At 42.9% G+C, this 217,087-nt stretch overlaps 2 protein-coding genes across 2 annotated transcripts in view; both read right to left on the bottom strand.

Annotated features, from left to right (window-relative positions):
- Nucleotides 1-1,186, bottom strand: part of LOC141973568 (thioredoxin-like) — a 7,539-nt gene extending 6,353 nt beyond the window's left edge. Inside the window, exon 1 of the mRNA XM_074932290.1 lies at nt 960-1,186. Within this exon, the coding sequence (XP_074788391.1) occupies nt 960-983 (24 nt within the window). The 5' untranslated portion in view covers nt 984-1,186. The remainder of the gene's footprint in view (nt 1-959) is intronic.
- Nucleotides 1,187-37,764: 36,578 nt separating this feature from the next.
- Nucleotides 37,765-172,472, bottom strand: SVEP1 (sushi, von Willebrand factor type A, EGF and pentraxin domain containing 1). The gene is made up of 48 exons (XM_074931869.1): nt 171,868-172,472; nt 146,377-146,632; nt 144,982-145,158; nt 120,630-120,788; nt 120,204-120,383; nt 115,691-115,870; nt 111,299-111,496; nt 108,789-108,907; nt 107,232-107,361; nt 106,453-106,560; nt 106,051-106,182; nt 104,524-104,718; nt 103,342-103,463; nt 100,381-100,489; nt 98,298-98,486; nt 97,736-97,969; nt 97,061-97,222; nt 96,169-96,330; nt 95,174-95,335; nt 94,478-94,572; nt 93,252-93,348; nt 92,477-92,590; nt 91,503-91,616; nt 90,416-90,617; nt 89,687-89,844; nt 88,296-88,497; nt 87,471-87,646; nt 86,017-86,141; nt 81,518-81,641; nt 80,832-81,002; nt 78,780-78,953; nt 75,717-75,836; nt 74,728-74,904; nt 73,860-73,944; nt 73,373-73,564; nt 71,227-71,394; nt 68,660-69,332; nt 64,512-67,291; nt 63,065-63,295; nt 61,917-62,067; nt 59,914-59,977; nt 55,807-55,980; nt 54,157-54,333; nt 53,096-53,266; nt 48,004-48,099; nt 45,106-45,201; nt 42,313-42,406; nt 37,765-40,267 (listed from the first exon to the last, which is right to left on the bottom strand). The coding sequence occupies exons 1-48, from the start codon at nt 172,384-172,386 to the stop codon at nt 40,237-40,239; spliced, it is 10,725 nt and encodes a 3,574-aa protein (XP_074787970.1). The 5' UTR covers nt 172,387-172,472; the 3' UTR covers nt 37,765-40,236.
- Between the last annotated feature and the right edge of the window lie 44,615 nt (nt 172,473-217,087).

The raw sequence follows: 217,087 nt of genomic DNA, 5'->3' as shown, positions 1-217,087 counted from the left end.
TGTTAAAAGGGAAATGAACAACGATCTGTCATAATGTGAGATTACATCATCTCCCTTCTCATTAGGACTATCTGAAGCCTTAGGTCGTATGAGTATTTGTTCCCTCCCCTTGGTGTGAGTGTATCCCCACGTTTCTCTGCCGCAGCAGTGAGACAGGCTGCTCCTGCCCGGGCAGACCCAGGACCCAGACGTGTCCCAGAGCACACGGGCTGTCACCCGCCAGCCCGCCTCGGCTGGCAAAGGCCTCACCAGGGTCCAGGGCGGCCGAGGAGGGGCACCTGTTCGCCCCAGCTCCTGCCGGCGCCCAGGAGCACCAGAAGGGCAGCAGGCCAGGCCCGCTGCCCCTCCTCCCGCCCAGGAGACGATGCTCACCTCGCCGCCTTTCCCACCCCCCCTCCCCTCCCAGGGCGAAAGGCCAGGGCTGCCTCGCCCGGGACCGGCGGCCGCCACACCCTGAACGGAGGAAGAAACGCTACTCACCGCGGCCTGCGCAGCTGAGAAAGGCCGCGACAGGCCCGCACCGCCCGGCGCCAGCGGCCGCGACAGGCCCGCACCGCCCGGCGCCAGCGGCCGCGACAGGCCCGCACCGCCCGGCGCCAGCGGCCGCGACAGGCCCGCACCGCCCGGCGCCAGCGGCCGCGACAGGCCCGCACCGCCCGGCGCCAGCGGCCGCGACAGGCCCGCACCGCCCGGCGCCAGCGGCCGCGACAGGCCCGCACCGCCCGGCGCCAGCGGCCGCGACAGGCCCGCACCGCCCGGCGCCAGCGGCCGCGACAGGCCCGCACCGCCCGGCGCCAGCGGCCGCGACAGGCCCGCACCGCCCGGCGCCAGCGGCCGCGACAGGCCCGCACCGCCCGGCGCCAGCGGCCGCGACAGGCCCGCACCGCCCGGCGCCAGCGGCCGCGACAGGCCCGCACCGCCCGGCGCCAGCGGCCGCGACAGGCGCTTAACGGACTCACCAGGCTTTCTACATGTTTCACCATGATGACGGTTCGGTGTCGGGGTTGGAGGTCGGCGGGGCGACGGTTCAGGGTCCGCAGGGCGACGGCTCGGGGCCGGCGGCTAAACAGCGAGCTGAGCTAAGCGCTGCCGCTGCTCTCTGCGTCGGTCCGGTCCAGGCCACTGGGTCCCCTCGTCCACCTCCGGCCGCCACAGGGAGGTCCCGCCCGCGTCCCGCTTATATGCCCAGCGCCGCGCCGCGCATGCGCGGCGGGTGCCCTCCCCCTCCTCCCCCCCTTTCCCGCCTCTCCGCCCCGTGGCGCGGGCGGTGGGGGGTGGGCGCGTGCCCGGCGGGGGGCGCTGCGGCGGCAGCGCGCGGTGGGCTGAGCCCCGCGCGGCCGGGCCCTGCCGGCGGGACGCGGCGCCGCCGCCACCAAAAAGGGCGAAAAAAGCCCCAACAAAAAGGCCCAGCGGCTGTGGAAAAAGTGCTGTGTAACGATGAGCAGGAAGTACTTCGGGGGCACCGTCCCTCGCGGGGATCGCACGGTTTCCCTGCTCTCCTTCTCACCATTCTCACAGATTTGTTCCGCCAACCCCCCACGCTCCCCGCCAAAAAAAAAAAAAAAAAAAAAAAAAAGGCACCGTGTCGGGGAGCGGAGAGCGGTGCCTCCTCCGAGGGTTGCAGCCTTTCGGCAGGGCACAAGTGCTGACACGAGCGGTGCTTGGCCCCTGGAAAACACTAACGTCAGTCTAGAGCAGGGGTTCTCAACCTTTTCTTCACCACGGACCCCCCTTGTGATACCTTTTGTGGCCACGGACCACAAAGACTTAATTCAAGATTTAAAACACCGAACTGCATCAAATATTTGTTTCCATTTTCTCATGAAGTGTCTTCAAATTTGTAGAGAAGGGGAAATTATCTGTTAATGCACACACTCATCGTTGTTGCAGTGATTCCATGTGAATCTACAATAATAGCATCAACACTCTTGCTCAAATGGCCCATTTTAAGGCATTTTAACGTGCTAATTCCAAATTTGATGCCAATTTTTACATTCAAATTTGATGAAAAGTTTTTACAATTCTTCGCACCTGCCCCCTCATCTGTCTGTGTTAAGTCACCATATAATTTTCTTTTCGTGTCCAGGGCCACCACTTGGAGGAACAGACTTCAGCCCTGTTGTGGCCATAAAGAGGTCTGTTGCGTTAAGAAAACATCTTTAAGAGAAAATCACCTAGATAAAGTGGGTCCCATCAACCATACTAGCACCAAATATACTAGTGTGTCAGGGCAGGTGGGGGGGGATGTGCTTGAGTATGAAAGGAGCATGGAGGGGAGGGAGAAAAGTAAGCACAGTGCTTGCCATGGGCCAGATCAAATGTTTCCAGGCTGGACATCACCTCTGTGTTCCTCACCCCTGCTTTAAGCCTTCGTGGACCCCCTGTGTCAACATCACGGACCCTCAGGGGTCTGTGGACCACAGGTTGAGAACCACTGGTCTAGACAACTAGAAACACTGCGAGCATCTTTAGTAGTTCCCCTCCTGAAGGGAGACAGCCAGGACCAGAAACAGTCCTCACAGAAACAATTCCTATCAGCTTTCCCAGCTGAGGACACTGTCATGGAAACTTAAATTTCCATTTATCTCATTCATTTATTTGTGTTTTGGAAAGCTGCTTTGTTCTACTGCATGCTGCTGCACTACTGCCTGTCCCAGAGTGCAAGAGTGTAAAATGGGGCTGTTGTAGCCATCCTTTCCTTCTGTTGGGCTGGTAGGATTTCATTTTGGAGTACGGGGTTACCGATTCCACCTCCCACTACATGGGACACAGGAAACGTGGTATGAGGTTTTGAGATATTTGAATGGAATATTTCTGCAGACTTTAGCAGCCAGGATACCAACCTGCTGAAGGTTTGTGCTAGGATATGCAAGTGAGCAGAGGATGGGAACACTTCATGGGAGTCCTGAATAAAAAGATGCTTCTTCATTAAAAAAAAAAAAAAAAAAAAAGAAAAAGAAAGAAAATCTTGGATAAAGGTACCAACTCAACCCAACAGGATGTGCCCTTATATGTTGCTTTGCTTTGTGGTGGACACTGAAAAGGTAGTAACATCCCTCACAGACTCAAAGCTTGCCCCATGGGATTTGTGTTGGCAATCTCTTAGGTTGGAAATTTGTACTGAGAATGTCAGATTTTATTTTGGAAGTTTATTAAGTGTGTGGTTTACTACAGCAGCAGAACCACAACAATCACTGGACTGACTCTCTTTTCTGACTCCACAGTGCTGTCCCCTTCTCTATTCTCCCTGACTGGGGGTAAAACTACTGCCTAGGCCTTTCCAGACCTGGTTTTGCCTACTCAAAGCACTATTGGGTGCGGCTCTCCATGCTCTTTCCCCTGCCTGTACCATGCCATAAGCATCCTTTTTTTCCTCTGGTGGCAACACCAGAGGAGCTAGGATGTCTGTGGATGAGAAGCAGTGCCACGAGGGCTTGGTAGCTTTTGGCTTTGGCATTTTCTTCCAACTGATCTCCATTGTGCTTGTGTCCACGTGCCCCTGTGACAGGCAGAGGCAGCTGGTGTATGTGCCCTATGCTGCTTTGGGGAGATGCAGGTGCTGCTGCTGGCTCAGCAGAGGGAAAGCAGGAAAGTCTTCTCATCCAAGGCACCTTGTTTTGAAACCTGCTGTTTGGCAGGATAAAACAATAGAGAAACCAAGACTACCTTCAAAACCCAGTTTCCAAATGCCCAAGCTCAGCTCAGCATTGCACATCTCTTGCAGAAGCTGGTGCAAGCAAAGGAAGGAAACAACCCACCCAGAAAATAAATTCCTTAGAGCTGCTTGCTATGGGTGAGTGTGGGTGGATAAACCCTTTGTGAACTATGAGGAGAGGTGCCTACATGCCCCCTGTCTTCAGATCCTGCCTGTGGCCATTTGCATCCTGGTGTGCTTACAGTCAACTACAAGCTTAGGCAGACAGCAGTTTGAAGTTCAAAATGTTGCTGTGGGATTGTTGTATGGATGCCTAAAATAACTGGACAATAATATAATTTATGTGGTCTGTGCTTAACTCTTAGAGTGCGCTAGTTACTATCAGGACAGCATATAACACAAATCATACAGAGGAATGTGGGTTCTCTGGGAAAAAAACCCCCACACACCCAGAAAACACACCCTTATTAGTTTTGGTTTTGTTTTGTTTTTGTTTTTTTTTGGTTGGTTTTTTTTTTTTTTAATTGTGGAGTGTCTCATTGTTTAACTCAACAGTATTACAGCTGTCACACACACAGAGTCATTCAACTATGGGGGCCTTTTCTTCTCATGTGCCTTCACTCTCACCCACCTTCCTCACAGACATAAATGCAACAAACTTCTCTCCTTTGAGCTGCCAGAGATGAAATGTGGCTGTTGAAAATATGCAAGTCAGCTGTGGGGAAGTTAGAGATTTAACAGACTCTGTGCTTCAGCAGATTGCTGTATGGCATGTCATACCTAGGAGTCCCTTGATAGGACAGTGAACAAGTAGATGGCTCTTGACAAATGCAGGGGGGGAACCAGGAAGCACTTTTAAAGACACATCCTTACAGTTCAGGAACATGGTTTTGCTTGCTCCTTAAAGTCAGATAATGTGGCTCAAGGAAGGACAGAATAGAAGTGCAGTGAAGGCTTCAAAAGTCGGTCCGTAGACAGTTTCTCTTGCAAAAGCTCTGGAGACACTGATGAATGCTCATGCCATCCATGCACGATAAGAATGAATTGCTATACTCCTTTGATGTGTAGAAAGACAGGGGGAAAGAAAGTTGACACGTCTAAATTTAGGTGCCCTCAAGTGAACTAGTCAGCACCAGAGTTGTAGGCGAGTAGAAAGGGCTGTATTATTCAAGAGCCTACACACGCCACGACCCTCACAAACATCCAGGTAGGAATTCAATGAAAATTTGACCTCTTTTAATCATCTTTAAAGCTCCTGTGACAGCAGGCATCCGTTTTTTTGTCCTCTGCTTGTGCTGATTTCTGTCACCTGTTAGGTGAGAGCAACATTCACCAGCAGAGGGGAAGGGCTTCGCCCAGAGCCAGTGGTGAACTTCAGTGTGTTCAGGTCTGGAAGGCTGAACAAATTCAGTTCCCAGTTCTCTCCAAGCTGTTGGAAAAAGTGGGAAGCAGGATGGGAAAGGTAGGCAGCAGTGATCCCTGGCAGGACGTCCAGTTAGGTAGGGCTTAAGTCATGGTGTACCTGTGGATGAGTGAGCCAGAGCAGTAGCGCATGATCCCAGTGTGATGCTCCTACAGCCCCATGTTTGCCTCTGCCAGTGGCTTTCCAGATGGTATTTCCTGTCAGCAGGTGAAGGCAAGGAAACCTGCTGGGCTCTGGAGACATGGATCTGCTTTCCAGGGCTCGCTTTTGTCTTTTTTGCTTCGTGAGACAGTGTGTGTTGGTGACTGGAGGAAAAACCATCAAGTGGTGAGACCTGAGGTGGGCTGGGGGTCTGCAGCTGGACATCCTGAGGGTGATATTATGAAATGTTCACCTATGGAAAGCCAGCTCTTGCAGGCTTTGGGCTCTGGTGCACAGTAGTCACTCATGTTCCATTTCCCCGTAGGCATGTGATGGAGAGTGAGAAAACCCAAACATGAGGGGAAAACAAGAGGAAGAACAAAGGGAAAGGAAAGGGAAAAGGAAAAGGAAAAGGGAGCAGGGACCCAGATCCAGCACCTTGTGCTAAGTTCTCAGAGCGTAACCCCTCCAAGCTCCTTTGAGCATATCTAAGACGAACTTCATCTCCCAAAACCACTATTAAGTCACCTGATCACTCAAATTTGTGACACAGTAAAAGGGGCAGCTACAGCAAAAAGATTGCTGCAGGCATGTCACAGATAGTCAGTCATTTCCAGCATTAAGCAATGGTGCAGAGAGATGCAGAAATGAGGAAGCTGCTTGAGGCAACAACTCCAGGTGCAGCCGCGTCAGATTTTATCATAGGAAGGCCAGGTTATTTGCCAGTGCCTTACAATTGAAATTTGGAGTGTTGCACCTGACCCTGACACTGCAACAAAGCAACAGTCTCTAATTGTACTTTCCCTTTCCTTCCAGCCTGCTCTTCTGGAATATTTTACTTTTGTAACTGACCTATTAAAGGTGCAATAAATATTTAATAATTAGATAGGTATGCTCAGTGCTGTGCAGCCACCACCATAAGTCATGGAGCAAACACGCTTCTCTCTCCCAAGATGGTGTACTACTGATGTAATTATCCAATCTTTTGAACACTTGGCATAGTACATCTGCTTAAAAGATTAGAGGAGAAGCTGAGGAAAAAAAAAGACAACAAGGATCTTGGCCACAGTTCATGTCTATTTACCAAGGGGAGCATATTTGTTAACCAAGCACTTCCTCTCCAAAGCCAGAAAAATATGCATGATACTGCACTCCCATTCATTATCGCTCCATTTTTAGTAAGTTCTTTGGAAAAAGGAATCTCAAAACACTCCAGAACTGGTACTTTTGGATCTTGTATTAGAAGGAACCTGTTAATTTCTGTTTAGAGAAGCCTTCTGTGAGCTCACCTGGGTTTATGGCATGCTCTGGGTCTTCAGAAAGGAAGGTTCTGCTGGCACAATATTTGCAAACACGGGAACACTCATCTGCACTCTCTGATATCAAGGTACTTCAGGTTTTGAGCTGAGAGACTTACAATTTTTGTGTAATTGCCTTAAATATCCCAAACTCAGCATGAGATTTCTGGTCACCTCCTTCACGCTTATAGCATTTTTCCTAGGGAATGCTGCTGAATCTGTCTGCGCCCCACATCCCATGCTGCAACACAGGAACAAGACCCTTTGAGGGTCAGGAGGGTAAATGCCCAAAAGTATTGCAAGGTGCTTGTGCTGGAGGGCATCACTGGCCAAGGATGAAAAGAGAAGTTCAATGCCTGGCCAAAGCATGAAGCTGAAATTTTGTGCTTTGCAGTTGCTGTGCTTGTGCTGGCTGTCTACAGAGTGGGGCACCAGGGCTGCACCAAGAGATTCCTGGGGAGGAGACAACCAGAGATTTTTGCCTTTTTGGGGATATGTGCATTGTATGTGCTGGTTTTGCCTGATCATAGGCAAATGATGGTGTTTGAGGGCAAGCTGTTGGTGTACACGTGGAGATGTCTTTGAGGAAGCAAATTGCAAGGAATAAACATGTGTGTGGTGTCTGCATGGAGGACAGAAACAGAATGACGTGCATTTTGGTCTGAGGTGTGGTGGGTTGACCTTGGCTGCTGGACACCAGGTGCCCATCAAAGCCACCCTATCACTTCCCTCTTCAGCTGGACAGGGGAGAGAAAATAAAAAAAAAATCTTGTGAGTCAAGGATAGGGAGAGAACACTTGCCTGTCATGGGCAAAACAGTCTCAGCTTGGGGAAATTAATTTAATTTATTGTCAGCCAAAAAGTTGTAGTAAGATAGTGACAAATAGGTACAAAGCCTTAAAGCACCCTTGCCCCTACCCCTCTCTTCTTCCAGGCTTAACTTTACTCCCAATTACCACCTGCCCACAAGTGCGCAGGGGGGCAGGGGATGGGGTGGAGGTCAGTTCATCACCTGTATTCTCAGCTGTTCCTTTCTCTTCAGGGGGAGGACTGCTCACACTTTCCCCTGCTCCAGTGCGGGGTCCCTCCTGCAGGAGAGAGACCTCCATGAACTTCTTCAACTTGAGTCCTTCCCATGGGCTGCAGTTCTTCATGAACAGCTCCAGCATGGGTCCTTTACATGGGGCCACAGGTCCCGCCAGGAGCCTGCTCCAGCACGGGCTTCCCACGGGGTCACAGCCTCCTTCGGGCACATCCCCCTGCTCCGGGGTGGGCTCCTCCCCGGGCTGCAGGTGGAGATCTGCTCCCCCATGGACCTCCCTGGGCGCAGGGCACAGCTGCCTCACCATGGCCTGCACCACGGCCTGCGGGGGAATCCTGCTCTGCCTCCTGGAGCACCTCCTCGCCCTCCTTCTGCACTCACCTTGGTGTCTGTTTGCTCTCACATATTCTCACTCCTCTCTCTGGCTGCTGTGTAGTGATTTTTACTGTTTCTTAAATACAATGATAACAGAGGTGCTACTAATGTCTCTGATGGGCTCAGCTTTGGCCAGCATGGGTCCATCTTGGAGCCGGCTGTCACTGGCTCTGGTGTCTTCTCACAGGAGCCACCTGTCTAGCCCCCCCGCCCCCCTACCAGAATCTTTCCACGTAAACCCAATACACCAGGGAATCAGTCTAGGGTTTCCATTCAGAGTTTGTCTGAAATGAGTTCCTGGAAATGACTAACATATGTCTTTCACCCAAGATGAGGCTGCTCTTTGTTGTGTGGGTTCATCAGAGTTCCCAGTTCATCAGAGAGTTCACAGGAAATCAGCAGCTCCCCCCCCAAGGAATGACAGGTCTTGCTCAGCATCCACCAGCATGGTCTGCTGAGTCCTCTTGATTTTTTTCATCTTCAGTGCAAATTCTGTGAATGAAATACACTGGTGTGTTATCAGTGAAGTAACACATCTGTGTTAAAAGCAGAGCACAGGATCAGTGTCATGCCTGAATGCTTTGTAAAGCAATGTAGATAAGTTGCAAACTGTAATTGTGCTTAGCTGCCTTCTAAAAGCTCAGTAACAGCCAGAAAAAAATCCATATGCACTGGAGGTGTGCTCCTGTGGTTTCATTAAGTGTTTGCTCTGGCTGTGACCATTCAGATGTCCTCACATCAAGCCTGAGTCTGATCTCCCGTGTGAATGCTTACTGGTCTAATGCCTTTTAGCAGCCTGCTGCAGCAGAGCACGTTGTGCTGCTTGTGGGAAGCGGTGTGTGAGAGTGACATGGGGAAAATGGAGGTTCAGTTCTTCACTTTTGCTTTGCATCACATTCAAATTACAAACTGGTGCTAGTGGCAAACTTTGCTTTGGAGTACCTGACACTCAAAGCTGTTTTGCTTTGTTTCTCACTCTTCAAGCTTCCCCTCCCTCCACGGCCTTGCTTTTTTCTTAATTCCTGATCTCTGCCGGAGTTCTTTCCCCTTTCCTTACCATGCTCTGTTTCTCTTAATCTGGAAGTAGATACTGATTTTCTGTGTAGTCTGAATCTGCTTCACACACCTCCTCTTACTTGCACAACCCACAGGCTGAGGCACCCAGATATTGGTCCTTCAGACATTTCTTTTGCATAAGACACAGAGATAACTGGAGACTTTGACCTTCAGCAGTGATGCACTTGTCAGGTCTGATTTAGAAATATATGATGTGGTTTGTAGGCTGAGGCCAGACAGTTGTCCAGGACCTTATCAGGAGGGTGTGGTGCTCACATCCTCCCTGTCCCTCCAGTGCTGACCACTCCCTGAGCTGCTGTAGGGATTAATTTGGTCCCAGGGTCCCTAAGCTCAGAGGTCTGCTCCAGCCTGTGGGAAATGGCAGCCCCAGAAACCCAGAATGGATGCTGGGCATTGGATCATCTTCACTAGCTTCAGAAGGGCAAGTGTGGTATCTCTCTTGGAATCTCCATTCAGCTCTTAACTTTCATGCTTCAGCTGGGACCCTGCAGTGGGCTGACCTGGTGTGTGGAGAGTCTTTAGCAGGTGCAGGAAGGAGCTGGCAGCAGCGTGGAGGAAAAATGATGGAAAAAGAGGGGCCAGCTTGCTTTGGGCGTCCATCCCAGGATGTCTTTGACCTCCACATCACCTTATCCCTGGGGTGGCATCACATCCCTCCTCCAAGATGGACCTTAGAGCACTATAGCATCGCCTCAGCACTGCTTTCTGCCCTTGCACCCACAGCTGTCCCTAGGCTGGGGGTTTGATGAGACTCTCAAAATGTAGGCATATGATTAACTTCGTGGTCCATAAAATATCAGCATCACCCAAAGACAAGTGTGCTCCATCTCCTGATGCTGACAGAGGTCAGGGGATGGTTGTGTATGTCTGTATGGAGCTAAGTTTAAAAAACATACAGTCTGTGATTTTCTAGAGGCTCATTAACAGTAATGTAATCCTCACTGAAGGGTTATGTGCAAAAGCTCCAGTTTCCAAAAGTGCACATGCACTGGCATTTCTGTGCCTGAATAGGTGATGCTGAAGAGCCTGTGTTGACACTGCAGAAGTGCTCCAGCTGACAGTTTTCAAAGCAGCTGTATTTTTGAATGTGCAAATTATGTGGTGTTCAACTGCAACCAGTTTTAGAGTGCAGGGATGGGTGGGAAAATGGTCACCACATCCTGGAAAAACTTAGGCTCCTTGAAGATACCTGTAATAAAGCATCTGAAAACCAGGGCAACCAAAAGCGCTAGCCAGATCAAAACAAATTGAGGACTTGTCTTGTGCTGAGATGCCCTAAAGCAGACAGGAAGAAACAACTCTAGCTGGCTGCCTCATGAGACATGCTTCTGCTCACTTGCCTCTTCCATGTGCTTGCAGGCGGCTGTGATTCATGCAATGACAGGAAGTCTTAAGGAACCACACAGCCAGAGCCCCAGGATGGAGGAGCCTCCCCTCTAGTCTGACTTAACCATCGCCCATCTGAAGCCACTGCTATACCTGAGCAGAAAAGATGATGTAAATGGTTGCACATCCATGCTGGTGGCAGGTGTCATCTATTTCATAAGGCTTTCACAGCTGCTTGTCCCACATGTACGTGGGGCTTGTGGGTCTGTCCATATGACCAGGGTGACGTGGTACCCAAGTGTATGCCTGGCCACAGGTCATGCAAATGCCAGCGATGGGCTTCAAGCATCTGTTGGCACCAGATGTCTTGTCTATCGGTGCAGAAGAGGACAGGGAGACTCCTCCCAGGAAGCCTGCAGGTGTGAGAAGACAAAGCCTTGGCTTTCCCTACCAGGTGTGGAGCTGTGTAGCTCAGGCCTTCATTCTCTTTTGGGACCTTCAATAGCTATGACAGTGCCTGATGGAGAGAGGAGCACTGGATGACTTTCCACCCTCTCTACAACCAGGCTAAACCTCAGCCTCTGACTGGTGGAGGCTTTCAAGTTACTTAGCCGTGCTGTCTGTGGACCATGTGCCTCCTAGTCAAGGTGCAGCTGCATGCCTATTGAAGGTGCAGGGGAACCTGTGGATCTTCCTTTCATATTCTGCTCTGTTGGAGGGGTGAATGCTGCTGTGGCCAGTGCTGTGCTACCAACTCCCCGACCTGCTGGAGGGCAAACGACATGGCAGCAAGCATAGGGATGTGCAGGGAGGCACAGCTGCTCCTTTTCCTTCCTGTACTCCATGTATAACCTCCCCTCATGCATGCTGACATATCCTAGAGGATTCATGAGACAGCCCACCTCCAGAAACCTCCAAATGAAAAAAGAAAAGCATTGAGCTGAAAGGGAGACCTGAACATCTGTACGCATCATATGATTCTCATGGGTAGTTAATGTTTACCACCTTTCTGGCCAATTAACAGGAACCAAATAATTCTGGTTTATTGCCATGCAATTTCTTCTTCTGGCAACACCAGAATGAATTATGACAAGTTTCTGAGACATGTGACACTCATTAACAGCCTTTGGGCACCCCTGACCTGACAAGAGATGCTTCTGCATGAGGCGTTTTCTGCTCCAAAAAAGAGTCCCCCATGACTGTGGCCTGGGACATGTCCTGTCTCAGTCACAAGTACTTTAAGATTTGGAGCTTTTCTTCAGATTTGACCCAACTTCAGGTTGTAATCTTGAACGTTGCGGTGGAGCTCAGCAGGGGCCCTTCACTCGTGTCTGTGTTGCACAATGACAGCATGGCAGCTGTGCCAGCTGAGCACCCTCTGTCCCAGGCCTACCTTTTAGCATCATATTTATGTATTTTCCTTCTAATGCAGTCACAGTCTTAGCTTTTTTCTAGTAGCTACAAAGCAGAGAAATTCAGCAATACAGAAACCAAAACAAATACAGAAGTTTGTTCTTTTTTATTAAGAAATGAAAGACAAAAGGGCTGCAGGCAGGAAATAGGGAGATGCAATGTAAAGAAAGGAGATTAAGGAAGTTTTTTCTTGGTTCTGCGCTCTAATTTCAACAGTTGCAAGAGAAGCTGCGATAACAGCATCCAGACACGGAGTTGGTCTAGACAGACCAATTAATATTTCCAAGTCCTCCAAACTCTTAACAAGACTAAGGACTCTCTTGACCCACTTCTCCTTTTGGTATTGGAATAAAGGCCCGGATTTTGTCAACAGCCTCTTACAGACAGCATGCTGTAATTGCAGCAAACTGTTTTATTTTGGGGAGAGGTTTGTGGGCGAAAAGAAACTAGTCCAGTGAGGACTCCCTGCTCATATCAGTGAAACACCTTGCCCTATTCCCAGTTGCTGTTATTTTGCAGATTTTCTCCCGATCTCCTGATGAAAACCAAGTCACTGGGAGGGAGAAACTGAGCTCCTGCAGCTTGGCATCTCTCCAGGCACCAGGCTTGCACTTCAAGGTTTGGGATGCTGGTTTTAGGCTACAATTCAGTAAAGTGCTGAAACTGGTGTGTCACTGCAAACATGCTTCATTTGGCAGCTGGGGGACAGGCAGGCAGAAAGCAAGGCTGTGGTTTGCTGTTGGGTTTTGGGATCTCTGAACCCAGGCTAGACTTGTTTCTCTTAAGAGCAAGGCCAGTGGGCCAGTGGGCGGCTGGCTGAGGGGTGTCAAAAGAAGATTGCTAAAGCAGCCAAAATGTCAGGAACAAGAGTGTGAGGGCATCTAGGTCTGGGCTGTTACTTGTCCAGCCTAAAAAACCAACCCTGACAACTGCAATATCGGTGAGTATTCCCAGCCTTTGAAGAATTCCAGACAACCTTGTCCATTCAAGGGCAGTCAGTGTGAATTGTCTGGTGCATGTTGACTCAAAACAAAGCTGGTATTTCCAAGAGGACCTCTAGCTTTAATTTACATTGACTGATCACTGGCCTTTTGGGGTTTTTTTGAACACAGCAGGAGGCAAAGGCTACTGAACTGCATCCTGATTTTTTTTGGTGCATACCTCTTCTTTTATCTTGGTTGGGTCACCTTGCTTTTGACTACCATAGAGGTTGGAAACCAGCTGATGTATGTTACCTTGGGCTGAGAGGTGCCAGGCTTTAAAACCTGCTCAGGGCTCTCGTTTCTGCAGCCCTCACACAATATAATGCCATTCAGGACTCTGTAAAAACTCAGGCTTTTTTTTTTTTTTTTTTTTACATAGATTAAACCCAAAACACTAGTAATGCCTCATGTTGTAGCTCAAGCCTTCAGTAGCAAAGTGGTATTTGTTGGGATGCAGTCTCATTGAAAGGTGGATAAGAAAACTAGAAAATTACTAATCTGATACCTTTGTCTCTTTGGTCCTGGAATCAAACACTAACCAGCCTTGGAACAGGACACTCCAAGACTGTGCATGACTCTGGATGTAAACTTTGAGTTTCTGGCTCATATCCACCCAAAAGGCACCTTCCCTTTTCCCCATGGTCTGTCTTTCTTGGGCCCTCAGGACTGAAATATTAGTAAAAGAGGTGTCGTCAAGCAGTGTTCAGGTAGAACTAAATGTCCACTAAGTACAGACACCATGAAAAGTTGTTGTGAGGCGTATTTTGGAAAAAACACACCACCTTTCCCCAGTATGAGATGTGTCCACATCCAGTCTTACAGAGTCTGTTTCCCCACTCCCAGTAAGAGACTTGTTTTTTCCCAATTACTTTCTTTCCTGTTTAACTTGTCTGGAACAGTTAAGACATTTACCCATTACAAGAAGCAGCCACCTCTCCCAGGGGTATGCCAAGGTGGAAATTCAAAGAGCAATAAAAGTTCAGGGCTTTGAAACAAGAAATGCCCAGCTAATCCTACATTGATTTCCTGGCAGCTGGCCAGAAACCCTCTCCTATTTTCAATAATAAAACATGATGGTATGTATTTGATTTGGATTTGTTTGGCCTTCTTTATTAGCTGGTGTAGATCTGGTCACTTGAGTAGGAAAGGGTTGTTTTCCAGAAACTAACTATCCTTACCAGAAAACCAAAGGAAAACATGTGTTTTATATTGGTATGTTAATATTACCTGCTTAGTCGCTGCATACTCTGTTACCACTAAACAAAAGGGGAGAAGGATTGGCAAAAATACCATAGGTGCACATTGAAATCCTCCTTTGTTATGCATATGGATATATGCATATGGATATATACATATCTCAGTAGTTGATGAGAAGCTCAACAAGACCTAGCAATGTGCCCTTGCAGCCCAGAAACCCAACCGTGTCCTGGGCTGTATCAAGAGCAGTATGACCAGCAGGTCAAGGGAGGGGATTCTCCCCCTCTACTCTGCTCTTGTGAGCCCCCATCTGCAGTGCTGTGTCCAGCTCTGGGGCCCCCAACATAAGGACACAGATCTGTTGGAGTGAGTCCAGAGGAGGCCACAAAGATGCTCAGGGGGCTGGAGAACTCCCCTATGAGGACAGGCTGAGAGAGTTGAGGTTGTTCAGCCTGGAGAAGAGAAGGCTCCGGGGAGACCCTTGAGTGGCCTTCCAGTGCTTAAAGGGGGCTACAGGAAAGATGGGGAGGGACTCTGTATCAGGGGGTAATATTTTAAACTGAAAGAGGATAAATGTAGATTAGATATAAGGAAAAAATTCTCCCCTGTGAGGGTGGTGAGACACTGGCACAGGTTGCCCAGAGAAGCTGTGTCTGCCCCCTCCCTGGCAGTGTTCAAGGCCAAGTTGGACGGGGCTCTGAGCAACCTGGGCTGGTGGAAGGTGTCCCTGCCCATGGCAGGGGGTTGGAACTACACGGTCTTTAAAGTCCCTTCCAACCCAAACCAGTCTATGATATGATTCTATGATATCTGCACCAGGAATTATACCTACCAAGTAGGATATAACTTTGATGTAACATCCAGGAATGTGAAACAAGAACTACTTTAGATGCTCAGTGTGTATTTCCAACAAACCTGAATCAGTTAATATGCTGGACTCACACGCCGGTGGGCTTTTGGTCTTGCAAGAATCGAAATCAGGAGCAGTTTGATTCCTGTTTCATTTTATTGCAAGGCTCAGTTGCTGGAGGACAGACAGCAACTTTAGGAAGCAAAAAGTAGCCCATGGAAATTAAATGCCTTTTGCCCCCTTAAACCCACTTCACGTCCAAGTTGCTAAATATTACATACAGAAATTAGTTTGCTTACTGGTCTGACCCTTGAAAAGGTAGGCTCTTGCAGTCAATAGGACTGCTTTACTTGGATGAGTTGGAGATGTTTTAAATTCTTTAAAGTCTGGAGAGGGGGGCTTAGGAGTTTGGTTTTCATGCTTAAGATCTAATGTTGTACTTTATAAATAAAGATTATTCAGTCCCCGTTTTCCATCACTTAACCACCGACAAATTGACTTCAAAGTTACAGAACATCGTTTGTTCATTCCGTCTGGAGTAAGTAGAATAAATGGATTTGCCACAATGACAATAGGCCCAGCACTTGTCAGCAATCTGTCTGCAGCGCAGAAGCTCTGCTGTTTTATCTGAGCATGCTGTCTTCAGTCCACAGACTTGTAGGCAGAGAAGAGCTGTGGGATCTCCTTGTATGTGGTGCATTTGGACAGGCTGCTCTCCTGCAATTAAACCACAGCACTTACAAACCAGCCGCTCCTCCAAAGCGGATTTTCTTGATTTGCTCTAAGCTGAGAGCTGAACTTTTCTGCTCCCCAGGAGAGAGATGATTGTGGCAGGTTATTGTGGAAGCTAGCTAGTGAGACACAGGCAGAAAGCTTCTTTAGACACTGCCTAAGCTGTGCTTGCTAAAGACAGAGAAGAGTCTCGCAGGTCTGTGCCGCTGCCAGTAATGGTTGTCTCTGAGCAGTATGCCTGGGTCCATACAAATGCTTGTCCTGCTTTTGGCTGGGCGGTGTAATTGGTGGTGGAAAAGAGAGGAAAGCTTGAGCCAAACCTCTTGAAGCAAATCCCCCCAAGCTTTGGGGAACCTGAGAGTTTGCTACTGAGTCCAGATGCTACATTTCCTTTACCTGACTCCATAGCCTCAGAAATGGTCTTGCCTGACCTGAGCACGCAGGGTTTGGGGTTTGCTCTGGGATCAGAGAAGCTGTGAGTGCGACCTGAGTGGTGCTGAGGGCTGACCCGGAGCAGGGTGGCTTGCATGCCCACTGCAATGAGCAATATCCCTGACTGCCTCTGCCTGGATCGGGGGCACTACATCAGGGTTCCTGCTGCTGCTGGGATGAGCACTGCAGCACAGTGCCCTCCCCATTTACACCCCAGAGCAGTGTGGGTGCCAGGGCTGGTCTCTGGAGCCAAAGCTGATTATGTCAGCTGGACTCCCCTCCTCTGTCCTCTTCCTGTAGAGAGTGGACCACTCTTAGCCCTCCCAGCTCAATGCAGATTGTCAGACAGCAAGGGAAAAAAGGCATTTACCCCATCAGCTTCCTCTTCTGTTACTTTTCTCCTGTAGAGGAGACCCCAGTTCTTGTCTGACCTGCCTGGCAGCAAAGGAGCAGCTGCAGGAGGAAAGTCCCCATAGCTTTCAAGAAATCAGAGATTTCCCCAGAAAACTGCACTCCCTCCACCTAATCCCACCTTTTGTTTGTTGCTTACTGTGCATTAGCAGGTGTCTGCCTGGTCCCTCAGCAGCAGAAGAACACAGCGCAGCACAGCATCCCAGCACCACAAGCTGCTCCCAGGGGTCCGGGTTGTCACCCTGTGCCCTCCACCTACTGTGAGTTGAGCAGATCTCAACCTCCCCACAGCTACGGGGTGCTTGGAGTAGAGGCTTCTTCTTCACAGAGGTGTAAACAGCGCAGCAACATCCAGGGAAAGAGATGAGGATGAAGCAGGTTTATCTGTTCCCTCTGGAGGACTGATTTTAGGTAACTTCTACTCTCCAGCATGCCATAGCACCATGTGTCCTGAGTTACCCTTCTTAAGAAGACACAGAGAGTGTTTTCTGAAAATGTGCATGCTTTCCCCTCATCCCCATTCCTCAAATTTTTAAACTCTTTTTACATCCTTTGAAACTTAAGCATGAGCACAATTTGCAGCCAAACTGCCCAGAGGGACTTGGTTCACATGAGGTATTTCCACTCTGGGCATTTCTTTAATTACTCTGCTGAGAGCCCATCATTGTACTTTGAAGCAGGGAGGGAAAAATACACATTAATGACATTCTCAGCCTAACTGATGGTTGTTTTACTATTTTGTGGCATTAGTTGTCTTTATTACAGCTGTTTATTAACCTTTGAGAGCTGGGACTCTGGCTTTCATGCTAAGCATCAAGAGTGGTGTCTGGTTAATGCCCTAATACTGATGAGTTGGGGGTTTCTGCTCCTGCAGGCTGGTGCCCTGCAGGCTCTGCTAGGTGCCTGCTGGCTGCAGCTCAGCTCTGGGCTCCTGGGGCACAAGCCAGCAGATCATTCTGAGTCAGAAACCTTCATGTTCACTGGGAAATGAGCACCCCCTGTGAGGGGAAAGAAGGATGCTAAAAGCTTCAGCTGCTCAGCTAAAGATGGGTGGCAAACACACACTAGAAAAACAAAGTACTGGTCTGGGAAGAACTGAATAGTATGTAGTTATGGATTCAGACATCATCCCACATCCATCTCCCTTTCTACGCTCCAGCACACAAATCTGCAAGCCCTGCCAGTGTGGATACAGTCCTGGCAGTCACCATAGCCATTGCTTTACTTCCTACAAGCCTTGGCAAGATTTTATCCACTGTGATGTGATACCACCTCAAAAACATCCTATAGCTTGTATAAAAAAATGCCACTTCCAGCAGCGACATGCCTGTGGCTGTAGAGACAAGCCCATGGATTCACCCCATACCTTGTTGCTGTGCAGAGACAAATGGAAAGGTGGAGAAAACACAAACAAAACGCTTCATGAGGAAAGATCTTACGACAGTATGTGATGGAGGAGGGCTCATAACAGCTTGCTTAGGACAATCCATGCTGCTATTCGCAGATGTGCAGAACGGGCACAAGTACTATCAATGTGATGGCATTGCCCACCTGCCCTTGAGGGGTGAAGGAGCCTCTCGGCTGCTGGGAGAGGGCATGCAGGATGGTTCCTCAGTCTCTACCTGCTTTCCACATCACTAACCCAAGGGTTTTGCTAGTCTACACCAACAGCTCTTTGGGAACTTGCTGTATTTAAAGGCTTAGTTTGCTTTTATCAAGCAGTAGCATAATCCTAGGGTAATGACCCAGATCTAAAAAAGGTGCCCTGGTACAAAATCTTCTGTGCTAGCTGGGCTTTGCAAAATCCCAGGTGACTGGTTCTGATCGTACTCCATTTTTATAGCAGCTCAGCTTTATTGTCTGTGCAGTGGCACTCCTTTGTTGCCAGGCAAGATCAGAAAGGGGGGTTTGTGTAAATCCACAGGAACAGTGTGCAGCACACACCCATCTACCAGGCACTCAGTGTATTCCCAGCAGCCTCTCAAGCCTGGCAATCTGCAAAACTACTGAGTATTTTCCGTGTAAGTCATTCTGTATCGGCAGAGTTAAGACACAGTCAAGGTATGTGATTTTATCAGATGACTCAGAAGTGGGAGTGTTTATTCCTTTCAAGCACCTTTACATCATCCTGACTCAGCAAAAGAAGTCTAGTTCAACATTTATTTTATCTTGTTTATCAAGTTTCCTGGGAATGTTTGTTTCAATGAGGACCCTGTGCTCCAAATCCTGACACTCATGCTGGGGAAAGCTCCTGATGCAGGTGAGGCCATTTGTCCAGGCATTGGCACCAAAAAATGAGGCCCAGTTTGTCAACAGGAAAGGGGTTTTGGGCACAAAGCCTCCTTGCACCAGTGGCGCATGCCCTGTGTGTAGGTGTGTCTCCATGTGCGTCTGTCTGCACACACAGGTTATCTGGTGCGTAGTGGTGTGTGCCACAAATACTGTTGTACCATCACCACAGGAAAACCCTGGATCTTGGACACTGGTCTGAAAAAAGATTTTTTAGTGGTCACAGCTGGCTGTCATTTACTAGCAGAAAGAATTTTTCATTTGCAGTGAGATGTTTCTTTCTCTTTCTGCTTTACTTTAAAGGCTCCTCAATAACAGTCTGTTCATTATTTTCTTCTTCCCCTGCCAGGTCAATAATAAATTATTCAGACCTTTTTCACATTGTGCCCCACCTAACATGTAGGTCAGGATCAGTGAAATAAAACGTGATGAGATACCAGAGGAGCTTGCATCAACCACAGGAAAGTACAGACCTGCAGGCAAATAAGGTTGATCTTTCTTTCCCTGATTCTGGTTTTGGTTTCTTTAACACCACTGAAATATTTTGTGACTGACAGCCGGAGAAGTGAGCTCAGGTATTAAAGAAGCCCTTTTCTGAAGGCTTTACAGTAAAATGTGCTGACACATTCATCCATAGTGCATCCTGCAGCTCTTCTGATTTTGGGGACAGGGTGGACCCTGCCAGAGCTCTCAGACCTTCCCTGTCCGGTGGGAGCTGGCTGCACCCAGAGTTTAACAGGCAAAACTCCTGGTTTCTTGGATGGACTTTTTTCCTAGAGTTCCTGCAACAAGAGGGACATCCCGAAGCCTCTGGGGTTTTGGCACCAGCCTTTCTGGGTCACATGCTCTCATTTGCACCACAGCAAGAGGTACTCCCGATAACCTCTGTCAAGCCTGGGATATGGGGCTGCAAGGTTTGCTGGTCTAGGGTGTTACTTTTTGCCAAATTACAGGCTCAGGAGTGCTGGGGCTCTTCGACTGGGGATCCTTCCACATCCCCATTTGACTGTGCATGTATGTATGTATATCTTATGTATGTATAGGTGTGTATATGTAATTGCAAGACAAATTTGCATGAGACAAAATGTAAAATGAAGCATAGTTTTGTCTGGAGAGAAACTAGGAAGGGCTTTTTAGACTCCAGCATCTCCTTTAGTGCTGCATAAGTGTAAGGAGGCTTCCTCACCTGGAAATCCAATTTCATTGCAAAATGGAAAGAAAACAGCATTTACAAACTGAATCCAGTATAAGTCAGATGAAAAGCTGCGATCGTTAGCAACAACAAGTGCAGAACTGAAGTTAGGAAAGCTTGCTCCTTGATTAAGGCTGCTGAATGCATGAATAAAATCTCCATAAAGCAGGATATGAACAATGAGAAAGAATCCTTAAAGGCAGAGTCACACTGTGATAGGGGAGTTGTGAGTGGAAAAAATCTAACGGATGGAAAGTTGCTAATTCTTCCTCAGAAGACAGAGGGGTTTGGTCAATATTTTTTTTTATATACCTGTCTCTTTGATGTGTTCTTCAGCAAGAAAGAGGTGTTTTCCATGCCATTGTGCACTAGGGGTATTAAATAGGCAAACAGGGAATGAGTGTCAGATTATCTTTGCTAGAAACCTGTGGCTTCTCCACCACCAGGAGCTCCTAGAAATATGCAGAAAACAGGGGGCTTTCAAAGGGAGCCATACGAGTGACTTGACATCTGCAGTGATCCTTTATCTGAGGTAGAAGCACAGATGTGGCCATGCTGAGTCAGACCAGAGGTCCAGCTACCTCCAGATCTTATTGGCAGCGGTGGCCAGGGATGGCTGCAGACAGGGATGTGCAATCGTGCCTCAACAGAGAGGATGGGACTGTGCTGGTGCTGAGACCAGAGATGGGGTGCAGAGCCAGCCTTGCAGTTACAGGTATTTCTGTGGGCTTCTGTAGATACTTGGGGCTGCTGTTGCAATTGAATGGCAGCTGCAGAAATAATCCTTTCATTACTCACCTGGATTAGTTATTGCCACTTCAGCTTTCACCCAGGAAAAGGCTGGACTCCTGGTATGGCCCAGCCAGCTGCAGGGTGGATCACACACAGGAACCTCTCCCTGTCACTGAGGGAAGCTGGAAAATCAACCTAAGTAAATTCCTCCAAGTGCAGGATGAGAAGAGTTTACCTACAGCTGCCATGTCTAATGACTGCAGCCTGGCCAGCTCTCCGCTCACCATAAGGCTGCAGCACTGAAAGTTTTAGGTGAAAGCTAATTTATAACCCCAAGCCTTCAGAATCCAACAGACATGGGGTCTGATACAGGATGGTCTACCTAGGTCTGTGGCAGCAAAACCCCTGGTGACCACCCATCTGAAATTCACTTCACAGTGGAGACATGAAAGCCCCATAGCAGAGTGATAAAAAAGTAAGAAAAACAGAACAAAAAAAGGGTAAGAAAACAAGAGAAATTAACAAAGACTAGGAAGAAGTCCATCTGACTGGCAGAGAAGCTGAGCCGCTGTGATTTTGGCTGCAAAAGCTGAGGCTCTAAGCCTTCTGCTGCTGGAGGTGGCTCACATCAGCGCCCCCACTGCCTGGGACAGGGCAGGTTAAGTCAGACCAAAGGTGCAACTTGAGCCATGGCTTCACGTTAAGGAAAAAATAGCTGCCCTGCGCCGTGGAGAGGAGCTCTCTCTTCTGCAGGAGCTTTTTTGCACAAGGTTTTGGTGGGTGAGTACTCCCTTGCTTTGGAGCAGCACCTCAGCAGCTGATGATACCTGAGGCTTTCTTCTTTTTAAACTCTGCTTGCCGTTTTTGCATCTGCCAAAGACAGATGATGCCAGCAAAGGGCAGCACTTTTCCTTGCCTTCAGGCCAGCTGCTGGGTACCAGTGGCCATCTGCATCAGGGGAGTCTTTGGGAGAGTGGTGCCAGGATTCATTCTTGCAGATGATCCAGTCCCCTTTCAGCAGGGGACAGCAGTCCAGCAGGGATGGGTGGTGATGTCAGAGTTCCCTGTAGCTCTGGACCTAATAGTGGTGTCTGAGTGGAGGTGCCCAGCCTTTTCTGTTGGTAGAAATTAAATACCCTTCTTGGCATTTTATATTTAAGGTGTGGTGGCCCTTGCTGTGATGCCTGGGGGGAGGCAGAGCCAGAACACCCATGTGAGGAAGAGGGAGAGTGCCACCCATGAAAATCCGTAAGCAAAATAATCTCATTTCATGGTATAGCCACAAAACCAGAGCGTTATGCAGGTGATTGGCTGGGCATTGGGCAAGCAGGGCATGCAACTGAAACAAAAGGTGAAACTCAACATCTGAGATACTTTTCAACATCCTCCCCCTTTTCTCAGTAGGAAGTCCCAGAATTAAAGCCAAGATGGTGAACATTTCTCATCTCCCTGCTGTCATCCATATTCACCCACAGTTCTTGCTAGTTTTGCTTCCAAAAAAATGTAAAAAGGCAAGCTCCCTCCTCTTCTCTTGTTCAAACCTCACTTTGTGCTAACTTTAAAGATATTTGATAGTGCAAGAAAGAGTCACCAGCACCCACAGTTACACCACCACTATGATTTCATGTAGTTATCTGAATATGTCTGCCCAATGGAGCAACATCTTTATTCTTCAACGACAAATTCCTTGTAAGCCTGGGTCGCCTTACCCTACTTGACCAGGCACAAGATAACAAAGCAGTGCCTTTATATGAGTAAAACCGAGTTCTGCAAATCTCTTTTATTTTACAGACGAATGGGTTTTGGACATGTGCTTCTGCTGTGCATGCTCCCGAGCAAACCTTTTTTCTGGCAGAGTGGTTCACAAAATTGGAAGTCCCAGGGATGAGTTTTCAGGAAAATGGCCAGCTGAGAGCACATTCCACCCACACTGTACAGCCACTTCGGTTAAATCCTTGTCACTGGATTTAAACAAGACTGTGCAGTTGATTGGGCTGGTGGGGAGCGATTGCTGTCTGGTATCTCAAAAAACACTGGCCAGCTTGTGCCCATCACTGGTTTTGAATGTGTCTCTTAAATATTTGGAGTCCTCTGCTGAGATGTGCTGGGCATTGAGGGGAACAAAACTTTCAGCTCTCAGTTAAATTTCTCAGTTCTGTGTATGCTGCAGAAACCAAAAGCAAAATCATCTGGGGACCCACTGTCTTCCACTTCTCCTCGGGGCTGCCCTGTGGTCCCGTGAGGGGTCTGCCTTTTGGGGTGCAGAGCCAGTCCTGATGCTCAGCTGGTCCCGCTGGAGACCTTTGCACCAGGAGAGAAATAATGATGCCAGGAAACTCCCAGCATGGGAGGTGTACTGAGGGGAAGGAAAACATGGGGTGCACCCTGGGACATTTTGGATGAATGCTGCCTTCCCAAGAGATGCTCATGTTTGTAAGGAGCACTGACAAACTTTTCACTTGTGCAAAGCCCCTTGAAGCAGGTTCATCAAGATGCAACCCAGCCCTCATCTGCAGACTGAGCTTTGAGGATGGACCTTCCTGCCTCTGGTGGTGGGGAGTCCAGGGGAAAAGCATCCCCTGGAGGTCTTGGACGGATGACAGGCATTTAGGGTCCTGCACACTTTCCATGCCAGCACTGCCCTTTGTTAGGAAAAGAAAAAAACAGAATCTGATGGGTCTGTGTTACCACTATCAGTTTTCACCTGGTAATTGCTGCTTTAAGGTGAAGGGCCTTAAAGATGTGTATATACCAGGTTCAGCCTGACACTTAGCCAGCCCCATCTTGTAGAGGGAGCACTGGAGGGATGTTGGTCCTGTCCTGGACCGCAGGCTGAGGCACCCAGATATTGGTCCTTCAGACATTTCTTTTGCATAAGACACAGAGATAACTGGAGACTTTGACCTTCAGCAGTGATGCACTTGTCAGGTCTGATTTAGAAATATATGATGTGGTTTGTAGGCTGAGGCCAGACAGTTGTCCAGGACCTTATCGGGAGGGTGTGGTGCTCACATCCTCCCTGTCCCTCCAGTGCTGACCACTCCCTGAGCTGCTGTAGGGATTAATTTGGTCCCAGGGTCCCTAAGCTCAGAGGTCTGCTCCAGCCTGTGGGAAATGGCAGCCCCAGAAACCCAGAATGGATGCTGGGCATTGGATCATCTTCACTAGCTTCAGAAGGGCAAGTGTGGTATCTCTCTTGGAATCTCCATTCAGCTCTTAACTTTCATGCTTCAGCTGGGACCCTGCAGTGGGCTGACCTGGTGTGTGGAGAGTCTTTAGCAGGTGCAGGAAGGAGATGCTGTTGCCCTTGTACAGTTTTTCCCTCTTCTTAAATATGTTATCACAGAGGCGCTACCACCAGCACTTGTGGGCTCAGCCTTGGATTGTGGTGGGTCTATCTTGTAGCCAGCTAGCATTGGCTCTGTTGGACATGGGGGAAGCTTCTGGCACCTTCTCACATAAGCCATCCCTGTAGCCCCCCCACTACCAAAACCTTGCCATGCAAACCCAATACAACCAGCCAAAAGAGAGAGCAAATGTCTATGAACCTTTCCTTCTACTCTGTCTAAGGAAGAGTTTGCTGAGTGGTGGTGTTGACCTGCCAAAAAAGCCATTTGACAAACGTTTTACCTTTCCCACTTGAGTATTTTGGTGGTACCATGCCTGAAGTGCTTTCGCATGTCTGACAAATCCCAGAGCCATCCACTGAGCCTGGCAGTCACATCCTGTCCTGCTTCATGAAACGTGTGTTGCGGTTATTCCTGGAGTGTGCAATGACTGTGTCTTCTCTGCTAGATATGCAGTAACATGATGGTTATGCTCCTGCCCTGCTTGTGTTGGGAAGTTTGTGAGCACCAGTGCAGGAAGGCTAATGAAGCTCATGCTTGCAAGTTGTCTGGTGTAAAAAGTACTGGCAGGGATATCCATGCATCGAGGGAGCATTGGTAAAGTGGTACCTCTTCTCAAACACACCATTGTGATAAAGACTAAGGACTGTGTTTCACAGCACCCTGTCCTTGCAGTATTGTCAGTGTAAGACACAGGGCACTCTCATAACTGAAGCCAGGTGGCTGAACTTCCTGCTAGATTACCTTGTTTGCAGTGAGCTGTTTTAATCAGGTCAGGGAAAAATGAATGAAAAAGGGGGAGAAGAAACAGCTGAAACATGTCTGGAGTTTACTACCTGCACCTTCACTCAAGCAGAGTTTGCAAGCCTTCTATAGCAAAATGTATGTTCAAAGGATATGAACAAGCAGGTGGTGTTCCTCTTTTGAGGCTGTTTCATTGTGGAATGCCTTGGGCGGACCCAATACTTAAATTTGTGCTTTCTGTGCTATTTAGATGTTCATGTGCATACCAAGAAATGACCAGTTTGTTGCTACTCACTAAAAGTGCATTTTCCATAGAGAAAAACAATTTTAAAAAGAAGACTGGAAGCTCTTCCTGTTTCTTTCCCGTCTTTTTTAATCTTGAAATTATCTCTGAAAATGTATAGAGGGCAAGTAATGTACCAGAAGCCTCAAAAAATGCACCACGGCACCTGCACAGCAATCATGACAGATTGTACTACACCAGTCTGATTTTCTCCTGTGATGAGGTAAGAGGTGACACTGACACGTAGGAGCAGGACACTTGACACATTGCATGGCACTCCCAAGGCTTTTTACACCTTCTCCTATGCAATTCTCCATTACATGGTTTAAACGAGATTGCTAGAAGGTGGGGGCAGACTTTGTTGGATGATTGCATCTGGTGCCAGTGGTTTGTGGGCACACAGCAGAGATACTTCAAGCAAGGTTTAGGATTGTTTGGTTGTTTTGTTTTGTTTGGTTTTGTTTTTTTCCCAGTGTGGTCCCACTTGGTATGTTTATAATGACCTGAATGCTGGACTGTAGCATGTGCTTCTGACCTCTGCAGGTGATGTTAAACTGGAGGGCACTGCCCTGGAGCCCAAGAGTAGGCCTGAAAATTATCTTGGCAGACTGGAAAAGTGGTTTGGAAAATAAAAGGGATTACTCTGAAAAAGGACAGGTATGAACACTTGTTCATGCAAACAATACCTTTGCACTCCTGCAGCATGTCTGGGAAACTTCTTTCCCTTCTGATGGCTGACAAGCTGCTCCTGGGCACATGGAGTAGAAAAGAAAGTAGAGAAAAACCATGCTTTTCAGCACAGGACATGAAATAATGGTATCTCATACTGCTTGTATGCACTGGCTGGAAATGGCCTGGAGATGGCCTGGGGCAGGGGGCCAGGGGGTTGAGGGTGACCATTGTGGGTGCTCAGCCATGAAAAGGGAAAACCAGGATTGGTTTCGAATGTTGAGTCCTTGGGTGCTGAGTGGCTCTGAGACCATCTGGCCCTGGATAGGTATCCTCAAAGATGTTTAGACTTGGAGATGTTTCTCCCTGCCTCTTCATCTCTTCTCATTCCTTTCCACCCTCCCTGTTTCTGTGCACTTAAGACAAACAGGAACAAAATCACCCAGGAGACCATGAATAGATGGGATAAAGAGGAGGAATGTAACAAACAGATTATTTTGGAAGGCATGGGCCCCTTGCTGTCCTCCTTTCTGCGGAGACTGGAGCCCTGGGGAACACTGGGGTTGGGGACTCTTTTCCCCTGTGCTGTGTGGGGATACTGAGGCTTTTAAGTATAAAAGACTCCCAGGTGCTGCAGTAAAGAATAGTAGAAAGTGGAAAAGTGTGTTTACAGCTGTGTTTAAGGATGGGATGGCACATCCAAACCAGGGCTTGTGTTCTCCGGGCATGGCAGCCATGGTGGGATGCCAGCACTGCAGGCACTGTCAGGGGCAGCGGGGGACGGAGGAGCAAACTGGGAGCGTGGGTTAGGCTTTAGCCTTTAGTTGGGGCCCTGCTGCCAGCAAAGAAAAGGCTTCTCCCCCAGTGCAAGCCCCCATGAAACCCACGATTTAGTGTGTGTCTGTATGTGCCTGCTTGGCAAAGGCAACTTATGTCCAAGGTCTGCACAAGGTCCGCATGGAAACTGATAGGGATGAGGGGCTTGCCCAGGCACATGCCATGATCCCAGAGCGAGGCAGGCAGGAGCCTTGCGAGCCCAGGTCCAACTTGCCAGACTGCATTACTGCCCCGAACAGTGGCTGCTGAAGCATTCAGTGGGGGTGCACAGCTGCTGATACCACAAGTAAAAAAACTCTGGATGGACACAGTTGCTGAATCTCATGGGGAAAGAAAAGCAGAAGCAGGATAAATGTAGGGGAAAAAAAAACCAAAAAGCTGTACAAGATGTTACTGAGATGAGGAGAAATATACAGCTGAAGCTACACACAGCACAAAGAAAGCCAAATCATGCCTTGGGCATCCCTTCCTCAGGTGCAAGCGCAGTTCAGCTCTGTCATGGACAAAGGCGGTGGGGTGGGAAGGGGATGCTTCAGGTGGTGACAGGGCACAGGCATCAGTTTTGGGCTGCCAGGGGAGTCATTGCCCTACAGTGAAGGCAGAGTCCAGGAATGTGATCAGCTCACAGGAGCTTTTTATTTGGATGTATCAGTCAGACTGCATGAAGTCCTGGCCTAAACATTACAGGGCTGGCAGGGAAGAGTCATCTTCATCAAACTCTTTTGGCCAAGCTGGAGGAGTGTGCAGCTGCTTTGCTCATATGATAAAAGTTCTCCTTCCTCCCAGAGGACACTTTGAAGGAAGAGCATTGAGAATAGCCTATTCTAAGAAAAAAACAGTAGCTGAAAGTCAGACCATTTTCACCAAGGCCAGAGCAAACATCCTGCAGAAAAGGACCCTCAAAAGACTGTTTAACCCAAGGTAGCAAAGCGCCTCAGGGTCCCCTTTCAGCCCAGGAGGACCCAGCCCAGCCTGGGTGTTCCTCTTTTGACGTCTCTGGGGTTAGCTGCTGGGCTTGCAGGCAGCGGGTGTTTTGGTGTCTGCCCTTGGCATTCTGCTTTGCTGGTGCCAACTCCAGAACTGCATGCAATGGGCTCACACCTGGGGGCTGATGCAACCTGCTGTGACTGCAGCCTAGCAGCTCCCTGGGGAGCCTATTTGCCAAAGGTGCTTAGGTGCAAGCACTGCTTTTGGGGCAAAGGCAGAGGACCCTCCCATTGGATGCTTCTGTTCCCTGCACTGGCATGGGAGCAGTGCATTGCTCGGCAGGGATGCAGGTTCCAGTCTCCCACCAAAAATTTCCAGGAGGTCTGTTGTGAGTCCTCTGTTGTGGGACTGCCAGGCTGGTCTGAGTCAGGAGCTGTGCCAAGCAGGCTGCTGGGACTCCCAGTAGTTGGATACAGGGTTGAGTGGTTTTGGGAAATGACAGCAGAGCTAAAAGCCTTTTCTCACACCTGCCACTGTTTCTGTGCAGGGTGGGTGGGTGAGGGCAAAGGCGGCTGTTGCCTTGGTGCCTCTTCACAGCAAGTGGGAATATCCAGGTTTGACCTGGATCTTTCCAGACAAGCCTGAACATTGCGAAACAAACTTCTGACGCAGCTGGCTTCCTCTGAGTTGCGGGTTTTGTTTTGGGTTTTTTTGGTTGTTTGTTTTTTTTTTTAACCTTTGTTCCTCTATTCTAATAGGTGTTTTCTTCAGCAGCGGATATGCAATTGCAATACTTCCTGTCTGGTTGCATCAGTCTTGCAAACTGATCTGGTGGGCAGTGCTGCTAATGCAGTGACTAATAAGCAGGCCTGCCACTTTCTAGAAACTTTGCAAAGACAAAGCAGCCGAGAGCCTGCTCTGGCTGTCAGACTGCAGAGCTGTGCCAGGGGAGGCTCTGCACACACTGTCAGAAAGGGAAGAGTAAGCCTCAAAGCCTAAACCCACTGCATCTCAAGACTCAAGTTTTTACCCATTTCAGATCTTTTTCATTTTCCCTGGTTTCAGTTATTTGCTGCTTTTATGGTCCTGGTGATTCCTTGTGTGATCAGGCATGTGACTGTCCCAGGGTTTCTTGATCCTCCCCTGTCTGCCTTTGAGGCAGAGGGTACTCTGGTAGTGGTGATGTGTGGGACTTTTCTCCCGCATTCTCAGACACCCCACCACACCTCTGAAGCCCGAGCAGCCATTGAGTGCAAGCTTTGCTTGGCAGCCATGGTCTGGCAGCAGTAGAGCCTGGAAGAGGAGCAGGAAAGTCTCAGCTCCAACCCAGCCCATATCTCTCCATCTCCAGTTCATGGCTGGAAAAATTACTCAGTGCCTGTGCTTTAATTTCCCCATCTTTGTAGATGACATCAGTACCTGCAAGCTTTGCTATGAAAATTAATTACACGTTGTGTTGGTTTAAGCCCTGCCGGGACTGGAGACCACATTGCCATTGTCCCTCCCCCACCCTCGGACACAAGTAGGGCACAAACCCCAGGTTAAGATAAGAAGAAATTTAATACAACAGTGTGATAAACAATCTGAACAACAACAGTAGCAATGATAACAACAATAAACAGTAACAACAGTGAATAAGACAAAAGATATACAGAGAAATACGGCAATGGTTACAGACAGCCCGGTGCTCCCCGCAACCAAAGCCACAAAGGAAAAAAGTTCCCTCACTGCTGCCGGACCTGACATCAGCATGGTATGAATAACCCGGATGGAGATCCCTTCCCCCTCTCTGCTGGGGAAACTTAACCCTATCCTAGCTGAACCAGGACACATGTGATCGTGGTCTGCAAACAGGCCAAGCTCAAGCTCATCTGCAGAGGATCTGACCGGTAACTCTTGCGGCAGCAGCCTGGCATTGCAGTTTGTAACATTCATGTGTGGTGTTGACAGCAGGAGTGTCAAACCAGCCCAGCTGCAGCAACACATCGGTGTGGGCAGTACCTGAGAGTGGCAGCAGTACCTGTCCCGTTTACACACCACATCTAGGCAGAGATGGAAGAGGAGATGGAGCTTCTGGCACCCCTATGTAAAAGCCTGGACTGCTGCACTAACAGCCAGCTCTGCCTTTGAGTGTGGGGTACTGAGAGGTGGTCCCAGCATGGGACAACAGGATGCCACACAGGACATGCTCTTGAAGGCCAACCCTGGGTTTTGACATGGCAGCTGCATGCCAGTTCAAGTGAAAGGGGTCAGTGCAGCTCCCTGTCACTCTGCAGAGGGACACCTGCTTTGTTGCCCAGGGAAGGCTCATGACTTTCCCCACTAGACCCATGAGGTTATCTCTCGGAGTCTCACTTGCCCCACTCCCCAATGGGTGCAAGCCTGCAGGCTGTGTGACACTCACTTTTGGCCCAAAACCACCTCTCTGGGAGGCTGGTTGCACGTGAGCAGTATGGGGATATGCGCCCTGTATACAGGTCCTCCAGGCAGCCGAGACAATGTGCTGGGCATTGCTTCTCTGTGTGGCTGCTGTGTGGAGCAGCACTGCCCCTGGAAGTGGTCCTGCCATGGGGCAGGGCACCGGCTGCCCTGGGTCTGACCCAGCACTTTGCATCCCTGGAGATGCCTGTCTCTTTCACTGTCTGCATGGCAGGGCATGACTAAGCCTCCCACCAACAGGCTTTCTCCATTTTTAAATCAGGAGGTTATTTTAACCATGGGCAGCTGATCTGGATCATCTACACTCCATCTGTGCCTCAGTATGGAGTGGAGAGACATGGACCCAGCACAAGTGCTGGTGCTGCTTCCCCACGCACGGCAGACACTGTGCCTCTGTGTACACCCATGTGCAGGAGGGAGGTATAGAAATAGCTCACAGGAGGGGGAATATCAGCCATGCAGGTTTTCTTATAGCAGAGATTTTCTGGATTAAGTGATGCCCAAGTCCAATGGGAATTTTTGGGGTGTTGGACAATGTGGAAAATCCAGTTGTGCTTTGTTGTCCTTCAACGGGTATTCACCCCAGCTGTTTCCTGCTCTAGCCCACTGATACCTCAGATCCTGATGCTCAGTTTGATCTGAATTTCATTAAACTCCACAGAAGGGCTTTTGCCCAACACTGAACATCAATTACTGGGGATATCTGTGGCTACTTTTGGGTCCAACAGCACCCACTGGTGATGAGAACAGGGTCAAGGGAGACAGTGCGCCCAAACATGTCTCAAACATGACAGGGTCCTGAGCCTTTTTGGGTCACAGTGGGATCCTGGGTCCGGCACTAGTGAAGGAGAGCTCTTGTGCAAGCCTGCACAGTCACCTGCACCTGAACAGACAGCTTTGGCTGGAACTCAGGAAAAAAATGAGAGTTTATGACCTTTGGAAGCAGGGGAAGGCAACTTAGGAGACCTGATGTCATAATGTTATACAGGAAGAAGAGCCATAGCCCAACTAGAAGTTAATCTGCCACCTGCCATAAAAGGCAATAAAAAAAATGTTTCTATAAATACATTAGCAACAAAAGGCAGGCTAAGGAGAATCTCCATCCTTTATTGGATGCAGGGAGAAGCACAGTGGCAAAGGATGAAGTACTTAATGCCTTCTTTGCCTCAGTCTAAATAGTAAGACCAGCTGTTCTCTGGGTACCCAGCCCACTGAGCTGGAAAGCAGAGATCAGGAATAGAACGAAGCCCCCATGATCCAAGGGGAAATCTTGGGGATTTCCCAACCTGTGAACTGCTACACCACTTTCATACCCACAGGTCTATGGAGCCAGATGGGATCCACCCGAGGGTACTGAGGAAGCTGGAGGAAGTGCTAGCAAAGATATTTTCCATCATTTATCAGCAGTCCTGGCCAACTGGGGAGGTCCCAGTTGACTGGAGGAGGTTAGCAGATGTGATGTCCACCTACAGAAAGTGCTAGAAGAAGGACCTGGGAAACTACAGACCTCTCAGTGTGACCTCAGTGTCAAGAAAGGTTATGGAAGGGCTCATCTTGAGCACCATTACACAGCATGTACAGGACAGCCAGGTGATCAGGCCCAGTCAGGGTTTATGAAAGGCAGGTCCTGCTTGACTAACCCGATCTCCTTCTATGACAGGGTGACCTGCTTAGTGGATGAGGGAAAGGCTGTGGCTGCTGTTTACCTGGACTTTACTAAAGCCTTTGACACCATTTCCCACAGCATTCTCTTGGAGAAACTGGCTGCTCATGGCTTGGACAGTCATACTCTGAGCTGGGTTAAAAACTGGCTGGATGGCTGAGCCCAAAGAGTGGTGGTGAATGGAGTTAAATCCACCTAACAGCCGGTCACAAGTGGGGTTACCCAGGGCTCAGTACTGGGGCCAGTTCTGTTTAATATCTTTATTAATGATCTGGATGAGGGGATCAAGTGCACCTTCAGTAAGTTTGCAGACAACACCAAGTTGGGCAGGAGTGTTGGTCTGCTTGAGGGCAGGAAGGCTCTACAGAGGGATCTGGACAGGCTGGAGAGATGGGTCGAAGCCAACTGTACAAGGCTCAACAAGGCTCAGTGCCAGGTCCTGCACTTGGGTCACAACAACCCCATGCAACACCACAGGCTTGGGGAGGAGTGGCTGGAGAGCTGTCTGGCACAAAAGGACCTGGGGGTGTTGGTTAACAGCCAGCTGAACATGGGCCAGCAGTGTGCCCAGGGGGCCAAGAAGGCCAAGAGCATCCTGGCTTGTGTCAGAAATGGTGTGGCCAGCATGACTAGGAAAGTGATCATCCCCCTGTACTCGGCACTGGTGAGGCTGCACCTCAATGACTGTGTTCAGTTTTGGGTCTCTTGCTACAAGACAGACATTGAAGTGATGGATCATGTCCAAAGATGAGCAATGCAGCTGGTGAAGGGTCTAGAGTGCAAGTTTTATGAGGAACAGCTGAGGGAACTGAGGTTGTTTAGCCTGGAGAAAAGCAGTCTCAGGGGAGATGTTTGTGCTCTCTACAACTACTTGAAGGGAGGTTGAAGCGAGGTGGGTGTTGATCTCTTTTCCCAAGTAACAAGTGATAGGACAAGAGTAAATGACCTCAGGTTGTGCCAGGGGAGGTTTCAATCAGATATTAGGAAAATTTTTTTCACCAAAAGGGTTGTCAATCACTGGAACAGGCTGCCCAGGAAGCGATTCAGTCACCAAGCCTAGAGGTATAAAGATATGTAGACATGGCGTTTAGGGACATGGTTTAGCAGTGGACTTGGCAGTGTTAGCTTTACAGTTGGACTTGATCATCTTAAAGGTCTTTTCCAACGTACATGATTCTATGGTTCTATGATTCACTTTTGCTGCTCAGCTTTTGCCTCTGTTGCCTTGAGGCCCAATTACAGATTTTCTTGGAAATGTAGGTGGAGGGACATGGCTCCTTCTCCTAATTCTTGGTGCTTAAGCATTTGATGTTTCCCGAAGTGCCAGTGTCGGTGTAGCCTGTCATGCACCCTCAGGCAGACTGTCTGTATTCTTCACTACTTTTGCATATTTTCATGAATACCCTGAAAGACTCAAAAAAACACAGTAGTTTTTTGAAAGTAGAAATATAAAAAACCTGTTGATGTGAGCTCTCTGGACTGCAAGTGTGTTTAGCATGCTGTATCATGTCTAGTGTTACACTAACTGAACTGATGAAGCCCAGCCCACAGGTATCTCTAAAAGCCCGTATGCTTTTTGATGCAATGGGATATCTACTCTACTTATCCTTCGTCCTGTTTTTTTATATATCCCAGAGCCACAGTCAGCGACTCCTCTCTGAAGCATCCTCAGATGTGGTGTTTGTATACGGCAGCCACTTGTGTCTGGCTTATGTAGTCCTGCCAGGGATGAAATCAGGAGCACCTCATACTTTTAGAACATGTAGGTTGCAAAATCACACTTGGAGCAGGAGGGAAATGCTAGAGTGAAGGTTCCCAGCAGGAGCTGGCTTTCCCAGTGTGCTGTGCAGTGTGATCCTTAGTGACACGACCAGGGTGTGCTACCCCTGCCTGGCTGTATTTATCTTCCCTTATTTATCTGCCATTTCAGAGCCCTGCACCTCCAGTCCTTGAGACATTCCTCCTCCTTCCAGTGGACACCAGCTGCCAGAAGCCACTAGCTTCATATGCCAGCACACCCAGGAATGGCAGCAACATCATCTCTCTGGTGCTGGCCACAGAGAAATCATAACCTTGCTGGCACTAAACCAGAGATGAACCAAAAATCATGCAGGCTGCATCACCACTGCGTTGCGGGCTGGTCTTTATTTTGCTTTCCTCTCTCATGCCTAGGACTCTGACAGTGTTGCTTCTTCCCAAGCAGGAAACCGACACCTGGTGTGTGTGGGAATACCCAGGACACCAGCGTGCCTTCACACATCCTTCCCTCCCCAGGCGTTTTTTTCCTCAGGTAGCCCTGACTTGTCATTTCACGTCATTTCCCCTTAATATGATTACCCTTCCTGTATGTAATTTATTCCCACAGGTACTTAGAGTACCTCCCTGCATATTAGCAGCAGGATTAATTAATGAGCTGTTTATCCCTTACCCCAGATCGTTAACCAAGCTATTTAATAAAATCAAAGCAGACATCTGGCCTAGCAATACCTGACTGGACACCCACCTCTTTTATCAACCTTTTACATTCAGCTGACAGCAAATACCCAGTGCCAGGCACTTAGCAGCCATCTCACCAGTGTCTACAGGGCAGGCACAGTTTTTCATATTTATTATAATCCCATAATGACTAAGGCTGCAGTCCAGAAAAATGTTAAAGCTTGTTTTTAACTGCATAGGTGCAGCTAAGTGCCCTTAATGGTTGTATGACATGACCATATACTTAAGCGTTTGCTGAACTGCAGCTTTATGGAGATTTCCGTTCTTGTCATACCGCACATACTCCCATTCTGTCATCCCTTTTTTCCAGCATGAAGAAAGGACATTTGCAGGGTGTTCCCCTTACCAGAGTTCTCCAGATTGTCCGTGCTGGGTGAGTCAGGTCTGGAGATGTGCCCAGGATCTCCCTGGGCAGAGTTGCAAGGCTGCCACTGTTCAACAACATCACAGATGACTACAGGCATTTTTGCCCCTACCCCAGTCCCAGGGGTGGAAGACGGCCCTTCCTGGGCTCCTGGGCCGAGCCTGGTGCTCGGTGTTGGTGCCTGCCTGCACCCCTCTTCTCCTCGGGTGGACAGGCAGGGGCAGATCCAGGACAAGGTTCCACTGCAAGGTTTTGGTTTCTGCAGAGGTTGCTGCCGGCCTGCCCTTTGCTTGGGCTCAGCCGAGGATTGTGGTGCAGCCTGGCTTTGGTGCTCTGTGTGACTTGGAGGCTCCCAGCTGACATTACAGACCTGCAGAAACAGCCAAGAGTGGCAGATCCCTTTATAATTCCCTTGCCACCGAGCAGTATCTGGGACCTGCTCACTGTGCACAGAGGAGGTTGACAGGGTCTCTGCACATTGCTGGACTGGCTGCTCTGCCCACTCGCACCAGCCCAGGACCCTGCTCATGGCTCCCTCTATAAAGCAGCGGTCCTGTGCTCAGTGCTGCAGAAGCCCATGGGCACAAATACGTTGTGAGCCACGCCGGTGGAGTGAGTGCCAGGGAAAAGGGAGATCCCAGGCTGCTACGGAGCAGGGGCAGAAGGGAGCAGCATCTTCTCCCCACCTATTGCAAACCGATCTGGATACACCTCTGCTCCATGCTTTAGGTGTCTGTCTGGCAAATGCGTGCACCAGTCTCCACCGCAGGCAGCTGCAAGCATAGTCTGTATCTGTAAAACGAGGAAAGCATGGCCAGGGAGCGCAAGAGGAAGGGACAGCAAGGCAAGGCAAGGCAGCAGCAGATGGAAGAGCTCTCCTGTCTGCTGGGCTGCCACTGCGTGTTGTAGAGGCTGCCAGTCCTGCCTGCACCCGCAGCTGCACAACTTGACCACCCTTCCCACTGCACCTCCCCCTCCCCGCCAGTGAGGCTGCTGGTTTCACACCCAGTGAATCCCGGTCACTTCTTGAGTTAGCTGCAAAAATCATGCCACTCCAACAGCGATGGAAGTACTATAGCCAGGATATTGAAAATACAGCAAGATAAATGGACCATGCTGAGGAAGCAGCTTAGAGGGGAAAGGAGGGGAAGGCATGACTAATAGCCAACAGGGAAAGCCCTGGATTTGTTTGCAGGGCATGGATGAGCAGGGAGTGGCAACTACAGTGATTGTTCTTTGTCACCCGGTTGCATAAGGACAGACTGATTTCCTGAGGCTGCTAGGATAAACCACAGCACAATCTTCTAGAAGAGTGCTGGGCAGGGGTGCAGGATCAGTCCTCACCATGCTCCTGGGCTGCTAGATGGTGCAGGCCAGGAGCATCACAAAGCCAACCTGTCCCCAGCAACCTCCTTTTCTGGCCTTTGCCATGCATACAGGCTCTGGGTGCAGTCAGAACTGGTGCTAGTCTGGGCTGGCTGACACTGTCATGGCCTCAGAGTTTTTGGAGATGAAGAAGGGACTTGACTTTCCAGGAGGATCTGCTAAGCAGCTGTGGCTTGCAAACCACAGTCTGAAGAAGGAAGACTGACATTGAGCAAAGAGACTAGACTGGGAAGACTGAGGTTAGTACTGGTCCACTGGGCTATCAGCAAGGTGTATGGATGATATCTGCAGAAGGGCTACCATTAATAATGATGATAATCATGCTTAGATCTCATCTGTCTGCTTTCATATGCAGCACCCTGGAGGAGAAGGAAAGGCTCATCTGGCCCGTAAAATGGTAAGACTTGAAGTGACTTTCTTGTGGTGACACAGCCTGCCACTGGCTGGGGGAAACTCAGTGTCCTATCCACCAGGCCACGCATGGTGCTTCTCATAGCACAAGGCAGCCACGCTGGTCCATCCACAAGAGCAACATCTGGCAGGATGTTGCCTGTGCCAAAGAACCACATCAGTCAACTTGTGAAGAGCACCAGATTTTATAGTGCTCTGATCTCAGCTGGGAGAGGTGGCAAAGCGTGCAGACCTTGACATTGGCAGGCACTTCCAACATGTCTGCCTAGAAAGCAAGGGTAATGGAAATGCAGCCTTGGTCCTGCTAGAGGAGCTCGTCATGAATGGGACCATTTGTGAAGACATGCTCTGCTTCATGTGTGTGAGTGGAAATAACCTTAGAGAAAGAGATGATGCTGGATATTCCACCTGGCCTGCCTCTGGGTACTGCAATGCCCATCACTCACTGTTGGAAATGCATGGTCAGGGTGCACTCTTCCAGAAAAGCATCTGCAGTGCAGTAAAAGCAGCAGGGGTCCTCTCCAGAGTAAGGATCCAAACTGCTGTTAAGATGAGGCTGAGATGTACAAACTGTTCCTGTGCTGAGATGCAAGAGACTCAACCCGTCCTCACAGTAAAAAGGTAAATCCTCATGGTAACAACCACTGGCACACACTGACCCTGCCCAGTGCATCCAAGATCAGAGCTGACACTCATACCTTTCCCACTGTACTGCCACGAGCAGAGAGACACAGGTGTTAGCAGACTGCCTTCAGCATTTCAGCTTGTTTGGTTTTCATGACAAAGTGGACAGGGCAAGGGAGAGATCCTGATTCTTACACTTCCTCTTAAATAAGGCAGTGCTCTGTACTCTGTACAGCTTGCACAAAATCTGAATCCATGTGCAAAGGCAGTCCAGCTGTTCCCACTCAGGATTATTACTAGTATCTGGAGAACTGTAAATTTGAGATGTAAATTTGCATCTTTTCTATCAGATGCACATCAAATTTCAGGCTCCATTAACAGCAATGCCTGTAACCTCACACCACCTTTTGGGCTGGTGGCTAGGAAACACGGACTGCCTCTTGCACTTCAAAGTCTCCACTTACATCTATGTAGCAAAACACTGAAAGGCTTACTAACATTACCTGCAAAAACCCCACACCCTTAATCTTTTGACTGCTATGTCATACATGCTCGTTTGGAGGAGTGGTGTTTGAGTTACAAAGTTTTATTTCTGCTATAGTACATTTTTAACTCGACTGTCTTTGAATATGGGTATCTCCATAGCTTTAAAAATTCCAGTACTGGTGCAGAATAAAACAAACTGTATCTCTATCTGGTATAAGTAGTGACTGAAGCAGGTTTTAATGCATCTGTTTATGCCAGTAGTAAATCTGGCCCTTACAGGTTTTAAAATACACTCTAGCAGAAGAAAGGATTTGAAAAATAATGTGCTAACTGCATCGTTATTCAAATATCAAACCTGGACTAATCCAGCACATCCTTTTAAGATTACTGGCAACTATTTTGTCTTTTCCTTTGAGTGGAGTTCTATTTCCCTAATACTTGGGCTCTGTCAGCACGTCCTAAAGGACAGGCTGATATTTTTGTTGTGAGGCATTAAGAAAAGACCGCAGTGTTGCCTCTATATGGGTACTAAACAGGGTGCAACTTTATTTACAGTGTAAAGTGCATCACACAGAAGTCGTTTAAAACACACAACAAGCAGTGACATAAATGACAATACAGTACTGGGTAGGGAAGGGAAAGTGTTCCAGCAAGTATCAAAACATCAACAGCATTAATACAACAGCCTCTAGTTCCAGCTGCTCTGCCCTACCACCACGTCTCCGTATGAAACGTGTTGACTGGGTTGATCCCCGGACTCCATGTACTAGTCACTAGTGTGAAGCTGGAGTGCTAAAAGCCATCCCACAGCCCTGAAGTCTCCAACAGTGTCCTGCCAGCTCTACGCACTGTCCTCACCACTGCCGTTCTGCTCTGGAGATCACCAGGGCAGAGTCAGGGCACACACCAGAGAAGCACCCTGGGAAAGGGTGACATGTAAATAAAGATCTGTTTTTCTCACCCATGCACTCTCTCCCTTGAGAAACCCCGTGTTGCTCCCTGCAGCTTCCATTGATACACTGTTAAGGCAGCCAGGATATCAAGGTAAAAAGCACCTACAAATGGTGGTGACTATGGGTTGAAATGCAGACATTATTTACCAACCACTATCTTCAGTCAAAGCTGTAAACATCAATGGCTGTGGAGCTGGGAGACGGAAGATTGTTGCTATGTGCTAGCAGAGTCCATTAGAAAAAGAAGGTTGTGGGAGCTGAAACAACAACTCTTCAGCTGATTGCAGCTCCCACTGGGAAGGAATCTACATTCACATTAATCTGATCCCCTAATGACTCCTATTTTTTACCTACCTGTTTTTCTTTTAATTGGCTGAAAGCTCTTACTGGCTCACAACTTTGCTTCTTCCTTCCTCATTTCTAGTCTTGGGCTAACAGCCATCAGTTGTCAGTATTACCGTGAGCTTATTTTGGTGTCATACCACTTTTCTGTCCAAATTCATGCATTCATAAAAGGAAGGTAAATCTATAAATGGGGGAAGGGTGGGGCAGGTTGTGCACACTCTTAATCCAGGAGTAACTAAGCAGGAATGCTACAGAAGGTAAAATTCATTTCTCATCCTTCTTTCCCAGTGCTGACTGCAAGTCACACTTTTCTATTATTACTGGGAAAAATGGAGATTCTGACTAATGATGCTCAGGTTCTCACTCTAACATCTTCTTTCACAGATCAGCCTTTTTGCTGCTGATAATTACCAATTATCATTGGATCTCAAAAAATGCATCTCATTTCCACCTTGTAATTCCACCACCCTGCTTAACCACAGGAAAATCTTAGCATCTCAGTTCATTAGAGCATGATGGCATTCAGGTGTGTGTTATACTCAGATGCAGTGGGATTAACAGTGTGATAAAGAGAAACCTGACAGCAGGTGTGCTCTCAGTATTTCTCACTCGGCTGAGCATTTCTGCCTGTGTGTGTACTCGAGAGGCATTTTCCAGTTCTCTGAGGGTTCTGCATAAGATAAATACCACCCTTCTGTAAGCAAAGTTTCACCTATAAACTTAACTGGTGCCTTCTCCCTCCATCTTGGGGGCAGTCAAACTTTGGGACCCAAACCCCATGCATCAAAAGCATTCACCTAGCAGACAGCTGCTAGACATGTGTTTCACAATTTACACAGGAAAGGGACGATGGTTACAGGCAGGTGCTGAGTCCCGTGGGAAGTGCAGGGTTCCATGGTCCACCTGCTTCCCACTGCTGGATCCGGCATCATCCAGCTTTAGACCTGAACTGCTCACAAGCCAAAAAGTCTCAAAGGCTCTTGTTGACTAGACTTGGTCCACCTTTCTCTGAATCACAATGTTCTCTCATATCTTTCACATTTTTGACTACTTTACCGATACGTCTCAGGTAAAATTCATGCTGATGCCTTCAATGAAGTCACTCTCCAAGGATGTTTATGTCACATAACATACGTTACAGAATCTTCTTCTTATGCCCACCAGAAACTGTGGTTATAGCATGGACTTCATCACATGTACTTCTAATTTACATAAACATGAGTTCAGAAACAGGCCCAACACAAAGTTTAGCTGCTCTGTTAGCCTTGTGTAACTATTCTTTACTGTTGAGTTGCTGGAGAGCAGTATGATTTGGCAGATGGTAAGTAAAATTGCCACATTCTGTTTAATCACAGTTGGCATTATAGTATGGTTTAATTAGCTTACTCTATGTAAGAAATGGGAGGGACTTCACTTTACACAACCACTTCCTCAGTGGACAGTAGGAATCTTTACATTTGTATGTGTGTGTGTGTGTAGCAGCATATATTTGATAATACTTTTGTAAATGAACAATACAGAGGATTTCTTTAAAAATGGAAAGGCATAGTAAAAATGTATCACAAAATAAAATATAAAACAAGGGAGCTGTGGGGGGAAGGGAAGCAATGGATTTGATTTACAATGCATTGGTTTCCAAGCCCTGGTGCCTAGGCTGAAGAAAGGTATCTGAATGTAGAACTGCTGCTCTGATGTTAAAAGGGATAGAATCCAGTCTTCCGTTTCCTGTGTCAAAAAAAACCCCAAAATAAAATCAGTGCTGCACTGAACACACCAAACAAGATCAACAGTGAGGCACAAGAGGGAGGTGTCTGAAAGGATACCAGGAATTAGAGAGCCACAGGCCAAGACGGCATATTGAGTGGGGCAGAGGGTGGGCCTGGGGAATACAGGACCCTGGCATTTAATGTAAACTATGACTCATCACAGAGTGGTTTGGAGCTAATCTTGTCCTGGATGCTGATAAAGCTTTGAACCCTTTTAGCTTCTCCTTATAAATCACACCTAGTTAACCTGCAACAGCAAATCTTTGCTACTACGGCATTTACTCCTGTTCTGCCTGTACTGGTTTTGGGTCTTCAGACAGGATTGTACACTGTAAAGAGTCACCAGTGGCTAAGGCCAAAGCTTAACAAAATCAGATTAACAGATCTCAGTGCTTGTTTCTATCTCCTTCCTTCCACCCTGACAGTTCTGTGTGGGAAACTTCCTCTCAAACAGCTCTTGAAGGGATGAGCTGCTAGACCACAAGCCTGTAGGGCTAATGATCCACCTTCCCTCAGACCTCACAATGCTGCACAGAGCTGTGGACTTGGACCAAAAAAACTAAACAAGGGGAGTGCAGTTTGGTAACAGCCTGAAACTTTGCTTTGCTTCAGAAATAAAATCCATAAGTTTTGACTGCTAAATCCACTGGATTTGGGCTTCTCTGTTTCATGTCCTAAATGGAAATACTATCAGACTTCAGATGTGTAGCTTTCAGTCTAAAGCTGGATGCTGTTTATTGGCAGTACATTTAAGTTGCTTCACTTAGGCATAAATAATCACAGCTGACAAATTAAAACTATTAATTTTGGACAAGGTAATTTCTCAAACAAGCATCTTTCCTATAGCTTTAAGATAAACAGTGTATCAGAGAGACAGGGAAGAATGTCTGTCACTGCCTGTCCAGAAAGAAGAGAAAAAATGTACAATGTCACAGGCTTTGTCTGTATCCTGGAGAAAAATATTAATATTCAGCTGTTAATTTATTTAGCTCTCCAGGATAATGACCAGTGTGTTCAGTAGAAGCCTATGTGAATTGAAGTATAAATATTTCTGCTAGCATGTGTTTCATGGCTCTCATTAATATTCCATGCAGGAAGCAGGAGAACTCATGCTGCATGTTTTGTTACTGTATCTGATTCTTGACCACAACAACATTATTACCATTCACCTGCCTTACCTCTTCAGGGATGTAAATGACTGTTAATGGCACCATGAAATAAAACAGCTTTCCAATGAAAAACTTGAGTCCTCTTCAGACTGCCCCCCAAGTCAAACACCCAAACTTCACAAGTTAACTTCAAAAAACAGCTACAACTAAGACTTGTAAACGCTGCCTTGCATGGTGATGGGGCTCACTGATTTGAAAACCCAGTCTGCTACTGGTCCCATTAGACATGAACAGCAAACCAAAACACAAGCACTGGTAAAACTCTCTAAAACAGAGCACAGGAGAACCAAATCCTTGGGGGTCTTGATACAGGGACCACACTGCCAGGTGATCTGAACTGGGACTTGACTCTGAGGCACTGTGTTGTACTCTTTAAATGATGACATCGCTCAACACTAGGTGCAAGAAGAGCTATTATTTATAACATCTGTTGCATGACCCTAGTCTTGAACCTGGACCCAGCTGAGGTATATACAGTTCAAACTGAACACTTGTACCCAGCAGGCCACCCAAATTTCCTGAAGAACATTCTGTATCACATCACAACAGACATTTCCATTCACATCCTTAAAAATAAGGCTAAACCTTGCAGGTTTGCCTGTCTGCTTACATGTAAATATACCATTGTCTAAGTTTTCAAGAAGTTTGGCAGTCATTTAAAGAGTACTCTCTAAGGTCTTTCCATATTGCCCATATATCATGAGCTATCCAATGACCACTGATTTTCAGGATTTAGAGATGCTCAGAATGTGAGAAACTAATTGCATGTTCTTCAGATTTAGTGTTCAGTAGGGTGCTTTGGCATAGCTGTGGGACAGTGCTCTGCCACACTTACCTAGAGCAGTCATGTCCAGTCCACGATGAAGGACAATAGCACCGATTTGGTCGTATGCACTTCCCACCATTTAAGCAAGGCAAGTGGCAAACAGCTGCAAACAAATACATACACAGAGTTGCATTAATGAGCACACTCACAACAAGCTGATTAAGAAACAGGGCACTGAAAATTCAGCCTGCATTATTCTGTTAAGAACAGACTACTCTCAAAGTGACAATATTAAACATCAGCTGTGAGTCTGTTGTGAAAGAAGGTTTGCTCTGAAAAGGGCAGCCTTAGAAGCACATCTCTGCTGAATGTGATTTGACCTCTTTACTACTTTTGCTGTCTGCTGCAGTGTACGAGCTGCATGAAACAGCCAGTGTATTATTTTATGTTGCCTTAAAAATACTTTTCTTTTTGCCTCAAGTTGAGGCAATAAAAGGAGTGCTAGTGGAAGCAGGAGAAGGAACTAGAAGAGTCAGAAGATCAACAGAAGAATAGGCCTTATTTCTAGGAAGAAAACGTAGGTGTTTAAATGTTGGTATTTATTTGGAAGGAATATGACAGCTAGACAATAGCCAAGACAAGCAAACACCACACATGGTAAAAAAGTATAGAAAGAGGCAGCATAAACAAAGGAAGTTAAAGGTCAGAAAGCCATTTACAGATCAACAGCAAGGGAAGAGTATGACAATGACACCTGTATGGAGGTAAGGAAAGGAAGCAGAGTTGTGACTAAGCAGTACAGGACATTTGAATTAGAAAACAAACACTATCTTCCCTGATCGGGTTGTGCTGGGATAGAGGTGAAATGGTTGCAACCTGCTTTTGTGTAACAGCCTAACCGAAGGACCTCCAGTAACCAAACAAGAGTCAAAGCTTCAGGTTTTCCTATCAGTTTTGGAGGAAAGCTGAAAGAAAAAGTCTTTGAAGCAGATAACATTATGTCTAGAGGACAGACCTAAAGATACCAATGAGCACATCTGCGGGGTATTATTTTTGCAAGGAATATGCATCAGGAAACATTGATTAATATGGAATTACAGAAAATAGGAATGAGTAATCACAGAATGCAAAAGGAGATGGACATACACTCCTCTGATTCCTCTGGGCCAAAAACAAACAATAGAACGAGGTTATAGAGGTGGACCATCCCTGTGCAATTAACTGCACCACGTTTGTCATGTTGAAAATGACTTCTGATTCTGGAATAGAGCATATGAATGAAACATCTTTATCTCTCCCTTTAGGCACAATATTATTCCTCTGAGATCAACAGTTAATCCAAATATTTCTCATTTCACTTTTCTCTGTCATGACAAAAGGTCAAGACCAGTAAGTAAAATGAAGAGTGGTTTAATAATTTCATGAGCAGTGGTTATGGGCTTTTATGAATGGGTTTGGCACAGATGCAGTAGCTCACTAGAATTTTTTCTGTAGCTACTGCAAGCAAGGCAGTCTGAACAGATTTGAATTGCTGGCCCAAAAGTGAAAAAGTCATCTATCCTCCTCAACCACCTATGCTGTTGTAGCTGCAAAGTTTATGAAATATGAGAGGGAATGATGTATTATGTGCTAGGTAAGTGTCCCTTCAAAGGACAGTAGTTCTTAATTGAAATGTTCACTCTGTAATTTCAATTTGCTGCAGGATGATTGGGTTTGCAGTGTGTCACACAGCTTATCCCCCTGACTCACTATTCTTATCAGCTGAACAAATCATATGAACATTCATTAAGAAAAGCACGAATTCCTCCTCCAGTTCACTCTATCAGCCACTCCAAAGTCTTGCAGGAAGGCAAAACTGGCCTTTCATGTTAAGGCTCTGTTAACAATCAGTTAAGGAGCCCCTGGACAATAAAAATACAGTGAACAAACTGTAAAATAATTTTTAAAAACAGTTAACATTACTGATGGAGATTTAATAATGATTTAAAGACATTTCAATGATCACTCCATTGCTCTAAGTTTTACTGACTATTTCCACAGAGACAAGCCTTTTGAAAACTGACATTTGTTTAGCTTTGATATGGATATATCTCAAACTCAGGCTCAGGTAATTGCAAATCAATCTCATCTGACAAAAGCTGAATTGCCAGGACATGGGTCTGGAGCCTAGAATCACTCCCCTCACTGTTTTGGTGTGCTACATGCCCTTCAGCCTTGGTGAGGTGCAAGTAAGAGATCTAGTAAAATGCAGTTTATGTTAAAATGCATGTTAAATTCGTTCAGAGAATTAAAATAATACCTAAAGTAAGATACCCACATACTATGTATATAGTACCTTACATGGGTCCCATGTACCCATTAAATGCAACCATCCTTAAACAAATCCGTGCTTTTCTCTGCCCTTTTGCCTAGCTCAGAACTCAGGCAGTAAGTGGGAATCCCCCAAATCATATAGCTATTTGGTGAAAAAACCTGTTGTACCTGCATCTTGTTTATGAGTTTAATGGTGACCTGCATGTGCTGAAGATGAAAACAAAATTCTAATTCATCTTGAAATTGACAGTAGTTTTATTGTTCTCTTTGGAAATCCTCTCTCCTCTGCACTTTTGCAGAGAGTGCTCCTGTGAATGCTGTCTGTCCTTTCTGTGAGCAAACTTTTCTGAGGATTTTAAAGACTCATCAGGGGGCCATTCTGAAAATAGTTTGCAGCTGGGGACAGCAAATACTCCAGGAATACTATTGCAGGCCTGGGTCTTCCTGTGAGAAGCTTAGTAGTTCTACAGAGTCCTTACCAAACTGTGCTAGGTATTGATAGTGGAGTCACAAAATGTGAGAAAAAAATGTAGGTGAGAGGAATTTTACCCATATGGCAGCGCAATCCAGTCCATCCAGGGGGGCAGTCACACTGGTAAGGGGCTACACAGCGACCTCCATTGAGACACGGCAGAATGCATATTGCTAAGGAGAGGAGAAGAGAACCAGTGAAAGAATTATCTCCCATGAAAGCAAAGAACAAAGTGTGCAAGAAATGAACTTATGTTTAATTAGAAACTCTACTACCTCTCTAGGTGTTTGCATGCAGCATCAGCGGCACTGAGTAGGATCTACCCAGAAGGCATAAGCAGCAAATATGACCGGCATCGCAGCCAGAAATGAGGAGGAATGATGACAAACAAATGGACAGACTGGATGGGGCAGTTGCTAGAGTCCTCTGGTGCCTGTAGGCTCTGTGATCACTGGAACTGAGAGAGGCTGTTTGCTTGTTTCTCACATGTCATATCCACAGACATTGCCCACTTCTGTGACAGTGGCTAACAAAACCAGTTCATGCTTTAATTACAAACAACTGGATTGACTGCAGATTGCCTGGGGTCCCACAATGTGACATCCAAACCAAGTTAATCTATGCCCTGCCCATAGAAAAGCACTTAGTCTGGACAGTGAAAACATGCTCAAACATGACACTTCAAGCCCCCCATGGAAAGACAGCTTTGATACAAGGCATTTTTGGTGCAACAGACTGACTGTAGCTAGAAGCTTTGGGGAAGATACCAAGCAGCTGATGGCCTCTGGACTGAGAACCACTCAAGCTCTAAGGCTTGTGTGAGCAGATCTTCAAAACTGTCCAAGGTGCATACTATTCATGACTCAAGTACCTTCACAAGACTACCATTTCCACTAACCTAACTGAATGAAATACTTGTGTGAACATGCTCTAATAAGAGCAAGAGTTGAGCTGGGCCTCAAACTGGGACCCCTGAGTGGCACTTCCAGTGAAGCTTTATACTGGAAGGGTGGATGTGGGCTGCAGAGGACTGATGCAGATGTTCCTCCTGTTCTGCTGCACAGCAGAGGTCAAGCTGAGCAGGTGCAGTCAGCCTGGATAAGAAAAGAATAGTGAACTACTATAAAGCTCACAGGTACTAACCCATACCACAAAGAATCACTTGTCTGTATCATTAAACCAGTAGTGCTATGCATGTTTTTTAGGGTGGTCAGGGACATCTCAGGAAGAGGACTGATTATCTGTGAAATGTACTGTGAACTACAAGGTGACTGAATTCTGTCAGAGCTCTGTGGCCTTACCTGTGGCCTGATCCTGACAGATCAGTGCTCAATGCTAGCACTCAAAAATCACTTTGACTTCCAGAACAGGCCCTTAACTCCAAAGAGTAAACCTATCTTTTCTGTTCACCAGTGCACCTTGATTGACAAGCAATGGTGAAAAACTGAGGTGGCACTAACCAACTGTGGCAATCCCTTTCCCCTCTCCTCACTACCTATGCCAGACTAAACAAGAAAAAAAAAAGAGAGCTAGTGCCTGTATCTGTATGAAGTGTGATCTTGCTAGTCAGCTGCCTATTCATTTTCCTCATATAGGAAAACAGGGTCTGAACTGGGATGACAGACCAAAATGACTAGGGGCATAAAATCTGTCTGCTCATCCTGAAAAATGAATGAAATATCATTACTAATTGATAAGGAAATCAGTTGTGGCATACCAAACACAACTCTGCCACACACAGGGCTCAGTCATCTTCTGTTGGAACTGTGAAACATACAGGGCTGAGTTTGCATGTCTGGCTGTGGTGGTACTGACAGACAGAGGGACAGCAAGAGGGTTTGCATGAATGCACCACATAGCTGGAGTTTCTCTAAATGCAGAAGGACAAAACTTGCTGAAAACCTCTTCTCCTCATTCTGTATCTACAGCTAATATGTGCCATGTGGAACTGACACTACCACAGAGAAGACCTCAAAGCTGCAGAGGATCATTTTAAGATGTGATATATTTACCTAGCAAAATGCTTGAACGACATTCCTCTTCATAAACTACAGGAGGAGGTGCCACATCTTTTTGTACGTCTCCATGTATACTCAGAGCCAGGGACTGTGACACCACCTCAGCTGCAAGTGTTCTTGGACACATTAAAGCTTTACATCAGGGCCATACAGAGTACTAAACACAGTAAGGGTATTTTCCTTTTCTATTCATGCAGACCCATGCCTAACTGTGTAACAGTAATAAGGCTTCTCATGCAGGAGCTAAGCCAGCATGAAAGGGTTAGCCCTCCCAAATTCCTTATGTTAAAAATCATAATGAAAAAAATGGGAAACATGGCAAAAACTGATATTCCCAATGCCAACCAGGGAATCTCTAACAGACCCAAGAATCAGGTTTGGCTCTTTTCAACCAGAACAGATTCAGTTCTCTAACTATTCAAATTTCCAGGCCAGCAAAAGCCAGTCCAGAATTTGCAGGGTACAGGTACACAGGTCAGGAAGGACAGCATGGAAAAGGTGACACAGTTGCATTATTTGAACGTGAATTGATCAGGTTCATAATCACATACTATTAAAAGAGAAAGCAAAAAAACAGATGCAGCCACCAGCAGAACACTCACATCTCTTCTGTTCTAATGCCTGCTCCTTCCCCCAAACTATCATGTTTTGCTATTAGAAACAGACTTTGGAGAACTGAAGCAGTGTGTTTTTCAATCATAATAAAGGAGCACCCACAAACAAAATTGCATCAATTAAAAAAGTGCTTGTTTTGGTTTGGAGATGTCAGGGCATGGTCATTTGTCTAGAAACAAGCAATCAGTTTTCTGTTCTCTCTAATTTGTCAACCCAAATAAAGTAATGATTTTTATGGTTTTGTCTTTTATGCCTTTAATTTTCCCACCTGGTTCACTGCAGTAAATTCACTTGTCTTACCCACAGCACCCTTAAAATTACACTTAGGGATGATATACATACGCTCTTCACAGAGACGACCCATCCAGCCATCTGGACATGAGCAGGCATTTGGTCGCTCACAGATGCCACCATTCTGACATGGGAACCGACAGACAGCTGAAAACAATACAATTCCATGACAAACTCAAGATGGTTAATTAGATGCTTAGTAATCCAGCATCTTGTGCAGATCTTTGCAGTTGTAAAGTTTAGAGCAGAACAAAGTAAAATTCAGAAACAGAACTTTTGTTTTCAAGGGCTACATCGTTTTCTGTCTCTGTTGTGTCTGACTAGGTATTGGGAGCAAGAGCATGGGAACTATTAAGATAAAAAATTTTCCATGGCAAGAACGAAAACTTTACCTTAGTTAGGTAAATTATTTGGACAATGTTTCAAGGCTGACAATATGTTTTCTCCCCTATCATTTTTGTAAAACATAAAAAACAAAACCCCCTTACAAAAACGATTACATTTTCCCCATCCTAAATTAACTTCAAAATAAAATCAGGCTTTCTTCTACTCTTGGTATGAAACACCAGGATAATGCTGTCTGGCATAACACAGGTTTTGTCAAAAGTAAGATTAAACACCGTGGTAGAACAAGTAATTGTTTTGGTACCATCACCCAGTGTAATATGAGTGACCAACAAGGTTGCAGCAGTGGTACAGTGAAGTGTTTACATGTGGAACCCAAAGTGTGATTACAAACTTCACTTAGCATTCATGCTGACTGGTGCTCCTTGGCTCTCACACATGTTAATAAGGACCTGATCACAAAAGTCAGGAATTTGAAGTGGGCTCTATCATGCTAGCCCATGGCTAGCATGGACAGACTTTGGACTTCATCACTGTTTCTATGACATTGCACCCTATCTTGGCTAACACATCCAGGGAAACCAGGACTACTTTTGGGTGGAAAGCTAAGTATAAACATGTTAGACTTAAAGATCATTAGGGAAGTACACTCCTTGTCACGTTGGTGTACATACTACATACAGATCAAAAATTGTGGCTTTGAGATGATACAACAGAACAAATAAGTAATCAGACTAACTTCTAATTAGTGGTAGTTATGAGCACAGAGTAACCTCAGGAAACTCAGTCTGAACTGCTAATTGCATCCTATCTTTAATTAGTCACTAGGTGAGCAAAATAGGAGTTTAGGCTTTGAGTGTTTCAGATCTTGTCCAATATTACTATTAAATACAAACAGTGGTTTAGCACACTGTAACACTGTTCAGACCTGAGCTCTGCACTGGAAATAATGCAAATCTTTCCCGATAGAGACAAACTTGAGTCACGCATGCAGCTAAACCATGCCAAACTGCGAACTACAGCTTGTAGTCTGTTGAAATGAGGCCAAAGCTTTTGCCATTTTGATTTTCAGTCTGAGGAGCCTCCCTGTCAAATGTCAGCTGGTAATGAGAATGGGAAGATTCCTTAGGCCCTGGCAGGTTCAGAGAAGTTGCAGTATTTTAACAGGTGATTTGAACAATTTTTGTTGTAAAGATATCTGCAGCTATGCAGACAGCTTGTCACTGCGTGTTGACTAAAGCAGAATAGTGTGCCAAACAGACTTCCTTTGTGCAATGCAAAATTACAAAGTTGAATCAAAACTCATTTAAAGCTTTGTGTGATCCACAACACTTAAAACAATATCCCATGAATGTGTAATGGGATGGGAGGTAAAAGGTTTGTGTATAAATGATATCCCACATTAAATTCAAAGCCCATGAAAAATGGTCTCTGAAATATATGTTCTCTCTGTCAAAGGAGAACATGCAGATATTTCATGAGTTACGGAAATCATTTCTGGATGGCAACTCCATTCTGCTCAGCGATCCAGGATCTCAGGCAGAGACAGGCTTTTTCTGCATTTCTGCCCAGGCCCTGCTTGTGAAACCGAATGAGTAAGACAATATCATCCCTAGGTGTGCATTTGTTGTATACCAATTTAGGCAGGCAGAGACTCTGTCTGTAGCTGTGGGGATTATTTTTCACTCAACAGTCAAGAACAGAGAAAGGCTTTGGGCAGGAAGTTAAACTGGGATCTCATTCTCTTTTTCTGCTATTGTAAAGGCAAGCTGGGCTAATGCAGTCCTGATGTGCTGGGGAGAGAATGGGGACCATTAGCTGTGACTTCAATTAGTGGCAGCAGATCTCACGTCCATGGTATCAATCTTAATCTTTGAGATCCCCTGTTAATCCATACCTGAGAGTTACCTCCACAGGACACAATAGCATTACACTGCTGCTAGACAAACATGGGTATTAAGGGGAAAAAGTAACTTCTGGTATGTGTTCTCAGCTTTGCCAAAAAGCTTTCCTGTGGTTGCAAGTGAACAATTTCCTCCATGCTTCAGCTGCCCTCTTATAATGCTTGTTTGCTGACAGGGTATGAACTTTTTGGTTGGCAGCACCACATTGACCACTCCCAGTCAGCAAGATGTGGGCAGAGAGCAAACAGACAACAAAGATTTTAGAGCATTTCAGAGAGAACAAATCGGGAGTCAGACAAGCTGTGTGCATCTGTGCAGCCTGCTGAGTCCTGCAGGTGTTCACAATCGGCAGATCCAGGCTAATACCTGTCACCCCTGAAACTCAGATCAGAATCTGGCCTGCAACCTCTAACCAGCAGTGATTCAGGCAAGTGCAGCTGTGATGAGAGCTCTCCCAAAGAGGCTAACGACATCTGCTTTTTAATTATAATATTTACGCTAACGAACCTGTTCAACCGGGCCAGAACGTTTCAAGCAGGCTTAGGACACATTAATAATCAACTCACAGAGCCGAAAACAAGAAATACAGCATGAGTCATTACAAAGAGCGCTTTCATGTCACTTCTGATGTAGACCACAAAGGCTTGCGTCATGTAGGTCTTTTGTTAGGCAAATCCCTCAAATGAATTATAAAGCAGTTCTGAAAGATTATTTTGACATGTGTCATGAAAACACAGGTTGGTCCTCCTAGAAACATCTTGGGGCCTTTTTAGTTCCCCTTTTAGGTGAAAAGGGTGGGGGGCAGGGGAATTGTTATTCCTCTCCCTTAATATACCAAAAGACAGGTTATTCTGCTTTGTTTTGCTGTACTACATCCTGATCATCTGTCCACCTCATCACTTCATTTTTTGAAATAATTTTCCCTAATATTTATTCCTCTGAACAGTCCCAGTAGACTCCATGGTGTTGCAAACAGGACACATGTTTGACAGTGCTTATGCAGATCAGCCCTTCCAGCTTTCTAGTAACCATAGCAAGAATGTCTCTTAGCACAAAGCTAAAGCTCTTGGCATTGAGTAGAGTTCTGTGTAACGAATATTAATAATAATAAAAAGTAAAGTTGGCAATATAAAGGGGCAGCTGAAGAATCTATATGTACACAGTTTTGCTAATTAATTCTAGCTTAGGCAGAGTAGCTATCATGCAGACATCCCTTGAATTCTCTAGCCACCAGTTTAGAAAGAAATGATGAGATATTTGGCAAACTTTTCAGAAAGGGCTTGGTGCTTTGTGAGTGTAAATTTCTAACAGGACTTTTGGCTACCTCTTGACAGCTGAAGTAACTCATGTGCTTTTACTGTAAATCTTTACTTGGCTACTTGACAGGTGATTCTTCATGGCAATGTCAAGCCATGGTCACATAACCAGGAGAAACTGGTTTTTCAGGAGCAGCTTCTCTATTCCTGAAACATTCAGGAGTTACAAGCCCACTTCTTCGGCTTTGGGTCTCCTCAAAATGATCTACTGATCTGTGATTTTTAAGCAAGGCAATTATAACTATCAGATACAGAATTTTAACAGAGTGCCTGCTCTGAGGGCAACTCATCTTGATTAGTTCTTAACATTCAAGATATTTTGCTGCCAGAATACATATAAAGAAAACCTGATGGGGGTACCTTAATTAGTCAGGCTTAACACAGTATAGAAACCACCATCTCCAAAGGGCTTCTGACCTAAACAGAAAATCCCCAAGGAGGGAAGTAGTATTGTTGCTTCTATTTTGGACAGAGGGAGCTGAGCCTTGCAGGAGGAGAGGCAGACCTGAGAATTTGATGATGGCTCTTACGTTCCCAGATGAGTGTTCTGGCACCTTCCCTCTTCTGTGGGAGTTCTTGAGCTTAGGGAATGCGGCAACTTGTGACTGGTCACTGATGTGCCCTAAGGTTTTTTGCTTTTAATACGTTTCTAAACAAAATACGTAAGGCTCAGCGTATAGTATGGTTGATGTTATGCCATCTGAGATAAGACTCCAAGGTGCAGCTAAGTCACTGCTCTATAGCTACTCATCAGCAGAAGGCTAGTCAAGCTTCTGACAGGGAAACGGACAGATGACAAGGTCTTTTCCATCAAAGCCCTGCGAACCCTTTTCTTACACCTCATCCTTAAGTTAAATGTTTGAAGATGCTTATATCTGTTTTTGTTTTGTTTATCATCTCTTCTATGTTTTGTGATGTTTTATCTCATTTTCCATTCAAAACCTCAGTGTGAAAGAGTTAATTTTGTAAATTAAACAAGTGAATTTTTTAGCTCAGCAAACCAAAAAGTGACATTTTCCTGCTGATATGCCAAGGGTGGAAAGACTACACTTTATCTCTGGTATTTTGTTAAAACCATGAATTTCTGCAGTACTTAGTGTGTATTCTTTAGTGAGCTGTATCAACCTATCCTTAAGTATTTTATTGCAAAACAATTTTCAGGAGCTGCCAAGCTCTTAACACAGTGAGAGACTAAGCACCCATTGGATCTCTTACTTTTGTTTTCTGCAGTGCTTGATCTTTGACTGTGAACTGATTGGCAGTGCTTAAAACAGCTCTGTGTGTCAGAAAGATGACCGTCACTTTATCACAAAAGATGCAAGAAGAGAGGAACTTAGGTGTGGGATACAACATTTGAGCAAAAGAAACTGTAGATTAGCAAGGACTAAAGAGAAAAATTGTGGAAGCCCTCTCTTTCACTTGAAAATAAAGCAACACCCTGCACTTTAAATGCCCCAGGTGAAACCATGATGGCACTGAAACTAGCAAAAACTTCACTTTAATTTTAATTGCAGCTAGGATGACACCTCCATGCTTATGGTAAATTAAGATATGCTTCTTTTCATGGAAAAGACTCACCTTTGCAGGTAGGTGGTGTTGTCCATGTTCCATTTTCTAAGCAAATGCTTCGCAGTGGCCCCTCTAGCATGTACCCACTGTAGCATGAATAGGTGATCATGTCTCCATACTGATAGAAGCTACCACGAATCAGAGCATTCTCTGTGTGAGCTGGGGGGCCGCAAGATATCTCTAAACGAAAGAAATGACCCAGAGGCTGGTGAGCTGCAATGCCTACACAATACAGTTTCTAACCCTGGACACAGTGCTTTGCACAAAGGACCTGGGAAGGGCCAGAGAGACACCTCTGATGGTAAATCAGGAAGTAGGGCTTCTTCATGGTGTAGATACTCACAGGGGAAACCTGTACATACACCCATTGAGCAGGGAGATGGCCAGGAACATTAAGTAATGTGGCTATATCCACTATATAGGCCAGAAACTTTCAGATGGTCCCAGGATACACAGGAGACTGGGTTTGTACAGTGAGGTGATGTTTGTAGAGTGAGGTGATGCCATTGTCTGAACTAAACAATATTGCTTGCAAGAAGCCAAAAAGCCTGCAAAAGGACACCACTATGCCTTCTGTCAATGTCAATAAATACAATAAAAGGCAGCACCTCTCCCTACAACCCTCATCTCATCACCTGTAATCTCACAGGAATCATTCTCAGGATATTTAGGGTATCCAACAACCAATCCCAGATCCAGTGCTTGCAAAAGGGTAAATGAAAAAGAAAATTAGAGTAGGGCCTAGTACATAGTAGCATGAATGCTCCTAGGACATCAACCCACATAGGCATATTTGGATACTTTTAAAGAAACAACTCAGGTAGAAAGAAAGAAGAAGCAGCTCTTCTGTAGAACTTTGTAGGTTGTCTTTATGTGCCTGGATCTCTCAGAGTGACCAACCTCTCTAAATGGCAATAGCAAACAAAAGCTCTCTTCTTCCAGAGTACCTGCATCTAGGTGGAGAACTCTGCTGACATGTCTGTGCTGTCATGCTCCTGTGTGGTACAGCTGAGGGTTCCAGCCTTCTGGAAAGTACCAAGCCTCTGCAGAACTCTATGTTGTGTACTCACTTTCACACTTTGCTGTTGCCGGAGTCCAGGTTTCGTCAGCATTACAGGTGATCACAGACTGCCCTTTCAGCTGGTAGCCTTCTCTGCACCTGATGGATACGTTCTGACCAACGTAAAAATCCACCTCAGACAGAAGGGCATTCTCTGGGATTATGAAAGGCACAGGACAAGGGTTTGCTGTTCAAAGAAAGGGTGTGAGGGAAAAGGAGAAGGGAGGAAAAACGTATGGAAGGAAGAAAATACTTTAGAATGGTTTCTACAAATTTCAAAATTAAATAGTATGATAAGCAATAAAAATGGATGCTGCACACAAGTGCAATTTGCAATCTGATGTAAAGTTGTCAGATTTGGGTCACAAAATAGTAATAAAAGGTTTGATTCTCTGCTTGCTACCACACTCTATTAATGCCCACAGAAGATATACTAAGGATTTAAGCGGGGAATATCCTACTTCTTACTATTAAACTACTTCCTCTTGTCCTTCCTGCTACCATAAACTTACTATAGAAAAGAGCCAGACCTACCCTACTTCTTGTTCTGAAGGGCTGGACTGATAAAGAGCAGCAAAAATCTAGTTTTTTGAGCAGAGACTTAAAATAACAATCATGAGAATTTAGAATTTCTCTGATAATCTTATTTATTGCTGGCTGTAAGCTTGCTATTGTTTGCATGGTCTATTGATCTCACCACGAATGTGGAAAAGTTTGGACTCTATATACAGCAGGGATTGATGCCAGTTTCCTGAAATCAAAATTCTACGAGTCCTTCGTAATACAGAAATTAAATATCTCAATTAGCCACCCAAAGATCACAGTAGATCTTAAAATTAGTTACAGACACATACAGCAACAAGGAAGGCTATTGTGGGTGTGTGTGCATGGTGCGCACGTGTGTAAAGTGCATCTTTTGTAGCATCACAGACTAATTTATACAGTCATTTAAGTCCAACCTCCTTCCCAAAGCAGGGCCAAGTATGTCAGAGGTTGCTCTGGGACTTGACCAGCTGAATGTGAGTATCTCCAAGGATGGGGATTTCGTGTACTCTTTGGGGGCCCATTCCCGTGTTTGACTCTTATGATGTTGAAAAGTTTCTTCAAATACTTAATTGGAATTTTCTTTGTTGCAGCTTGTGTCCACTGTCTTTTATTCTACCACTGTGCACCTCTGAGAAGAGTCTGGCTTTTTTTTCTTTACATCCACCGAATATTCAATTGTAAACAATATTCTCCGTTTTGCCTTCGTCAAACTTTTCTCTCACCTGCTCCTCATACACCACATGGTTCACTAAAATTGGCTCCATTTTATGTCAGCTTTCCAACTAAAGGGAGCTATGCAGAACACAGCTCGTTCTTTTACTGTCACAAAAATACACTCAGAGAAGTTAATGCTTTAACATGTCTTGGTAACTGCTCCCTTCGTTCCTCTGCAAAAATGGGATGCATGCCAACAAATCTCCCAATGTAAGGCAAAACAGTTTTTTAAACTACAAGTGACAAATTCTGCTCATGGTACTCTGGAAGAAAATTACAGTACATTTCCACAAAGATCTGCAGAAGTTGCTCTCATTTACTGTCAGTTTAAACGAAGAGCAGTCTAGCTTTTAGTGCTTACAAATTGAGACCACTTTTTCATTACAAAGCAAACACGCACGTTTACAGAGAGGCAAGGGATTACTCCATCTTCCATCTCTGGTGCACTCTGCTGTGGGTTCTCCTTCCAAGCTGTATCCCCTCTCGCAGAAATATGCTATTGTACTCCCAACTGTATTGTTTTCATAAATCGCCTTCCCATTCAGCAAGTAAACTGGAACTTTGCATCTGGTCTCTGCAAAGGAAGAGCTCTTCAATTCAGCTTGATATTAGAGCTAAAGTAGCAGCCACAAACTAATAAATCATGAAGAGGGATCTCTGAGGGAGAGTTCAGTAGCCCTGGGAAGGAAATGTAGCCCAGCTAGGGAAGGAGCTCCTCCCAGTGATGGAGAAAAGGTTTTTCAGGTCAGCAAAAAGTGGCAGTGCTGTACAGGAGAGGATGAATTTATGACTTCATACTGAAGTCAGTGGGGCATAATATGGAAATGGCTCTTTCTTGCCACTGAAACATATCCCAGAACTTTGTAGCCCTTTGCACCTTCCTTTTCACCTGACAAGAAACACCAGATGAGATGCAGGATGGGTTTGCTGCAGGATGATGACACTTATATTACTAATTGCTCCCCTCAGGATTCTGAGCTGTGTTTCTGAAGCCAGCAAGCAGACAGTCCAAGCTGGGTTACTATTGCTACCCAAGGGACGCTGCTCTGTGTCATACTTTCCATTTGATTTTCCTAGATGGTCTCTGTAATGGGATGGCTGAAGATTAAGCTTTCAGACAGACGCAAGGCTGCCAGGCAAGAGGAAGAGAGAAGCTGGTGAAGTGGCTGTGTTCGGCTTTGTCCAAGATGATCTTCTTGACATCTGTTCATCATTGCTAGTGTGTGACTTAAGTGCCTGGCTATGTACTAGAGATCTCCTCTCTGATGTGCATGTCCTCTGTCGACTTTACAGGTTTATATTACAAGGTTTTGCAAAGCGTTAGGGCACCATAGTGCAGTGATCTGTGCATTGCGTGGTTGCCCAACACTGCCATCTGATGGTCCCTAGCCCTCATGAAGTTTTCATGGCTCTGGTGACAGGAACCTAACACTTGCCTTGAATGGAAGATCATTATCTGTCTTCAGTGAAGTGTCACAGCACGCTGCTCCACTATGAATCTGTGCGCGCAGCCAGGTGTGGAGGCATCAACATGTCAGCTCCATGTAAAAATACCAGGAGCCACTATGAAAAGTGAGCAGGATGCTGGGTCTAGAGTCTAGATTGGGAGACCTAATGTATATAGAGCAAGGACAAGAACAGGCTGAAAGGAAGTGTTATGGGCAAGAAATGAGCTAGTGTGTTTCTGAGAGGAAAAGTGTGAAGCCCAGACTTTGTCTTTTCATGGCAAAGAAGCCAGGAATGGAGAACACTGAAAAGTTTATAATACTGCTTCTATATGTTTTACTTTTTGAACACAGTAATCCAACAATACTGGCTATCTGTTTGAACCTGGGATCTTAAGTTTTTGATCTCTTCCAGTGTTGACAGCCTTGTTTCCAGCCACTACAGCTCAGTCCATATGACACAGACAGTTCTTGCTCAGCCGTCATTCTGCTTTGTGGCATGAGCAACAGGATCTACTGAGGGAGCACCTGAATGCAGTGATTAGCAAAATGGTACACATCATGCATTTGGGGTGTTTATTCATGTGAGAAGCATGAAGGTTAAAGGCTGAGCTGTTGAGACTGTCCTTGAGGCCCAAAGTTCAGAAAGAGAATATCAATTTAATAATTGGACTACAGAAGGCTGCTGGGAGAAAAGTCACTTGTCCTTGCAGCCCATCACCTTTTGTTAGGGGTTTGATTTTCTAAAATGGCAAGTAACCTCATCTCTCATTAACCTTGTTAAACTGCAGATTAAAACCTTAGGACAGCTGCTGTCTAAGCTCTTTCTGGATTGGTAACAGGCAGTGCACCCTGTGGTGCATTTCATTTTTCAGGCACCATTTTTAATGCACATTACAGAATTGTTTCCCAAAAGCAGCTCAATCCCTGAATCATATGATATGCAAGCATAAGGGAGGAGCTACTGCTCATCCCAGATTAGAATGTGTCAGGCCATGAAACTAAACAGTTACCTTCACATGATGGCAAGGGTTTACTCCAGCTCCCATTGGCAAGACATGTGATATTCTGGGGCCCAACAAGGCGGTATCCAGAGGTGCACACAAAGGTTATATTACTTCTGTATGTGTTTCCTGTAGAAATGGCCTCTGCTTTTTCTATTGAGGGATGCAGCCCACAAGTAATTCCTAGGAGAGGAGAAAACTTTTTGGTTTTATACAGTCAAAAAAGGCCATTCTGTCTGTCTGCTACACAGTCTGACAGTTCTGTTCACACAGTGAATTACTGGAAAGATGGAAGGAAAGAAGCTGTGAAGTATTATATGGAGAAGTGTTATACAGTGCCTTGCCTGCTCTCTCTCCTGGCCTTCAGGCTGCAGACACCTGAGAAAGAATGTGTCCAAATGTATCTGACGGTGTTATAAACTATAAGGTGTGTTCAGAATACTGCTTCTGAGCAGGCCAGAGGCTGCATTTGCAGTCTCCTTTGCTTCCTGTACAGTGCAAGGTGATCTCAAGATGTGCCCAGGAAAAATGACTGTAGTTAAGAAAGATCTTGTTCCCTGTCCCATGCTTACTGTGGAGATCAGGCAAACTGGTCAAAGGTGAGAGAGAAGAATGCAAGCTGTAGGACTATGACACAACCGTGGGGAGATGGGAAATGATTTAGTGGTAAAGACTATAAACTCCTGGAATTTGATTTATAAGCTGTATGAACGAAGTCATAAATCCTTCTCTCCATGCTCCCACAGTTAATCATCCTCTGCTTCACAGAGAGCCAAGATTTGATCCTGAGGAGCAGAGTCTTGATCTCCAGACATACAGAGTGGCCAGAATATATTAGCCTTGGCATGGCAGAGATGAACCATCCCAGCACAGGATGTCCAAGGCCCTGCATACCACAATGAAAGGCAAATCAAATACAGCAGGCCATGTTCTGCCCCTACTGACTTGAGCATGATTCTATGCATGTTCACTTTAATGTGCCAAAAGGAGCTCCCTTCAGATCAGAGAGGAACTGCCAATGACAACCTCTCTGCTGACTTTTCCTCTGGCTTCTCCTGTTACAGCCCTCCAGCTGGAGGGGGGAGACTGGGAGGAAGCCAGCAAAAGCACTCAGTTTGTTCTCCAGCTGTCCTGAAAAACTGCCACCATGTTGCTCTGCTTGCTACTTACGTGTGCATGAAGGGGCAGACGGGTTCCACTTTTTGTCAACGTGGCAAATCCTTCGGCTTGGTCCCTGCAGCTCAAAGCCAGGGTCACAGCTGTAAAAAACCTCACTGCCAGACAGGAACTCCTCTCCCTGAACAGATCCATTTTCTATCACGTCTGGGGGTCCACATGATACTCCTGTAACATGAGGAATATGTTCCAATCAGACATAATGCATATGGCCTGTCCTGTTCACACCTCCATAGGTTTTACTCTGAGAAACAGGGAAAGAACATAGCATTCGTCTAGGCATTCCCAGATATTTACTTCTGAATAGCAACAGAGTATCATGCTTGGTTCTTCCAGTTCCTGATAAAAGACAGAATCTATTGCAGCTGTGCTGGCAGGGAAGCCTCGAGAAATTCCACTGTTGCCACTTACAGCCAATAGTTGAAGTCCATGTATTTATGTAGACAACTCCTATTTTGGCACTGCAGTCAGTGAGCATCAGACATCTCACAGAAGTATGTACCTTTAAGAATGAGTATCCACAGAGTTACATCTGAGGATGCTATGTACCTGCAACTCCTGGCAGCTAGCATCTTCACAGGTCCTCAGTAACCCCAGAAATCATGACTGCAAGTGTCGGAACTATTTAAACGTGGAAGCTGTCTGCACAGCTTTCTTACAGATACAGGAGCAAGGCAGAAAGGTGTAGTGATTTCCTTCTCACTATACCTGCACACACCAGCAATTCTGCAGATCTTCCAGGCTGTTATCAGTGGTACTTACCAAAAATTTTTAGGCAAATGCAGACAGTATGAGTTATAAAGCAAAATGAGCGTTAGTGTTTTCTGTTGTGTAAAATCACCCATGATTAACATGAAGTAACAAACTCAGGTTGGAACATACTTCTGCACACTGGCACTGTGCCACTCCAAAGCCTGTCTTCTTGGCAAGTCCGTTCTGCATCACCCTGTGAAACAAAAGAAAATATTCAAAGAACAACTTTGCTTAGTCAACTCTTTTCTCTCATCAACTCTAGCATACAGCAAGGCCATGATATTTCCCTCCATGAGCAACCCATATAAAGAGACAGTTAAATGCTACAGATGAAGTTTATTAGCAGAGTTTAGGGTTGAACTCCTTCCTGCAGAATGATGGGTATTGTTTAAAATCAAAAGTTTGTGGGGCCAATTAGTGAGTTCTTCTGTCCTTCTCCCTAGACTATCATCTTTCTTGTCAGTTTTATCATTCTTGTTCCTAGCAATGTGCTATGATGACAAATTTTCTCCTTCCAGGATACATTTAAGTGAAAATCTAACTAGCAATTTTTCAACAACAGTACAAGTTTGTGTTTTATAAATGTAATGTACTGTTTTTGACCACATCCCAAACACTCATTCTTTATATCTGCCTATAAAGAAAGTTATTTCTCTCTTACATACAGGCTTTATAGACAATCTAATAGCCCAGGATTTATTTCAAGACATAAAGATCAAAGTCTAATTTTTTCCCTTGAAGTTATACTTTAATTACAAAGCAAACCCATTGGCAAGGGCAGCTGTTTGACACGAGTGTTTTATGGCATCACACCCAATAGACTTTTCCCAAAGGAAAAAAACAGCAGGACTTGCTTTCAATGGCAGGGAGACAGATTGACGCTAGGTGGTGAAGCTGGAATACAAAGCCTGGAAGGACTTTTTACTGTATGAAAGCACTGGTTTACTACCTCCAAAAATAACTTGACACAGCAACTCTACCTATCTGTCGAAATACCAACCCACCCTTCTGTCTCCAGTGATATTACATACGTGGCAGTATAATGCAAATTAAATCTATTTTTACCTAAGCATTCTCTAAACTCTCCTTACTTTTATACTGAGAGACTGGGTGAAATTCACTCCTGACTGGTCTTCACATGCATGAAGTTCTTAACACATTACTGGTGCTATGGCAGTACAAAGGAAGCACAATCCTGCATTCTGCTTGGTACTTTCAAAAACATGGTGTTAAGAGACAGCCTCTGCCCTGGAGACACCCCATCACCGCATGCCTCTAGACTCGACTGTGCCCTACTCTGCCATCCCCTGGGGATGGTGGAGGCCATGCTGTGCCTCAGAAACATATGTTCTTTTCTGAATTAATTTCAAAAGCTGAGTGCACCTTTGGAAAACATACCTGAGGCAGCTCTGAACTGGCTAGCCTGAGTCCTGGTAACAGGACAGCAGCGCTGCTCCAGAACTCAGGCAGATAAAAGCTCAATGTTCATAATAAGAAAAATGGACAGAAAAGAACTTTGTTTCCTCCTCCAGCCAGGAATAAAGCTGCCATTGAACAAACTGGAATCTCTCTGCCTTACTAAAACAAGAGATACCAGTTCTATACCACCTAGCAATATCACAGAAGTGGGGGCAGTAGGGTTTATCAGGACCTCCTGAGTCTGAGAGGCACAATACAGCAGACATAATGCTTGGGACATCATGAAATCAAGGGAAGAATGCAATCTAACTCTAGCTAGAGAACCAGTTCAAAAGAGCAATACATGAAAAATTAACTCTTACATGATTTAAGGTCACAAGCACATATAATGATGTTATTTGCAGAGGGCTGAAAAAACCTTCTGTTAAAAGAAGTACAACACTGAAAGGTTATCTGCTGAACATGTATCTCTCAACAGGATGCTTATATTTGCTTCAATTATAAACCTAAGTAATTCAAGGACTATTCTAGACATACCAGGAACATTCTACGGATAACAACAACAACAACAACAACAGCAGATGTCCAACTTCAGTGGCAATTAAGGGAATATATCAATATGAACCATACGTATTATACTCTTAGAGTTATCACATAAGAAATGAAGATTGACAACTAAATGTTCAGAGTGCTGGAGATTTGAGCTTGCTTACTTGTAATTCATAGCCAGAATCACACTTATAAAGAACCATGTCTTTGTAATTGTATTTAGTGCCAACCATAAATCCATGCTCTGGAGACTCTGGGGTCCCACAGGACACAGGAATGCAGACATCATCAGAAAATGGAGGCACCCAAATGCCACTCTCCTGAAAAAGAAATTTAATTAAAAGTGTGAAGGCACCACTTTATATGCTTAACGCCCATTTTAATGAAAAAGCTAGGAAAACCATAGTAAAAGCATACAATGGCTGTGGGTGTACAGATGTGGTTAATACAATCTATGCAATCCTTAATAAAATCCAGTAACTTAAGTAACACTTCTAAGATGTCAACATAGACTGGAACTCAGCTTTGGCAGGAATGTTCAGCTTAGACTTACAGGGCAGAAGGAACAAAAAGTAAACAGGGCAATAGAAGCTTGGAAAAGCAAATTCACTTGTACAAGGTCACCTAATAGCTCAGGGAATAACACATCAGGAGAAGAATAACAACAGCTGTCCGACTGCATGTTCTGTACTTCTCTCCTGGGTGAATGTCTACACCATGACTACTTCAGCTGCCTTCCCAGACTCTATAAGGGAAGGCTGATACCTGAAGAGAGAGCTTTTCTCCTATGAGCAGACTTTAAAGTACTGACTTTAAAGAGTCTAAGCTTAAGTCAAGGTTGTCCACATCTAATGTGACAAGATGTTACTAGCAGAACTGATGAGGATGTTTACTCTTTAACATACAGAGGATTCAAGTTTCTACAGCTGCACAGTGGATTAAAATGTGTGTTGCCTGTTACCGTGCAGAAAAAGAGCTCTGCACACAATCCTCAAAATATATTAGAAATCTCGGGCATGATTTTTTAAAATCTTGGACATGATTTATTCCCTGAAATGTGATAAAAGGAATGCTTTTCTAAAGGACAGCATTAGTTTTCAATGGAAGAAGGAATCAATAACTTCTAGATCTGAAAGTCTATACACAGAAAACTAATAATTGCTCTTACTGGGCAACAAGGAAGCATATAATATTTTCTAGTCCATGCTTTACTTCTTTTGTTACGTGCAATTAAGGGCCAAAAGCTAAGGAGGGCATGAGGAGGACTCTTCAATTCAAGAAAGCCAGCAAAATAAAACAGTGCAAATAACACTATACCTTGCATGTAGATGTGCTTGCTCCCAGCAGAGTATAGCCTTCTACACATGACAGTGTGATGTTTGTGTTCACAGTGAAGTTGTCCCCAACTACAATTACACGGGTGGTATTTCCTGGGAGGGGACACTTTCTGGGGCAACAGGAAATACTTTGAGGAGACCACTGTCCATCTTCCTGGCAAATGCATACATCCACCTCTGTCACCATTGTGTAGCCTTCCAGGCATCTGCAACACAGCATGAAGACCTGACCACAGAGACACAGCTAGGGATGAGCTAACCTATTCATTACAGTCAGACAGTCATTTTTCAGCATTAGTTGTTCATAACCACACTTTGGGATTTCTCTATTATTTCAAGGCAACCCTGTAAGAAGCATGCCTGGACTAAACTTATTCTTTTGCAAGAGCTGGAAGCTTCAGACTTCATCTCCAGCTGTTTCATGCTGCTGCAGCATCACAATGGAAAGTGAGTTGGTGGCTTTAGTGCTTGGAAGGTACTGAATGCTTTAAAGCAGTTCCTGCACTGCCCTTCCTTTGGAAGGAAGGCTTTTGGTTAGGTAAACAGTGTGTGAGTGTCAAGCAATTCTAAAGATGATCTCTCTTTCAAGAACAAACCAAGCCTCAGGCTGAGCACAGGCTGAGACATTTGCTGACATTTAAGGCTGATTCGCTCTATTCCACATGGTGCTTGACCAAGAGCAACTCAACTGGCTTGCACAAGTGGGTTCACTTGTAGAAAGGCAGACACAAACACTCCCTTCACCTTGTTAAAGCTGCATGGAAATGACCCATACTGCTAAATTAACCCACATGCCATCTCCCAGTTCTGTCCCATACTATTATTTGCTTTTACTGACAGAAACTCATCTTCCCTTCTGACAAGGAACTCCTCACTTTGGAGAAGAGATTGTAGTGTGCACACTTCAGTAAATTAACAAAAACCCCTTTCTCTCATACCTGACAAAGGAGTAACTTTGCATAAGGAACACCTGCACTGTTGCAGTACAGAAAATGGGACAAGAGGGAGATCAGCCCTTTTGTATTACAACAGGCACCTGAAGCCAGACAAAAATGTAGATGGGGTATCAAAAGGCAAGAAAAATTGTATACCCTGCTGACTGTTGCTGCCGCCTGCTAAGAAAACCTGAATGTCCAAGACCAGTGTTTCAGAGGCAGAGAAGAGAAACACAAAGGTGAATGGAAAACTAAAAGCACTGGAGGACTGCATCCCCACAGGCTGAAATACCTTGCTGGAGTTTTGACAGTGGTTCAAGTCGTATTTTACAAGTGCATGGGAACGTGGACTTTTCCAGTCTGACCATGTGATAGGGCATAACTTTTCTTCCAGGTTTTTTAAAAAGTTGTACTAACTGAGGGTGCATAAACCTTCCACCTTCATTCCTTCAGAGATTTTATGGAAACAGAACGGCAGAATTCTTACCTGTACTGAACCTTGCTCCCATAGGTGTAAGTGTTTCCAAGAATCTCTGCATTTGGGACAGAAGGTGGTGGGCCACAGCTTAACAGCTCACAGCTTGGGTAGGGCTTCTTCCAGACACCAGTCTCCACACAAGTCAGTTCTGGACTCCCCTGCATGACAAAACCTGTCAAGCAGGTATAGATGATGGTGTTCTCATCTGCAGAGCTGCTCCCATTGATAAATGTGTTGGGGATGATGGGTGGAGAGCCGCAGGAAATCTGCCCGCAGCGAGGAAACCCAGAACTCCACTTGCCAGCTGCCTCACAGGTGACTTCAGAAGGCCCTAGCAGTCTGAAGCCCTCCAGGCACTGAAACTGGGCAATTTTCCCACAGCTGAAATCTGTGCCAAGAATGACCCCATTCTGAATCTGTGGCATAGGACACAAACAAGGTACACAAGATGGAAGGCTTCCACTCCAGGAGCCATTGGACAAACATTGCCTTAAAGGATTGCCATGCAGCTCATAACCAGGGAAGCACACATACTGGGCAAATTCCCCATAAGTAAAGCCTGAGCCATTCAGAAAGCCATGGGAGATGTCTTCAGGAGGCCCACAAATGACTGGTTCACAGTGTGGAGCATCTGAATTCCAGGTACCATCACTCTGACAGGTAAGCGTAGACACTCCTTGCAGGCTATATCCTTCATTGCAATGATAGTGCACTTCTTTCTTAAAGCCAAAGTCTGAGCCACTAGTTCTACCATTGGAAGGAGGCAGTGGCGCAGGACAGGTCACAGCCTTGCAAACTGGAGTGATTCCACTCCAGGTTCCATTTGCAAGGCAGACTCTACTCCTGTCCCCATCTAACAGGAAACCTTCATTGCATTTGTACTCTGTATGTCTCTGGAATGTGTACTCCTCTCCAGTCACCTGACCATTCTCCAAAACTGGTGGTGGGCTGCAGGAAACAGGAATGCAAATCGGTTCACTGCCATCCCACTTCTGGTTCTCTTGGCATCTCCTCTCTGTGGGGCCATTTAACTGGTATCCAGGATCACACTCATAGTAGACAACACTCCCATACGTGTATTTTTCCCCTCTTATGTTCCCATTCATAAGATGGGTAGGTGAGCTGCATGTTATTGCGTTGCAGTATGGAGCAGTGTTACTCCACTGCCGACTTGGCAAACACAGTCGTGTGTCAGAGCCCACGAGTATGAACCCTGGCTTACAGCTGTACTGCACAACACTACCAAGTGTGTTCTCAGTGAAATGTAAAAAACCATTCTCAGGTGGTGACAACAAGGTGCACTCTATTGAGATGCAGGCAGGGGCAGTGCCGTTCCAAGTCCCATCTTCTTGGCAAGCTAAAACAGGGTTCCCCAGCAGCTCGTAGCCAGAGTAACATGTGTATAAAATTACAGTTCCAAATAAGAAAGTGGTGAGCTGCATTGCACTGTCCTCCTTCAGAGAACTTTTGAAGTCTTTCAAACTGTCAGCCAGTAACATATGTGAAAGGGAGGGGCTCTCTGTTACACTCTCCTGGTCAGAACGTCTTTCCCCATGTCTCACCTGCATGTACTCCCCAAAGTCAATGTGAGGAGGCAGGCCACAGTCTGTTGGGAGGCAGGTTGGTGTGGAGCTAGACCAGCCTGATTCTTCACAGGTCTGCATGGCAAGGCCAGACAGCTGGAAGCCTGGCACACAGCTGTAAATGACCATGGCCCCATAGCTATAATCTGCACCCTCCACAAAGCCATTCTCGATGGGCTGGGGGGGTGGGCAATTTATGGCTTTGCAGGAGGGAACCTCTGTACTCCAATCCCCTGTCTCTAGGCATCTCAGAGTTTCCTCCCCTTGGAGCTGGAAACCTCTGTCACAGGAATACCTAACAGTCTGTCCATAATGGAAGTTTGTGAATGAGTATTTGCCATTGAGGATCTTCTTAGGCCTTGGGCATTGAATAGGTTTGCAAGATGGCCTTCCTCCAAGCCACTGGCCATCCTCTCCACAGAGGATAGTTGTGTTCCCCACCAGTTCGAAGCCTGGTTTACATGTATAGAGGGCTGTGCTAAGAAAGGTGAGGCCCTGCACATCAACAATGCCATTGTGAATTTCTTCTGGCTGGGGGCACTCCACAGGAATACATTCCGGCAAAGGCAAGCTCCATGTGCCATCAGCCTGGCACTTGATGGTAGACTCACCCTTCAGTAAAAACCCATCCACGCAGATGTATTTCACAGTGCTACCAAAATGTAGAGATGAAGTCAAGGGGTCACTGAAGGGGATGTATGGAGGTGCAGGACACTGTACAACCTTGCAGAAGGGAAAGGAATCATTCCACTGTTGGGAGGGCAAGCATTTCAGTATAGAGGAGCCATGCAAAACATAACCCTCCTTGCAGGAGAACTGTACAACACCGACTTGGTAAGACACCTCTCTCAAGACCAGCTGGTTTTCTGCCAAGGGTGGTTCTGGACATTTTGTTGGCACACACTTTGGGCTTTGCTTTTTGCTCCATTTCCCAGACTTCTGACATGTCCAGGAAACATCTCCAATTAGCTCATAGCCTTCATCACAGAAAAACTCAACTCTGGAGCCCATATCAAAAGTTTCTCCCTTGGAGTAGCCATGCTGGATGGGTGGTGGTTTTCCACAGCTGAGGGGAACACAGGAAGGAGGTGATTCACTGTACCATTGCCGATTGGCTTGGCAGATAAACACTGAGCTCCCAACCATATGGTAGCCAGACTCACACTGATAATTTGCTTGATTCTCAAAGAAGCGTCCAGTTGTTTCCTGCAAAACAGGTAAGACAGGGACATGTCTGAAATGAAGCATGGTTGGGGCAATAGGAGGCTGATTTTACTTCTTGTATTCTTTCGGTCTAGCTTCTAGCTGAACCCACACAGCAGTGAAGGCTGTCTGCAAAGGAATGAATGCAAATAACTGACAGAGAATGTCCTGCCTCAAATGATGCCCTCTGCTGTCAGGAAATCGGAGATCACTATCAAAAGAAAACAGAAAATTCAAGGCTTAAAAGGTAAAAGCTAGAAAGTATTTCCTCTGCTTTCCCCCTTCCTGACCCATGAGGCCAAAAGATGTGTAGACAGCAAGACAGAGAGGAAATGGGTCAGGAGAAGCTGCCATGAAATGGCCTATTGCTGTTATAATTCTTTAGCTCACAGGCATATTCAAGGCTGGAGCCCTCAGATGTACTACTAGTAGGAGGCATTTATAAGCGCCGTGTATGCAGCTGTATGCTCTTGAGTTGCAGGCTGAGATCTGACTGAGGTATTAAAAAATGGCTGGAACAGGAAGGAGTATCTGGAGGAGAGATCCTACCTAAGGAAGACAACACATGATATACATTAATTAGAGGATGTACCTGTGTGGGAGTCTGAACAGAAATTGTTGCTATTACTGATGGAAGCCCATGTAGGAGCTGGGATGCAAACCTTCCCTCCCCCCCCCAACAATCTTCAGCAAATGCAGATTCCCTGGTGGCTAGATTTAAGGAAGGAGGGGGGATATTCAGAAGAAAAATGACTTAAAAATTTAGTTAAACTTTACATAGTGTTTTTGATCTTCCTTGCCACAATATTAACCTTGTGCATCAAAGCACAACACAGGTTAAGTAGTTGTTACAAGTTTGGGTTGACACAACTTCATGCATTGTTGCAATGTAATTTGGTAAGGGAAGGGAAGTTATGACTTCAGTAAATTAGTGTGTTTGCATTGAAAGGAGTAAAATTATCCCAAGATGATTTATCTATTACAAATCAGGTTTTTCTGTAACACTGAAAAGAGCAAAGTTTGTGAACTGACAACAGCACTTCAAATGTCTCCAGATGGCAGTGGAAAACCACCCATGGACCAAACAAATGAAGAGTTAAGACATCAAAGAAATCAACTGATTGTCACATCTTGAGTCTCCTAATTGAAAACCCACTTTAAGATAGGAAATCCCATAGAAGTGTCCATGCTTTTCATACGTGATTCTCCTGCAAATCCTCCCATTTTTCCCTTTGCTTATTCCATCCAGTCACGTGCTTCCCAATTTTAACAGAAGAGCAAAACAGGAGAACGAAAACCCCATTAGTGGCCATTGTGAAGACATACTCAGTTTGCTATGGTACCAGGCAGATGAGAAAACTCAGTCTGTACCTTAATAAAGCCATTCTCAAGCTGTGGAGGTTCCCCACAGGACACTGGGTGGCATGTGGGCAAACTGCCACTCCAGTTGCCAGTGGCCTCACAGGTCCGCTTCTTCTCTCCCTTGATGTAGAAGCCCTTGTTGCAGCTGTAAGCCACCACTGCTCCAAAGCTGTAGTTGGCCCCACTGGCATAGCCATTGCTAATGTGGGGAGGCTCTCCGCAGCGAATGGGGATGCACTGGATGTTCAAAGGAGAAGGATTCCACTGGCCCCCTCGAAGGCACTCGATCTTGGCTGAAGTGTTCAGAACAAAGCCTTCCATGCACTTGAAGCTTACGATGGAGCCAGCTGCAAACCTGGCTTTACTAATGGACTCCAGGATACTGTATGAGACGGTGGATGGCTTTTCACAGAAATCAGCAATGCAGTGGGGCATCTCCCTGCCCTCTGGAGGCACCCACTTCCCTTCCGCATTGCAAAGCAGTTGAGAGTTATCAGCCAGGCTGTAGCCATCTGAGCAGAAGTAATAAGCTGTATCACCAAAGAGGCGGTGGCCACTCTCTGGTGATGCATTTTCCACATGGGGTGGTTCATCACAGGATACTGCCAGGCACTGCTGGTGGCTCACACTCCACTTGCCGCTGGCTAAGCACTCTATGGTTGCAGGGCCAACTAACGTGTAACTGTGGATAAGGAAACCACATAGGAAGTCAAAAAGACAAGCATTGTCAAACACTGCCTGCAGTTTCCTGAAGCCCCAGCAGCACAAGCTTTCTTGCTAACACCCTGAAAGAACAGAATTCTTTACAAAAGCTACGATCAACTTCAAAAGGAAAATCTTAAAGCCTACATGTACGTGGGTGAGGTATCATAATGAGGGATATCCCAGCACACCTTGTGTATATTGCTTCTCTCTTGACTGTCCATCTGATTATCATTCCTGAAATTCTTTTGGTTGAAATTACTACAACATACCTAGTACCGTGCTGTGACAGTCCATACAAGCCTCAAAGAAACAATCCCACCAAGAAATTCTTCCCCGTTAGCAAAACTGAATGGAGAAGAAAGAGATGAAAAGCCCATAAAGGCCTTTTGGGTTCCTGTATCAGCCACATCAATCTATTTTCACACTTGCAAGCAGAGAGAAACCCAGAAATGCTCTTGCCAATAATGCACCTGGCAATTTTGTAATGACTTCCTCTTAAGAAACCACTGTAAAAATTGTTATAAAAGTCAATAAAAAAATTAATGCTGAGTTAAAAGCCCCCCATCTTTTATGATGAAATTCTACCACATGATTACTGTTAGTGTAGCTGTATTTCTCTAATCTGTCTCTGGGATGCAGTGACAGGCATTATTTCATGCTGCTCATTACCCCACTTAAAACCCTGCTGCTTAAACATGAAACAGAATAGTCACAGTACCTGTGACTATCTTCTTCCTCAGTTTTGAAATCTCTGTAGTGTGCTCTCACAGAAAGCAAAAGAAACAATAACTACTGCAAACTTCCCAATGACTCTTTCCAGCTCTAGGCTGAAAACTGTTTGTTCAGATTTTGATGGCAATATCTGTAAAAGTGCTTTGTCTTGTCTGCAGGGTTTGTTTTCAAAGCCTCATGACTGGACTCCAGAAAAAAGAGCTTATCATGCCAATGTTTAATATGATCCACTCTATTCATTGTCACAGACAGCTGTGACCCTCTTTAAATGCTGCTATCCTATCCCATTTAAAATGCTTGCACAAGAAAGAGAAGCAGCTTTTAAAATCATAATACAGTTAAGAGAACAGAGAAAGGATGCTTTGCTTCAATTACATTTCAAGTAACATTGCAAAACCAGTTTATAAGAAAAAGGTGGATTGACTTATCACATCAAGAAGGAGCAGAAAATCCTCCACTCACTTAGGGCCTGACCTGGCAAAAGCTCTGCATACATGCTCTGCCTTTTGGACAGAACAGTTGCAAGAAATTCAATGGGACTGCTCACAGGCTCACAGCATGCACAAAGGTTCTTGCAGGATCAGAGTCCAGCATTATAGTCATGCTTGACATAATCAAAATGGAGCCTCATCTTTGGTGAAATGCAGTCTGAAAAGGTCACTACACCAAATAGACAGAAATCAAATTAAAACAATGCACCTCAATAAACGAGGAGTTAAGAGTTTTAAGGAATCAGAATTTAGAACACCAAAACAGTTCTCAAAACACACCAAACCCGTTTCTTATAGCCTGAAGAGACATAAGGAATTCTTTATCATCAGGGCCTTGAGTTTACCACAGAAGTACTAGATCTGTAGTAGCTCCAAGGGGCAGGGCTTGAACTGGTCTATCATTCCCCATGACCCTTCTCCATTCTTCTATTCCAGAGTGTATTCAGCTGCTGTGAATCTACTTTAAGAAATGCCTATGTGTCCCATACTAACTTGACAGCTGACAAAAAACTTCTATCACATTTAAGTTCAAGAGAGTTAAGACAGAAGCAGTAAAAATGGATTAGTGTGCAGTTTTAAAGGACTTGTGAAGCAGTGCATCAGATTTACTGATCCTGACTATTAGTCCAGTAGTGCTAATCTACATACCCTTCCTTACACGTGTAAGAGACAGTGTGTCCAAAAGTAAAGTTATTTCCACTGATGACGGCATCTTTGATGGCAGGAGGGGATCCACAGGAGACAATGTTGCAAGCTGGAGGTGTGCTGTTCCAGTTCCCTGAAGATGCACAGACAAGTGTAGAAGGTCCCTGAAGACTGAGACACAAAGATCATTATTAAGGCTGCCATTTCAGTCCAGGTGAGGAACAGAGAGGGAAAGAGGTGCTTTGCTTCTCCCTGACTTCCTGGCCCCAGTGAAACCAAAGGGAGTCTCTCACTGGCTTCAGTGGAGGCCACAGTCTCACTCTCTGTTCATGAAAAAGCACTGCTGATGCTGCCAAAAAAGCTGATCTTCAGATGATTTTGAAGAGACAGCTGGTGAAATTCAGGTGGGGCCTCAATATGCTGCGCAGACACACATAACTTCTGCTGTAGCTTTGCCCATCTTTGAGCCACAAAAAAAAGTTATGGGGTGCTTAAATATTTATTTAAGCTTAAAGATTTACTGATATGCTATCAACATCACACCAATCTTGAGACTTACAACTAGGCCTCAGTCTGAGACCTGATTCACTCAATGACTTAAACACTATCTTCACTCAGAAAACTGAAGGAAATGCTCCAGTTAAGGTTTGTTTACAGAAAGGCATTCAGTTCCTTCAGAAGGTAAAGCATTTTGCTTGAGTGAATGGCCACATACATTTGAAGTTGATGGTGTTTTTCGGTTTCCAGCAATGCATTGGTACAAAAAGTGTGACGCAGTTGTCTAAACAGAGGTATTCAACACCACCCTGAGATGCAGTGGGTAAACCCCCTGGCCTCCAGCTGCTATGTCAGCTGGCTATGGATTCCCAGTAGGTTCCATGTCATCTGAGAGCCCTACACATGTGTGTCTGATTCCTTACAATTTAGTCTCGAGAAGTATTAGACTCCCATGTTCTGTTGACTGAAATGAGCTCAAGGGTTAATGGAAGAGAACAACATTGACCTGTAAAGCCCTTACAGATATGCCACAGGCCCCTGTCAGGGCAGTGGGCTCTGCCTACCTGTGGAAGTATTTTTAAGAGAAAAAGCACATAAGAGGTGCTTGAAGAAAGAGACTGGGTCCACACCTAGGTCCAGAAATAATGCATAAGAGGGGTACTGTTTGTGAGGGCTTCCCCTGAGTGGTGACCACAGCAGAGAGGGTTTCTCTCACCAAGTTATGCTAGAAAGTTAAAGGGAAAGAGTTGCAACTGATGTGGTATTTGTTGGCTATGTCCTAAGTCCGTGGTCAAAAACCGCACTGACACTGGTAAAAACACTGCCTGGTTTAGCGGGGTAGAGATAAGCCCACACTCTGGATCTATGACTTAACTCTATACCGGACTGCAGCTGAGGTATCCATTTGTATTGACACAATTAAAACATTCACCAGACAAGCACACCTCACGTACCTGCCTGCACCTGGACAGGGAATGTTTGCAGCAGGAAAATACAGGAAACATGCAGACCTAAGCAGGTCCATTAAGATTGCTTATGTCAGACTAAATCTGCTAGAGGTACAAGCAGATATCAGGAGAGGCAGAAACCTGCACTTAAAGCCACATCCTTGGATATAGCATTACTGTATTAACTTTAGTTGCAGCATATTAAAAATATGTTTCCAGTACAATTGCTTACAAACGTAAACCAGAATAAAACCTAGAAAAAGTAACTACTACAAACTGTTCAAGGAGTAAATTACTAACTTTCACAAGGTTCTTCCACCAAAGCCACTGTAAAACAATAACAAAAATAATATTGTGTATATGCTAAAGCTGTAGAGGTGTGATATATCTTTAAAGACAAATGAGAACTTTCAAAAATAAAGACAACTACTTTTCTAAATATTCAAAATATGTCTTTGACTTTGATGGTAAAATAAAAGCATTGCATAGATATATACAGCAAATCTTGAATGACCTTCTTCAACTGCTCCATTTTGGGATGAAATACAGAAAGAACCTTCAAGATATAAAGAAGCCTTTTTAAATTCTATTCAGTATTTTTATCTTTCAGAGTAATGACCCCAGCTTTGTCTCTTTCAGACATAAGTTTGACCTTCTAGCAAGTATGCTGCCTTCATTTGGCTCAGGAACATTCCTGCATTTACCTGTATCCATTGTCACAGGTGTATGATACAGAGGAAAGGTAGGTTGTGCCAGTGAGTGTGTATTTTCCATTGTTGATATTCTGTGGGCTAGGACAAGTCACCATTTCACAGGAAGGAGGAGGATGATTCCAAATGCCACTAGCAAGGCACAGAATTTCTTTTTCACCCACCAATTTGTATCCATCATTGCATCTGAGTTAGAAGAAAAGAAGTGCCATCAAACACAGAACTTTTTATGCACAACATATCAGCCATCCTTCTTCTCTCTTCATCCACACCTGCACACACCATCTTTCTCAGCAGGGCAAAGAGAGGTAGTACTGGAGTAAACATTCAGTTCTGCCATAACCAAATGTCTTTCCACTACTTTAATCTCATCTTGCTCATCTCCTTCATTTCAACCACTCTCAATTCAGCCATACTCTCATTTTTTGCCAGCTTCTCAATCAGTTATTAACATAGCACTTCAAACATACTGAATTCCTACCTGTACACCACCTTATTGTGGTATGTAAAATTTGAGCCCAAAATGGCACTGTTCTCTGGAATAACTGGACCACCACAGGATATAGCTTTAAAAAGACAGGATCACAAGAGAGGTTGATACAACACAAATAAAAAAGAATTGAAAATCAGGATTTGCTTTGTTTTCTCTATATAGGTTTGAAGAGGTGTAAAACCCTAGGTAACACTGGGTTCTTGACTAAGGTATAGCCGACATTAAGGGCTCTATCTGACTTCACCTTACTGAGAAATTGGATTAACTGGAAACAGGTAGTTGGAACTATTCTATGGACAACATGCTTGACTGTCAAGAGGACTCCATATTCACCCCTCCCTATGGACAAAGTAAGTGGCTTTTTGACATTGTTTTTGTCACGCCTTCACCTTACCCTGTTGCTTCACCTCATTAGTTCTTGTTTTCTAAAGAAACAATTCCTGCAATTATACTATATATATGTAGATGTACCAGGCTGTCCTCTCTGGCTGCTTTTTATCCACTGAAACACAGTTAATGATCTTTAAGATATTACGTTCCCAGAAGTTCCTTGAAAATGGGAGGCTGGGTGGAGAAGAAAGACACTTTTAATACTTGCATTAAAATGAGTCTGAACCTTTGACACTTCACAAAATCTGCATAAAAGAGTACTATTATGAATATGACAACTGTTGGAAAAGCTTCAATTGGTGTTTTCATCTCTTAAGACAACAGAAAATTCAACACTGAGCCCCAGATCTGCTAAGACAGGGTTTCAGTAGCTGCTGTGGTCTCTTAAGGCTCTACATTACTACTTTCTCCCTTCCACCTCTCTAACAACACACATTACAATAAGCATTCTCCCTAGGAACCACACCTTCACAATATGGTATTGGGAAGCTCCACTCTCCAGACTCCATGCATGTAAGTTTAGCCACTCCTGTCAGCTGAAACCCTTCTTCACAGGAAAACGTCACTTCACTGCCAACACTGTAAGTGTCCCCATATAAATGACCATGCTCTGGACTTCCTGGATTATGGCACTTCACTGGTTCTGAGGAGGAAGAGAGAAATTAACAGTACCATAACTAAGTACCAGGTTTTATAAACAAGTTGCAGGAGATAGCCTTGGGAATTTTCTGAAAGTAGGAAGGCAAAGCTTCCTACTTGGAAGCTTTTTTCCTACATTGGAAAATGCTCATAAGTAGTTTACAGCCTTACTAGCTTTTCTCTGTTCCGTATGTAAGTCACAGGCACTGAAGACTCCTGCAAGAAAGCTAATCTTGATATGGAAGAGCCCTCTATAACTGAGTTTGCATTTGTTGTCAGAAGGAGACACATCTTGTAGTAATTTTTCCCTCTGTGAGGGAAAGCTCATTCCAGCATGTCAAGCCTTGGACATGAAATCAGCTCAGGTACCTTTTATCCCAACCTATGCTACTGTCTTGTCATCTTCATGCAAAGTTACCCTGCTTAATGTTTCCACAGGCAGCTCAATGCTTGTATTCAGGCAGATGTCTGTATTCAAATATTTCTTCACTGCACAGCTCTGCTCTGAGAAGTGACACATTGCATCATGTGGCCTTTCCATGTCTTCAGCACATGTGTTCCATGTGCAAGAAGATTTTGCATGTGTGTAAGTCTTGGTGCAGAATCTCAAGGACAGCTGTCTCCACAGGGAGAGGTGAGTTCTCAAGACACTTCATCACAGCCTCATTCAGGCCAAAGTGACCTGGAGATGAGAGCGTGCCTGCCCTGTCCCTCCCTATACATCAATTACTGTCAACTGTCTTCCACAGTGGGAAACAATATACTGGCCTATACAGAACCTTGGAAAGGCTAGCCTGGTATTTTTCTGTCCCATACCTGTGCATTTTTTACCACCTCCTGTGTAAGGAGGGATGCAAGTGCAAACATAGGATCCATTGGTGTTGAGACAAGATGCATGTTCATCACAGTCTGATCCAACAGCGCATTCATCAACATCTACAAAAGAGAAACACAAAAAAGATGTCTCTAGGGTGTTATTTGTAACAAGCATCTGCTTTAAATTCTGTCTCACTAACTGTCAAGAGGAATCGCTTTAATTAGTATAATTGAAAATCATTTACTTCAATTACATTTTTGATGCACTACTAAAAATATGTAGTATTTAAATTAATATTTATGCTTTTTATGTAATTTACTATACAGTATATATGAAATGTGAGAAAATCAGAGACAAATCTTATTAACTTTCAGTCAATATTTCCATAAGAAGTATCTAGCTTCCAAGCAGTAAAAGAACAGAATCAGTACAGATGTACTGATTTACAGTAGTAAAAGAACAACACATTAGTAACATGTGCTGTTACTAATAGTATGGACAGACCCTATGAGGGAGGACTTCTGCATTAAACACTTCCTTGGGAAATCCTCTGTATCTCACTTTCCACCAGAAAATGGGAAAACTTAGCCAAGAGGGGAAACACTCTGAACATAAAATATAATTAGAGCCCCATCTTTGCTGAAGAGAATTATATTGGTCTAGGAATGAGAAGTGCCTGCAGATGCCAGAAAACTTAAAATGAGTTATAAATATATTAGTTACTATAATTAACTGTTTATACAATAGTAGTGCCTAGAAATGCCAATTGAAGATTTATGTGGCTTGGTATTGTACATTAAAAAAAAAATAAAAATCCCTTACTCCAGAATACTTCATATCAGCTTTCAAATCCTGACTGTAGAGAAGCGTTCTTGGTATGTAAACAATGAGTCATAAATTGCAAAGGGTCAAAGTATCTAATTGAAAAATGCTGGCATCAGGGATTATTCTTTACATAAACCAGACTGTTAGAGAGAAAGAGAACAATTTTTCATTTAAAAGCCCTGCTACAGGACAGCTGTTGAACTAGGTATACCATGCAGACATATAGCTGCAGTTCTTTGCTCATTTCAGGGCAAAAACCCAACTTGGTTAAAAAAGCAACAAAATTTACTGAATTGGTGTGTTTATTCTTCATTGCTGCATAAGTCTGGCCAGCATGAAAAGCACGTAACAATGTCCTGAAAAAAAAAAAGTTTCTTTCTGACATGCATATTAAAATCAAAACAGTTGCCAATTACACAAGCATCAGGAGAATGCAAAGTGCTACCATGGCAGAACTGGAATGACTGCTCCTCTTTTAATGTCTTATAAAGTAAGGAAGAGTGGAAGGACACTAACCATAACATAGCAAAAAGAATGGATGCCCCAGGGCCCAGGTGTACCAGGCTTTGTTAGCACCTGCCTGGCGCGTGAATCAGAAAGTTAAAGGTGGGTCAGGGTGCCAAAGACATTCTCATTTTCCTATTAGTCTACTCTGCTTCATGAGAGACATGGGAAGCTGGAAGGTGCCTTCTCAACATCATGCTTCCTACTGCAGACATCGAACTATTTGGACAGCCTTGCAGCTTCTGCTCTGAGACTGCTCATCTTTTAGGCCTTCGTATAATTTGCAAAGGAAAAAAGCAGAGAGGAACAAGGACTGTATGGTCTGGAGGTTGTGAAGGAGTCCTGGTAGACAGGATGCTATGAAACCAGATGGATCCTACTCCAAAGTTAATTTTGGCAAAAGACTGTTGGCTTTTCTTTTGCTCATCTTGACTGAAAAACTTATGTGCCATAACAACAGAAAGAGTCTAATCAAACACAAATCTTGCCAGGTTGTTACCCTGCAACTGTCATGTTAGGCACGACTTGACTAAGACAGCAGCAATCTAAGTGCTACTAGCTAATGGACTGCAGCACCGATCTGCTGGAGACGTGGCCCTACAAGAACTGTCACACCCAGTCCTCTGTATGCAGTAAAATGCTGGTCTGTCTCACCTTTCAACTCCTGCAGCTGCATCTGGTACATCAGATCCAGCTGATCAGAAGTAGTTGTGGTGTGGAAACTATGTGAACCTGTGGCCCTAAGTGCACTCTTAATGCTGCAGCTCCTGGCTGACAGGTGTGTGTGACAGACCAGTGAACCTCCACGATGGAGAAGGCTCAGAGGAAATGGGCAAAAGTGATTTGCCCATGACTCTCAGGCAGTAATGCGGGGTGTAGCTAACCAATGTTGTTACAAAGAAGCTGCATCAACACAAGGGGACAGGAAGGTGGCCTCTCTTTTAGGTAAACAGCTATCAACAGCTGAGTGGATCAACTGGTGGTGTAAATGCTTCTCCCCTGTTTGTTAGCCAAATCAGCATGGGCCGAAACTGAATACATGCCTCAGGCCAACACAGAGTACAAAAACAAGAAAACTAGCAATGGACTTGTCCTGGCTTTAACTCACATATTCATTCCCAGCTACTGGGGAGGCCCAGAGTCATGATGGTGAGCATACTGTAGAGACTGGTAATGGGAAACACATTGGTATTGTGATTGAACTTGCTATTATTTTGCCAAGTGTAACTTGCATTTATTTGTACTGTGCTATGCAGTATATTTTATATCACTCTGCTAGATCAGAAATCCTGTGAGCATCAACTATCTTCAAGTAAGTACATTTGATATTAAACATTACAACCTCCACGTGTGGAACATCTAAAAGAATCTGGTCAGATAGTATGGGACACTGACAGCATGCTGAAGCACAGGGAAATATGCAGGTTAGAAGCAGAGTGCTAAATCAGGACTAAATGAACCTGAAAGAGAGATGCTGGGAGTGCAATGCAGGCTTATTATAGCATAGTATAGGGGGTGGGGCACACAAGAGGACTGACAGAGAAAGGTGCCAGAATGCAGTTTTGGTTTCAGGTAATGCTGAACACGATATTTCAGAAATGTGAATATTTTGGAGTGTGATTTCTGAGACTCTGGTCAGCCTGCACAATTGCGGAACGAAATCCCACCCAAACCCAAAGACACAGAAGTGCAAGATCGGCAGCCCATGCTGACACATGTCTAGCACATCTCACCAAGGCAAGACGGTGATATGCTGTTCCAGCTCCCATTGTCCAAACACAACATCCTGGAGTCGCCCAACAAGTAGTAGCCATTGTTGCAGTGGTAGGTAACGGTACTGCCAGCAAAAAAGTCTTCAGCTGAATAAAACCCATTTTCTAAAGGTGGAGGGACTCCACAGCTGATTCCTGCAACATGAGTGAAAAGAATGCACAGACATCAGCAGAGCAGACACAGATCAACTTCAGAATAATTCCACGTGAGAGTCACCACCAGAGATTTTTTTCTCTGTAACTGTGGAATCCCATCTGCAAGAGGACCCTGACCTTTTCTGAGGTAGCTAATTGATTCCAGGTCCAGTGGAGTGTCTTGTTTTGGGGGCGCTTGTCAGTCAGAGACTGAGCAGGACTCTTCAGCTCCTGCTACTCTGCCAGCTCTGGAGAAGACATCTGTGACTAAGATCTGAGCAGTGACCTTCAGTCACAGGACGCTTCCCCTGATAATCAATGATGCTTGGTGAGTTTTAAGGAACAAAGAAAAGTAAGTTTGCCTCCATGGAGGTTCCCATTACTCTCCTTCACTGAAAAACAATGTTACTGGGTTTGAACACTGCAAAACTAGCTAACAGATTACTGCTAAAAGGTTACAGTACTGGTCTGAGACCAGTGACTGCATGAATGATGGAGACTGGAACTGACCTCACACATGACCTTGGGCATCACTTTGACTTTGACTATAGTAAATAAGCCCTTCTGATCCCAGCTGTGCCAGCAGAAGGCATCACTGTACTTGCCTGCTGTAGGCTATTTATTCTAGCAGAGCTGTTTCCATGCATCTTCATTTCAGTCAAGATGATATGAACTTATTCCAACAGCTACACAGCTCATCTTTATAACTACATGGATTGTAGCAACTCCTTGCTCCCCAGCTGTGTGCAAGGATCACACAATAAGACACTGTGAAGTGTTTATAGAGTCTGTGGTAATGAAAACCAAGAACTTGCTGTAGAGGGATAGAACTGAAGAGCCTCTACAAAAACAGGCTGTCAGAGGATGGGGACCTGTGGTTTTGAGGGTCTTTGGTAGCAGGAAAAGGATGCTGGTGGGTGAAGGCAGTGATTACAATGAGCCTGATTCAGTTCAGAAGAACCTTTTCTGTACCACACCTACTGCTATAAACCCTGCAGTTCCTTATGTAGGAAATATGTATCTTCAACCTGCTTTCATCCATCAGTTACTTGTGGAACAGCTTGAGAAAGGCCAGTGGGTGAGTCTGGCCCTCATTCACTCAGCATGTTTGTGGCAGGTCAACCCTGTTTCATCTGAGCTGTGTTCAGCAGGTAAACCTGCCTGGCCCAATACAGAGAAATCAGATGACAACACTAAGGGGATTCTGGTAGCTTGTCACTGATAACACACCAAGGAAGAGCAAAGGTGTTTCTGTCAGTGAACTGCTCTGCCCAGCAGGACCTGCTTTTGGGTAAATCCTTACATACATGCTATCCTTTAGGCAGAAGAGGAGACAGATCCTGGATTTATGCCATGGGAGAAGGCAGGAACAGGAAAACAGGAATCAAAGAATGTGAATGTATATAGCCCAGTTTATTAGAAGTAGTCATGTAAGTCTTGGAGCACTTCTAAGCCCTGACAGAAATATCTGCTGCCTCTAAAGAAATTACTCTGTAACACTAGTGCCAAGGCTTTTACTTCAAGCCAGACACTCTTAGTGACAGTTAAAAATCACAGAGATATTCCAGCATTTTTTGTGCATCTTCCACACTCCTGGTGCCACTGGGGACGAAAGTCTGGAGTATCAGATTGCTGATCCAGAGAGATTAATTTCTGCCATGGGCATTAGAAACTGACTGAAAAAGGTGGCAGAATCTGATCATGATGTAGTCCCTGCTCAGTAAAACATGAGTTTAATTTTAAGCATCTATGTATATGCTGTAACAGGGATGGATTCAAGCGCATCATAGCTGCAGGAATAAACAGGCCATAAATAGTGACAGGGTCCAGATAAAAGCCAGGGTTTCCTATTCCTGCCAGCGCACTGAGACAACTCACTTTCACAGCGGGGAAACGGCCGTGTCCACTGTCCCAGGTTAAGGCAGTGCTGAACAGAGTTTCCTACTATCTGGAAGCCTGGGTCACAGGAAAGGCTCACTTTTGACCCTGGCTTTAAATCAGCAGAAGAGGCCCGCAGATGTGGTATGGATCCTTGCAAAGATGGACAGTCTGTGGACAAAATATATGCATTCAATAAGAGATACAGCTATGTGCTGAAACAAATAAATTTGTTATCTGATTGATTGATCCTCTGTAAGTTTATCCAGGAGAAAGCTTTGGGAAGTGTCATGTATGCTACATCCTGCTTGGGTTCAAAGGGTTTTGGGAATCATCAACATATAACATCAGAAAAGGAATCTGTAGGAAAAGAAGTGAGGAGGTTGTAGGTATTTTAATACTATCCAATTATTTTTAGAATAAAAGACAAGAAAAACTTCTTTCTGAGCCAACACCATCTTCACTCTTTCCCCATCTCAATTCAGGAAGCAATAAATCTCTGACAGAGATTCCAATGAACTTTTGTTACAAAACCCTGGAATTTGAGGAATGAAAGACTGAGTGTTCTGTCAAATTATCAAAATAATTTATCCAAGGTTAGTAGGGCAAAGGCTGCAAGCTAGCGTATTTGACCTCATAAAAAATATTCTTCAGAAGAAAAGGGTTCTAGGAAATAAAGTTCTAACCAGCACAAAATACACTCTTGTAATCTATCTTCACTCTTCCAACAACTCCTGACAGGAAATCTGGCCAGGCTAGTACATTTCCTTTTTGGAGTTCTTCTGGACAGGATGTAGCCAGAGATTTTACCTATGGATTTAAAACAGTTGATTAGGTGCTGTTTAAGGATCACGTAGGAAAAGAATGTAAAAAAAAAATTCCTTCCATGTCCACATGCAACACTAGAACAAATCATTGACTAAGCAATGTTCATCCTTTCTAGAGCAAGAGGCTTCTGACTGAACTACTTATTATTATGTATTCATAAAGTTACCTAGCTGTGGACAAGCATGCACTGAGGCAGTATCTAAAGGGATACAAGCAAAGTATAAAACATAGTTCTTGAAATACAATTGCATTTGTTATCGTGAAAGAAAATTTTATTTATGTCACAGAAAAAGGCAGGTATGAGTATGCAACCCAATGAGAAAACCTGATGTATTTGCAGAAAAAATGTCAAATAGGAACCAAAAGCAATCTAGAGTTGAAGATCTGCATTCTGCAAACTCTGCTAGCACTGCACTATGTATAAGGAACAGTAACACAAAAAGGAGCAGTTTAATAAAGCAATTTGTTTATTCTAGGACACAAGTTTTGTGAATTTAATGCACTAGGCTCTTCAAAACACCACAGGTGAGGCCTACCCACACCAATACTAACAGCAGTATTGGATCTGACTTCAGCCAAAGCAGGACAGGGCTCCAACTAACCATGTACTGAAACGGGAATTACACAGGCCAACTAAGGATAGGAGAAAGAAAGGAACACACTGTTTGATCAAAAGCAAATTAGTATATTGAGAGCAGATCTGGTCTTTGATGGAGAAGTTTTCCATTTAAAACATAACTCCTTTAATGGCACACTAGGGGTTTCCTCTGCATTTCTTACTACGAGAAACTCCTTAAGCTGTTTTAGTATTATATTTTAATGTAAGATAGTATTATTTCAACAAGGTAAAAATACTTCTACTTCTTCACTGTGACTCTGAGAATGTATTAAACATAGTACCATTATTATATTTCTATCTAGCCACCAATAGATGGAACTTGGGGTCTACAACTCCAGATGGCACAGCACTTTTAAGTTATTCAGACACCAGTGGAAATTACGTACAATAGTGAGAATATGCAAACAGACTCTTAATGATGGCATGTCACATGAATATTGCATAGTGATCCCTTGGAAGAAGTTCAGATGTCCCAACCCCAACATTTATAAAAAGGAAGGCCATCTAGTCCCACTGGGTGCTCAGGGGAATTTCTGGAAATTTACATGGAAGTGTTTTAAAACTGCAAATGAAAGACTTTGGATTCACTCTGCATTGCCTCTGTTCACTATAACTCCAGGAACAGAAAGGAAACAGTCTCAGAAGGTGACTGGGACTAAGGTGTATATTGCCACAGTACACCCTATCATGTTTCTCCCTATCAGGGCAGACACCATCATATCTTGGCCATGCAACTGCTGAAAAAAACATATGTGCCTTGAGAAGGATAAACGCACAGTAAAGGGATAATTAAGAATTTCCTCTTCAATTAAGATATCAGAGAGAGAAGTGGTCTATGGAGAAAAGATGGTTATGTAATTAAGAGAACACATTAGTAATTAGGCTACTGAGACTACTTCCTATTCTTTGGGTTCTCTGTGCTGGAGGGTCATTCCAGTAATTCTCTGGCAGGGAGAAAGGAATGTTTCCTTCAGCATCATGAAAAAACGCATTAAGAGCAGCAAAGATGAGCAGCCCAGTGGGCTGCATACATCTCAGCACAGCCAGCATACCCATACAACACATGCAGCATGGCTTCAGGGCACAGCTAGCTGGGTAGAAAGCACAGGTGTGCCTAGTTCACGCCAAACAGTTGGGAAACCGCCTTTCTCAGGAGGGTAACTGGCTTCTTTCAAGTCTCCAGTGGATGAAATCAACTACCCAGAACAATGTGCTATACTGTCTGTCTTTGTGAGCAAGGAAGGTACACCACAAAACTCAGACTAGTTCTCGCATTCCCTCTACAGTGAACTCCAGTGAGGCAGATCAGACTCTATCCTAGTCACGTTAGCTGAAGAAGAGCAACCCGCTCTGTTTATTCTGACACCACTTCAAAGATCTCACTTCAACGGGACATGATGATGGAACTGCTTAGGCCAAGGGCTGCAAACAAACTGCAAGAAATCTGCAGGGAAAAACTTCCAGTGTGGGAAAGGCAAGTCTGGGAATCAGCCCTTCCAAGCCATATGATGGAGAACGGAGGGCCAGAAAGCACCTCACAGTCCCATACAGACAACTCGTATTTCTACTGCTGTGTACTCAGCAACAGAACAACCAGACTGTTTGTTTACCTATACAAAATTAATGTGCAAGTGGATAAGCAGCTAAAGTACACAAAGAAGAATCTTAAGGAGTGGACTTCACCCTGATGTTATTCACTGGGCAACACATTCTGTCACCCTGCTTTCCTTTGTGTCTGATAATAGAAAGGCAAGACTTACTGAGTAGTTCCAGCTAGCCACAACAAAACTGGTAACAAAAGATAATGATAGTGATTTACTATCCCAAGGTCTGAAATGAACGAGGTGAAAATTTTATAGGAAGCTTACTTGGCTCAGCTCCCTGTTTGGTCTCACAACTGTCTTTTCAGATGAGTAATATGGATACCATAAATGAAGAGCAGGATTTTCTTCCTTGTCCTAACTGTATTTCATTTGAAGCAAATGGCAATTTAATCAAGCCTATCATTAAAGACAGGTGACTACTGAGAATGACTCAGAAAATCACACTTAACCTCTTCACCAGTGTGTCCTGTAAAATCACACGTATACTTATCAGCTTCAAAACTGCTAGTGAACAAAAGCCTGAAGATTTGACTTGACAGTTCAACAACTGGTGACCCCAAAAGCCAAGAACACTAGCAGACTGCTGGAAAGTTGTGAACCTAGCAAAATGCTGCAGTAGCAAAGAAATGGAGAAAGAAGCAGATGAGACATTTGGATGCTGGAAACAAAGACTCTGCTTTACTTCTATTTCTGTTAATTTTATTATTTCTTATTTGTATCATAAATAACAAACAGTGATAAACCACCAACTTGTGGTAAAACCTTAAAAACCCATCAGGAGTGGGGCAAAACCTTTTAACTCTAAGACCCTTCCCCCAAGAAATGCTGCTGTTCAACCGTTACCAACAGTTTTACCATTTCCAACCTTCAGGACTGAAATACTAATGACCAGGAAATGGTGATGGAGCACTCTGTCATTGGGTTTGCAGTTGATATCAAGCCTGGAGGCCCAGTCAGTATGCTCAAGGACAGAGCTGCATCCATAGGGACCTTGACAGACTGGAGGAATGGGCCAACACAGACCTCAAGAAATTCCACAGGAACAAATGGAAAGGAAAAACCTTTGAACGATGGAGGCTGGGGAAATCCAGGAGAGGAAGCAGCTCTGCCGTAAAGAACCTAGGGACTCTGTCAAGGAGTGAGCTGAGTATCCACCAGCTGTGCACCCTGGCAATAATGAGGACCAACAGCATCCTAGGCTGTGAGAATAGGGTCACAACCAGAAAATCGAGGAAGGGATTATTCTCTCTTCTCAGCTTATTAGACGATATCTGGAGTATTGCATTCCATTTGGGGCTCCTCACTACAAGAAAAGCATTGACAAGCTGGAGCAAGTTTGGGGAGAGGCATCAAAAAAGTGATGTGCTGGAGCATTTGGCCTGTGAGGAGAGGCTGTCGGACTAAGGCTGGTTCAGCCTGGAGCACATACAGCTTTGGCGATACCTAACAGCAGCCCCCGGTACCTATGCAGGGGTAATCAAGTATATAGTCAGGCTGTTCACAGCAGTGCATGGTGAGAGACAGAAACAGTAGTCATAAAAGGAAGTGGGATGTCCCAACTAAATAAAAAGGAAAAAAAATCCACTCTTATAACAGCACTGAAGCTTGTCTCCCAGAAAGTGGAGGGATCAATGTACTTGCAGACATATTTTGATGAAAGTTTAGTATCAAACCTTTGTTTTTGGTACCTGAATGAAAGTAGCCTAATAGCCATGCGGCCCATTCCGAGTTTTCCTGGGACTACACAGCTCAGATTTTTCATAGTGTCTAATGCACTGACAGAATTCTGATGCTTCCCTTTTGAAGCTTTACTAGTGCCTTCACACAGCAGGACAAGGGAACCTTAGCTTGTTTAACTGGGTTTTCTTTTCTAACGATACTGCTAGCTTTTGTGTATATCTTCATTTCTCTTTCAAAGCTACATAGAACAGAAAGGCGCAGTCAAAATAGAAGGTGACACAGTGTTGATTTTAGTACACCTAGTTTTCCATAAAGCTACTCTACTTACTATGCTAAGCTTATTACCCTAAGCCAAAGCTTCATCTGGTCCCCACTGACTTCTGTGGTCTAATCAATATGCTAACCTGGAATGTCTTTTCAACAGTCCATCCTACGCTCATAGCCCTGTGCTTACCTGCTGTGGAGACAGGACATGGTCCCAGATGTTGAGCTGGCTGATGGAGCCCACAAAAGATTCAGCTGGGTTGAAACCTTCTCCCTTCTGATCTTGCTCTTGACCCAGTACAAGTGCACCACCACCTAAACTCAAGAATTAGAACAGGGGTAGGAAACAAAGCCTTACAGCAGGGATCCCCACAGGAAGATCAAAAACTAAGCAAAACAAAACTTTTGCTACCCTATGTAACTAAGACTTCGTAGTGCAGGAGCCCAGCCACCTTTAACAAATTCTCTCAGCAAACCTCTGGGAAACCTTATGCTAGACTGAGGTAAGTGAGCATAACAATTTGGAATTGACTCTCAAATAGGCATTAACACTAAACTCATGCTGATGAGAGCAGAAACTTTACATGGCTCCTCAGGAATGGTATTGGCTCTAAGAGACCACTTCTAGCTCAGCATCTGAAGCATATTACAGAGCAGTGCAAAATGCAGTTTTGAGCAGGTGGGGCCTATTTTACAATGCACTTCCTGATTTAAACAAAAGCTTAGAAAGTCAGACAGAACAAATTTGATTCTAAACCCTCAGAAACACATTGATGATTAGACAGTCAATGTTCTGACATGCCATACAAGCTAAATTTCCTCTCTTCGACCAGTAGCACACATGATGGGGACATACATTTTGTATGTCCCAGGTTGTGTGGACCAGGGCAAAAAGTAATGGAGACTGCACACTTCCTTAGGTCCTGCCTCTGGAGATAACTCCAATGTAATTGGGAAAGACAGGGGCAAGAATAAGGTACACAGACTAAAATGCTTCATTATTTTATTTTATTTTTTAATATGATAGTCTTTTGAAACTTTATGTAAATTCAAATGGTGGTATAAGAAAACATGATCAAAACCAAATCTCTTTGCAGCAATCTAATGTCAGGCCTTTGATAGCTCTTCAGTGCTGAAGGTATTTATTTTCATGTCTTCTGATACTACTGGAAAGACTGTTGATCACATGGAACAATGAAATAGCCTTGTTAGGAAAAAATGCAAACACAACTTTAAAAAGATGTCTGAAAGGAGAGGGCTAAGACTTTCAACTCTGAGTGCCCATTTGTAAAGGAAATGGCAGTTAAATTTAAGTCTGTTGTGTGAGAAACCTATTCTCACAAAACCATTCCAAGATCAGCTCAGCATAGGCTCCTTTGTGGACTAAACCTCTGTCACCCACAAAACAAGTTACCTGCTAGTTTACCCTAGAAATGTGCACTTTGTCTTCAGTGAGGCTGAGTGAGGGAACTATCCTCATGAACAAAAATAGCAAACGTGAGCCCTACATAAATGTTGAAAATGTTTTTAATGTGAAAACACATTAAAAGCACCAAAATAAACACTTCCTTGCAGGCCGAGCAAATTCTGCAGAAAAAAACAGAACGAAGACAACAGATCTGGTGTAATATAAATAAAGCATACCAGGGATTTTTGAGCCAACAGAGAGCCCGCTGCCTCCATCAGACAGTTTTCCATCGATGTACACTTTCCATGCCCCATCTGTGCATGTCCATGTGACTGCAATGTGATGCCAATTACCATCATTCACTGAAGGACAGTCTGTGATCCTCTCTTTGCCGTTTACATAAAGAACCCAGCTGTGTGGAAAGAAGATGAAAGTTCAGTTGCCTGCAACAACTTCAAAAGCATAGCGTGTCCCACATGACTTAAAGAAATGTTATTTGCCAAATTAGGTAACTGTGTCTACATCAGAGAAAATAATCTCTCTTGAAAGATCATCATACAAGATACGTCTCAGAGAACTTGGAAGTTATCACGGTTATCACATGCAAAGCAATGTGTAGTGTAGTAAGTCATGTGCTTTTGTACCAAAATATGAAGACTCGAGTCAGGCCTGCATAGTGGATTCTTAAATTTGCCCCTTGGGTCCATGCCTGCTTTTGGAGTCACGCTACAAGTACTCTTGAGTGCTGAGCTCCATTTTATCCCATCATTGTTGCAGTATGTTTAAATCTGACGTAAATGTAGCCCAGACAAAAAAATAGCAGTTTTCACTGCTTTTTTTGCCATTACTCTTTTATTTGGCAAAAAATGAAGGAAATCAAGCAAGGAGAGAAACAAAACTATGAGACAACTCCAGCTACAGAGTTTAGATACAGATTTTTCTCCCCCAAAGTAGGCAAAGCTGATATTCAGATTTCTGGTCTATGCTCTCCTTATTAATTCAAGACATCCGTTAGATGACATCATCTCTCACAGCTACAGAAAAGCAGAACTGTGATTTACCCATTGTAATCAGTCAGAAGAAAAGCATTATCACTTCCATTCTCCACTGCGTAAGAAATGGGAGTCCCATAATTTGTGGTGTCAGTGGATTTCATCCAGAATGTACAGGTGATGTCACCAAGAGATGGGAAAACACCATCAAGCATGACGTAGCCATAGATACCGGAGACTTCAAAATCAAGATTGAAACCAGAGGACTGTTCTGCAACAAAGACAAAAAGTTTTCAGAGCTACATTTCTGAATACCCAGAAATAGAATCAAATGGAATCTAAGTAAATGCAGTAAAATGGAACACAGCCCATCTACTAAAATTACCCACTTTAAATTGATCAGAGGTAGAAAGAATGTACAGCAGTCTAACATCAGCTAGCATACAGAACCTTGCAAGGCTAGAAAACACACAGGGCTTGAAGACAAACAACTGGACAAGAAGCTGATTATCTAACAAAGTATGAACATGAACCTTGTTTTCAATCATCTGTCAATCAAATGGTATATCCATCTGCCATCCAACAGCCCAAAGAGGTATGATGAGCTTGTTCCATTTTATTCACAAGAGTCAAGATTAAACAAAAAACCAACCCCACCAAGATTTTTTCTGTTCTGGACTTAGTGAAATACACTGCACTGGTATGGAAGAGCACTCCTGTGCTGTTCTTCAATGCAGAGTGACATGCTTTCAAGGATGGTGAATGTAAATGTATCAAGTGGAGCTCTCCTGAAAGTTGGGTGTTTAACTAAACTCTGACATGGGATGGTAGGTCTAAATGACCTATATGTCCTCTACAGTCTCTTGGAAATCAACATGGCTTCTTCAGCTTCTGTTTAAAGATTCACCAGCTCCTGGTATAACTCTTTATAATTTTCATGGAGTGGCTAAAAGACAAACTGATTTGAGCTTCATGATTGTGTGGTCTAACTTCAGCATCATCCAGGAAACTGCATTAGGTGTGACTCATTTTGCCCAATCACAGGGAACTTGATGCCCTTTTGCCCATATGGAACTTGATGCCTTTAGGACTTCTGAAGCTGAGGCTACCACACACTAATCTCTAACACTGTGATGCAAAGCCCTACATGAAATACATGAAACAGAAAGAACTAAGTAACTCAGATATACAGAGAAAAGACCTATGGGGTATGAAAAAGATAGAACTGTGCCTTAGAAAAGAGAAATGAATATAAATATGACATAGCACACACGCTACTATTTGTCTGCAACTACACCTATTAATACTGCAGTCACATAGGCTCCACTCAGACTTGCAGGAGTCCCACCACCCTAGCTGCTTTCTGGGGAAGCTGTATGAAACCATCCCAGCCAGTGAAAATCCTGCCCAGAGACAGAAAGGTGTCAAGCCACCTTTTTCTGACGCTTGGTCCTGTGTACCTGTTTCACACCTGCTGCCTGTAAAGCCAGGGGGACATTTACAAACGTACGAGTTCAAGGCATCCACACAGGTGGCTTGGTTTAAGCAGGGACTGGAATCGCAGTCGTTGATGTTCACTTCACAGTTTAGTCCTGTGTACCCTGTCACACACAGACACCTACAGAGGAAAAGAGAAGCACACTTCAAAGGTGGCTGCTGTCACGACAAAGAATCCTGGCCACGAGGCCAGATCTCTACAGTGACCTAGGATATGACACTGCTATTGGTATTTGTAACTTCTGATCTGAGTTCAGATACTCTAAAGCATAAAAATAAGTATTTGGAAGATTCCACTGGTGTTTGTATTTTAATCTCTATATTCTCAATATGTATAGCTACCCTGTCTTCCGGGCTGTAGAAATGTAATACTATCAGGTATGTAACTGATCATCACCTATTCTTCTACTGGAAAGCAAGACAAGCCCTTGGATTTCTTTTGGAAGATCTGTATTAAAACCATGCTTATACTTCAAACTCTACAAGTTTTCTTTGATGTCTACCTTAGAAATTTTTAAGAGTGAGGACACTGCAATTCATTTACTTGCATTTTAAAATCTCCTTTAGGGTCCATAAAGGAATCATTTATATTGGATCAAGCAGCCAAACGCCTTGCTGAAACCTAAGAAAGATGAAGCACCACAATATGTCTGACTTTTCACACTGTATGACATTAATAATCTGTTTTTCACCTGAAGCTGTTGATACCATCTCTGCATGTAGCTCCGTTCCTACAGGGTCTGCTGAGACACTCATCAATGTTTCTTTCACACAAGATACCAGTAAAACCTGGGAGACACTTGCAGAAGAAACTGCCAACTCTATCTTCGCAAATAGCCCTATTAAGACATGGGTTTGAAAGGCATTCATTGATCTCCATTTCACAGTGAGCACCTGAGAAGAAAAGAACAAAGTCACAACTTCGCTTTGAATTAACCTGAGAAAGAAGATTACTAACCCATCTTTGTTTTTTCAAGGACTTTTGCCTATCTTCCGGGAAACAGCAAACACTAAGCTAGAGATGCAGGTCTGGGATTTACTCCCTTAACTGAGGTTAAGTGGTCATAGAAGAATTAGAGGAACAACCTTTGCAGTTGCAGAAATCAACACTCAGCAAAACATGTGGAATTTAACAGGTAATGCAAGTAATTTGGGCTGAATAAGGAAATCATCTGAGAAACTACTCTGAGCAACTAATAAAAAGCTGCTGCAAAAGACATTTAGCTGGACCTTAACTCTAAGCAGAAAGAAGAAAGCCAGAAACACACGATTCTGGGATTTCTGCTATGAAAGAGGCCCTATGTTAAAAGCACCCAAGAATGAAGAAACTGCATGCAATTTTACAGTGTAGCTCTTTGGCAACACAATAATCAACAGATATGACTAATTGGTCTACGAAAGCAGTAGGAAGCTGAGTATGAGGATGGGGAGTAGTTTTAATATATCTACTGTTATAATACTTTTTTTTTTTTTTTGAAGTAAAATAAAAAATAACGATTTGCATCCGTGTGAATAACCCTACTCTTTCCTCAACATCACATGGTAAGTTCATGGGAAAATTTGCAGCAGAAAACTGATCACTTAGTAAATTCTTCTGAAGTCATGCTTACACAGAGTCCCTGTAACTCTGAGAGATTACATGGACCTAAAGAATCTAGTACATCTTTATCAACATATATGTAACACATAGGAATGAGGCTGAAATACTTTGGATGGGGTAGGAAGACATAATTTTTGGTCAGAAAGACAGAATGCCGACTTAAACAGAAAAATGTGTACCTGTGAACCCTTTTGCACAATTGCAGTGGTAACCATTCCTGCCATCAACACAGTGGGCTCCATTCAAACAGGGATTGGAGCTACATTCATTTATGTCTTCCTCACACAAGAGACCTTCAAACAGAAGGGTTACAAGACATGATCAAGACATAGTCAAGGTGTGCACACTGCAGTGACTGAATGTGGAAGACAGAACAGCACCACACTGCTTGTGTAACAAAAGGCTACTAGGATCAGGTGAGAAAATTCCATGTTTGATTCCACAACTGCAAACATCTATTGAGATCATGTGTGTTATTTAGATGCTGGGATGTGAAAGATGCAAAGTCCATTGTTTGTCTTTAAGTTTAAAAAATATTCAGCAAGTGCTGCTGATAAACGCATAGCCATAAACATGAAACTTGGGGGAGACCATTTCTGGTAGAAAACACAAGGCCTTTTTTTTAATCACACAAAATTATCTCCTCAATAGTTTATTTTAATATTTAGAAATTAAGTGCTGTTTTGGCAAAGTACTCAAGCATGTCAGTTTCCCCACAGATCTCAATACCTTCAACATGCATGCAGGTGAGAGTTAAAAACACTGAGAAAAAAGATAAGAAAAAGCCCACGCCCTTACTCATAGGGCTGCAATAAAACAACTGCATAAATGCTTTGTCTAGTCAGGCCTTGTTCAGTCTCACAAGCGTTTTTCCTATGAGTATTTACTAATTCCCTGAACTTAATTTTTTTTTTTTTTTCAGACCAGAAATGTCACAAAACAGAAGCATACATGCACACAGACTATCCTTGAATACTCATTCCTTTATTTCAAAACCTGTTCACATACAGTAGAACCTTACTCTAGACTGTAGATCAAATTCCTTTCCTGTTATATATGGATGTGGAGTTATATAGCCCTTTTGTTTTGTGTTATCTATTTGGCACAGAAACAATGCCTGTCTGAAGAAGAGCTATGAAGTGAAACAAATTACCTGTATAGCCTGGCTGACAATGGCAAACAAAGGCCCCAATGCCATCTTTACACATTCCATTATTGTGACAAGGAGATGATTTACACTCATCAACTTCTGTTTCACATTTCAAGCCTAGAATGCAAAATAAAGGACTGAGAACATGGAAACAAAAGTTTAAAATTGTTCAGAAACATAGAATTCATGACTACTTGATATAGGAAAACATGACTGCATACACTACCAGAAATTCAGGTTTATTATCATCTCTTTAGATCATGTTTTAACACAGACCTGACACAAAATGTTTTTAGAAAGGAATAATGCACATTGGGTAACAGACTAATCAGTTCCAGATAGTGGCACTTAATATCTATCACAAGTAACAGAGATCACTTCTTGATAATAGGTGAATAATAAGTGATCTGTTTGCTCTGAAGCAACTGGGGAGCTAACACTGAAGAGGAGTACAGGCAGATCTGGTGGAATCAGCTGCTTAGAGTGCAATTATGTGGCTTTTGCCAATCATAAATATTGCCAGGTGATAGGATTTTCAAATCTAGTAACTCCACTAAAAGTAATCCCATTCAAAATCCTTTTCTGCTAAACACAATATAATTCAGTGAGAACATGAGGAACTATTTATTTTCTTAATACCTATGTATGGTATATCTGTGATGGATATTCCAATGAGTTAAGCCATACTCTTGCACTGAAATGTTTTGTTCTTTTATGCTTGCTCATGTTAAGGGCATGGAGACATGTTAGCTCATCCACCTGCTTCTCAATTTTTTACCTGTGTACCCAAGCGGGCATATGCAAATATATCCACTTCCCAATTGTTTGCATGTCCCATTGTTGTGGCATGGTTCCAGGAAACACTCATGAAAGACCTGCCAGAGGCAAGAATGATACAATTACAGTAAAGGTGGAAATACTGTGCAACAAAATATTCTAATTTTAAACCCCGCAGTCAGTTTGGAAAGCTGTGAAAAAAAAGTCACTGGCATTAACTTCTAGCTTTTCCTCCTTGTTCCCTCAGCATACCAACCATTCTTTTTTCTAGCAAACAATACCAGGAATCGGAATTATCATTTTAAAATGACCTTTTGTTTAGCAAAATGTGATCATTGCAGTTGTTGCGTTAGAACTTTCTTAGCTATGACTCACAGGTGACATTTTCTATTATGCTATCTTTTACATGAGAGTTCTCCACTTTGCATCGTTTTACACTGGCTAATCACTTCCTGCTACTGCTCGTCAGGTCAGCTAGTGGAGAACTACACTGTGTGGCATCTTTTCTAATGTAGCAAACCTGAATTCAGCAAGCCCTTGAGTCAGGTCAACTAAAACCACAGATCAGTATGTCACCTGTCCTTATGTTATATAATAGTTCAGGACAAATTTATCATCAGTCATTTTTGCTTCTGTTTACACAATATCGTAACTTTAGATTCAAACAAAGCAGTCTTGTTTACAAGAGGGGAGGGAGATGGTAGGGGTAAGGAGGCATCTCTGGCAAACACTGCCACTAGAGCAGTTTCACATCAGGACTTGCCTGTATTTCAAAGGGAGCTCTGCTGGCCTCGTCTCAAGTGTATCTGTGTTGCAATAAGTAAAACAAAGATTTAACAACTGGGACTTAAGAAGCCTGGTAGCATTTTATGGAATTCGGCATATGGAAGACATCAGATGACTGAGTATGGTCAATCTACTTTTTATAGATTGGCTGAATCTCCTCCACGGAGTTTACATTTCTTTTATAAGTGTGATAAATATTTCATACATCAGATGAAGGCTTCAAGTCCAGAAGTTAAGACTGCCAATAGCTGATGCAGACTCCTTTGTTCAGCAAAAGTGCTTCTATGATTATAAAGTAAGTTTGTGTGTTCCCCTCATGACCATCACTCTCGGGAAATATAGTCAGCATAACAATTACATTTAAAAAGGCCTTAGTTATTTACTGCTGCATAAGGAACCCTTTCATTTGAGATAAGATTGGAAAATATATCCTGTCCTTGCCTGACTGCTGGCTTTGTACTGCTTGCTGATATTTTCTGGAGAGGCTGGTACCATCATTACACTTTCCTCAGCTGCTGAAAACGTAGAGCCAAAACCTAAAGAGGAAAGATATGAAAGTGCTGTTAATAACACTGTATGGCAAAGTCCCTATTCCATGAGGGCATAATAACTGCATGCCAGTAATGCATCTGAAGATATGCTGAAAAAAGAGCATTTGTGGGAATAACGAGTGAACTTTACAGTAACCACAGAGATTTTATATAATTTTACACAAATATGTATTTGTAAGCACATACATTTCTGAAACACATATACGTGTGTGTACATATATCTTATGTGTATTTATACACACACACATACATGCATAAACATATTTGTATATATATAAAACTCTCTCCAGTGTATATGTATATATAGCATACATATACAATGTATATGTGTGTGTGTAGATATATATACATGCACTTGTATATGTATACTCTGTTATTGAGCTTTTTTATGTATTACACAGTCACTCCTTCTACATAACAAAGAGGCAACACCAGTAGGTAAAACTAGTTGTGAATTTCAGTGGTTGAAATGGAAGGTCCACATTTGTTAGGAGAGAACGTGGGATGTTTTCTGTCAAGACTACAGCCAGTCATCCTTTCAATGTTCCCTTTATTCACTTTCTCCAGCAGAGATGATTTGGCTTACTTGAACAATCTGTGATGGATCTGGCACCAATGACCGTTGTTGTTCCATAAAACGGACAAGACAAGCAGTAGGACTTTCCTGGGTCTGGCTGATAGTAGTCTCTGGGGCAAGGGTAGCAAGGGGTCAAACCTGTACGAGAGAACTCGCCTGCAAGACATGGTACTGCAAGAACAAAAGCACAGGTTTTTGAGTGATCACTTGTACCCCCAGCCTACCTCCCCCCACCTCTTTCTGACAATTTTCTCTTCTCCCTTCACAGGCTCCCCTCAGACTTAAAGGAACTGGATGAAACCTGCCAGGAATTCACAACTCTAGGAGATGCTTATTTAAATTTTAGTGCTGATGGGTGACATGGGGTTCTCAAAGGACTACAGAAATATCTGGGAAGTATTTCTATCTATTCCTTTTGCTGCTCTGGGGGTAGCTTTCAAATGCAACTTCCTTTCCCTTTTCTCTCTCACACCTGGCTTGTTTTTTTTTTTTGTTTTGGGTTTTTTCCTTCAAGGAGGAGTAAGGACAAAAGACAAGTCTTTTTGTACCATTAATCCCTGCAGACTATTATTTCCCATGGGAGTCTTTCTGGCAAAGCTTCCCAAAGACAGTTGAGGACAATTTCTTGAAAAAGTTCATGGAAGAAACTGTGTTAAAATTCAGTATTTTTGTACAGAAGATGTGGAAGCTGTTCCAGAGATAATAGTGACAAACATCCTGTCGTTCCCTCTCTCTGCTTTAAGGAAAAAGGTTTTATTTTCATGTAGGTAGCCATCACATATCTCATTTTATTAATCTTTAGATAAGAATCCGTCTTGGAAATCAGGAGGAGGTCATTTCAAATAATCAGGGTATCAGGAAATGACCTATCGTTTTGCTGGGAAATGTTGCTTGGTCCACACTTAAGCAGAAAGAGAATTCAATCTCAGGCAGATGAATTGGATTACATTTAGAAATTTTTAGAATTTAATTTAAAAAATTTCATAGCCTTTTTTGTTACAAACCTCCACAAGCTGAGTCATCCACTGCACCTCTTTTTACTGTTGATGTATTTTCCGGACAAGAGATGCAGTTCCTGGATCCAAATGCTGGTTGATATGTGCCAAGTGGACATGTTTCACAGGTCTCAAGACCATTAGGTGAATACGTTCCCTGCTTGCACTGAGCTATAAGGCAGAAGAATTCAAAAAGATTAAACAATGTCCAAAAGGAAGCATGTCTCCTGACCTCCGAAATCGCAATACACATCACAGGGACTTTTATTTCTAGAGTTTACTCTACTCTGAAGGACTTCATTGGTACAAAGGGCAAAAAAAAGTAATTGTGGTGAGTTACTGATAGTGCATTTGTGAATTATTAACCAGTTAATTTTCTTCCAATCAGCTTCACAGATGCTTTATTGCAACTCAGTTACTCAATTTTAACGAACAAAATTAATGATAAGATTCGAAATAGGAAATAAAACTAGCAACTTCTTTTTTAGAACAAGTCATAAAGAGACAGTGGTGCTGAGGTGATCAGTACCACAGCACTGAAGTGTAGGATGCAGACACTTTATCTTTGACCATGGTAGGATGTAGAGGGGCTGGCAAGGACAAGAATAGCATTATTTTAAGTGTATTAGTCCCTGCAGAATTGGCTCCCAATCTCACAGAATGAAGACAGAAATGAAACAAAGCTTCAAAGGCCAGCTCTTCTTAGAACATCTGCCCAGGCATCCTGCATGCCATAGTGGTGGTGAAAACCTGGATTTTTCTTTTTACATATGCATCAAGGGGCAGTTAGGACTGCTCCTCATTGCATGGGCTAACCTCATTCCAGTACTCCCACCATGGGGACCAAAAGTATGCCACCAGGCATGAAGAAGTGGCTGTCTGAAGAAGACAAAGTTCTCACCTTTGCATTCAGAGATGCTTCGAGAGTGTAGATACTCAGTATAGCTACCAGATGGACAACTTTTGCATTCCAGCTGCCCTTCCTCATCTTGGTAGGATCCAGTCCAGCAGCTTTCACAGGTATGATGCTCCAGGGAGTAATAGGTACCCAAAGGGCAGTTTACTGTAATGTTGGAAACATAAGGTTCTCCTCAGAGTGCACAATCATACATACTTGTCCTGCCTTTGGAGTTCCCATTTAGTCAAACCCTGTTTATGTGAAATGTGACTGTTCCTCAGCAAATGGGCTATCTCTCTGAAATACTTCAGAAATCTCACTATGCACAGGAAATGGAATCCAATTCCCTATCTTAGCTACACATCACCCACAAGACTAACAGGGTTAAAAGACTGCATACCAAGCACTGTTTTCCTGTGTATCACCAAGTGTGGATATGCTTGATTTCCCCATGGGATTGGAATCCCGGGTACAAAAGTGTCTTTTTTCCACAGGCCTTGGTTAAGAACATAAACATTCTCTGGAAGTCAAACTGTGCAAAGCATTTTTGCAGTTTATTGTTCTGGGAGACCACAAGCACTGGACTGTGTCAAATCATAACCCTCTGCAAACATCCTCTAAAACCTTGCTTTTCAAAAGGATTCTAAATACATGTGAGGAACAAGTCATCTGGCTTACCACACATTCTTCCCCTCAGCACAGAACCAGGCCTGCAGAACAGAAAGGCCTTCTCAGACTCCAGTGAGTTGCTGTCAGCTACAATGAGTTCAGATGCAAACTGAAAGGAATACATGGGTTCCTTATTGAGAGTCCGATTCAGCCTGTTCGTGATTGTCTCCAGAGTTTTAAGGAGCCGTCGCTGGTTTTCCAGTTCCAATGTATCATTCCTTTCATCAGGCAGTGGCACGCTAGCTGGGATGTAAACAGAAAACACAAAAAGCACAGAGATTTTACAGTCAGCACTTCCAGTGTACTCTGGAGTATATTAAGAGTGCAACACTCAAGCTTGCCTGTGCACTCAAGCAGGCCATGTGCATAAGGCTCTCCATGAACATGAGGCTGTGATATATTCCCCAAGCAGAAAGTCTGTGATGAAACGGGGATATGAATGTCTCCAGAAAACTGTCATCTGCATCTCCAGCAGGCTTTGTGAACTGAAGGTTAAGTTTTACTGAAGGTATTAGAAACATGTTTTTAAAAAGAAGGAATAGGAGAAGGATGGTTTTTTGCCTTCTCTCACCTGTGATGTTAAATATTAACTTGATTTTGTGGTCGGTCATTGGAACATTCAATTTATGCCTTTTGACTCGAGCAGGTGCTGCCTTTACAGAGGCAGAGAGATGCTTGGATAAGTCGTCTTCCTGAGCTGCATCAACAAAATCATCATAGGAATAATCCAGCTGGTTTGCTGCCCCCCAGCCAGCAGGTCCTGTGAGGCAGTAAGAAAGAACAAAGAGAAGCAACACCATGTCGAAAATAAGTGCTTGTACTTATTTCTAAAATACATTCCCCATAGAATGGAGTCTGTTTGAAGATCCAGATGATGTGTGCTGGCTTTGCCTCCACACAAGTGCCTATTGTATGAACATTTTGACTGAAGAAGAAGGAAGAACCAATCTCACTCCTAACCAATATCCTGGAGATTCTGAATCTTATGCAGTTAGCCAAAGCTTTAAAGAAATACTGACATAAAAGAAGTTGCAATTCCTTCTCCTCCCCTGTCTTGCATGGACCCTCACCTGCCAGCAGCATGTTCTTAAACAATTCCATATTGCTCTCTCTTCCTCTTCCTGCTCAATTACAGACAGCACGGCCTACACCACATGTCTCCATTGCATCGTCTCACAACTCCTGAATAGTTCTACCATTGCCTTACCAGAAAAGGCTGGTATCATTACCTTACATGTTTATTCACCCCAGACAGGCATTTCCTCTTAACACATAGTGATCAAATTCACCCCCTGTATAATGTCCTTCACCTATAACATGCTTCCAACCAGAAACAATTAAACAACTGTGTCTGTAAATAATCTACCTTTTCATAATGACTAAATTTAGGGGTGTGTGGTCTATATCATCAATCTTGCTCTTTTTTTAAACATGAAGATAGAAAAAAATTCTGCCCACTACCTGTTACCAGTCACCCAGATTATCATTAATTTACAGTGGAAACTAGGACAAGATAACCCCACCGTTTTGCCGTTAATACCATGTGAGTATTCCACAACTATTCTACACTGCTGTTTCTTATGATCTGAGGAGAGTTCTCCTGCCTCCCCAGTGTAAAATCATGAGAAACTCCAGAAAAACAGCAACACAGTTATTCTGGTAATAGGTTGCCATGAACTAGAAGAGACTAGGACCCTACATCCCATGTACTCAACACTGTTTCCAAGTGCCTTTACAAATTAGCTCCAGCTGTCATCAGTACTCATCCTTACCCTGATGACAACTGCAAACTGAACATGCAGCCCCTCCGTGTCTTATTACAAACAAATGTGCTCTCAAACTCAGTGAAGCATGTCTGGAAGGTGAGAATAAGCAGGAAGTTCTACTAAGTAACTCCACTACAAACCTGTCACAGTCCTATGATAAGAGCACATATTCTGATGCTGAGCTGCCAAAATGCCTCCTGCTAATCTGGTTTTAGCCCTTCTGTTCTGAGCAGCCCCATGGGACTCAGAAATGCCAAGGACAACAGCCATACAACATGGACACTAACATGTTTGAAATGGACTGAAAATGACAATTTACTTGGCAGAAAGCAAAGTGGGAACAATCACTATGACTGTCACAGCTTTCACTCTGACACAGCTACAGTCATCCTGCAAAATCTGCCCTTGCACAGAGGAAGTAATTTCAAACGAATGGACAAACTTAAGCTTGTATAGCTTTACACTGTGAGGGATCTGAACCAGCACCAAGGATACTCCTTGTTTTCTTAACAATCTTGAGAACCATCTATTGTACTTTTTCAGTATTTTGGTTTGAAAATGTATGTTACTAAAAAGTTGCTTTCTTCCAGGCTAACCAATCAGGTTTGTAGGACTCTGAGTGTGTGTGCTTTTCCCGCCCCTCTCTACCCATCAAGAGGCATCTCAGTAAGCTTTTCCTCTATACTGTACAGGAAACTGTATCAAAACAAGACAGCAAGCAGTTCCATAATATTGTTATAAAACCTATTATGTAATTGCTTGCTATCTTCAAAGTTCTACAGTTATTTAAAAAGGAATGTTTCATACAACACAATGTGTACTTCAGAGCAAAAGGAATCACGCTACATTAAACCTGTATGGCTAAGAATTTATGCAGTTGATAATTACCAATGGCAAATCCATTTTCATAATCGTAATTATATTCCAAGCAATGCTTCTGTGTCTGATCTTCTAATCTGCAGTCAATATCATCAACATCATTACAGAATGATGGGACCTTCCAACAGAATGAAGAAAAACAATAAATAAGTAAAACCACATAGTCCCCTTCCCAGACTTACATAAACTTCTAGTTACAATGTAAAGCACTGGTCATTGTCAGTGACACTAGATTTCCCCTTTCACGTCTCTTATACCCTAGCAAGGTCTGCTGAAAGAAGTATGTTCTATTTATACAGCTGCGAAATAAGACGGCAACTTGTAGGCATACAAGCTCTTTGTTATAGACGATCTTTTTTATAAGAGAAGATGTCCATTCAGTTAACCTCTTTTGCATGTGAAATCCCAAAATACAGAAATAAGTTCATGATTGTTTCTCCCTGATGAAGATGACAGGAGAACCTACACGTTTGAAAACACCTGTGTTTTCCATCTGTATAACTTGTAATTCTGTCAGGTTTACAACATTGCTGACACTTTGTTTCTAGCTTTCAAACCTTATTTCTTCATATCCACCAACCTGTCCCTACCCATGGAAAGTGACTCATAAATTCCACCAAGAGACCTCAGAGGACAGGGAAAATCATCTGAGAAGGACAGAACCCACAGAACAGAAAACTCGACAGAAAGATTTCTGGTATTACTACATTTCTTATTTTCACAAAGTAAGAAAAGATGAATGTGTGATTTTTGATAAAATCTGTATTTCTTGCTTTTTCCAGAAAGGTTTCAAGCAAGTTGGGTCTAGGTCATGTTTGGAATTGTTTTGCTTTTTCCACATGAATTTTCATTGGAAAGATGGCTCCTGCTGATTCCTCCCCCCTTTTCAGATTTCTGCTAGAATTTCAAATTATTTGGAACAGGAATAGGCATATTCAAAACAGCCTTTTTGACTGTTTTCCCAGATTATTGCATTTTTATGTAATTGCTTGGGCAGGTCACTAAGCATTTTTTCCCTGATATCTTTTGCTTTCTGATAGTAACGGTCTAAGCACTGGAATCTGGTGGTAGCCGGCTCTTAGGGGAAAGGAACAGAAATAAAACCAGCCAAGATTTCTTCACTGGAAGAGAACAAACCTGGAGCAAGGTAAGAGAGTAACAGATATTTAGGTCCAAGTGTCAGAGACTGCCTGAAGTGTTATGTAAGTTTTCAGCCATCTGATATGGGCTAGTGACATATATTTCAAAGCTGCAGGCATTGCAGGAGCCTTTAACATATGGGCTTTGCTTGTCCTGCAAAAAATCTGTAAATGCCCAGTGTTTACTTCTGGGTCCTGAGGGAACTGGTGGATGAAGTGGCTAAGCCACTATCCATCATATCTGAGAAGTCATGGCTGTCTGGTGAAGTTCCTGCTGATTGGAAGAGGGAAAACACAACCCTCATTATTAAAAAGAGAAAATAGGAACACCCAGGGAACTACAGGCCAGTGTTACCTCTATGTCGGGAAAGATCATGGAGCAAATTCTCCTGGAAACTATCCTAGGGCACATGGAAAACAAAGAGGTGATTGGTGACAGCCAACATGGCTTCACTGAGGGCAAATTGTGCCTGACAAAATTGGTGGTCTTCTACGATGGGGTTATACTGTTGATGGATGAGGGAAGAGCAACGGACATCATCTGCCTGGGCTTGTGAAAAGCTTTTGACACTGTCCCACATGACATCCTTGTCTTTAAATTGGAGAGACATGAATGGACCACTTGGTGGATAAGGAATTGGCTGGATGGTTGCACTCATAAGAGTTATGGTTAATGGCTCAACGTCCAAGTGGTAAGCAGTGATATAAGAAGGGCATGGACCTGTTGGAGCGAGTCCTGAGGAGGTAATGAAAATGCTCAGGGGGCTGGAGCACCTCCCCTATGAGGACAGACTGTGAGAGTTGGGGGTGTTCAGCCTGGAGAAGAGAAGGCTCTGAGGAGCGGCCTTCCAGTGCTTAAAGGGGCTACAGGAAAGATGGGAGGGACTCTGCATCAGGGAGTGTAGGGATAGGATGAGGGGTAATGGTTTTAAACTGAAAGAGGATAGATTTAGATTAGGTAAGGAAGAAATTGTTTACTGTGAGGGTGGTGAGGCCCTGGCACAGGTTGCCCAGAGGGGCTGTGGCTGCCCCCTCCCTGGCAGTGTTCAAGGCCAGGCTGGACGGGGCTCTGAGCAACCTGGGCTGGTGGAAGGTGTCCCTGCCTATGGCAGGGGGTTGGAACTAGATGATCTTTAAGGTCCCTTCCAACCCAAACCATTCGGTGATTCTAATGCTGTCACAGTAGGCCTGGACATGCCCTCCTGAGACCACAGCTGGGGACAGTCTCTGGGATTAAGAGGGGAGATCGTGGTATTGAAGTCAAAAGCAAGAGATGCAGTAAAGAAGGAACATGGTACTCCTTTAAATTCAGTACCGTGCAGTTCTTAGTGGTAAGAGCAAGAACTCAGAAACTCAAGAAAGCTGAGCAAATTATTTAAATCAGCACTACTGGATTTAAGTGCCTGAACTTACTAAGTGTGGAATTAATATATCTGTATACATGTATATTAGTTTGTATTATATGGGTATATGTTATACATATTCTGTATAATATAATGTGTATTTTATAATCACACCCAACTTTCAAACTGCACAGGTTCTCTTCAGAAGCCTACTGAAAATCTGTCAGTGCCAGGTGCCTAAGCTACTTGGATACTTCTACAAATTCTGTCCTATATAACTCTACATTGAAGACTGAACAGAATGACATTAAAATGCCACTGAATCACGTTTATTTTTAAAGGAGACTTGTCATCTTCTGAAAAAGCACAGCTTTCATTTATGGGTTTCTGTTGCATTTTCCTTGTATGAAATTAGTTAGCTTGGAAAAGTAACAATGAGGTACATTTTTTAAAAGGTATGTAAAAGGAAGGAGTATTTACTAACCTACCATTTTACCAAGTGCACTCTGGAATGCATCAGTAAAGCTATTCAGAAGATTGCTGTCATCACACTGTGTTGCTTTGTAGAGCATCTCAAAGGATTTGAACCCATGGTTTGCAAAACGATTTACTGAAAAATGTTGGAGAAATAAATTTTTACTGGTCAGTGCAAGAGTTTCAGAGCTAAAAGCAAGACCATTCAATGTAAAAATGGAATATACTAAGCTAAGAAGCATTGTCTTTAAACCAGCAAACCTAAATTCCTGGTGTTGTGCACATGAAACTGGATCACTCATACCTCAGCCAACCGAATATGACTCTCTGGCAGGTATCAAATTTATTGGGAAAGGTAACAGACACTAAAAAAAGGTCTGTTTTATCAATTTCATCATTTTCTTAATGGAAGAAACCTGTGAGCTGGCAACTAAACTCCATACTTACTTTTCACTGAGAAAGAAGTAATAAATATTGAAAGTCCTATCACTAACGCTGCTAGGCTAAATATGAAAAATTCTCATCCAGAATTTAAGCAAATTAAAGTTTCTAAGTGTCCAAGTTACAGTTTTTGAATTAATATATCTCTGAAACATAACTTCCTCATAGGTGAAATACTTGCAGAAACCAAGAAATCCACTCTAATGGAAGCGGATGCAGCATGTTGCAGAAATGGCTTCATGTGTAGTTCTAATACATTTATTATTAGTATCACTGAAGCTGGGAAATTCCACAGCTGAAGTTTTGCATGTGTCCATCTCAAAGAAAATACGTAAGTGCTTCTGATGTGGTGATAATTAGATACACAAGTACAGCATGCACTGTGCATTTGGATCAGTAAGTTGCAAATATTGTTGAAATTCCTATTGAAAAGACACTGTTAGTGTTTTTAAACAAACTGTGTCAAATACCAATTTAAAGTAATGAAAGACCTTGTCTACTTCACCATCTTTGCTACTTCATGATTCCCAGGAATCAAATTCACAGCTATTGTGTTTTAGAAAGCTTCTGAAATAACACATTTAGGGACTTCTAGGCATTCCTTCACAATATTTGTAACGATTTGTAGGCAGGGGACAGAGAAGATTTGTCATCATTAAATAGAAGTAATGATTTCTGAAATATTTTCATGTGCTTCCTCGTTAAACATAGTGTTTGATGAGTTGCAGATTCATTTTAGTAACAATAAGACTTACAAGAGCAGCCAGGCCACTCTGGAGAGAAAGGCGGCTTCCAGACACCATCCTCATATGCACAATAGTAGTTTTCACTTGATCCTTCTGAAAAGCTATAACCCTCTGCACAGTGCAACGTGCAGTTAACTCCCAGTTTATCTGATGTGCATGTAAAATCACCATTTACAGGCTCAAAGGAGATTTCACAGGGAGAACCTATGAAAAATGCAAAGATTTATAGACTGATGAATGTGGTGAAGTAGGTAGGCACACAGGAAAACAGCACTGATAGCATTTCCAAAAGTACCTAGCATCAACCTGATCTTGCCGCTCTTGGAAGTCTGTGGAAGTATTATTGTTACTTCTATAAAGGCAAGGTCAGGCTACTGCTAAATTATTCACAATGTGTCACCGGAATTTGAAATCCAGAAACATGAAGACTTCAAAAACTTTGTGATACATATAAAAAATAAAAAAAACCCTCAGAAATGCAAGACCCAAACTCTTCTGTACTTCTTCAAAGGTGCATGCTCAAGCATGTACTTACTAAAATAATACAAAATATTAATCTAAATTTTTACATGAACTTTCATACAATGAATTGTAATGAATACAATGTAAAAACTATATTACATCTTGAATTCTGAAACTAAACTTTATCCATTCTGCACTACTGCAACAACACATGGACTTGTCAGAATCATCTTAGGAGGGACTGACCGTAAACCCTCAGTTATGATTTATTTTACAGGAAACTTGTGAATGAGATTGTGAATGTCTGAAAACATTATGTCATAAAAACTGAATGACAAAAAGTCTTTGGTGGTGCAGAACTCAAAATAACGCTAATCCTAAGAACTATCTTGTTCTTGCTAAGATTTACAGCAAATCAGAAATAAGCACATCCACTTGCAACTTTCCAGTTCATGTGATTTTATATTCTCTCTTCACTAACAGATTTTTTTAATACAGACATCCAACTGAGACATAAACACTAGAGATTAGAGATTAAGTAGAATTTTCATCCTTAACACCTGATCTGCCAAATTATTCTTTGGCCTTTAAAGAAGAAATTGAACTTGGGGAAAAGGTGCCTATGCAATAAACACAAATATACCAGTGTATAGGTACAGACACCTTCTAAAATCTAGAGTGTTCTAGTATCTGCTACGATATTTGTAGGTAATATTTCCATAAAGTTTTTCTTTTTAACTACAGATTTGCCATAAGACTTCAGTAACATGTATTATTTCATTTCACCTGCTATCTGTCACCGAGAAGTAAATGGATTACCGTTTTACTGCTGCATGAATCATAACTTCAGTGATTTTACACCTAATTTGAATTTATAGGACCAAATTCACTGCTGTGCTGCTCCAGTCTTAGACAATGTATCCATGGGTACTTACAAACATCCTGACTGCCTTGAAGTTACTCCAATATAAAATGGAAATAACTAAACGAAAAAGTGGAGTAGCACTGTATCCTTTATTATATTCAGTTAAAACAATGCCATACACTCTTGACCAAAAAATTAACACAACAAACCTTTGATGACAATGTGGATCTCACATGTCCTGTTATTGCCAGAGGGATCCATGGCTGTGTATTGAACTGTTGTCTCTCCTTTGGGAAAGAGATCTCCAGGTGCATGACTCCTAGTGACAGTCAGTGGACCACCTAGAAGAGTTAAAAGACAACCTAAAACATCAATAATTAAAAGCAGGTTGCTCATACCCAACCTTAACAAATGGAGAAGGAAATGGCAGCATATTTTCCAAATTATAATTTTAAAATAAATTATAAAATGTATAAATTATGAAACAAAAGCTTAAAAATAAGTAAAAAAACCCCTCAAAAAATCCTTAACTCCAAGGGACCAAGGGTGGACAGGCTGGAGTTCCTTAGCCTTTCACTGTTACATGCATGTTTTTGGGTGCATTATCTCACCTGAATTGTCTGAAAACTGTGGTTCTTCCCATGTCACTGGGTACTCATTCTCTACTGCTTGCATGGGTGGTGGAGATCTGCATCTATCAACTACAGGAGGTTCTGCATCTGCAGAATTTGAAGGGATGGCATGACATTAGCTTACTGAACTGTAACCACACTCAAATGAAATCTATAATCAGAAGCAGTCACATAAACAGCAGTTTTAAGTTCACATTGGAAAATACAACAAAGTTAGATGCACACTTGTAAACTTCTGCAACTGGTAGATGCTTAGGGATGGACACGACTAATTATTCTGCTGGACTCCTGCTTTCTGCATTCTGTTTGCTTTCTCCAGAGCAAACCTTGTTTAACAGGACTGACAAATAACACAACAATCTCTGACAGAGCTACTTGAACAATGGTTTGCATGAGCAATGTGTGGGAAGCTTGGAAATTTTGCTGGAGTCTTTAAAGAAGGAGAAAAAAAGATATGTATGATGAAGGCAATAAGTGACAATATAATAAAGCACCTAATCTACCATTATGAGGAGAAAACTTAACATTCAGAATGAACAACAGAACAAAGAACAACCCAAATTGAGCATCTGGGAGCAATGACTGCACACTGTGCAAACTGTGACCCATGATCAGCAAAGTATATATGGAGATGATACTACTCCTGGGCTTATACCTGCAAACATAAAGGCCACAGTGACTCACAGTCTCTTTCTGCACCAAATTAAGAGGTTTCAATCATGACAGACTCTTTCCCAGTGATTTTTACCAGCACTTACCAATAACCTTGACACTGAATGTACAGCTTGCCTCATTGCCTGACTTATCGGCTGCTGTGTAAGTAATGGCAACTTCACCAATTGGGAGAAGAAACGGTGGTATGAAAGCTGGTGTAACGTGAACTGAGACCTTTTATAGGAAAACACTTGTTATTTAAAAAACAAAGCTGGTTAGTAATCACGACACTCATGTTTCAAGAAACGACCACAAAATAGTATCCTTCAATGTCGAGCCTACTTAATGCTACTTCTTAATGCAAACAGCCTCAAGTAATGAGGACAGACTTCTTAACAGAGTGCTCTGCTCCCCTTCTCAAGACTGACTTCTTTAGATGAACAGGGATTTACTCAGTCAGCATTTGGATCCTGACCTACTGCAGTTCACAGCACTGTGCATTAAGAAAACTCAGGACAAACTCTTGTTTGCCTCATTGAGCTGAACACACACTATGTCAGCTCAGAACTTGCTTTGCCTGCAGTTCAGCTCTTCAGCTGCAGGACAGCAGACCTGGGAGATGAGTGGAGCACAGTTGTGGGCTCTAAGTACTTAAACACTCAGTTTTAATCTACGTGTTTATGAGTCAATAACTCACAGAACATTCTGGCATGGCAAAGAAACCCTACATTTGGAGTAAATGACACTTACAAGCCATCTACAGCTCTTTCATATGGGTTAGAACTCTCTTAAGGAACTTCTCTTTAAAAAAACGTTTTCATGTGAACACAGCAGTTTACCTGACAACTCTGGCTTTGACAAACCAGCTACAACTAAGAGCTAAGGCACTTGTTTTCTAAATTCAATGAATGACCCCGTGTCAGCAAATCTACAATACCTGACCATGGCTATGCTACAACACAAAAACCTCTTTTACTGGGATAGTCCACAGTTTCCAAGTGCAAAAATCTCCTGTGTTTGCAGCAAATTAAAAGCACACACAGAGTCACTGTTCCTCTGCTGACTCATGATAAAGCATCCAGTTGCTGTAACTTGATCCTATCTGAGCCTGTAGGGAATGTTACTCTTTATGAAACAGTTCTGGACCAAGTTTTCTTTGTAACTCCATTTCCAGACCTCTGATATCCACAGCAGTCAAGGGCCCATGTCTGAACCTTGCATCAGATAGGAAAATGAGATTTTTCTTTCTCACCTGGGAAGCTGAAGTGAGTTTTTACTTATCACAGTGTGTTCTTGTTAGTCTTTTAGATTAATGAACTGGTTTGCTTCCTCCTGAGAAGAGTTTATTAAACTTCTTTACATTCTAAAAGCTCATTTTTAAAGCAGCTGTCTCCATCTTAAAAACAAGGGCACATTCTTTCTTTTGACCACATAATTTAACCATATGAGATTTCATGCACTTAAACACCATGCAGTGTCCTGTGACTGCATAACCCTAATGAAAACAGAATATGCTGAATTCTTAAGATACAAACTTTTCAGCTCATTTTCCTTCTACTTCTGCTTATTGAAAAAAGAAATTCTAGTGGATCATAAAATTAATTCGAAATAGCTAGCTATAGAAAGACTGCCTCCAGTCAAATGTATAGATTTTAACTTGCCTCATCTCCAGAGTTGTCCTCAGCTGTCGGTACCTGCCAGGTGATATTGGCAGAGTTATGATGTTCCAGAGTCTCAGTCTCAATATTTTCTGGACAGTGGATCTGAGGAGCTTCAATATCTGATCCAGAAAAAGACAGATTAGTTTTGTATGTGGGATTATAGAAATAAAACCTCTATAATGGTTAGACTGTAACTTGCTATAACCACTTTTTTTTTTTTTGCGCTGCCTGGAATATAAATGCACATGTTTTTTCAAAATTACTGTCTCTGACCTTTTTAATTCTTGCCTACAGGCTCACACATAAACAGTAAATTCTCCTGGGGCAGGGACTATTTTCTGCTGTATTTTTGTACATCACTGAGCACAATGAGACTACAGTTTGTACATGCAACCATAAACCAAGGAGTAAATAAGACAGAATGAATTTGTTTCTCTTATTATTCACCCATTCATTACACACATATGCTCATTAAGAAGGAATGGCTTCTCTAACCTTTCACTGACCACACATGACACAAAAAGATGAAAACACTTGTTTCTGATAATCAGTGACTTAAAAATATGTACTACGAACAAGATAGTAGTGACCCTCAGATTCCCCAGACCATGGTGAGGAACTGACTTGCAAGAAACAATGGCAAGACTTCTGGCACCAGCTGCTGGAAATGTGCCTTAATAAACTCCCGCTACAAGGTATTATATAGAACAAATGGAGTCTTCACAATGTGACAATGCTGGATGGTTTCAAAGGACTGGTGGTACAATATGGGTAACATCACCACCAACATTTAAGCCTCAAGTTTCTCTGACAAACTTAAAAGCAATTCTTCTTTTCCCTGGCACAGGACCTCCCAAAACATTTGTGGTCAGGTTATTTTATTGCTGTAGTATTGTTTGATAAATGATCTCTAGACCCACGAGACAAGGATGCATTCAGCTCTGGACTCATCTATGCCCGGGAGGCTTTAAAATAACTCAGAACTAATATCACTTGTATTTTTATTACTAAATAGTTCTAGTAAAGACATAACTCAGGCAATTAAACCTCTGCAATTAAGAATGCAAAGCAATAAATACAAGCGATTTTGCCTTCCTCTGAACTCATTCTGATGAAAATTTTATTAGAAATGGACTCTTTTAAATATCTACCAGTTACGGTTCACACTCCCCTGACCACAGCCTTCAGGCTGAGGCAAATTCCATTTGAAAGTGAAATTCTTAAAAAGAATAATAAATAAGCAAAAAAAAGAGGCTATTTTGAACTAGCCAAATATGTTGGCAGCAAAACAGAGAGAGCAGTTGAAATGCAACTGTTCATTTTTACAAGAGAAGAATAACCTTCAGAGTTTCTTGATGACTCTTATTTTAGGGTTTTATGTACTGGTAATACCTAAAAGCTTGAACCCAAGCCATGCTGCTTTATTTTGATCCAAACACTTCAGCTTGTAACCTTATGCTGGGATCCCATCAAATATTAAAAACTGTGGTTTGGCACAGGTTTACAAAAAAGATTCAGAAAAACAATGCGGTACATCACAGGGTGGGAAATAATATGTTTAAAGAGTGATAAAATCTTCCTGGCCATTACAGAGAAAAAAGTTCCCACCTCAGTTTCTGTAGTGACCTGGCATGATGACTGCCATGACTGTTTTCAGTACTGTTCTTTCACCCAGTGGCTGGTAAGAGCCCCAGCTTGGGGTGGAAGCATTAGTTCTGGGAGCACAATAGTTCGTGAAGAGGTGAATAGCATATTCCCAGACAAACTGCACTTTTGCTTGTATCCTCCTATAATCCAAAGTCCAATTCCTTCAAACTCGGTGTGCCTGCGTGTAAGGGAATAAATAACCCTAAAGAGGTGGGCAAATATGGCAGAACCGTATTAAAATGTACATAACCATCTTCTGTCCACCTTTATACTCCATGCACCTTGTGTCAGCCAATTTTGGCCTTAACTCTTGTGCACTGTTGCTCAGGGCATGTCAACAGCCGCAGCCAGTTCAAAGACAGCTGAAACGAACCATCCCTCTATAGTCTATCAACCAGAGTTTACACAGTATTTACAGATTTGCTCCAACTACAGGGCTTACATAAACCTGTGGTAAACAGTAATAGTATTATTATCATTGTTGTTTTACTAGGAGTGTGGGTTCCAGTGACTATCTTTAAGCTAAGAGCTTTCACTTCTGCTTTAAAATTTTGAATTTACCTGGACATCACGCCTTTTAGCAGGCAGCTTCCTAAGAACAGACTTACGAGATGGATACCAGGAGAAAAAGTTAATGATGAGCACTATAAGATGGCACTCAAGCAACCTCTGAACTCCACATTTTTATTACAAACTACAAGTAAATCTGACAGACAAGCTTTAATGGTACAGGCCACACTTCCTGTAAACTGTTTAAATCATGTTTTTCCCAGTTCAAATGTGTCCTCAGTCAGTTATTTGCTGTGTGCTTCCTTTTAATTCTGCACACATGCACACAGGAATGATTTTGTGCTGGTCTCTACCTTTACACAGAGCCTCCTGGATGTTTGCACTCCATCTCCCAAATGAAATGCACTTCAGTTCTTCTCTAGCTCCCAACAAGATGAATCCTTGGGAACAGCTCAGCTGGCACACAGTCCCAGAAACGGCAGGCTCCAGCCCACATCTGGGAGGGAGAACTGTTACACCTGCTGGTTTCTGGAGGATGGGACAACGCATTTCTACAAGAGACCAGTAGAATATGTCTTATAACTGACATACACAAAGTATACATTAAAAAAAAATCTGCAAATAAAGTTATACAGCAACTCAGAGGGAACACAAAATATACAGACTTTTTAAGAGTCTGCAGGCACTATGAGTGCATCAAAACAGTAAGACCTGCTGAAGCTCTGTACTCCAGTGCTGACTGAAGTAAGCAGCATCCAGGATACCAGGTCTTCTATTTTCTTGCTCATGCTTTTCACTGGGACAGAAACACAGTATTTGTCATGAAGCTCTACTGTATCTTACTCTATTTTTTACTTTTCCTTTAAAACTTCATGGTTGCTTTCTGCATTCCCTTGCCTTCTATGGAAACCAGACTTACAGCAGGAGAGAGGTAATAGTCTTGTATCTGTTGCCTTCTTCAGCTTTTACACTGTCTCTTGAAATAACAGTGAGAGACGAAAAAGGACATCCTGCCATGAACTCACTGTAGGTTATAGACATGGCATGTGATTTGCCTACCACATTCCAAAAGGAATGAAATATGGCTTGGTTTTGACTGTGCTCAAACCCAGATGCAAAGACTCAGGGTGACCGTAAGTGGCAGTGGACCTTCTCTGTAAAGCCAGGAAGGGCCAATGGTTGATTTAAGGGTTAAAATGGAAGTTTTGAACTATTTTATTACTAGAATTTACTACGAATTCTGAAGACAATTTGCATCAAAGTGTAAACTTTCAAAAACCACAGTGTGTATAAACAGGTTCAACTGTCATGAAAGCTTTGTTTCACTTTTGAGCTGTTTTTTTTACCATGTGAGGCAAGGAATGCCATTTTTACTTCAAACATGGAGGCATTAACAAACAAAAAGGGGTATGCTGTGAATACAGTTAATAGATTTTCAGTTATGCTCCTTGCAACAGATAACAGAAAAACATCCAAGAAAAATGCTTCATTTTATGTAGCCAGTGAGAAGACTTGTAACTCTTTAGCTAGTCAGCGAAGTATCAGACGGGTCTTTACACAAACAGCACACAAAGAACAACCCAACACAGATACAGAATGGAAAGCTCTGTTCACCTCTTAGCAATGCTTTAGTGACACAGAATGCTTCATATTCTTTTTTCTCTCCTTCCCTAAAACATGCAGCAAATAACTGAAAACAGGTTTTACTGCATGAAACATAATCTGAAGATTGCAAGTGTTCTAAGTATTTCCTGACCTTTAAACTCTCAATACTGAAATAATGTTTAATGTCCAACCGATTAATAATTGCACTTCATTTCAACAGGATGCAAAGATCACAAATAAATGTTAACACATTTGTTCACTTCAGGCAGACACTCTTGGCTATGCAATGTAAAACAACTCCATCAGAAAATAACTCAAACCCTAATGTTTGGCTGCTCACCACAGGAAGGTAATGGACAAACAGCAGAAAGATCAGGGAACAAGTAGAGGAAAAGCTGTGAAATATGTATGCATGAGAATCTGTGAAAACATCTCTTCAGGAAGCAGTAACAACCCTCCTGGTTGAGACACTTCCATCTATACTAGCAAAATCCTAGTAAAGCACAATCCTGAAACATCTGACAAACACTGAGGATAACCTTTGGTAGGCATAGCCTGAGGGAATCTCTTCTAAGCAGGATGGATTTTTACCAAAAAACACCAACCCCAAACCCTGTAACAATGTTATTGGGCCTTTTTATCTCTGCTCAGTTCCAGAATTTGATGAAGATTACCCAGGAAGTCTGGACTTCATGTGGAGCAGAGTGATATCCATGATGTTACACATATGGACGGGGAATTAATAGAGAGAGAAGAAAAAAGTACTTCTAAGGAGACACAAGAGTCTGCTTCTGTCTGCAACTGCCTGGGATGAACCACAACACTATGATAATTCTCAACATCAAGAGGAACTTCAATATTGTAACAAAAGAAAAGACTACCAAGGAAATCATGCATCCTTCCATCAACACCTTTGCAAACACAATGTTTCAGTGAAAGAATTGGCCAACTGCCATTACAAGCGTGGAGTAGTAATTCTTTCAACACTAGGTGGCATCAACACCCTGGATGCCATCTGTATTGTCACCTTCACTAAACCTTGAGCAAAGCAAGAACTGTATCTTGCAAAATTAATTTTGCAAAATTCATTAATTTTAACATGCTAGATATTAACCTTTTGCCAATGGGGAAGAAAACACAAGAACATGACTGTGGATTTTTTTTTCAAATTGGACAAATGACAAAGATTCCTTCTTCAGCAGATACTTTGTTTGCAAACCATCTATATGTGTAACCTACTCAAAAGCAACTCTTTGCTAACAGCATCCTTCATGAAAAATATAAAAATTTAAAACATATGTAATAGCTGAACTTGCATTAATTTCCAGTCTCTTGGAAAAAGATGCATATGACAACAGACCTCACAGAAGTGACTGTAAACAATCCAGGCTATGTTATGGTACAGTGTCAGTTATGGTTACAGATGGTTGTAGTACAGTGTCAGTGATCTAACTTTTAAATATGGTAAACTTTGCACTGCTGCACATTCAAACTGAAAAGCGTTCAGAAAAAGATCTAGGAGAGTACCCTAAGGTCCAAGAAATCTGTTTCAAGCTAAGAAACTAAACCCAATTCCACTTAGTTTTTGTAATAGAGGGGTAGGAAATGAATAAATCATCACTTACAGATGTCTAAATACAGCAGGATTTCTGGTACCTTTTATGTAGCAGATGATAATAGCTAGGAGCTGTTCAGACTAAAAATAAATGGAGAATGCCTCCATGATAATGATGAACATTCAGAAAATGAGTACAAAAGGTAGTTTTTGAGGAGGACACATTAGTCTTCTCATTTGCATCCTTTCCTGAAGAAAATTCCGCATATCTATACTGAACAAGAATCTCAGCAAGCTTGTTCTAAACACCAGCCACAAGAATAATCAGCAGAGATATTTTCCAGCTAACACTCTTCCCTCTGTGATAATCAAAGGTAACTTTTATACCGGATTTTCAGACTCAGCAAAAATGAGATATTGTCATGGGTAATCCAGGAATGGAGGCAATATTACATGGTGTGAAGAAATCCTCTGCTACAGAGTGGAGCTGGATTTTAATAATCAAAATGCTAAGCTAGGAAGGATGAATTCAACTGATGAATACAGTTAATCTTGCAATTATAATCTTCCAACAGGATTTCAGGGTCCCTTCCTTTTGAAGTTAATTGAAGTTCTTCCACTGACTTCAGCAGAATAAAGATCAGGATCTCTTAATAAAATGTCTTGATAAATTAATACTTGTGGATTATTTTCATCATTTTAGAGAACATATTTACAGTTAGAAATTTCTTCTTGTCTCATGCAAAGTCCAGTTTTAAGCCTGCAGCAGAACAGTAAAAAATAGTCACAGGTTCAGGCTAAGTCTGGACCCAGGTGACATATACTTCACCCTGACTTTAGTCAGCACTGGATCAGCTTCTGAAATGCTGGACTTTAAGCTTGTGCTTTATTTTATTTATTTATTTATTTATTTTTAGTCTACCCTTGGAAGTGTTTTTGACTGTATTTCTTCCTCTTACCTTTCTAAGTTAATTTAATACCTGTCACTAGTCCTAAATGGGTACTTCTGAATTCTACAATCCTCTGTTTCTGAAACAGCAATGTATACCTGTATCTGCACAGCTGGCGGGACCTCTGAATCCTGCTTTAGAGGTGCATGGTCCCTAATTTGCCTAACCTCTTATTTCCTGCTGGGAGTTCAGCAAAAGTGACAACTACCACATCTCTACTTGGCACTCACAGTGCCTGTCTAACACACCTTAGTCTTTATCTGAAGGTCATCTTTAGCTTTAAGATGGTAACTCAAACCCCTGGTTGCTCACATTTAATCTGTGGTATAGACCCGTAACTTGTATGTTTCCTACAACACGTTGTGTGACAGTGTCTTAACACTCACTGGATGCAACAACCTTTTAGTTATCAGCTGTCTGTGCTGGATTTCAATAATAATCTGTCCACTTTCTCCATTTACAAATTCCTTTGTCCCTCCCCAACTTCTAAGACCTGTATAAAACATTCATAGACAAATCCTCATACCTTCTTAGCTTCACCATATAATAAAATAGAGAGAGCTTCTCACTTGTGACGGCATGTTAGAAAAGGCTGCACTTTGACATGAACAGACAGCATGGGATCAGATACCTACCCACACACTTTGGCTCCTTTGAATCCCACTGTGAGGTTCCCTGGCAGGTGAGTTTGGTGTTTCCTTCTATTTCATAGCCCTCATTGCAGGTGACAAAACATACTGTCTTATAGGAGATATCAGTCGTTGAACAATTAATGTGTCCATTTTCAGGAGCCCGAAGTTTGGGACATGTTCGAACTGCAAAGGGAAAAAAACACCAGTTCACTCTGCAGTACTGAGAATCAGTGGAATTACACTGGTTTGCCCAGGTTTTCTGGGATGGGACAGGTACTGGCTTGTACACTAGTTACAGTAGTTTGCACAAATTTAGGGAATAGGGCTGGTATAGGGCTGATTTTTTTCAAAGGCTTGATGCCTTCCTCTTCCTGAAACAGAGTCTTACATAGCATGTGTGAGGTTGAGCACACATTTCCAAGCTCACCTAAGTTCTGATGTAAGTCCAGGCTAGCAAAGAGCAAACTAACTGTGCTCAGAAACGTTCCTAGGCATTGAAGGCATCTGTCACAGTGTGTGGCTTGTGCTAGTAATGTCTATCAGCCTTCAAAGCGGGACAGCTCCAGCAAATGGAATCCTGTGGAAAAGTGTGTGTCTTTGGAAGTTTCTAATCCCCCAGCCATGCCTGAGAGTTCTTTGGTGGATTTCCAACTGGCAGTCTGGTATGGGCTGACTGTATGCCAGGAAAGAGACTAAGAGCTTATTAGCAGGGCAGATGACTGTCCCAGTGCTCAGAACATTGTCAGACACTCTGGAGCGTACTGATGTAGACACAGACATGTGTGAGCCTCCACAAATCAGCAGACATTCATCATGGCTGGGGGGAGAGAGAGAGAGAGAGGAAGAAGGAATACATGGCATTCATAGACAACAGGACCAGGAGAGATGAAAAGGAACATTATACTGTTGCTGAGACAAAAGAGACCCTTTCAGTTTCAGGTGTCAGGCTCCCTATAGCGGCAGTCCTGGCTGCTGCTTGGCACAGAGGCCTTTCTCCTACTGCGTCTCATGAACACTGCAAGCAGTGTGATGCCAAGAAGAAAGCAGTCCTGTGCAGGATGCGCGTGCAGAAAGGGAAGTGGAGCATGAAGGGTGATCCTCAGATTGTCTTATTGTTTTGTTACCGAATCCTGATGCTGCAATTTAACACAAAGCTACACTGTCATTAAGACTGATCCCAGAACAGCTGAATGATAGTAAGAAGAAAAAAGTAGTAGCACTGGTACGGCCTGGATTTATGTTCTCTGTTTCAGTGTCATAACCTCAAGCTCTTCTACTAGGACCTCCTTCTGTTGCACTGCCTCCAGCTCTCTTGCTTTTCAGCCAGTATCTTACACTCCTGCATTTGTCCCCTTGCTCCCCTCTGGACAAGACTCCAAGCTACATACACACTGCCTAGCCTTTGGGCTCCTCAAACAGCTAAGCTGTACACACATACTGCCTGGCCATGACTATGTGATGATGATACATGTATGACAACTGGGTGATATCAAGTCCAAATGTGTAGATGCCTGCTGTGGTCCTAGTGCACCTTTCCTTTAATAATTCATGTCTCTCTTCAATAACCTGCTATTGATTTTCGAAAACTAGTAGTGGAAAACTCATATGGTTGAAATCCCTGCTCTCAACTGAAGCTGGCAGATACTGCTCAGTATGTTCAATAGTTAATAAGGGGGACAAAGAATACACAAGTATAAATAGTGTGACTGCTCAAAAATATAGTCAAAATGACTGACGTTCCCTAAACTCTGCTCTCCCTGGATTGTTTTCCACAGCTTCTGTTGACCTTGCTGGCAGAAGTGATGGCTTCAGAGATCTGGATGACTTCTCTGCTGTGGTTTGCGATGCCAGTTTTACCACCATCTCATGTTTACACTCTGAAAGTACTATTCCTCTTGTGCTTGCACATGCACAGGCATCCTCTACAAAGTGCTTTTAAGAGTACAAAGAAGATCCTGAAACTTCCATCTTGCAAGAGGCACTCAGAGATTCAGAGCAGCTTCCCAATACACTGTATCTCAACTATAGTCAAGTGAGTAAGATTTTTGCAGCTGAATCACACATGTTTACACAGAAGAGAACAGTCTTTCTCAAGGTTTCTATGGAAGCCTTTAATACCTGATCTGTGGTAAAAGGAAGCAAATTCTACCAAACTCTAGTGCATTATTGAAGAAGTCTGAATGAATTAAGAGCACTGAGGAGGCTCTCAGCAATATTAATGTGCATACAGAGAAGGCACTCCCTTCCACTACCTCGTAAATCTAGCCACCTCTTCTGGAAGGACTGTATAACTGTAGTACTTCTGCCTCCTCAGTGTTTCAATGTTCATTCTTATGCAGTATCTCCGTATGGCTCTGGCAAAAGCCTGTAACTGAGCCCTTCATATCCTGGTCATGGTTCCATGCACTAAACACAAAACCACCCACTTGTCAATAAGGCATTTTCCACAACCAAGAAATATTTCCATAAGGCCAGTGAAAGCAACAATGGTATATTCTGCTTGCTCTGGGTTTTATTCCAATGCACTTTTCTGGATTAAATATAAGATCTGTAGTGTTTTTTTCCATGGGTCACTGTTAATTGCATGACATGACTGCATTCATCACTTTCTAACAGCACAGCAGATTTTAGCTAGCAGAACAACTGATGAGTGTTTAATGTCAAAATCCAAAGCAGTGCAAAGGGATTTCCTTCAGTCTCCCTTCCTAATTTATGTGATAAAATACTCCTGGGATTAACAAGACAGCTATAAACTGTGCCTTTGATCTTGCTCCCTTTCATAGCTGAGTGAATCAAAACTAGCAGATCCAGCGCATGTAAAGGTAGGATTTTGTAATAAATTATTTTTTAAGCAAGTCTTCAGTATGATGGAGAATGGCACAAGAAAAACAAAAATATATTCTTTCACTGCTTCAAATGGTATTAATGCAACATCAAGACAGTATCTTATGGCAGACTTTTCTCCCACCTCCTAGACAAATCCTCTGTTAAAGGAAGATCATGCAGCAACACGCAATAGATGAATATTTTTTAATGCCCCAGAAAGTTTTCCAAGTACTTGGAAAGAACTTGGAAAAAAAAATCTTCTACTTCTCTATAGACAGTGGAGATGAAGGATCCTTTCTTCATGGCTGGCTGCAGCTTCCCCCATATTTTTTGCACTGGACTCTACTGGGTGACAGAAGATTTGACTGACAGGTGCTCTTTCAAAGTATCCCAGTCTACCTGAAGTAGCATGCATCTTCGGTCTATATTTTGACTGCTGCAAAGACAAAAGCTCTAAGTCAAGCTTCTCAAGATATTCTCATGGTACTGGCCAGTAATTTATTTTCTGTTGAAAAATGCTTTCTGTCACTGGAAGCTATAAAGGAAGACTGAGTTTTCCAGGATTATCTGAAGAAGATTCCTGCAATGTAAGCAGAAATGAACTGCTGTATAAGAATGTTCTGAGGAACTGATGTCTAGCTCAGATCTCTCCTTTCAGACCCATGACTTGCTGTTTCTTTAAGGGCTGCAGTGTTTGTTCTAGTGGCATAAAATGCTAATGCCTTCAAGGATCTATCCTGTCTCTTTTCCTGAACTCAAAGGTGGGGCAAGAGTTACAGAAGGAACTGATGAGTTCTTATTTACTAGCTTCCAGTGCAGCATACTAATGTCAAGTGCATCCAACAAGTTAAACATGTTGAACTACAACTCCTGTCTGTTAAGGAGATGAGAGCTGCTACCTGTTTTTAAAAGCCCTCTTTGGAAGACATACCAGACAGGACTACATGGGGATGCAGCTCCCATCCTAAATCATCAAGAACTCAACCTCAGGCAGAGACAAGTGATAACAAAGCAAAATTGCATTCCTATGTAATTTTAAGAGCTCCAGGAAAAGTTTTTCAGGGTGCTCCTTCCCATGTCTCCTCCTTTTCACACCTTGTTTGTTTCTTTTCCAGCTAACATTCTCTTACAGTGAGCCTCTAGGACACCGTCACTTGTTCTCTAGTGAAACTTCACTCAAAATTCTTCCAAAGACTATGCTCAAGGCCCAAGCATTCTTATTTTTCATGAGAAGGAAGTGTAAGAAAGCAAAACGGAATTCTTCCATGACTGATGTCTCCCAAAGCCAACACCTATCTATGCCAGGAGTCTGGTGGATATTTTAACACACCCATGCTGCAAGGTCTTGTTATGTATTTGACTACTTGCTAGGTTCACTAGATCTACATTATGTAGACACAAAATTCACAGACATTAGGTGGAGAGAGGTTTAAGGAAGGATGGAGAGTCACTTGCAAAAGACTGTCTGTCTAGTAAATATTGCTCTTCATTCTCTATTGTAGATATTCTTCCATTTTAGGAAGGAGCAAAACAGTGACTGGAGTGGGAGTTTACCTTTGGAACATTCTTTGACCCATGAGCTACCCAGGATCAGATCTGCATGCCCAACTATGTAGTGAGCAGAGAAAGGCACTGTTGAGAACAAACTAATCCAACAGAAAAAGACTTGCCAAACACATGACATCCATACCTCTGCAAGTAGCCTCTGATCCAGACCACTGGCCATTTGGCTGACAAAGGCGGATGCTGCTTCCCACAAGATCAAATCCTGCTTTGCATCGGATCCCGCAGGCAGCATTAAAGTAATTGTTGCAGACATTCTGGACAAAGTAACCATTTTCAGGGGGCTTCAGTTCAGGGCAGTGAACAACTAAATAATTAAACAACCACAACAGAGTTATGATGCTAGCTGGAGTACAACAGGCTACTGAAGGAAAACAGTTTTTTTCATTTCCAGCTCGACTCGCGTCTTGGTATTTCTGTTGTTTTGGCATGACAAAGAAAATCCTGCATGCAATTTGACATGTTATTCAGAGCACAAGCACAAATAACAAAACTGTCCCAGCACTGCATTGTGCATTCCTAGGGTATTGTGCTCCTGGATGGAAACACTTACCTTCACAGGTTTGTCCTACAGCACGATATCCCTCCTGGCATGTACAATCCTCAACAGAGGTACTTCCTGGTGGAGAAGTATGATTCTCATCGGGACATGAGATGCAAGTGCTGATTCCACCTGGTGAACCTTCAGGCTTGTATGTTCCTGGTGGACAAGCTGTTGAGTAAAAGAAAACATGACAGAAAGGAGTTCAGGATATCCACCTTTCACAGCTAGCGTAATTTTTCAGGTGTATTGGTTCATCTTTTTACATTATTTTTTCTGCCTCATACATCCAGTGTCCCTTAGGGACACCTGGGGACTGACATTTAAGTGCATGATTATTCTTGAAAGGAACCCAGAAGACACACCAGGTTTTCACTGTGCTTACCTCATGAATACTTTCTTGATTTAGAAGTGTAAAATCCTTGCCGTTCAAAACTACACTGAAGTTTAATGCATACACATTCTTAGTAACAAGCCAGCAAAAAATCCTGCCTTGAATTTACACATTATAGATGTTCTACACACTATACTTGCTATAATGTATGAACCACAAACAATGAAGTAATTAATCAAAGCAACTGCTCCCTGAAGCTTTTGGACTCATTTATACCCCATTTAATATTTTTAACTCTGTGCATCTACATGCACAAGCCTTAAAGAGATTCATATGTCTTCAGAGGCAGGGAAAATGCATTGGGAAAACGAACTTCTCACATAAGAACTTCAGATTGTTTGGATCAGTCTGAGTCTTATCTCTGCCTTGTATCCCATTCTTCAGGAAACCACCATAATTATTTATTTCAGAAGGATGATATGAGAAACAAGGGAGTGACTAATCAACAGGTGCTGAAAAAGTGAAGTATTGTTTCATCATATTACCATTTGAAACAGATCTCAAAGACACTTGTGCTGAAAAACACACCTCTTGATGTAAAGTTCAGGAAATATTTTGAGAAGGTTAAGTAATATTAACATTGAAACCCAGCTAAAAAATCTCTGATGTCATTAATTTCACCATCTACAAATTTTCCTAGTGGCCACACTCTCTTGCAGATGGCAAGTCAGCCTCTCATTTCCTCCCCTCAGTAGAGTCATTTTATAGCATCTGTTGTAGCTCTAGATGGTATAAAGAACTGTACAACCATAAACACCCTCGAGTGCCTTCTACCTTACACAGTCAGGTGTGCTCTGCTTCTGGAGCAAATCTCTCCTATTGAGGTATATTTCCTAGAGTTCAGGGATTCTGGCAGTATCAGTCTTTGGTAGATATTGGGCCAACTCTGTTCTGTGAGTTAAGTGCTAAAATACTCCGACTTTTTTCAATAAAAACAACTTCCTTCTTTCTAGGCAACTGTGAAAAAAAACCCCAACCAACCAACAAACAAAAAAACCCCCAAAGAAACCCCAGCTTTCTTTTCCCTCATCTATCATGGCAGAATTGATTTTCATAAACCAAACTTTACAGATTATACTTTAAAAAAAAACCCCATATGAACAGCTAGCACTTATTCTTTCCAGAAGGAGCATGATCTTTTGAATAGCTTCCAGTCATAATATTTTTGCTTCCTCTTCAGAAAAATTTCCAGTTTTATTTTGAAGAAAGCAAGCAAGTGGCTAGCAGTTAAGAGGTGATTTGGAGTGCTGTAAATTGGCTTCATAGATCGGTATTTTAAACACAAGTACAAATCAAAGCATTTCAGGAAGGAAACAGTGCAGAAAAATCCAAGCAGAATTAGAGCTGAGAATTTTTCATTTTTGTTTTGGGACTTTCCAAAAAGAATTTGAAAAAAAAAATCCCTTTCTTATAGCTCACCTGCTTTTTCCATCTGAGACATTACTCTTGGACTATTGCTGATTCCTGCCTCTCTTTTGTGCGGAAATCCCCTCCCTGGACATCAGGTCTCTCTGAAATATTCTTTCATGCTTCAGATGACCACCTCCAAACTGACTAAGTATCAGAGGTATTACTCTCAAATCTCTGAAATACTTTCTTCTGACACTTCATGGAAGTTTCTGTGCATCCTTGTTAAAACTAATCAGTATCCAGCAACAAAGTGATGACGTGCCTCCAAAAGGATACAGGAAAAAGTGCAAGTATGACAGGGGACATGCTGTATGACAAAGCTGTCCTCCATATGCCAGTGAAAGTAAATTAGTCTCTACTGTTCTATGGGTGACATATAAAATTACTAAATGAAATGTTTCATTAAAAAAACAACAAAACAACAGAAATTCAGCCTAACTTCTCTCTTTCTTGCAACCTCATCTTAGATGAAGAAGCAGCAGCTCTTCTCTGTTTCTGAGAACTATGGGATAAAAATAATCATCCATTTTATGACACCAGCATTTTTAACAACAAACCCAGTAATTTGCTTATGGCTTTGAATCAGTCTGGCTTTGACAAAAAATGTTCTTTATGAAATTATACTTACAATTTGCTCTTTCCAGTGAAGCAGCAGGAGGTAAATAATACTGTTAAAATGGTTATTAATGTCTCCACTGGGAAAGACACATTTTCCCAATTGCCCTGATTCTTTTTGTATTCTTCAAATGCTTCCCACTGCCCTTTTAAAAAGTTGAACTATGTCTTATCTTGGCCTTCTCCAAGCCTGAGTCCCTGAACCGCTCATTGACCCCACATCTCCCCTAGGTATATTCAGCTATGGAACTCCACACAAGCTACATTCAAAATTTCCACAACACTAGGTTACAGAGCTATTTCCAAATGTGTGGGATCATGTAGTCTACCCTGTGATGCCAAGAAATGGTTTAAGAATGGATCACAAGCCTGCTGAGCGCTGTGCATTTCCATCACAGCCTTAGAGATGGCTGGCCACAGCTTAGTTTAAAACCCTTCAAAATCAGCTGTGAAAGTGAGATTGGATTTGCCCATACCTGCCCCAGCTAAACTGCAGACCCATGCCCTCCTGTTCAAAACAGCACTACAGCATGGCCCAAGTCTACACACAGCAACGCATTCAGAGGCAAGCGAGAACTTGCAGGGCAAGCAGATCTGGAGAGTACATGTGGCCCTATCCAAGACCGATGGTACAGGTGTCTCTCTGAGGTCATTTGTGAGAATCAAGCAGTGCCAAAATTTCATTGCATTCTAGTCACCAGTCTGCACTCACCAACAAGCCCTCTATACCTCCAAAAAACAACTGCAGGAAGAGATCATTTTGTTTTTATTCAAGGCTTGCTTCCCTTTGTCAACAACGTGATGGTATAAAAAGGCTCAAAATAGTGTGTGAATGAACCCCAGTGTAAATAAGCATCAATCTGGCACCGGTCAACAATGACAAAAAAGGCAAGAAAAAATTTTAACAGTATCAGCCTTTAAACAGAGGACACTTATGTGCACATCTGCATGTACAATCCTCTCATCAAAAGATTTAACTACTGCCTATAGGTGAACCATGTTGTTCTTTACCCAGAAGCAAGGGGAGGAGCAAGGAAATGCTTTTTGTTTAATGTAATTCTCCTCTTGAGACCAGAATAGTGAATACTGAGTTACACCAGAGGATTACCTCTTTGTTAAAAGAATGAAAGGCTATCTGGAAGCAGGGATTAGTGTGCTAACTCAAACAAGCACAGGCCCCAAACTCCCCAGGCACACAAAGATATCTCACATTGAAGTTGTCATGAACTACAATCTGCTTTCATAAAACGGTAGATATTCACCAACGATTCAAATTCAGATTCTATTGTCTGTGGTAATGACAGCACAATAACCTTCTGATCAGAAATGGGAATGAATACATGCTTACTTCAGCATGCCTCTTGCATTTTCCTCTTCAATTATGCTCTCCTAGGGTATAACCAACTGAAAAAATGTAAGAAAATCCAGCATGTCTTTTCTGGTTTTGAACACTATAAGGATTGATAACTTCTTAGGCCACCAATAGAACATACTTTCCTACTATCTAACCTATCAAAAAAAAAAAAAGGTGCACATAGAAAAGGAATCACTAGAAAAGAAATATGACATAGGTTTGCTAGAAAAAAAGAGCCACAGGGTAAGCATAAAAACATTTCAGTCAATGCATATATTTACAACATAACTGAACATCAAGACATTGCCAGGAACTGAACAACGGACACAGAAGTCAGGAATGTCCATCAAAAAAATCAAAGGACAGACTTTCAAATTCAGTAGGAATTCTTCTGCTCTGCCTGTCTACAATAAATGTCAACTTCGATATTTCAACCTTCAAGATAGAAGAATTTAACATTGCAGAAGTGACAACGTAAAACAAGGTATATTTCAGAGATTCACCAACCACTCAACATGTATTATCCAGTATGGCTTTTTTAAAACTGCAAACACTAAAGCCAGTGGCAAAGTTACGGTACTGAACCCACATGATGGGACAAAGACTCCAGTCTAGATTTAAACAGGTAGAGATCATGTATCAAAGGGTTCTACTCTGTGACACAGGGTCACAATTCTTCCTCTGAATGTATGAGTACAAATTTTAAGGATAAACAGCTCTGCCTTAAAAATGTAAATCTTTTAAAATCCTGGGAGAGCAGGCAAGCTCAATTTCCTCTTCAACTACACCAGTAAATCTAAGTCATTGAAATGGAATTATTCTTCATTTATTCCAGTGTAAGAGAGAGGACAGCCAAACTCCGTGTATTTCAGAGATTAATTTGAGGGATTTTGTATTTTCTTCAATGCATAATTTTTCCCACTAACTACATTTACTAAGTAATCCCTGGTATGAGCTGTTTTTTCCACACTTGATGCTAATGAAGGATCCGATTAAGGGTTTATCTTTTGCGAGATATGGCAGGAATTAGCTAGGCAATATCCTTCTCTCTCCTGCATCAACCTGAGCTCTATTTGTACACTGTCACTGTGACGATTGTTGTCTCTTCTCATTTTTTTCCCCATATGTGTAAAGCCTAAATGAAATGACATTTGATGCAAATCACAAATAGATAGTCTTTATAACTCAATCCCCAAACTTCTTAAATGAGGAAAGAAAGCTAGTTTTCATTTAATTGAACTGGTTTTATGCTACTGTAATTACTTTTATGACAGTGATTAAATGAATATTCATTCGACATAATGAAATAGTGACTCTGTCCCAGAATCAGAGTACACCATGAATACTATTCTTATTTTGGTTTGCTGGTGCCTACTAAGAATGATGCGATTCATAGGTCACAGAATCTTTAAACATTGATCACTGGATGTTTGTATTCAATTCTTTCCCTGTCTCCTCAGGCTTTGTTACTGAATATACATAGACAGGAGACTTTCAGTTATGTGGATCTTTGACCTGGCATATGTGGTCTTGTATTCATTCATTGGAAGTTATGTGGATGATCCAGTGTGTGCCTAGAACTACTCTGAATTATAGTCCACAGCATCAGGACAACCCAAACCTCAAATTAACTTACACCTATGCCCCTGGAGGAGAACTACAGCCTGAGATTCTTGAGCCTTGGCAACAGCCAAAAAAAGAGAAAATTCGAAAATATGTGACCCTGACCTCCATGTGTGTGAAACAGGTGCTGTGGTAGCTGTATTGGCCATCTGTCACGTTTTAAATTTGCCACCATGAATGGCGCTGACTATAAAAAACCCTTCATTAGGAAGGAAGTACAAAGAAGTTACATTAACCTGTGCTACATCTCCTACCCTGGCATCTGCATCTCTCATCGTGACAAGGTACTACATGATCAGATTTCACTAAGGGTCGGGCCAGGGCACCCTCTATTAGAAGAAACATTGGGAACAAGGATCTGTTATGTATTCCCTGTGACAATGGCCTACCAAATAAAATATGCTTTACAAGGATAATGCATGGTGTCACGAAGGAAATGGAGATCCCCATTCCACATCAAGCAGCCACTAACTTCCTGATGCCTTTCCACTTACTGCTGCAGCAGCGGAAGAGTTTGGGATGCCTTGCATTATTAGTATGCAGTGCTGCCCAGCCCTTCCTCCTGCTTCCAGAAAACATTCTGCTTCTGCTGCACAGTTGGTTTTAAGTGGCTTCTGCAAGGGCAGAACGTGAATCACATGGGAGCCATACTGATGGAAACCATGACTGCATGAAACTCCTCAGGCCCCTGTCCTCTCCATGTATTTCACAGTGGTATCTCTTGGTTCTTGGTGTAATCTGTAAACTTGGGGCACTAATGTGCTCCAGGATTCAGTAATTTTCAAGTATTCTACTAAACCAAACAATGAACCATGGTTGTTTACAAGCCAAAAAATGCTCAGCTTGGGCCAGCAGAAAAACAGACTATCCTGGCCTCTGAAAAGTATCTCAGTGGACCTTCACATGAAGATCTTTAAGCCAGCATCTCAAAGACCTTCCACACCCTGGGTCTCCACTGTAGAGACTGCATCCAGAAGTTACAGCTTTTGCTGTCACATTTTAAGTTATCTGGGAAGATAGGTTTTTTAAAAATCTCCTATATGGTAGGTTTGTCAAAATGGGCACTTTGTGCCTATGAAATGCCTTTGGAAAGCTAAGAAGAAAAAAAATCTAAACCTCTGGCAGATACCGTAATCCACCTTTCTGCAGTTTGCAACATGTATGGTGCCATAAAAAAAAAAAAAAAAAAGAGTCAGGAGCATGCTAGGATTACAAAAAATACTCAAGGAAGTGGCTTTAGTTAAACATTTGACACGTTTGACTTGTACACAGACTGCAAAAGAAAACCCTGAGCCTTCCTTTAAGTGTAGGGATCAGAGAAGGATTTCTGTTAAGTCCCACCATGTTCTCCAACTCTTTAATATCTCCTGTTATCCCCAGCATGTGCTTTGCATTAATTTCAGACAGCACTGAACCTGCTTATCCATCTGCTCTTTGTCAACATTCCTTAAGAACCTTCATGGCAACATGATTAGAAATTTAACAAGCTACATGTCTTCTCTGTTCCTATTTGGTGTATTTTACTCCATCTCCTTATTAGATTTACAACTTTCCTCTCACTGGGGAGAGCACACTGAAACAAGTCAGAAGTTTAGCTACTTCCGTACATGATATATGGGCAGGGGTTCATGCACACTTTTATTCAGTTTATAGACATTAAAACTGCAATATTCCACTACCAAGTAGGCTGCAGCATTTGGAATGACACTTTTGAGATGATCTAGCTTTAGATCTTTAAGCACTTCAAACAGTCATAACAAACTCTCAGCAGAAATAATTTGTTCAAGATAAAAATGAAGATTTTGGATCCTCTCCCATGGGGTAAAAGAACAGGAAAGTTGCCTGGAAATGAGATGCAGACCCTTGGGTGAACATCCCATCTCAGCACCTCAAGTATATACAGTGTGGGGAACAATCTGCCTGCTGAAGAATATAAGCCCAAGAGCTATCATAGCTTGTAAGAGTTAGGATGCCTACAAGGACCTCCTTCTACTGGTAGGCCTGGCTGTGAGCCACAACTCTGCTGAGCATCCCTGGGTAGGCTGGAGGCCAGCACATTTAGACAGGATTACTGCAAAGCAATGATTTTGACTGCAAAACATCCTCCTCAGTAATAGCAGCAGTACTGAGAATACATAGAAAACCCATTTATGCCTGGTTTTAAAACTTCAAAAAGCAGACCAACTATTATATGTTAAAAACATGTTGAGTGCCTTAAAGAGATCCATACTTGAACCACACATGTGCATTGCAAGAAACAGAGCTTTTAAAAGTACTTTAAATGTTTTACAATCATAAAGACTACTATATACACTTTTACAGAGGGTAACTTACAGAGGAAAATCCTGATTCTATGTACTGTATTGTAACTTAAAAAGAAGCTTATTCATGCTTCATTCAAGCTACAAGTTCGGAAAATACATTCTGACAACTTCTGCAATTTGTATACACAGAAATGGCATTTATGTATTGAAATGAAGCTCTTCTAGTTTAAATCTCAGTGGCATTTTAGACAGTGTTTACAGGTTTGCTGTTTGCACAGAGTCTTTGCCTTAATGATCAAGGCTAACCTTGGTGATGCATTTGGAGGGCATATGCAAAGCAAACATAAACATGTCTACTAACCACAGGTATCAGCTCATGCCAGCACTTTTGGTATTTTAAGTCTATATACTGATTTATGTCCTCACACCCCTGCATATTTCTAAAACAATACAACAAATTCTGAAATGACAAAAAGGTCTTTCTGGGAAATTAACTTTGTTGACTGTGCAAAGTTTGCCATGCAAATAGATAATTTATTATTAATTCAAAAATAATAAATTAATTATCTATTAATTTAAAATTATTTTAAATTTATTAATTTTAATTAATTAATTTTTTAATTTTTATTTTTTTATGTTCAAGTGAAGATTTTGTGTCCAAAACTTTGCACACCATCAGGCCCTTACTTAAAAGGGGAAATAAAACTAATTCTGAAAATGCTTTGCTCAGACCAGAACTACTATACAGTAGGTTTCTCTGGACATGGTCCTCGCCATAATCACGGACACACACTCCTCAGGAAGTCCTGATTACTGTTGATGTGACAGCGCATACTACTGTCAATAGTACTGCTCTCCGTGCCCTGGATCTCTGGATAGCTTCCTTCAATTTAAATACATAAAAACTGAAAAGGAACCTCACCATCCTGTTCTTATTTGACATTTTAATATATTTGCTGTGAAGTTATATTTTTTGCTTTTACACAACTGTAAAAAGTAGACAGGCCAAAGTAAAGAAATTCCATTAAAAAGAACTCCCAACATTTTGTGCCACACACAGATGAGCTGTTTCAGAGCTCTGGTATCTGTCTCATCAGAAGGCACTGGAAGTCCACTTTTCTCTAGGCCTGGTCCCACCATTGTACCATGTATCAAAAAACTTTACTCTTCCTTTCAGCTGACAGAAAGGGTTCTGGGTTAAGAAGGAAAAGGGAGGGCAAGGAAAGGACACATTTGCAGTGAGGAATTACAATCAGATGCAGGGAGGAAAGTCAATCCACATTTTTTCTTACATTTTCATTACTCGCACTGTACCAACAAATCCACCCCATCACTTCCCTAACAGGATGGACTAAAAAGCAGCTAGATGTCCAAAGGGCCAAAATTATCGCTAGACCAAATGCCAAGTGATGGCAGTTACATACATCAGAAGAGTGAAAAAGTCCCATCTGGGCTGCACTATATGCTGCTTGGTTGACTTCTGCGTGAGCTAGAGGCACACACTGGAAACGAAGAAATAGCCCTCTTTTACCCACAACTGGAAAGAGGGACTACTTGGAAAGAGAGAAGTCTGAGCTGGGGCTGGGGAAAAAAACCCTGGTTCCTTAACAACTCCTGATGTGCTGCACCCAGAGAAAGCTGGACAGAAGTGAGAATCTACTGCACTGCCTGCAACACTTGGGACACGCTGAAATCACAACTCAGTCAGCGCTTGTTCAGCACAGCCTACAGTTCCTTCCAGAAGCAGGGAGCAAGAGCCAGTGGCTAAATCAACAGAACACCTTCTCCTGGGATTCCTCAAAGGTAATTTTAACCAAAATAACAGATTTGGGTTTAGAAGTTGAGAAAGCATGCATGCCAAGTGTCACAGCACTGACAGGTTTCTGCAGTGAAGGACATGCCTGGTGGTTGAAGATCCATCTGCATTGCATTCACCTACTCAGCAATATGAACACATTTTTGTGTTCAATGATTCTTGGGACTTGAGTGTAACTAAAAATGACTCTCTGGTCAAACTGAAGGAGTGAACTGGCTTTCCTAAAAGCAGCAAGTTGTATGAGGATTCCAAGAGGAGTCAGACTTCAAATCCTCAGATTTTCTCCTTCACATTCAGGCAAAAATTGTGAATTTGTTCTCTGGCAAAATACTAACAGAACCCTGTATGGTCCTTAATTATTTTACTAGTCTAATGTAAAACGTTCCCTTTCTGCTGTTGCCTACAACACCTACTCCCAGCAGCTGTTGGTGCATAATATCATGGAAGGGAAAAAACCCCCCCAAATCTCTTTCTGCCTCCTTTCTCTGCAGATCAGAGTAGTTCCAGTTGCTGAATCACAGATGGGGAATGCAACAAGTAAAAGCTATTATAAACAGGAAAGTGAAGCCATTTCTGCCAGACCCTCAATAAACTGTCACTACTGCATTAGGTGCCAAACTTGGCCTCTTTTCCACATCCTTTATTTTTATCATTAAATATACTTTTCAACAACAGTGATTATACTCCTATTAAGTAACATTTCTGAGCACTGAAGATATAGCACATGACTGTGCAGATGGAGAACATATGTCACTATTTCCATGTTTATTTACTTAGCAGCCCATGGAAGGAGTCAGAGAGTTTTTGGTTAAGAGAACTGAAGCACATGCAATGGCTCAGGACAGTAATCAGACAATAAGAAGTGGTTGTTTTGCCAATTATTTTTTTACACATTGTGAAACTATCCCAGCTATCCCTGCGTAGAGTTCAGTAAACTGCTGTAATCTCGATGTTATAGTTTCTACTTAATTCCTGGAATTGCTACTGATACCCATGATTTATTATGAAAAATCCCATAAATCCCATTCTCCATTCCTCATGCAAAGAAACTGACAGGATCTCCTGAATTCTTTTAAGATGATCTAAATGCACAGATCAAAATAGTCTCATTTATGGAAAGCAAGAGCACTGAGAGAACAACTAGATCACTACGCTCACTCTCAGCTACTGCTTGCTCAAGAAACATTTGGAGATGTGACTACTTCGCACTTAATTTCCCCCATTTTCCCATGTCCTTCTACCCTCTCATTTCTTTGCAAGACATAAAGGAAGTCCTTAAGGATGGATCTGACTCTTGCAAGCAATGTCAGCTGCAAGCAAGAGGGTCACCTCAGATTTGAACTGAAGGAATCTGTTTTAAGTACAAAGTCCCATGCCTGCCAGCATGAACTTTACTACCACAAAAACTATGGTAAAAAAGCTTAAAGATGAAAAAGATTATGTTGCAGTACCACCACCAAATACACAGCCTTAGACCTCAGTCTAACAAGGCTTCCTACTCTGAAGAACCTCCACTAAAACATTTCTGAACAACACCTTTCCACCCCCCACCAGAGAGCATTAATCTGGTTTCCATCCCTTAGCCACTCTGCAAAGAGCTAACCTTCTGCAATGTGGGAGTTCTCCCATAAAGCAGGAATCCCTAGCTAGGGAGTCACGTGTTTGGAAGGCTCCTTCTTGCCATCAGTATTGACCAAACATGTAGCAAACATCCAAAGGCTTTAATGAAGTGCAGTTGTTTAAACTGGAATGAAATAGCCTGCTGCCCTGCCAGACAGGAAGCAGGAAAACAGCGGAGTGAGATTCTTTCAAAAACTGTCAGGTGTTCGGCCTCCCTGTATGTCAAAGGGAAACTGTGCTCTGTAACCCATTTTGCCATCTTTTTCTCAGCTTCAAGGGTATTTTTTTTACTTTGAAGAAGCAGAATCACTTGTCCTCTTTCTAAAGGGCAGTGAGATCCTTTGCATGTTTTGGGAGGAAAAAGGGCTGCCACATTTCTTGTCCTACCTTCTCTAAATGCATGCCCCTTTTCTGAGCTCTTTTGCATAAACAAGGCCATCTACACCTGCAGAGATGGAGAATAAAAAGGAGAGAACATACTTAAATGCAACCTGAAGGAAAAAAAAAAAAAGGTAAGCAGCAGCAATGATTAAATCACTGCTTAATGGACCTAAGACTTATGATTATTAAACCACTGATTTTTAGCTAAAAAACCCTATTCCTAAATAGCATTTGATTCCAATTAGTTAGGTTCACAAGATAATTAATGCTCTCTAAAAATATCCAAGTTTTTCCTGAGTTGGAGCCAAGTTCTTGCCTAATTTGTGGCACTTTTGCAGACGGCAAATCAGTGAGGGATGCAAGCGACAAATGATAAACTATCTCTCTGATGCAGGAATGTATGAGGCACTGCACCTTCTATTTCAACGTAGGAGGCCTCCCCAAAATGACCTTAGAAATAGTGAGAACAAATCAACCTCTAACATCACTAGGAGTGAAATTTAAGACGTTACAGACAACTTTGTGAAGCATCACATTAACATACCTTGAACTTGTTACCTTTAATACTTGTCTGTGCTTCAGCCTTGAGGCAAAAAACCAGACAGGTAACAGCTGTAACACATCACCTGCATCTTGAATGATAGATAGCTAAAAAGAGGTGGGGGAACAAGAAGGGAGTAAGGGTCTTCCCACATGTTCTCATGGGTGCAAGTTGCCTTCTTGTCTGTGACACAGTGGAAGTGCCCAGGCAGCTGCTAAAGAACTGCTGATGATGGTGAAGAGCTACTAAGAGAGTGAAGACAGCAGAATCCTGGAGGCTGACAGAGCATGAAACTTGATTTCTCAACTGGAACTGAAGGCCATGCAAACTGCGCTCTTGGGTCACAGTATAGCTTAGTATTCCTTCTAGGCCAAACTCCTCTGGCACCTAGGCTAGGAGAGCCATTATCATAGATGAGTACTGAAAGAAGTATCACCGCCAAGTAGCGGAAAAGGTAGGAATTAAGGTAACCCTCTGCTACTGTTACATTAAAGAGATACTGGCAGAAGGTGCTTCAGTGTCTGAGCATGTTCTCAGTCCAATTTTTTGTGAACATGTTACTTCTGTTCTCATGGGTTTGGACTGTGGGCACAAGGTGGGATAATGGTCCACCTGAAAAAGCCATATGTGAATACAGCTTGGCTACTTCCATGGCTGAAATCAGGTCACTAATGAAGACCAACTGTCCTTGTCTTTGTGTACTCCTGTGCCATGACCTAATGATGCCACCACCCCTGCAGTGCCATTGGCACAGTTTTGTGGAGTGGTTTTGGCCAATCAGGAACAATATGGGTCCTTACAGAAGTGCCATGTTTTAAATACGGTTTGTATTTTGTAAGGCATTGTATTTTGGATTTCCATTCAGAAATAAAAATGAGCAAAATTCTGGTATACAAACTAATGCTTCTGTGAGATGGATAATAATGGAAGTCCAAAAGAAACACCATCTTAACTACACGCAGCTCTTCTGGTGTATAACCATGAGGTTTGGCAAGCATTCCTTACATTCTATGTTGACACCAAGACTCCTCAGAATAAGCCTTTCACTCTCCTCCTTGTACTGAGAAAAACTTAGTCCCATGAACAGAGTTACTTGTAAGAGTAACTGTTGCAGCACTCCATATTCCTGCAGGCAAACCCCTCTTCCATATCCTCTGTCTTGAGACCTATTGCACCTCTGAGCCACAGGGGTATAAAAGATGCAGAAGATTCAAACTAGTTAGCTGCTGCATTTAAAGGTACTAGAGCACCTCTACACTGGCCTCGACTCTCCCCAGAGTGAGGACACACTCTGTTGCTGCTGTAAGACACACTGGGCTTGTCTCCTATGATGCCAAAGCTACTGCAGCAGGCTTTAACAGACTGCCGATCCCAGGCCTATGTAGGCTTCATGGAATGCTCTGAGGGCAGAAGATGGGTGAAGCATGAAATGAGGGACAGGAAAAGAAAACACAGTAACAGGCCAACATTTTCCTCCAAAGCCTCAGGTGTTTTTACACAGACATTAAACTCAGAATAATAAATAAATGCCTTTAAATTAATGTGAGAGTATTCCCAGCCCATGTTCATGTAGGAGTTTCTGTGTTCCACTAGAACACTGATGTTTTCTGTCTCTATCTCTAAACAGTGTTTAATACCACCTATGTGTACTTCCAGATAAGTTTTTCTAGGGGAAGACAGAATGTAGCAAGCACTCTTCTCTCACAAAACCATAAAAACTGGAGCTGAAGGGAAGTCTGACAATAGTAATAGGAATGTCGTTATACTCTGGACTATTCTGCACAGCCCTAACTAACAAACAGGCTGTAATTAACAGCAATAATCAAGGAAAAAAAAACCAAACATGCAGCACTAGCACACACAATGTAGAAAATTTCTTGTACTTTATCTTCTGGCATTCTTGTCTGAGGAACAAACTACACCCCACAAGGAGATGGAAATTTTGCCTGGATATTTACTATGGCATTTACAAGGGAACACCCTTTCTTTGAACTTTTTGGGCCAAAAATCCACTTATTTTTTTAGCTATCCTCAGAATGTTTCTTTTGCTCTCACAGAAAAAAACCCCAGTAGATCTGCCTCATGGCCAGAAGAAGGAGCCAGATCTTAAGTTGTTGCCAATACAGTGCAGCTCTGCATAAAATCAGTACAGCTGCGCACACACCTAGACAGACAGAGATTTTGCCATTTCTCTATGCTTTACACTAATGAAAAACTGCAACTTAATGCTAAATTGTACTGTGTTTTGTTTCAAACCTGGTAGGTCCAAACTCGATGACGTGACCACAGACTGTATGATTATGTTATACACACTTTTGTAAAATCAATCTTTCTGAAAGTGCTGCCCCTCCCCACTACCCCCAAGGTCCATTCATTCTTCTCATTCTTGTAGAGGAAAACACTTCATATTTAATAAATTTCAGACTAGAGAGAAAAAATTCAACTCCTCAAACTACCTTCAGATGTCAGCCCTACTGAAACATCTGCATTGGAAGTGAGAGTTGCTGGTCTGGCTTTGTTTTGCATGGTAACAAATTAAACCCTAGGGTTTCAGCTGAAGAGGTTCCCATTTCTGTTCGGAGTCCTGATTTCTGTTTTCATCAAAACACCCAACAAAAACAGGAGAAACCAATTTCCTGTTTGATGAAACTGATCTATGTTGCTGATTTCTCATTCTCAAGGGAGCTGGTCATGCTCCACCATGCAGTCAACACTGTTTCTGGGTGAGAAGGTTGGGCCATCTGCAGTAGATTTTAAGAGTGACAGAAGAAAACAAGTCTGCTTTCAAGATAGCAGACAAACTGCTGCCATCCATTCTGGCTGTTGGGTACCTGGCAGATAGCTTAAGCTTATCATAAAATGTCTGCAACGTGTTTGCCCTAATTCTGCTCCGAGTGGGCTTTTGCCCCCTTTTTATCATGCTGTTTTCTCCAGCATACTCTTCTTGCTGCCCACTGCCTTTGCTGGAGTTGTACCAGAGTCTGAAGTACCTCTGGATCCCTGTGGCTGAAGAAACAGCGTGAAGAAGCCAGGAACATAGCTGCAAAGGACACAGAGAGAGAGCGCTTCTTCCCTGGGAGTGATTGTGAAATGATCTGATGAACCTGCCAGATGATTTTTCCACAGAGAAGTCAGCTGGACAGGACTGAACAGGAGAGGCAACAGAAAAGCCATCTCACCCCTTCTCCCTATTATCTCTCCTCTCTTACGATGGTGGTAGACAAATGGACAGAAGGTAGTGGGAAGAACATCTGTATTACCTTTTAGGTAAATATCCCTTGAAAGACTGTTTAGACCAAAATCTGCAAATAAATTACTTGTTTAGCTGTGAGTTATGACCTGATGAGCTTTGTGCACCTTTGCTTCTACATTTTCTTCTCCCTCTCAGCAAACCAGGGCAATTAACAGCTGACCATCTCTCAACACTTGAATTATGCAAACTGCATTTTACATAAAATACTTGCTTCATATTGGAAGAGAAGTAGACAATTTTGTTTAATGTGTTGAAAGGAATAGTACTCATTCTTACAGAGAACACACTGCAACGTTCACTGGCCTGGGTAGAGTGAGTATCACAGCATAAATCAGGACAAGGATTTAAAAATAAAATATTCCTACACTCTGTGTTCAACTGGAAACTGATTCTGCCAAATTCTTTTGACCAAATGACAAACACACCATGTACTATCCATCAAACTCCAAACGCAGAGACACAGTAACTGCCTGATTTTGTCACATTAAGAGTGCTATGCTCCAGTCTGGTTAAATGAACCTTTGACAAGACTCTGGGAACAACTTAACGATGCTAGGAAATCCTGATGCCTACTCACAACTTCACAGGCACAGGGACTAAAGCTAAACCTTACAAGTTAATTGTGGCACAAATTACACCCTGGGAATGACTGAAGTATTAAAGGTGATGCTTTGAAGCCTTAGAGAGCCACTAGGGACCAAATAGTTGATTAAAACAAGCTCTAAGTCTCTTAACCTCTCTCCTAACTTGAATAATTAATGCTCTTTGCTGTATACTGCAATCTTATTTTATGCCTGATGCACTCTTTAAGATTTTTAATTTTTTCTTCTCTGAGACAAAAACTAGTTAAAGGTTCACAGAATGCTAAGATGTTTGCTTTTAATTTGTGAGACTGGCACAAGTTTAGAAATAATATGTTTGCATGTGTATTGATGAAAAAATCCTGGCTATGTGTCTCTGAAAAGGTAGTGAAGGCAAGATGATACCAGGTAATCCATAGGGGTAACCAAAGAATGTTGCAGAAAAAACCTTTTCATTAAGGGATTCAATGGACAAACAATTATTCCAGTAAGTGCCTGGTATGATGCAACTCCCAATCCTGAAAATGATTCTCAAATCTCCAAGACCAGTAAAAAGCTTATCAAAGGCCCATGCTAAAATGGTATGAAAAAATAAAAAAAGTTTAAAAATCTGTGACAAATGGCTGATGAATGTTTCAGGCAGTTAAGGGAGACATGTTCAGCACAAAGTCTGTGAGCTCCCACTTCAACTGGGATTGCACAGCTGGAAAAGGATGTTTTCAAGCCATGTCAAATCTCAACAAAGGTAAACGGGCCTGCTTTTTATCCTGTCTCGAGACTCAAGGCAAAGTCTTAACAGTAAAGGTTTTTACAGTCATTCAACTAAAGGCTAAACCTAGCTGATGCTGTATTTACATGTGGAGCCTTCTTCATTGTGACCACCATGTGCAATGGTTATATTGTGGCCAAAGGACAGCTTGGGCACTCCAGGGAGAGCTAAGTCTGATAGGGACAGGAAGATGGATACTATTTCTAAGACATGTCTATTTCTATTCAGACCATGGTTTCTGCTGCTCTCAAGCCCCCCAGATGGTTGATTTTTCTCCTCTAATTGCACATATGAACTTTGACCAGAGGCTTTATTTTCATGACATTCTGAGGTGATCAGAAAAAGTCACTTCCAAGATAAGGAAAAAAGGGTAACTTGTGCATCACTTTCCAACTTTCCATCAAATTTATTTCAGAAATAGCTCTGTACTTAACACAAAAGAGTCTGTTTTGGCACAGAAACTTATTTTCTAAAGCCTCAGATGACATCTAGTTGGAAAGGATGAGATGTTTTTCAATACTGTATAGAGACGTAAAATTACACCTCTGCCTTTCTGGTCTACACACATCAAAATTGAATCTGGATTTCACCTTCATCTGACAACTTAATTTTTAAAAATTCTCCTCAGAAATGGTACTGGTATACACAGAAAACTCTTCTATTGGTGCTTTTTCGTTAGTTTTAGGATTTTCTTGCTCCTCTACAGTTCAGTTTTAAATGCACAGGAAACACGCTACATGATGCAGAGTTAGAAAAATTCTGAACCAATGAAACATCATGATTCATATAGGTATCATGTTACTTAGAACTTTTACTTTTCCAACAGAAGAGGTATATAAGCTGATACATAAGGCCTGGAGAGAAAAATGAGTCACTCAGTTGCAAGGACTTGATCCAAAACTCACTAACACTAGCAGAAATACTCTTACTCACTTCAACAGGCTTATCAAAACTATGGATATGGTTAAAACACACCAGCTGCACACATCATTTGTTCAGGTGAAAAACCTGTATCAAAGTGACCAAGAAAAGCTCCTTTCTTTTTTTTACAATTTTGCAAGCAAAGCCATTGGTTAGATGTTAAAACTTCTACACTTCTATGACGGTGTGGAAAGCTCTCTGTCTGACTCTAGATTTTTTTAAAGAGTTTTTTTGATGGGACTAGATCTGGATCAAAATTCTACTTTGGAAATTACAAAACAACAATCTTCCACCATACCAAAGGAAAACCTTCAAGCAAGTTTGCATGATCTGCCTCATCTCAGTTATGAATACTTCGATCCTTCTGGGTTTTACATTACCATAAGAAACACTTCAGTAATTGACAATACCTGTTATCGCTTCATACACGCTGTACCTTAGGAACCTTTTTGGCATCACTCTGTGGGTACAAGCTCATAAGGCTTCAAGAAGTAAACTCAGCAAAAGAAGCTTCCACTGCCAGAAATGCCCCATCTTCATAAAACAGGTTACAGATTGGAAATAAGCTACTTCGGTGCCTGAAGCCACTTAAAATGCAAGCAAAACCACTTCAGTATCATGCAAGCTACCATTAATCTGTGTCAGAGTCATTCCTACCAAAAAAACCCCCTCCTGACATGAAGAATTTACTGACATTACACTTCTAAATTACCAAAGGAATTTATCTCTATTGTGTGCTCCGTTTTGAAAATTCTTGTAGCGTCTAAATACTTTTTTTTACTCAGCCTTTGCTTTGCTTCCTATAGCAACATGCCCAAGAATCTCCACCTGAATTTCCCAAAGCAAAGCAGGAAATACTGGGCTTCAGGGGACAAATTTTTGAGAAGACAGATTTCAATGTAAAAAAATCTGAGAAAGGATGCCTGCTTGCTTCCAGATGTATTTATTTTCCACACCAAATATCTGTTAAAAGCCATCTTCTTCAGTCTTTATGCAAACAATAATCATGGTTTTGCATTATTAAGTCTTAAAAAGACTTTTTTCAAGGTGATCAACCTACCAAAGTTCCATGGCCTTGTCTATAGCACTTGCTTGCTATACCCACCTTCCTCACCCACTTGTCTTCCAGTACCCTAATTTCTTCTATACTTACCCATCATGATGTTATGATACCCTCACTAGAAAAACACTCATTTGCATTTCTTCTGTACATAACCATTGCAGTGTTATGCTCAGACTGTTGCCCATAATGAGTTAAACAAGTCTTGTAAGAAAAAGAAAAAATACACAGAATGACAGTGATAAATGTTTTTGCCAGTATTAATGAGGCATCAATTCGCTGTTGCTTAGTCATTGGTATTTTGCATCCTTCCTCTTGGTTTAGATCCATGCTTTCTTGTTTTCTCTTCTCCTTACATGACAACCAGTCATTTTAACAGAGTATATTCACAACAGAACCTCTGCATATTATCAGAGACAAAGAGTCAGTAACAGAAGGCAGCTCCACGTGGAAGAAACATTCTTAAAAATAAATTAAAAAGAGTAAAGTATACAAAAGTATTTCATCCCACAAAAGGGGTTCATGATTATAGAGAGCTGTTAAGCACTCGACAGGTGCTGTACACAAAGACTCTCCAGTCAAGCCTTTTCTATCTGTACATAGATGAGTCTCCAGGTCTCTCCAAACTGCTCAGTTTTTGTAAGCATTAGTTAATGCTTAATTAAGCATGTACATTCCAACTTCCTTGCCCAGCTGTAATCCAAGGTTTTCCAACTCATCTTGTTTAAAATTTTTATCTGCTTTCTTTTTGGTTATCAAGATCTGCAGGTTTATGTGTCACAAGGTAACACACTAGGAGCCATCTGACATTTTCCTCAAGGAGATGTTTCTTTTTCAATTTGCCATTTTTCAATGGCATCAGGTCTCAGGAGAAGCCTTCTTTTAGTGAGAGCTAAGCTAGAACTGAAGAATATTTTTCTTATTTAGAAATTAAAAACCAAGGTGAAAAGAAGAACCAAAACAAACTCTTGTCCAGTTTTAAGATGCAGATTCAATAGATGAAAGCATGAAATGGCACTGCCTTGTGAGAGAGCAGAAACTAAATCCTGAGACTGAAAATCTGCAGGTCTGTGAACTAATTCAAACCTTCAGATTCAACAGGCACATTTAGCCTGAGGTCTTACTGTGGCTGGAGACATTTTGTACACTCTCTTTTTCACACTCCCTTTCCTGTTCTGTTTTCCCTCCTTGTCAATTACCAGTAGAATCTCAGAGTGCTGCTGGTGGTTCTCCTCCAGATTCATGAGAGGCACCCACTGAAGAGTGTAGTCCATGCTATGATATGTGTTGTTAACTGGATGCCTTGGGGCTTGGATGGACCTTGTAAACTTAGTGAAAATTTCCACATACAGTATGACAAGTTCAAGATGGTTGGTAAAACTTCATTAAGGCAGTAACTTCTACAGGGTAACTAAAGGAACACCTTCCAAAAAGGAATATTGAGAAAGGGTGACCCAGCTTCCAGAGGGCAGAAGCACCTATCAAAAGGAAGGGAGGAAGGACACAGCATGGCAGAAGAAATGTTTAGCTTTCTTTGACTATGCCATTGGAATCACCACTGGAATGAAAATTTCTTCCTGTCTGACGAAAAAAAGAACTTCTAGTAATATACTAAACACTTTTTTTTTTTTTTCCCCCAACTAGAAAGCTATCCAACCCATGAACATCAGGTTTTGTTTTGCATTCTCAACAGGAAGAATCACGAAAATCTAGTGGAAGAAAATGCTCATCTGAAAATTGGGTCCAAAATCCAAGAAACCACAAGATGCAAATCTCTCCTGCCTTGATGGACCTCCATTTCATCAAAGTTTAAAGTCTTTTCAGTGAATGTGTTCTGAATTAAAATTTGTAAATAAAATTCAAAGTTTCCATGATTTCAGGTTTCATTGGAAAGGCTCTTTACAGATCTAGTCCATGTGCTGTTTTGTAGGGAAATCTGTTGCCCTAGTGGCTGTGCAGATGATAAATTATATGCGGCATACTCCTAAATTAAGCCTAGGCAACCCACTGAATACTTATACATATGGTGAAATTCTACATTTCAATAATTATACTCAAGTAGTGGATCAAAAATAAGCAAAAGAAGGAATAACTAGCATAGACTACAAGTATTTCATTTACTAGTTCTGCCAGGCCAACGGGACATCATCTTCATTAATACCTTGTGCTGCAAAAAATGGGGTCCACATGTTAGATAAAAGAAGCTCCTGGTTTTAAGACAACAGTTCCCTGACCTCCAGTAACTGCTGTTCTGCTTAGGAGGTAACTGATGAGATGAACATGATAGGTATCATTCTTTTGTTGCATCATCAATGAACCTAAAAGGTCATTCAAATCAAGAGTCCAGTTAAAAAAGAACTTCCTCTGGTGAGTCTTGCTGAAAAAAATGTGTTAAAGACTTCCTAACTTCCTAAGACAGAGAAGAAGATACAAACGGATTTTCCATGGAACAAGCAGTTGAATTTTAGACTGGATATTAGGAAGTAATTTCTTTATTTCTTTACAGAAAGGGGTTGTTGGACATTGGAATGGGCTGCCCAGGGCAGTGGTGGAGTCCCCATCCCTGGAGGTGTTTAAGAGTCGGGTTGACATAGTGATGAGGGATCTGGTGTAGTTGGGAACAGTCAATGTTAGGTTAATGGTTGGATTGGATGATCTTCAAGGTCTTTTCCAACCTAGATGATTCTGTGATTCTGTGACATGAACAGCCCATCTTTTTATTGGTGGAATGGAAGGCAGTCTTAGAAGTCTTAGATACTAGAAAACACAGTTTTTTGGGGGTTTTTTTGTTTGTTTGGTTGGTTTTTTGTGTTTTTTTTTTCTGATCTCTGTATTTTTGTTTGGTTCTCTCTTAATTTGAAACTCAACATCTGTAATCAAGGAAAGGAAGGAGAAAAAAAAGTGAAGCATTATTGAAGACGATGGGCTTAAATAGTCTACAAAACTTGGGACTGGTTATGATACTGCCTCTGTTCTTCCTCCTTCTCCCTTTCTTTGTCACAATTGTCACAGATGTCACTGGCTGCATGAGGCTCCTAGTGTGGGCCAAGAAGCTTTTGTTTGGTTAGCTTTTTAAAGTAGAGAACAGTGAGTCTGTTCTTCTTTCTGTGGCACATCATCAACAATATTACAAAGAACAGGAGGGGGACATTGAAGCCAATTTCTGCTTTTTGGCACAAAGCATGTGGCTCCTAATTTATTTTATGGAAGCTTTCTAGCAAGTGTTTTCAGGTAATTAGGAAAGCAAAGAACTGTTAGGATTTTTACATAGTTATTCTGATGCCTCACATTTAAAACCCTAAACAATAGTAAGGGTCATACAATGCATAAGCTCGAGAGCATACAGAAAACAACCACAGAAAATAAATAAAATAGTAAAAAGAACATATAAGTCACAGAAGAACGTTGTCCCATCTTAATGAAAACTCTTAAAAAAAGCTGTACTGTATTAAGTAAACATAGGCTAGTGAACTATCTGCAAGTTTAACCAATCAAAACCTAAAAGTAGTCTAATTAAAATTTAAGTCCTGTCACTGTAAACTTGCCAAAAGTCCTCCTGCACATTATACAGTGAAGAAAAGTTACGATGCATTCTTAAGATTCCTTATGCTTTACAAATCCACAGCTATGCTCAGCTGGGAAACGTTAAAAAAAAAAAAGGCTGGAATCCTTTTCAGAATAAAAGATTTCAAAATATGCTGGTTTTCCTTTAAAGAATATGTTTCAATTTGTTTCTGTCTGTCTAAAAGAAGAATACAGTAGTTGAGCAGAGCAGACGTATTTTAAAAAACGACTTTGAGTTACTGAGGTCAAATTCTTCCTAATGTATGCATCTTCAATTATCTTCACATATACAGCCGATGGCTGCAATCGTCAGTTTATTTGCAGTGTATCTAATACTAACCCTTTTTAAAAAACTTATTTTTGAAGCACCTGCTAATGATGTCAAAATGAAACTTCTCTGCAGCTGCAAAGTACCCATTTTATAATTTTTGGTGACACTCAAAAAGTATGCTCACCCCATCAAAAGGTCCTTTCATGTAGAAAGGGTAACTCTAATATGATAGACCCACTATCTTTAAGAATAGGTTAAAACAATATTTAATTATATAAGCTATTGATAGAGGCAGAAATGCTGCATTTATTTTGTTCAATAGGTTAGTAGGGCACTTGAGGAGGAGGAAATTGACTTGAATTACAAAAGCAAAAATTAAGAGGAAATTTCATTTTGTCTGAAGTAAGCTAGAATTACAACTGAAAATAAGCAAAATGGAATAGTGTAACTTTGTTTAGAGTTAATTGAGCACACAAGGAAGCTGGACCCACTTACATAAAATAGGATTCTGATCCAATACGCCAGTGCTGACATGGACTCTAGATTCCTCTATTCATGTTGCACTCAAAACCCAATGAGAATTCCTGCTGACCTATTTCTCTTAACACAGAACAAAGGAAAGATGCTCCAGAGGTACAAGGTGAATTACAAGATGGTAACTGGCAGGGAGTATAATACAACTGATCAACTTTCCAACACAAACACTGGAGTATTTCAGTTCTTTCTTGCACTGGTGACAGACAATACCTTTCCCCCATCATATGTTTATGTATAGTCTGGATCCCTCAGTGTACCTTCCTCATGCAGGCATACAGTTATCAAAGTCTTTGTTAAACCTTCCCCTGAGGGAATCCTTTAGCTTCTAGTCACAAACCTGCCTGTGTCTCTTCTCTGAACAGAACTACCAACTCTAACAAGTTACACCAAGAGACTCTCTACATGTAAGTAATATCACATTTTAAAAAGCAGCATGGCCCTCATAAACAGCTATACAACCATGATCCATATATCCACTGCACTTACTTCACATCTTATGAGGAAACAACTAAGGAGAACTATGATATTCAGAGTGTGAGAATAAGAGAATAGAAACAAGATCAATATAAATACCGTACAGTTGAGAAATATTTTATTATAACTACTCCTTTTGTCCAGCTCACAAAACAAATATAATTCAGATAAGCTCTGTCAATTTTGAACCTTTTGTCCTAGAAAAATCAATGGCTTTGGATAAAAACAGCATACCTTCTCTGACAATAAAGAACTGTAAATTGCTATGTCAACTGCAGACTCCGAATGCATACTGGTAAAAGGACTTGTCCATAAAGCAGTAACAACAATAATAATCTTAGCAAAATGTGATGACAAGTTTCTGTTTAGTGACCCAAATGCCTTCTTTCTCTTTAGTAATTGAAAGTCAACACAAGAGAATTAAAGAACATTTAAATGGCTGTAGGTTTTGCCAAGGATTTATCCTTCAAAGATCCACATAAACAGCCCCTCTCCAAACAGGAAAGTTTATGAAAGTTCAAAAAGTGATCAGCAAAATTCCTGAAAGAAAAATTTTCTAAGAGCACTTGAGTGCAAAATACATTTCCTCAGAACTGATAAGCTGTGGTCAGAAATTGTTGGTGACCTGCATTTTAGGGAAGTAGTAAAACTGCCACAGTAAAGTGTCAGGACATTGCCCTACTCTCATCTCTTTCCTGTGCATCTCTTCGGGCTATTGCTGGAGACAAGGCATGAGGTGAGTCTGACTGCTAGAGCTATTCCATGTCTGCAGCCAGAGAGAGTTTTCCATCAGCCTCAAATACATTCTCATCCAAGTTCACAGACATAATCCCAAACAGAGCTTTTTGCTCTCAACTATATTAGCCATGTATTCAGGGCATACGGAGAAACCCAAGCACCAAGACATGAGACTCACCTGTGCATTCATGTTGTAGTCCTTTCCCGTAGTATCCTTTTTCACAGATGCACTCAAACTGGCCAGTGTGAGTGCCACATTTACAGCTTGCCATGATGTCGCAGCAGTTTTCATTTGCCTCACAGAGATATGAACAATGCGATATATCTTCTTGGATATAGCTGCCAGAGGGCAGGTCTGAAATGGTATCAATTTATTAACAAAAAATACCAACCAAAAGTTCCCCCACAGCCTCACATTATGTCATTAGTGAAATGTTTCTTAAAAACCCTAGGTTCCAGTTCTAAGCAGTAACGATGGCACCATGAACCAGATCCTTGCTACACTTAAAATGTAAAAAAAAAAATAAACTGGTGTTCTTATTCTGGAAAAAGGCTCACTGAAATCCATAGCATAAAGATCCTCAAATTTTCTCACTTGACTTCTTTTGAACATATGACTGCCAGAATGCAGTCTCACTCCCAACAGAAGCTGCTGAAACAGCTTTTCCTGGCTTTGGTCGATGCCATCTTTAGAATCAGGAGAGCGTTTGGTCATGGCATGTGTAACCACTTGGTCATATTAAAAAAAATTAAATCTTTCCTTTGGCACATTCACAGAGACCAATTAAACCCTACCTGGAACAAACAGAATGGCAGTAAAACACACTACTTATGTAAAAGCAGCATGCTTTTACACATCAAATGTAGCAAATAAATGCTAATGGCTAGTCTGATGCATGCTCTAAGCCTCCATCAAGCATCACTGGCTTACAAACAAAGGTCTAGTTATATGTCTCCATTTGCTTGTCTAAACATTCTAGTTTCACGAAGAATTTTTTTTAGAATACAGTAGATTAAAAAATGATAAAAACACAGTCCCAACTCTCTTTCCATCCCTTGCTCTTTCCAATTTTACTGAATGCGTAAGGTCATAAATGTAAACCATATTTACCCTTATATGCACAGATCTCAATCAGTCCTGAAAAGGCTAGCTTTTGTTGCTGTTTAAAACACCAACAGGTATTAAGGCTATGTTTTCGCTTACAGTCCTAAGGTGTGTACTAGATGTTCTTGGGCAACCATGTATCTGACTAGCAGGTTCACCTACAGCATAAATTACATTGGCCTAAGACCACAGTCTGCTCTTTGTGGACAAAATGAAGAGCAGAATGGAGGCAAGTACGTATATACCAAGGAGAATTTGGCTCACATTTTGTTGATGAAGAGTTAGTCAAACAGTTTATCCTTTTACCTGAGGAATGAACACCTCTGCTAGAAAGTAAAAGGAAAAAAAAATCCCAAACAAAAGAAGTAAATCAACAATACATGAAATGTAATTACAAGACAGTACTGAAGGTCCTTCTATTCAGACCTCTCTGCTCTCTGTAGACTTCTGAGGTTAGTAGGTTAATACCTTCATGAAGAGCCCTGCGTGCCAGAGCTTCAAACTCAGTAAAACTGTGAAGAAGGTAACAGTGATCTTCTTTTGGATGGGATGCCATGTCATTCAGTTCTCGGATATTCCCCTGCCATATCCCAAAGGTGAAGATCTCCACTCCAAATTCACGCAAGGATGCTGCAATGGGCCGTGGGTCTCCCCCATTGGAATATCCATCAGTAATGAGAAATATCACCTTTGTGGCATTTCCACGGGCATGCCGTAATATTTGCTGGAAGAGAAAATTAAATGGCACACCTCAAGAAAGGGTTAGCAGTGGTTGATCTCTACACTACTTCACCCATGATGTGGTGATGTGGCTCCTTTTCTTTGAATTACGCAGCTAGATTAAGTTCTTGCAAGACCACTCACTGTAATGAAGATCTGCCATCTGCAAGCAGAGCCTGTTGTTAGACAAGGCCAACCACTGAGTCATACTTCAGATGGCTAGTCTGCAGAAATCACAGAAATCATGACACCATCTGAAATGCGACACTTATCACAGACTGATAAAGTCACCCATGTGTCAGACAGCAATGATCCTGACCAGTGCTTTAGCAGCTTCATTCAGACTGCAGTTGGAATAGGTAATACAAACACTGAAAATCTAGTTCGAGACCCATGGGACTGAAGTTTAGATGCTGCCAACTGACTCAGTGCCATGGGAATAATGTGGATGTGTTATCAGTTGCCAGTTTGGTCCATGTTGCTTTTCCGTTCAGCATATGCATGCCATTCAGTTCCAAACTCACTTGACCATTCACGTAGATGAAAACTCACCAAACTCCACTATGAAAATAAGCTGAAAATGTGCCACAAATGGTGGCACACCTGTTCTCATTATTGTGGCCTTCAGTATGTAATTACTGGAGAAGCATGAGAAGTATTTTATTAGGGATTACTTTGCTCAAAAAAATCCACAGATCTATTGGAAAAATTGTAGGGACTGACAGATCAATGGAAGGTGAAGAATCAGTCAAAATTGTAGATACAGATGTTGAAAACAGCTCTTACACACAGTATCAACTTTACAGGAGGAATCTATAAGGGGCTAACGCTTCCACTGTGATTACCTGGCCACAAGCCCAGGAATTTTTAATTTCCACATGTTCCTTCCCACCTGTCCTGCACCATTTCCTTGTCTAGAAGGTGAAATCTACTGAACTTCTGGAAGACAAAATAGTGGCTGTGACATTCTCTTCCCATATAAGGCAGATGAAAAAGCTATTCACCTGGTAAAGCCAGAAGAAATTTAGTATTGGATGCAGAGACAGAGAACATGCCACATAGCATGTACATACATACGCATGGGTATGAAGGAAAAGGTAGTGAGACAGTAACAACAGTCTTAAAAAAAAGGCATCTCAGATACGTGATGTATAATACAAAAATATAGCTGTGCCCAATGCAGCTTCATAAGACTCTCTTTATAAAGGAAAGTTGAATAGGTTTTAGAAACAGAGGAGAACATGGGATTAGTTAGAAACGAGTTCCTACTCATTGCCAGGCTAGTAAATTATAAATAAAAAGCAAAGAATTTGGGTCTATCTCCTACAAAACAAGCTTCAAAAGAGTGACCATGTACAGGTTGACTTGCTTCCCTAAAATGCACCCTCAGCATGCCTCCTACAGTCAGCTACTGAATCTTCACTAACAGCACAACTGCACTAGGAAACCGGAACCTGGAAAAATAAGCAGTCCTCAAAACTGTAATTTTATGCATGGAAAACAAAACCTGAAGCGTGACAACAATCATTAGTTTCTTATGACATGATGCATTCAAGGATTGAATGTCAAGTCAGAGACAATAGTTATGAAGTTTAGCATGTAACCTGTTGAAGAGAAAGAAGTGACTCAAAGAACACTCGGTTTTCTTTATTCAGTGCCAACTGCTTGCTCCTATTACATTAAATCTATCTGTACCTCCCACCACAGTGAATTCTTTTTTGTTGGTGATACATTTGTTTTTCTTGCAAATCTGAGGTAACAAGTACAACATATTTTCATGTCATTTTATGTTTTCACCCAGTAAATTATAAGGTCCACTTCTGAGTTATTGTTAATCTTCTCCCAACAGATGTCTGGATTGTGGGTTGGTTATTTTAGCCCAAACACAGCATTCCCTATTTGTCCCTGCTGAATTGTGCTTTTCTTCCTTAAAACAGTTTGCCAGGATCACTTTAGCTTGTCTGTCATGGCCTCAGAAATTGCCCATAGTCCCTTCCACCCTGCTGCCATCTATAGATTTAAGGATAATTCCTTCTAATACTTCAGACAAAACATTTGTGACAATACTCGGTAGTGTCTGGGCAGAATTTCAACTTAGTAGCATACAAATTACTACCACTTTTATTTCAATAGATTGTAACATGCTACAATCAATACAACAAACCACATTTGACAGACAGTCAAATGATACCTCAGAAATCATGTCATTATATGATGAGCAGTACATGTATTTAAGTCACCCTTAACAAACACAAATTCCAAACCTGAGATGAACTGAAATGAGTAGTTTTATTACAAAATCTGAAAGTAAGACTTAGAAAGTAAAATTGTCCGGCTTTCAGATCAATCAAAAGCTTACAAGTTAGGCCAGTCCAAAGAACCTGCAGAGATTTGTAACCTTTCTCTGTTAGGCCACATTTCAGGACAACTTGATTTTGATTTGGCAGTTCACTGATTTCAGGTAGATACTAAACAAACACAAGCACACACACCATAAATAAAAGCACAGACTATTGGCACCATGGTCTGAAAGACTGCCAAGAAATGTGTTGCTGTTGGGCTTGATTTTATTACTATTTGTATGCAAAACCCAAAGGGAGTGAAACCAAGTTTTCTTGCAGATACAAATACTCTTCACAAACCAAACCTATTGTTCCTCATGTTGCTTAAGTCATGCTTAAGTGGAAAACCAGAATGAAGTGAAAAACCAGAATGAGGTGGAAAACCAGAATGAAAAGAATCAGGAAGATAAGGCAATATGAAGACAAACAGTAGGAAAAAAATACAAATGCCTGATTTCAAAATGCATTCTGAAACAGATGCTCTAAGACAAGTGGCATTGCAGGCAGAGAGGGTGGTGCTATTTATGATTAACATATATAATTAATACATTTAGCATTAACTATGCTATCTTAAAATAGCATGTAAGCAACATAAACTTCTATCCAACTTCTTAAGTATTCAGGCTGAAATTTTCCACTCAGGATGTCTGTCTCAAGCTGCTTCAGTGAAAATGGCTTTTATTTCAAATAACAAGATGAGAAAAAACATATGTTGTCCATACTGACTTATTTTTTGCAACCATTGCATCTCTGAGCTTTGCAGAAGGAACTTTCAATCTGTAAATCACATTTATAATGAAAGTGGAAAAATACGCCCCAAATATATGCAAGTTGTGGAACTTGTGTAACTGAGGAAGAAATCACAACTTGCACAGGGTTAAGAGACATAATGGAGATTGCCAGTGCAATTCTCTAAAGATCCCACCTGCATGCAGCTTGCTGTAGCAGAATATGTTTTCAACTCGTGATTATGTCGTAAGACTTACAGAAGGGGGAACAAAGCTTAATTTTGGCAGGACATGGCTTTGCAATTTCAGTAATATCCTTTCAGCACTGTTTTCCTCTATGTCTAGCACAAAGCTGCACAAACTTTGCAGTGGAAGGTAATGGATGGCATTACACATTGCCTTAGTTTTTCAGCAAGTGATACTCATAGTAGGCGTCAATCAAACTTCTGTATTTTCCCAAAATACAGGGACATGTCTGCATGGCCAATGAAAAAACTAGCTTGACCCAGAGTAGCCTAGCCAGGACAACACAGATCTCAGAAAGGACTATTATTTCTTATTAATAAATTAGCAGAGATCTCTGCTTTACAAAACTAGACCACCACCAATGCCCTCTGAAACTGCTGTGCAGACTACACAAATCCTCCATGCCTTCTGACCCGATCAAGAAAGGTTCCCTGTCTGTAGGCCTTGTGTACAATAGCTTACCAAGCCCTCTTAAAATATGTGGGTCATCAGTTAGAGTGAGTGTGAAGCATCAGGAAAAGACCATTTTTGAGGGGCAAATATCCCTTAGCTACATGACCCTGAGATAAGGCAAGCAGCCAACAGCTCTTCTGTCCTCTACATGTGAAAGGGCAATCTCCTCTTTGGGGCAACACTGCTGTCACACACAGACACAAATTGAGCTAACAGGTAGGAAAACTCTAAGCTGTCTGCTTGCTGCTTGAGGGACTCGAATCTTCAGGCACCAGGGAATCTGAGCAGAGAAACAGACAGGATTGCTACATACTGCCCCCAGAAATCAAAAGAAAACAAAGCCACTGTACAGCTTGGCCCTCATATCTTGCAGCTGTAACTCTAGACACAGAATCCCTGCTGTATGACAGCAGAGGAAAAGAACAAGGGAAAGGAAGAAACATTCAACAGTTGAGGGAGGAAGAAAAAAAAAAAGAGACATAAGTCTATTTCTAAATCATCTGTATATGTCTGGTGGTCCGGTTAACATTTTGTTTCCTTCTGTGAAATCACAGTGACATGAGGGACAGGCCACCATCCAAAGCTGTTGACAATCCAAGCAACAGTCTGCACTGCTCTGCCTCTTCTCTCCAATGTTTGCTGTGTGGCATTTCACAACATTTTTGTTTCCTTTACCCCTGACTCACATTCCTCTCTTCCGAGACGCCTCTTTCCAGAACATCATTTCGAAAGCCCTTTTCTTCCCAACAGAAATTTCATATATTTTAAAATATGTCTTCACTTAACCCCTAAACTTGTAAGCACACACAGAGGTGGCTCCATGTATTTAATCAGTCCCTGTCAACTTAATGGACTGTATCTACACAAAGATGACTTTTTATCATGACAAGGCTTTGCAGTCCTTTCATAAATTGTTAGGTTCTTCAGTAAAGCTTAAAAGCCCACTAAACAGTACTCAGAAGTTAAAAGGACCCTGAGAACCTGTTTCTTTGGTATGAATATCCACATCTGCTTCTCATTTTACCTTCAAATGAAACTGAGCACCAACCATAACTCAAAATATATAAGGTGCTGAATGACCTGTTTAATTGAGAACATAGTCCATTTGATCACTACTATAAATTAATAATAAGGGATAAGTACAAACAAAACAAAACAATTAATGCTCTTGATGATTGCAAAGAAAGGCATGGGGCCACTAGAAACACCTCGTCTTTGACTGTTTTAGTACCTACTTTCTTGTCTACACTTCTTTCACAGGAGAGATAGATCAGTAAGTTTCAGTAATCCTTCCAGATCTTAAATAAAACATTCTTTTCACATTAGCAAAAAGTTATTACCATCTGTATTGTATTCAGTCTTTGCTTAGTGTGTACAAACATCTGGCAGACTCGCCATTTTCTCTGTGCCAACAGCAGTCCTTACAATTAAAAAATGAATCTTGTGCAACAGAAAAGTTGTACAAAGTTCTCCACTAGAAATTCACTACTGTAAGGCAAAATGAAATCCTATCAGTACAGTCATAAAACCAGTTAAACTTCTAGCTTCTGTGGTTTTAATATTAATATAGAGTTTGTAATAAAAAATCAGGGGGTGAGTAGCATTCAGGACCAAAGACTTCTTCAGCCATTTGACAGCTACAGCAATGTCACTGTCAAAGGTTCTTTGTTACAGCCTCGATTACATGTTCTGCATCTAATCTGTAAACGTTTGATCTTAGGCCTTATGTCTGTCCTTACTCAGTGTTTTGCTTTTAATGAAGATTTTGACCATACAGAATTGGCTATTAAATTATCTGTCTAAAGGGAAACAAACTGAAATGGGTTAATCTGTCTCACTTTACAAACTAATCCTTAGATAGCATCAGTCAGCCTCAGGATTCTTGCTAGCAGAAGTTTGTTTTAAAAGGTTTAAGTTGGAACCTCATTTTCAAACAACATTATCCAAGCATTCACCACAAAAATTAAACTGCTCCTTGTATACCTTGTAGGGAATACACTCCCTGAGGGCTACAAAGGACATGTTACTTGTTAGAGGTCTAGAAGGACCATCACCACACCTCAGAAGCGAAACAGAAAGCCCTCTATTAAAGAGCCATTCAGCTCTGCTATACCACTAGGCCACTTAACACTGTATTTGTTTTCACCCCAGGAATGACATAAAACCTACACACCATGGGACGAGTTCTGAATAGAATGACATGATTCTTTTTCCCAGAGGACCACTTACTCACTGCAACAGAAGTAATTCCCATTTTATAATATTACAGAATTAATATAACTATATGTAATACAACATACTCACTATTAAACATATTAAAATGAACAAATTATAGTTCATTACAAAAAACACTGCATAGATTTGAGCTATATATTCAGCAGAATACTAAATCGGTACGTCTTAATTTCTTATGGATGGTTTCAGAAGCGGATCTGCATGTCATTCACAAAGGGAAATGGCAATGCTAAATCCTTCTGTGAAGCTCACCCTTTGTTTTATGGTTCTTTTGCTTTCATCCTTCCTGCAGGTAAAAAAGTCCAAATCTAGAAGAAACTTTTATATAAATAAATACTTTGGAAAGAAATATCAACACTGGGATCAACCATAGCTTTTAGTGGAGTTGAGGCATGTTATCACTGAATCCTGAGCAATCCTAAGGAAGTTGGTCATTTCACAAAAGTAATGCACAGCTAGGAGGTGACAAATAATGTTCCCCTTAATCATGATACAAATGTTGTTATTCCTCCACATAAAAGAGCTGGCTATACAAATGTTGTTATTCCTCCACATAAAAGAGCTGGCTATATCTCTGCTCCCTCCTCTCTAAAACAGCTGAGGTCTGATTTCACCATCTTTTCCTTTGGTCACTGAATACTGCTACTTTCACTGCTCAAATAAATCTTAGCCTCTCTCTAGGTGTTGTTGCCCCTTTCAGGAGAGGGACTAAAACATATTCCACAGTTAGAGGTTTTGGTTTCTAATTGTTACCTTTCACCACTTCCTTCTGCACTGCTACATAAGCTCTAGAGAATGAGTTGTTACCTATATAGAAGAAATAAAAGCTTTCCTTGAATATTCCCCTAACAGGAACTGCACTTATAATTCAGGGAAAGATATATCTACAGAATTAATCTGGATTTTAAATAGTGCTACAAGTAATAGGCTTTTGAAGGTAACAACTGGATTTTTTTTTTTAAGTAAAAAAAAAAAGTTTATTTAAAATACAGTGATATCATGCTGGCCAAGTTTTGCATTACAGTGATTTGCACTTCAGTTAAATAATGTACTAGCTCTACCATTTATTTTTTCATTATTACTTTATGCAAAAATGGGTGGGTCATCAAAATCATGTCCTTAATCTATGCATGTATCTTTTCATCTTTCCTATCCTTCTCATCCCCTCTACCTTCAACCTTCATCTTTTCTTTCCACTGTGTCACCCTCTCTGCTTGCAGTCATCTACTTATCTTTTCTCTTTCCCAAACTTGTATGTGTTTTTTCCATAAATGAGAATGAACTTTCCAATGTCTTGTCAATAACAAAGTGCAAGAATCCTAACTAAATTACCATTTTAGCTTAGCCACAACACTTATCTTCCAAGCATCTCTAAGTCAATGGCAGGTATGACCTGAGTAAGTCTTACAACTGAGTCAGTCATTCTCACACTATGGATCAAAGAACACAGGTAAAAAAGCCAGGCGTGCTCACAGCCCGGAAATGTAGAGACATGTCATCTGAGGAAAGACTGAGAGATCTAGTATTGTTCAGCCTGGAGAAAAGAGGGCTTGAGGTCCTCTTATCCATGTATACAAATAGTGAATGAGGGGGAAGTGACGAAGATGGATCCAGACTCCTCTAATTGGTAGCATGAGACAAGAGGCACAAACTGAAATACAGAAAATTCCACTTAAACAGAGGAAACAACATTTTTACTACAAGGGTGATCAACCCTTGAAGCAGGTTTCCCAGAGAGGCTGTGGGATTTCCATCCCTGGAGATATTCAAAACCCAACTGGACACGGTCCTGAGCAATCTGATCTTGCAGACCCCACTCCGTGTCGGGGGTTGGATTAGATCATCTCCAGAGGTCACTTCCAACCACAATTCAGTGATTCTACGGTTTTGTGATGTGAGAGGAACATACTTGACTTTCAGTTCTTAGCATTTTTTATTAACTTGACGTTGTAGAAAGAGGAAGCTTTTCTGGATTCTGCCTGTAAGGACTGTGTTACATTTTCAATTCTTTAGGTACTGTTGCACAGTTAAAAAGTGGCATTTCATGCATTTTGTACAATTTGAAAAATGAGTAGACCACTTTTACCCTCAGAGAGCAAAGCTATGCACTCCAAGTCTAAAACAATCACCTTCACATCGCACAAAGACTGTTTCTTCCTTGTACTATCAAAAAATAACCAACAAAACCACCACTGTCTTTACAGTAACAGGAGCTACTACATAGAATTTTGACCTACACAATTGTTTTACACTTGAAATTGGGTGCCTTGCAATTCTGACCTCTGAATTAGAGCAAATAAAATGCACCTAGTTTTCAGGAAACTACTAACCTATCGATCCTTTACATTCTATCTCTGAGGTCAGAGAATCACAGAATTATCTAGTTGGAAAAGATCTTGAAGATCATTCGGTCCAACCACTAACCTAACACTGACAGTTCCCAACTACACCAGATCCTTCAGCACTATGTCGACCTGACTGTTAAACACCTCCAGGGATGGGGACTCCACCACTTCCCTGGGCAGCCCATTCCAATGCCCAACAACCCGTTCTGTAAAGAAATGCTTCCTAATATCCAGTCTAAACCTTCCCTGGTGCAACTTGAGGCCATTCCCTCTTGTCCTATCACTTGTTACTTCATTGAAGAGACTCATCCCCAGCTCTTTGCACCCTCCTTTCAGGCAGCTGTAGAGGGCGATGAGGTCTCCCCTCAGCCTCCTCTTCTCCAGACTAAACACCCCCAGTTCCCTCAGCTGCTCCTCGTATGACCTGTGCTCCAGACCCTGCACCAGCTCCGTTGCCCTTCTCTGGACACGCTCGAGTCATTCAATGTCCTTTTTGGAGTGAGGGGCCCAAAACTGAACCCAGTCATCGAGGTGCGGCCTCACCAGTGCCGAGTACAGGGGTCAGATCCCTTCCCTGTCCCTGCTGGCCACGCTAGTGCTGACACAAGCCAGGATGCCATTGGCCTTCTTGGCCCCCTGGGCACACTGCTGGCTCCTGTTCAGCCGGCTGTCAATCAACACCCCCAGGTCCCTCTCTGACTGGCAGCTCTCCAGCCACTCCTCCCCAAGCCTGTAGCACTGCTGGGGGTTGTTGTGGCCCAAGGGCAGCCCCCGGCATTTGCCCTCAGTGAAACTCCCCCAGTTGGGCTCAGCCCATGGCTCCAGCCTGTCCAGGTCTCTCTGCAGAGCCTCCCTACCCTCGAGCAGATCAACACTCCCACCCAACTGGGTGTCACCTGCAAACTGACTGAGGGTGCACTCAATCCCCTCGTCTAGATCGTCAATAAAGATGTTAAACAGGAGTAGCCCCAACACTGAGCCCTGGGGGCCACCACTTGTGACTGGCCACCAACTGGATTTAACTCCATTCATCAGAACTCTTTGCGCCCAGCCATCCAGACAGTTTTTTACACAGTGAAGCCTGTGCCCATCCAAGCCACAAGCAGCCAGTTTCTCCAGGAGAATGCTGTGGGAAATGTGTCAAAGACCTTACTAAAGTCAAGGTAGAAAACATCCACAGCCTTTCCCTCATCCAATCAGCAGGTCACCCTGTCATAGAAGATCAGGTTTGTCAGCAGGACCTGCCTTTCATAAACCCATGCTGACTGGGCCCAATCACCTGGTTGTCCATTATATCATTTTTAATGATACTCAAGATGACCTGCTCCATGACCTTCCCTGGCACCAAGGTCAGACTGACAGGTCTATAGTTTCCTGGATCCTCCTTTCTGCCTCTCTTGCAGATGGGTGTCACATTTGCCACCGTCCACTCTGTCCTGGTTCAACTAGGATAGGGTTAAGTTTCCCCAGCAGAGAGAGAGGGGGAAGGGATCTCCAGCCAGGTTATTCATACCATACTGACGTCAGGTCCAGGGGCGGGAAACTTTGATTTTACTTTCTCTTTGGCTTTTTGGTGGCGGGACCCATGCGTCAGCTTTGTTCCGTGATCATTTAGCGGTATTTCTCTGTATATCGTTTGTCTTGTTCACTGTTATTGCTGTTTATTGTTGTTATCATTGCTACTGTTTTTGTTCAGATTGCTTTATCACACTGTTGTATTAAATTTTCTTCTTATTTTAACCCGGGGTTTGTGCCTCACTTCCAGCCCGACCAGCTGAGGGTGGGGGAGGGGCAACAGCAACGTGCTCTCCGGTCCTGGCAGGGCTTAAACCAACACAGCCTTAATTGGCACCCAACGTGGGGCACAAATAAGAATAAAAAGGGACAGACCCTGACCAGAGTGTGATAGAGCAATCTGTTGGGTGTAATTTTTCTGTTTGTATTTGTTTGATAAGAAAATGTTTGCAATGCTGGCCCACTTGTTTGTGTGGTGGGGCTGGATTAATCCTTATATCCAGTGTATGATCCCTGTGGTGGCGTTTGTTATTGGTGGAAAATGTGCTAAGGGTCTTACGTTGTTATACGGGCTATTGAATGTTTATAATGCCTTTCTATCGCTGTGTGTGGGGGCGGGCTGGTACCTGTTTGCCGTTTGGGCTTTAGTTAGGGGTCTCACCCCCTCTATGGGCGAGCCAGGGGAAGAGATCCTCTCGGCTTTGGGGACTTTCAATTATCCTTGGAGCCTGCAGGCCAGTGTGTTTGCAGCACAATGCCTTCTGAATGCCTGCCTGATTTCGGTTTTGGCCATGCGGCACTTCTCTAACAATAGCAGCGCCAGGAAACCTGCCCCGAGGTCAGATAATAGTGAGTGGCAAGGGGTGTGGGAAAAGATGGGCAAAGGCCTGAGTCGGTGGGCGCCTCCAATGCTTTGGAATTTCACTCCCGAACAAATGCAGAGCCCTGATAAGCTGATGGAGTGCTTAGAAAGGGTGTGTTACCAAGCGGGCAAAACCCAGGAGACACAAATCGCTGCAATGTGTTGGGGACTTGCCCATGCCTACCGTGTCCTCTTTAATACCACCCACTGCCCTCAAGGGGGAGAAAGGGCTGCAGGATCTGAAACAATATCTGAACTGGGGGGACATGCAGAGCCAGTCTCAGCCGCTTCCACCAGCACAGCGACTGAGCCAGAGAGCCAGCCAGTGCCGGTGTCAGTCGCACTGATACACAAAACCAAATATACCAGAAAGTCAGTTCACAAAGTGGGGGATGGGGATGAGCCAGGCCCATCAGGGGAACAGGAGGAAGGGCCAGAGGTGATCGTCCGATCTCTATCCCCGACTGAGCTGCGAGATATGCGGAGAGATTTCGGCCGCCTGGGAGGCGAGCAGATTGGCACCTGGCTGCTCCGATGCTGGGACAATGGAGCCAGTGCTTTTGAGATGGAGGGGAGAGAGGCCAGGCAGCTGGGATCTTTGGCCAAGGATGCTGGCATTGATGGGGAAATAGGGAAACAGACTCAAATCCTCAGCCTTTGGAAGCGACTCCTGCTCAGTGTAAGGGAGAGGCACCCCTACAAGGATGATATCCTATGTCAGCTAGGCAAATGGACCAGCATTGAGAAAGGCATCCAGAACCTCAGGGAGCTGGCTGTGTTTGAGATGATCTATGGTGATCTGAATGATGAGCAGTCACCCATGGACACAGATCAGGCCCCTTGCACACACCTGATGTGGCGAAAGTTCCTGAAGAGCGCACCAGAAGCACACTCGAAAGCACTGGGAATAGTGTCCTGGTGGACAGACACCCACACTCTGACAGTGGATGGAGTGGTTGGCAATCTCCGGCAATATGAGGGAAATCTCCCTTCATCCCAGCATTCCTGGGTCTCAGCTGTGGAGGAACTGTCTCAGAGGGTCCAGAAAATGGAAGAGGACGTGTCCTACATTCCACCTGCATGGGCTGATGTCTCAGCCATTAGAAGTAAACGTTTCCCCACCCAAGAGAAAGGCAGCAGAAGGCACACACCACGAGGCACCCTGTGGTTTTTCCTCCGTGACCATGGAGAAAACATGAGGAGGTGGGATGGACAGCCCACTGCTGCCCTAGCTGCACGAGTAGAGCAGCTAAGAGGGAAGACCATCACCAAAGGGGAGTCCTCCAAGAGGAGTGCAGCTCCAGTGTCCAGTCAGAAATCCCCCAGGCAGAACAGAATGGCCAATGTTATGTCTGACCCTCTTGAGGGGACCAGTAAACCATTCTTGCAAGAAGTGAGTGATGCTGAGCAGGATTAGAGGGGCCCTGCCTCCAGCCAAGGAGAGGAAAGGGATAATCAGATTTACTGGACAGTGTGGATCCGATGGCCTGGCACGTCAGACCCACAAGAGTACAAGGCTTTGGTGCACACTGGTGCACAGTGCACCCTGATGCCATCAAGCTACAGTGGGGTTGAATCCATCTGCATCTCCAGAGTGACAGGGGGATCCCAACAGCTGACCCTACTGGAAGCTGAAGTGAGCCTGACTGGGAGGGACTGGCATAAGCACCCCATTGCGACTGGCCCAGATGCCCCGTGCATCCTGGGCATAGACTATCTCAGGAGAGGGGACTTCAGAGACCCAAAAGGGTACCGGTGGGCTTTTGGTGTAGCTGCCCTGGAGGAGGTTGAACAGTTGTCCACCTTACCCGGCCTCTCAGAGGATCCCTCAGTGGTGGGGCGGCTTAAGGTTGAGGAGCAGCGAGTGCCGATTGCTACCAGGACGGTGCACCGGCGGCAGTACCGCACCAACCGAGATTCCCTGGTCCCCATCCATCGGCTGATCCGTCAACTAGAAAGCCAGAAGGTGATCAGCAAAACTCACTCACCCTTCAACAGCCCTATGTGGTCAGTGAGAAAGCCCAATGGCGAATGGAGGCTGACTGTGGACTACCGTGGTCTGAATGAAGTCACGCCAGCAATGAGTGCTGCAGTGCCGGACATGCTGGAGCTCCAGTATGAACTGGAGTCGAAGGCAGCCAAGTGGTACGCCACGCCTGACATTGCTAACGCGTTCTTCTCCATTCCGATAGCTCCAGAGTGCAAGCCAGTTTGCGTTCACTTGGAGGGGCATCCAGTACACCTGGAATCGATTGCCCCAGGGGTGGAACCACCATTTGCCATGGACTGGTCCATACTGCACTGGAGAAAGGTGGGGCTCCAGAACACCTGCAGCACATTGATGACATCATTGTATGGGGGGACACAGCCAAGGAGGTCTTTGAGAAAGGGAAGAAGATAATTGAAATCCTCCTGAAGGCTGGCTTTGCCATTAAGCAAAAGAAAGTCAAGGGGCCTGCAAGGGAAATTCAATTCCTAGGAATAAAATGGCAAGATGGGCATCGCCACATCCCAATGGAGGGGATAAACAAGATCACAGCCATGGCCCCACCAACCTCTAAAAAGGAGACTCAGTCTTTCCTGGGCGCTGTGGGGTTCTGGAGGATGCACATCCCCAACTACAGCCTGATTGTGAGCCCTCTCTACCACGTAACCCGTAAGAAGAACGATTTTGAATGGGGCCCTGAGCAACAACAATCCTTTGAACAGATGAAGCGGGAGATTGCCCAGGCAGTAGCCCTCGGGCCAGTCCGGGAAGGGCAGGAGGTTAAGAACATGTTCTACACCGCAGCCAGGGAGAATGGCCCTACCTGGAGCCTCTGGCAGAGAGCACCTGGGGAAACTCGAGGCCGACCTCTGGGCTTTTGGAGCCGGGGATACAAAGGCTCTGAAGCTAATTACACACCAACTGAGAAGGAGATACTGGCAGCGTACGAAGGAATTCAGGCTGCCTCAGAAGTGGTTGGCACTGAAACACAGCTCCTCCTGGCACCCCGACTGCCGGTGCTGGGGTGGATGTTCAAAGGAAAGGCCTCCTCCATGCATCATGCAACAGATGCCACGTGGAGTAAATGGGTTGCGTTGATAACACAACGGGCTTGAATAGGGAACCCCAGCCGCCCAGGGATACTAGAGGTGATTACGAACTGGCCAGAGAGCAAAGATTCCGGGATGTCACCAGAACAGGAGGTGACACGTGCTAAGGAGGCCCCACCATATAATGAGCTGCCGGATGAGGAGAAGCGATATGCCCTGTTCACTGATGGGTCTTGTCGCATTGTAGGAAAACATCGACGGTGGAAGGCTACTGTGTGGAGTCCCACACGACGGGTCACTGAAGCTGCTGAGGGACAGGGTGAATCCAGTCAGTTTGCAGAGGTGAAAGACATCCAGCTTGCTTTGGATATCGCTGAGCGGGAAAAGTGGCCGAGGCTCTACCTCTACACCGACTCGTGGGCAGTGGTGAATACCCTGTGGAAATGGCTGCAGCAATGGAAGCAGAATAACTGGCAACGTAAGGGTAAAACCGTCTGGGCTGCTGAAGTATGGCAGGACACTGCAGCCCGTGTGGAAATCCTCATTGTGAAGGTGTGCCATGTGGATGCCCATGTACCCAAGAGTCGGGCCACTGATGAACATGGACACAACCAGCAGGCAGACCAAGCTGCTAAGATCAGAGTGGCTCAGGTGGACTTGGACTGGCAGTGCAAAGGTGAACTGTTCATAGCCCGGTGGGCCCATGAGACCTCGGGCCACCAAGGTAGGGATGCAACATACAGGTGGGCTTGAGATCGAGGGGTGGACCTCACCATTGACACCATTGCAGAGATCATCCACGGATGTGAGACGTGTGCTGCAATAAAACATGCCAAGCGGGTGAAGCCCCAGCGGAATGGAGAGCGATGGCTGAAATATAGATATGGAGAGGCCTGGCAGATCGACTACATCACACTGCCAGAGACCCGCCACAGGAAGCGCCACGTGCTCACGATGGTGGAAGTAACCACTGGGTGGCTGGAAGCTTACCCAGCGCCCCACGCCACCGCCCGGAACACCATCCTGGGTCTTGAAACCCAAGTCCTGTGGTGACACGGCACCCCAGAGAGAATTGAGTCAGACAATGGGACCCACTTCTGAAACAACCTCATAAATGCCTGGGCAGAAGAACACGGCATCGAGTGGGTCTACCATATCCCCTACCACGCACCAGCCTCTGGGAAGATCGAGCACTACAATGGACTGTTAAAAACCACACTGAAAGCACTGGGAGGTGGGACCTTCAAACACTGGGACATGCATCTCGCAAAGGCCACCTGGCTAGTCAACACGAGAGGATCTGCCAGTCGAGCTGGCCCGGCTCAGTCGAAACCTCCATGTGCTGGACGTGGGGATAAAGTCCCTGTGGTGCGCATGAGGAATATATTGGGGAAAATGGTCTGGTTTAGTCCTGCACCAGGCAAAGGTAAAGGCAAACCCATCCACGGGATTGCTTTTGCCCAAGGACCTGGGTGTACCTGGTGGGTGATGCTGGACAATGGAGAGGTCCGATGTGTACCACAGGGGGACTTGATTCTGGGTGAGAACATGCTGTGAATTATGCTGTGCCTTTGTAAATTGTTGTTTTGTTATTGCTAACTGCTAAATGGCAGCTGGACATGACGCAGATGGTATAGAATAAAGGGGTGGATTATGTCCTGGTTCAGCTAGGATAGGGATAGGTTTCCCCAGCAGAGAGAGAGGTGGAAGGGATCTCCAGCCAGGTTATTCATACCATACTGACGCCAGGTCCAGGGGCGGAAAACTTTGATTTTACTTTCTCTTTGGCTTTTTGGTGGCGGGACCCATGCGTCAGCTTTGTTCCGTGATCATTTTGCGGTATTTCTCTGTATATCGTTTGTCTTGTTCACTGTTATTGCTGTTTATTGTTGTTATCATTGCTACTGTTTTTGTTCAGATTGCTTTATCACACTGTTGTATTAAATTTTCTTCTTATTTTAACCCGGGGTTTGTGCCTCACTGCCAGCCCGACCAGCTGAGGTTGGGGGAGGGGCAACAGCAATGTGCTCTCCGGTCCCGGCAGGGGCTTAAACCACAACACACTCCAGTGGGACCTCCCCAGTCAGCCATGATTCCAGGTAAATCATGGGCAGCAGCTTGGCAAGCACATCTGCCAACTCTTTCAGCACCCTTGGGTGTAACCCATCCGGTCCCACAGACTTGTGTGCATCCAGGTGGTGCAGCAGGTCTCTGACCAGCTCCTCTTCAACTGTGCTGACCTCAATCTGCTTCCCCTCCCCATCTCCCAGCTCATGAGGCTGGGTGTGCAGGGAACAGCCACTTCCACTGCTAAAGACTGTCGGCATTGAGCACCTCAGCCTTTTCCTCATCCTTAGCTACCATGTTTCCCTCTGCATCCAGTAAAGGAGGGAGATTTTCCCTAATCCTCCTTTTGCTGTTAATCTATTTACAGAAACATTTTTTATTATCCTTGACAGCTGTAGCCAAGTTGAGCTCTAGCTGTGCTTTGGCTCTCCTAATGTCTCCCTGCATAACTTCACTACATCTTTATAGTCTTCATGAGAGACCTGGCCCCTCTTCCAAAGGCAATAGATTCTCCTTTTGCTCTTGAGATCCAGCCAAAGGTCCCTGTTTAGCCAGGCCGGTCTCCTTCGCCCCCTGCTTGTTTTTCAGCACACGGGAAGAGCCTGCTCCTGTGCCTTTCAGACTTCTCTCTTGAAGTATGTCCAGCCTTCCTGGACTCCCATAGCCTTCAGGGCAGCCTCCCAAGGGATTTCGTTAATCAGTCTTTTGAACAGGTCAAAGTTTGCCCTGCAGAAGTCTAAGGTGGCAGTTTCACTAACCCCTCTCTTTGTTTCTCCAAGGATTGAAAACTCCATCATCTCATGATCACTGCATGCTAGACGGCCTCCAACCTTTACTTCCCCCACAAGCTCTCCCTGTTCACAAGCAGCAGGTCCAGGAGGCACCGTCCCTGGTCGGCTCACTCACCAGCTGGGTGAGGAAGTTATCCTCCACGCATTCCAGGAGCCTCCTGGATTGTTCCCTCTCTGCTGTGTTGTGATCCCAGCAGATACCCGGGAGGTTAAAGTCCCCCACAAGAACAATGGCAAGTGACTGTGAGGTTTCTCCCAGCGGTTTATAGAAAGCTTCATCCACCTCACTGCTCTGGCTGGGGGGTCTGTAGCAGACTTCCACAGCAAGATCTGCTTTATTGGCCCTTAACCTAATCCAAACACTCTCAACCCCATTATAACTATACTTGATTTCTGAGCTGTCATAGCATTCTCTTACATACAGGTCTTCTAAATGGGACATTAAAAGACAAGGTTTGTTGTGTACACAGCTATTTCCTCAGCTCTTGGTGCTGTACAACCTTTTAACAAGTTTACCTGGACTTTGAAAAGTTGCTAGAAGTCTCATATGCTCTTATGGTGTGTGATATATTCAAAATATCATCTTGCTAATAGATCTCAGTTTGATCTGAAAACCAAAAAAATCTTAGTTTTCTTTGTGTGCGAGAAATTTCCATCATTAATGTAACCAAGATGTACTTGAATTCTCTAGCACTGCTCTGGTCTTTTGCTAATAACAAAGAAAGGACTAAAAAATATTTTCCTGAATACGTAATTAATCTTCACGTATTTTTAGACCAAGCATTCACACCACTGTTGACTAGTGTATCTGCCAAATATTTGTTTCTTTTGTGTTTTAAACATTCATTACTTTAAAAAAGCAGGGAAAAAAGCTGAACAGAATAATTAATTCCAAGAGGACAAACAATTCATGACCTGGCCCATCTACTGTCAACTGTCACTGCTCAATTATCTTCTGAATACCTTATTTTGCTCCAGGACTGCTAGAATTGAGCAACATGAACATGTAGTTATCACTGATAAAAGCTGTCCCAGCCCAACTGGGTGCGGGGGAGTGTTTGGGAGAGAAATAAGACAGACAATTGGACTCCCTGCTTCACTGTTTATACTGCATACGCAGAGCACCACAGCTCTGAATGCTAAAGCTTTTTACAGGCTGCCTGTCAGATTCAAGGAGGTTCTTCATCTTACTGGTGGAGGTTACAAGAGAAACCCTGAACTAGCGGGAACATTATAATTTTAACAGCAGCTTTTGTTTTGAATTGCGTTAACATCATAGAGCTAAAGTAAGTAGCTCAAACATTTGAACAGGATCCTGGTCATCCAAAGAGCCTAGCTGTTGCTAAAGGCAACAGTGGTTTTAATTGCTGCAAAATCTAACTTTCAAACTCCAGTAACAAGTGGAACTGGAGGAAAAAGGCTAAAAATGTGTCAGAGAACATGCAAAATGTATTACATACAGAATATTAATGCTGAGATTTGTGTCAGGAAATACTGCTAAATATGATGTATTTTGATGGAAAGGCCTCTCATAAGTCCAGGAAATTAATTAAAAATAAAACAACTTATTTTGACATGAATTCTTGAAAATTTTAACACCTTGAGTTTATTTGCTACTTTTGGAACAACTCAGTAGCTTTTCTGGTTTGTCTTTGTATCTCTGGAGCAGAGCACATGGTACGTCTGATTTCTCTGTGAAGGTAGTAACTCTGAATGACTGGGGATCAGACCCCTCCAGCAAAGGCTCTGAGACAAGAGGACAAAAAATGTTTTTCTCAGGAAAAGTAATTTCTATCCTGAAACATTTGTGAAAATATCATCCAGATACCAAACTGATGAAAGGTTTTCATTCACTGTGCTGTTAGTTTTGCTACTGTTTCAGCAAGATTTGTGCTAATTCTTGAAGCAATGTCTTGTGTTTCTCAACTTTCCTCTGCCTCTGTATGTTACACAGGAAAATGGCCTTGTGGTACTATGCTGTAAATAAAGGGTGTGTCTTCTAAGGGAGTCCTGTCTTGGCAGTGGATGCTGGCACAATTCTCTTTGCATCCCTAAATCTCCTTCTCATCCTTACTTCACACATGGCTGGTTGGCACAACACAGGTCAGGAAGACCACTGTACACTATGCAGGGCAGATCCATCCAGGCAGGGACATCCATCTCAGCTCTCAGAGCCAGAAGTTATGAAGATGACAAATGTCCTCTGATCATATGACCTTATAAGGCTTAGGGTCAGACCAGCCTCCTGAAGCCCATGGAAATGGGCTGATAGGTACATGATGGCATGACAAGGAACGTCTGTCTACCCAGTAATGTGGGTTTCCTTGCTGATAGTGCCCAGCTTAGCAATGAGAGACACAGAACACCCTTTGTTGTGCTGAAAGAAGTATGTTCTTCTATGGTTACCCCCTTTTTTCCAGAAAGTCATAGTTCTTTGCCTTTGTCTTTTTATGCTTAGCACATAACAACAACTCGAGAATATCAGAAATGCTAGTGTATGTTAATAAGGGTGGAATAGATCAAAATGAAAGGGTCTTTCATACAAACAAAAAGCAGATGACTAACTTCCCAAACTTCAGTAAAATCCACACAATTATTGCACAATTCCTTAGGATATCTCTTAAACATTTTAACAGCCTCTCTGCTTCTGAAATGCCCCCAGTGCACACATGGCAACTCCTATTCAAAGCAGATGGGAAAGTCCGAAAATGTCAATTCTTCATTGTATCATTGAACTATGTCCTACACAGCATCCCCAACAGGTACTCTTTACAGGTGGAAGTCACAGAGCACTGTATGCAGTTATGCGAGGCATCAAACAGAATACCCATAACGATCATTTCAGTCTTAAAACTTCATGAAGGACAATCAGAAATCAGAGACAGTCAAGTGTAAACTAATAAAACCTGACGCACTTTCCTTGGAACTTCAAGATTTTCATGGAGACCATGATTTAGATTAAATCTAGCATGTCGTCAAAGTTCTTCCTTCTGCTGTCTAAAACCACAAGCATCTTTGAATACCACTGATCAAACTCACAGTAGGGCAACAAGCAATAAACAGTATGCCATAATGAGCATCTCAAAAATTTAAGAACAGAAAGAGAACTGTATCTTCAAGTTCTTTTGTAAGTTGATTTGACATTCTCAGAGCTTCCAAGTCACACGAGCAAACTACTTGGCCAGGAGTTGTGCAAAAATATAAGCATAGCTGGTAACTTGAATGCCTTCGAGCCAGGTTTTAGTAAGCCATAAACTTTGCACGAAAATACTGTAAACTATTCCATCCGATAACAATTCTTTTTATATAACATTTTGCATTGCTGCTACTTATCCCTAGTACTACTATGAACATATTGTTGGAACATATTCAAAGGTATAAAAGCTGTGGTTTGGGAGGGCATGTAGTCCAAAGTGTTAAAGAGAACTGACAAGTGACTTTTTCAAGCCATGAAAAACAATTCTTTAAAAAGCAATGAAGAACAGAATACTCGCTAGCATATTTTTTCCTTTTTTTGATCAGAACTACCAAGTGTATTGGTTCTAGGGATACTGGAGAAGGAAAAACATGGAGAATAAGGAAGAGGAAGCAGGTATTTAATGCAGAGTATAGAGTCAGGTGGTGTATCTGTCCAGCTTCAGCTTCCTACATACTCAGTGGAAAGGGAGACACTGGAACAAAGGCCTCCCGCACACTCAACACAGGTGCCGCACACGGGGATGACCCTACCATGGTCTCTACTGATAGAGACTCCCAGGATGAGGCAGTTCAGTCTATGCCTGAAGCCAGGCTGCCTCTCTTCTGTACCTCAAACTGATGAACTCAGTTTGCCTCACTGAAGTGACAAGGCAGAAGGGTACATAGCAGTACCTTTCAGTGCTTCTTGCAAGGCACGTATTTTGACATTTAGAAACACATTACACGTAAGTTAAAGGGAAGATAATAAATAGGTAATCTGCTAAATACCAGACTTCCAAATCACATGCATCTGCTTGGACCAAAAATGCAGGACACAATTTTGGGTGCACAAACAGGTCAATATGCAAAGAGCAGGTTTCTAAATGAAGAAAAACTTAACCTTGCTAAGCTCCATATATGATGCTAAATAGAACACTTTTTGCCTGTCCTGGCCAAACAGGCAGAGAAAAAATGAACTACGTAATAACTTCTTAAGGTAGCCCCATATCAGGCTAGTCTAAAGATGATGAACAATGTGCAGATGTGTACCTTGTCTCTGATGCAGCTGTATTAATCTTGTGAACAAATCCTATGCAAGACTGCAGTATGTAGGACAAGAACTTTTCACAAACACTGTGCTGATTAGAAGTGGTGATTTAGAGCTCACACTAATGATGGCTGACAGGAACTCTCCACTCTCAATTTGCTCAATAATAGCTAACTACCAGGTCTGCAATTTCAAAGGTGTCCACAGAGGGAGACTAGGCTGACTTCAGTTTTTTTTCACGATAATCTTTAATATAGACTCGAAGGCCCTTATCAGAACTTAGAGGGGCTCACTGCTGTCAACTAGTCAGTTAGCTCTAACTGACCTAAGCCATCACCAGATATTTAGAGCACAATGCCAGAGGTAGGCTAGAATCTGCTGCGCTCTCATTATTAGTTGCTGATTTTGCAGAGGTCACATGAATAAAAATCCATAAATACATTCTTGATGAACAGATAACACACATGACTCTAAATGCTCACCTTCTCAAATGACAGGGTACACTGTTTTTCAAATAAAAAGAATGTAAACCATTTACATGGTAAGAAAAGATTTTCATTTTCCTTTGCTTCAACTATTTTTGTTTTAATTTCAAAATGAGATTCAGAATCTGAAAATGCATTGAAATTAAAAGCCAATTATCCCAGTGGGTAACAGTGCTGCATCTTATACTTACATGCTTTTGACATATAGAAGAAACAAAGCCACCATTACTTAATTAAACAAGTATTAAATAAGCATTAGAACTGTTTATCCTAAAATGATACCTGCTTATATTGTTTTGAGGGCCAGTTTTTTCATGTTTGTTAATTGGATGACAGAGAACACTGAATTTGACATGCTGGTTGACCATTCGTCATGCTCCCTCAAGATCAGGTTAGATAAAAAAAGCCAGATTTCAAAGACCAGATATTCAGAAAACGTGTCGTGTTTGATGATTCTGTAGGTGCTGTGACAGACCTTCTCCTTACATACACTACTGACTTCAGTGGAGTGAAGATGCATTACAAAAGCAAAAAGCCCAGCTTTTTAATGCAACAATTATTACAATAATGCAGAACAACTCCCAAAGCCTCCCTCAGCTACTGCTTTATCAAGTTGCTCAGATCAACTGACTCATCTGTTTAAGGCTGGCTGTGCACTATCGCTGACTTCAGCTCAAGAGCAGTGCACACCTACAACTTCCAAGTTCAGTTTTGAAGACAGATACTTCCCATTTTACTTGCACTGGAAGACAGAAACAAGTCTGTTCTCTTAGAAGCAGCTATTATTAATTTGTCAGGCTGCCACATGGAGTAGTTGAAATAATTTGTATTTTCAGCTTTTTTAGCCCATAACAAGCAGTGCGGCTTCAGGATATTTAAACTGTCCATCAATAAAGATCGCACATATGTCACTGTGACTCCTGTGTGCTAAGACAAGAACAAACCATTAAACTTCCACTGCTGTACAACATTTCCTCACTTCTATTTCACAACAGATCTGGCAACAAATGCACATTCCTCCTACAAGGTGCAATGGGTGCTGTTAGCAGTGGTTACCTCTCAGGATCAGAAGCCCAACACAGGTGCCTATAGCTGGGAAATTCAGCACTTCGAACCAGGGAGCTTTTTGGGCTCTAGATGCATTCCTTAATCAGCAGCAGCAACACTTGCTCAAACCTGTTTGTACTTTCTTTAGTTCTGCTTCAGTTCCTCACTGTTACAACAGCTCTGCAGCCTTCCATAATGCAATAAGCAATCTGCTTAACATAAACTGCATGAACTTGCTACATGAAAAACTGAAGCCTAAGAGTTCTGAATGAGTGAGCTTAGTTTCTTCCCCTTTCTTAGATGGTTTACATGTGTCCTAAAAGAAGGACTGCTGAACTTGCTAGCTCAAGTGTGGCATAGATTCCCAAACAAGGCTGCAAAACCAAACACTGATATCAGCTCAGCCTTCCTCAATAGGGTGCTGCCTTTTGCACTGTCTCTTGTGGTACAGCATTCCTATTTCTGTGTACCTCACAGAATTCATCTCTAGTTTGCTGGGTGGAAATGTCAAAGTGTGGTCCACATGGCAAAGGTAAGCATGGACAGCTTTGACGAAACACAGAAACTCTGCAAGAAACCTCTCTGCAATGCACCTTTGGAGAGGATGCAAAACTGCAGTGCCAAGAACTCTCTTATTTTTTGAAAGATGACATTACACAGATATGCAACAGCTTGTCAAACTTAGTAGCTCTGCTTTTAGGACCATCTTAAATGAACTGTTTTGCTGCCACAGGTTCTGAGACAGCTAACTGCTAAGTAAATCTTGCTCCTGTTTGCTGACCAGCTACTGACTAGCCTGATAACCTTGCAGAATTCACTTATCTCCCTGCCTCCCCAGTTTCCGTAGAACTGTCACAGGCTTCAATTAATCACTTTGAGACCTACCAATGAAGAGTGCTACACAACGACTTAAGTGCTGGGATTATTCTAACAATGCACTTTCCTTCATTTTCTGTTACTACAACACATAACATACTATTTTGGGGAGTTTGCCATGCTTTGCAGACAATTTTGGTTTTGGAAAAGAAGCAGAGAATTCTGGTTAGAAGCAGAAGAAACCCCACATTAAAGTGTAAGAAGAAAAAAAGAGACATTTTAGGAAAGTGAAAGAAGAAACAATTACGGTTGTACCAAAAGACAAAACCAAAGGACAGCAGTGTAAGAGTCCTGAGGGAAGAACAATTTTGTTATGGTTAAAATACTTCTCTAGATTTATTCCAATAGTATTTTAAACTTAGAACAGTAATTTTCTGAAGAGTCCCTAGAAAGGAGAGTATTCCCTGAAGCTGTAATTTGTCTCACATGAAGACATCCTGAACAAAACCACAGTTCAGTATCTTTAAGCAAGAGCCAGCAAGAAGTCAAAAATTTAACTTTGACATTTAATCACAATTCTCCCTGTCACCATGCAACTATTTTTCCTCCCACATTCTTATGAGACCACAGTGTAAAATGACAGCGATGCTGTTGTAGCCACAAGTTTCAGCTGGGCTCATAAAACTAAACTGTAGGTTTCTGAAGGGAATTTTTGTTTATTCCCTTTCAAGGGTATGATTAGTTAAGACTCCCTATCAGGAAAACAGACAGTATTCATTACGCTTATGTTTTGTTTGTCATGGTTGTTTGAAACTTGTATCACTAACTTTTTCACACGGCACCCCTGGGATGGATCTGTATCAAAACTTGACTTCACAGTGAAAGGTCTAACATAGGAATACATTTTCCTAAAGCAGGTTTTCCATGTGCAACTCTGGGCACATCAGAAAATGGTCTTCCTTTCTCCCACCAAATGTGAAGAGAGAATAATCTTTGCCAATTTCATGTGCCCAGCACTGATGCACCTCTTGCAGTCTCACTCATCAACCCCAAAGGAGAGCGTGTAAGATGTTTCAAGAGAAATACACCCAATGCTCAGTTACATGACACTACCAGAAAGTAGACTATATAAATAACAGAAAACTAGGCTTGCTTTGTGAATGTTCCTGCACACAGAAGCCAAATGGCAAGGAGCAGCCCAGTCTAGCCCCATTAAAAAGATTCCAGAGTAGGCTGGCTGTCCATGAGCCATCATCTACTGGGAAACCTCCCCAGCATGCTCAAGTGCCCACACATGCTCAGGAGCTGCCTAGACCGAATTTGTGCCATGGGACTATATATCAACACCACTGATGATCCTGTTCCAGTGTCTAGAAACATTCCTGGATATGCTTCTATTTATTGGTATACTACACGCAGCTTAAGGGCACCTTTGTCAGTCATCAGCAATTAAAATAGTCACCTGCCGACAGTACAGAGATCTCTCTGACTGCTGTCAGCTATCGGGCACCCAAGTCCCGCTGCCAAGAAACAAGGCAGACGTCTCAGCTGCCAGACTTGGTTCACATATATCACTTCTGAAATCGGGACACTGGCTTCATGCTCCTTCAAAGAGTGAATTTCACACACTTGTTTGCAAGGGCAGCGGAGCACAGACAGCACGGGAAGATGGTGACTAGTTGCCATCAGGACCAGACCGTTCCATGTGCCGCAGCACACCGTTCCACAGCCCACCGCACAGCCCGACACCCCTCGACACCGGACGCCCTCGCCCGGTACGCGGAGCCGCACCCCCACACCACACACACCCCGCGCCTCCTCACCCCGCGCTCCGCGCCCCGCCGGGAGCCGGGCAACGCGCACCCCGCGCCTCCGCCCGCCGGCCCTCGCCGACTGGCGCCCCTCCCCGCACACCTCACGGCGCCGGCACACGGCCGCGCTCACTCGCCACACGCCCGCCGGCGCCGCCCTCCGCTCCCCGCCCGGCCGCGCTCCCAGCCCAGCGCCGCCGCCGGCGCCGTGCCCCCGCCGCGGCAGCGCGCTCACCGCCGCCTGCTGGAAGGCGCCCTTGGTGTAGGTGCCGCCGCCGCGGTAGGCGATGGCGGGGATCTCGCGCCCCAGCAGCGCGCATTTGTGCTGCTGCGGCCGCCGCCGCGAGATGTAGTCCACGCGTGGCACCACGTTGCTGCGCGAGGAGAAGGTGACGATGGCGACGCGCGTGGCCGCGGGCACCACGGGGAAGTCGGAGAGCAGCTTCTTGACGAAGCGCAGCTCGCTGAGGAAGTTGGCCGGCCCCACGCTCGACGACTCGTCCACCAGGAAGACCAGCTCCAGCCGCCCGCTGCGCGCCCGCAGCCGCCGCACCTGGCGCTTGAAGGCGCGGCCCAGCTTCTCCACTTTGCTCTCCGTCGTGTCGGGCAGCGGCGGCGCCGCCAGCGCGGGCGACGCGAAGGTGGGGGCGCGGGAGAGGGCACCCGGCGGGCCGCCCGTCCGGCCCTGCGGCACCGACGGTGACAGCGAGAGCGTCAGCCCCCCCCAGCAGCAGAGGGCCACCAAGGGCCACATCGCGGGGCGTCGGGCGCGGGGCGACGCCGGCAGCCGCGGGAGGAGAGCGGCTGCTCTCCCGGCCCTCCACCTCCGCGCTCCTCGGAGGGGCGGCCGGCCTGCCTGCCTGCCTGCACGCCCGCCCGCTTGCCTGCTTGCTTGCTTGCTTGCCTGCTTGCTTGCTTGCTTGCTTGCCTGTCTCCCTCCCCGCCGGCCCCCGCAGGTACCCGCGCCCTTTAATCCCGCCGCGGGCCTCCCCCGCGGCTGAGGCGCTGCCCCTTGCACGCCCCCCTCTCGGCTGCCTCCCCCCCCGGCCCCTCGCCTTTCGGTAACGAATCCCCCGCACACCCGCTCCCTCCCCGCCCCCCCGCCGCCGCCCCGTCCCGCCCCGATGGGTCCCACACGGCTGGCGGGGCCAGCCCGCCCGCGGGGGGGGAGGCGGTCACTGGAGATGCGCCCAGGCGAAGCGGCGCGGTGCCGGGCTCCGGAGAAGGGAGAGCGGCGGAAAACCCCCAAAAAACGAGAAGCGCCTTTTCCGCTCCCCCGCCGCGAGAGCTGGAGCTGCTTCTCGCAAGGACGGAGCGAGGGTTTGCAGTGACACGTGCCGGATTAATCGTGGTTAATTTAGCCCTTTGTTTTGCGGGAAGGATGCGCTTGCGGCGGGGAGATTGGACGGGGTTACCCTCCGGTCCTGCTCTTGGCTCTGTCAGTCTCTTTCTCTTCAAGGGGACGCTTCATCCGGCCATGGACTCCGGTTTCCAACTTTGAAGGTGTAGCAATGCCTAACAGACGTGCGTCTCACTGGAGGGGTGGCGAGGTGTCTGGAAATGTGGGGTGACGGTGCACAGGGGTGTGTGTGTGAAAGGCAGGGACAGCACCTACATACGTACATCTACATGTGTGTGGAAATATATATATATATATGTGCACGAATGTACCAACAGTGATAATAATCTTTCATGCTTGTTATGAAAAATTGCTGGTAGCCAAGTGTGAGATTACAAGCTATTGCTTGGGAGTGTTCCCATGCTGTCTTGCTGTGAATCACATTGGGAGAGACAAACACTCCTAGAGAGGTGTCCTGCCCAAATTTATAACCCATTCCCCCTCCAACCAACCTCTGTACATATTTAATACTCTAGGCTGATAGGAGGCAATAACTTGGGTTCCTTTTAGCCACTACTTTAGCATTAAACAGTTCTCTAGCTAATCAACTCCATTTCCAGGAGTATTTGAGTCTCAGAAAAATTCCCTTAGGATAGATCAGCAATGTAAACTTGTTGATAGCAGCCCCTCATTTGTATTTTTCCTTCCTTTATTAATTTTCTAGTCCTCCTCTGCTTTAGCTTACTGTTGTCGACATTTCACAGTGCCATGGCATACACAGGTGCTTTGGTGCATTTGCAAGTCAAACCCCATATTTACATTTAATTGAATTATTTACTCTTTCTTTATTGGAGTGTCAGCTGATGGAAAACTGATCCAATACTGTCCCTTTGACTTTCCAGCAATACTCAAATTCCACTGCAAATAACAAGAGACTAAGTGACAGAAGATACTATTTAATTAGGGAAATGATGCATTTGATATATGGTTCCTACATGTTTTTACATTTATGTGGTAGTCTAAGCGCTTCACAGAAATCTGTTTCTTAGGTATACTTTTGCCACTCAGTGCTTGAAAAGAAGATAGCATACACTCTTACAGAGGCATACGTGAAGAGTAGTTTTCATTTTGAAGGATGTGCAACTGATGGACTGGATCAGTTAAACTTTCTGCTCATGTAACAGAGAAATAATGGCTGCAACATCATGCTTGGGGTACTCTGCTTTTCCTTTGTAGTAACAGACAACCTTTTTTGACTTGAAAGGGGTAGCTGAAAGTTGCTGCAATTACCAAAATCCTCAGCAAGTTGATTTGCACCATTGGTCTTTGGAGGATTAAAGAAATGATGCTGCAGTTGCATTCACTGTGATCTGAATCACACCACTGGTACACCTTACAGTGCTCTTCATCTATGATGTACTGGGCTAGAGATCGTGTCAGTCTTTGCACAGACCAGAATGAAAGAACAGAAGAGTATAGCCAAGAAGAGGAGGTGGAAATGGAAGAAATACTTGGTTTCTGTAAGGTGCTCCTAACTGAAGTAGATCATTGCAATTATGACATGCTGCTGTTACTCCTGAGTGTTCAGGTCATAATGGGTAATTTTAACCCAGTTAAGTGTGTGGAAAGCTGTCATTTCCCGTTTTCCCCATGTTTTATAACACCAGATTCAGATTTATAAATGCTACACATTTTAGGACTCAGAAACAAAGGAATGGAGGATGATTTGGAAACATTTTTAGCAAAGGAAGAACAATTTATGTTAATGGCCACTTTTCATATGTACCTCCTGTACTGCCAGCGTGGGAGACCGCAATCAGGTATGACTAACTGTGAGAACATAGCAGTTAATTTCGGTTTTAGCAACCTCATCAGAATTGGGAATGCATAAATAACAGGGAAATTATAAATTAGTCCTTAATACATGCACAGTTTCTGAAAATAAGTATTCCGCTAGGTCATGCGGGTCATTCAGGTCCTGCAGTCATGCTGCACAGAAGCCATCACTAGTTCAATGAAAGCTGTGTTTGTATGTGTAAGGGCAGCAGAATGAAGTAATCGATTTAAGGCATAAATATATTTGTCACAGTAGAAGAGGAGTAAACAAGTGAACAGCTAAGATCTGACTGTGGATGCAAGTCTAGACCATAGCATGGTAACTGATGTGAAGCAAAATCCAAAATGATGTGAACCAAAATTGAAGTGGTGAGGGGAAATTTCCTTTCAACCCATGAAGCTAGCAAAAGACTTCAGAAAGAATCAGTGACCTGTAGTGAATAACTCTCCTTGTATATTCTCCCTTGGGTATAACACAGATAACTCTTTAAAATCATTGGCATAAAATCAACATAGACATGCAGAGGGGAGACAATAAAGCATTATAAGATATTATGAGCAGTTAGCATCAGTATCTGTAATAAACATGATCTAATGGTCTGAGGGAAAGAGTGAGGGCATCCAGAGTATTTCAGTCTGCTCCTGACATGGTTTTAGAATACTATAGAATAATTCCTGGAATAAACTAATTTAAAAAGCTTGGATTCAGCCTGTGAAATCCTCGGAAAGGTATTTTATCCTTGAGGTTGTGCTTGCGAGAGAAAAAGTCATCTTGCAGATGGTGGAGGAGGTTGTGAGTGTGTGTGTGTGTGTGTAAGCAGCAAGCATTCTGTTGACTATGTTCACTAAGCTTTTCTGAAAGCACCATTTCCAGGGGAAATCTCTGTTGTATTAAATTGCCTTCTCCAAGCCTGCCTGCCAGCTCTTTACAAATCCTTTCCATGTTGATGTGCTTAAGCCCTCTGCTTTTGATGGTCTTTTCCCTGTTGTATTCATGCATATTATTTGTGCTTTGGTTCATACTGATCTGTAGCAGATGGGGAAGTGGAGAGCAGAAGGAGTTTTTCCCAGTTTAAGCGTCCCCGAAGGTCAAAATATCTGCCCTGGGCTTCACAACTTGAAAAGGCAGTGTGGGTTTCATGTGGCTTCTGATGACAATGTGCACAAGAAGGTGGTGCTGGACTGTGAGTCTATTGCATTACAAAACAGCAGGTAACAAAAAACACTAGATCTTGTAAATAAACTAACTGCCTTTGTCATGTGACTGAAGAGGGCTGGCTGGTCCTGAAAAGGAAAGCTTAAGAGCAGCACTTCAACTGCTTTTACAATCTCATTCCTGTATCTCTTTAATTGTCTTATTAAAATCCACAGACTTCATGAATTCCAGTAATTCTTTACTGTCTCCCCGCAAGATCATATGGTCATTTAACACCACCCTGCTTACTAACCAAAAGGGAAATCTTTACCCCTGGTTAAAAACCCTACTGCAAACAAACAGTCTGAGGATTGCTGTCCTTTAGCCAAATAGCTTTTTGGTTGAATTACTCAATGAAACATGGCCAAGCATCTTTCCAAATATGGAGAAGAAAAGCATTATATTCCTCCCCCTTCGTGTTCCCCCAAATACAGCTGGACAAAATACATCCTTGTTCTTAACCCACACAGTATTTGTGCCTGCAGAGACAATGCCGCAGTATCACATACCCTACAATTTTTGGAGGAATGCAGGTCATTTTTGTTTTTACAGTAAAGATGTTCTGTTAGCAACTTCATGCCACAGTGGAAACGTAGCTGCAACTGAAATGTTAAGTCTTCTGCAGGAATCCTGAAGCATTCTAAATTTTATCTGAACTAGAGATAAAATGACATCTTAAGAACAGAAATCAGAACCTGATGTTACTTAAGCTTGTTCTAAGCCCATCTTTTGTGCTCAAGCACCCAGCATGCATCTGGGGAAACCTCACATAATATGGAGCTAGCAGAGCCAGACTTCTTTCTTCCATTTAAGCCATTGGCAGGGTACAGGATTGCTCTGTGCTGTCCATTTCCCTTTGCAGATGTCAGGCAGTATTTCAGCCGGGGGTGTTTAAGACTCTGTATGAGGAGCAAAGCTTGCAGGAATAGTATTTATAGAGCAGGAGGAGACACACTTCCATTTTCAGAAAATAACCTCTCTAATCTGCTACTAGGGAGCTATTAATATGGTATCAGGGAAGAAGTGCCGGTACCTGGTAGGTGACATCCAAAGTCTTCATGCTTTAAATGAAGGCAGCAGAGCTATTCTAGGAGAGAGGGAGGAAGAGGGAGGAAGGGAAGTTGCTTCTTCCTCTTTCCTCCTGTACATTTTGGGAGGAAGGGAGAACAGGTCTAGCTCACAAATCCTGGAACGCAAGTTCTCACTCCTGAGAGCCTTCACCTGCCAGTGCTGCCAGTGCCATACCTGCCTACATTTCTAGCTACGTTTTTCATTCACTGCCACTAAACCATGACAAAGACCAGGCAAGAGGGCAGTTTTGCTGCAGAGCAGAGTCTGCCCTTGACAGCTCCCTACTGCAGGATGTATTGCTGGAATATGCTGCCTCAGCAGTTTCTGACTTGAGTATTTCCTTAGTGGCAGCAGTGAAAGGAACATGGAGGATCAGGCTGTATTTTACATTCACTGCTCGGATACCAAAGCAATCAAGATCTTAGGCATAAAAACTGAGTGGGATTTTTTTGACATTTTAGGCCTCAGTCCTTGGCTTAAACAGAACATGAAGCAACATGAATGGAGGAAATGAAGAATTTTCTGTAAACATAAGAGTGCTCTCAAAAAGGAGAAAAAGAAGAGATCCATCTCTTAAATTATCACTTGTTTTATCATTAAAAAGCCAGGATAGGTATTTCACAATCCTTTCAAATAGCAGTAATTCATGGCTTTAATTATTTTAAGAGAAATTGTGCAGGGCTAGGAACTTGGAAGTTCAGGCTTCCCACATAAATTGTTTAAACACACACAAATTGAGGGCAGTCAGTTTTGATTTATACATGCAAATCCTGTTGACACCTCTGGGAGTTCTGACACAGACTGAAGAGAGTACATAGCCCTTAAATGAGGGCAAAATGTCTGTCTACATGACTTTGGAAAAAGATTATTACGTAGGAGGAGAAGAGTCAGTCTGCCAAAAGTGTCTACTTTCAGGCAGAGGTCTGAGTGTTTTAGTCTTCAGCAGAGCAAACAAGCATTTGAATGATCCAAGCTATGGGTTATTAGTTCAAGCTATAAAAAAGAAAAACAAGATTCATACTGCTTCACAGTATTCAGACAATGACAAAGGTTAGTCATAGGAACTTCATCTTCACTTGTGGACAAGCCCAGTGCACACTAAGAATATCATATGGCTGACTTCCAAGATAAAAAGAGGTAGGCAAAATCAAAACATCTGATGGTCCCCGTCTGCACAACAGATGTTGAAGTTAAGCACGTGAGAGCTTAACTTAAGCACAAAGTCAGTGTTGTTGGCCTAGTACATTCATGCTAAAGCAAATATATTTTGCCATATATCTACACCCCAGAGCATGTGTTGTATGATTTTTGTAAAGTTCTAGGCAGACAATGAATATGAGAAAGCAATGGAAGGCTTTGTTGATCATAAAAGGCAGGTCCAAATACAGAGAAACTGGAGACTGAAAGCTCTGGTGTGGCAGGAGAGAAGATACAAGCAAGGTCTGTAGGGTGAAGTTTGTTTAGGGCATTTTTTGCTCCTGAATATGCTGACACAACCAAAAAAAAATGGTTTTGGTAGACAGACTATTCCAGGTTGCTTTTTCAAACCTTGATACGTATTGTAGCCTTGAAACACAAAATCACTGGAGTCTTTGACTCTGCTTGCTTGTGGTGCACAGGTACTGCTCATGAGTGTCTGCTTTACAGGGTGTTCTGCACTAACACAGCAAAGTAGGACAGTACTCTGGAAGAATGACAGTAAATTTCTAACCTCTCTTCCCTATATCAAAAGGATGATGAAGAACCTAAGAAATGGTCTTGAAAATCATGTTTTGAAAATGCTTTTCTGAAGGAGGACTTTAGTTCTGTCATTTCCAGAGGTACCAAAATTTAAGGAGTCAAGGAGAGAATTTGGGCCCTGTGGAGAATTCCTTCCCTTTTGCAACTAAAACTTACAAGCAGAAGAGGTGTGACTTTTCTCTGTGGGCAAGAAAGGACTCCAGTCCCCAGGTTTATAGCTTCCTCATTAAAATTCACACTTTTAATATCACCCATGAATATCAAATATGTTGGAAGTGCAGTTAGGATGCTATGATGAAAATACTGCTATCAGACAAGAAATTACCTTCAGCCTCAAAAAGAGATAACTGAAAGAGATGTGATAGGCAAAAGAATATTACAGATAGTAAGTCATGAGGAAAACGAGAGGTGATGAATAGGGAGTGACTTCACTGTTTATTCCAATGCAAAGATTACACGGCATTAAGTGAAAATGGCAGGGACCTCTTTCAAAAGGTGATGGTCACACAACTATGTGCCTAAGCAATTGAATTCCAAGCCATATAATAATGCAGTGGATACTAAAAGTTTGTGTGCAGAAAATCTGTGCAATGAAAATCCATGCAATACTTTAAGACAGTACAAAGGTATATCTTCCATCGCTAAACACCTGGAGTTGCATATCCCAGATTTTAAGAGAGTATTGACTAAACTTGTCTAGCTTTAAACTGTTCCCTAAAATGTGGGAGTTAAAAAGAAAATTCAAACATAGACAGATCCTTAAGTCTAGTCTGGTATGGCTCATACTTTATTCATATAACCTCACCCTCCCTCTGTATGGGAGTTCTTATTTACTTTACTCAAAATGTTATTTTGAAATTAAGCCAGCCCAGGACTGAAGACATGAGAAATAGAAATGCTTTCGGAATTACTGTGATACACATCTAGGACAAAGAGCTTTTAAAAACACAGTGCCGAGAGATGGAAAATATACAAGGCTGGAGAGAGAACGTGCTTTCTTTTCTCCTACAGAAAATACCATGAATTCTGTCAGTAACTTCAGAGACAGCAGGAATAATTAACACTGACCTCAATATATTAAAATGGGAGCAGGAAAAAACTGAAATGAGAACTAGAGCAGTAGGAAGGTCCAGTTACTTCTTCCTTTACACATTAATGAGGACAGCATTGGGACATGCCAGCCAACAGTCATGTCACAATACAGGGACTGCTGGAAGAGTGACAGGCTCCATCCTCTCCTTTTCCAGACATCTGCTGCATCTTTTCTGTCCTAACAGCTGGTACACTCGGCACCTCAAGAGATTGCAAACCCTTGTTTGAAATCATGCACACAACTCTGCCATGTCTATTTCAGTAGCCTATCAGAAGTTAAGGCAAACAGAAAGGAGGACGTACTGTGTTTTGGGTTTGGCTCCTTTGCCCACTTCATATCACACTAAAGGTATATGTGTTTGCAGCAGTTAAAAAGTGTTTGGAGTAAATTGGTACTCCTTTTAGCAGTCTGACCCATTTGGTTGTGACTTTGTTTCTGGTTGAAGTAACATTCATGTTATACCCTCTTATTGTTAACAGTCAAAACTGTCTATTTTTATGACTGGTTAACAAAAGTTAGATAAGACTAAAATTAAACATCAGGGAACTCAAACTGAGACTGGATGTTCTGGGCCTAATCGTTCCATGCGTATTCAGGCATAATTCCAATTTATTACTGATGGAAATTTTGCCAGAGTAAGGTCTCAGAAAGACCCCAAAATTTGGACGAACTCTGGAAATCAGTGAAACCAGTGGAGCCATAACAGTTCATACCATTTTAGAATTCCAGATTTGAGTCTGAAGCAAATAATCTAAATGTTATACCTCTGTTCTGTTGTATAAAGAACTGTCTTTCTGTCTTTACATACATGTGTCCATGTAAGTGATGGCCCTCATGTTGTCCACCGGGTGCATGAAGACACATCTGCACCATGATCATCTGTGTACTCCCCTCTCATGTTATTTGGACTCTGTACAGTTATCATATCTGGCCCTATATCACAGAATCATCTAGGTTGGAAAAGACCCTGAAGATCATCTAGTCCAAACATTAACCTAACACTGATAGTTCCCAACTACACCAGATCCCTCAGCTCTATGTCAACGCACTATTAAACACCTCCAGGGATGGGGACTCCACCACCTCCCTGGGCAGCCCATTCCAAAACCCAACAACCCATTCTGTAAAGAAATACTTCTTGACATCTAGTCTAAAGCTTCCCTGGCACAATTTGAGGCCATTCCCTCTTGTCCAATCGCTTGTTACTTGGTTAAAGAGACTCATCCCCAGCTCTCTGCAGCCTCCTTTCAGGGAGCTGTAGAGGGCGATGAGGTCTCCCCTCAGCCTCCTCTTCTCCAGACTAAACACCCCCAGTTCCCTCAGCCGCTCCCCGTACGACCTGTGCTCCAGACCCTGCACCAGCTCCGTTGCCCTTCTCTGGACACGCTCGAGTCATTCAATGTCCTTTTTGGAGTGAGGGGCCCAAAACTGAACCCAGTCATCGAGGTGCGGCCTCACCAGTGCCGAGTACAGGGGTCAGATCCCTTCCCTGTCCCTGCTGGCCACGCTGTTGCTGACACAAGCCAGGATGCCATTGGCCTTCTTGGCCCCCTGGGCACACTGCTGGCTCCTGTTCAGCCGGCTGTCAGTCAACCCCCCCAGGTCCCTCTCTGACTGGCAGCTCTCCAGCCACTCCTCCCCAAGCCTGTAGCGCTGCTGGGGGTTGTTGTGGCCCAAGAGCAGCCCCCGGCATTTGCCCTCAGTGAAACTCCTCCGGCTGGGCTCAGCCCATGGCTCCAGCCTGTCCAGGTCTCTCTGCAGAGCCTCCCTACCCTCGAGCAGATCAACACTCCCACCCAACTGGGTGTCACCTGCAAGCTGACTGAGGGTGCACTCGATCCCCTCGTCCAGATCATCAATAAAGATGTTAAACAGGAGTAGCCCCAAAATATCTTGCTATTTACCTTTTCCATGGTCTTGTATTTTACCTACTTGTCACCAGGTTTGCTTGTGCATGTGTCAGGAGATCGGTATTGCATGACCACAAAGGAAGAGGGAGTTAGATGAACCTAGTTCAGTCAACATATGCTTTCACTTCTATTGCTTTTGATGTTTGCCTTTAGATGAACTTCTCTAAGAAGTAAAGCATTATCCTCAACTCAAATAAAAGAAGAAACCGATCATTTTTTAATTTGGGTTCCATGTTTTTATATGCTATTACAAATATCTGTGGTTTTTTTTAGATTTTATGATCTGTTCCTTTTACATGAGCTCTTGTATAACTTGGAAATTAACTTTTAAGATTTTATTGGTTTTACAGTTTAATAAAAACATAAGTGGAAAATGTCTTCAAAACATTGTACAGTGAGTTTCTCACACATTACCTGTATTCACAATCTTCAGAGAAGTATGTTAATGAATACTGTGATTAGTAAACCTGCCTACCTCTGCTTCTCGTAATTTCTATTAAAGGACATTCTGGTCTTTCTTTTCCTTCATGATGCCAACTTTTCTTAATCCAAGAACTAGACTTCATCCGTTCTCATTATAATAGGGAATGAACCAAGGATAATTATGACCAGAAAACAATGAAGTTCATTACTACCTCTTTACAGAGTGTATGGTAAAAGATGAGTTGTGCAGGTTTTGTCAATGGACAACTCATGCTAAAAACTCAGAAACTATTTTGAAAAAATTGTTGTATACTTCAGTTCTATCACTATTTATAGGCAGATCTTTGGAACAAGACACGGAATAAATTTGTTGTGTATATTATTCTGTATCTTTTATTAAGACTATTTTTGTCATAAAGGGGAATAAATTATATTTTTTTCCTCCTGAAATTACTAGAGGTGTGCAAGAATTAAGTCATGTTGGAGAGTCATCTCTAGTTGACCAGTGCTAGTACTCTTCCATTTTATAAACCTTTTCTACTTGTATATACCTTGTTGCTCTGTTCTTGTTCTAGGCACACAACTGAAACTATGTTTTAAAGAAATTAGGATTTAATTTTGACCTTCAGTCCTGTGTTCACTGAAGTTTATGTGACTGCAACCACTAATTTACTTCGTATTAGAAACCAAAGTTTTGGATAGATTTGATCTCAGGATCTCCATTCTCTTGCTGTGATGTAGACTTTGACAACAGTGAAGACAAAGGCCTTCTCTGTACCAGGCACTGTGGGGAAGGAAAGAGACACTTAAGGAGGGAAGAGCCTTGTCTGAGAGTAGCCAGCAGAGTGAACCTTCATTCTGCTTCAGCAGTGCCTTATCCTCAGACATTTCAGGTTACAGAATTGTTACCAGGGCTATGTGCTAAGTACCACTGCATGATCAAGCTCGGCTTCAACTAGAATCTACTGCTGTTCGCAACTTTCATCATCAGGGATGTTACAGCCTCATTTTTTAGATGAGTTATAATAGCCTGGTGGATCCTGACAAAAATCTCATGGCTTATGGACTTGTAAGAGAATCAATCAGCTTCAAGTTGGCTTGGATCCAGCCTCTTAAAATCATAGTGAAACTTTTAATCACATGTTTTTGCGAGAAATATGGGATGGAATCACTTGGGTCAGTGTGGAGAAGTTGTTTATATTCAACAGGATATAAATAGTCTTTATAAATACCTACTCACATGTTGGGAGGGAAACACCGGGGCTTGTTAGTAGCCAGTAGGTCAAAACTGACAGTCCTGGATCATGCACTGTGTGTAGAAAAAAGAAAAGACTTTGTCTCTTTTTAAAAATTTTCTTTCCTGCTCATTAGTGGTTTCAGTTCTCCTTACAAACTTATGTTTACATTTGCCCTCCTCATCATTTGTATGTACACACAAAACATATGCTCTTGATTTTGCTTCTTCTTTTAAACATATCAGTGCAACACCCTGATATCAGTATTCAAAAACCAGATTGCATTCTGAGCTTTTGAAGAGCTCCTTCAGGTCTGCAGATGCCAGATGGCACCTGTACAAGCTTCTACTCAGAGTAGACCCAGACTATCCTTGTATATATACCAAACAAATGGGGATAATTTCCATTCATATCTTTAAGATACCATTATTCACAGAAGGAGCCAACAAAACAACAGAATTCCTTGTGAGATACAATCCCTAAAATATCTTCCTTGATATCAGCAGAAGAGTCACAAGAGAACATAATTGGTTCAAAACCTCTTTGTGAATGAAAGCAACGGCTTATTTCACTCCAACTTAAACTTTTACACTCAAAGCTTCTTTCTTATAAACACTGTTTGCCTATTTATTTACAATTAATTGCACATACTTGCAAAATTATTCCAAAGGAGCACTTTTTTCCCTCCAGAAGTAGAATCACTTCCCTTTTCATTGCTATGTTTTTTTATTTTGTGCATGTGCAGGTGCCTGCCCATGGGTCACTTTTGTTTGATACAGCTGGTCAAAGTGTTTACAGGTTTTATCACATCACAGCATTTCAAAAGGAAGAGTGAGACTTTTAGAAACATTTTTTTACTTAATAAAAATAACTCGGACACACAGTCTTCAACATCATTATCTTCAAGAATGGATAGATTTCCAGCAGTGACCATCCCCTACCCTCCAAACTAACACAGTATATGTAAACTCTTTAAGGATAATTGACAGAGTTGGTACCCATAGCAGCTAGCTATTTATGTAAACTAATCACATTAAAGCATACCAGCTTCACAAGGGCCCAACCATAAAATAGTGCTTTTCGCTGAGGGTAAGATAACTTTTTTTCCTCAGTTTCCATGTGTTAGAGCCACACTAGCAGAAGTTTACTTTCTCTCCCTTTCCCTTTCTCATCACTGCTGAGAATTTTTAACTTCCAAGGAGACATGGTGATTCTGATAAAAAAAATCAGAGCAAATCCCACTTACTTAAAATTAAAGGAACAAAGAAATGGCAGTTGGGTGCCAAACATATTTCCAGACCTCTTACCACAATTCCTGAGAAAAAAATCTTTTTTTTCCCTGGAGATTTCCTCTTGTTAGGTGATAATCCCTTCAAGAACTATAAAGAGTCAAAGTATTTTGTTCCCTCTAAGAATTTTCCAGTTTCCATGACCAGAAACTTTTTCAGGTTTTCGTATTCCACTTTAAGAAATAATCTGCTTGGCAGAGTACCATTATTGTATTTAAATAAATAAAAGGGAAAAAAAAATACACTATATTACAAATCTACATTGTGTATTACAGCTTGGGAAAGTTTTAAGGTTAAAAAATGAAGTGTAAAGTACATTCACATGTTTTTTTTTTAAAGATCCCTCAGTTTGTCAAACACTGAAATAAAAGGCAATATAGATGAGAGGAAAGAGGAAGCATGAACTCTAAAAGTGAGTTTTACTACTGTGGTGTCCTTAGAAAATAGTTAGTTATGGTACTGCACATGTTTCTTAAACTCTCATAGATTTATGAACACCAGAATTAGAAATTTTTCTTCTTTCCTTTGTTCTGTCCTATGCAATCTTGTGTTCGCAGCTGCAGGAGCTGCCATCATGCCTACAGGAAGTCATGAAGAAATTGATACACATACACGCATTTAATGTTCCAGTTCAGGTATGTAACCCTGGTCAGGAAAGACATGCATGATAAAAAGCTCAAAATCAAAGCCAAGTTCAGTGACAGCTCAAGTTCACACTGAAGTCATTCAATAGTTGGGTTTAGAAAAAGAGTGGAAAGTTTCAACTCTCAAAGTCTGCAGACATGAAAGGGAGGTAATAATAGAAAATGCTTTTTGTCCTTAATGAAAGGGTAAAGGAATAAAAAAAAAAAAAAGTTCCTTTCCACAAAATAGTAGCATGAGTTTTAAAACTTGCTAATTTAATCTACAAGTTTTTCTTAATTTATTACCAGCTGCATACATTGCAGACCAGCAAGCAAGAAACTTTTAAAATAACAAAACATAGGTAAGAGCTAGTTGAGCATTAGGATTTTTTTCCCCTGCATTAAATAGAAAGAAGTAAGTTTCTTTTCTTCTTTGTTTCATTCCTTCCCCTTCAATATTTACTTCTGTGTCTTTCTTCTGCAAGCACATTTAAAAGTTTACAGTATGGGAACATCTTTCTGGAGTGTTAAAACCCAGGGGGGGAAAAAGCGAAAGAGAACAGCTCAGAAAGATTCAGAGTAGAAGGGTGATGAACTCTTGGAAATCTGTGAGGGGGAAGGGAAACAGTTGCCCTTAGGTATGGAGGCTAGTTTTCTTACTCTGGATGATAGGGAAGAAGGGAGGGTGCTTTTCCCGTTTTAAAGTCTAGAGCCAACCATCCTTTTTGCCGCTGAATGTACTATTATGTGTGGATATGTTTACTACTCATGAACTGTCCCACAGAAAACAGTAAGGCTGGAGGTACTTTCTAATGTAAACACTGGAAAGGAAGAACATGAACTGAAGTATCTATTACAAAAATAAATACTGGAGCATTTAATTCTCTTCCTGTGTCTTTGGCATGGGTGCCTGCCTCACGGAATCTCCCCAGTGCACAGCTGGAGTGAAGTGAACTGTCCACTGCTATACCTATGAGAAAAGCATGGTGTTTCCCTGCCATCTAACCAGTGCCTCACCTTGTAACCTCCGGGTGAAAAAGGACCTGTTGATTGCTCTTTGGACTGTTGCTTCTTAAGGATGGTCAAATATGGATGCCTATATAAGGCCATTAATAAAGGTTAAGGTAAAGAGCATGAGAGCAGTTAGAAAACAGAAGGGACTGAGGATTCCTTTTTTTCCATGATGTAAACCTACTCATGGAGCCTACCGAGGCAAAAAACCCCAACCCACTACCCTAAGCTTAAGCAAAATCAGATCAATTGCAAATAAAGACAGATGAACTTTATCTGAGCAAAACAAGGAGGGATTTGAAGCTTATCAAGATAGATGGAATTTTGATGATAGAGCATAGCTTTTCTCATGGGCATCATTTATTTTAATTATCCTACACATGGAAAAAAAGGATGCTTTGGACAGAAGGAATTTTGCTTAGACATCTTGACCTAATTAAAAGTGCATTGACATTTTATATTTGAATTCTGTCACTAACATGCACATGACCTTGGAAAGTCACATTGGTTATTGTTTCATAAAACAATCTTGAACTGTCACATGAAGCAAAATGGGAAAGCAAATTTATTTTTCTGGGCTTTGAAAATAGAATGATTTGACCACTTATACATTAAAATGCTAAGAACACTTGACAAGAATGAGTAGAAACTTTCACTTCTTTGGCTTGGGTTGTTAAATAGTCTGCATAGTTGTGGCAAAAGGCTAAATGGCAAGATGCTTAGTTCACAAGTAAAGGTTCTGGCAAGGGCAAGGATGAACACAAAAAACATACAAATGCATGTGTTATTCACTGCACTCCTACCTTCAAGAACAAATAAAAGCAGCATGAAGAACATATGTCTTTCTGGAAAGCTTATGGCTCAGCTTTTCTGACATAATATTTCTACATGTTCTCCTCACCACAGGTTTTATTTGTTTGGAGTTTTTTGGCAAGAGAAACAGGAGGAATTGTATTCAGGCAATGAATGTAGGACTAAAAATATAACAAAAAATTTCATAGCCTAGAAAAATTATTAAGAGTGTTTCTAGTGTCACCTTGGCCTTTGGGTCAGGGCTTATGTGGTACAGCATTCAGCTTCTGTCAGATCTGCAAAGTGACGGTTTAGAGCTGGTAGGCCCTCTAGACTTACCAAAGGCTTTAAAAATAAGAAAAATGCTGTCCTCATTTAACAAAACATAATTTTTGATAAAGTCTTACATACAATTCGAGAGGATTCTGGAACAAAACATGACAGATTTGCTGTTGGGAGGTGGAAACTGTGTGCCTTGGACTTCTGTGTCTGGGGAGAGCCATTTTGTCACAAATCCACTTCCTGAAAGCACTGGAAGAGCTATGTTTTTCCTCTAGCACACATTGAAAACAAGTTTTAAAACCTTGAGAGCTGTTGTGAAACAGTCATCCTCTGGCAAGCTCTGCTACTTTTGCCTTCCAAATATTTTAAAATTTATATTGTGTCTAGCACACCATTTTCCCAGAGAACCATGGGAAACATGCAATCTCTGTCTGCTGCCTTAATCCTATGTTTAAGACCACTTGAAAAGTTTGAGGGATACATTCAGGTTGCAAAAGTGGTTACTCTGAGGCTGGAAAACCACACAACTACGTTGTCTTTTTGACCCTTCAGATACAACTCCTTGCACTGAGCAAGGCAGCAGTATCATGAATAAGTAGTGCTGACATAACTACTCTTGCTCCATACATGCACACCCGGATGAGTCTGAATGAAGGCTGTGACTCTCACATGGCCAGCTTCTCCATTGAATATTGAATATTGAATATGAATATCCAACAAATATTGCTGGATTCTTTGAATGGACCAACAACTGTTCTTAGTAGCTTACCAAACACTTTAACAAGCATATCTGTTGATAGAAGCAGGATCAAGGGGCTTGCAGGTCTGTTGGCTTCATGCTGTTCTTCTGCCTTTGTTTATAAAATTATTCTTAGTGAAGACACAGCATTACATGGATGTCGAGAGTCCTTTAAAGTTAGTTTAAGCTGAACATCAGCTTTGCTGTCTTATACCAATGAAAAAAAGCATCAGACTTCAGCTCCAAATGAGAAAAGGGGTGAGCTTTATTTGTCATGTAATTGTTTTGAAAAGACTATCCAACAGGAATAGAAGACACATAGGGAGGAAGCATCTCATTGCTATTCCAAAAATCCATGAATTTTGCAGTAATTAGTGCAGACAGGTGCATATATAATGCTACATGCTACTCAGCTAAGCTCCATCACACAAAGTAGTGCACTCACCCTGCCTTCAGTAGGAAGACAGCAGTCTCATTTGAGAACATGAGAACATGACCTCCACTTCCATATGTTTATGCCAAATAAAACTCTGGTGTGCACCTGAAAAGTAGGTTTTCTTAATATATTGTCTAGAATTTATTTACAGAAGAAATGCTAATGCTGGGGACAAAGTAGAACTGCTACTTCTGAGCATGATCTGACACTCACAGCCATCAAAATTCCAGGAGTGCTGCTTTTTCCTGGTAATCTCAATTTTCGTTGTAGGCTGAAAAGGTGAAAAAACACACACTGCAACTGACACAACTCTTGCAGGGTGTTTCTGGCAGTACCTCTTTTTTTTTTTTTTGGCTGAGCTGGTTGTCTTTTTCCTGCTCACTTAGGAGCCTCATGAGCCCACTGACTCCAAAGAGACAATGCAGGAAATTGCGTGGATCAGTTTATTATTCTGAGCTGTTTGTTTAGTTATGCAGGGCTTTCACTATCTCTGGCATTCCAGAGCAGCTTTACTTTGAGGACTGTGCTGACGCTACTTAGCAAATAGGTGAATTAAGCTGTCTGTTCTGCTTGTTCTCTTTTGCCTGAAATACTGGCAGATTCTGAAAGAATCGAGACAAGGTGAAGCAGTTGCACTCCAGGTTGGAAGTCCAGCAGTTTTTCATTAAAACTGAGTTTCAAAAGTTAACAAACCAGCAAATTTGTGACACCTTTGTTAACAGAGTGCAGTCAGTTTAGTAGGATGGATGTAGAATTGCACTGGCTGCAATGTATATTACAGAGAGCATTCCTGAATGGGTGAGTGAGAAATAAGCCTGAGCTGCATAAGAAATTAAAATCTAGACAGCTTCCAGATTTGTATTTTTACTTCAACTGTAATTTCCCCATGCCTTCTGCTGTTGTAGTCCAGATGGAGGTTCAACCAAATGAAGGAAAAACAGAAAAACAGAGCCCACTATGCATTATATTGTGACAGTATTCTTGCACTTAATTTTTTCAAGTCCCTATACATGTTGAGGAAAAAAACCCACAGAAACCCCCCAAAACAAACCAGGAATCCTTTCAGCTTCCTCTTACAGATACAGAGAACAGAATAAAAACGGTTGCATCCCTATATAAACCTGTCATGTAGCCACATCAGTATTATTATATGCCTGTTTTCTTGCCTCGTCTCAAAGTCAAACTAATCAAAAGTACAGAAAAATAATCTAATATGTGAAATAGCTTTTGCTCCTGGGAACGTGATGATTGAGAATGAAACTAAACAAAGCATAAGTGTGGAGGATTGAGACCTTTTTTTGACTTCTCTACTATACACGCTACGGAAGTTAGACTATGAAACTCACCTAGGATGGAATATTGTAGAGGACAGTGATATAAATGGATTAAAATAGCATCAATAGATTCAAGGAAGAGAAATATATATGGCTATCAAACTCTATAGAACTCAGTACTTCAAGTCTATACTCAGTAGTGCCACGCCAGAAAGTTCTTACAAGAAGAAGAAAAAGAAGAAAAAGAAGAAAAAGAAGAAAAGAAAAAGAAGAGGTTTTAACGATCCTGGTTTGCAGTTATCTTAAGCTGTCATTAGTGGCCACTGTTGGAAATTATTGCTACTCAAAGCACATTTGGCCTCATCTGGCATGGCAGTTCTTACATGTTTTAGAAATGTGTTTTAAAGCTGGTCATTTGAAGTATTTTCAAAATCTTTTGCTGGCTTTTACAAGAATGCATTGAAACCCCTTGTTTCAGTGGGTGACAGCCTGTGCTTCTTAAGAAATCAATTTATGTGTGTGGAGGCAGCAGAGGGAACACCACACACAGAAGTTAAGTTATGGACTAAGCTAAAGCCAGCTTACTCTAGGAATGCAGAGGAAAAAAAATATTTCTCTGCTGTTTACATAACTGGAATATTTCCCTGCTTGTAAGCAGGTCAATACGTTTATCATGGCTGTTCAACAGTGCCAAGATGGAAAATCTTGTTTCCTTCGGGTACCTCAAAGTACAACAAAGGTGATAGAGCAGCTTCACAGTTTCTCAGAGAACATACCATTTACTAATGTAGCAGGATACATTCTGTTGTAAGCCATATCTAGCTTGTCACTGCAGGGGTTGTGTTCTTGAGTGTGTTTGTGCATCCTGCTAACCTGGATAGAGTCAGCAAGAACAGAGCACAGTGCATATCTGAGAGCTGAAAGTCTGCTTCCCACCCATCTTGAGACAGAGAGGGAAAACTCACTGCCAGAGGCATTGTTTAAACATAACAATTGTTAGGTCAGAACCTTGGAACAGCAGACAGACCTAGAGATACCACCCAAGAGATGGGATAGCCTGAGAGCCCTGTGCAGAGAGCAGAAGAGATTTGGAAATATCTGACAGAGGAGGAATCCCACCCAGCTTCCAAAAATAATGCAGAACAAGCCTCACTATGCAAACTTATGAAAGGCTTGTACAGACTGTGTTCAAGTTCATGGTAACTCAAAACTGTCATTGTTCATGTTTGCAATGGCATTTCTTAATCTGTTTCCTTTGCTCCCATTTCCTTGATTGCAAAAAATGTCTTAAAGAAGCTTTCTGTTCAAGATGAGGAACAATGAAAAGTACACGCAAAGAGGATATTTAACATCCATTTTGAAGAGATGAATTCTTATACATGCAATCCAGAGAACATTTCTGTTATGATGGCTCTTAGTTATGCTAGTACTTGCATCTGATAAGACAATGCACGTGCTTAGAGTGCACATTCACACTAAAGGCGTAGCTGGATCAAAGCCATGATACTTGGCTTAGAGATTTTGAGGTGCCAGAGAACAAACAGATTTTCACCATACTAGTGTCAGTTAAATCATAAAGTATCTTTGCATAGAATTAGCTCTTTCTGTCAAACTGACAAGGATTTTCTAGACAAAGCATTAGCAGTGCTAAGGCAGAGGATGGCTGTGCAAAATCCTCTAGGTTTTTAAGACTGTGATATAGTTAATCCTCATGATGAGAACCAAGGGCTACCATATGCAGTCTATTCAGCCCCCTTCATTTGCAACCCAAACGAGGGAGCTGGTGGGCCAGTTGCTCGCTTTGGCTGTAAAAATGATCCAGCATCTATTGCAAATCTCTCCTTGAATCACGACCATTTTCATCAACTTCAGACAGAAAAACTTCAGATATAGTGTGGTTGCAAACCTAAAATCAGGGTCTTATGTTAAAAGAACTCACCAGTCAGTTGATCTGCCTTCCCTGCATGCATGTGTGCAGACTGCGTGTTCCACCCTGGGCTACAACAGTAATAATCAGCTCTCCTGACTAACTTCTTATATCATGAGCATCTTTGAAAATCAGGCTTTTGTTTTCACATAGATGCATCTTACAGCTTTGGGAATGGAACTGCAGGCACTCTGGTTATAAACAAGTCAGTAACTAATACTAATATATTGTTTATTGCCTTTTCAGCAAAAGGAAACTAAGCGCAGGTGAATACTCAATGTGTACATCCCACATAGTCTTTGAACTTGAGGACAACCTTTTATGACAGAGTATTACAGAGTCTCAAAGACACTAACAGATACTGAGTTACTCTCAGCTTCATGGGAACAACGAGACATTAGGAATAGAGGCACCAGAAGAAGGGAAGACAGCTGTACAAGCTTAACCTGTACTAGACATGAGGAAACCAAACTGCGCAGAAGGAACCCCCAGCAGCACTAAGCACACAGTTTGCAGCAGGCGTTTCTTAGGTGCTGGTGGTTCCCTCCTGAGGACATGGAGCATGAGGACAGTTCTTCAGCTCATGGAGCAACTTGTTATATTGAACTGTTGCAATACTACTACCATCACATCACTGATACATAAAAGCAATAGCATAAAGGGTGTGATTTAATTGCAGGCAGATACATGCTGATATTTCCCTTCTGTTTGCTCTGTATTAAAGGAACTCCTTTTTGACCAGATACTCAGGAGCCTCTTTTACAGGTGTGCATGGTCTTCCTGACTGTAAACACAAACCTGATGGAGAGGCAATGTTTATGGCTCAGCACGCTGGTTTATGAAATTTTCTTGTTCCTTTCTGTTAAAGAAAGGAGTTGGGCAGGTAGGGAATGGACAGCACAGAGATGGTAACATTCTCCCTGTAAGGGTCAAGTGGAGAGAGGCTGCACAAAACTTTTGTCTCCTATAATTCATCCAGCCACAGACCTCTGTCCTGTAGAAAGCAGATGGAGGGATAAAGAGTGATAATGGTTGACTAGGACATATGTAACCTGCAGGGGAGACCAAGTATTTCTTGAGCACTGCTTTGGCTGTTCATGTGGAGGAAACATCTGAGATCACCTGAACTTGCTAAGCTTCTCCTGTTATGCTCACAGTTTTAAAATACTCTTTCTCCTTCCCATTTGTCAACAGTATATCCAGGTAGCTCAAAGAAGGTGGTTCACTTTCACTTGAGTTCTTCGCTTTTTGCAGCTGAGTGAATTGGAGCACCAAGAAGTCATGTATTTTAGTCAAGATCAGAAAGAGTTTGTACATCATCAAAGATTATCAGGCAAGATCCTCGCAGCTATAACCAGGCCCTGAAATTACATACTGACCATGTGACTTGGTCAAATATGGGTCTAACTACTTCCTGTGAAGTACCTGTAAGGCCAAGGATAAATAAGACATCTTAACTTCTGTGTAAACACATTTGACTTAGTCTCAGATGTCTTGAGAAAAGAGGAGGAAACAAAAGCCACAGTCTGTGTTCCAGAGGGCAGTTATATTTTGTGATGTAAGAGTAAGTGTGATAAGAATTAATTTGTAAAGGCAGAATAAATGCCACCGATACATACTGAACTGATCATTGTAGAAAAAGAAGGCGATCACAGGATGAGAGACTGGTGACCCTTCTTCAAGAGTCCAGCTACTCCATGAATACACTGCATTAAAGCCTATAACAGGGGTTTTTTTGATGCTGGAAATGAGCATAATTAATTTAATCTGGTATACCACTCACTCATAGCTTTCTTGTCCACCAGTCTGTCTTCACGTGCCATCCCAAATTCGTATCTATTGCAGCCCAGACTTGATTTCTCTCAGTCCTTAGCAGTGTGTGGTCAGTTTGGACTGAAGTAATATTCTTGCCTTATTTCTCTTTTGAACGTGATGGTAGTGCAGGACCAGCTCCACAGATGAGAATTCTACAGAGCAAAGCCTTCTCCATGCCATGGCCATGTAACTGCATCCATATGAGGGCAGTAGGAGAGATCATGGGCTAAGATGGAGACTTGGCAAGGTATATTTTATTTTTCAGATGTTGTACTGAAGCAGGCTGCCTGATGGAGCCATTGGCAGGCTGCTTCTCGCACTTGGTCTGTGTGTCACTCAGCAAGCAGAGGAGAACAAGTCTCACTTTTAAGTCAAGTTGCTTGTGGTTAATTCAGACAGATCTGACAGCAAAAAGTAAACAGCATTTGGCAGAAGTCACTTTTAATGAGAATGTCATTAAGAAAGTCACTCCACAGATGATGTGCGCACAACTTCCCTCCCTCTCATTTTTCTCCCAACCACTACAACATGAAAGATGAAAATTCGGGTTTGTTTTCCTAAAATTATGATTCCCGTTGCTACCACATCACAGATTTACCAGAAGAGTTGTTTCAGCTTCCAGCTAAATGAGGCAGGATTTTTGGACATCGGCCCTGCTTAGCTGCTGCACACATATGCTGGAAATAGACCACCAAGGGCTGATGTTAGGATACCCTAGATAATGTCCCATGCAAAAGAAAGTAGGAGAGAGATAGAAGAGAGCTAGAATTGCAGGCTAGCACTGGAAGTCTGCTGCCACCCAGGCTTGATTATCCTCAGTGTTAAGTAGCTGGGTGGTCATCTGGGCTGGAACCTCTGCTGTCATATATGCAAAACACCTTGCTTAGAGTACCCTGAGGATAAGATCAGAGAGCAAGGTTTGGGTGTGAAATGATGAGCAGAAACAGTGCTTCAGCTAAATTTGCAGTTAAAATGGATCTTTTTTTTCTTTTTATTTCCCCTGCTAACAGCAATAGCCTCTGTTCCCTGGAGTGGCTACAGCATCATCTAGTGGAAATTGACAAAAACTATTCAGGTCATGGTTGTATGGTCCAACAGTCAAACATCAATTCATGCCCAATACCATTTTTCATATGGGCTAGAAAATATCCCATTTCCTCCAGCGACAGAAGGCTACTTAGGAAGAACAGCAGGACAAAGAACTTTGTCCAGCCAAGCCAGACACAGCCCAGTGTAGTAGCTGCTAGATCAGCTGAGGATCTCCACCCAGGTTGGTCCTCTCCTTTGGCAGAGCTGTTCTGAGACACTCCCAAATTAAGCCTGCAAAAGCATCAGTGAAGAAAGCCATGGCCATATCTCTGTGCCAATGAAGTGGTTTTAAGTGCATTATGATTCTTGGGGGGTATACGTGATTTTCTCTTTTTCTCACTTTCTTACTTTCTTGAAAAGAACCAGTTTGGTCCTATCTGGGAAGCACCCAAGACCATCAATGCTAAGAAGAAAACAAGTCTGCATTCTTGTGTAGAAGCATGCACCTTGGGTCCTGCAAGAACTCATGGCTAAGCAGCAACTGTACAAAGCTCTGGCAAACTGCATCCTAGAAACTAGCATTTTAGCAACTGCTTTCCAGAGAGGCAACTCTGAAATGTTTCAGTGATTTGCTCTTGAAGGTATAAGGTCGGAGGGCAGTAACTGCTATTGCTATTGCTATTGCTTGAGATGAATGAGTCTAGTTTTCCCACTAAATCTGAGCAGCGTTGCACAACTGCCATGCGATAGAGACAACTAAGGCTCTTCTGGTGAGAATTCCAGTCCCAATGTTCCGTGCTGTCTTTCAAAAAAATATAGGCGGTAAATAACGTGTGCTGTTTCAGGAAATTAACATATCTTGTGCAAATGCGGGTCGAGGGGGCTCTGTACAAGCTCAGCGCCGCAAAAGCATCGTCAAACCCCAGGAACAGTTGTCGCAACAAAGCGTCCTGCTACCCTCTGGTGATGCTCTGGTGAAACTGCAGACATCTCATAAGCAACAGCATTTTCTTGGATGGTCGGGAACAAACTTGCTCTCTTAAAACATGATCCAAACCTGAAAAAGACCAATTTCTGTGACTGCCCGTCTGTTGCTGTTGAATAGAGTGTGCTTGAAGCTACTGGTGAAGACCTATTAAAACAAAGAGGTAAATCGAGCTGTGCTTCGCAATATACCTGAAAAACCCACCCCAAAGCACTTGGAAGATAATGCTGCATGCCGTATGATATTTTTGCATGTCCAGGACTCAAGGTGTGAAGATAGATACAAGAAAAGCTTAAAATTATGCAGGCTACAAATATTTACATACTATATATGAAACGATATTTGAAACTGCTCTAGTACCCAAGGGCTGTGAGGGGAATCTGAGCACCCACCAGTTACTGAGATTTTTGAACATTTTTATTCCACCCACAAGTGATTTGAAATAAGCAGAACAAATGAGGAAAAGGAAGTCAATAAACCATGCAGCCATAACTTCTGCCTGCAGGCATAATCTCCTGTCTCCTCATCATTTGAGAGGCAGGGAAAAGCCCTTCACTGCAGAGTAGGCAACAATAAGTGGCAGTTACCCAATGAAGTATTTTGCAGAAAGATTTGTCTGTTTTGAGACTTCAAGAAAATAGATGGTTTAAAGCAACTTCCTCAGAAATGTGTGTTGTCTGAAATGCCAAACTGTGTCATTTCAACATTTCCAAAATTATGTTTATGCAAAGGTAGTCTGACTCCTTAAATACTCAGTTTCATTTAAAGATCAGTAAGATTTTGCTTCTGTTTCAGCCCAGTACTGCTGTTTTTCGTAAGTTTGAGATCTTTTCCTCTCCATTTCAGGATGGTAGAAGAAAAACAGTCTTGTCATCTGAAGAAGCAGGAAAGTAATATTTTGTCCTCTCTTTTCTCATCCCTCTTCTCTCTGCCCTGTTGCAGCATCTGTGATCACTTGCATCACAACTGAGCCACAGGAGGTGGCCCTGAAGTTGAGGCCCTGAAAGATGTGTGGGCAGAGATATTGATCAGAAATGGTGGTGTTACAACATTTTAGGTAAAGGGACAGAGAATGATGTTGAAAGTGATGAGGACAAAATCTAGTTATGAAGGGTTTTGAAGGGCTGATCCAAAATCCATTGAAGCAGGTGAGATCTTTGCCCAGTCCCAATTTTGTGTGACTTTTATTTGCTGCTCTTCTTTTCACCTTGTCAGGGACTTTATGACTTGAAACATTTTGTGGTATATACTTTGATCTCTTCCCTGACAGGCCTCTGAGATCATCTAGGGAATGATGAGAAACTACATTACAGAGCTGGGGAGAGCACCTTAGAGATCTGAGAGAGGCCAAACCTGCAGGGTAGCCTTTCCACCAGGCTACATGCTTTACTTGCTGCAAGGCTTATTACTGGCCAGAGCTGACAGCTTGACATTTGCTTGTTTCTCCCTCTGTCACAAAGTCTGCCTGCCACCCAGATCAAAGGAGCCCACACTGGCAACCTTTGCTGTGGGTGGCCGTGCACCCTGCCAGAGCCTCTTCTGTGTGGGCATCATTAAGGTTCAGCCAAGCTGGGAAGGAAAGCCAGCAGGAGGGGCTGGTGTGGATTTTATGGCACGTTATAAATGCAGATTGTAAACAGTGAAATCTCACATGTTTTTGAGGGAAACCTTCCCATCCTCTAAAGGCTGCTCACATCTCTCCAAGCCTGCAAGTTCTTGGGCTCTTAGGAAAACCCGTCACAAAATAACTAAAATGCAGCAGACCTGGTATGAGCTGAGGCACTGTGCAGATCTTGCTGAGGACCGCAGCATGGGTCTTCCTTGGAGAAAAGCACTTCACAGCTTCTGAAAGTCTGAAGTTGAGAGCAATACACCTAAGCATTAATTGGAACGACCAGAGGTACAATTTTCACCATTTTCCTCTGGGATAAATACTTTGAGTTTTCCAGCCATGAATAGTTAATTCTAAATCTGTCATTCTGGAATACACTTTTCTGGGAGGCAGGCAGTGTCCTCTGGCTAATGAAAGATGTAACTAATCATTCAATGCAGTATCGTCTGTGAGCTCATGTGAAAACAGGAATAGTCTCTCTCACAAGATCTCAGTTTTATTTTTGCTTTTTTTCAATTTTAAAAATTTATTTTCAGGAGGCACTGAAGTGAGCAAACAACAGTTCTTCCTCTGTTGTGCCACACTGTACAACCACTCTGGCTCATGCAGTCGGCATCCTGCACCATGTGCCCTATGGTAACAAGGGTCTCGTTGGGGGAATTTGTTGCAGTAACAGCCATCACTGCAGAGACCTGGATGACAATTATAGCCTAAGCCCCAGACATATCGTCACCCCTAGCTATCCACAAAGGTGAGCTTGGCTTTAGGCAAGACATTCCCATTTTTTTTTTGATGAACAGGGATTAATATTGGGCCAGCTTCTCAGCATACTGGCTGATCCCAATGTCTCCAGGTTACTTTCCTCCTGTCTCAAGCAGAGAGACGGTTTAGAAACATCACTCCATCCCTAGATGATCAGTTTTTGGCCTTACATGTTTTGGATGCTACTTTCCTGGGACCAGTGATGGAGGCCAGCCAGAGAAAGGGCAGGGCAGCTGCTGGTGCAGCAGTCTGCCAGTGTGCATGGGGCACCCCAACCCACGAGGGAGGCACTGTGCCCCATGGTGAGCAGCTGTAGGCTCCCGGGGCTTGGCCTCTGCCAAGTGCTGTTGTTCAGCCACCAGCTCCATGCGTGGACAAGGCAGCTGTTGTTATATGATGTTTGCATGCATAGTGTATGGCTATTTTTTGAACACCTGATCCACTTTTTGCTGCTTGACAGAGCTGGAAATTCGTCACGTAATCTTTGTTTGTGTTAGGAGCATTCCTGTTTCTTGTTTCCCTTGCTCCCTGGGAGTACCACTCTCATGGGGAAAAAGGTCTTTTTTCATGAAGCCTGCAAAAGACAACTTTCCATGGCTGAGTTGGAGTAGCTCCAATTCACTTGTGTGTGAACAGCTTCTGCAGCCAAGCATCATATCTGGGGCCTTTTCTTTTTTGCATCCCTCTCATGACAGCTTCCACTGATGCTGGTGCTGTGTTGGCAAGAGAGTCCAATTCTAATTGGCATGGGAGTCCATCTCCTGCCAAGGGGTGAGGAATGGGAAGCCTGGCTGTCCCATGAGACTCTGCCTCAGGATCACTGCTCAGTGGGAGTGCCCCTCTCAGCACTAGGTCTAGAAGGGGTCAGCAATAACACAGAGTGTGTCAGCTCCCAGGCTTTCTTCTTGCAGAGCCTTTTAGCCAGGCCTTCCTCTTCAGGTCTTTGGCGAAAAGTCCTCCACTTTGCTGCCTATCGTACAGCCTCAAAATTGCTTCCACCGCCCTCCTCAGTCATCCACAGTGTCCCAGTTCTGCTTATTTCTGGTCTTGTGAAGGAAGCAGATAGGGACATCTCAGTCATTTATCATTCTCCACAAGGCACCAGCACCTCTGGGACCCTAAGAGGGACAACACTCCCCCCTCAGACGTATGGGACAAAATCAGGGACTAGCTCCCAGGGTTAAATTTGCTTAAAACAGATTAATTAACGGAAGTTAGATGCAAGAAGATTTTCCATAGTGCCTTTCACCAAGCAGGTGGTGAATATGCCTTGATGAGCTCAGACTCAGCCCCACTATAGGCTTTTTATATCTTATGCAGAATGTCTGGGAACTAGGTATATGAATGTGACTTACCCCTGTATGCAGAGAGGGGTTTTTTTTGGTTTTTTAAGTGACAGTTCTCACTTTCTTCTCACTGCCAGTATAATTGTTGCATAACATAATTTCATTGACTAGAAGTGCAGAAAATTCAACGAAGTCAGGCATAGTTAGAAGGTTTATCTCTAAGCAATGCTTTACTAAGAAGCTGAGTATATTTACTGATCAAATAAAATCATTATAACAAAGCACCTGAAAAGTCTGGACATTTTTCTTGTTAGAAAAGTGTTTAAAGATCAATAAGAGCTCTGCTGTGAGGATTGCAGTGAGAAAAGGAAGGACACAAAGTCAGACCATCTCCTTTCAGTATTTTTGAATAAAATATTTCAGGTGTTCACACTCAGGATTTTTGTTTCTGCTTGGAACCTCCTGAAACCAAAGCCACAATAAATTTGCATTTACATACCAAACACAGACTTTGTTAAAGCTCCATGCATGGAGAAGTTGAGATTTTGAGTGCCAAAAAGGATAGTTTGTGGCCTGAATTTCACACGTCATTCAGCTGTCCTTTGTCTTGATATATCGAGCTTTTTGGAAATGCTCTCTGTCATGAACAGATCTGATCTTCTAGGCATGCATGATCACACCAGTAGTCTGGGTCAGTGCACATGTGAGTGACCCTGCAGGGGTCTCTGGAGAAGGACAAGAGTGGGTCACACTGAGTCAGCATCCCCCAATCAATCATTTTACTTATTTTCATCTGAAGACAGTGAATTGAGTGGTGGAAACAGATCTGAGTCTTGTCACTAGTGGCTCTGCCAGGAACTGCACTTGCTCCAGGCTTCAGAGCCTGTTCTGGCACTTTCGAAACACCTGGCTTCAAAAAGCCTCACCCTTCTACTTTTCAAGTTTCAAATCTAATTTTTCCCCCTCTCTGTGGTCTACCTTACTGGAACCGGCCAAAACAACGCAATTTATGTAAATAATTGAAGTGTCTCTTGTAGGAACGAATCTTTTGTACATGACCTGGTCACAGTTTCAACTGCAACCAGGAGATGTCAGTATGCCCACAAAGAACAAACCGCTGGAGGTGGTTTTAAGCAGGGCAGACATATTAAGGAACAGATGCTTAGTTTCCCTTGAGAAGCTAATATTTGGATGGTATCTTTTATACATGGCATGGCTTACGAGAAAGCTTCTTCCCGAAGAATGAATATTTTTCAGTATTCGCATGGAAAAGGTACTAGCATGCCTGCACCTGTGTTTTACTCATGGAAAAGGTCAGGCCAGCAGACATCTTATTTCTAAAATACAACAATTTGCTCCTCCTCCCATAGCTCATACTCCATGAAAGGGCAGCAGATAAAGAGAAACCAGCAGAAGAGCTGAAAATCAGAACTGGTCTTTACTGAAAATGCTCATGAACTCAAAGTTGATGGCTCACACCTGTTTCAGATTTTATTGGTTGGATAGTTAACATTTGACAAGCGTTTTGTGCCCTTGATTTAATGATCTCCATGTAATTGCTCTTGAATAGCTATGTCATAAATCAGTGCTGCTAACAACACCCAAAACGAGTGCATCAAAGAAACCAAGAAGTGCTGGTCACAAAGAACAAGCGGCTCTCTTACAGACAGTTTGAGGAAGCAATAGGGACAATCACAGACCTTATTCATGTCTTAGGCCATCCTCCCGTCCTCTCTCGCCCAGGAGAACATTTTCAAAGATGATAAGATCAAAGGTGACAAATGGGATTTGTTATTTGACTATTCAAACTTGAAAGAGAGCTCTCCTCGACTGGACACCTTTCCATATGTCATTCATGCTAGCATCTAAGCACCCACAAAAAAAGTAAAGCACCTCTGAAAAACAGCTGTCTCAAGAGCTTTAGGAACTATCTTTAGGAACTATCTTGGGCTGAATGTGCTCGGCAATACTGCTTAGGTCTGTACACTCTATATTTGAAGGAGGCAAGATGATGTATCCCTGAATAATCTATTAGGAGCCAAATCCTGTTAGTTTTAAAGCTCTTTGTTGGTCTGTGCCAAGTCAACAGAAATAATCTGTGATCTACATGAAGAATCCAGGTTTTCTCATTTTAGTTAGTTAAGCAAATATTCATGTGTTCATGGAGACATACTGTTGGCTTCCATTGGCACTGCAGCATAGCATTTGAGATGTGGTAAGTCAAGATACTGAAACGCAACATCTGCTAAAACAAATTCGTAGCTTGCCTCCACTTCTACTATGTGCTGTTTTGCCAAAAAATGAGATTGTTAATTTAGGAAAAATATGTGGGTGTATACTGGGAAAGTCATGGGTTGAGAGACTGAAGGTCTGAGAGATGGAGGAAGAGATAGGAAGCAGCCAAGATATGACACCTCTTCAAGTTTGCTGCCAACTGTTTGGCATCTTGTTCAGTCAATCTGAGAAAATGCCCCTCAGGTGGGTGCTGTGAAAGCTGTGGATAGCACACTGACATTGTGCTTTCACTTTTCTCAGGCAATGATTAGAGAAACTTTGTGCAGTTTTGGGAACAAACCCCCAGATCCAAGCATCTTCCAGTAGAACTGAATAAAATAAAACTGCTAGTGAGATAGAAAGAAATTACTTCAAGCTCTTTAAACACCCAGGTGAGCAGCATGTTTGGTGTGTTCTAGTCTGTGTTCCCCTCCTCAGGTCCTTCTCTGATAAGACTGCTCTGCCTGATGCAAGAGAGAGACTTGTTGTTGACCAATATATCATGCTGACTGTCAATGTTCTGTTTTTTCTCAAGTCTCAAATACACATCTGTATTGCTGTGGTGCTAAAAACCAGACACCCATGGTGAAATGAGGAAAATGGTGTAGTTATACCCATGTCATAAGGGGGGTATTGTATTGTTTCAGAACTTATGGAATATGCATCATGCTCACAGAAAGCCCTTTGGAAGGAGTTGCACAATAGGATCTGGTTTCAAGAGCTGAAATTTCACCTGAAAAATGGAGTTTGCAGAAGGAAAGCCCAGTTATTTCCTGTATATTGTCAAAGCACATCCTGGGATAATGAAACTTAAATGTATTAAACTACAAGTTTGAAGCAATGAAAAGAAGTCTGACATTTCCTATGTCCACAGGTCCTTTCATGGCTGGATGCATATGCCTTACGTGTGAGCTGCTGGGAGAGTATAGCACAGTGCTGAAAGTGAACTATCATCTTCCCACAGATGCTTGGGCTGTGGAGCAGTGCACCAGCTTGGGTGAAGGGGACAGATGGAGGTGTGCTGTGCACTCAGGTCTTACCCCTGAAGTGCAAGGAAATCTATCGGCTATGGTTCATCATCAGTCAAAGAAGGGAGACATACTTTCCCAAGGACAAAGCTGAATTCCTGCACATGTGGATGAGAGCCTCAGGCTTCCTCAGACCTCACTGCTGGAGTCTGTTTTCAAAAAAAGTTGTTTTTCATCATAAGTCTAATTTCTTCCAGCTTTTCTGACTGCGTCACTTTCAGACATTAAAACATCACAAAACCCCCAAAGTATGCTTCTCCAATTTACAACAAATTCAAGTTTCAGTAAAGGCTAAATTAAATATATAAAATAAAATAACTTAAAAACAGAGAAAGGCTTCTCTGAACTCTGAAAATGAGAAAAACTCCTCTATAGAAACAGTTTAGTCTTAGCACTTGTACTTATTAACTCTTCAGAAAGAGAGTTTGGAAACAGATCTGGAGAGTGCCGGATGAAGTCAGCTAAATTTGCAGCTGGCTTGGTCATAATCTACACTAGGAAATACAGGTTATGCCACCAGCTAAAGACTGACAGGCTGCTGAAGTCTGGGTGTACTGCAGAAAGGGCTGAACATATTCACAGATAATGGCAAAACGGATGCACCGATAGAACAAATTCCTGTTTCACCAGGCAGAGGAAAAGTGAAGAAGAATTTCCTCTTTAAATATTTTTGTTTGGGAATTTGTCTATTAATTCCTATTGGATTTTTTAGAATAAAAACCCCTTATATGGAAAGCTGGTCCAAGACTTACTTTGAAACACTGTGAGTTTGCTGAGTCCAAGGCAGAGAAACTAAACAGGGATCAAAAGCCTGTTCTTCAGATGCAAAACCAAACCAATAAACCTTCCAAAGACTTCATTAACTCATTGAATAACAGAGATGGGAAGGATGTCTGGATGTCCAACCCACTGCATGAAGCAGGACCTGTTATAGCAGGTTGCTGTGTGCCTTGTGCAGTCAAAATTTGAGTATTTCCAAGGCTGGAGATACCACAACATGTCTGAGCCCTTCTTCTAGTGAATGACCGCTCCCATTACCTGAATAGGTAAACGAGAATGACCTTTTTTTGCAAATCATATCCCCTTTCCTCTTGTGCACCACAGAGTGGCTGGACATTAGGTCTGCCCTTCCTCTCCTCTTCTCCAGGCTGAACCAGCCCAGCACCCTCTACCTTCCCTCATATGTCCTGTGCTCCAGCTCCAACTGTTGCAAGGACCTACTGTGGTCACCAGGTAGAATATGCATCTTCTTGTATTTTGCTTATTCCTTACATAGCCTCACTGTATTTTAGCTTATTGTCAAGAAGCCTTTGTATCACAAGAAGGTGTCATCCTGGAAAGGATGCAAAGAAATGAAGAACTGCTGCCAGCTGCCAAGGGATACCACATGGGCTCTATGCATCACCATGATGGCAGGTGAGTTTGAGCAGAGGACAGCTGGTGTTGCTGTGAATTTATAGAAAATGAGTTCCACTTTTGTGTAGGCACAACCTCTAGACCACAAAGTCCTCAGAAGCAAATTTCTTTGTGAAGACTGTAAAAATATACCTTTTCAAAGGCTGAAGTAGTCCAGACCCTTGCCGTGAATTTCAGAGGTGCCTTCTCCAGGGCCTCAGTTTTCACACGACTGTTCCATTACCTAAGCAAAATGACATTTAAAAGGCCTTGGACACAGAGGAGGCAGCACGTACAAGGAAGTTCAAGCATGTTTTTGGTTTATTAGTTCTATTACAGACACTCAAGCAGATGAATGTAAGAGGAGAAACTGGCTTTATAGTAAAGAGACCTACAGCAGTGACAAATTAATTTCCATCCTGTCATGACTCATGAGACAGAGCTACAGTAACATTAACAAAACGTCAGTTAAAGCGGTAGTAATTATTTCCATTGCTAATACTGACTGGCTTAACAACATTTACAGGCTTCGTTACACTGTCATAAAATAAACAGCAATATAGAAACAAAACAGATTCTCTGCTTTTGAAAGAATGGACTTTTTCCCATTTGTGCCTATAACAGAATCATGCCTTCTGAAGGAAATAAGAGACGTAGACATGAAAGAAGCTCATGAAAAATCCCCGTGAAGACTTGCACAAGGTTTTCAGCAGCATTATACGCAGTGTCAGAAAGGCCATGATCTTGTTTTGCAAGGCACACCGCAGATGGAGACTGTAGAAGTCAAAGTCCCATCCACTCCAAGTAAATCCTGTGGTTTTTTCTGTGTTTTTATAATGGCAGATGGGGAGGAACTGGTGCCCCAACAGTCAAGTTTTTCTTTCTCCTTTAGACATGTTGAATTGTGTTAATTTCTCACAGTTTTGTGTGCTATCGGTGCCTTGGCTCTTCAGTCATGAGGAACAGCTTTATCTGCCACAGCCTGCGGATGGATTTCCATGTGGTTTCATACCAGAGTATTCAACATCATCCAGCAAGAAATTAAACAGAACATGCCCTGACAAAGAAACTGTCATAGGAAAACAGACTTTCTTAATGAAATTTCATAATAATAACCAAGACAAAAGGGCCTCAGACCAATTATCTGAATAGTTTTGATTTAATCCTTGTATTGTGGATGTCCAGTTGCTGGTTTTGAGGACTATGAAGGATCTTAAGACTGCATGTTCAAAACAGAGATTTATAGCACCCACCAGACTGTATGTAAATCCACATCACAGAACAATATTTCTAAAGAGCTGTGATCCACAACACAGGGCAAAAATGTGACCAAGTCTGAGCTTTCCCCATGAAAAGTCTTCAGCCAGCTCAAGCTTGATTCCTTTCGAAATGGATGTCTTGTTCTCTGGAAGCTTAAGGAATATTAAATAATATCCAAGGCCTATTCCTGTCCTTTTAGTGGAGGGTTTGTGAAAAGGAAGCACATTATTCTATATCTGTGTCTTTACTTGGCACCAGGGCAGAGGAGAGAACTAACACAGTAATGGTTCTTTTTGAATATAGACAGAATTCTCCTTCCAAAATTACCTTGTTGCACAATTGAACTCCTCAACTGCTTTTGACTTGGTAGTAACCTCTCAAAGCTCATACTCAAAGTTTCTTAATACTGTCTTTAGTTCAGCAACTTGCATATCCTCCCTTATGAGCCTCTGTCTCTGGAAATTCAAATACTGTGAACCACAGAAGTTTTTTGGCTGAAAGAGCAAGCTTGCTGGAGGTAAATAAGGTGCACAATTTAAGATATGTGCCTGAAGTGCTGCCTCATTGTGATGCACAGAGTGAGTCACTTCAGCCTTTGCACTTTCCATTGCCAGGGACTAAGTTTTAAAACCAAACCACAAGGGATGTTCCATTTTGTACCAAGTGAGGGTATTATTTGTATCAGCAAATGAACACTGCACCTTAGAATCCCATTTATGTTGCCTTTCCTCAAACCTGAAACCCCCCTGCAGATGTTTTAGTGGTCCAAACTGTTACATTTGAACTACCATGAATCAGACAATAAGTCAAAGGAAGATTATCTGTAGCCTATTCCTATGAATTATCAGTACTTTGAATTTCATAGAGACTTTGTATGCCAAAAATCTCCTGGGAATTAGTCCCAGGCTGCATTTTTCTTTTTAAGGCCTCACTTATTTTTCTGAGAGTTTAACTTGGCAATGTTCAATGATCCCTATTGACTGACTTGAAAAAAGTAATAGCTTTTACATAAAATCAGACACTTCACACAGTATTAAAGAACAGTTATCTGAAGATTGGAAAGGAATCCATCTAAAAATCAGGAGTCTTTCCTTACATTTTCATTCATTGCCTTTATATGAGGATCTATAGAACCAATATTCAATGCACAGAAAAACTTATGTAGGACAACCTTCTCTTGTTGATTTACAGTTGTAATTCAAAGTCTTTTGAAAACAATGCATATCTCTGCAAAGTAAGTGGAGCATATCTCTGCAATCCACTTTTGATCAACTTCTCTTTTTAATTACAGTCATTACTTAGCTTTTTCAACATGCGTGTAACGAATAAAGATATCAAAGTTGAGGTGCATCACTAGAACAAAAATTTGGTCACTTTGACAGCCACTTTAGGACTATCCCTTTGTCCAGGTGACAGGGTTTGCTTGCTACAAGTGCTTTGTATGGGATATATCTAGCTCCTCCCATGCTAGGTAGTACTGCAGAGCTTCATGTCCTTGTGGCCATTCTGCTGGGGAGAAGGGTGTCCCCTGGAAAATTCTGGAAAAGGCACAAGCCACTCACACTGGCTCCCAGGTCACCAGTTAACAGGGCTAAAACCACCTGGACCTGTTCACTGCTGCTCTATCCTCCCACCCAGCATGGCATGAGCCTTGTGTGATGGGTAGTCTCCATGCCCTCTGGTTCTTCTGTCTCACAGTGCTGGCTACCACTAGGGAAATGCTCTCATGCCTCAGGCTTCAGCAGTCAGGGATTTTCTGCCTAGATTTCTTATTTCACACTTTCTATCTCTGTAATGGTTTCTCAAAAGGTAACTCACAGGACAGCAGCTAATAAATGGAGAAACTATTATTCTGGCAGGATTTAATCACTGCCTCTTCGGCTGGTTGCACAGTCACTTGGCTGCTGCTGGTGCTCAGCAGTTGGTGTGGACACTTGCAGATCGAGGCCTCCATACTGGCACAAGGGTTTAAAGGGCATTGTTGGCAGCACATTCAGACTGCCAGCACAAGGATGGCAAGAAAGGCACAAGGTGTGTTGTAGTTTCTGCTCTAACAGACTTTCTACTGACTTCAAGCACCCTTGGTTGGTCCTTAGTTTCTCAGTTTGAGATCTCCAGGTTATGCTTTTTTGACTATGTGCAGCAAACAAGGGAAGTGTCTCCCTCTCTGTCTGGACTTTTGCTAAGAAGAAGCTGCTCTTTTTGTGTTGGTGTTCAGCGTGGATTTCTGACCTCTCCTAGTGTAGGCAGTGTTGGAAATGTGCAGTGTGCAGCTACACAGTGAGAAAGTCTATGTGAGCCCACTTGCATTGCAGGGGTGTCATTTCTGAACAGAGTAGGCAGGTTGCATGGATTGGTGAGGTCAAGGAAACCACAACAAGTCTCATTCAGCCAGACATCACTGAGTGTTGATCCTCTCCACTAACACAGTCCTCCATGGTCTGTGAGACCTACTTCCAGCTCATAAAGTGCCTTCATCAGGACTGATGGATGTAAGTTCTTGACTGGCACACAAGAAGGGCCACAGATCTTTTATCAAGCCTTGTAGGAGCTTGGGCTGGGGCAAAGCCTGTGTCTGTGATGCTTCTGAGCTCATGTAAGAGAGAGGAGAGTCTAGACATTACCACAGTTGCTCAAATACCAGCTGCACAGAAAGGACTGTGTAATTTTGTGTTTCTGACAGGCAGGAAGCAGCAGATGTGGATGGTTTCAGCACCTTTGCTGGCACTTATACTGGCAGCCCCTTTGCTTTTAAGGGCAAAGTCAGATGGGGAAGAACTGCATCCATTTTCTTAGCAAATGGATATGGTACTCTGTCTTTTGTAACACAGCCATGGCCAGATGCACCATCACTTGGCAAAGAAATTGTAATGAAGTGCACTTGCTGGAAATGTTGATACACACTTTCTGAAAAACATACTGTATGTTTTGTCACTGTGTGACATATGGTAACAAACTGAGGGTGGGTGGATCTGAGGGGGTGAATGAAAGGTCTGGTAGAGGATTGTTGTTACCTGTTCCAGAAAAAAAAGACATGGGAGGAGGTGATGTTCAGGGTGAGTCTGTGCTTCTGGAATCGTTTCTAAATGCAGAATTGCCCCCAGTCAAATATGGGAATTGTTTCTCTCTGTGTAAAGTGCATGGTGACATCCTTAAAGACTGGGAGCTCATCTCAGGTCCATCTTCAGTGTGATGGTGGAGACCCAGGCCTCCCAGGACATCGCCCAGGATGAGGGGCTGATTGATGGGAAGAGCTCTATTCTGTGCTAGGAGAAGCTAGGCAACTGCAAGGGCTTGTGGAAATGTCAGAAGCTGAGACTTTTTCTTGCTTTTGAACCAAAATTAGGTGACCTTAAAAGCCAAGTTTTCAGCAAATAAATAAATAAATGTAGTTTATCCAAACCTCATGCTACACATTAATGTTACTACAATGTGATACACAGGGGACAAGTTTTAGAGGAACTCAGTGCATGTAATGAAATACAATGGGACTCATTATTCCCAAGTAAAGCCCCTAAAACCTCAGAAGGTCCTTTGAAACTCTACACTTTGTTGTGCTAGTTAATTTGTCACTGCAAAAGTCAGTGAAGAAGCCCTCAGGGGCTTTTCTTTTCTCCTATTCAGAGAGACTTTTTCCATTGGAACAAGGCTATCATGTAATTTCTCTCAGCCACCATTGGAAAACTGTAGCATGGAAAAATTATGGCTGTGAATCACTCTACCAGAGCACACTACTCCTGTGGATGTGGGTTCTTGAACTAGGTCCCAAACCTACTGCCAGAGCTACACAAGTTAGTTTTGCTCCAGCATTTCCAGCTGTTGGGATTTTATCATACTATCTGAGGTTCTGCTAAATGCCTCAGTCCCTAGAGCTATAAGACTATGTAAGAAACTGTGTTTTTATTACAAAATAAAGTTCATTTTCTATTTTTTCCAGAAGAATTTAGAAATGTGACCCTTAATAGTGCAGACAATGCAAGGTTACTAACCTCGCCAATTATTATGTTTAACCCAGCTATGATTTTTTTAAGACCTGACTCATGATTTTTGAATGCCTGAGGGACACTAGCGTATTTTCAAAAATACAACTATTGTTCAGCTTTTCAGCTTGATTTCTTATTTCCTCAGTCTGATAGCATGGCCTAATTCAGGACTTTTTTTTCTCTGAATGTTTTGAACATTAGCTCTGTAATGCATTTCTGACATTCCAGAAGCAAGCCCCCAGGAGCCTCTGTCATGCGTCTATCATTGGAGGTGCCTTAACAAATATCCTACAACATGTTTACAGTTTCAAAATCATGCTTGTCCACGAAAAAAAAAAAAAGTGGTTTCCAGATATATCACTTTTGGCGCCATTTCTATGATGAAACTTTCTTCAGGATGCAAATTCCATCAAGGATAGCAGGGATCTTTCTTTTTCCAATGTCTGAAAGCATAGACACAACTACTGTGAAGTACCCACAAGTGCACCTTGACTCTGTGCAGCCATTCCATGTGCTTTTGTGACTTTACAGGTGCAATTGATTCCTTCTTTTGATGGTCCAGTATCTGGGGAGATGAATTTGTCTGTTGCACCAAGAAAGTGTTCTCCTCACCCTGCAGTGGCTCCTGGAAGAAAAAGCATGCCCTGTTGTCTGACCCCTGACAATGCTGTTGGGTGGTGTTGCCACTTGCAATCACCGATGGACTGCGCAATACTTTTCCCTGCTCATTGAAGGCAATGGAGAAAACTGGGTAGGAAGAAGACAATGCCTTCATCAAACTGTGACACCATGAATTATTGTGCTATAGCTCTGGGCTAAAGGGGGTAGGCAGCAGTGTTTGAGAGGGGTTTACTGGGATGAACGTATGGCAATGGACAAGTATCACCAGATGACACTGTTGATAACAGCCCCCGGAGCTAGAGCTAGGCTCTCTACAGAGAGCTGTAGACAGTTGCCTAATAACTGCCCAACTCAGCTGGGCATAGAAAGGAAAGTGATGTTTGTGGAAGGCTGTCCAGGTTGCTACTGCTGGTGTGAAAAGCACACTGTCATGAGTGGGGAGAGCAGCTCTGGAGTCCACGCATGCCAGGAAGAGCCAAACACCCAGATCCAGCCAAAGACATATTTTTTGCCTGGACTAAAATGATAGGCTGTCCTTGCTGCACTAAAAAGGGGTCCCTGACTTCAGTTGGATGCTGTAGCCCTTTGCATACCTGTAGATTGCACAGCAGCAGGAAATGCTCCCAGTGCTGGAAACCCAAGGTCCATATTTGGTGGTTTCTGGACTCTTTGGCATGGTTTTGGGCCACGTTAAAACAATTCTGAGGGGTGGCTCAGATTTTAGGGTGGGCCCTTGACAGCAGGCGGTGGGGAGGCTCTCCATCTTGTATGGTTCAATGGCATGGATGTAGGCTGGTGGGTGGTGGTTGCTGTTGTAGACACAGCCTTCTCACTTCTTCTAGGCCTGGTGGAAAGAAACTGCATTTTGTCTCACATGTGAGATTATAATGTTATAAAAGACTCAGACTTTTGACAGAAAATTCACATTCAAAATGCAGAATCTGGCTCGTGGTATGATTCGGTTGTAGTAGGAAGATGCATCCACTAAGGTCATAATTTAGATGCTCTACAGCCTCTGTGGCACAAGTCTTCACAGAGGCTTAATTTAAAATGTTTCCAAAACTTCTTTTTCATCTGGAGATAAGGCATGGGAGAGCAGAGTGGTTTCCAGAGCATAGCAGCTGCACAGGGAACCTCTGATGTGCAGATAAGACAGAAGGCTGAAGTCTCAGTGATGCTAATCAAATATGAAGTACAGACCCATATGAAGTTCTCCAGCAAGGGCAAACTGACCTAGCTCCACTATTTCCAAGGGAATGATACAATTTACACCAGCTGGATGTCTGCAGATGTTTTGTGGAAATTCAAGTCCATCCTTCTTTTTCTGTCTTCTATCTTCAGCTCTCTTACTGACACCAGTAGGAATTGGGGCCCTGGTGTCAGTAAAGGTGGGATTTCCAGCACCTGCTGGGGGAGGAGTAGGTCTTCGTGCATCCCTCATGGATCATCTCATGTGTTCCCAAATGGGTGGGGAAGAGTCATGTATTTGGGATGTGATTATCCATCCCTTGATGTAGGGCAGGGAGGGCCCTGGGGCACAACTGATGGCACCCCATGAAGCTGCGTGGTCTGTTTGAGCATGCATGAATGGGATTGCAGTTTGGTGGACCTGGTCTGCACTGAGACAAGGAGCCTGATGTGGGAAAGCCCCTGCCTGCTCCAGACGTGCCGGCAGGCCATGCTTGGCAGCTGTGGCACATTAAGTGTGGTGTTGGGAAGGGGGAAATCCAGCCCTGCTGCATGCCTGCTGTGGTCAGGGGAGACACATCGGAGATGAATTTGGCCCAGTTCATTTTTTATTCATCCAGATGCTCCAGAGCTGCCAGTGATATGGAAAGAAGGCAAATACTATGAAAATGTCCCAGATAAAAGCTTTTCCATGGCAGCACTGGCACAACTGACTGGCAAGCTGTTTTGGAGACTGGAGCCTGGTGCTGCTTACCAAGTGTGATGTCTGGGACAGGGTGAAGCCTTGGCCACAGCCACAAAGATGCTCAGGTATCTTACCACTCCTGGGGAACGTCTGCATTGCTAAACCCATACAGGTTTCCTTAATGTGGCGTCCTCTCCCAGAAACCACTCACCTGCAGCAAATCTGCCACTGGTGGGGGAAAAAGGTCCAAGGTAGAAATGCTTTGAAGACATGACCAGAAACCTCCTCTCTATCTAGCGTGGGATGGAGGAGGAGGAGAGGAGAAAGGACCCTCACCCAGCAAATATCTCCTCTTGGAAGCAGCAGCTGTGGCTCTTGGGAAGAGCTCTAAGCCCATCTTCTGAGCCTGAGCCTCTTGTAGGCTTACCCAGGGTGGCTTCTGCCTTGTACAGTTTTTGAGACAAAGTGTTCTGCTTTATGACCATCTTTTCAGATCATAAGGTCAATTCTGTCCTTTGCCACTCCCTCCTCAACAGACGGATATGAAATGGTGAAGCAGTTAGCCACAAGGCTGTTTCAGTCTAGGTTTTGGTGCAACCCCTTGACTCCCATTTGTATTATCTGCTGACCAGCTGTATTGCTGACCCATCATTCCTTAAATATTTACAGTATCTTAAGTGACAGAAGCACACTGTGCTGGCCAAACACTTGGGCTGTAGGGCTAGGTCCACAAACTGTGAACATCACTCTTGCTTCAAACAGGTTTGATGCTACATCAACATTGGGATGGATATGCCAGTGTTCTGGGTCAGATCTTTTATGCTTTAGCTCTTTTTCAGGACTAACCAGCTCCTAAGGAAAAATACTGGACAGTGCTTATAAATATGGGGCAGGAGAACATAACATCTCATGGATGGTCATAAATACCACATGTTATGCAGAGCCTGCAGAAGTTTTTTCTCACTGTCTAGTCTTCTTCCCTAGGCTCATCAGGCATGTACAAAATCTCATACCTATGCCTCTTTTGTAGCATCCTAGGGGCTCCTGGACTCACACCTCTCAACACCCTGTGTGCCCCACAGGCTTTTTTGCAGGTCTGCAAAACCTATGGAGGGGTGTGTGAACATGGTTGTGTTGCTGGGGCACAGAACTGCCCTGTGGTTATGCAGAAAGCGGTTCCACAGCTGCAGTCCCCCTGCAGTTGGTACAGGGGCCCATAGTCCAGTGGGAACTGTGCATTGCTAAAGACATTTTCCTGAGGCTTGCGTTTTTGAGTCTGCTCTCATTTCTTGTCTAACATCAGTCATCCAGGTGCATATCACTATTGCAGCATTTGCTGTTAAATGTGCTGAATGTGCTGTATGCACCTTTCAGCTAAGGACCCGCCATTTGACTAAGGAGACATATCCACACATACTGCGATGATAACTGTGGTGCTTCCAAATAACTGGCATCAGAGTTTAAACAGCAGCCATGAGACTGCTGTAGCAGGTAGATGTTGTGGTGGTCTAAAACACTATAGCCAAGAACTCCACATTGAGTGAAGTTCACACTGGGACCTGATCTCTGCCGTGCAAGCCTCTCTCTCATAGAAATGACTGGGATGTCACCAAGGATTATGGCTTCAAATGAGCAGCAGGTGAACTCTTAAGAAATAAAGATCACAGGCAATCTTCTGCTCTCAGTTACACTCCATTGACGTCAGTGGGGTTGCCTGGGGTTAACTCATAGCAGAATTTAGTTTCTCGTTTTTAATGTATACAGCTGAAGCCCCCCCCCCCAAGTTTTTCAGCATATGGTACATTGTCTAAAAATGCCACCAGTTACTCCTGGGCTACACATGCTGCAAAGTTATTGCTATCACGGGAACAGAAAAAAACATATCTTGTCCAGAAAAAGCTTGTGGAACTCTTTTGTGTGTTGCAGCATGCTACGCATAGTTCAGTGAAATGAAAGGGGATAGGATGCCCCTGAGACTTATGTGTTGCACACCTCCTGCAACTGGTTGTGGCAACCCGCCATCAGATGGCAGGATGTGGCAGCTGCATTTCAGGTGTCCTGTTCCACTGGCAGACATGCTATTGCATGGGTGCAGGTACTTGTGAAACTTGAGTGTTTCCTCATATCACGGCCGTATGTCGTAACACCTCCCAGATCCTGTTTGGCTCCAAGGAAATGTTGCGGCGCTTCAGAGATGCCATAGTGATGGATTGGAAAGGTATTTACAGGCTTATGAATACAAATCACTTAGGAAAGATAATTTCTACACTGTGTACAGGGCCACAGTCTCCCACAGAAGACAGTTGTGCTCTGTGTTTGAAACCAAACTAGTTATTTGCTTGTGGCATGCCTATAAACTCCTGTGTCTTGGCTTTTGCTCCTCCACACTCTAAAACACCAATCAAGAGCAACAAATAATGACAGCCAAAAAATGAAAATGAAACTTTTTTCAATCCGACACGTGAGGCATCACAGTAGATAGATTTATTTCATTGTGCTTTTCCTTGGCTTTATTTTTGCTTGTTTTAAAGAGGTGCTGACAATAATTAAAATATTACTCCCTGGAGTTCTGGTACGAAACAACCAGATTTATATTTCACAGTGTGTGTATTCAATAGCAATAATTGCTATTATTACCTCGGGTCAAGCTGTGGTTGAATTTAATTCTTGGTGAGAGTGAGATTTTACAAGGTGCAGTATTCTAGGATTGAAGTTAAGGGCATGTTATATCTCTACTGCATTCTTGTCCTGAAGCACGACCTCATTTCTGTAGAAAGGGATTCTGTAGGGACATGTTCTGATTTGCATTGTCCCTATGGCATGAAAATCCACACTGAGTCCCTCCTTCCCCTGCTTCCTTGGTTATTTCTCTCAGGGCTCTGCTATAACAATTTATAAATGCAGGTCTTGTTTCTCACTTGTTGGGTTGTGGTACCATGTGGTGGAGAGCAGGTTTTGTGCATCATCAGCCATCCTGGCCCCACAGACTGTGCTCATCTGATAGTATCCAGAGCATGAAGGACTGAAATCAAAGGCTGGGGAACAGCCTGTGGCATCCCTGTTTGGGGAAACACAGGCCTCTTCATCTTCCCCCAGCTCAGCACAGTGACAGCATTACCTTCACAGAGAGGAGGGAGAGGCTTGTCGAGGGGGGGAACTTTGCCCATGTTGCAGTGTGGGGCTGGCTGCTGTGGGTAGCAAGGTGAAATATGGGGTGGTTCTCCCAGCAGAGAAATTAATTTCATATATTATGAAAAACCTGCGTTCATCTCATTGTCTGTCCTATATACACCGGTGCACAGTTAGCTAGCTGCATGACAAGGGATCTTCCTCTTTCATTACAGTATTTACACTATTTCACTACAGTGATTACATCTCATAACACTACATAATTTTGCCCCACCAAAAAATATAGGAAGGACAGCAGATTAGATTGGCCTTAATCAATACTGGCAGATCCTATGAGCTGAAAAATTACAGGAAAGTTTATAACAAGGTGATAGCAAGAAACTAATGCAAATCTTAGGTTTCCCAATACCCACAAAATATCAAGAGAAGGAAAGAGAACCATTTTAGATTCAGGCATCAGAGCTCAGTAAATGTTGAAATATTAGTAGGGTATCAGAGATTGGTCTAGATGGCTGAGGACAGAGGCCAAGGCAAGTGCACCTGAAACCCTGCAACTTAAACACAGTAAGTGGGGTTTTGGGATGGGTCTGTGTTTCTTAAATGACTTTAGAGAAAAATCTTTCCTTAATTCTGACAATTTAAAAAACTCAGACACCGAAGAAAAAAACCACAAATGCAGGGCAAAGAACAGCAGTAGCATAGCTTATTCCCTCACATGTTACACTGAATACAGCATTTGCTATTACTGACACAAGAAATGACACCTTACTGGCCATATGTGTGTTGCAGGTTGGGTTAAATCCCTTGGAGTCTGTGGCTGTGACAGCTACTTCCACTCAGGATCACTGTAAAGAATCAAGTTGTAATGTGTAATAAAAGAACTAAAACAATGTTTACCTCCTCCCCTAAAATGATATTTACTCCTCCCCAAATGCTGGCATGCATTGTCAGAGATGCCCTTTCCGTGCCACACATGCAGGAGTGTGTGTTGCATTTAGCTATTGCTGGCAATGTGGGCAGGATGGACTGGGAGGACGGGTGTGCCCATAACCCTATGGCAATGTGACCTTGATTAATTTCTGTGTAGGAAGGTACATGTGCAGGCCCAGGTGTCAGATGGGTTTCACTGTCAAATGTTTTGTGAGGACACCCACATGCAGGAGGCCAGCAGCTTTGAGAAGGGAAGCAGCATGGGCACACCAGGCACAGGATTAGTGCATGCAGGGATATGTCCATGCATCTCAGGGAAAGACCACATAGCATATGTCCTTCTAGGCTCTGTGCTGACTGGAAGAGGTTTGAATCCATGACATAGGAGCTTGGGGTTTGAAGACCACTTGACTTTTGTGTCTGTACTCATCTGTTACATTGGCATGTTAGGGCTCCTTCTTTTTCTAGCTTGAATGTTACGTATATGAATAGAGCTGAATACTAGTGACATAGTCATTTTTAGGGATCCTTGTTGCTGCTGAAAAGCAAGTAAAACAGCCTGGCCTGTGTATAAGACCTCAGATCTGGCATCATGCTTCAGAGGCTACATCTGTGTTGCATTCAGAAGGGTGACTGCAGGACCAACAGCGCCAAAGCTGAAGACCAGGGGCTTGTATTTACTCAGGTATGTTGCCAGCACCAACATTCATGGCATTGCATTAAAATGCACACTGGTCAGGCTGCGTTAGTGTGGACTTGTGTATTTCTGTGTGAATCACCAGATGCTGGGTGACTGGGGCTATGGTCAAAGCAACTCCATTGAGTCTCTCCATAGAAGGAGTTTGTTACCTGGCTGGACACTTTCTGCTGGAAACACCTACCATAGCCTGTCTACTTGGGTGAACATCTGAGACTACCTAGGGAGAAGATATCCCTGATGATTATATGGGGCAAAAGTTTTCAGAGTATTCAGTGATCAAATCATGTTGCATTAGCATGTAAAAATATCAGCGTCCAGCAGAGCACTTGGAAAAAGCAGGGAGAGAAAAGATGTGCAGAGAAAAGGTCCAAAATCGTCCTGTCCTGTAAACAGTGAAGAACAAATTTCCCCTCATCTTGGTGGGAGGATGCTAAACAATTAATTAACTGGAATACAGTTATATGAACTATTCAGCAAACTCTCAAAACTTCCTTTGTATTTATGCATTTACTAAAAAATATTGTATTTCTTTAAAGTTACTCTGCAAACAATTTGAAA

The sequence above is a fragment of the Athene noctua genome, chromosome Z (genome assembly GCF_965140245.1).
Source record: "Athene noctua chromosome Z, bAthNoc1.hap1.1, whole genome shotgun sequence".
Lineage (NCBI taxonomy): Eukaryota > Metazoa > Chordata > Aves > Strigiformes > Strigidae > Athene > Athene noctua.
Note: the sequence above shows the minus strand (reverse complement) of the source record. Positions and strands in the feature narration are given on the sequence as shown.

Excerpts from the sequence above, each read along its gene's own strand:
- SVEP1 (XM_074931869.1), bottom strand. The coding sequence starts at position 172,386 with ATGTGGCCCTTGGTGGCCCTCTGCTGCTGGGGGGGGCTGACGCTCTCG. Across the intron at positions 111,497-115,690 it reads AAAGGAGCCAAAGTGTGTGG|AAATGCGTTGTCCCATCCTC; the intron begins GTAGGTATCTGA and ends GGTCTCTTGTAG. Across the intron at positions 45,202-48,003 it reads GGGTCGTCTCTGTGAAGAGC|CAATATGCATTCTGCCGTGT; the intron begins GTATGTATATCA and ends TCCTCTCCTTAG.